The sequence below is a fragment of the Pezoporus occidentalis genome, unplaced genomic scaffold, assembly GCF_034315485.1.
Source record: "Pezoporus occidentalis ecotype Australia unplaced genomic scaffold, CSIRO_AGI_Poc_V1 ctg8, whole genome shotgun sequence".
In the NCBI taxonomy this organism is placed as follows: Eukaryota; Metazoa; Chordata; class Aves; order Psittaciformes; family Psittacidae; genus Pezoporus; species Pezoporus occidentalis.
In genome coordinates this window covers 5,552,070-5,808,628 of record NW_026916158.1, presented here as the reverse complement: position 1 = coordinate 5,808,628, position 256,559 = coordinate 5,552,070, and the positions used below count along the sequence as shown (strand labels likewise).

Genomic DNA, 256,559 nt, shown 5'->3' with positions numbered 1-256,559 from the left:
GATTTAAATGGAAATGTGAAAAATGTATCTTTAAGTGAGGTAAAAGTTGAGTGTTTAAAAGCCATAAATTAATTAGGAAAGCAATATACTGACAAAAAAAAAAAAGTTGTGTGTATTAGGTAGCATTTCTATCTTAAACTCTGCAAACATTGCATTTATCTCTCCTTGGGAAATGACATAAAAACACAGATTCCTTCACCACCCCTCATTCTAGACATGTAATGGGGGACTAACCTAAATAATCCATTAAGGTAAGCCATACCCTTCCCTGCATTGGAGCACACCCATTTTTACTTCCCAGTCTTCATGCATTGTCCCTCATCTGCTGGGTTATGGACAGAGGTTGTTTCGGTTCCCTGTGGACAGTTCTATATTTATGAAGTCTAGCAGCCACCATACACTTCTAAGAGAAGTTACTGGTGGTTGCTAGTGGTGACTGCAATGAAGAACAGTGGAAAGACTCTTTTAGAAACATCCTCTTGAATTTGTGGGAAAAAAAAAAACAATAATTTGAAATTGCTGCTTTAATCTTGCTTTACACCATGGTTTAACTGTGGTTTGCAACTATTCCAGGTAATGCAATTGGTTAAAGAAACATTCTTCATTTTTACCTCTAGCTTAATTTTTTTATGGTTTGCATATTTTTGATAGTTCAGAGGAAGAAGGAAAAATATTTTTTGTGTTTTGGTATTGAAGGCAGTAAGACTTTGAGGTCTTCATTTGTCTGTGGGATTTTATCCTTTGGAAAACTATGAAGTTTTGAATTACCTGACATGAAAACTTAATTTTGCAGTATATATATAACCATTTTCTACTTCAGGAAAGTAATTGTTCATCTCTAAAAGATTCTGCATGTAAGATAACTCTGGGTATATCCAATTTGTAGAAGAGGACAGAAGTTGTGTCATAGAAGCATCTTTGAGGTAGATGAGAGGTAACAGCAGTTAAGGGGTCTGGGAGTTAACGGGCTTTGATTGTAGCTTTGCTGTGGCCTTTCACTGCCTCACTTCTTCCATCTGCAGATGGGAGTAATGTATTTCGCAATGTTGCAAAGTTTGGTTTTGGATTCTATGAAGTTAATGCACATAATACAGTCAGACAGTGGAAAGGCTGACCAGTCATAACTCTAAAGGTTTTCAAACCCCAAACCAATAAACAATAAATGTCATGGTGCTTGATGAAGATTCCCAGTGGTGTTATTCCCTTATTGACAGGTGAAGTCATCCCGTAGTCATCCTGCACACCTGTGCAAGCTGGTAACAGGACCAAGCCATCTCTTCAGCTGAGCCCAGCACCTGTAAAGATACCATTTAGCTTTCAAAAAAAAATAACGGGGATTTTCATCATTTATAAAATAGAAGGCATCATTTTGGCAAGATGTTAATCTCAAGTTTTGCCAGAATGATGCCCTTCCTGCAGCTACAAGCTTTTGAGGCTTACAGGATTAATCAAGCAGCTTAACCATGACACAAGAAATTCACAGATATACCATTAAAGATTCTCCCAAATGAAAAGATTCTTCTGGGCTGTATCAAAAGCAGTATGACCAGCCAGTTGAGGGAGGTGATTCTTCCCCTCCACTCTCGTGAGACCTGCCCTGCAGCGCTGCGTCCAGCTGTGCGGCCCCCGACACAAGAAGGATGTGGCCTGCTGACGTGTGTCCAGAGGAGGCCACGAAGATGATTCAAGCGCTGGAGCACCTCTTCTATGGAGACAGGCTGAGAGAGCTGGGGTTATTCAGTCTGGACAAGAGAAGGCTCCAGGGACAATTTAAAGAAGCCTCCCAGTGCCCAAAAAGGCCGATAAGGAACCCGGAGAGGGACATTTTACATGGGCACATAGGGATAGGACAAGGGGGAGTGGCTTTAAACTGACAGAGGGGAGATTTACTTTAGACATCAGGAAGAAATTCTTTTCAGTGAGGATGATGAGGCAGTGGCACAGGTTGCCCAGAGAAGCTCTGGCTGCCCCATCCCTGGCAGTTTTCAAGGCCAGGTTGGACACAGCTTTGAGCAACCTGGTCCAGTGGAAGGTGTCATTGCCAGTGACAGGGGTGTTGGTGCTAGATGGTCTTTAAGGTCCCTTCCAAACCAAACCATTCTAGGATTCTGTGATAATCTATGCTATCCGCTGGGCTCAGCTGAAGAGGTATTGAAGAGCTAATGCCCATTTGCAAGGAGCTCATATCTGCTGCAGCCTTCCCACTTTAAACCTTAAATAAAATGTTGAGGTATGGAAAAATGAAAAGTACTTGGAAATGGGTGTAGTCTGCCTAGTGATGGATCCATGAAGAAAAACACTCATGCAGTGAGGACACTGCTTCTTAAAATAAACTAGGAGACTTCTTCTTTCTGAGCTTTGATTAAGTGATTGGAGCATGCAAGCCTCCGACATATAAACCATTGCAAATTGTTGCTCTTCCAGGAATTACGGTTTTTGAGGGTTGACACATCTGCAATGAATGGTCAGTGAAGAACTCCATTGTTCATCGTTTTTTTCCAAAGCTGTCATGAGTCATCCTACTTTCATTCCAGATGATAATCAGTGGTTTTCCATATAAATTAACCAATCTGCATATTCATTTCTATTCAAAATAGAACATATAAAATTCTGTGTAAGTGCAAAATAGATACATGTCATGATTTTACCCCATTTCAATTATTGGTTGATTTATATTGATGACTGTGGGGATTAGATCTGCCAACTGTGTTTTTATCTTGCATGTCCATGGAAGTAAGAATTTACAATAAAAAACCCAAGGCCAACTATTTCATAACCACAAGAGAGCATAAGTTCTATTTTACTTTGTGAATTAATATTGATATAATCAATTGAAAAGAAGATTATAGGGTTGATATATCTAGAAACAAAGGCAAGGTCAAAGATACTTTGAAAAGAGTTAACCATGGAAGGAAAACTGGAGAAAATAGGCACTGCAGGATGTTAAATCCTTGATGACTGTGGCCAAGTCCTGGCAAAGGCATGTGCATGTACTGCTCTTCATGGACTGTGTGTAATCCAGCTGGACTCACAGAGTCCTGTGCATAGGAGACTAAACCTTTCTCTCCTGGTATCCTCCTCTTTTTCCCCCAGGTTGGAAGCTTGTAGCATGCTGGATTTTGGCATTTCCTGTAAGGTACCAACCCTGCAGCTGACTGCATGTGGTTACAAAAGAGTCCACCAAGACCTGTGAGAACACCCACGGAACCAGGTTTCCACTAGTTTGCTTAAAAATGATTAAAATCACTGCAGAAGAAAATGCAAAATTCTGCTTGGTGAGCACAAAAGAGCCCAAGCAGGACTTAGCTGTTTGCCGCTGCTCTAAAAAGGGACAAATTTCATCTGCATTATAGCATGCTGTTCTAGGAAGCCAACTTGGCTTGATAAAGTTGTATTGTTTTCAGTTGCCTTATTCACTTCAGAACAGTCAAAGTAGTAAATAACCAATAATGGAAAAGCTAGAAGCTTTCTAAAACAAATGTCGTTCTTGATTATATCACCTAGAGGTAGAGGGACAATTGGGAAAAAGCAATTTATTGATTTTTACATTTCCGGATTGATATTAAACACAGAAATCTTGAGACTTCCATTTCTTTATTTTTGTGACATCAGGTATATCCCATGTCACATTAATTCAGCGGCTTCAATATCAGCCGTTTCATGACTGTAAATACAGTTGTTCTACTTGCTCATCTGAATATATATATGATTGGAATTGCAACGGCTATAACATTACTTGTGGTTTTATGCAATCAGTGGGATATGCAGATGACTCTGCACTGAGCCCTGTGTTAATATAAAGAGAGCGTGGCAATCATCTACCCAGGAGTTATCCTGAGTGTCTAGCTACTGTCTTCTCCTAGGACCAGCTCTTTGCCTTCCTCTAAAATCTGATGTACTAATGCATCCTCTGCACTGATATTTCACGCTGTATGGTATGGGGGAAAGTTGGGGAGAAGAAAAATTTTTACAAATTGGTTGTATGTAAAGATCTGTATTTCCAAAGTATATTTTATTCATGCAATTCAGTCAACATTTGCCCCATGCTATAAAATTCCGAATACTGAAATGCAAACTGATAGTTTTAATTCAAGTACCTTTGCCTGACTGTGAATGTTTCTACTGAGAACTGAGTGCTGCATATGAAAATGTGGTGGTCTGATATCTCCAGGGAAAGAGGGGGATATGTTCATTCTCTGCACAGAGCTAGGCAAGATGCCTGGAACAATTAGATTAAATGGATGAACAAAACATATAATGTTTTATTACTTCTCTGTCGTTTTTGAAGGGACTGCAAGAATTTTTTTCTTTACGTAAAGGAATAACTATGGTAGTTGGAATGCTGCCGTTCGGAAATAATCCAATCTCTATACTAAATAAGAATTCAGGTTTTCTTTGAGATTAAACCTTCAAATCAAACCTTGAGGTATGTCTTCAAAAAAGGGAAAAGGGGGCTCGTATGTACATCTCCATGTGCTGTGAAAGATCCTCAGTTCCACCCCAAGTGCTAACTCCAAGCTAGGAAAAAGGAAAGTTATTTTATGAGGTCTTTGAGCGCAAACCGGTTGCAGTCTCAAGGGGAGAGCTCAGGTGAAGCTCAGGGTAATTGTGCATGAAGCAATAATCAATGGATAACTAAGGACTAAGTTAGATACTCCCAGCTAATTCAACAGTGGTATTGGTAAGGATCAAGATGACTTCTGCCCTTTGTTGGTGTTTATTATTTGCCTTGCTAATGTAAAGTTTTCCAGTAAAAAGCACCCAGTACCTTGACAGGACTACTGTCTGCAGATAGACATGAGCACAGGCTATTCAAACCTCTCCATGGAATTGCTTCAGACTTGACCTTGAGTAATTTAATACAGGAGTGAGTCTTGCCCAGTCTTTGGTGTCCACTTGCTTGGACATGACCACAGGGACTGATGTGCCATGGGCCAAAGATGATAATGCTTTGATTTCTATTTAAGGCATTTTTCATTGACAGCTGGACTTCTTAGAAACTGTGTTAGCCATCCCCCAGTAAGGGCATAGCACCAAACTGGGCCATATTTTATGCACAATCTTTCCTTCTCAGAATGTTCTCCTAGACCCAAGTACTTTGGCATAGAAAAAGGAGGTTGAGGAAAAACTATTGATTTATCCAAAGTCATATTTCAGTCCTGAAAGTTGCTTTTTCTGCTGCATCTGCCCAAAGTATATTCTGGCAGTGAATGTCCCACAGAAAACACACACTTTTTCCAAGTTTTCCTTGTTCAGACTGCTTAAGAGTTGATCAGAAGTGAACCATGGAGAGATGAGTCTTCCTTGTCCTTATCATGTGTAAATGAACTTCTCCCTGGTCCCTCCACAGGCTCCTTGCTGGGGAAAAGAGGGAGGACAGCTCTGCCCAAGGAGGGCAAAATAGTAATAATGCAATATTAAAGTAGAACTATACAGCAGTGAGTCCTTCATTTCTATGTTGCTATTTAAGATACAGAATTACCCCATTATGTGGCATATTTCATTGAAGAACAGTCTTCCCATCAGATGCTGGTTTTTATAAAGGTCCTAATATTGGTTCCCTTGTTGCATGCAGCACTGCTCCCGTGTCAGCATAACCCAAGAAGCTTCAGATGGGAAAGTGTGTCAGGATTGGGTCTGGATTCTCTGAGTTACAACTGTCTCAGGCCCTCCTCGTCCTCTTCCTCCTCCTTTGGCTGCCTCTATTGCCTGCACTATATAAAAAAAGGGCTCATCTTCATTCCAGTAAGAGCAGGGTTGCCACTTCAACCAGATACAAAGATTTTATGCAGCATCTGGGAACATCTTTCTGTCTTAGCAATTTTGTCTGTGTTGTAGAAATGTTTAGAAGCCACACCAAGAAATATTTCAAAATTCAGATGCAAACATCAATAGCTACAGCCGTATCTGTATCTGACATATATACAAAGCCACAGTTCTGCAGAGTGACAAATGCATCTCTTGCACCTAAATCATAGAATCATAGAATCATAGAATAGTTAGGGTTGGAAAGAACCTTAAGAACATCTAGTTCCAACCCCCCTGCCATGGGCAGGGACACCTCACACTAAACCATGTCACCCAAGGCTTTGTCCAACCTGCTCCTGAACACTGCCAGGGATGGAGCATTCCCAGCTTCCCCTGGGCAACCCATTCCAGTGCCTCACCACCCTAACAGGAAAGAATTTCCTCCCCTGTTTTAAGTTTTAACCCTTACCCCCTTGTCCTATCCAGCCTTGCCTGTGAGGGGACCAGGGGTATCTCATGCTTGCTCTTGTTGGGAGCTCTTTAGCTGGGACCCACATAATAAGGCAGCTGTTTTTTGGAGTGGTTTCTTGGACAGTTTGGGGCAGGAGACTTGGCAGCAGTCAGCACTGAGGCCTGGTGTGGCATGTTCTGGGTTGGACCAGTCATTTCCCTTACAGCAGCAGTGATCCCAGGTCACCTCAGTGAAATAAAGAGCACAGCATCAGGAGGTGCTAATATTTTATTAGCAAGCTTTGGAGATTGCCCTCCTTCATTTACCTTGCTAACAAAAGCAAGACTACACACAACCACCACGTGATGCCAAAGGGGAAAGCCTGATCTTGCTTTTCCCCATGCTGGCACCTACCCCTCCACCCATGGGTGTGGGGATTGCCCTGTCAAGCCGGTATCATGCAGTTGTGTCCATGCAGACCCTGCTGCCCATGCATGGTCTCCTGCTGCTTCCACAGATGAGCAAACCCGTCATTCCCATCGCACACAAGCCCACACCACGTTCCTGGTGAGGAGAGCTGGACTGCTCAGCTCTTACTGAACTGCAACTGTTTCCATCGCCCCACAAAGAACATGCCATTGTACCAGAGGTGATGTCCTCGTACTGGAGGCAGTGTCCCCAAGTCAGCTTCCTCCTGGATGACTTAATGACTTATCCTCCTTTTTGACCAGAAGCAGCGATTTCCGGCCAGCATGCTGCCCAGCCTACACTCCCGGGCAGGTGAGCAGGAGTTGCTCCCAAGGCTGCAGTTCCCTCCAGGACTGCGGTGTGTCCCTCGGGGGAGCCCTGGGGTTTTGCAGGCTGCTCCACTGGCCACGCCAGTATCCGCTTCCCATATCCCTCCGTGGGCCTTGGCATCCTGCAGGCTTTCCCCTGGAGCCCCTGTATGTCCCTTCTGCAAAGCCTAGTGTCCAGCACGCCATCCTGCCGTGAACCCTACTGTGGTGGGCAACCTTCCAGAGATGTCGTCTCCCCGGGAGTCCACAGTGTCCCTCCGTGGAACGCCACTGCGTTCCTCCCGGAGACAGCCGTGTCTGGACCCACATCTCCCCTGGAAACCGACCGCTGACACTCCCCCAGCGATGCCAGCGTTCCGTCCCGCGGAGACCTGTGTGTCCCTCTGCTCAGCGTCCTGTCCGCGGGTCCGCAGCGGGCCGGGGGCTCAGCCGCAGCACCCCCCCACCCCCCCACCCCGACCCCATCCCCGGCCCCGAGGGGATAGCGGGGGCAGCGCTGCGCCTCCTCGTAGCTGGGCAGGTGCTTCACCTCCTCGTAGCGGGGCAGCGGCGGCAGCTCCAGCCCCGGCCCCGGCCCCGGCGGGGCGGCGGGAGGCCCCGCGTCCGGCAGCGCGTCTGGAGGGGCGACGGGGCAGGGCCCAGGGCCGAGCGGGGGGCGGCGGCGAGGGGCCCGGGGGCGGCGGCGGGGCGAGGGGCAGGCGCGGCGGCGGAGGACGCAACCGGCGGCCACTAGAGCCAGGAGGACGAGCAGTGCCGCCAGCCTCCGCGCCAGCCACCGCGCCTGCGGAAGCCATGCGTGCCCCGCAGCCAGCCCTGACCCGGCTCCGGCCCCGCCGCAGCCATCCCGCCCGCACGGCACCGGCCCCCTCCCGCCCGCCATCCTCCGTGCCCCGCGCAACCCGTGTCCGGTCGCGGCGCGCACCTCCCGCGGAGCCGGCGGCGCTCCCCGCGGGTGCGGGCTGACACCCCGCGTCCCGCCCGGAGGCAGCGCCGCGTTTTATCCGCGCACGTCAGGGTTTTAGCCCTGATGAAAAATTGATGGGGCCATTTGGCGGCGGTTCACCGGCTAATGCGGCGGCAGCGGTGCGGGAGGGGGCACGGGGCCAGGCTCTGTCCCTGCGCCGCGGAGGCTTGGGACCCGGCAGCCCCACACCCCCCAGAGGGGTCACCAACGGGGCGTCCCTGCCACCCGAGCCTCGAGGTAAATGTGCCCCAGAACTTACCACTGAGCCAAAACTTACCTACCCCGATTGGTGGCAGGATCCCTGGCTAGGGATCATCTGTGCCTGAGGACGTGAGGATGAGCAATACCAGAAGATGTGGGATAAACCCAAGAGTGCAGGGATGAGCAGTACTTGAGGACGCAGGGATGAGTGGTACCAAAGGACATGGGGGTGAATTACACCTGAGGATGCAGTGGTAAGTAGCATCCAGAGACATGAAGATAAGTGGTACCCGAGCCCTTAGTGACCCCGTGGGAGGGGGACCTGCAAGATGCATGCCACTTAAAATGGACAACTGCAGTGTTAGAGCAGGCAGCGACAGGCTGTCTCTCTGGTGCCTCTGCAAAGTAGGCACAGATGAGAGTGAGCTCCTCACTCTTCCTTTTTGTTGTTTTTTATTCCTACCGTTAAGCTTTCACAGCTGTTCACTTGTTGACAAGGCAAGGGGGTCCCCGTTTCACCCAGTGGTGACCATTGCCCACACTTCTGGGGACCCAAGCCATCATTTTGTTCAGCCCCCGTAACTGCAGCCCCTTGGGTGCATTGTTTGCTGATTACTTTCAGCTCAATTTCAAAACTCCTCAGGCAACCAGGAGAGAAGAGGGAGGTCTACTCTAGTCATGGAAAAACTTCCTAATATGAAACATGGCAAAAAGTGACCAGTACTTTTCTGCTTGGTTTCCTCTAAGGTGATCATGCCAAATCTGATACACATCAGCTAACCCACCTACACGACTGGCACATGTAATGCATTTGTTTCCTTTGTCCTGTTTACTTGAGCTGCGATGATTTTGTTGATGATATTTGTAAGCAATACTCCTACTGTTATCCCTACATTTGGTAATTCATGCCTATCATACCTATTATGGATTTTGTGATGCTCAGGACCAAAGATGGGAAGAAAACATTCTCGGAAGTGACACAGCATTGAGCAGAGTTTACATAAAAATAATCTGAAAGGAAGGAGGGGGTAATAGTGCTGGGCTTCTGGCAAACAATGAGAAACCACGGTTTCTCTCTCTGTCTTCAGGGGTTTATTCTGCGTATGCTTCCTTGCTTTATGGGCATTTGTCCCTGAACCTGGGAGCTGGGAACCATGGGAAAGGTGAGCTTTAGGCACAGTGCCAAGCCAAGAGGATGGTGGCAGAGGAGCACAGCTCCAGCCTCAAGTGCTTTAGGACCAACCTGCCTGGGCAGTGCCAGCTCTGCTGCCCCACATAAGGGGCTGCCTGTAGGGACCTTGGCCCTTTGCCTCTGGGATGCATCCTGGCCTGCAGCCAGGAGGATGGGAGATGCTGAGCAGCAGCTCCAGCAGCAGCTCCCTGCTGTGCCTGGGCCCACATTCACTCCAGGCTCTTGATAACAACTGATGAGATTTTTTTAGAGGCAAATAAGATAGTGAATAAATAGCAGAGCACCTAGCAAAGCCTACCTATCCATCAGGAAAGCATAGCGTTTAAACATTTCTGATAAGCTGTAACTCTGCAATTGGAGCACTATGAAATATTAAAGCCTGTTGATAGTTCATTAAAGTGAACGTTTTGGCTGGCACTCCAGCATGCGCTGGACTTTGTTGCTCAGTCTGCAGAGGTGGCTGAGGATCAGTTCTGTGCCCCGTCAGATGAGGAAAACTGGGGCCAGAGGGAAAAGGGTGCTGCAATAGGAAGAAGAAGGAATTGGGTTTGGGAGAATTGGGGTGGTGCATCAGTGGAGCTGTGTCAGCTGCTGGTTCGGCTTTTGGAAACATATGGACAGTGTCCTCTGCCCAGCTGTGTGAGGATAGTGGGCAGGCAGGGATAATTGGTTCCATCAAGAGTAACTGGTGTCAACTCCATGAGTAATGAAGCCATAGGCAGCTGCAGCTGCTAAGTGGAGATGAAGGAAAGGGGATTTTTGGAGGTGTGGCTGCTCTGCTGTGGGTCAGCATGGTGTGGGGGACTGCTTGTTAGCTCCCTGGGATGGTAAATGGTGAGAGAGAGTGGAGGGCTGCAGCCACTCTGGGATCCCCAGGAGCCCTGGCACCAGGCAGGGAGCTGAACCACTGAGCTGGCCTTGCTGGGGAAGCAGCAGCAGCACTGGGGCAGTGAACACTGGGATGCAGCAGCCCCCTTGCTCAGCACCTGTGGGGTGGCCTCGCCTCTGCTCCTCCACATGCAGGACTTCGACACAGGATAGTAAGCACTCACCTGCAGGTGATGGTCCAGCTGGGGAGTTTGAGGAGTTTACTGACTCACTTGAGACAAGGATGGAGGCAGCAGAGGCTCCTGTGAGATGTGCCGAGTGTGGGGCCAGATGTGATGCTTTGCCACATCTGGGGGAAGAGGCTGTGGGCTGGGCAGTGCTGGTGGTGTGGTGATGTGCCGGGGTCCCCCCGGTACAGTCTGTTGCAAAGGCAGCTCTCTGCCTGCTACACGGAGCAAGTGTTTCAGAGCTGATACTCAGGCTTGACACATCAAGGCAGCTGGGAGACTCTGGGGTTTAAATCTCATCATTCAACTTGTAATTGTCATAAGCAAGCATGCAACCAGTTAATTACATTTATATTTATAAATTGTATTTACATTAAAACTCCAACAGTTTGAACCTTCATACTGATCTGTACCTCTGAAAGCTTCTGGAAAACAATGCCATCAGCTACTGAAGTGTGGCAAGCGGCCCGTGTGCCGAAGGAGTCCCCATGTGCTCTAAGAAGTTTCTTCTGGTTAGATCCAAATGGAGTTGCCTTTATTCCAGGTGACTCTGAATGCCAGGCTGGTGTGTCATCCTGAAAGTGTTTTTGACAGGGAGTGCAATAGTAAAGCAAAGCATTGTTTCTATTAGCAGAAGCATCACTCGTAGGCAATTCAAGATGCTTTCCAAATCATCATGACCTTTCTCACTGGCAAAAAAGAAATGAAGTTACAGGTGAGATGGCCCAGATGTTTGTCAGAAGTCTTGAAAATTGTAAGGTTGCTATAACATACAATTTTTCTTTAATTGCACATCCACAGTGTGCTATTACCACTTACCTGTTTGCAACTGTGGCCCATTTAGGTATCAAAAACACCAAGTAAGACACTGGTTACTGTGCTTGGGAGTGAGACCTAAAAACCAGGCCCAGGCACTGTGGCACAGCACCTCTGTGCTCCCCTCCACCCCTCTCTGCATCATGGTTTTCCAACCCTCATCACATCCCTGGCCAAAGCCAGGTGCAGCCTCAAGCATTTGTCTGCAGCTGGAAGGGTGATGGTGGGGGGGTAAAACCCCGTGGGCAATGGGGAAAGCAGAGAAACAGTTTTCTGGGTAACTACCCAAAGTTGGAGAGCTGAAAAGCCAGGACACATTGTCACAGCTATTAGTTTCCCAGAAAGAAAGGTTGGCATAAGTTTGGTTGTGAGAACTGCATGGATTTCATTTTATTTTACATGTATGTTACATATATAAGTATAGCTACAAATATTTCATTTATTTATTTGTAAATGATAAAGCAGAATATGTGTAAAGGAGAAGCATTTCTCCCTGTGCAGCCAGCCCAAACACAGGTGAAGATGGGACAATCTTGCCCATCCAAAATGCTCTCCTATTTCATGCTTCCTCCTCCTCCTCTGGATACTGGTGTGGATCTTCGTGGCAGCCTGGTCTGGTTCTGGTCATTCCCAGGCCTGTGAAGAGCTTTATTCTGTCTCCCAAGAACAACAGAGCACCAGGACAGCACTGGGAGTCACTGACCATGAAAAAAATCATCCTTAACAGCTGCACCCATTGTGCCTGCCCCATCCCCAAAATCTGCTCTTTTTAATAAGATTATTAGTTTTAAGCTTGGTGGCTGCCTGGAGTCTTGGGTAAACTGTGGGGCCACTGGGTTGCTGTAGGAGTTGATTTTCTCCAGTTTTACAGGGGATGCACAATCATTGATCCTGCAGAAATACATTGATCTAACTGGGGCAGAAGATCATTAAATATTTGACTTCCAGGTCTTTCAAATGGTGCCAAGGAGCTGACCCGGCAAAAGAACTATTTTGTAGTGCCTGTGATTGTCCCTGTGACCATTAGCAGTAGCTCTGAACTTGCCTTCACAGGAGCCTGCACAGGAGCCTGCTACTTGAAATGCTTTTTATATAATGATGCTGCTCATATGCATTTCCTTTTCTCTTATACGGGAAAACTAAGTGGGAAAAACATAACAAAGTGAGGTTTGTCTTTCTGGGCAAGACTCTGAAAGCCTTACATGTGGTGAGCAGCATCTGGTAGCAGGAATAATCCCATGGATCCATGGCAGGAAGCATGGTTTTGGATGGCAATCTCGACTGTAGATAGAAACAAGCTCAGCCCCTGCAGCTTCAGTAACATTATAATATCTAGTAGACTCAAACCTTGCAATAGTTGAGTCTTTTATAGGAATTATGGAGCAAATTACTGCTGTGTTAGAGGATGTGCAAAGGCTTTATGTTGTGTTTTGGTCTCTGTTGCGGCCCTTCTGCAAGTATTCCTCTCCCTGGTCCCTAAATTGTGAGGGTGGTGTTTCAGGGTGCTGGGTAGTGATGCTGTAGGTGGGGCACCAGCAGCAGTCACACCATCCCTGTGGCTGTCTTCACAGCAGGCTGCTGAAATCAAGATCATGTACTTACCATTTCTGTAGCAACTGCTAAAGAAGCTCTTACAAAGGCCCATTGGCAGCAGTCTCAGAGCACTGCTCAGGGTAAGTTCTACATTGCTTGAGTTAAACACACACAATTGAGATCTGTGGCTTCACATTTTTCAAGCACATATGCAGCTGCAATAAGGCTTAAAAACCAAGAAGATGACTCTGCATGTCTCTGTGTGTGTGTGTGTGTGTGTAATATATATATACATATATAAAGGCATTACCTCACAGCTCAGAAATCTCTACTGCCAGCAAATATTTGCTGTTAGACTATTGAGAAACAGAGAAAGTGAGTGAGAAAGGCTGAAACACTCCTGCCTGACTCTGATGCCTTCCCAGGCTAGGTCAGTTCTTCTTTTAACACGTTTGGTTGCTCTTCCAAAATGAAATGTATTTTTCCAATTAAACAGAAGGTGGAAATATTGCAGGGCAATGATATTGGTATCAAGTGTGTTGTCAGGTTTCCCAGACTGTCACAGTTAACATATCCTATTTTATTCCTTCTACTAAAAATAAACATAAGAAAGACTGAATTGTACTACTTCTGCCCTTGCAATAATTCCTTCCAATTAGGACTTGAAGCCTTTGACTCTGTGGAAAGACTCCCATTCATGCAGTGAGTTTTGGCTGAGGCTTTTAGTGCTACAAATAATGAGCATCTCTTCCTATAATGCTCACATAATGAGGATGATTTGATCCAGTTTTCCTTCTGAATAGAATTATATTACTTTCTAAAAACTATTCCAGGATTTTAACCTTGATCCAGCATCATCCTTAAGCACATATTTAATTTCAAGCCCCCTGATGGCAGTAAGGCTCCTGGGAGGCCGGCCGGTGACTGCCAGAGTGCGGTGGCTGGATATATGAGCAGCTGAACACATAAATGCTGAAATGTATTAAAAAGCAGTAACAACCAAAAGGCAATAAAGGACAATTTGTCACAGCTGGAAGGATCACTGCAGTGGTCTGGAATAACCAGAAAACTATTTCTTAAATCTTTTTTTTTACAGGGGGCATCGTTTTTCCAAGCCGTGCTCCGCGTTAGTCATGCCATTCCTCAGGAGGCTGCCATGATCCAGTCATGAATTTCTGAGATGATTTCATCTCACTGATATTTACAACTTAGCCCAAAAGCTCAGCCTCTTCCTATTATTTGTGGTTAAATATAGCAACGGATTCTTTCCCATTCCTTTTTCTCTCAGAGCGGTTTTTCTGCCACCCACACAAATCGCATGAGTCAGGAGGCGCACGAAGGAGCGGGTCCCAGCTCGCCAGGCCCTTGCCGGCTTCCTTTGTGTATCCCAGGCTCACCCTGAGCATCAGGAGGTGAAATAATGTCTGTCTGCTTGCAACTGGGGTGCAGCCAGAGGCGCTCACCCCACACCCCAGGGATACACAGGGATCTTCCTCACCTCCATCAGCTCCCTCATCCTGAGCAGGGTCACCCTGGCTGCATCCTGGCTGCTTTTCTGTCATCCCACACTGGAATTTTAGGCAGCCCCAGTTTTTGTGTAACCCACTGCCATGGAGGATGTAGGGGTCACTAAGACTGAGGCAATGCCCCAGGGGGTGGGGAGGGAGCACTGACCTGCTGAAGACCCTCTACCCTTCCCTTCTGTCTTCCCCTCTGTCTGAAGATGCTGTGCTTCTACTAAATTAAAAACTTACCTCCCCAGTTTTGTCAGCAGTTGCCCAGACCCCTCAGAGGCCCTGTGCACAGGCGACATGTTGCATGCAGAGGGTTTTTGCTGGGGGTAAATCCAACAGCCACCCCAAATAAGGCCGGTCAGGGCATTGCCTGATCAGCAGATCAGTAGGTTGTTAAAAATTAAATAAAAAGAACAAAAGCTGATGGCTGTTTTGCCAGGGGTGGGTGTGCGATAGCAGTGGGGCAGATGAGGGGCTGTGTGCTCATCAGGGTAGCATCCTGCCAGTGCTGCCCACATGAAGCAACGCAGCCCTGTGAGCATCTCTTAGGAAAAGCATAAGAGGGGGAGGTATGAGGATGCTGAGGATGAGGGGGGCAGTGTGGGGGTAGCAGCCACAGGGGAAGGATGAAGAAACGGGGGAGGTTTGACCCTGCTATATTTAACTGCAGCATTTATGTGCTGTAAATAACCCTGCTGGCCTTGGAGGTGGCACAACAAACAGGAAAGTCTCCGGTAATCCTCCCTGCATTCACTTCTCAGGCCTGGGGCGTCCTGCTGGTCACCATGCAGCTGGGCTTCAGTGGGTCCCTTTTGGGCAACCCACATACTGGTGGGTCTGGATGCAAAAGAGCAAATATTCAGAGCTGGGAAATGTGGTGCGTGGGTCCTGTCAAGCCGAAATAGCACATTTGCTGTTTCCTCCCCAGCGCAGATCCAGCCCTGGCTCTCTGTACAGACTGGGTTTATTAGCCAGGTTGCATTTGGGTGAGCTGATGTTTAACTTCTGAAAGTCAGGATAAAAATGGGAAAAATGTATCATGGTTTCGCTGTTGAGAGAAGAAAACCCCTCCACGCTGCGTACTGAGGTTGCTACTGTGAAGCTCAGCCCTACCAAGGTTGAGGAGCACAGGAAGGGAACAACGTGTGGGATGCTGATCCCAGGCATGGATGAAGCAGGGGCTGTGGAGCAGGGCTGGGGGTGGGAGATGGCCTTGGGCCCTCCTGTTCCACAGAAATCAACCAAAACAAACAAACAAAAGAAGTAAAAACAACTGAAGTGACTCCTGGTGGAGCCCAGGGCTGTGGGTACTGGCGCCTCTGTGAAGAGACACCAGAGCTAGCTGATACCAAAGAGATTACATTGCTCAATAATTCTCTGAGGACTGGGTTAAATTTCTTTTTCTTCTTTCATTGCTTCCAGAATAATAAACCAGCAAAGTATATTACACTCAGAAGCAGTTGGGTTGCTATGGATAAAAGTCTGGGATGGTTTTTACCATCTGTAGTGTCAACCTATCCTCTACTGCCCAGAGCTGTGGGTCCAGGTGCACCTTGTCAGCCTCTATGTGATAGGATCTACTAGTCATACCCTCTGGTGTCAGTGGGGTCCTCCCATCTACCAGACAGGTCAGAAGGATGTCCCTGTGCATGAAGGACCTCCCAGGAGAGGGGATGTCCCATCCCTGCCATCATCAGCCTGGCACCACTGCTCTGGCTCTTGCTGCAACTTGTCCTCCACTGGAAGGCTGCATCACTACCTCTTCTGATCCCCCCATAGTGCCATGCAGAACAACTCTGTGAATTTACTATATATCCATCTGCTGGTAGTTAACCCCTGGTCCTGCTGAGCCAAATGTCTAAATCTGATGGCATAGGAAAAGGATTGTCATTGCCATAGGTGTCACAATGCCTTTTGCAAAGCCTGGCACTTACCACTAAAGCCAGTGTTTTAAATGGAAACACATATTTTAGTGTATTACAGGCATTGTCATCCCCCCATCTACTTGCTGTATAATTAATTCATTGCCTTTTTAGAGCCATTGTTTAATGTCTCTCCTGTTGATTTGCTATCTAACTGGTAATACTGCTAAATTCCTAACACCTTTCAGTGCTGTCTTACTTGGCAATGCTAATGGGTGCCTCACCAGTTTGGACGTGCTGAATGGCATTGGTAACCCCAGTTCCCATTTGTCAAAACGTCCCCATCCTTGGCAGTGTTCAATGCCAAGTTGGATGGGGCTTTGAGCAACGTGGTCTAGTGGAAGGTGTCCCTGCCCGTGGCTGGGGGGGGGGGGGGATGATGATGAACTGAATGAGCTTTAAGGTCTCTTCCAACCCAAACTGTTCTCTTATTATATGAGTATATGATTTCCAAGGCAGCTCAAACTATTGCTGTGCCCAGCAGCTGGCCAGCTGAGGCCCTGTTAGTGTGGGACCTGCTCAGGGAATTCCCAAGGGCTTCCTATTCTGTTTCTGTTTTGGGTTGTGGTTTAAGAAAATACACACAGGTAAATTATTTGTATCTCAGGTTTTCCTGCTAAGGGTTTGGAGTGGAAAACTGGCCCTGGGAACAGGCAGCGAGCGTGCTCCCACATCACCTCACCCTCAGACAGCACCACGCATCTACTTTTTCATAAATGGACACAAACTGATGTAAGAAACAAGATTTTCAGTGAGAAATAGAGATTAGCATAAAATGGGTTTGATGGCATCAGTACAGGCTGGAATAACTGTAATTATTTTGGCGTGGAGGAAGAGGTTTTTCTGGCCCTGCTTTGTAGGTCTGGTCCTCACTTAGCAAAGCCACTCATTTTGGATTCCTCTCGTGACAACAGTTTTGCATCACTGAGACCTGAATTGTCATCTGCTCAGGCGATGGCACATGGAAAGCCCTTAATTCTGACCACACTAGGCAACATTCTGAAACAGCAGCAATTCAAAGCATTTCTGACAATTAAATGGAAATTATATCATTTTAACAAAATAAGCTGCATGGTAATTTAGTGGTAGAGGAGAAGAGAGTACTCAGGAGCGCTGGAGTATCATTTGGGATATGGAGATTTTCATGCACCACCTCCAGATAGGTATTTTTCAATGGAGATGGAAAGCTCAAAGTGCACAGTTCATGTGCAGTGCCCGTCTATCAGTGTGGGGCTTTTTACAAGTTAAATACAATTAAAGAAGAGATTAAAAATGTGTGAGTCTGAGCCCAGAGCATCCTCATCCCTTCCTGTGCCATGCACGGCATCTCAGCAAGTGCTTCAGTGCAAATGAAGGCATGAGGCATCCTGCAGTTTTCGTCATCTCTTGGGGATCCAGGACGAGCACATGACGTGGAGCAGAATGGAGTAAATACAATGAATATCCAGTAAATACAGGTGGCATAATTATGAGACACAGGTGTTCACCAATTTCTGTGTAGTAGGAACTCCAGCAATATATTTATGGCTTTTTCAGCTACAAGAAGATGGCTGTTTGTAATTACTTCTCCAAGTGATGACACGGTGTCACAAATGGTTATATATGTGTGATGTTTTCATTTACAGCTTCCAGACAAAAGCCTGTCTGCAGAGAAGTTAGTGGAAATGAAAACCAGCCAATGCCTGTATATTATACAAAGGCCTGTATGCAATTATGAAATCAGAAATAAAGCAGGATGCAGATGGAGGCGTTGGGATCCGTCCCCTGCTGATGACGGTTGTATTTCTTTTAGCTAAAATCCAGGAATATTTGCTGTGGCTGTGATGTGTGACCTCTCCTGGGGGTCCCTGGATATCATTTCGAGGAGAAACACCGACTTTCTGGCCACCACCTTCTCAAATATTTTGATGCCTCTTTATACATATTTTACTGAACAGGCTGACACATGTCTGAGGCTAAAACTCCATTTCTCCCTCCTCTTTTCGTTTTCATTTCCCTCCTGTGCTCAGCTGACCTTCCTTTCAACCGTGCTTCCCGTCTCCCTAGAGCCTCAGCCAGAGGTTTTGTCTGTCCTTTCTGCTGCATCCAGCAAGTTCCTCCGGTTTCCTTCCTCTCCTTTCCTGGCTCGAAGTCCTCCTTTCTCCTTGCATGCTCTCACTGCAAAGAGCAGCCTTTTATTTCAGCAAAAATCAAATTCCAAATAACAAAAGTAGCAAAAAAAAGCCTCTTAAAGCAACTGGGTTTATTTCCAAGTGGGAAGTACCAGTCAGCATCTGCTTCACTGGGAGACGGAGTAGAGACCCAAGCCCACATCAGCAGTAATGCTGGAGTGACACAGCACCACAGCACTTTCAGAGTCATGTCACCGGGAATTGTGCTTTTTAACTTAAATATTTTTAATTAAAATATGAATAAAGCTTCCTGAAGCTTCAGCTGTCAAAAAAGCGAGTGTGAGATTGATTTGTCATATGCTAGGGTATACATGGGGCCGTGTCTGTACGTCTGATGCACAGAGTATGGGATGTGGCCAGAGAAGCTTCTGTAATAGAAAAATTAAGTGCTGGAAACTCAATAAAAACTGTATCTACAAATCTCACATATTTCTGCTTTACAAGATAACATGTTGGGAACTGAGCAATGAAGTAGGAGCTCAGGAGCTTTCCAGTGAGCCCTTTCCTACCATTAACTGAGTGCTGCCTCCTCCGTGACGCTCTCATCCCCGCAATGAAGCATTTATCTATCTATCTGTTTATTTATTTATTCAACGAAATGAGCCCTTTTCCTCCTCAGTGAGCTGCTGTTCTTGCTGCTGGGGCCGGGGAGCTGTTGCCATCTGCAGACGGTTGCGTGCTGGTGCTGGTAAGGCTCGGTTCAGCGGCAGCCAAAAACGATGCTGAGGCAGATTAAAGGGGTTTGGGGACCAGGGGCACACATCCTCAGTCTCAAATCTGCCAAGCAAAGCACCTCTGCTGATAAATCCTCTTATCTCAATGGCTTAACAAGGCTGGAGCTCCCTCTTCGTCCTCCCCTTCATCATCTCCCCCTTTCCCCGGTGCTGTTTTCCTCATCTCTGCAGAAATGAGATGGCTGGTCAGCCTCATCTGCAATGGAAAGGAGCTGGTGTAAGAGTCTGGGTATGATAGTATGGGGATCCTGAAGCACAATTCATGTTATTTACTCTCTCTCAGAGGGGTGCAGGCACAGGACTCTGTCTGGGGCATGGGCTCCAGCTGCACTGGGCCACCAGAGCTGCCATAGGGAACAGCAGCACCACAGCATTTTTTCAGTGGTGGGTGTGAGGCCTCCATCCCATTGCCTGGGACCACCAGCCGTGGTTCCAGTACTGGTGGGCTCCGTTTCCCTTCCTCACCCCTGACCACTTGCCAAACGCTGGAGCCGTACAACAACCCATGACCCTATCGCCTGCAGAAATGCAGCTGTAAGTGCCAGATAAGTAAATGTACCAGCAGAAAGCTATTGGAAAATATTTAGGGGATGGTTTCACCTTGAATCAAGATGTCTTGCTGTGATACATGACAGTACTGAGGAGGAAGATGTAGCTATTGGGAACTTACAGTATTAAAATTGATTCCTGCCTTTTTGGGGCAGGACATAATTCTTCTGCTATCAATAAGTAATGGTCCCACAGCTGCAGGAAGAGCATGTTTAACTTGAATATGGAGCAAGAGCTGGAGAGCAAAAATCTAATTTCGTAATAATGAATAATGACCTGGTCAGCGCTTAGGCAAAGCTGGCGATGGGGTTTCAAGGCAAGCAGTTTATTAGGGGCACAGGGGACATGTAGGAATGAGGAAAAGTTCCAGGCTTTGGAAGACTGACCAGATGCTGCCCCTCTAATTTGAACATGGCTAATTCCACACTTAAGCTAATTGCAAAGGAATTGCATGCGAAGTATGTGACTCCTTTGTCATTTGAATGAAAAGATCTCATTTCCTGACAAAGGGGATTTAACCATGGAGTATAATGTCTTGTCCTGAGCTAACAATCACAGCCCACATCTGAATTTTGGCACAGGGTACTCTCACAAATTAATGTATGAATATGTGAATAGCTGTTCTCTGAACATATTCAAACAAATTCTCTTGCTTTGCACACATTTTAATGATCCTATACATGGCTGGAACACATGTACTGTTGTACTGGGATGGTGCATGGTGAGCCAAAAAAAGCAAGATTGTTGATTAAGCTTTTCTTAAAAATTATGGGACCACTGAGGAGGTGAGAATCAACTCGAGCACTGAAAATCCTGCAGCCTTGTGACTCAGTGTGTCATGGCTGGCTTGGGCAGAAAAATACCTGGGACCATGAAGTAGATGACTCAGGAGCATTTACATCACTTTTCTTTATACCTCCTTCTTGTTTTCTGTAAGTACTCTGGTAAATACAGTAGTTGCTCAAGTAGTACCCAAAAAGTAAATGTGTAGAGTGTTCTAAATAATAACAACAAGAATATAATTTATAATGACCTTTAATAATAATTATTATAATAACAATAATTAAAAGTGTCATTCTCAACGTCAATGCTGAAAAACCCACTTCTGAAAACCCTGGTCAAATCTCACCCCTCAGACAAACTGCTACCTGCCATGTATTTGGCACATATTACTGTGTTTATGTGACTTGTCTCCATTTATAAAATCGGGTAGTCTCCAGTGGAAGTGGCATTGCTCACTCCCTGCTTGATGGCTGGGACAGAGACAGGGTTCGGGGGATATATCTGCAATCGAGGAGGGGTTGTAAGAGGGTCAGGATGCTCTGGTTAGCTCTGGGTGGCTGTGTTCGTGGTACTCGCCCGAACAGCTCAAACAGAGCCTGATTTTGAGGTGAAAAGCGTCTGACACCCTCAGAAAAATCTGACAGCATCTCAGAATCTGCAACCTGAACCCTCTGCGGAGTCTTGGAAAGGGTTCCCTCAGCAGACCTCAGCAATAGGGAAATCATGTGCTTCCTCTTGGAGAGGTGAGGCAGGAAAACCCCATGGTGCTGCCTGTGAGTACTTGTCTGAGTTGCAATAAAGAGATCAACTTTCTCCTTCTGTGGGAAGAACTAGATTATCAAATACCATTCATGCTACCCAGAAATCACTATCAGTGATCACTATCCCTGTCCTTGAAAGAAAAACAATTTATGCTTTGGGAAGTTGAATTCAAAACCTCTCTTCACCACCACCACTGCATGACTCCAGTTTGAACCGGTAAAGAGTTGGTGATGCAAAACTGGACTGGAATTTGCCAGTGGTAAATCAGGCCCCCATAGGAAAAGACTTAATTTGAGTGTTTTGGACCAGGCGATGCAGCTGCTGTGCGACTCTACAAACAATGCATGCTGGGCTGAGCCTGCCATGGGGTAATTTATGAATAATTTGTTGGCACAGTTATCAGGATGTTGATTACATGAATATATTTTTTTAAATTTAATTCTGAGAATGTCTGGAAAAAGTCAGGAAAATAATGGTTCAGGACAGGCACCCTTAGCAAGCACTGGGTGGATGGGGCCAGGACAGACAAAATCGCCAGCCCAAACCCTCTGCATTCCACAGCCATCTTCCATTTCTTGTTTCTCTTCCATCTTGCTTTTTTTGTTTTTCTTCTTATTTACTCTTCATTGTGTCCTACTGTGGGCACTTATTTTCACTTTCAAACTCCTGCCATTGTTTCACAAACTTTTTCCGCCTCCTTTAGTTTGTTCCAGGCTGGATTTGCCAGTGCCTGGCCCAGCAGTATGGTGTTGCTTGCAAGGGGATTTCCTTCAGTGACTTCTCTGTCCTGTGCACCTCTGCCCAAACCAACCTTTTATGTCGCTTTTCCAGTAACATTAAATGGTTTTGTTATTTGGTTGGGTCTCAATCACTGTTCTATGAGTGCCCTTTGCAGCCTGAGCATCATAGCTTGTTCCTGCACATTTTTTCTGAGGATATGGATGTTCCAGAATTGTTTGGCAGCATGGGACTGGCAGGATGCAGTGGCAGGCAAGGACTGTGGCTGGGTGCTTGGAGGAGAGGGGCAGTGCCACATCCAGCTCGTGTATACCCAGCACTGGAGGAGGTGGGAACTGCGCCCTTCAAAGGCATCTGGAACACCAACTGGAGACTGTTTACTTATGCACTTATGCTTGTTTATAGAGCTTATATTTTTTTTTTGGTGTGTGCCCTGGGCAGACACAAAAGGGGTGCACCGGTACCTCACCTGTGCCCAGGACCTGCTTTGGGTTTGGCACAAAGATGGTGCTGAGATACGGCTGGGGCTGGATGACCTTGTGGCTTGAAACAGTGCAGCACCTGAGATGCTCCAGGAGCATTCCACTACCAAAGTGCTTCTGGTGGAGAAGCTTATATTCCCTTTCTTGAAAGAAATACAAAATTACTTACATTCTGCTGGAGGTTTGGGTTGGGTTTTGTCTCTCTTTTGTTTTTGTTTCTCGTTTTTGTTTTTCTTTTGTTTTTGTTTTTCTTTTGTTTTTGTTTTTCACACGCAACTCTGCATCTCAGAGGCAGATCCTGACAAACCAACTAGCATTTTCTCGCCCTGAACGTCCCAGCAGCGTGTGGAGCTGGCGACGGTGTTTCCCCCCAGCAGAAGATGGCAGGTGCTGCCAAGGCCGCCCTGGGCACTGGCACTCCTCATGCCCGGCCTGCCCGCAGGGTTAGCATGGGGAAACGGGAGTGGCACAGCCGCCGTCAAAGGCAGCGCCTTCCTGCCCTGTGTTTGTTGCCTGGGTTCCCCAACAGCACCAGCCAGGGACCTGGTGTCTGTGCCAGCCTGTGTGCCCGAGCTGGGGCACGAACTGCTACCTCCCAGCAGCATGGACCGGCTCTGGTGCCTGGCGCAGCAGCCCGGTGTGAGGGCGGGGCCAAACACCCTGCGTGCGCTGTGGTGGGGTGTTTTACTGCGTATAATGTCATATACCTATAGCTGTTAAATAGGTAAGCCGTGCACACAATGCCTTCTATTTTATTCTCTATATAATAACTAATATGTTCTGTATATATATTTACGAAGGTATAGGTATACCATATATATCTGTATCTATACTGACAAGAAGGTGTGCATATAAGCGACACATATGCGTATGTGTGTATATATAGGTCCGTATAGCATATGCCTAGTACCTTAGTAGCGTACATAGTACACATATATAGTGTGTTTACAGACAACACCTATACAGCACATGCATAGCCAGCGTGCCTGTGCAGCACCTGGTGCACACGTGCGTGTACGCGCCAGATGTATAGGGGCATGGGTATGGCGCACGCACACGCGCACACACACACACGCGCGCGCGCGCACACAGACAGCAGCGCACCCGCGCCCTCACCTCCAAACCTCCGCGAGCGGGCCCCGTCCTTGCGGCACCACAAGCACGCGCGGGGCCGGACGCGCTCCCCGCGGCCGGGCTGGGGGAGAGGCAGACCTCTGCACGGGGGGCGGAGCCTGTGTGTCGCGTCAGGCGCGCTCCAAGCCCGCGCGGCTCGCGGTTCCCGCCTCCCGACGCAATGTCCCGCCGCGGGCAGGAGCCTGGCAGGTGAGCGGGGGTCCTGGCTGCCTCCCACCGCGGTTCTCCCCAGCATCCCCCCACCTGCACCCCCAGCCTCTCTCGAAGCCCCACCTGCACCCCCAGCCTCTCCCGGTGTCCCCCAGCATTCTCCCTGTATCCCCCCAGCATCCCTCCGGCACCGTCCCCATCCCCCCGCACCATCTGCATTCCTCAGCATCCTCCTGTGTTCTCCAAACCCCAGCCCCCCCTTCCACCTCCCCCAACATCCTCCTGTTTCCTGCAGCCCCAGGGCCCCCCTTTCACCTCCCCCAGCATCCTCCTGTTTCCTTCAGTCCCCAGCCTTCCCTTCCACCCCTTCCTTCGTCCCCCCAGCATCACACCCCCTCCCCATTGCTACCCGTCCCCCCATTTCCCCCACCTTGCCGTACCCCAGCGAAGGTTTTCTGCCCCACGCTGGCACAAAGCCAGAGGGTCCTTCCCCCACTCCACCCCCCAGAAAAACATCCTTAGCGGATTTGGGTCATCAGACCCACCCTTGCACCTGCAGCGGGGTTCCCCGAGCACCCCCGCTGCTAGGCCAGGTCCCGGTCCCGCTCGGCATCCTCTCTTCCAGCAAACAAAGGCGCTAGGCGAGTTAGCGCCGTTAGCGCTGCGCTGCGCTCCGCCCCGGCTGCCCTCCTCCCCGGCTCTGCTCCCTCGGCTGTGCTGCCCTTGTCTATTGCCGCAACAGGCGGCAGCTGGGGCCGTGGAGAAACGAACCTATTTATCTCTAGCCCCTTAAAGCTGTGCCCGCTGTTTTGCTTCAGTGGGGATGGGAAATAACACTGTGACCCTGCAGCTCTTGCAGAGCAGGGGTTGTGGGGGCAATGCCTTTCTTCCCTGTGGTAACTAATTGCGGGCAATTTCTTACACTGAATAGGGCTGTTTGATTTTTTTCTTCATGCTTTTCTCCTCTGGAGTGTGTTTTTTAGCTTAGGAGGAGGGAAATGCAGCTGTGAGGGGGTGTGAAGCCTGCTGCAGGCAAACGGTATTTAGTAAGCTAGCACCTGGTGGAAGGGTTGCGCAAACGGCAACTGCTAAGGTGCAGTTCTTGGGTATTTGCAGGATTTTTCCAGATCTTGTAGATACTATGTGATTATTTATTTATTTATATATATTTTTTAAGATACAATTTGGAAGCACAATCCCTGTTGTGTAATTTCCCATTTATGCCAGCGATGAAACCCTTACCCAGCTTTTCTTGCATATCTAACTGGCCACAGCGCCGCTTTCGCTGCCCTTGACCAACAAACTCCTACAGCTCTGAGCTGTGTGGGAGCATTCCCATGCAGCCACCTCTTTTGCTGTGCTTTGTCCAAGGACTTCCCTTGCTCGCATCGCTTTGCCTGGTGCCTCGACCATACATTACGGGGTTTATTGTCCTGCCTCTTCCATTTACCACTATTAATTTTTTATGTTTTAATTTTGTGGTTGAACTGTCCCAGTCCATTTGTCTCAGTCCAGTGCAGTGGACAAGGCTCTGACCCCTTCAGTGATGCCCACTCACCCCAGCGGCACCCGACTGCTGCTTTGCCATCATCAGTATCCCTCAGCATTTCCAGGGTAGCAGGGAAATCCCTCTCCTGCCTTCAGAAAGGCAGGGGAAAGGTACTCTGGCATACAGCTGCTGCCTCAGCTGCCCACTGGCAGGGCAGAGGGGCTGAGACGTTGCTTGTGCCACTGAAACAAAGGAGAGCTGGATGTCACCTGCTGGTTTATAGTAACTGTCTTCCTCAGCAGCAGCTTTTATGGTGGTTATTCAGTGGGGCTGCAGGAAGGACATTGTGGACCTTTGTGGAGCTCCATGGAAAGGTTTCCAGACCCGATCTTTGACCACAAATGATAAAACCGGCACACTTCCCCTTTCCAGGGGCGAATGGAGACTGAAGGTCAGTCTGAATTTACCATGGGCCACAAATGTTTGATGGGGTCTGTTCGAGTCATCTGTCACATCTGGGCCGCAGTGTTTAGCAGAGCTTTGTGCCTTGCTGAGGAAGATTGTTTGGATTGCTACCAAAACTGACCAAAGTCCAGGCACTTTGCAGAGGGGGCCAGGCCGGGCCAGGGGCAAGGGCTTGTGCCAGTGGGAAACCTGTGTAGCAGAGTCACTTGCCCCTTGTAGGGTCAGGGCAAGAGCCAGGGCCATGGGTAAAGAGCATGATAATAGAGAATTTTTAATCACCAACCCCTCACCTTAAGTTACCTTACAAGGTGACCTCCCCAGGTCAAAGCCAGGGAGCAATGCTGGCAGGTGAATGCCCACTTGTGTGGAAGTGCAGGACAGATCTGACAGATCTGCTCATGTGTTTCCCATTTTGTCTTTCAGCGGAGCCGAGTCTGTCTCTTCAGATGAAAAAGGTACAGTAACTTTGTGAAATACAGCACTTCGAAAGGGAATTGTTATGAGAAATGCCTGTCCTTTAGGATGGAAATGACAGTAACTGCTGGCTTTAAAAATTGCTTTAAAAAAACTTTAAAAACCACGGTGTAATGCCTTAAGTTAATGGGTGAGAGCTCTGATTTTTTTATACCAATTTTTAAAATTCACCATTCCTGCTATATATTCCCTTCCTCTGATCTGCATAATGCAAAAATGTCAAGAGGAGTTAAATCTTTTTCAAGCCTATAACTCCCAGTGACTTTTCTTTTGCAGAGATGGTGGCTGGTGGTGCAGAGGGAGAAAGCTCCACTGAGGAGCACCCAGCAGGTGAGCACACAAGTGGCTGAGGGCTTTCCCTGCATGTGGGGTGGTGTGGCCAGCCTTGCTCCACCATTTCCTTACAACATGATAAAAACACAGCATATGCATTGCTGCCGCTCCTCAAGCCACTTTCTTTGCAATACTGGTTTCTCTTCAACTTTGTAAGAATAATTATTAAAGCCACCTATGGTGCATCCACATGAGTCATGTCACTGATGGGACACACCAGCTCCCAGCAGTGCTTCTCCCTCTTCACATGCGTGCCACAGAAAACCATAATTTAACTGGGTGAACTGGGATGTGCCACAAGTGGAGGTCCAAAATAGACCCACATTGTATAAAACATTAACATTAAGCATCTTGAACATGACATGTACCCCTTAGAAGGGAGCGGGTGGCCCCTAAGTCCCCTCTCATGCTGGGGTTTGATGCTCTGATGCTCCTCCACATTATTTTTTCTATTCTGTTACATTATCTAACTTGCTGACCAGCCTGTTGTATTTAAACTTTTAGTTGTATCCTTTTAGTTACCTGTGGCATTGCTTTATTTCATTCTGCCTGTGACTAATGGGATGTAATTTTGTTAAGGAGAGGACAGTTCAGAACACAGCTCTAGCAGTACCTCAGAAGAAGAATCAGGTGAGCATTGCATTGTGACTTATGTATTATCTCTTTTGAAGATGTATGCTTGCTTTAAACCTGCTGTTTTTTATGAGAATAGCCTCAAGGTTACTGTATAACACTTAATTCAGTGATTGCATGCTGAAAAGCAGAATGATATTTTTGTGAGGAAGTGATTTTCTAACCATTCAGTTTTGAGCAAAGCAATAATAGAAGAGCAGCAGCTAATGTTGCTTTAGCCTCAGAGACACAATACACGCAGATGTTTTTACAACACAGTAGTTGTCCAAACACCAAGAGGCTATAAATCTGCTTAAAATTTGACAGTAAAAGTGGCAAAACAGGATGGACAGGAAAACAATTAAAGGAAGTGTTTGCTGTTGATGAAAAGCCTGCGGCTTTTTGCTTATATGGGTTACACCACTGGCAGTTTATTCTGGTTTCATACAAGATTGGTAGTCTTTAGTGAAATAATTACAAAGCTTTTTCTCATCAGATGCAGAGGAGTCAGACGGAAGAAAGTCAGGTGAGTGTGCTTTTATTCTGTTCCTTTTATCTGTCTTACAAGGCCAGCACAGATAAGTGATGCACGAGGGTAATGGTATGTGATGGCAGGAAAGTGACTTAGAGCTGGCCTGGCTGTCACCTCCATGTCTTTTGTTACAACAACTTGCTAGAGAGCATACCCGGGAAGGAGGGGCACAGGGTGCATGTGCGCTGCACACTTTCTGCCTCTGCAAATGGAGGGCTGTGGGTGCAGGGCAATGCTGGAAGGAGCTGAAGTGAGCTTCCACTCATCCCAAGTGGCCCCGCGTCACTGCAACCCCTCTGCAGCTCAGGGCCTGAAATAGCATGGCTGCAGGAAGGGAGCCAAAACACTGGGTGGTGTTTGCCTGATGTTTTCCAGGCTGTTCGCTGCAGCAATACATTTTCTGCCTCTCCCACATCTGCCTGCTTCGGGGGGTGTTGATGTCCCAGGATGACTTTGTGACAGCCTGCCTGGAGTCCTGGCTTTGCAGGGGAGTGTTAGTGGGACAGGGAGCAGAGGCAAGCAGCACACCAGCAGCCAGCCCTGCCTTACACCTTGTCACAGCAGCTCTGCCGGTCGGCTCCTGCAAAATCCACCCTTCAGGCTAAAAGCTTCCACTCGATGTGTCTGTGCTTGCTTTTGATTTTGTTGGGGGTTAGTAAAGAGAATTCAAGCACTTTGGAGACAAATACACTGTAAATAGTGTGATTACCTGCTCACTAGGAGTGCTGCTGCCAACTTCTGTGCCAGGTGGTTGAACTTTGCACTTGGCACAATGAGACTTATCCTGGGGGTGAATCTTTTTAACCCTTGTGAAAATTCTCAGTCATTTGGGCAAGTGATGAGCTTTTGACAGAAATTATATCCTGGTATTCATCTTCATCCCTGTGCCAAGCCTGCACTTGGAGGTGTGCAAGTGTGTGTTCAAGAACGTAGTCCTAGGAATATTCTCCTTAGGTTTTTATGAATGTAAGATAATAAAATTGGTGGGTTGTCCTTTCTGAACATGGGAGCAAAACCTGCTGGAGGCTGAGGTAATTGCTGCAAACTTCTTTTTTGTAGATGAAGAACAGGAGAGGGAATCACTGCCTTGCTGCAATGACTCAGGTAGCGATGGATCTCTTGAGGGCTGGCTTTTGTTTGTTTGTGTTTTTTTGTTCTCCCCCCCCCCCCGCCCCGAGTGTTTAATTACTTTGCTTTTAATGATCTTCCTCTTTTCTCACTAGAAGTGAACTGCCTGCCCCCCTGTGAGCACTGCAGAAATGAAAATGTACGTTTATAAAAACCCCCAGTGCGCACACTTTGCATGGGGTAATTTGCAAATTGTAATTCTGCTCTTCCATCACCTTTTTAGTTATATTTTTTTTTTCTTTTTTAATCTATTTATAGGGACAAAAGGAGCAAGTGACCCCTAGGAGACTTGCTGGAGGACAATATATGTATGGATTTCTTTAATATAATGGGTATACATGTACATATCAAGATACTTCTGTCTTTGCTTTAAGTGGGAAAACAGTTTATTTGCTGCACAAATGAAATTGCAGGTATGCTGGAAGATGCCCTCAAATTCTTAAAGAAAAACAATGTAGAGCAGCTGCCTGTGCTGCCTCCAAATCTTGGTCCAAGAAAGCTCCTGCCTTGTCTTGTGGCAGTAATTAAAATCAGGTGCATTTTTATGTGCTTGTTTTAGTCTGGATCGCATGAGGGGTCTTGCCCTGCTTCACAAGAATAGTTGTCTTCTCCCTTTGCACTGATCCTGCCTTTTGGATCCCAGCCTTTTTCTCCTCTCTGGCTTGGAAGTTGTCATCAGTGTGTGACCTTGATGTTGACATTGTGTGGCTGGTGTTGTCCATGTATGATGTAGATGTTGTCAGTGTATGATGTTGGCTCTGACATTGGTGGGAGCTGGGCTGAGCGTTTGTGTAGAAGCAGCTGCCTTATTTGCAGGAAATGCTATGCAGAATGTTCATTACAGCTATTTTGCATGCACTGGGTGCTCCTGGGTAGTTTTTAACAGTTCAGTGACAGTTTAAATGTGGAGACAAGAGGAAAAAAAGTAGTGGCCTCTGTGCTATTCAGATAAAGTTCTCTGTGCTTGTTGTGAAGGGAGTTTCTCGGTTATCCCTTGCAAACGTATTTCTGTGGTATTTACTAGGCAGTGGAAACCAAACTAACTGGGTTGCTCTTCCCCATGTCAGAATGCATCTGGACACAGAGGGGACTTACCAGTGCAGCCTCACAGGCTTGATTTTTGAGGTAACGAAAGCCGTCAAAATCACATACTCCCTCTTATCCTGGAGCAAATATGCCAACCTCGTGGAAAAGCCATGGATTGTGGGCGGCCCCCTCTTCGACGTGCGCTGTGACTTGGCCCCTGCTCTTACCTCCATCCAGTTTCCTCACTCCCTCTGCCTTGGTGGTGAGTACTGGCCACTGGCCCGGTGGGTGCGGAAGGCTGCCAGCCCTCCGGTGCAGGAGGTGCTTAGGAATCCATGTGTCCCTGCAGATCATGGCGCTGGCATGGCCTTCAAGGTCTTGCACATCAAAGGCAAGGGTGCAGCTATTGAGCCCTCAGCTGACTACTCAGCCTCGCACGTGAAGTGGTTGGTGAGCTCGCTCTCACCGGTGGGACCTCTCATTCAGAGCCAGGAGCCGGTGCAGTACCACGGCGCTGTCATCCTCTACAAAGTTGTTGACGAGCATCCCTCCTTATCCTTTCGTGTCTACGTGGCTACAAACAACGACTCCTTTATAAAGGTATACCTTGTGTAGCATGATGTGATACAGAAATGCTGTCAGGGCTGGTTATAGGGGTGCTACGTGGAGGATGGGGTATGGCGAAGAGATGTTCTTCTCCTTCCCCAGTGTTTGCATGCAAAGCTATATCTATCTCTATAATGAGATTTCCATACCAAAAAGGTCTGCCAAGTTAGGAAATGGTGTTTAAGTAATTATACTGGCCAACATGTTCATTCATGAGCTGCTATAAAAAGAAACCTGTTTGCCACCAGAATCCACAGAGCTCAGGATTTATACCTGAAAGAGCTTCTTGTCCTCCCATCCTTTCCCCCTTACAATAGATAGTCAACCGCTAGAAGAGGACAGCAACAAATAACCTTCCTTTTATTTGGATTGTGATCTCTTTTGTCTAATTTCACCTATAGAGCACAATAGCTGAAGAGGTTTATGTGATGTTTTGTAAGCATGGTGTTTAGTGCACAGTTTTCTGTAAAGTTTGCCCTGTGGAACAGGTCACAGCTGTTCTATAGAGCTGAGGCCACAGAAAAGCCCAAGGAACCACATTAACACAGGCCTTAAATGTTAATTCCTTTACTGAAGTAACCTTTAAATCATCTTTTTAAATTTTAGGATATCTCAAGAACTGTAAAACATTCAAATAAGAAATTCATTAAAATTGACAAGCCCCCTGTGTGCCAAAAATTACTACAGAAGGGAAAGAGGTATAGATTAGTTTGTGAGCCAGAAGCTGAAGTAACTCCAGAGGTAAGTCCTTTACACAGCCCTCATTTCATGCATTGCAGCTTCATTAGAAACATGGCACAAAATCATCTTTCTTGTATGTTCCTGCACTGGCACTAAGAGCATATTTCACATTCATTTGCTATCACTGTAGAAAGCATTTGCTCCTTAGAGCTGTAAAATTTTGGGAAGAAATCCTGATGCTAAGTTCAACAGCAAAAATCTGGGGAGACTGGAGTTGGGCTCAGACCTGTGACAACAGCCAAATATTTCCTCTTTATGTTTTGGTTAAATATTTATTTTTAACATATTTACATTGTATAGGAAATTGAATTTGTTGATGGATCTCTCTTGAAACTAAAAAGTTACATTGAAGTCTACTTGGAGAAACCTGATGACTTCACCTTGTCTTTGATTGAGCTGGAGTCTGATGCGACCGTATGGAAAGCAAAACTCAGAGAGAGTGAGTCTTTGGTCTTCCCATGACTACTTTTGTTCCTGCTGAAAAGATGCAGGAGTTGGGGTATAATTCAGCCTTTAGATATGTCTAAATTCCTGCTGTAAAAATCATGAGGTTTGGAGCTCAAAATAATAAAATACCGAAGTGCTATGGGAGGTTATGTAGGGGATGTTGCAGGAACCTGCAGAATCCCTCACGAGCAAGTGAAGGCTACAGGAGGTTCCTCTGCTTTGGTTTTACTTATGGAGAATAATGTACAATTAGATTGCAGTTTCTATTGCATATTATGGATGCCATCCTGCAGCATGTTGGATAAGAGGGAAAAAATCACCTCATTATACAAAATCTTAGCTCAACAGCCAGAATCCACCCAATAGCTTGGTTTTGTGCCTGAGAATTGTTTGATGTAGAGCATAGCAATGGGAATTCCTGCCTCACCTTTTGTTTCCTCTGAAAACTGTTTCCCAGGTGACTGGATACATTACGATCAGAACAAAAATGAGCAGAAAAGAAGTACAATCAGTAAGTTGATTTCAAGATCAGTTGGGGTTACCTACTCTTTGTGTACCTCGCTTGCCCAAGTGATGTGAAAGAAGTTACATCACTTCTTGCTTGCTTCTCAGGTGTCAAAAAACGGAAACCATCCCTCAGCATTTTGGATGACGATGCGCTATGTAGCAAAAAGCAGAGGACCAGCAATAAAGCAGGTGGAGTGTTTCTGTGTCATTTATAATAATGTTTTTGTTTGGTTCGTTGGTTAGTTGGTTGTTTTTTTTTGTATCCCTGGAATTGAGCCTGAGCTCACTTTTTAAAAGACTTCCACAAATCTGAGCATGAAATATAGGAGAGGAAAGTGCTCCTTTTATAGGTGCAGAATTCAGGCCTCATTTGTATGCTTTGCTACAATTGTCATTCACTCAGGAAGTAAATGGCAAGAAGCAGCTAGGAAGTTTCCTTTGTAAGGGTCAGCTGAAATGTAGTTGTCTTGTAAGACTGGGAAATAGTGCCTGTTTTTGAAAGGGGTTTCCACTACATGGCTCAGATTTTGCATTTGGAGTAACTCCTGAGCTGTAACAGGCTGAGTTTGTCTGAGAAAAAATCGGCTCCCGTTTACTGTTGGTTGATAGGTAATGTCCTGATGGTCAGAAGTGCTGGGTTTCTGGGAGCTCCCACTCAGAAGTTACTCATTTACTAGTAGTTACTTGAAAAAAATACAGAAGAAATCATGTTAGTTCAATAAGTAAATGAAAAAAATTATCAGAAGTAGCCAGGTACATGTTTGTTTATGGGTACGTGCTGCCAGCAGAGGGAGAGCTTCCATCCCTCAAACCTTCAGTTTTATGTGTAAGTGGTGACGCAGAGAAGGAAGGCGGCTCTGTCTGTGTAACAGCACGGGCTGAGGTTTCGGAGCCATTGAAATTAAAAACAAACATCCCCTTTCTGGGGCAGCTGTAGGGTTCAAGAGCAGCAGACATCTGAACTTGCCGTGAGACAGCAAGCGCTTAGCATAACCTTAATGTTATGTGTTTTAAAATCTCTGGGTGCTTGGTAACCTAATGTACCAAGGGAAGTTCATATGCTGGATGAATAGCTGCTTATAGATGGGGAAAAAAAAACCAACCCTTTACAGCAGCCAGCATGCAAGCAGATGCTGTCATCTTCATGAGCTAGGCTTCCCAGTCCTTCAGGCTCTTTTCTCCAGTGCTGGGGTCTGATGTTGCCAGCTGATCCAAATAATAAGATTACCTTCGTTGTATGTCCCCTGGCCATGCACGGAACTACAGTGTAATTTGTTCACAAGTTTAACAAGAAGCTAAATGTTAAATCTGATTTTTGTTCTATGTCTTTTCAGGTGGAATTGAAACAAGAACCTTAACTGACCAACAGCTGATGGTGATTGCAAAATTGTTTGGTAGGCAGTGGAGAGAAATTGCCATTGAGTGTCTTCAGATGGAAATGAAAGACATTGAGCAGATTCAGGCAACAGAGGATGAAGTTAATATGCAAAAATTTCTGCTGTTAAGTAAGTGGAGAGACAGAGAACAAGGCAATGGAACTGCTGAAGCTTTGTACAAAAGTCTCCATGAAAAAGCATCCTATGAGATACTGCAAGCACTACAAGGTATTGCCTTCCCATTACATTTATTTAATTACATGAGCTTGTTTCAGATGTATTTTTTGAATTCTCATCATAGAGTTTACCACATACCTTGTACACGTTTTACTATGTAGGTAAAAATTACCTCCCTTCTCATATTAGCAGTTACTTTGTTCCTTCTGACATTTTTATGCTTCCCTTCAGAAACTGGTATAAAGTAAATACTATTTTTGCACTGATTGAGTTGAGAGTACTCTCAGCATGACCTGGCTGTCGTGGTCAGTGTTATATACCTAGTCCAATTCTTGGTCTTCTCTGGAAGTCCTAAGAAGAGATGTTTGGGTCTTTACTTGTATATATTTTAGGAACAAAAATTAACACTTTCCCCCAAGGGATGACTTAGTGGTTTGGTCCTGCAGATCTGTGTGTGTGTATGTTTTTCCTCACTGTCCATGGGTGCTCCCACTCATTTCTGTGGGACTTCTTGCATTTGCTTCACCTTCTGCAAACCAAAGTTGTTCATTGAGCTGAGAACTCAGCCAGCCAAGGGGAACCTCACTTAAAATCTAAATATATTTTTATTTTCTGGAATAGACAAAACTCTGTTCTTAATTCTCCTTAAAAGCAGCCTGGCTGCAAAGGGTGGAGAGCTGCTTGTGCTCCCTCGCTCATCTTGCCTTCACAAACCTGTCTGTGCAATAGCCTTGTGCTGTCTCATAGGGTTTTAATGCATTTATTATTCAACCGAACATTGCAGTAACTTCAAGAGATCAGATAATCCATGTGTGTTTGTCCATTGCCTTTCTTCAGGTTTCTCGGCTCAGTGCTGAGCTGGTGAAGCTGCATCTAGGAGTAGAACGATGGGAGCTTCCCCAGCCGACCATTATACTTCTCTGGCCACTTCCCCTGCATCTTGCTTGGATTTGGGAAGGAAGATGCGAGGCATCACTACTGAGCGGAAAGTTTAGGTAGAATATTCGCAAGAAATGTGAATGAATTTTTGCATGGATGTAAGCACACTTAAGACTTGCATGAGCAATTACTCATGTAGTGAATCCCAGCATTGCAGCTGCCAGTGCCGGGCTTCACATACAGGGAAACCCAGCACTGCCACCCTGCTTTGTCTCATTTAAGCTAGTCCTAAAAGACATGAACACTGGAAGAAACCAGCTTACCTTGTTCAGGTATATGGTTATTATCTGGAAACATTTTTATTTAAATCAGGGAAGACAGGGAGAAAAGTTATACAGAAACTTTTGTCCCCTTAAAAAAATACTGAACTGCCAAAATCATGTGGTACATTGTACTTCTTACAGATACCCAAGATCAGGGAAGAATAATCCTAAACTTGCAGATAAATTCCTTTGCATAATCACTGTATATATACATAATTACTGTATATACTCGTGTACATTCACTCCTTGTTAAGCTGTGGTTCTGTTTTCTAAAAACCTGAAGTGTGGTTTCATGGGAGCACCACTATTAACTCTAGGCAGCTTTGAATTTTCTCTGGGAATTTCCTCTTCACTCTTTTCTGTATAGTCTGTCTCAATTTTTATGAGATAATTTTTTATGTTGTATAATTTTTTTAGTATTATAAACTTTTTATACTTTTTTTTTACTTGGTTAATTTTAACTTGAATAGAATTAGGTGCTTAAACTAAAATAGGAGAAGCTAAAATGTCTGTGAAGGCTGTTACTCTGTTGGCAATGCACGTACTGCAGAATTGGAAAATGTTTGGAATGAATCTTATTTGCAGAAGAGAGCAGCAACCTGATGCAGCGTATTGTCTTGTTTCTAAGACATGGATTCTTTTGATCATCTTCCTCTGCGTATGTTTATGAAAGAAGAGACATACTTTTACAAAGTAAGGATTAAAAAGGAGACATTTACACTATTTACATATGATTTTTTATTTATATATATATATATTTTAATTTTAGCTCTTGGATGGAATGTTGCAAGGCTGTTGTATGTTTCCAACATCTTTCCAACCCTTGAGGCTCCACTGGTGCATACATCCAACAGGGTGGCTGCAGGAAAGGGCTGTGTTGGTGCCCAGGACCTGGCAGGCTCTTCTACCAGTGGAGTATTTAGGAGGAAAAAAAAACCTTTGTGGGGCAGGGAGGTTGATGTGAGTCTCTTCATCCCTGGGTGGAGCTGCCTTTAGCTCTTCTCTCTGGGGCAAGTGGGTGGACATTGCCCCTGGGGACCTTTAAGATACCCACTAAAAAACAGAGCTCTAATAGGACTCTCTGGTCAAAAGCAAAAATCAGTAGATCTGAGCTGGAAATAAGACGGTTATTTGTAATAATGAGGGTAACTGGCTAGCATAGCAGCTGGTCAGAAGAGATGAGGTCTTCAACATTCAGGATCTTTAAATCAAAATCAAGAGGCTTTTTTTTTTAAAAAAAATAAGTATTTCTGTGGCCTTCAGTTTGGCTTTGTATGCTTCTTGCATGCAGAGGAATTGAAATACTGCAATTGCATCATAGCACCAAAGTGTGAGGTTGTTCTTACCTTACAACTTGATCTACACTGTGGGTGTTCCATGGGAGTAGGGACCACGGCCCTAGTTCAAGCAGTGGGAGTTTATAAGATCACATTTTAAGGGCTAGTGTGGTGTGCAGGTAACACCAACGCTTGGGGCAGAGGGGAGAGGATGAGGGTAGCAACTGTCACCTCAGCATTTGGAAGATCTGAGGATCCCATCAGCCCCTCAGCATCCAAAGGGGACTACTTAGGGGTTCCCAAAGAGCTGGGAGAGCAGAGCCTGGAAAAAGAGCTGAAGACCTAGGTGCCGGTGACGATGGGCAGTGAAGGCAGTATAGGAGTCGGCTGGGTTGTAGCCAAAGTCAGTGTGCAGCTGAGGACACACCCACCAAATAGGGGATAGATGCTGTTGTCCAGGCTAGTTTACATGCTGCAGGCAAGAATTGGGAAAATAATCATTCCAGCGTCCCTTCTGGCCTTCAAAGCTACGGATAAATCCTTGGCTCCCTGAAACAATTTCACTACTGATTTCAGTGGGGCTGGGATTTCACCCCAAAACCTATGAACTGCCTGGAAAATCACAGTAAATGAGGATTAAATCAAGTGGGTTGCTTTGAGTGCATAGTCTGAGAGGAAATCCACAAAACCCATGTCTGATGTAAGTAAGAAGGTAGAAACAGGATTTTAAAATACGGTATCAGTGCTGAAAGTTGCTATGGGGTATATTCAAAGTATTTTAAAAGTATTTGTGTTATATCTCAAGGAAAAAAAAACACTACAATTTTTATGCAAACTTTAATTTTATTAGGCAATAAATAAAGGATATAATAAATTGATTATTAGAAATATGTTTCAATTTCTGAAAATCGCAGCTGAATAAATAAGAGAAATTCTAGTTGAGTGTTTGGTGATTTGAGAACATTTTGGTACCACAATGTAGCTTATATTCTAGAAATCCAGAGGTTTAACATGATAGCTTAAAAGGCACTGACAACGCCTCATTAAAACATGATATTTATAAGAAACAGAAGAATTATGCGCTAGATTCCTTAAAAGTCCCCATCTGCCTCTCAGGGTATTGAGCCTACAATTTCTTCTCCAAAGCATCCTTAGGTCAAATTTCTACCCAGAGTGCTGGAGGGCTGGGCACTTAGAGCGCGCTCTCCAGAGAGGTCAGGTAGTTCATCATCCTGTCAATGGTGATCGTGCGGATTTGGAAGGCATGAAGGATGCTGCACAGCCTCATCCTCCCTTTGAAGGAAGTGAGCCCTGTGCCTGCTAATGGCTGCGGTGCACTCCCGCTACTGGTCTTCAGGGCCTGCAAAGAGGTCAGGGTGTTACAAGCTATGGCCAGAAAGTGGCTAAACCAAAAACCTCTTTAGTTTTTTTCACCCAAAGTGATAAATTACAGGATTTAGGAATAAGAATGTATTCTCCAAAATGAAAAATTTGAAATATTTAATGTAATTAATAGACCTTGGATAAGTTTTGAAATATTTAATGATATAATTAATAGGCCTAGGATAAAATTTGAAATATTTAATGATATAATTAATGGACTTAGGATGCACACTTGTACTTTCCTTGAGACAAAAATGTCCATTCGTGCACAACTGCTCTTTCAGTCCAGGAATAAAGATGCTTTTTAAATAATATGCCTATGGCTGGCGTTGTCTAGCGACCCTTTAGACTGGGTTCATCTGCCCATGACCAGAATCTCCAGGCTATTGGGAGATGCTGTGCCGATACAAACACAATTAACTTTTGTTTTAATTAGCTTTTGTGAAACAAACAAACTTTTAACTTTTATTCCCTCTAACCACTAATAATATTTGTCAAAGTTCAGTACATGCGATGTCGTATTTGGTATACCAGATGTATTATATTTCAGTATTTGGAAGAGAAACAGAGCTGTGTCCCTTTTACTCTATCTTTTACTCTATTTTTGAGTTCTCTGTGGAAGTGGCAGAAAGTCCTGTACTGTGTCTCACTGTGAGAGCAGAGCAGTGTAAACAAAGGAGCCATAGAGAGGACCATAGCAGCAAAGGAAAAACATGAATTGTGACACACAACTCATAAGAATTAAGTCCCTTCTAGGAAAAACAGCAACAGACATTTTTTTTTAATTACCAGATTAAAGAAAAGTCACTTTTTGACTGACTTCAGAATAGAGCAAACTGGATTAAAACCCCTGGTTTAAAACAGAAATAATAGAAAGGAAGAAGACAGAAAGACTTACTTTCATCATTTCATCAATAGTTGCCAGCACCTCCTGATCATTGAAGTTCTTCAGCTCTGCTCTGTAGGCATTCAGATCCTTATGGATGCCCTGCAGGCATTTACTCTGCAATAATCAGAATTATTAGGAAATGTGTGAATCCATTGTTAAATGCTTTAAACATACAACAAGTCAACAAAAGGGTTCTTTTGGGAAACTTGCGATTTACCGTATCAAAAGTAGATCTTTCCAGCACTGGACAGTTTCCAGTCTGCGAATTAAAGAAATGAGACATGGTGATTTTGTGGAAGTGTGAATTATATAGCTGTTCCATGAAAATATGATGCTGGAACTTGATACATTTTTTTACCTCTGGATCCTCAGATGTGCAGGCTGTTATTGTATTCATTTGATTCTTAGTGATATCCTCAAGATCAACTTCTTCAAGGGTACATTCAAATCCCAGGGTGCCGAGATCCTGTGTTAAAAAGGGGTCACTGATTCAGCTTCACCATCCTGTGTGTATGTATATACATATATATATACATATATATAAATACAATTTACATGATGCATCACAGCTGTCTTGCTGAATCCTAGGAATGAGACTGTGTAAGGACCGTGGTTAAATACAAAAGGCAGCAGAGAGACTAAGAGGCTGAAATGCATGTGACAGTACTTTCAATAACTCATCACCACTTCCCCTCACTGCCCATCCCTGCCTGCATACCGCTGCTGCTCCATCACACCCTGGCTTGGTACCCTCACCACCCTATCACCACCTGCCTCAACCCCACCACTGCCCCGTCACCGCCTTCCCGTCCTCTCGCCCGCCCGCCAGGCTCCTCGCAGACCTTCACGCGGTGGAGAGAGGCGTTGGCTGCCGCCAGCAGCTCCCGGGAGCGGACCAGCTCATCGGCGAGGCGGTGCCGGGGGGCCGGCGGCGTCGGCAGCGCCCAAGCGGGGTCTGGCAGGGCCAGCGCCAGGCAGACGGCGGGCAGCAGCGCCCAGAGCCCGGGCCGCTGCCTGCAGACCCGCACCGCGGCGCTACGCGGCGCTGCCTGCCCGCCGCTGCCCGCGCTGCGGCGCTGCTCCATCCTGATGCCGGAGGAGTGCTGCTGGGGCCGGCGCGACCGCGCCAGCTCTTATAGGGGTGACGAGCGCAGGAGTTCCCCATCTCATCCTTCCCTTCCCGTTGCAGTAGCGGGTCGCTAAGCGGGCTGGGGGCAGCCAGCACTCATCCCGAGAGCGGCGGGGCAGCCGTCCGCCGGGAATCCCGGCACCGCGGGGCGGGGGGATGTGCGCAGCGTCCCGGGGCGGGGGGACCAGGATGCTTGGTCCCGGGGTGGCTGCCAGCCCCTCAGCCTGGCCGAGAGGGTGGCACTTGTAGAGGCTGGAAGCACTTTCTTCAGGACTAGTCCCTTTGCACGCAGCCTGCAGCGAGCCTGCAAATAAGAATTAACTTAAACCACGTGTATGACACACACATAAGCTATTTCATTTGCATTCTTTACTCTTAAAGGCTATAACAATGAGATGTCAGTGATGAATATCAGTGAAAACCTGCATGGAAAATTGCTTTTTGATGATATACTTGGTATAATCACCAACTATGTCAGTATTACTTCACTTGCACGTGGCCATTCTTAGCCTGTGTGAAAGGCAGCATAAGACTTTACTATCTGTTGAGTCTGCTGCGAAGTAGATGGGAGTTTTACTATTGACTTGGAAAGGAGCAGGATGAATCAAGAGTTTTATATTGCATTTTCAGATTCCTTTCATTAACATTTTTTTTCCCCATAAGAAGGTTGTGGTGTGTCTAGAGGGTGACTTTGCTAGAATACCAGCACTGCATAATTTTCCAATTTCACTGTGTGTTTTCCACTTCTACACTAGTTATTGGGCTGTGGGCTGTGGTTTTAATCTGTGTAGGAGATTTATGTTTTTTTCTGACACAGAAGTGGAAGAGACCTTTGGGATATGCTTGTGTGAGTGTTCAGCTTTCCAGGTTTCTTTGCCCAATGCTCAGTCACTCAATGCTCACTGCCTCAACAGCAGGGCATGAGGTTTCTCTTCAGATGGGGTGCTGATGCACAATCTGAACAACAGCCTCTTGTTCATGGCATTCCTGTACTGCACTTAGGCATGTATTGGGGTATTAGTTAGAGTTCTTCATCAGAAAGGAGGAACATTTAGTCCCGATACCTTCAGAAGTCTCTGAATGCTGAAAGTTGGCTGGGATAGCAAGAGCATCTTCCCAGAGAACTTCATCTCCAGAGGCCCCCCAGCAGCCCCCAGCCACTGGGGACTGAAAAACACAGGCTACACAAGTAGAACAACCACGCAAGTAGGACACTACTGATTCCTTTTGATGCAAAACCTTGAGCTATATTTTGTTTTCTTCATGTAATAGCTATCTCTAATGATACATGGGATCACAGATAATTTGCAAGCCATGTTCTGTTGTTGCACAGGTGTTTCCAAAGCAGAAATGCTTTCTTGGCAAGTGCTCCCTCACAGTTAGAAAATGTATTACTGAAACATGGAGTGGGTTTAATTTACAAACAAAGTGCAATATATCCTAATACTTGTGAGTATTTCTGATTTTCCTGGTAGAAGAAAAAGTAATTGAACGTTGATACATTTGCTGGTTTACAAGTAGGAAGGTTTTTCTCGATTATCTATAAAGAACCATGCCCAAATGATATCACTGTCAGCAGTCATTTATTTTTCTGATAGCATCTGAAACTGAAGTTCTTGCCATGCCGGGCTGCTGAAGATCCTTGTACATGTATTGCAGGATCAGAGGCAATAAATCCAGAGATCTACTGAAGCCCCAGTGTCGTGGTTTAAACCCAGTCAGGTAATTCGTTCGCTCACTTCCCCCCCTTTTCTTGCCCTCCCCCTGCTCTCGGAGGGACAGAGAGGAGAATCGAAAAGAATTCAACTCCCATGGGTTGAGATAAGAACAGTTTAGTAACTAAGGTCTAACACACATCACTACTGCTACCACCAATAATAATAATGACAAAGGAAATAACAAGGGAAGAGAATACAACACCTCACCACCAGCCGACCGATAACTTGCCCCCCCTCAGCCCGACCAAGCTCCGACCCATACCTCCTCCAACCCCGCAGTCTCCCCGCCCTTCCGGCTAACTCCCAGTTACATCCTGGGCATGACGTGCTGTGGTATGGAATACCTCTTTGGTCAGTTTGGGTCAGGTGTCCTGTCTCTGCTTCCTCCTGGCCTCCCCTCCTCCCTGGCAGAGCATGAGGCTCACAAAGTCTTTGGCCAAACCAAAACATCGCTATCAGCTCTGTTCCCAGGCCGAAAGTCAAAACACTGCACTGCACCAGCTACCAAGAAGGGGAAAAATGGCTGCTACTGCTGAACCCAGGACACCCAGCATCACACACTGCAGGCCCAAATCTCCCCAGAACGGCAATCACACAGGTATTGTGGTGAGGGTCTCCAGGGCAGATGCTAAACATGATGTTAACGTAGCGGTTGTGCTAGTTTGGATGGGTGGTGAGTTGAGCTTGGCCAGTTTTTGCTTCTTTTGCCTGATTTGTACCATATCTGTATTCTATGCCTGTTTCAGCTATGGACTGAATGCAAGTGCACTCCTGTTTAAGGTGATTATTTTGTTGAGATTTGTCTCAAAGTAATGTCTAAGATATTAACTGCTGGATGCTACCAATAAGGTAATAGAGTCTTAATGCCTTTTTCTTTTTTTTTTTTGGGGGGGAAGATGTTATATCTGGTTTTCCTTCATAGTCTCATCTATGCATCTGCCTCCATCTCAGACTCCTATATTATGTATATAAAGGAACTTTTTACAAGCACACATAGTGACAGGATAAAGAGGGATGACTTTAAAGTAAAAGAGAGTAGATTTGGATTAGGTATTAGGAAGAAGTTCTTTGAGGGTGGTGAGGCCCTGGCACAGGCTGCCCAGAGAAGCTGTGGCTGCCCCATCCCTGGCAGTGTTCAAGGCCAGGCTGGATGGCGCTTGGAGCAACCTGGTCTAGTGGAAGGTGTCCCTGCCGATGGCAGGGGTTGGAGCCAGATGATCTTTAAGGTCCCTTCCAACCCAAACCATTCTGTGATTCTCTGGTTCTATCTCTGACCAGTCTTGAGTCTGAATGAAGCACCTCTATAATCACTGTGTGTGGTCTGCTCTTTGCCTGTCTGCTTGGCTTGGGGCAAGTGTGGTCTTGTGGCCCCATGCTGAGGAGGAAGCAATGCAGCTCTGTATCAGGGCTGGTCCAGTCCCAGGCACTAATGATCTTTCTGCCTCAGCTTCAAAATGGAAATTATTGTAGATCCATGCATGGGCTGGGCTTTGATGCTCCTTAGTTGTTATATATAGTCTGACATCTAATATTATTCTGGGGACTTAAACATAATAACATTTCCTATGTTGGCAGCATCCAAAAGTGGAAAGCAAGCTCTTTTGAAATTGAAAAAATCAGTGTCCTTTTTATGGCATATGGTGTCTTGAGCTCAGGTACCAATCTCAGCAGGCAAACAAAGGATTCTAAAGGTGGAGTGATGCATTTGTTATTAAAGCAACAGAAATAGGGATATATCATGTACACATTTAGAAGTACAGTGCAGTAATTGCATACCATGGTCTATTAAAACTGTTAGAAGATGTATGATTTTACATGAGAAAATGTAATTCCTCTGGCTTTATTTCAGCTATAAATTGCTCTTGCTGAAATTAACCTCCAGAGAAAAATAAGAACCATTCTGGATCTAGTTATAAAAATGTATTTCGAACATATTGTAGTCAAAACTAGGCAAAACTCTTTTCTTGGATATGCTGCACTCAACCAAAACAATACTTAAAAACCTTATTTGAAAAAGAAAGGAAAACCTATAATAATAAAGAAACCAATTAGAAAAACCCCAACCCCCAAACATCTCAGTTCAGTTTAGTTTTGAGGACTGTGTATGCGAGTGATGAGAAATAGGATATTCTGCAGCCACACTGTTCTAAAAAACTGGGAAGTTCCTGGAAATGTGTGCTGACATAAGGTACTGCAGTGCTAACATTTTGTTTCAGTCTTGGCTTGCCTTCTCTCCCCTCTTACAAATAGCAATCTAATTTTTGTCTTCATGGTTGCTCTCAGAGTCCAAGCCAAACGAAGACCATGTTGCTTTCAGGGTAAGCTGCCTGTGAAGACCCATGAACACCACACGCTGTCCTCTGCATTGTAAGCTGTGTGCTGTGGCAAAATGGCCATGAAGGATGTTTCCTAATGGGGTCTGTAGCTGTGTGGTGTTATTTCTCCTGTAACATGTAAAATTAAATATTATTTCTCCTGTAACATGTAAAATCACATGAATTTTCTTCACTAGAAGGTGATATGAAGGTCATGTAGCCCTTCATGAAGGTCATGTAGCAACTTGCAACTCTATCTTCAATGGGAAGAGATGGGTTATTTGTAGGAGAGTCCTATTTCCTGTAATTATAATTATATATAATTATGAAATAATTATATACATATAGAAATTAAAGCTTCAGAATTATTATATCACAGCTAGGCTGACAGTTAATTGTAGGTAGTTACTACATAAAAAGAACTGCAAAATGTTGTGTGGAATAAGATTTCTGGATGCATCAGTAAACAAAACTAGTTTTTCTACTATTTACCACTCTCAGAACATATGAAGGATTGATCTAGGATCATTGTTTTGCTCCTGGATAATTTTTTTTTTGAAGATCTGGGACCAGATATCTCACCAAAATAGCCTCATTGACAGAAGCATTGTTTCTGATTTATGTTGGGAACCGATGGCTCCATAAAATGGGAAAGTGAAGATTCAAAAGAAACTTTCCTAGTGTCTTTTGGCTGTTATTTATGGTGCTTATTTATTGAGGAATCCCCTGAAACACGTAACCTCAGGCATGTGTTCAGGCTGCTATTTCACTGATACATAATTAAATATGATATCTGAGTTGAAGTGGCTTTCCTGCACTGGCAGTTAGGGCACCAAACCTCATAAAATCTTATGTCAAGCACCTGTGTCTCTTGGCTTTTCTTTCTTCCAGCCATGGCTGGAGTTGGTGCTGTTTTCCCCATGACCCTGCCATGTTCTGCAGCATCACTGCTCTTCACTGAGGGTTTCTGGTGACTGCCTGGCAGCTTTGTTTCTTTAGGTGGATTGTCCCCAGCTGGACTGGGGACCCCCAAATTCAGCAGGTGTTATTTGCAGTCTTCATTACAAAGCTCGGATCCACATGCCAGGTTACAGCCATTTCTGTGAAAGGGATGGAGCTGGTGGTGACCGCTGAATAGGTGCTGTGGCTCCCTAAAAAGCACACAGGGATTTTGAATGGTTACATTTTGGGTAAGTAAGTTCTCACACTGAAACAGGAGGATTGCTTGAAGAGCATTCTAGAATTGGGGAAAGGAAGTATTCTTTTTCTGAATCAATTTTTGCCTGATGTAAGCCAGGAGTTATGATTTTTTTATACCCTAACTTTTACCAGCATCCTTTTTTAATTGGGTCTAGGAGCTGATTTTCTTTCCCCATAGTCAGCTGGCTGCATTTACAGCAAGGTAAAGGCAAAGCTCTCTATGAAAGTAACATTAACACCAATCTCGGCATTGTCACTCTAAGGGATCACCATACTTAGCTCATGATGCTTTACAGAAAATAAAAGATGTGGGCAAGCTCCAGGAACCATTACCCAACCCACAGAAACAGGGTTGGTGACGTGGGTGAAATCCTGCATCAGTCCTGTGGGTTTTGTTCTGAAGTTTTATGATGTAAATAGAAATAAAAAGCTCATGAGGCTGGATGATGCTGCAGCACAGAGGGGCAGGGAGGAGTGGGTGCTGTGGGTTGGGGCACTGCGTTTATCCCATGGCCCCTCCATCAGAGCATAGAGCAGTGGTGTCTCCCCTGCCCAACATTCTGGGACCTCAGGACCACATGAGATCCTCCTTTGTCTCGTTGTCTTCTCTGCCCCCAGCCTTGTCCCTGAAAACACCCGGGTGAGTAATGTCCTGGTGCCAGTGGTGCCCGTGGTTTCGTGTGGGACCCGTGGTTTCATGTGGTGCCCGTGGTTTCATGTGTGGGGAGGAAGCATTGGCCTCTGGTGAGCACAGCACTGTCAGCACTCTCAATAGTGCCTCTTTTCCTCTTAGTTTCTGTTTCCATTCTCTGCAGCATTTCTCTCATCTCTGGGTGCCTTTTTTCTGTTCTTTCATCTGCCCAATTTATCTCCTGCCGGCAAAAGCTCTCACAGGCTCAGATGCTGTTTGCTGACCTGATGGGCACCTGTGATGGAAGAAAGGGGTGACTAATTTTGTTCTCTTCTTTCTGGTTTAGTATTTGCTGTTTCAACTGGCAGTGGTCTTGCACCCAGGGAAGAAAAGGAGCATTGATTTTGGTTGACCAGAAGAGGCATCAGCTTTTTTTTTGCATTTCTTTCATGCAACATGACTGACTGCATCACATTAATGATGTATTCAAGCCTTCACCCCATCCTGAAGAAGCAGGATGGGAAAAGTGTTCATGCTTTTGGTGCTGAGCCAGTCGATGATACAACACCTGAGAATACTTACCGAGATGCACAGGTCAGAGTCTCAAGTGCCTGGGGTTACTCATATAGTTGACGGCATGGCTCAAGGTTACAGCATTGGTTAGAGCATTCCCTGGTGAGAGTGGGAACCGATCGCCCATCCAAGAACACACACATTTGGTAGGAGTTATTCCAGCACCCATTCCCCTGGGGAATGCTCTGCCCAGGATTTCACACCCAGGAGAAGCATGCTGTGATGGGTTGAGCACTCTCCTGGCAGATAGTTTCCGTACAGGGACACATTTAATATTTTTTTAAATACTTTTGGTGAGCATTAAAAATAAAAAATGCAGTCTCAGTGAACTGAAGCCCTGGCCAAAAGGAGGTTATAGTCCCTAGGGCTCTAGGAATGGTGGGAAAGTGGCCTTAAAGCCATTATTAGAAGAAAATACAGTCTTTCCATGGGCAAAACCCAGCACTTCTGGCATCACAGGTGGTGTTTTGTCTGACAGGCTCAGGCAATGTGCTGGGTGGATGGGCAGGGATGGCCTGGACCCTGCAAAGGTTACTAGGAGGGACTGGAGCAGCTGACATGCTTGCAGGAGTAAGGATTACATGTGTGAGCAAGTGCCATTCAACTTCCAATATTTAGTACAACAAATTAATAGAACATGTTTTAGCCTTATTAGGCTAAAGATTATTCGTATTTTAGCTGCTCCCATCAGGTCAGATAAGGGCAAGCACAGCTGGTAACAGGTACTGGAAAACAGAAGCTTTTTGTCCAATTGCTTGAGGAAGAGAGATCACCTAGCTCATGTGTGCTTCTCAGGGTAAATTATGTTCTCTGTGGGTTCTCAGGGTAAATGATGCTTTGTGTGAGCAGTAATTTGTAAAGAAACGTTATGGAAATACATGGACAAACTTGCTTGTTCTGTTTGCTGAATCCCTGGGGAAGGCATCCACCTCACAGGCAAAACAGCCTGTGACTCTTAAAATCCTGAATGAGAACATTGAAGATATTTGCAGCAGCTGCTCTGATTGCAGCTCTGACTTGCAGCTGCCTCATCCTCAGAAATGAAAAGGGGAAAGATAGCAGAGGTGCATGAATCAGGGATTCAAGGTCATTGGGTGGTAGTGGGGCTTTGCCATGCCCATATGGAAAGACTGGGAAGCGTTAAACAGGTTTGAATCCTAACAAATGTCATGTGAAAGCTTTTAATGTCTGTGCCAGTTATTTAATTTAAGGGATTTTTATTTTTCCCTTAGGTGTGTAATGATTCTTCCCTTGTGGGTGTCTTGTGGGTGTTTGGACCTCTGTTACCTCTCACCATAGCCTGTTGTGTGTGTGTCACCTCCTGTGCTGGTTAGACAAGATGAGCTATGAACCCCTAAGTGGCAGGGAGTAAAAGACTTTGCAGCTAACCCAAAGCAGCTGCTATTCACATACTTGTGGAGCCATAGGGAGCTCTAGGGCAATGCAGGGGTCAGTCACCCAGCCACAACCAATGATGTTTTTCCCTTGGTGAAGGCACCGGGAGCTTTGTTTTTGCTCGTGGCTACATCCAGCTGCTGGCCTGTGAGGGCTTTGCAGGAGAACCAAATCATTTCCAAGTGGTCTGTGCTAAGCTGCTGGTGTAATGTTGAATTCAAAGGCAGCCCAAATACGATGGCACAGCCTCTAGTCACATCTTGCAGCCCCAAACTTGTGCTGCAGGCTCTTGATCTGTGCACAGACATGAGGTCTGCTGTCCCTTCCCCTACCTCATGATCCAGCGCAGTGGGATGGTGCAGGATGAGTGGTCTGATACTGTGATGTGGGTCCTTCCCCCACTCCCAAAAATAGATCTCTGAATGGTTTTGGAGCTGCAGAGTTCTGCATAGCTCCTTGCCAGTTCTTACTGCTTTGAAGGGGTGTCAGTTCTCTGCGGCCAGGAGTGCTGGTTACTCCAGCAAAACTCCCTGAGTGTCCGATGGGAATTTTTCCAAGCTAGTGCCTGGCTGGGGGTGTCAAGTGCTACCTCCACGGTGGGCTGAGGCCAGCACCTGGGAAAATTCCTCTTCCCACAGCTCTGCTGGCAGTTTCCCTGACAGGCAGTGAAGGAATGCTGAGCTGGCTGCCTGGAAATGGCTGCTCCCCGCAGGCCGTCAGCTCAGGAGATGCGCCCGAAACTCTGCAATTCCCTTTTTTCATATGGCTGTAGCTATTTCACTTTTCATTTGAAGGCATGTTTCTTCCCCAGACATGCTGTCATTAGGGAGCTAAGGGGTAGGTGGCAATGACCAGCATGGTGCCTGGGCTCTGCTGCCAGTCATTCATGGCAATTGCTCCACAGGCAATAGAGCCAGCATCCCAGTTTTGGTGTCACAGATTAAAAGTCATGAGCTAAAATAGGCTGTACTGGGTCAGAGACTTGCATCACTGAGAAGTGGGACAATTTATTTTTCATCCATCCTTTTTTCCTCTCCAAAGCTGAGACTTTTAAAAATAGTATTTTACCACTAAGAAGGAGCTGATGGTTGATACAAGAGAAGAGGGAAGGTCTAACCCTATCAAATGACCAAGGAATGCTGCTTTAGCACAAGACTTGGTACTCACTGGCAATGCAACCAACAGCTTTGTTGCCAGTGGCCCTGCCCTGCATGCAGGATGTCACCAGTCACATCTGGGGCAGCTGGTAGAGAACAAAGGGTCCTGCACACATGGGTTTCACTTCACTTTACAATAAGAAGGAAGAGAAACTTCCCAGGAATTGGTGTAGGCTTCTGCAGGGAAGCGAGTGCCGACCGTAAGACCCCCCACAATGGCTTTTCCTGGGGGATGCCCTCTGCAAAGCTTTAAAGAGGTAAAAAGCAGCTCCTTCATGATAATTGCCTTCTCTAAAAAAAAAAAAAAAGGGAGATAGAAGGGGAACCCAAACCGCAAGGTTTGCTTGTGAGGAAATGTCTGGCTTATAAGGCACATCTCTGATCCCGAAGTCTGATTTAACATCAGCAGGACCTTATCTCAGACATCAGGATGGATTTTTTCGTTTTCAAATGCAGCATTTCATACTTTATCAAGCACAGGGGAGTTTAGGACCAAGAAGCAGACTTAAAAAATAAAGAAACATCATGTTTTGAGACCAGCTGGAGGCAGGCAAGCAAAAGCAAGCAGAATTTCCCTTGGATGGCCAAAACTGGCTGAGGGGAAGGGTGTTGGAGGGGAGCGTGATGGGGGCAGGACATGGCACGCTGAGGAGCAGGTCCTTTTCTGCACAGCTAGTCAGGCAGCATGCAAATAATTATTGCAACAGCTAAGAAACAAACTCCGAAATCGCTTCCAAGCTGCACAAAGCCCTGTGCCTGTCCCTTGCCCCAGTAGGGGACAGCAATGCCCAGGTCTCTGCTGGGCAACGACCTTTCATGCCTGATGCGGCTGGCAGCACCCTGTGGTTTCTGCATCCCTGCTCAGAGCCTGGTGCAGTGCCGTGCCCATGGCACAGGCTGGGTGTGATGGGGCCATGCAAGTCCCAGGGCCATGCCATGCCTGTCAGGGAGAAGGGGGTCATACAGATTTTATGCACATGTTGCCCTGTGTTCCCCTGCCCTCAGCTGGCCACACCAGACAGAGGAGATGGTGCATTTGCAGCCATATATTACAGCTCTGCAGCCTTCTTTTTTTTTCTCTCCCAGTGCTATGAATTATATATGTGTTTGCTGGGGAGTCCCTGATCTCTGGAGGCTGCATCACCTCCGGCAGCAGCTGACACTGGTGGACGTTTTCCTTCACTAGCATGTCCAACCTACCCCTGAGCTTTCCTTCAGCCTTTTAGTCATTTGAATGTTTTCTCCAAAGGAACACGTATTCATTCCTCCCCTTCCCCCCCCGCCATTATGTGCAAGGGGCATAGGGCAGGGGGGGCTGCTTCAGGCACTCTGTCATAACAGAAGCTGTGTATTACTGTTCCTGCTGAGCTCACCCCTTGAAAGCAACCTTCTGACTGAGAGCTCTCCGAGTCTCCTTTGGGGAATTCGGCTCCAGGGTTACTGCACTGATACTGGGAGTCCCAAGTGGAACTGTGTAAATGCCCCATTCATGGAAGAAAAGCATCAAAAAAGAAAGAAAAAAATCAAGGCAGAACAAGAACCCCAAGTTCTCCTCAAGGATGCAGCTCTCAAAAATCCCACTGTGAGGAGCTACTCCCTGTGAATATGCAGAATTAGCTACAGGCAAGTGCAGCTGGTGTATCAAGGGTAGCAGTCTGTGTGATAGGGAGCTTGTGGGACCCTAAACCCCATAGCCCCATCCATATGCAGAGTGGTAGGTGTTTTTGCTTACTGTATCAGCTATTTTTGGTGACTTCTAGTCTCAGGAGGTACTTTTCCTGTTGCACACAGTGCACGCAGCCTGCAGAAGGCAAACACTGCCAAGTTTGGCATCTCATTCAATATAATTTGTATTTGGTGCGGACAAGGGGAGAAAGAACCAAAAACCCACCCAGGAGGATACAGGAGATTCTGAAAATGGGACCGATACCCTGAAAGAAACAGGTGACAAAATACAGGCAGACCATGACAGGGCAGCAACTCAGAAACCACGCAACACCTTTCTGTTTTAAAAACGTCATTTAATCCATTAATTCCACAGCATTGCCATCATACACACCAGCATGACACCTCAGTACACGGGACACAGAGCCAAGGAGATGCAGTTACCCAGAAACACACTTTTTCTTAAAAAAAACACCCCAACCCCCAAAGGGCGTGAGGGGGAAAACCAGCAATAGGTGACTGGAATAACTAGTTCTCTTCAGCAAGTTAAAGGCACTTAGCAAGGGAATAAAACTCCAGCCTGATCAGGCTGCCTCACCCTGGTGCCCCACAACTGGGCCCTGGTGGGTGCGATGCCAGGGATGATGATGCTGAGGGCTGCGGGTGGTCCCCTGGGAGCACCTGGGGCTTTCCGGCTTTTTTTTCTTTTTGAAAGCTGAGAGCAACCTTTTTGTATTTGGGGATTTTGCTGTTCATGCTTTAAATCCAGTGGCACGCACCTCCTCACCAATACCTCAACAGCCGTTTCTGATGGAGGCACCAGCTCTGGGCTCCGCGGGGATGATTTTGGCCTCAGAGCATTGCAAACACAGCCTATTACAGAGCAGAAACATAAACCCCAGCAAGTCTCTCCACATGCAGGCAACAGCATCAAGCCAACCAAGAGCTACAGGGAAACTAACACCCCCAGTAGACATATTTCTGCATAGTTAAAAGAAAACAAGAAAAACCAAACCAAGGAGTTTACATCATCGCTGGTCTGCAGCTGAACCCATCCCAGCATCTTTCTGTTAAAGCCACCCCCCTGGGGCAAGCACAGCCCCCTGCTCAGGGGACACTGCCCAGCAGGCAACAGAACTTGGTCCCCCACAGGGGCTGCAGACAGGGGACAGTCCACTGGAATGCCCCCAGAGCAACTCCTGAGAAAGGAAAAACAGCCCTAAGTTAAACCAACCCTCTCCCTCACTGCCCCACTAAGGGCCGGCACTTCTATAACCTGCAAAAAGGGAGGGAAATCATCATTTTATAAAATACATTCTTGGCAGGGGATGAAATTTTAATGCAGCTCATGCTTTTCTGAAAACACCCTGAATAAGTCATTAGCCAGACCCTTTGCTAAGATGAATTTGCCCCCAAGATAAAAAGAATGAAAATGTGTGAGATGCATGTCTGCTGCTGGCTATGGCTGGGCAGCCTTAGGAAGGGGCTGGCCGAGCTATTGCATCATTAAATAAATGAGGGATGGAGACAGACCTATTAGTCTCCCTGTGTCCCTCTTCCTGTACGTGCAGGGTAGGACACATCCAGCACTCAGGTGATGAACACAGCTGCTAATGGAGAGCCCAACCCAAAGGCAGAGAGGTGAGCAATTACCATATATAATACATTTAATATGCTGCTTTGATTGTTAACATGGATTTTCTTTTTTATTTCTGACATTGGTGAGTCGTTTAAATATTTAGCCTAGACAATAAAATAGAAAAAGAAACCATCTACAGTATGTGCCTAATTATTCTAACAATAGTCACAACATTACGGCCCAGTGAATGTGATTATAGAAGAATCTCTTAAGTCCATGTCATACATACATTATGAACTTACAAATAAATAACTCTACAAAAATTCTGTCTTCTTTCCATGATTTCATGTGATTGACTAAAAAAAAAAATAATTTTTTTGTTTTTTTCTGGTGATGACAAATTAGGAATTGCATATTTGGTTCAAGGAATACATCACTGGTGCATCACTGAAGTCAACCACTAGGCAACAAAAAGACGTATCATATGAAACAATTTTTTAAACTTTTATTTTACATATTTATACATAAAACTTTCAAGGTAACTCTCTGAATCCAACCGAATGTTAATAGTACATCTAAAAATGCATGTCAGGTAGTCAACATTCACAAAATGTTGAAAACTGATTAAAATATACATATTACTGAAAGCTACAACTTCACTACGAGGCAGGCATGTATTTTTTGACTTGTATAGCACCGTCAAGTACAGTTTCTTTATTTTAAAACTACAGTGAAGAATAAAAAAGTAGTCAATGGTAAAATATCATTCAAATGAAAATCTCTAAACAAACAAAAATAAAGTTAAACTACCCTTTCTTCTCACCCATGATTTATAATGTTATAAGTACTGTACATTTTCTGTAATAATATTATTAAAATGCCTGATATTTAGTGGCACGAGTAAAAAAATTAAAATAAATTAAGAAGCAGAGGCCAATCACCGGACATAAAGCTTCAGACATGGTCAATGACTAACACTGGTTTTCCTGTGCGCCACTGTGGACATCAGAGCTTGGACACACAGAAGCAAAATGAAATATCGCTCGAGCTCTGCTCCCGGGACTCCGGGGTTCATTTTGCCGGCATCTTCTCTGCCATGTGCTTCTGCTGACTTTCGGCGTGTCTGTGGGGAGGAAAGAAGCTCTGTTTTTCAGCATGCTGAGGAGAGGTGGAAACACAAACCACAGGCTGGGCTGTGCTCCAAGCCAGCATCCCCACTGCCCTGGCAGCCAACCACAAAAAACGTTTTCCTGAGGAAAAAACAAGCACCGAGCATGGGATGTGTGGTTTCTGCCCAGGCTCCTTCCTGGCAGGAGGGGATCAGGAGATGGGTAAAAGGGAGAGGAAACCCTTCCCCAGAGTAGTTTTAGTCAGCTGGGATCATTTCCTCTCCTCCTGCAGGGATGGCCAGGGTGTTTGCCCCCAAACAATGCCAGAATGAGGGGAGCCGGTGCTTCCCACCATGCACCAAAGCCCCCACCATGCTGACCAGCTTCCAAATATCAATTGCTAAACTGTCATTAACTGCATTTAGGAAGCAAAGCATTTCCTGAAGTACAGAAGGAGAAACAGATGCAAGGTGGTGTTGGCGTTTGCCTGCTGACCCAGCTGCATCCTCCATCCCAAACCTCCCCTTTTCATCACTTGCTCTGTAAAGAAAGCAGTGACAGTGTGTCACAAGACTCAGAAATGACAACCTGCCTGCTTGTCCCAGGGAGCCACCAGCCCCCAGGCAGCATGAGAAATGCTCCCAAATCCCTCAGATGGCAGATACTTTACTCAGACTGAACACTGACAAATATCAAACAGCTGCTATGCAGCACCACAATGTTTTTAAATAGAAACAAATTTAGGCCACATTTTTTGCAATCTTAATGCTTCAGTTTTGAAACCATAGTCCTGGTGTGCTGACAATAGCCAGTGCACCTTATTTGTCACCTTCTTTTTCCCCTAAAGCTTTCAGTATTAAAGTTTCTGCAGCGCATCACTAATTATCTAAAAGAAAAATGTGTCTTAAGCCCTGACTGCCCAGGAGATGGAGTCCTTCAGGAAACCCCCCTATATTCTGCAAGGCTTTCTATTTTACCAGCTATAGAACATTAATATGAATGTGATTCAGAAATTCTCCCGTCAGTCAAGTCCTCCTGGCAGGAGAGGCAGAGCGGCTCTTGCTTACCCCAGCAAGAGGTATGGGTTGGCATGGGAGGCCACTTGGATTGGTTTTTTGGGGTGGGGAAAGGGGAGGTTGCAGCATCACTCCTTTCCAGGCTTCTGAAAAGGAAACACCAATACAAAAGCATGCACCAACACCTATGTTTGGGGAGCTCTTGAAAACTGCTGACAGCTTCCAGAACTCGAGTGCCCTGATTTCTTGCTTTAAGAATAGAGAGCAGTGTCTTTCTCAGCCCTTTGATAGCAAAAGCTTTAGTACTGAAATTCTGCTAGAAGAAAAACCCTACACACTGCCAATAGCAAGCTGGGACCCGAAAAGAAATACCCCGTGGAGCCTCCTTCACCTGGTCAGATCCTCAATGTCCACCAGCATGGCGTCCTGCTCTGTGTGCAACTCGTCCCGAATGAGAAGCAGCTGCACCAGCTCCTCGTTCAAGCCTGGGGATGGGGAGAAAGGGGATGAGTTTGTGATGTCCCAGGGAACGCTGGTTTGGGCCCCATACATCATCTTTCCCCACCACATTACGCAAGCTGGTACCGAGAACCAGGAGGGACCTCACTAAAGGATGCATGTTTTCTAGTGTAAGCCCCTTGACGCTGCATGCACTTCCTTGCTTGAAATAGCTTAATGCAGCAGGAAAAATAAAGAGGAATTTCTCAGTGCTTACAGTCTGCTGGTTCAGCTTTCTCTCACTTGTGGGCAATAACCCTGAGCAAGAAACAGGCTGCAGAAAGCGTGTGAGCTGCTCACCCAGGCAGCCTTGGGTTTAGCTTTTGAATTCCCTGCGGCAATGCAGAACATGCTGCCTACTTGTCCTGGTTTGGGGTTACTGTCCAAGCTGGTCCCTCTACTCAAGAGGAATGTTTGTGACATTGGATTCCTGCTTAGGGTTGTGTCAAACAGTGAGGAGGAAGAATACAAAAAGGACCATGTGAAAAATTAATCTGTGGGCATTGGCTCCCATGAAGGCTGTACCTGCCCAACACTTGCTGACAGAGCTGCGGTTTAGACTGTTTAAATACAGCTGTACTGGTTTAACACCTCTTCAGTCTGGGAAGCAGGCTCCCTGTTAATGACATTAACAGTTATGATCCCATACTCGGGTGCTTTGTAAAGTGAACCTAATTATTTTTTTGCCTTTGAGGCACAAAATAACAGATCACAACTCAATAGCACAGCTCTTCATCCTCAGTGGGCTGCTTCCAGAAGGGATGCCAATTAACTAACACGGGGAAGGAGCAGCACAGCAGCCCCCAACCAATGTGGATTTTTTTACCTACAGCCACCAGTCTGCCCAAAAATGGGGATCCCTTGGGGAAAGAAAACCCTAGATCCGCTCTTGGAAAACCCTGAAGCCAAGCAAGAGCTTTAAGAGAAACTGAAAACAGGAAAGAAAGCCAAAGCAGCCAAAACTGGAGAGAACTCCTTTGTGCACCTCTTCCATATACTCATGTTATTATTAAACATTTTACATTATACATTATACTTCTGTGTGTATCCTGGAGAATTGTTTTTAATTAAATGGAACATACTGAAGAATAATTAAACAAGTATCACTTACTTTCTATCTGTGAGTGGAGATCATTGACTATCACTTGTAGCTGCCCGATAGTCATGTCTCTTAGATCAGTGGGTTTTAAACTTCTCTTCATCAGGCATTCACTTATATGAGGCATATGTGGCAGCTGAAAAGACATTTTTAGCTTTTTACTGTTTTCTTCCAACTATTTGCATTTCTATGCAGCAGCAGTTTACATTGCCTGTATCCCACTCTCAAAGCATGCAATCGATGACTCCACCAGGACTACCACACCAAGCTGAAACATCTACACATTTGACCCAAGTCTTCAAATCTACCAGCATCAGCAATATACTGATGTAAAGTGAGGCACAGGCTATGGCCTGTCCAGGATAGGATGGGAGCAGACTATGACTTGGAGGGTAAGCAGCATCATGTGCTGGCCTCAAGGCATTAACAATCTTCATGCTTCATCATCTCATTCCCTGCACCCATCCTGCTCCTATAACACCCGATAAGACAACCCATGTCAACCCTTCAACTCCTGACAGCAGTCCCTATCTCCACTGCTCCTCTGCATGTCTACAAGCACTGTGAGCAAGCACCATGGTTGGTGTGCATGTCTCAACAAGCGAAAGCAAACAGCAAAAGGGCTGGCATTACCCCTACGCACCGTCCCATAGCCCCCACTTACAAGATCCGCTACCGGTGATTTCTTCCTGTTCTGTTTTTCCACCTCAACCTGCATTTTGGCCATGGGTTTTGCCATAGCCAAGGCCATTTTGGCTTCAGCTTGAAGTTTCTTTTGCCTGGTGAGGAAATCCATGTCATCAAGGGACTCTGACTCTTCTTCCGTCGTGTCTCTGTCAGAGTAGGACGAACTCTGCTTGCTCTGGGGAAGCAGACATGCAGCTGTTACAACCCCATTGCACCAGCAAAGTTTGCCATAGGCTTAACATATCTTTGTGCACTTAAAGTGGTATAATTTCTACAGAAACAGTGAAAAGCACAGATTATTTTTTTTTAAATTTTAATCCTTAAGATTATCTTTAGAAAACAGAGTAATTCCCAGATAGATCCCCCTGACTACTGATAGCAATTTGAGCACTTTAAATGGAAAGAGCCAACCAGATCAATACGTGTTGAAGGGACAGGCTGGTTAAGCTGGAATTAAAAATCTGGGGCCACAATGTCATATTTACAAAGGAAAAGTGAAGAGAGGAAAGCTGATGGGAGCTGATACCACTTCATATCCATTACTGCCCTGATAATTATCAGAGCCAAAAAGAAAGGGAGGAAGGAAGGAAGAAGGAACACCTTCACACGAAGGCATCTACTCCACAGCAGCTCTGTGCTAGCTATGGGCAGTTCACTATCTGCCCTCAGCACCTCACATTTCTTTAAGTGGTGGCTGAAGATGCTGCTCTGGAGTTTAACGTTGCTATTTTAATACGATCAGTTCTTTACCAGCTTCCATTTTGGATGCCCTATGGTTTCCATGCTCTGGAGCCTCTGCAGGAGGGGTTCCCAAACCTACCATGGGAGACAATGGCGTATCCAGGCTGGTTTCTGTCTTGCTGTCATCAGCGTCACTGTCCTTGTCACTGCCGCTGTCATTCACAAAGCAAATCTGCAAGTTCATCCCACTTTGTAATCTGTGGGGGAAATGAGAGAGGTAACACCACAGCCCGCCCATGCCAGTGCTGCCGCCGGCAAACTGCAGCTCTACCCACCACACTGATGGGTTACATGGACAAGATGCCGCAGCACCATCAGCAGCGGGCTGTTTGTGTTTTGAAAGGATGCTGTTGTCCTGATTTTGTATTGGCCTCAGGAAAATATTACCATTTTCCTGTTTTTAATTTTCAAGAAGATGGTCATTCCACTCCCAAAAGCAGCACTAGGACCACGATTCCATGGCAGCAGGGCACAGGCAAGTTCCTGCTGCTGCCCAGGGCTGCCATTTCTGAACAGCAGTTAACATGGGACTGGAAACTCAGTGGCATGGTAACAACAATGCTTCTACCACCATCTATTGATGAACTTCAGAATTACTAAGATACTGCAGAGCTATTGTCATCATGGGTGGCTATATTATTACATGAAGTAAAATATATATAAAGTTTATATAAAATGAATATATTAACAAAGAAATATATTTTAATAGAAATATAAAATATTATAATATTATATAAAATAATGTACTAGCAATTGAAAGTATTTATTCAGAAGGGTAATAAGCCTGTTTATGGCAAAGAAGCACTACTGTATCACAAGAGATTATGACTGTTTTCTGGACCTTCTGCTCCATCACCTGGTTTGGACAGGTTAAGACCACCCAAATTCACCTCTGTGGGAATTACTTTCTCAGGGTAAGGGATTCCCAGTTCATGCTGAGAGAAGGGAAAAGCACTTTTAAGGCTGAGAGCATTCTGGCTTTAGCTCACACAGTAGTTATCCCCCCCGAGCCACTGCAGAGCAGGTCATCAGCCATGTAACACACATTTTAGGGATGCTGAAGAGCTTGGCACACCAAACTGCAGACGGACCCCAGGGCTCCCTCTGCTCAGATCAGCCTCAGGAAGCAAACAAGGGAACAGATTTTTTGGACGAGAGGGTATCTGTGAAAGCCCACGATGATGCTCACATTGTGGAGCAGCTCTGCAGCCACAAGCCAAGCCCATGCACCACAGGCTCTCCACAACAATTCACCCATCTGACACCAGGGTCAGGCCCGTTTGCCTCCCTCCTACAAAATCTGCTGAGACTTTGCACATCTTCAAAATTCATTAAATATTAACCCCAGAACTAGAGATTTTGGGGTAAACCCTATCAGACTTCTTGGTGGATCATACTCTATCACTGCCTGCTGAAGATGGGGCAAACTCCCCACATGTTCTGTTACTCCTCGTTCCTGACAGAGGTGCTTATATTGGTACTTACAGGCAGCAAACTTTTATTTTCCACTGGTTTCAGTGGAATTTCTTAGTCACTGTTACCATAAAATAAATAGCATTAATAATTAAAATTGTTTACGAAACACTAGCACCCTGAAAGGTGGTAGATGCCCCACCACTGGAAACATTCAAGGCCAGGCTTGGATGGGGCTCTGAACAACCTGATCTAGTTGAAGACATCCCTGCTTATTGCATGGGGGTTGGATTACATAGATAGCCTTGAAAGGTCCCTTCTATCACAAACCACTGAATGATTCTATTGTATAATTCTGCACAAACTTTTAAGCCATGGTGCTCAAACACCGGCACCCAGGCTGGGGAGCAGGATACACCCTTGGCTTGGCTTCAAATTGCATTGCATGGAAAGGGCAGAGAAACTGTAAAATGGTCTGCGACTCATGTGCCTTTCAAGAGCATGACCCCCACACCCAGCAATTTAAGCAACTTAAGTTCTTTTATTTTGTACGCAAGCATGAGAGCAATGGTCCTACAAAGTCAGCATGCAATACTAATGCTTTGCCTGGACTATGAATATTAACAAAACACCAAAGTGTTCAGGTACAGCTGGCAATTTTGTGTGGCACAGCTGCCAAACCCTGCCACACAGTGTTAATTAGAGCCGTGCTATAATTACAAGATAGCAGCTCCTGGTTTAGCTGTAACTACACACAGCAAAACTGTTTTCCCTTTCAAATGACTTGCAGTTCAATTTAATTTCACAATTGTACCTCTCTGGTGTAATAACAGTATTCCTCTTGGCTTTATGCCTCTCTAAGACTTCTTCTCCCACACCATGGCAACAGGTAGATCTTCTCTCCCAGTGTGGGAGGTGTTTGATGCTTTCCCAGTGCCACGTGCTATTCCTCAGCAGCTGAATATAAACAAGCCTTTCTGGAGTGTATTTGATGTAGGAATTTTAAAAATTAGAATAAGTGAGGTACCCATGCTATGCAATGTGCCAGCCCCATGGATGGAGCAGTGTCCAGTGAGCAGAGCCTGCACAGGACATGAGGACATGGAGGGGAGGCAGGAAGCCCTGTCTAAACTCATTTTTTCCATTCTCTGATGCTTTCTGTGCATGAGATTACTTGCTGAACCCTGCTGAACCAGGGCTAGCTATCAGCATCAGATCTGTTTCCAATGGGCTGCCACCTCCTGAGCTACTGAAGGAAGGTGAGCTTTCATAAACTCATGGGTTTTCACCAAGCAACACCATGCTGCCTGATCCAGGACTGCTGGGATGACAGGACCATTCTCAAAACCTGCCCTGCTTTGGACATGCACATCTGGCATGAAACCAGGCATTCAGCCACTTCCACCACCATTCTTGGTCTTCCCACTCCCAAAGGCAACGCCCAGTTCAGGGCAGAGATTCTGAATGAAAACCTGAGGGAAACCTAACTCAGGAAACTTCAGCTCATTTGCTTTATTCCCTGAGCATCCAATTATCTCTTCTACACAGTTTTAAACTTATAAAACTAAACAATAAACTAATAGCACATTATTTACAATTATTTACATAATGTACAACTATTGAATTTGGAGCATAAGATGTTCTAAACCAAGGAAAATTCAAGAATATGGCTGCAAGCAAAACCTGAGGGATTCTCTGAAGGAGAGATTGCAGGATGTCCCACTGGAGGCATCTCTCAGTTTTTGGCCTCCAAAGAGGTTTTGGGCTGTGAGGCCACCTGGCTTACCGAGAGGAGAGGCTTGGCTTGCCGCTCTTACTGCAGCTGGTGTAAAGTCCCGGGCCATCATCAAAGAAACTGCCCAGAGCCAACTTCTGTCTGATTGACTCCCGCTCATTCTTCTGGGCCTGAAAGGGAAGTGCGACAGAAAGGATGAAGCTGTGGATCATGCCAGTGTGCACAAAGCAGAGCTGTCTCACCTGCCCCATTGCTACGCTCATGATGCCAAGAGTCCCCCACACTGTCTCCCATGCTTGGGTGGACCACGCAGCCCATCCCAACAGGGAAGCCCATCTGCATCTCTCCACATACTGACAGATCTATATCTATATATGCACACACATCTGCTATATACCTAATATATCACAGAATGGTTAGGGTTGGAAAGGACCTTAAGATAATATATACACTGATACCTGTACCCATAGACATATACAGCCACTGAGGCCACACTTAGAATCATAGAATAGTTAGGGTTGGAAAGGACCTTAAGATCATCAAGTTCCAACCCCCTTGCATGGGCAGGGACATCTCACACTAAACCGTATCATCCAAGGCCTCGAAACACTTGCACCATTAGCATCCTCCACCTCCCTGAGCAGCCTCCAAGACCACACAATCCTTCTGCCAAGCTGCTTAGAGATGCAGTTTTAATCATCATCAAATTATCCCGTTTTTTAAAATGTATTTTTATGCATATTTTTTATCTGAAATTAATCACCTATCAATGGTTACGGAGAGGACTCTGTAATCAATGTGCAATAAATGAAAATCACAGATCTAGATTCAAAATTAGTACCAGTACTATCCCAGTGTCTGTCACTAATGGATTATGTGCCAAAGCCGACAACAAATTCATACAAGGCAGCAAGTTATTGATAGAAGGAACATTCTGAAGCCCTCAAAAACATTTAATTTTAAAATAACACATAATATCCAGTCAAGGATACCCAACAAAAGAAAACATAGCAGGCAAGCATAAGCTTCTCCCACAGGGTTAACTAATATAACTGTGCTTCCCATATTTCACCTAAGTAAACGTAAAACACCTCTTTTTCACACAAGGAAGTGCGCTATAACAAAATGCAAATTATTAACTTAAAATAGCTAATGATTTCATTCCAGCTCCAGCGCTGACTACGTACGTTATCACACTGCACATTATTATTCTCAATCCCTTGCCGAAATACATGCTTCGTTTGCAACCTATCTCCTTTTATTTAAAATATTAAAAATAACCCACATGGCATCAAGTGATGTAATATTCCCAGGTTCAGCTCCCAGCTTCCAAAGTTCCACCCAGACTGCCCAGGTATCTTTTCCTAATTTTGTTTTTTTTTTCCCAGCTTCCATTAACTGAAGCCTCAGTCACATGGAGACAGTTAGATTTAGCGTTAAAAATAGCCATCCCTGCTGGTGAAGGTAGCACAGTGAAAAAAACCCAAACAAGTAAAAATGAGTGAGAAATATTTTTTTAATTGGCTGAAAGCAGAGACGGGCTTGCCTGTGATGATTCTTCATGCATCCCATCTCACATACAATGCATGTGGGCCTCTCTCCCATGAGTGCCAGCTGCACCCTCAGTGCATCAATATTTCATGAAGACACAGATACTCAGCTTCCCCTTTTTTCCAACTCAGATGAGCCTCTCCCACATCTTCCCAACTACATCTCATTTTCCTTGTATTCCAAAAGAAATCAGGAGCCCAATGCACATCTCCACCTCCTCCTACCCAGCTGGGACAGCACATCCCAGCCTCCACAGCCAGCTGGGACCACTCCCTCTCTCGGCAGTATACCCACCTACTCTGTGTGTGCTGAAAACCACTCTTCCTTGCATTATAATACACACAAATACAGGCACACTTTTACATATTTGCCCTTTCAGATGGGGCTGTCTCTTCAGATCTTTTTAATTTTGCTCCATTTCCCACCGAGATACAACTGCTCCCTGTATGACATCTGTACGTTTAATCAATGTGCAATTTGTTTTCTCCACCAGGTCATTACTGAGGATACTAAATAGCACTGCTCCCAGGACTGAATTCTGAATATCCCATTTTATAAACCAGACACAGGCGAATGACCATAAAGAAATCAAGAGTCTTATTTGTTATTATAGAATAGGGAACAGTTGTTAAGAAAGACAATATACCTAAGGGAACTAGATTTGAGGCTTTAGATAAATTTCCGAACAGCTGCAACATACATCCTGAGTTGGGTAGTGAAAACTATAAATTGAGAAGGAAAATTGCAACTGTTTTTTTGACTATCAAATATACTTACTTGGTATATAAAAAATAATGGATTAAATATGCAAAATGCAATGGTACTAGGAAGAAATATATAAACCCATGTTATTTATGTATTTTGACACTGAATCAAAAACTTACGCATTTCTGAAAAAGGCATCTGGTGTAGAGCTGACATTTGTTTCCGACAATTATTTTAAACAAAAGGCTGCTTTTTATTTTTGAGGCAAAACAGTTTTGAACGGATGTTTTCCCTCTTACTGTTAGCCTTCCAGTTCAGAAGGTCAGTAGCTACCTTTGTTTAAGTATATGAATAAAACACAATGTCAGATTATGGCCATGACTGCCTACATGTCAATGCTTTACACAACCATTCCAGTAAAGGCAAATTTCCAGGAGAGGTTCAGCCTTTCCCTATAGTAGACTCAGCACACTGTTTTCCAGGCTGTCACCTGCTGTAATTATTGCTGTTTATAAAACTATTGCAATCACCTCTTTGGCATTTGCAGATTATACAGAACCATTTGTGCTCTTTACCACCCACCTCCAACGCATGACGGTACCCAGCCCATCTCCAACGCTCTGCAGCACCTCAACACAAAAAAAACTCCAACATTTTTGGTGAAAAGCCTGAATTTATCCCATATATGCCTTCTTCCAGAACAATCCCATTCCTGGGGCACATGGTGATACAGTTGATGCTGGAGGCTGTCCCTGACCAGCCTTCATGCTGGATGGAGAGCACTGCCCACAGCGATGCGCACGAGGTTTCTGCAGTTTTCTGGGAAACTAAGCAAAGTCTGTGCTGTTCATGTCACTTAAGAAGTAGCAGCCAGACTGCTCCTTTCACCACATACCACTCCACGCTATTTAGCACGCAGGCACCTCTACTAGCAGCCTTTACACACTACAGACTTCACCCAAAACAGCACACAAAATTGCACATGGAAGATTTATTTGGTATCGAGGTGCAGCAGTGATTTGCCAGGCTCCTTGTCATGCTCCGTGACACCCCACTTTGGGTAGAGCAGCCAGCTCCTAATAACAGCTGGAGATGGCACTTCTGGAGTTGCACCAATCGGCACCAAACCTAGACCAAATACCAAGAGTGCTTTGCTAAGGTGCTACCTGTTGGAGAGGGAGAAGTCTAATTACACAGTGAATTACAGATTAAGGGGTGCCAGCAACACTTCAGCAGGGCCCTGTCCCATCCTGCCAGTGCCACTGTGATGCAAGAGTTAAAATGCAGCAAGGCCAGCAGAGGCTGGATGCACCAAACAGGGTGTACAGCCGGTGCCTGGCCCCAGCCACGACACAGCCAGGCCACCGAGGCTATTTTTGCCAAGGTCTGTCATTACCAGCCATGGACAATTACTATATTTAAAGTTCCAGAGGCTGCTCCACAGGCAGCACCTTATTTATGTCTGTAAAGTACAAGTGCTGTCACTGGATTTACAAACAAAAATTGTAACCACAGAATATTTGCTTTTATCTCCTTTTCTTCTAGGTGGATTTGCTGGTAAATGCAAAACCAAGTCAAACTTGCGTATCTCATGCCATGTGGCAAAGTGCCTTAAAACCCAGGGGTTTCGAGGTACGAGAACGCATTTGGAAACATGTCTTTTATCATAAAGTTATATATAAACACAGGCAGAAGGTTTGCTGCTGGTGGGTTAAACACCACCGAGCATTTCCCTGCTTCAGCACCTGAAACCCAGAGCCCTGGGAGGGTGCCGGGCACAGTTCTGGCGGGCCTCCTCTTGCCAAGGCGGCAGCTGTGGGCAGACAAAAGACTCCTTTTTGTCTCTTACCTTTTTATAACTCCCCTCCCCGGCCGGCACGGCTGCTTTCCTGATGACGTCACCCATGCCATCACCCTCCCGACTCATCTCCTTCGCTCCCTGGTCCTCACGTGGCCAGTGAAATGCTCCCGCCAGGGCATCTCAGTCCTTCCTCCGCTCCTCACTTAGCACCATGGGATCAAGTGCTCGCTCCCAGAGCCAAGACCTGCAGCAGCCCACCGTCCCCGGTCCGGGCTGCTTCCCCAGCTCCTCTCGCCTCCCAGCTGCTCCAGAGCACCTTGCTTTTCCCTAATAAAGTCAACAGCAGTGCTAGAGCCCCAGCCAGCTAATGAGAGGAAGGCGAGGGCTGTGCAGGCCAGGGAAGCCGTGTCCTTCTCCAGCCACTGCCAGCTTCAGATAAAAATAGCCCTCGGCAGCTACACATGGGCAGGAAAAATCCCGGTGTCTGATGTCAAAATCCAAGTCCGACAGCGCATTCATGGCCAGAAGGGTCAGGAGGAAGGGACTTTTTCCTGGGGCATTCACCATGAAAGTTATCCTAATGAATTCCCAGCGGCTGGAGGAAACTGCCTGCGGCTGGGGCTATAAATCCAGGCAGAGCCAGGGCAGTCCTCAGCCCTCGCATGGCTGCTCAAGGATAGGCAGTCACAGCAATGTCAAGCACAGGCTGAAATTTTCACTCTACATGAAACACACCAGAAAGGACCCCAGGGAACTATTTCTTGGCTAAACCATCTTTTTCAGGTGAAAAAAAAAGAAAAAAAAAAAAGAGTTTCTAGGAATTAACCAACAGAACTCACAAAGGCATCCAGCCTTAACCTGCCACTGGTCTTGTGGGCTCCCAGAGCCTGGGGACCCCTGCACTGTCTGGCCCGTGATCAGGGTGGCCGAGCACTCTAGCCCAGGCTCCTGGGAGCTCTGCAGGCTCAGCAGCCCCCAAAACTGCACCGCTTATAGCTCCAGCTTGTGCCCCCAGCAGTCCTGCCTGGAGACCTGGCCTTCACAACACAGCCCCAACCCTGAACAAATCCTGCCTGGTCCTTGCTGAGATCCCATCTGTGTTGCATCCATCACAGTGGGAAACGTTTGCTCTAGATAGGCAGTGAGAGGCAGAGATCACATGCTTGGTGCAGCTATTTCTATAGAGAATCATAAGAAAAATGGAATTTGTGCCACAATTCCTTAGTGATCCTCAAAATACAGCACAACAGCCACAAAATACTGATTTCTGGTGTGACACATCTATCCTGCATGCTAGATGAATTTTAAGAGTGATAAAGTTTACATGTTTTGATGATATATCCAAATCGTGCTGACATTGTTTCACCCCAAATGATTATTCTAGTTAGATTAACCAGCTCTACCAACATACAAATTATGCACCATGGCATTACTCTATTCTGAAGTTTCAGGAAAAATAACAAACAGGACTTTTTAAATTCCATTCTTGTCGCAGGACAAGTGCTTTGTAACTATAATTCCCAAATGAAACAAAGTTGTTCTCTGGATACTTCATTATTTTTAGTTCCCTTCCACCACTGACTCATTGTGTTCTTTCCTGCTGTTGCTAAATTAACTTCCTCTCCTGGCTGTGGGATTGGATCCTGACACAATAAATCTGGCAAAAAAAAACCCTCAACATAAAAAAACAAACCAAAACATCCCATAGCCCTAGAAGAAGGACGTTTTGGCCAGGAGCACTGGGCTAGGGGAAGAGCCTGAAACTTGCCATATGCTTACCCTGCAATTTGGGACAAGTCCCCGTATCAACCTGCCCTCATTCGTTGGACGGGAACATACCTGATGTCCTGTGTCTCCTCCCTGGCTGCTGAGGTGAGTCCCACACAGGTCCCACTGTGCCTGTGGTACCCAACACACAGTGGGGGATGCACACGTTATGTGTTAGGCCACCCTCTCTGAAAACTGATGTCAAACCCCCCCCCCCCCCCGCCAAGGAGAGGAAGCAATGCAGCCTATTGAAAATACATTTAACATTTCTCATTCACATTTTAAACAATGTTTTATCCCCCATCCCAGGTCAGACCAGTTTGCCTTTTCCCTGCCCTCTGAGCTGGGATGTTCCAGGACCAGCCTCGCAGAGGAGCCTCGCCCACCCCCTGTGCAGATCCCACACAGCCGGTCCGAGTCTCCAGTGAAAACCCAGCTTCCAGCAGCCACCTCATTCAAGGCAACAGCAGAAAAAGGAACCTGGTTAAGAAGCACGTCAGCGAGTCCCTGCATCCCTGTAACCATTGCTGGAGATATATTTGGCTGCCCTCCTTGGCAGCCAGGACCAGACCCAAAGCTGCACCTCCGCCTGAAAAGCACCCTACCCCCCCCCCCCCCCATCTATTTTATGTAGAAGGTTTAAATAACCAAAAAAAGCAATGATGAGGGCTAAAATGTCAGGTAGGTTTCATGTTGGTGTCACTAGCCAAGGACTCTTCGTATGCCAGCTTGCATCAGCAGGCAACTGGCCTCTATGGCCATAGCTGCAGAGACAGCCTCTTCAGCAGCCAATGGTGATGCTGGTGGAGGGAGAGAGAGGTTGTTTTTGTTTTCATAGCATGAAGGGAAAGCTCAGAAAGAGCATATCTGGAGCACGTCATCTGGGAGTGCACAGGCGCACATGGACCCAGAACTGCCGGGAACACACAGGCTAGGAAAGGCCACACTCAAGTCATCCTTAAGCAAGGCATGGAAATAGGACACATCAAGTTTTATGTGCTTTAAATGTGCACTGATTGTTTATGGACAAGAGGCAGCTAAATTTAACTCCACCATGCATTCGTAATGCTTGCTTGAGCCAATGAAAACACCCCTCAATGCTGTTGGGGCATACTCCACTGGGGAAGAAACCAGCTTCCCCGCCTTTCTGTTAGGGATTAACTCCCATATCACCAGTTACCAAGCTAATGGATAAAACCCCTCAATTCTCTGCGAAGTTCAGTGAAAGTGCTCCAAGCATCCTCCCTGCCAAACCAGTGCATAACCATGGGGCACCTGGGCTGAGGTATGGAGCTGGCTTCCAGATTCATAGAAATCTCAAGTCACCAGAACTATTTCACAAAACATTTTATTGTAAAGGTTGGAATAAATCTCTTCAGAGAGGTCCTTCACAGCACAGCATCATTCCAGAGCAGAACAGCCAACCCAAGGCACTTACAAGTCCCTGCAAATTTTGGGATGAAATGGATTTTACATTGACAGAGGGTAGATTTAGATTAAATATTAGAAAGAAATTCTTTACTGTGAGGGTGGCGAGGCACTGGAACAAGTTTCCCAGAGAAGCTGTGGCTGCCCCATCCCTTGAAGTGTGTAAGGCCAGGTTAGACAAGGCTTTGAGCAACCTGGTCTAGTAGAGGATGTCTCTGCCCATGGCAGAGGTGGTGGAATGAGACGATCTTCAAGGTCCCTTTGAACCCAAATCATTCTATGATTCTATGGCCATGCCCTCCCCCTGATGATGTTTCCCTGAGCTCTAGCACACCAAATGCCTTCCACCTACTTTGCAGAGGGTTCTTTTTTCCATCTGTCTAAACAAGGCGGCCTCCAGCCTCAGTTCTGTATAATGCAGGCTTTATTTTGTTTTATTGTAATTGGTTTGGAATGCAGGGTCAGTGCACTCAGCCACACAAACGGAGGTGCCTCTGCTGTACCACGACACAGCATCCCTCCAGCGTGGCAGTCACAAGTGAGAGGCCAGGCTAGCAGCTCTCCAAGTCTGCCAGCACTCCACAGTGGGTTTTGTGTCATTTGAGGCTTTCTCCAGTGCCCATCCTTGGGATTATATTCTGCCATGAGAATATGTATTCCCTTTGATGAAAAAGATGATAGTCTGGTATTTCTATACTGCCACGAAAAGCCTACAAAATCCTTAAGATATCAAACAAAAGAAACCTAATAAAATCTCAATTTTTATTATTTATTAATTTATTTTTAAATGAGCACTTTGCATTTTAACCTTGTGAATTTAATGGATTAATTCTATGGTTCAGTGCTTGCCGAGATCCTGGAGGGGCAGGTGCCAGTCATCCTTGCCTGGTCTATCCATGGGGCAGCCAGCCTGACCCACACTGACACCAGCACCTCCTAAACTCACAGCAACACCTGCACCTCCACACTACCGGAGTCTTTCTAACAGACTCTTCTTAAGAAACATGCACAAACTTAGCATCACCAGAGTCAAACCTGCCACAAGCACGCAGACCAGGTCGCAGAAGAACACCCAAGGCCAGGCAGGATGCACTGCACACTCCAACCCACCTAAGAAATCATTTCTAAGCAAATAAAATCTCATTTTTCCTATGGGAGTTTTTTTTCATTTTCTTTGCACGCATAAAGCCCAGTAACATCTCTAGACCCACTCTCCTGCCAGCAGATACCTCAGACCGTGACTGATGCCAGCGCATGGAGCCAAATCCGGTTCCCATGGGCAACTGCCTGTTTGGAGACTCCTGCCTTATGCAGGGACACTGGGTGCTGAAGGGAGGGGTTTCTCTGCTTTTAAAGGCATAATAGGAATCAACCCAAGAAGATGATGTAAATCTAGATATATCACCCATTTGTACAGCTGTGGCAAAGAAACACAGATGATGCCAGCAGCAGGCTGCCAAGTCCTGTTTTTGCTCCATGCAAAGGTGAACCTGTCGGACAATGCTGAAAATATGTATTTACAAAGGAAACTGAAACACTGGCTGAGGGTGCAGGCAATAAAGCACTGCTAGTACACGTCAGAATAAAACCTTTATTTCTGTATTAAGGCCTGGATTTGCATGCTGGCCTTTTACCCTGTGTGAGCTTGGGACCTTACTAAACATTAACCAACGCACATGAGCTGACATTTTTCTTGTCAAATGGCAGGAGTAATACGGAGCCCTAAACAAAATGTTTGGCATAGGAAAATAAACCAGGATAAAATAGGAAAAGAGAAATAACTAAGGAAAAAATATATGTCATGAAGAGCAGCAGCAATCTGCATGACTCCAGGATGAAGCCATAGGAAAGATGTCAGATGCTGGGACCCCCTGACTGTGGAGGACCTGGCCTAAATTCAAAGCCTGATTTAGCCACATCCAGAACTCCAGGAGGCCCTATGGCACCTGCACGTCAAGAAAGCAGCAGTGACAGCTCATTTACGGTGTGAAACAGGATTTTCAAGGCCAGCGACAGCATTCCACAGAAATACCTTCCTCTTCCTCAGCACCCACCATCGCTGCACCCCGTCCTCAGCACCCTGCCTGCTGTGGAGCTTAAGTCCTAGCCATGATGTGGTCATGTCAGAGCATTTCTGCTGAATTACTCCACAACAAACAGGTTTTCAAGTTTTTCCCTGACTTGCTGACTTGCTCCTCTATTTCATTTATTTTTATTTAGCAGCTTTGAAAAACGGGTGCAAGGAGGGAGGGAAGCAGTTTCATGCTGCCACCCTCCTCCCTGAGGGCACTCCAGGCAGCCACCAAAATCCTGTCATTGCTGGCTTCTAGCCTGATCCAAAACCTGGGACTGCCAGCCATGAAAGGATTAAAACTTGGCCTTAAGGTTAATGGGTTTGGGAGGGGGCTGGGGTTGCTCCTAATCTTTGCAGTATCACAGGAACATTTTGAAACAGGTATCATTTGAAAAAAATACAACCCAAAACAAACAAATGTTTCTCTGGACTTTTTTTTTCCTACGGTTTGCATGCTTTCCGTCTGCTTTCGCTCTAATATTTATCAGTTTGGAAGAGAGGAACCAAATCATAAACAAGCAAGTAGATTAAAGCAGATGAAAGGCAGCAGCGCTGCCATCACAGCAAGCCCAGGGCATTAACACGCAGGGATGCCGGCCAGGCCTGTGCCGCAGCCGCCGCAGCAGCTCGCCATCGCTCGCCCACCACCACGGACCAGCTTCCACCCGGGAAACAATGCGCAACCTTTAACCCTTGCGTTCCTACGAGTATGCTGGGAAAACACCCGCTGCACCAAAACAATGGCACCATTTATTAAGTGGAGAGCAACAGGCTCAGAGCTGCAGAAAAATCAGATCCCCTGAAATAGAGACTGAAAAATCCCTAGGGTTTTCTTTTCTTTTTTTTTTAAGGAGTTAAAAATGGAAACTCATTTCCAGAAGCATTTTATAGATTGAAAACATTTAGTGAAAAATCTCTTCAACTCTCCTTTCTCTTTACATATGTATGCTTTGGTATCTTAACCCTTCATGATATATTTTGCAATATGAGATATTTTGTCTTAAAACACAGATTGAAGTTTGAATTAAATATGGTGCTGGGGGAAAACAAGGAGGAGCTGCTGTTTCAGGCAAAGCCCCATCTCCTGAGGGTACAGCTCTGCAGCTGGGAATGCCTGTTGGGTATTTTGCAAAACACACTCCACTGCACATACGCAAACACATTTCTCAGCATCGCCATAGCGGATGGACAGGCGTTTGTGCATTTACTAACCTGCCTGTACCATCGAGCCCTAAACATGCCATTTCCCATGCAGGTGCACCCTATGGCACCGACCTTCTCTCCAGAGAGAAATGAAGCCACAGTAATAGCCACTCCAGGTCCTCACTTGCCCCACTAAAATAAGCCTGATGCTGCCCAGCAAACACGGCTGTCAGTGCTGCTGCCTGCAGCACTGCTGCCAGGCCCCAGGCCCCCCTGTAATGGGGGCAGCCCAGATGGATGCTTATCTCACCCCAAAACCATCACCAGTTCTCTCACTGATTATTTAGCACAGCAAGAACCATGACGAGGCTGTATTAGAAAACAATTTATCTTGTGGGTCAGCTCTTGAGCTTCAATTAAGCTGGAAAGCACAGAGCAACACTCAGTTTATTCCAATCTAAAATTTCCATCGCTCTTCTACAGCAATGCCAGAAGCACAAAAATCGCAGCTTGCTCACTCACACGGAGGAGTTTCATCCAGGCAGGCAGTAAGCGGGCTGCTGGGCGCGAGCAGCAGGGTGCGGGGCGCAGGCAGCAGGGTGTGGGCAGTGAGGAGGACGCAGGCAGCGGGGGGCAGGCAGCTCCTCCGGGCGAGTGCACCGTCGCAAAGCCCCGCAGGCGGAAGGTTCTCCGCAACACGGCTGCTTCGAGTCCCCTGCACTACGAACCCCGGGATGCCTCGGGAGCAGGAGCCCACCGTGCAAACCCGAGCCGGCGGACCCGCGCTCGGCTCCGGGAAGGGGGTCAGGCCGCTCTAGCTCCTTACCTGGTAGGAGCAGTTTTCCTGGTGGACCATCTCCGTGCATCATCCGCCGCGGCCGCCCAGCCGGCAGCTCCCGCAGCCGCCGCGCCGCCCCGCGGGGTCTCCGGCCCCGGCGGGAAGGAGAAGGATGAGGAGGATGGGAAGAGAGAGAAGAACGGACAGGAGGACGAGAACGTGAGCCCGGGCCAGCCGCCCGCCGGTAAGATGGATGCTGCCGCGCTGCTCCGCCTGCGCAGCGGCGGCCCCGGCGGAGCGCGGGGGGGTGTGTGTGTGGGCGCCGGTCCCGGTCCCGCCCCGCCCGCACTGCCGGCACAAAGAGCGGGGGCTCCGCGCAGGGCGGGTGTCAGCCGCACTCCTCCGGGGGAAGGGGAAAAACACCCCAAATGCCTCCTCCAGGCCTTGCACTGTGCCGGGGCAGCTTCTTCTGCCCCGGGGCGATGCTGCGGCGGCCGCAGTTCCAGTCCCCTCAGCTGCAGAACCGGCCCCTGCGGGACGCTAGTGAATCGCAGCCGCCTGCCTCGCCTCCCCGAAACGCGGCGAGACACCAGGCCACTAAATAAATAGCTATCAGATACCTTTATTCTACACTCTGCTACAGAAATATAGCGCAGCCTTTTCTGGAAAATGCTCTGCCCTGCATTTCCAGCATTTCCATACCTCCCCGGTGCAGTGAGGGTGAGCGTGGAGCTCCTCGCATGGCACCCGCTTGGGCTGGGCTCTCACCTCAGGTGCGACCCCATTTCAGACGCAGGGAGATGCAATCCTGGGGCTGGGCAGAGAAAACACCTATGCTCACCACAGTACCCTTCTCCCAACACCAACAGGCCCTTCTCTAAACAAATCTCCCCAAAGAAAATTGGGGAGAAACTGGAAAAAATCTGAAGACTGAGTAAATATCCTGGCTCTGCAGATGCTTTCTGCAGGATGATGGGTGGGCTGAACCAGTGCTTGCAGCCTGGGGACAACGAAGCCCCTCTGTAGCTTGTCCATCATTACATGCCTATATGCAGAATACTTCACTGCCATTCCAAAACAGCAGTGTAAGATTATCAAACTTTCTTCTCTGCTTGCAAGCTCAGGCTCGAGGCCTGGCATGCAGAGGGAACCAAATGCTAATTTTGCTTTCTATTGTAGAAGTCTTTAATAGGAGAGACTGGAATGAATGAATGGTGGGACAAGTGGATAGTTTGTAATTCTCTGCATTTGCAACCTCAATCTGCTGAGCACCGGTTTGTCAGGTAACTCAGGTTAGTTCAGTTCGACTCATTTTCCAGGGGGTAACACATACCCCAAGAGCCTCATCTGGCTTGGGACTAGGCTGGCTGTGGCCCCAGCTGGGGGTAAGGGGACAGCATAAGCCCTGATTTTGGCTGGACATGGCCTATTCGAGGTGCACCAAAATGCCCAGAAAGTGCTCGGCTTGCATCCTGCATTGAGCACTCTTACCCAGGCAGGCAATAGCACTTTGGCTTGCAACTAGAAGAAACTCTGTGCCTGACCTTTGTTAGGCAAATAGGGCTTTACTGTAAAGGTGGTGAGTTACAGGAACAGGTTGCCCAAAGAAGTGGTGAATGGTCCCTCCCTGGCAATGTTCAAGGCCAGGTTGGACAAAGCCTTGGGCAACATGGTCTAGTGTGAGGTGTCCCTGCTCATGGCAGGGGGGTTGGAACTTCATGATCTTAAGGTCCTTTCCAACCCTAACCATTCTATGACTCTCTGATTCTTTATTCTGCTTCTAGTCACAGCCAGCTGTGGCTGAGTTCAGAAATGCACATGACTGTGAAAGCCAGAAGCACTTCCTCACAACACATCTCGGATTTGAGTCCCTGTACCAGATGTGCCTCTGAAAGAAAGAAAAAAAAATAGAAGAAAAGCCTTTGTAGACTCATCACTGCCCCAGCTTTCCCAACTTCCCACCTCACAAACAAGCCAGAGGGAGCTGCTGCGGGTGGACGGAGAGTCCCTGGAGTCCCTGCACAGCTGGGCAGCACAGATAGAGAGAACCCCTCTCAGCTCCAACCTCCTCCCCAGTGCCCTCTCCCCTGCAGGAGCAGAGCTCTGGAAAAAATACAGCTTTCGTTTAAAAAGAAAAAAAAATCTGCATAAATTTTTAAGAGGGGATGAAGTCATGCCTGGTTTTTACTGGTTCTGCACAGAATCCCATTCAAGTAGGCAGCTCATTCCAGACATCAAAATAAAAAATCCTCACTTTTCAATACATTGCATAAATCTTGGGCTAGCTTAGGAAGAGTATCTGTGGCAAACTAAAAGCAGCTCCAGGTATTACATAATCCCTAATGCCATTTATTATGTGCATCACAAGAACTCCTGAAATTAGTCCCTGCTTCCCACGTGCAGGTCTATCTATAACGGCTGTGACTCAGAGCTGCTCTGCGTGCAGCAGATCCCCGGCAGGGACTGCACCAACCTCTCTGCACCCAGGTTTGGTGTGGCAAAGGGTGACATCCCCCCCCCCCCCCCAACCTATTTAATAGCTTATTGCTTTTTCAAAATCACCCAAGAAAGCACTATGTTTGGCTGCAGAAACACCACCCATTTGCAGCAAGGCTCTTCCCTCCAGGGCAGGGAGTCTCACCGAACATTGCAAATGCAGGTGGAAAAGGCCAGACATCATCCTCAACCTCTGGATTTGCTTCTCTGTTTTATACCCATTTGCAATTATCCATTCAGAAGTGATGTGGGCAGGTAGGTAATAATTAAAGCAATGAGTGATTAAATTGAGTGAAAAGCTTCTGGCAGTTGTCCAGGTGCGTCAATCGGAAATGATGCTCCTGGATAAAACCAGTGAACAAGCACTGCTACTTTCTGCAGAGCCCCAGGTAACCCCCAGGGACTCACAAAAGCCCCTCTCAGGTGTGAAGAGAAACCTGGGTGATACCTGCACTGCCTTCTTTTCCCTTTCTTATCAAGGCACCCTCTAACTTAGGGTGTCTGTACCACTTACAAGATGATCTAGACAAGTTTTCCTGAAGCTTTCGCTGAAACCATCTCTACTAGAAATGTGTGGTTCAGAAAGCCCCGGGCAAGCTGAAGACACTAGCATGAAACACTTCTCTTCAAAACCTCTCCTCCAAGGAGTCTGTCTGGAAAGACACTGCTCAGAGCAGAGTCAGTCTTGGCTGAGCAGCCCTCCAGCCTGTACCTGCGCTGCTGTTAATGTGGGCCACCAGGAAGGGTCCTGGCCTGACACGCTGGGTGCTTGCAGGGCTTTAGGGGTAAAGACAGAAGATACTCAATCCCATGATGCAGGGAGCAGCATCCCTCCACTCACTCCCTGCAGACACACCACCAGGGCAGTTGCCCACAGAGAATGAAGACGCAGCTTGCGCAGGCACATTCAAATTCATGTAGTGAAATAACAGGATTTCATTAATTACCCATCTACAGAAGGAAAAAACACCTGGCATCCCCTGTCCTAGGGGAAAACGCATAATTTCTGATTCTGTGCACATCTTTTCTGTGGCTTTTTTTTTTTTTTTTTTTAAACTTACAGAAAGTGCCCTGACTGGGTCCCACGGTACACCCCAACCCTGGCCCTCTCTAGCAGCTGTATTCGCAACACAAGGTGGTAAAGGCAGACAGAGCAGTTCCTCAAGGCAGGCTGGCCCCGCCTGCCCACATTGCAGCCTTACGTTTTTTTCCCTGGCTGCTGTGCCTCTGCCTCAGGACCAAGGAAATCATTAACAGGGGAGACGGGGTAATACATGGAGGCTATTGTCTCTCCCATCATCATTGCTACTTTGGGGAAAACATCCCTTAAAAAACAATAAACTAATAAAGCTGTGCAGTGGAGCCAAAACCTCCTGTTCACCCTGCCTGGGAGCAGGGGGCAGCCAAGCAGGGCATGTTCTCACCTCTGTCAAAGGGAAGGAGCCCGGATGCATTACTCACATGAAAGCCACAGACAGCCCTTTTTCCTATGTGTTTGTCATTTCTTGCTGTCCCACACATATATTTTTACACACACGTGTCCTGCGCTGTGTGTGCCTGAACCCTGCCAGATGCAAGGACTTGTGCAGCCCTTCAGCCCAAAAGCTTTGTAAGGGGAAAGAGTAGGAGCAATGTTTGTTTGACAAGGCAAACTAGTGATGTGCTTCCTCATCTATGATGAAAACACCAGAAACATTTTCCTGCCCCCAGTCATTCCTCAAGGAGCCTTATCAGGGTGACCACTGGGAAAGTTTATTTTCAGGTTTGTTGCCCAACCTATTTGGTTGACACAAAAAGCTAGTCTAAATTAACAAACTTTCTTCACATCTCAAAATAAGTATGTACCTAGATCATGCAACAGGTAAAAATGAGGGAGGAGTTGAACACTGCATCAATAGCAGAGGGAGAGGCAGAGAATCTGCCCTGAGTGAGCCCATCCCAGCCTCTCTGTGATGCTGCCACTGACCCAGAGCCCAAAGGCTTGCCCAAGCACAGCCAGCTTGCAGGGAACCAGGAATTATATGCGGCGTCATGGGATTTCAGCTTTATTTGCTGACAATTTACTGGGAGTGATGGATTTAGCTCTTCTTTAAGCCAAGCTAAAGCTTTTCCACAGTTTAAATCTAGCAAGAAAAAAAAAAAAAGATTATTTTTTAATCAGTTAATACTAGACATCTGCTTCAAAGGGGAGTATTTGTTTGGATTACACTCATATATACTTTTTTATTTAAGGAAGATGATGCTGAGCCATTTTTCATCATTTTGGCTGTGTTACTATTCTCTGTGTGGGGATAAACCTCTGATGGTTTATGAACCCAAACAGTGCTCTTCCCTCTTCCATGCCCCTTTTACTTCCATGGAGGTTTCTGGAATCCTTTACAAGCAGCAGCTTTACAAACCCTTCCTAATGCAACTGATCTTTCATTTACGATAGAAACTTGTGTGCTGACATGTTAGAATAAAACCCCTTGGTCCTCTGAGGACCAAATATGACATTATCAGAAACACATGGGGAAAACCTTATAGGGAGTTGATATTATTTTGGAATTCCTGTGTGACCAGGGAATTAAGGAGCACCAGGAAGGGTACCCATTGCGTTTTCATTTTGATGCAGAAGCGCACATCTTGCACTTTTAACAGCCTCATGCTCTATTTTTAGCGGTAAGAGATTCATCCCAAAATGTCAATTTTCTACACGTCCCACAGACGGCATCCTTGCCTTTACATAATCAAACCATGATTTTTCTCTTCCCTCAAAACAAGGAACATAAGGTTACAGTAATTTCGCATTCTGATACCTCTGATGCACAGGATGTCAAACGCTTCACAGAGAATTGGAGTGAATAATTTAAGTCACCCAAGTATTTATAACTTTCTGGTGATACAAAAATGACAAAATATATGGTAAACAACCAGACTTTTCCAAGAAACCCATCTAGAAAGACTTGATGATACCATTGCACAGGATTCATTTTCAATTATCCAATTCATAAGCTGGATCACAGATGCTTAATAGAGAATTTACAAGTGGTCTGATGATGAGCAGGTATGACAGCCCACCAAGAATCAACTGCTGATGAAAAGAGAACCATTTCACCTACCAGTTCCTAAGGATCGTGAGGGGATAGCAACACAAAAGCTACATCTTCCTCCCTGCAATTTTATTAATATTGTTAAAAATAAACTGTTGTTTTGGAAATGCAGTATTCACGGTATATAAATTGCTATGAAGAACATGAGCTTGGCAAGGTAAACCTCTAAGTTTTTGTATTAGCTACTCAATAAACTAAAATGTTACAATCCACCTCACTCTTCAGCACTATCTCTGTCCCATCTGGGGGAGGATCTGTAGCAAATCCCATCAGCTACAAACAGTTTTTATAGCACTTTTGGCCTGTACACACAGTGCCATGCAGGGGACCCGACACTCAGTGAAAGCAGAGGGTTTGGGTTATCTGGCATAAACCACACATCACTCAGCCACAGCCTATTATTTTTACATTGCCTCAACCGAACCAAAAGCAAATTTCACCACCAGCTCTCCCTGCAGCCGATGTCCAAACCAGCTCAGGCCAGCAGCATCCCCGGCTGGCTGATGGACCAGGATGTGCCCCTGCCCAGTGCTGCCTGGACCAGCTGTGCCCAAGCTCATCTTCCTGTCTTTGCCAGGAGCAGCCAGGCACTGTCAGCCAGGGCATCTGCACCTGGCATGACCACACTACTGGCTGTGACCTGCCAACAGCCCGAGCCCCCCAACTTAGGCTCAAAAGCCTATTTTCTGTTCTGAACCGTGCTGGGGTGAGGGGATGCTGGCACGAGAGGGAGGCACCCAGCAGCTCCTCAAAACACCTGCAATGTTACATAAAAAATAATCAGAGCTGCAGCTGTATAAATATTGATACAGAGTAACTGAAAATCATTAAACCATGAGCTCCAAGTAATGGCAGATCTCTTTGATAACAAATTTGGTAGAAGTTTTTAGCGGGGCTAATAACCCAGTTACATGTTGTCAAATTCCCTTTGCTGTGCACTGCGTTTGGGCTCACTGCATGCAGCTTGCAGGCAGGCTTTCCTACCCCATTGCCCCCACTTTATTTTTTTTTCATTTTCCAAATGTAATTTTTTTTCTATAAACCCAAACTGCATTGGGACCCACTACACACCCATGCATTTTAAAAGCAGGTAGCAAGAGGAATTAACGTATTTTCTGATGATGAAGAGAGAAGAGGGTTAAAAAATGACATGGGAAGAGGGAAAAAAATAAAGAGATTTTCCCTGAGAGGATGAAGGACAAGGTGGCCTTCAGCTTCCAGACTGGGCACAGCAGGAATTACATGGAAATGTTGATGAGTTGGAAGCACGTACAGAAATCCCACGTCTTACGCTCAACACTTAGCAACCATTAAGATACTGGTCTGGGGCCAAAAGCAAATTCTGGATCAAATATTAAGCCCTTTTAGTTGTGGCAAAGTCCCCGAAACTCCAGTCTGGCCATGCAGGCAGGCAGACCACAGTATAACCTGCACCTAAATACTGGCAATTAATTAATCTTCAGTGTGGCGTGTACCAACAGGCTGCACTTATGTTCATCCAACAACAAAAATTAGGTGCTGAGTTACCAATTATAAATTAAGCCTCTGACCCCATGGGAGTCAGAGGGGAACATCTCTGGACAGGGATGGGATTATCCTGCTACTAGTCACCTTGAGCTCATCTATTTGCTTCCATTCCCCTCATGCTTTCTGGGTCTTATTTATGGGCTGGTGGGGCTTATTTATGGGCTGGTTTTATTTTGAAACTCATTTTAATTGCAAACTGAATGGTAAAAGTACAGAACAGGGACCTGCAGGCTGAAGAAGTAAACAAACCATACTACTAGCTTAGTCTGAAATTAAAAGTTTCTTTTTCAAACAGCCAAATACCATAATATGAGTATACTAACAGAAACAGGTAGCAGTAGTGTCCGCTAAGTGCTTCCTCAATAAAAGTGTGAGCTTACAGAGACAAACCTCCCTCTGAGTCATGGCTGGGATAAAAATAGACGGAAGGGGATTTTTCACACATCTCTGAAGTGTGATGTCCATAACTCCAAGCTTAATGACACAGCCTGGCAGAAAGCCATTCTTTCACTCTTTTGGGGTGCATGTGTGTCTACTTACGCTATGCACACAACTCCCCCAAAATCAATAAGCCTTCAGAGAGGCCCAACCCCCTACACTGTTAAGATCACGGATTACTGGAAGGATGCGATTACTGTGTGGGAGCAAACCCAGGTCCACGCGAGTAAAGCCTGGCTCTCCCTTTAGGTTTCTTTTACTTTGTCAGCTTTTTAGAAAAGGGATGTAAAGATGATTTTCTGAGTTTGACTCCCAATCCCACTGTCACTTGAGAAAGAAAAAAAATAATCCTCTTGGGCAGCAGCAGCGTGTAGGTCAAGAAGCTGATTATACCTAATGGACACAGCACATTTTGCAATAGATATTGGTTACAAGGTCCAAGAACAATAGCATTAGCAATAAAAAACCCATCCCTGCCTGTTCCTGACACCACAGCCCTTCATAGGAGACTGTTAGGTTGCAAAACCAGTATTTGAAGTAAGAAGTGAAGTTATCCCCCTTGGTAGGGCAGGCACACTAAGCATGAGGCTGGAAAAAGTTAAAAATAACAGGATAAGCAAGGGTGGATCCCAGCTGAGCCTTATTAGTCATGGAGTGAGGGAGCCATGCGGGGCTGCTGCCTGGTGGCAGAGCAGCACCATATAAGAGCAAGAGAACCACTCTTGTCTCTGAAAGCAGATTTTTCCCCTCTCCTGTTCTGCCTCAGGCACTCTTTTCCTCCAAGCAGACTTGCTCTGTCAGCCTCCAGCTTCTACTAATAATACGGTGTATTGTTTTCTGTGACTCTTTAAAGGGAATAAAGAGATCATGGTTGATTCATTTTAGGATGTCTGCTGGAATTGGACCAGTATTGACAGACAAGCATGCGAGGGGTTTATTATAGTGGAGGTTTTTTAGTTGGATTTTTTTTTTTTTTTACTTACACCATCTTTGTGTCTAATTGAGCCTTTGAGTTGAATGATGTTTTGAGTTACTGATGGCAGCAGTGCCCAGCAAAGGCAGTGCTTGCTCCTGGAGATTAATCTGGATGAACAGAAAAGGTAACATGCAACTTGCAGTGTTTTACCTTGGGATGAAGCCACAAGATGGAGGGATCAATAATCAAACACAGCTTAGCCTCACTCCACAGGGAACTTCCTCCCAGGCTGCTCCAGTAGCACTTGGCCACACAAGCCCCATTCTCCCATCTTCTCCTTGGTGCTAATTGTAATTAGAGCATCACATCAGTTCTGCCATGCTCCACCCAGCCAGCACCAAAACAAGCAGGGCCATCACCTTGCCAAGGGAACACAAGCAACACGGTCCAGTCCCTCAGCCCAGCAGATGTGGAGCAGCCCTGTGCCCAGGATCTGCTTGGAAGCTGGCAGGTGCTGAAGGTATGCCTCAGGGCCACCCCACCCAAATTCATGCCTCTTCATGGTGTGACCACCTGGACACCCACCAAAGCAGCTCCCTGCAGCTTTCCAGCACCTCAGATATGAAAATCCCTGGGTGTGCTCAAAATACCTGTGAGCGTGAGTGGGGAGGAGGACGTCATCCCTGCACAGTGAGGCTGCATTTGCACACAGTGGCTCCTTGTTCCTGAGGCCAAAACACAGAGAATTACCATTTGTTCTCATGATAGGGGCTGTCTTCTGAGCTTCTCTAAGCATCACATTCATCCAAAACAGCATTCATCTCTCCAAGCCCCTTTTCCAGCTGAACTAATGCGCACACAATGCCTTTAGGCTTCACACACTTATAACTTTCAAGTTTAAACGGAATAACAATAAGCAGTTAAATAAGGCTTTGGTACTTCAACACTTGTAAAGACAAATGAAAAGTCAAATATAAAGAAGAGAGCAGTGCTGCAAATAAAACCACTGCCCTGGCCCAATTTCAGCCCTTGCAGCTGGCCAGGGTAATAGGAGTACTCACCCTGTCTCGTGCCCTACCACAGCCTCTGTGTTTAATGGTATACTGGATTTCTGCATTTAATGTCAGGGACATTAAGCCCACCATTACACCTTTGCATCACCAGGATAGGCTGAGGTTCTAGGTCTAAGCCCTACCTTCTGCAAACAAGCACAGTGATGTTTTTGCAAAGCTTTAGGAACTCCACAGCAATCGGGTATAGGGACAACCTCTTAATATGCCATTAAAGAGAAGCTGTTCCTGGGCCTCAGACTCCCTCTACAGAGAAACTGCAGTTTAGATTTTTGGAGTTTACCAGACTATCAGTGCAAAAGGAGTGGGGGAAAGCTGCTCACAGAAGCAAAATGCACAGAGAAGGTGTTTTATTTCTGCTGCACAGCTTATCTCTCCGTCACCTCCACTGGGAGCTGCAAGCCTGGAGCAGAAGGATAATAAATGACATTTTAACATGAAAGCAGAGCAACAGCCAGACAGAAGCCTGTGTTTTTAAACCAAGGAATCATAATCACCCTTTCACTGGCACCTTCACACTGAGCAGCATCTCTACAGAAGGCAGCTCACACACCTGCACAGCCTCTCTGTGCCCCTGCACCTTCCCCTGGTCTGGCTGTGGTTCTCTTCTCTATCAGTTCTCTACTAAGCACAGGTAAAATGTCTTTTGGCCCAAAGAGCTACTGCTGGAGATCAGAGAAAACTGTGTGATCTGTCCTTGCTCTTCATGGTGGTTGGCTGCTCCAGGGAAGGTGGCTTTGGCACCTGATGCTCAGGGCCATTGATGCACCAGCCCAGACAGAGCAAAGCAAAGCTCTTTATAGTAAATGCATTTATTTGGCATTTTGTTTGTCCTTGCTTGGGGCCACATTTCTGCGGGCTCTAAGAAGTCATCTGGTGTGCATGGGCTGTGCTGGAGCTTGCATCAACACATCTAGGGAGCAGAGCTTTGGTCTGACCTGAAGCCCCTGGCACAGCTTGATTTTCAGGGGACAGGAGAGAAAGTTATGGGGGATATCAAATACCTGAGTTATGGGAGGCAAAAGAGATGGAGATGAGAATGCTAGCTGCTACAGCAAAGTAATTACTGTCTAAGTTACAACATAAATTAGCTCGGCTGTTCAGGCGCTGGGTTGGGGAGCAGAGGAGTGCTTTGCTTTGCTGCAGTGGGCTTTACTCCAAGGAATACTCATCACCACACTGGAAACAGCAGCAGCATGTCAAAAGGCACGGAAATACTTCTGGTGGCCTTTACTGTGGAAAGTTTATTTTACCAGAAGATGTTAATTCTCCACCAGACATGTGCTATGTTACATGTTTACTAGTTTTCCTCCAAACACATTAACAAGCAAAAAACCTTTTCATAAAGCTACAGTTACTACGTCAAGTTAGCTGGCCCTTCATCTCTGGGATGAAATGCTGTCCCTTGGGGTCAAAGCAGAGACATCTGCAGGATTGCATCCAGACCACAAACTACTTCAGCCTTGACTCCAGTTTTGTTTGGTCCAGTGCAAAACATGAAAATAAGAGTAATTAACAGGCATGCATTAAGCAGTGTGTTATAGTCTACAGACAACAATGGCTGCAAGCTTTGTGGCTTCCTAAAAGGTTAGCTGCGCCTGGCTGCTGAAGCCCTCGGAAGAGATTTTGGACACTGCAGAAGCTCTCCAGCCTCTGTTATTAGTATCAGCAATTTCAATTATATTAACCTTTAGCTAATGCTATGTTCAAATAATTTCATGAGTACAAAAGGGTATAGATAACAAGGCAGGAGGGACTGCAAGCAAAGTGCCAGAGAGGATGGCAGTTCAGATGCATTCTGAAATGGCAGTGCATCTCCTTAAGGGTAACACAGCTTTCTCCTTCGCGTTGTACCAAGTTGTACAGAGGGCTGGGATGGGGAACGGCCCTAGACCAGCACCACAAAAACTCATCTCACATCTTTGCATCAAGCAAAATATATATGTTTATATGGAAGTATGGCCTATAGAGACAGACAGGAAAATGTGGGAAGCCCTCATCCATGTCTTATGGACAGCCTGGGCTAACAATTCTTGGGAAATTAGTATAGCATTCATCCAGCCTTTGTGCAGAGAGGAGGACTGGATAAACTCCTGAGCACCTTTTGGGTGCAATTTAAATATTATTAAGGTATAAAAATATCACCCATTTTGTTCATTTGAGGATGCATTTTAAAAGATTTCCATGAGAAAAGAGGGACAAGCTGTACAGAGGTCTGGTTTGCAGGTGCATGCCCTGATTTTCACCTGCTTTGCCCCTCCCAGAAGCAGATAACCAGAAAAGATTCCAGAGTTGTTTTTTCAAGGCTACAGGATGTTTCCTGCTGCTCAAAACAGCTCCCAGGTCAGCCTACAAAAGTAACAAGCTGGGAGTCTTCCTCCCAGGAAAAAGCCTCTTTCATCTTTGCAAGGCACAGCTAGAATCTGGCTTTACGATTTTCAACCTGAGAAATAATAGATGAGAAAGCAGAAGAAGAAACGACAGGCCAGCTGGATTGTGCCAGGGTATATGCTAAGCCACTTGATATTATGCATTAATGCAAATGCACAGCATAGAGAATTCAGTAAGGAAAAATGACTCACAGATTATTATTATTATTATTATTATTTTTAAACTACTACAAGTGGTTTATCATCAAACTCCTATCAGGCAAAGGAGAGACAGAAGAGGATGGCCACACCTGACTCAGGTACAGAATTCTGATATTTCCCCAAGTCCCTCTTTAATAAATTCAATATAGGATTACATTAAATAAAAAGTTTAGATTATATTTTTAATAACTCACTAAAAGCACTTCAATTCCCTTACAGGCCATACACACTTGCAGCTTTTGTATGCATAAAGAATTAAGCACTTTAATATAGTTCTCTTTTTTTAGCGTTGCTATCTACCAGCTGGGAGAGGATTAAATCTCAGCCCGGCACTTCCCTTTCCTCTGCAACCCCTCTGAATTGCAGCTATTTCCTCCAGCCCAGCCAAACACTCGGATTTCATTTTAACAAAGCACAGACGAGCTAAAATAAATGGCCTTAGTGCAATTTTCTTATTTAAAGGAGATCTATAGATCACTAAGCAGGAAACACAGATTGGTGATATAAATAAGATCTACCACTTCTGTGACGCAAATGACTCCATAGGCACGACAGGGAAAGACAAAGCACCCCAAAATGATAGAAGCACTTGAAAAAGCTGAAAACCCTTGAGGGGAAGAGTGATTATGTAGCACCCCATGTCTAAAGCAACAACTGCAGGTAACTGCAAGAAGGAAACTCATTTTCCAGAGAAGCCATCAGTGCTTTGCTTACAGAAGCAGGACTGATTTCAGATCTAGGTTAGCATGAAAGCTGGAAGAAATATTTTCAAATCATTTTAGTTATAGCTAAGGAAACTTCTCACACAAAAAAAAAGTGGAATTATCTGCAGATTTAACAGCCAAAACAGACCAAACCCTGTGGGAGAAGCTGCACCCATTCCTCAGCAGTGTCATTCTGCACTGCACCTGTGATGCTCGGCTAAGGATACCTTTCTGGGGGAGCAGCCCCAGCCACAGTAACTCACAGTCCACAGTGGCCAGCCTTGGAAAACACTAAACTGATCAGGTGACGTGATCATTTCAAACAGCTATTTGTTTTAGAAAATAAATACCTATCCTGAGACATTGGGAGGAACTGGGAAACCAGATTTCCTGCCAGTGGTGACTATGCCTAACTGTTTAACATGGGAATTTTTTATACCGTCACAATAGGCTTTTCCCTCAAAAAGCATCAAAAAGTCTATTTTTGCCACCAAAGATAAAATGGTGCTCCCTGTAAACCCCCTTTTGGCTGCACCACCACATCCTGGCCATCCATAAATACAGCAAATTGCACAGCTAAGTGTATAAGCTTATTTGTTAAGACAGTTACCAAACAGAAGTCTCCTGACACAAGAAAGGAAATGTTTTTATTTCAGTAGGGGAAGTCATAGGGTGTTCAAACACAAACTGGTTTGGAGTTCATAAAGCTTATTTTACCTAATCAAAGGCAACTTAGCCAAAATATTCCTAAATGGTCGATTTCACATGTAAGCATTTACAAACCAGATCACACAGTGCAGGGAGACTCACTTAGGCTTTCTGTTTATCCTCTTCTTTCTGAAGGCAAGAGAGGAAATCTCAAGTATCACAGAAACATAGAATGATTTGGGTTGGAAGGGACCTTAAAGACCATCTAGTTCCAAACCGCCTCCCATGGGCAAAGACATCTTCCACTAGCTCAGGTTCCTCAAAGCCTCATCCAACTGGCCTTGAACGCTTCCACTCGCTTTGGGTTCCACGTGTTTGTGTACATACAAATACTGAGCTGCCTGCCTGGGTGCCAGCAGAGTGAATGTGGTGTGAGAGCGTATCACAGTCCTGTGTTAACCATGCACCCTGCCCACACATGGGCAGTGCACACTTGCTCCAACTGCCTCCTGTACTACAGGCACCGAAAAGCTAGGTGCTCCTTTCCCCGGTAACAAAAGTGATACTGGAGGATGCATGTTTTCACTACAGCAGAAGATGCTGCTGTGTCAGAGGCACTCAAAGTGTAGGGAACTGGGCTCCAGTGCACGCAAGCTTTAGGCAGCATCTCTGCTCTGAAGCAACTCATTGTCGATGCTATGTGAGCACCCTGAGGAGTTATTTAAAGCACACCATGAAGCAGTACAGATTGGCTTTGCCTCAAAAATCTCTCTCTAGGTGCTGTCTACAATACCAGGTTATTGCAGGAGCATTGCTTGGCTAAGGTGCTCCAAGCCCATCTGCCTCTGCAAGAGACGGGGACCCAACTTTACTCCACTGACACTACTTTTACTGATTTTTTTTTTTGCTGTTAGGAGAAATGAAACACTGAATGCAGCATTTTTTTCCAGTTTCTACACAAACTTTAAAAAATAACCAAGTGTTGCACTTGATTTTCCTACCAGCAGCCAGTTAATGCAAAACCACCTCAGATCCAGGCAGAAAGAAATAAGGAAATAAATCACAACAATTCTTGCTGTCTGTATCACTGCTAAGCCAATTCTGCTGTTAATATAAACACACTTGGTAAGGTTTTTGGGAATTTGGAATATTATTTAGAATACTTAAATAAGGGGTTTCAGCAGGCATGCCTGAGGGGTCTGTGCAACAACTGTGACCATTAGTTCTGGCATTGAGGACGGTACTGTCCTGCAGATGCAGGACCATGAAAAAGGCAGACAGTCTCCACAACAGACCCAGAGCCACTTGTCTTCCTGCCTGCCTGCCTGCCTGCTCCATGCAGGAAGGGCTGCTCCATGTTTAGCAAATCACTGCTTGCCATTCCAGCTCCTCCAGCAATCTCCACCTGGTTAGACTTCAACCCTCTTGCTTTCTGCTTGCTACATTTATTTTATTACCTTTTCTAAGTGCCTGCAAGAGTTTGAGGGCATGGTGAGTTTAATACTTGTTCCTGAAAGGCTTTGTCAGCAGCAGCTGACAGTCACTAATGGGATGGAGCTATCCTGGCTTTCGAATGCTCCTTGGTAGATCTCTAATGTGGTCTGAGTTGCACTGAATAAACACTTTTCACGTGTTTTTTTAAATTCCCTCTGCCTATAATCTCTCTCTCCACTTAAAACATTATTTCCACAGCGCCAGGTGTTACAGACACCCCATCTGACTGCCAAGCAGCGTGCAACCACAGTCACTGCTGTCTGTAGCAAAAATAACAGGTTTTACACAGCACAGGTCAATTCTGAGAATTAAAACCCCTACTACCTTACGTTTATCACACCAATACCCAAGAAATGGAGGCATAAGTACATAATTATTATAAGTACATAATTATATATATATAAAAACATATATAAAAATAAGTGTTCTTGCTGCCTACTGAGATTTCAACTCACTTAGGTTTAAGTGGAATTTGAAAGTATTAGTGAAGGTGCAGCAGGGGAAGGGAACTGCAGCCTCCTGACTGCAGAATGCCTCAATTTCAAGATTACATCAACATAACGATGTTCTGAGACAACAAAAAATTTGAGTTGCCTACGACTCACTTCTCTCTTTTGAAATCCTTGGCATTTGCTGTTTATGATACCAAATAGGAAAAATATTATTTTAAAATATACTCACTGGCCTTATACAGCCAGCAACATAAAGAGCACTCTTCAGTATCACATACAAATACACGAAAGAGAGATTTACTGTTGCCCCCAATACAATTAGCATTATAACAGTCCAACTTTCTCAGCTTTTCTTAGTGATTTCTGTAGCCCATATGAAACATTCACTTACCAATCGACTGGGAAGCACTGCCATCTTGCTGGGGTCCATCACACAGGGGAACTCAGATAATAGTAATACTTGGATAAAGGAGAATCATTCATCAAAAAAGAATTGGTATGCTGTCACCCCATGTATTTAGCACTTTCTTTAATGAAAGGCTCTGCAGCAGGAATGGAGATAAAGTTTTTGCTCAAGATTATTAATCATGGGCATGTTGCCTGACCCAGTTTCAGAATTAGAAAACATACATCTTTCCAATCTATGTCATTACAAAAGCTCTTCAAGCAACAAGCACTTCACAGTACCTATAGATGTCTTCTTAGCGTAATGACATCACACACTTTGGCAGAATCATTAATATCTTGCCAACCTCATCTAACCTTTGAGCTGGGTGGAAAGTGGACAAAGTACAGTGCTGCTTTGATTCACCCTCAGTAAAACATGGCACCAATGCATCTTCCCCTGCAATACACCTCTGCAGGTCCCACAACATCCAGGGATGCTGTTACAAAGCAGAGCTCCCTGGTTTGACTGAAATAACAGTATTTTCCAAAGCTAAAAGGTTTGTTTTTCATGTCAGCTAAGCCTTAAAACAAATGAACTGCCCTGACGAACCTCTCATCACAACTTTGACTTTCTTCAGTGGCCTGATGAAGAGTTAAATGGCCAAATCGAATAGGTAAAACAGCCATCAGGTGGAAAGAGAAGATCTTGCCAGGCCTCTGTGGTGTAGCAATGACAGAAATGCAATTTCCTGCAAGTCAGAAGTCTGATTTTGAAAATCAGTGTCAGAAGTTAATGCACTGACAGTTCTTGTCTGGGGAAAATTGCTTCCAGGCATTAAACCCCTAGCTGTTACTCCCTGCTCTCAACTCTTGTGGACAATACGATACCGAACATCATCTAGCGATGAAGAACCTAACACTTAGAGCAAACTCAATCAAACAATTACTTACTTTAAGCAAGAACAAACTCACCTCCAATCTTTAAGCAAATATTTGCTTCCTAAATGCCAGGGACAATGCACTGACTGAGGCAGAACAAAGCTTTACAACACATGACATCAAGGGTCTGTGCTTGATCACAGCCTTAAGGTCTGGGCACCCCTGCTACACTGGTACTCCTGTAGGGCTTTAACAAGCGCCCACTGGGCGCAGAAACACCACTGCTCACTCCATTTCTCTATTCCCTCTTACCAACTTGGTCTACACATCTCTCCTTCCACAATGGGTGCTCCAACCCAGCTCTCTCTTCAGAGCTGACCTTCCACTCCATCAAAACTAGAACCTTGCCCATGGCCAATTAAGAAATTTTTGAAAGATTTCATCCTGTACTGTAATACATACTTCAGATTCATTTCAAATCTTCAGTGGCCATGAGAGGAGAAACCAATAAAGAGCCACAGGCAGACAAAACAGATATTTACATGGTCCATGATAACTCCCATCCTACTAGCTTTTGGCATCTACTGTGTTAGCCCTTAAAGGCTTTTGCAGAGGTTCCCAACTGTTTTCAAATGCAGACCTGGAGCTCTTCCAACATACACATAGTGAATTTAGGGCTGCCACCACTGTCTCTGGCTCTTCTTCACTGCCTTTTGGGGTCCCCCCGCAAAGCAGTCCACAGACTCAATGGGCAGTTGGACACTGACCAAACACAGCTCTTGGTAAAGCAGGAGCACTATGCCTGCCTCCACTAACTCAAGACAGTCTTGAAGACCAAATAAGCCAAAAGGAAACAATTTTAACTTCCTCACATGCTGTAAGTACATGAGCCCACAGGCCTGAGGCTAAGGTGTGTGTCTGGCCAGACAGTGAGGATGTTCGATCCGTTGTTTGCACTGCCAAAGGTATCAGATAATGGGCACCTATCCATCTTGACAATGCATATAGAAATATTTTAGTGATGAAAAGGAAAAATATAGACACCAGCACACACTTATTCATACAGCAGATTTCTGCAGAAGTCCTGGAGGCTGCAGAGATGAGCTTTTATTGCCATTGCCTGCAATAAGCCTGCTTTGTGGACAGCAAAATTCGTTCAGCAGTGTCATACATGTACAAACTGTCAGAAGCACCCAAGTCTCTTTGAGAGGGTAAGTTGGCTGGCTAGCTGAGCCATTTCCTCTCCTGCAAGTGTTTTTTTTTAATTGACTATGGAATTTGCAGATATTATTTTCAGAAAATACATCCTATTGATTGTAATTACCATCCTCGGAGATGCAATGGAAAGAATATTAAAACCACGAAAGTTGATTTGGATTTTATTAAAGCCATTAGTGAAACAGCAAGCAGAGCGCTGTTGTTTTCTGAGCACCTCAACAGCTCCTAAGCACCATAAATCATTTCATGGTGCATTTGTTACCGCTTTGGATAAAGCCAGGAGTTGAGCAAAGGGAAAATGGAGAGGCTGACTTCATGCAGCTGGGTGATGAGACTGGTCCAAGCATCTTCCTAATGAGCCTTCTAAGCACCGACTGTTTTCAGGAAAGATGTCATTTCTTTTCTTAGGTAGATGCCCAGCAGACTCAAGAGCCATCTAATGCAACCCATTGGGCTTGTGCGCGTCAGAGCAGACTTGCAGGGAGCTTGGTTGCCCAACTGCAGCTCCAGAAACAGTCATTTCACCCTCACATGGGGAGAAAGAAGGAGACATCCTCCATTTCCAGCCATCATCTTCCCAGGGGTACCTGGCTCACATGAACCTTCCCAGAGCCACCAGACTGATGTGGCATTAGGGTAGCATTTACAGCAAGCCCACATCTTGAGAACAACCTGCCCACAGACATGGCATAGCCAGGATGGACAGACCAGCAGCTCTGCACCATCCAGCTGGGTTGGTCCTGTGCTTCTCTCACCAGCATCATTTAATGGTGCTGCTAACACCAGGCAGAAGTTGCCATCCTCTTTCTGAATGCTTCTGGTCAGAGCTTCTTAGCCACCATTACCCTGTTTATAACCTGAGGAACCAACTTTGGTCCTCACATCTCATTTGTGTTCTGTAATTGCATCTGGAAGCTAAACAACAGTCACAATCATGTAATTAATATTCACTCTCTCCAACCTTCCCAGCAACTTGGGGCACATACAGATATGACTGAACGTCCCTCTTCAGCTTTAATGTTTTATTTATTTCACCTGCAGGCCTTCTGACCCCTCCTTGCAATTTTAGCTCAGATCTTCCTTGCCTAGAAAACTTCCTAAAACCCTGTTAGTGTTTTCCTAGAACTATGAATTTTCTTTTCCTGTGACTCCAGCCCTACCAACATTCCTCAGCAAGGACTTAGCGTAGGTCACTGCAGGCTTGTTGATCACCAGAAATTCCTGAAATCAGCTTTGGATGCTGCCAGCCAAGGACAGGAGGTAGGGACGGAGCGGGCAGGGTTCCTCTCCCAGCACCATATCTGACCCAATAGCAAGGAGTGCAGCACAAGCTGGGCAGCAAAGCTGAAGCCAGACCAAGCCATGGTGGGTCCACCCCTATCCCACTGAGGTGGCCTTCTGCCCTGCCTTCTCCTGAGGCACAATATAAAGCAATTAAATAAAGGTCCTAACAGCAGGCAGAACTCCTCTAATTTCATGTAAGATCTCAGGATTTTATTTTCCTTAACAGAACAGCTTCACTGGATTCCTGTTAACATAAACCAGCCCAAGAAACACTTCTATCCAAAGCAACAGCTGCTTTCTCATCACATCCCTCGTGACAAAATCATTTTAGACTACACCAGCCAAGGCCTGTAATACTGAAAATTCCCTTTTTCTAATATATTCTGCTAGCAGTTGGAGCAAGCTAGTCCATCTTCTCTGTAGCCGCTTCCTTGACGGTTTCACTTCATGATTTTCATGTTTACAAACACCTGGAATTCCAGCAGGGCAAGGCAAGGTTTTGTTATAAATAGCAAGATACTGAACTGCAGGAAAATGTCAAGGGCAGGAGAAAAAAAAAAAAATAGAGATTTTGTCTTCAATATGGTTTCAGTTAGCCTTGAAGGTACTGAGTTCCAGCAAATCATGGGGCATATGTCCGGCTGCTACAGACATAGCCCAGCCATGTGAGAGGAGACAGGAGGTACCATAAAGGCATCAAAAACCTCCTCTCTGGGCTGGCCAGGGGCAAAATGCTGTTTCCCAGCAGGGTCTGGGCTGCTGGCAACAGCCCTTTCCCTTTGCCCCAGGTGGCATGGAAAGAGCAGAGCTGGAGTATCTTCTCCTCTCTGTGAGCCAGGTGAAGGGGAATCCCAGCAATACAAGGCTGAGAAAGTAAACCAAAAGCTTTCTTGTTCAGATGCCTCCAGGACCACTGGTTGGATGGAGGGCTGAGGAATGTCTTTCCAGGGCCAACAGACACTGAAAAACTTGTCTGCAGAGTGGAAAACTCCAGCTGCTTGCGAGTGTCAGAGGACTGGCAGTACAGCTCAACCCATGGGAGATGCTTTCAAGGTGCTGGGCTCCTCAATGCCCAAACCCGGGTGCCCATCACAGTTCAGACCAGCTCTACATGTGGCTGAGCGCTTGGGCTGCAGGGCACAAGTTGTGAACCCTCACTCTCAGCAGGACAAGTCAGGGCAAGAGGCAGCCATGAATGCCTTCCAGTGCCTTTGTGCTTGCAGGAGGGAACGGAAGGATGGAGATGAACAGACAAAATTCCTTAGGTGACACCTCACTTGTCTGAGCACACACCCGGAGGCAAAGAGTTTCCAGCAGCTCAGGCAGCAGGAGTTTATCAGATAATGCTATAGAAATAACCTCCCAAACCACAAAAATGAAGTAGGTTGGTTCGGTTTTTTTTTTCTCCCCTGAAGCTGAATTTCTGCACAAATGACTATAATTAAGGATGTTACCTGTCAGTTACCCAGGGCACCGAGGCTACAATGTTCAGCCTTTGAAAAAGCATCCTACACAGCAGCTGTCCCACTCGTCTCTCATTTATCATATCCTTCACCCACCCAGATGTCTCATCAAAGAGTTGTAATTCAAGGATTTCGGGGGAAATCCCCACCTCCCTGAGCTGCATGACTTCACAGGAAGTAAGGGGATGGAATGCCTTTAAAAAAAAAAAAAAAGGCTCGCCAGCAGCGGGGTGCAGGGCACGGGTGTCGAGGCGCACATCTCCCATCAGCGTGTCACCACCGCCCAGGGCTCCCGCAGCGGTTTCAGGAGATTCTGTAAACTGCTTTTAATTCATACATTATGGAAGAGTCTCAGCCGGCGCGGTGTCACAGGCGCGTGTGCTCTGCTTGTTCATCTAAACACTGCTGCGGCTTGCATCTCAGAAGTTACATACAATTTTTTAAAACACTCTGTAAATAACGCGACCACTTAATTTACCGGGTTTTCGGTAAAAAACACGGTTGGAGGCGTCATTGCGGCTGACACCAGGTCCTCATCAACCTTTACAAAGGAGAACACACACCACCCGGCTGCCGCTCCCCAGGCCAGCAGAAAGGCTACTGCTCCCCATCCCCTTCAACGCAAAGCCACCTCTCAAGGCGGCTCGGGCGGTAGCGGAGGCGCCCCGCTTCTGCAGGCACCGGCTGCCCCATCCCCGCGGCCGCGGGGCAGCAGCGCCCCCGCCTTGGTCCGAGGATGCTCCAGGAAAGTTGCCTCCTCCGACCACCCGCCTCCCCAGGGGCACGACAGCACCGGGGTTGGGGGGCACGTACCCACCGAAGCGCGACCCCACGCCGCGCCGGCGCCACCGGCTGCCGGTCCCGGAGGAGGACAACCCCCAGCCCCGTGTGTCCTCTCCCCGTCCCGCTCCTTGCCAGGCCCGGCTTCCCCGGCGGAGACCCCACGGCCGCGGCAGAGCTGCGAGTCACCGCCCCGGGGCGCGCCCGCCCGCTCCTCCGCCTCCCGGCCCAACTCACCGAGGCGGGGTTGGCTCGGCGGCCGCGCTCCTGCTCCCTGCACTGCAGCCCCGCCAGGTGCCTCTCCAGGGCTGCCCAGTCCATGGCCGGCGGCTGCGGCTCCCGCGGGGGCTGCGCCCCACTGCCCCGCCGCCCGCCCGGCCCCACCGCCCCGCCGCGCCGCCGCTCCTGCGGGGGCAGCGGCGGGGGGCGCTGGTGCGGCCGCGGGCGGGCCGTGGCGGGGCGGCGGGGCGCGGAGGCGGCGGGCGAGCTGCTCCGGCGGGCGGGCGCGGCATGGCAGCGGGCATCGCCGGCGGGGCAGCGCGGCGGGTCCCGGCGCGTCGGCGGGGAGGGCAGGTAGCCCCCTTCCTCCTCCTCCTCCTCTTCCTCCTCCGAGTCCTCCAGAGCCGCCAGGTCCAGGCTGCTGGGGGATGGCGAGGACTTGCCCTCCGAGCACGGCGTGGCTTTGCTGGAGTTGGACTCCGAGCTGGAGCGGCTGCTGCCGGCGTCGCTCCCTAAATCCATCCCATCCTCCCGGGAGTCCTGCCGGAGAGAAGCGAAAGGCGCCGCGTCAGAGAAACCGGGACCGGCCCTGCCTGCCGGGCACGGGAACCGCCGGCCCGGGGCGGGCCGGCCGCCTTGCGGGGGCCGCCCCCGCGCACCGGAGCCTCCGCTGCCGCCGCGGGGCGGCCCCGGGCGGGCAGGCGGGAGCCGGTGGCGGCCCCGCGCTGGCAGCGCCCCCCGCGGGCGGGAGCGCAGGGGAGCGGGGCGGGGTGGCATGGGGCGGTGCTGCCCGCCGCCGCCGCGGGGGGAGCCGGGGCCGGGCTGGGGGAGCCGCCGCGGTGGCGCCCGGGCCCTCCGCCCCGCTGCCTGCAGGCAGGGCCGGCGGCGGGGCGGGCACTGCCGGCCCCCGGGCTGGGCAGAGCTGGGTCTCCGCCTCCTCCGGAGCGGTGGTGAAAGCCACTTGTCTACCCCACAAATCCCGCTCCCGGGGGCAAAAAGTAGTTTTGGAAAGAGGGTGGCATGTGGCACCTTTCGCCATCGCGTCAGGCTTGGGGTGCCCGGGTTTGTGGAAAGGCTTCGGTTGTTCATTACAATGAGAGTGGCATCCTCCAGCTCATACCCGAGGGATGTACCATGGCTCACGCTACAAATCACCGCTTCTCACACTCTCCATTTCTCCGATTTTTTTTGGTAGTAAAGTAACTAGTTAAGAGTAGCCTATAAATAACTGCTGAAAAACCTAATCTACTTTAAATATTCTGGGTCGCTGAAGCCAAGTTTAACATGCAAATGTTCGCATTCCCAAATTCATTTAAAGAAGACCTTTTAAGAATGCGTCGCCGAAATGGAGAGCGTTAATCACACAGAAGAGCACCTTTACCGTGGTATTTGGGAGATGCTGCAGCACTCACTTGCCCTCTGAGCTTTGGGTGGCAGGTACTTCCAGACTCAACCCAGCACATACAGTGAGGAGAATACAGGGGATGGTAAACTTCTTGCAGTCTGAAAGAGGGAGAGCTAGCAACTAGTCTTAATTATAATTAAATTCAAGCATTTAATTGGATCGAGAGGTTTGGGGGTTTTTTGTTTGTTTTGCTGTTTTGTGGTTTGTTTTTTTTTTTTTCTCAGAAATAGGGAAAACTATATAAGAAAAACATTGCATGGGGTTTAAAAATGTCCCATTGCATAGGATGGTGAGGGTGATGCCAAGCACCAATGCATGCCAGTGTACATTGTGTACACCCAGGGAGTGTGTGCAGGTCTGGTGTGGCAACGCTGGTGGGAATCTGTCCTCTGCAGTTCCCTGCCCCAGCAGTGCCACCACCCTGTGTGCACACAGGGGGTCCAGCCTGGGTATGTCAGTTCTTCCAAAGGGAAGACGGGGGAAGAAGGGAGGCATCTGCATCTGGTTAACTCCAACTCCTGGGAATTTGAACTTGTTGCTAAGTGTCTGTTTGTCCAGAGGAGAGGACAGACCTGCACTGGGCAGATGACATACCTACTCTGCTGACTCACAAGTCTTACTCAACATTAACCTCTTTGCCAGCAGTGACTGAGTACCATGAAAAGACAGGATTTCAGTTCCAGGAACTCATACAGAAAACCCAACACCATGAGGCAGAGAGAAGAGAGAGGTGTAACCTGCTTGAAGCTAGGGCAGAGACTTGGCCTGAAAAGTTTTAAGTGTCATGGAGACAGCCTGCTTTTTCCCCTATCTAAACATGCCCCCTGGGGCAGGAGACCCTGGCTCCAGCCACAGCTTGGGAAAGATAAAACAGGACTATGATGCACAGCAAAGAGTAACATGGTTTATTTCACCAAGGTAACATTAACCTCTCTGGTTAAGTGTCTTCTACCAGCTGCTCCTCCAGGTTACCTGCAGTTACTCCCTGCAGCTAACCCAAGTTACTCTCACGTTAACTGAGAGCAGCCACATTTAAGGCTGCATCCCTCCTCTCTGCTTGGTCCCTGCTTGCCTCCCAGCCTGCTGGCACTTGTGGTTGGGACTCATAGAATTAGTAACTGTGCAAATGCAGTTTTAAAAATAAATCCAGCAAATGGGAACAAGGGTTGAGCCGCAATCCTGGAAATTGATTATATTGGCAAGATTTTTACCAGTTGCACATCTGTAGGGTTAGGAGGGAGATTGCATTTGACATTGCAGGGCGTAATTCTGTATTTGAGTCTTATTTAATATCGCCACCACCCTAAGAAGTGAGTATCTGCTGAGCAAAGTGGAGGAGCTTCCTCACTGGTTCCAGTCTGGCAGTCACAGTCTGCGGATTTATTTATAGGATCTCGTGGTGTGCGTGATTGATTAGGAAGGTTTCTTGTCTTCAATGCAACGCTTGCATTGACAACATCTTGTGGAAGATGAATGAGCTTCTCTCCCTCCCGCGTGGCACATTGAATTCCCCACTGCAGCGGTGATGCTCAGAGGGGCGCGATGTAGGCGGCAGCCACCTCCCATTGCAAATTTGCATGTTCATGTAGAATGAGGTGGTTTCAGGCATTGTGACCATTGTTCAACCAGCACAGTTTACTCGGTTGGCTCCACAGCACTGCTTTTCCATACTGCCAGACCTTGCAAATGCCTGCCTGCTGCCCTGCCTTCAAACGATGGCGTTCTTTCATGAGCTTAACAAGAATGCACATGTCTGATGATTTTCTAAGTTTCTCTCTTTCTCTTTAATCTTGTAGTGAGCCTTCTACATTTCTAATTACATATGGAAAGTATATTTCCACTTGACCATTCACAAGAAGAAATCAGATATTGTTATTCAAAACACATACGTAATTTATCTCTTCTACAAGCCTACATCAAATAGGTCGCTTCTCCAATGCAATGAAAAACTTGAAATTCATGTGAATTTTAAAGGGTGAAGAGTGTGAACACAAGCCCTTGTAGATGAAAGAATATGCTTTACAGTTATTTTATTCAGTGCAAAGGAGGTTTTAATACAAACAAGACATGTTGAGTTTACTCTGAAACAGAAATATATCATAAAAATAAGGTACTTATGACTTTCACTGGATGAATGCAGGGCCATTTTACAACCCAGTTTCTTTATTATCATAAGCTATTAAATTTATTTCATTTTACCATTTTGGCACTACTCTAACCCCATTCTAAAATGCATTTTGTGTGCTGTCTCTCTCTCTCCCTCTGTTTCTCTCCTGCTAAATTGCAGAAAATTGTGCGTCGGGGAGGAGGAAAGCAGGGAAGTCATAACCACCCTTAAGCTGCTTCCTTCTCCTGGCCTTCACAGACATCATCTGAATTTGTAAGTATGAACACATCCCTTGCCAGCTGGGTCTTCATCTCACCTGCCATTCAGCACTCTCATCTCCACCTGGAGTTCCCAAACCTTCAGCAGCCCTACACAGGATGTGCTGTCCAGTGCAGATGTTGAGATAGACAATGTAGGACCATCTGCCTCACCAGAAAACCAGTGAATTCCTGGCATCAGTTAGTCCTTGGATAATGACTCAATGCAGCAGCTCATGATGGCTTTGAGCACAGTCAGTAGCGAATGCTGCCATTTGATCTGATATTTTTTTATCCAAATACTTTTCGATTGTGACTGTTTAATAAGTTTGATTGTTTCCCAGCTTTGAAAGTCTGTCTTTCCCACCTGGCTTGCTGATTTAGTCTCCGCTGTCCTAGAGGATCCCCAACCATAGGATCTCTAAGTGGGCTAATTCAGTTTGGGCTGCATCTTAAGGGAAGAGGGGTGAAACTGTCCTATGGGTACTTTCAGTTGAAACTGGATTGTGTTCCTCATAGTGAATGGACTTGCTCCTTGTACCTGTGCAGCCTATAGACAACTGAGAACCCCAGATTAGACCCATAATTGTTGCAAGGAAACTGTGTGCTTACTCTAAAAGTCTGGCTGGGGTTTTGGGGGCATTTCTCTTTAACTGACTTCCACACAGAGCTGACCACTCTTATCATGCAGGTGGGGACTTGCCAGGGAAATGATGCTGACCTGCCCCAAGATAGTACAGGAAAGCATAAGTTTCCTCTGAACACAAAGAATTTATGCTTCCCACCACTCCTAAAAAGGAAGAAGACTGCACTGAGCTCAATGCACATTTCCTTTTCCTGATACAACCTCTCTGTGTTTCCATGTTTTTTTCATCCCACAGGTGGCAGAAAGGTTGTCAGCCTTTGCCAGGAGTCTGTGTTGGATCCCAACACACACACCAGCATGGAAGTATTTCCGGAACTCTAAACTGGCCATTTTTGTTATGGATCTTTTTTCTTTTTCCCATTTCTCCTCTTCTATAAAAGTTTTTTGCTACACATTTTGTGGGTCCATCCTTGCTGAGCTCACTGTGGAGGTATTCTAATATTTTGTTACAAATAATGCATCTGTCAGCTTTTGTATAAAGTCTAAGCCAAGTGCAATAGCTGTGGTTTCTTCTTACTAAGCCTGCAGAAGCTGGAAGGGTCCCTGGCTTCACTCATGTCACCGCCTTAATTCTGAGGCATCTTTAAAATATCTGCCCTGGTAAATATTCCATGTTGAAGGAACCAAAGCTGTCCACAATGTGGCGTGCCCCATCTGGGGAGGAGAAGGAGGGAGGAGAGCCCACAAGCTGCCTCCATCCAGGGTGTCCCTCAGCAACACCATCCCATGCACACCCCCCAGCTTCTCCCCACAGCTCCGGAAAAGGAAATAAACCCCTTCTTTTTGGTTGGAGAGGAGCCTGTTTCTGTCCTGCTGCAGCATGCAGATACCATGGTGACAGACACCTTCCAAGATTACGAAAGCAAACAGGAACTCATGAATTTGTGTTTTAAGGCCAAATTATATATAGGAGCAACACACACTTGACATCTGTCGCTGTTTCCTATTAGTACTCTTTGCCTGATTAATCCCCTGCAGGCAGCCTAGCCCCCAGTTAGCTCACGCTTTCTAGGCTCTGTTGGAGAGATTTAACTCTTGTGCAAGTCAGCCCTGGTCTGCTGCCTGTCCAAGCTGTGCTGAACTGTGCTGAGCCATGCTGAGCAGTGCCAGCCTCCCACCCATGTCTTACAATGCATCGAAGGGAGCAGGACAAGCCTCTTCAAGATCCTGCCACCAGCTACCAGAAGGGTCAGGGATGACTGCGGGAGGATGGACCCACAATTTAAGGGCATTGGAGTATTCTTGTAGTGTTCAGCTGCAGTTGGTGTTATTTAGCTATTTTCCAAGGTGATGCTGAGAGTCCCAGATACTACTGAGCAGGCATATCAGTTCCTCTAAAATAATTTCCACAGACCTCAGAGTAGGAAGGGAATTAAAAAGTCACTTCATGCAGAAGTGATGACTACAATGCATTTATAAATACACCCATTTAAGAGGTGCTATTCCCTTCATCAGCGGTCCTTGGTGCTGCCTGCTGCAGACAGTACCCACACCTCTACCACCTCCTGCTCATATGTGCAGCCTGGGCACTGATGCTTTGGTTTATTTTTTACCTGCCCTATCTGTCATGATACTGACCACAAGGTCTTACCTATAAGATCTTCCCACCCATGGGATTTCTGCTGATTTGGGAAAAGGCATGCTCAAACCTAACTGGGGCTTCTTGCATTGTTCCAAGTGAAAGAGAAGAAGATGCAGCACTCTTCCCTGCCTGGGTGCTAGGATGGGAATTTGCTCACCACTTTGGTTACGGGTGGTGTTCCAGCCACTTTTAAGTACTGCATGACCCCTGGGGCCAGCAGCGTGCATCTCCACCCAGTAAATAAAACCAGAAAAGGAAGAAAATGAAGTTGCTTTGGCTTGAGAGTAGCAGGGGGAGAGCCTTGGGATAAAAATATTTGAAAACAGTCTACAGATCAGAGCAGAAATTCTGTGAACCCTTCAGAGAGATAAATGTTTTGGAAGAGCGGGTGCATGTCCAGACCACTTCTGCAGCTCTGGCTCCAGCCCTGTGAGTGTGGTCCCTCACAAACTTTTCAAAGCTCAAGCAACCAATTGCCCTTGTGTGCTACTGACTCGCTGCATTTGGTATAAATTTGCATTGCATCTGGTATTTCAAACATTTTTTTACTGATTTACTACTGCTTACTCATACATAAAAGGTTGTCTCCTGTCTGTAAATCACAATTAACATCCTGCAGTCCCTGCACACTCAGATTATCCCTATCATGGGCCACAACCCTGATGGTTTGGCATCAGAAGTTAGCAGCACAAGGATGCTGAACTGCTCCATGTTTCCCAGCCAGCCCTGTGCATCCCCACAACTGAGACTCCAGCAACAAACAACAAAAGCTGCCCCTGAAACACACAAAATAGCACCATTTCATTTAAAAACTGACAGCATGGGGCAGTCACCTGCAGCCTGGTGGAGCACAGACATGCAGTCTGCCTGTCTGCATCCCTCCCTAGGGAGCTGGAGGGACAGCACAGGGCAGCTCACATGGCTGTAAGCAAAACCTTTGCAGGAATTGGTTTTGTACCTTGCCATTTGGATTTGCAGGTTTAACTATTTAAATTTAGCAAATTAATCCTTTCCTTAGTTTAGAGGGGGGATAAGGAGGAGGGGAAGTCACATGAGGCAGCAAGAGTCTGAGTGATTACGCTCTCATTAAAGCTTTTCTGCTGGCAGGATAGGTAACAGAGGTGGAGGAGAGGGAAACGGCAGCATCTCAAAACTAATCCCCTCCTAGGTTTGGTTCATCTTTTTTTGGCTCTGACAGGATCCAGTTCCCCATACAGAGATTTGATTTTTACAGCAAGAAAAGCTGCTGGGATGGCTCATTCTCTCCCATTCTTTCCCAAACTCCCTCACTGAGGCTCAGAGGATATGAAAGCTATAAAAATGGCCATTAGTTGTGCCCTGATGCACCTGTGAAGACCACCTTGTCTCCTATCCTTTGTACAAATTGGAGAATAAAAGAGATGGTCCTGCCAAGACTGGTTTTCCTCTAAATAATTTGCTGTGGGATGGAGGATGAATAAACTAAGTGGACAAAAAGGGCAAGCTTTTTAAACAACCTCTTGTACTTGTTTTATTTAACCCATTTGACAGGCATCTCTGACCAAGCTCAATGACAAATTAACATTCTGACATCTGGGGAACACTTGGAAAGGTAATGGTGGGGAAGAAAGAAGAAAGAGCACACCTCTATTTTCAGAAGCACTCACCATACCTTTCTGCTTCTCAGTGTGTTATGAAGGAGAAAACAAGCAAGGGAAAAAAAATCACCTGAAAGTAAAATTATTTCTTGATGACTTTAATAAGGTAGAACAGAAAAGGGCTGAAATCTCTTGAGATCTGTCGTTCAGGAGACCAAAGCGGACAGCCAGTATAACTAATTTTATTCCCAAACACTGTGAAATGTGCTGAGACACCAGAGGGTTTATCAATGCTTCAGAGCAAGGCAAAAATTACCACCTGAATATATTTAAACCAAAATTATGCTGAAATCAGAAGGGAGTGAATACTGCTTCATTGCTTTAACAAAGGTGCATTAAAGGCAATTACCAAAAATACCCTTCAAGGATAAATGGGTTGCAATTAAGTTATTACCAGTCTGGTGCCAGCAATCCCCAAGGACTGCTCAGAGAGCAGTTATTTCCAGATGAAGATTTCTGCTTATCCCTTCTCCTTTGACCCCTCCTGGTGTGGATGTCCATACCCTCCAACACCCTGCACCTCCAGCACAACACCACCCCATGCACCCAACTGTCCCACTGATCTCTGGGAACACGTGTCATCTCAGGGACTGGGAAGCTCAGATGGGTTGATGCAGATGTGCTTGGTACCTTAGAAACCTGACCATCACTCCTTCTCCTCCTCTCAACCAAGCCAGAAATATGACTGCTATCCCATATTTTTCCAGCAATGACACATTGCTGGGGTTGGTTGACGCTTGGTGAAGTTGTGAATTCATTTTTTCTTCTGTTCTCCATCCTGCCGGGACTGCTTTCCCTGTGCCAGTTCCTATCTGACAGGTACAGGAAGGCCAGTAAAACAGTTAGGGTAAACAAAAGGCAAGGTCAGTAGGGATCCTCCTTATCTGTCAAAAGGCCTCTGGAATTTGGTGTAATCATCAAGTCTGTGGGGAAAAAAAATGCCCTTTTATAAACTGGTTTCACAGACACATGGGTAAGGAATGCAAATAAGGAAATAGCTGAAATACTTCAAATGCTTGAGTCTGTAACAGCACTGCTGCATCTTAATATTTATGTTGGTAAGTGCATTAACTCATGAATTTCAACATGTGTGGAGAGCGTTGTAGTGTTCTTGCAGAGAAACCCATCTTGCCCGTGATCCTTGGGGCATAAGGAAAAGCCAGGTAAAAGCAGATGTGTGGGGTGAGGGCTGTGGGTCCCAGTGTGGGATCAAGGGCTGCTGGAATGGGAAGAGAGAAAAATCAACACCTTAATTAAGTTTTAACCACAGAGCAATATCTGCCTCAGGGGTCTCCTGTCATAGCTCGCTTTTGAATGTAGCTATTAACAAAGCCAGGGAGGACAGCACTCAGCTCCATCAGTATTGCAGCAGATTTCATGCCAGCTAGCTGAGCTGATGCTGGTAACATTTAGAGCAAAAACCAACCTTCAGGAATTTCTTCCAACTTTTTGTTGCACCCCAGGCCATCCAGTGGGCCCTGATTTAGGGCTGAGACTTTTCTGTTGGGATCATAATTATCTGACAGTGAATAATTTCTTGCTCAAACCTCTTAAATGGGACTCACAGAAAATGGTTTGAAAAACAAAGTCAGAATAGTCCTTACAAAGTCATGTAATCTCTTCCCAAGCATCATTGTTACCAAGAAGTTTTACCATCCTTTCACCACTATTCAGCTTAGCTCAGGGTGGATTCAGTTAAACATAAATGGGTCCACTCTAAAGCATCCAGAGCCTGGGATGCAGATGAGACCTCTGCACCAGGAGAGGGGAAGGTGCAATTACTGCTGAAAGAGATATTGCTGCAGGTGCCCTTCAAAGGGTGGGATCAGGTTCCATCAATCTGCTCAATTACCATTTAATTTTGAGTCTACAACTATTGCTGATTCCTGGTTTCCAGTCAAGGGCAATTATCTTTTGTTATTTCTTTGTCTCTGCATCTTTATGAGCCCATATACATTTAGATGCAGTTCAGGTTTACAGGAGTACATGCTGCTTCTTTGCTTTTCTCTAATGATTTATGGTATCCTTAATACAGTCATTCACAGCAATGCAGTATTAACATAACAGCTCAATAAACAGACTAAGAACGAACTGTTCTTAGTTTGGGTTCTTTTTAATTACTTCTGGATTTCAGGGACGAGGCTGAAGTCACTGCACTGCCTTCTCCTCCACAGCTTTTCCTTTTATTTATTTCTTTGGGGGCAGCTTAGTACTGGGTGGCATATGCTGGTCTGCAGGATGCCTACAGTGCACACTGTGAAGGTGAGTTTCCTTGTCTCTTCTCCTTTGCTCTCCTTTTCTGCTTTGGCTGCTGAGACCTGTCTGTGCACAAGGTATGACCTGGACCACAAGCACATTTGTTGTGGTCTGGGGCAGAGCTAGCAGCCTCCCCAAGCATCTCCCTGCAGTTATCCCCAAAACCTACTGCACCTGTGGGGCAACCACATGGCAGCAGGAGCAGCACAGAAGCCCAAAGAAGCACCAAGGGGTGTTGGAATCTGCAGCTGCATGGCTGTAGATCCCTTTCAAGCACCAAATAGAACTGCTTTCCAAAATATATGTGTATGAATGACAGCCGCCTCTTAGAGGGCAAATTTTAGTTAAAAAGCCTTCCCTCCATCATCCCTTGTGTTGCATAAGACTAAACAGATTGCAAACACGTAAAGGCTAGGAAAGCCTTATCTGTTATCACACCTAAACAGCTCTGTGCTCATTCAAAGGCTGATTGCAGGCTTTTTATCCACTTGTTTTTGCAAACATACTGAAAAGCTGATGACCATCAATTTCTAATGTACCACATTAGGAATCTGGTCACCTGGCACTGGGAAGTATTTTGGTACTCATCTGTATTCAAAGCAAGATATGTAACTTCAACCCCCCCCCCCATGACACGCAAAACCAGGGAAAATAAAATACATAGCTACAGCAAATGTAGCTGTGAGGAAAAAAGCCCTCTTCCCTGATGGTGAATTATACTTTGCTTGCAACAGATGCAGCTCTTTATATTTGTTTTCTGCATAAATCTACATATTAGCCTGAAAGCAACTCTATGTGCTTTGTCTTGCCTTGGTTTCATCACTCACTGCTCTTTTCAGCTGATTGCCTTCAAGTGCAGGGCTGGGGCCTCCAAGTGCAGCTTCCCTCCAGCAAACATCCCCATTTTGTGGCTTTTCCAGTCCCAAAATCACAAGGAGGGAGTGGGTGGATATGGACCACATATGACTTTGCTGCATGCATGGTGGATGGAGCCTGTGATCTTTCTTCTTCTGTTGGCCATCATTCCCTGGCCAATGGGGATGTCTCCTCCCCAGCCCTGAATGATGGACAGAGCCCTGGTGCTTATAGAACCCAAGAAATGTGGAGGGACAAGCTGGGGTGGATGCTGTTCTTGGGCTTGTTCTACAGTTTGCTTTATATCATCTATGATTATTGCATGATGCCAACTGGATAGGCTTCCCTGGAGCTGGGCTGACCAGTGAGGATGGCTGTTGGTGTGCAGCATGGCTGCAGCAAAACCCCAGCATGGATGGGCAATGGCTTTGCCCCAGGAGCCTTGTTACCTAAGAAAAGGTAGAAGTGAGAGCATGCATGGGATGCAGGGGGTGGGAGGAATGTTTTGTAATCTCAGTCAGAAAAGGTGAAAAGGATAGGTACCGAATGCAATTATCTTATTAAATGCTGAGCCCATTTTTTTCCAGCTTTTCTTAATCTCATTTAAAGCTGTTGGTGTCAAGCTACATTATTTTTAATTGTTTTTACAAAATGTATCTGATGATTTTATGGTTTTCTCTATAGGGTCTCCTGGAACATAGTTCTCTGAGAGAATTTATTTTCCTCTCCTCTAAGGAATGTTATTTAATATCCATACGCTGGAAATTGAAGCGACAAAGCAAGTAAACAATTACTGCAGTGTATCATTAATGGGAACAGCCTTGTCCTACAGCCACAGTGAACATCCTTACCCTCATAGGCAAGAGCCTTACTTGTTTTGCTCCTTGCCAGGACCCTATCTGGACTTGCCAGTTTAAGCAGCTCCTGCTGTCCCCAGGAAGGCTCAGGGATAATCTCTTTTACTGGTGCTGGTGGAAGGGAAGGCAGCTCCAGCCAAGGGCTTGCTCGGTGGGTGCGCAAGTAAAAGCCAGGTGAAATGAGGGATGCCTTTGTGGCCAAGTTTAACAACTGAAACAAACCTCTGCTCCTTTTGCAGGGTGAAAGCATTGCCTGCAAGCAGCTACAGGGCATAGGAAGGCATGCAGGGAAGTCTCAGGCACCGGCAACAATAAGAGAGGGCATGGGTATCAGCATTACTCCCTCTCCCTGGTGCTGTAAAACCATTTTCCATTGCAGACGACAGATGCAGAAACTCTTGTCAAAGTGGGTTCAAATAAAGTTAAATAATGGTGAGCTCTCACAGGAGGAGCTGAAGGCTATGGGATTTAAAGGCCTCACTGTTTGCAGGAACAGACAAACATGCCTTTTTTTTTTTTCCCTATGAAAAATTGAAACCCAAAAAGCTCTGTTTCTGAAAGCTCTCACTTTGGAGCAGCAGGTCAGAGGGATGCTGCTGAACTTAGCACACAAATGCTGGGGTAGTACAGCCAGGATTGCCATGACCTATTACCCTAGAGAAGAGATCTATTTCTGATACATGCACTATTTAAACAGAGGTATTGCTAGCTAGTCTCAGGCTGTAACCCATTTAGGCAAATCTTCAGGCATAAAGCAATGTCATCTCCAGCTCCTGGCAGCTTATTCACCAGTGACACACCAGCACGACACAGCAGGGCAAAAGTAGACTTATCTACATTATCACAGAGGGAACAGCATGGTACATATTAAAAGGCTAGATTATTGGTGCACAGGGATAATTTCCAGGTCTTTAGGCTATGGTTCTGCTATGGGCAGTTGATGTGAGCTCAGAGCTCACCTCCACTGGGATGGGGAAAGAAATTCTCTCCTGTCTGTCCAGACAGAGGCTGCAAGAAGATGGGCAGGGAACACTGCCACAGCCAACACATGCTATATGCACTCAGCAGCATGCTGCCTTCTGCATAAGGTACAGTGACAGGCAATATAGTCCTTCAACTTCATCTGAGTCTCCAGGGCAAGAGGTCTCCTGCCCATGGCCATGAGAAGGATTATTACTGACATAAGCTCTCTATATTCCCCGGCCTGAGCCCTGTGATGCAGCAAAGATGACAAGCGCTCAGTGAGATGGAGAGAGATGTTATTGCTGAAAGCATCTCCTCCAGTCCTATTCTCAGTGAGGCTTTAAGGTATAGACTGAAAACTGAAATAAAGATGCTGGTATTTTGGCTCAGCATTAGGGTTACACTGTGTCTAATAGAAGAGGCTGGCTCCCAGGCAGATGGCACATTCGGTTTCCTACAGTCATTCCAGGATAATGTCTTGAACAAACCAACTGTATCTATTTAAATGCCTTAATAATCAACACACCGAGTGCAGGAGTTCAGAGGTGGTAGATTTAATCCAGTTTTTGAGAGCTTTATCTGTTTATTTTACAGACAGAAGCTCCATCTTCAGCTATTCCTAAACTGAAAAGTGGGTGGGCTGGGTATTTCTGACTGTGCTGCAAGAAAGCGTGGGACCAGCATTTGCATTCCTCTGCAAGAAAGCCAGGTAGCAGAGCTAAGGCACAGAAGTACCTTTCAGCAGTATAAAGCCTGAGTCTACATTACTTGGAACAAAAAAACCTGAGGTTAATTCTCAAGACTGACCCAGACTGTAAAAAGGGCAGGGCAGTGTGGCACATCACTGGCGCGTATCCCCATGGCCTGTACTGCAGCCTGGGCTTTGGCAATGGCCTTGTGCTGCCAGTTTTCCCACTGGAACTGGAAGTCAGTGAAACAGAAAGTGAATAATCCTCTTAGTGCGGCTGGAGCTGGCTGCCATTGCCTGTGCTGTGCTCCAATTAACACCAGTGGCTAAGCCTCACCAGGGGTTTTGTTATTAATTACGGGAGGGAGGAAGAATTGATCATGCTTAGCACACGACTGCTTGGGCTGGGAGAAATGCCCTAAAATTACTCACAGGGAAAAAAAACCCCAATGCCTTGAAAGCAGCACTGAATCATCACTGTCCCTGCGATGGAGGGCAGACCCATCCAGCCACTCCCCTGTAGTAAGGACTGGTTCCTATTCCTCGTGCCAGGGCTAACCAGACACCCCTGAAAACCAGGGCCAGGAGCACACTCCTGAAAGACCAGAGGTGCTTTCCCCTGGGACTGGTAGATCTGGAAATGGGCTTGAGGTGTTGCCTCTGCCTCAAGAGCCAGCAGTGTGACTGGAGCTTAGCTTTTGCTGCGCTTTGCCAACCAAATCCCTTTCGCATCCAGAGGGTCAAACTCTCCACAAAATCCAGCCCAAGTGTTACTTTTGTGTCAACAAGCTTTTTAAATTGGAAGCTCACCCTTATCATTTTTTTCCAATTTGACATTTGATCTACAGTTATTTTTTTTTCAAACACAGGGTTGCAGAGTACCCTGGTTTGTGTCAGTGTGATTTCTGGGGTGTCAAAATTACACTGCTCTCAAAGGAAAAATCTTGTTTCCCCATTCTAAACACAGAATTCAATAGTTTTCAATTATTTTCCTCCTGAGGAAAAAAACACAGGAAGGCCCTCCAAGCATGCACAGGACAAGATGGGACTGGAGCTGTAGCATCCTCTTCTCCCTCCCTCCAGCCCAGCCAGGGAGAAGGACCCATCACACCCAATCCCAGCTGCCAGCTGGTCTCACCTGGCCCTTGTCCTGGGCACTCTTGTCATCATGCTTCTTGAATAACTGATTTATAAGTTTTAGCATCCCTGATACCTTTCCCATTTAACAGTGAAAACCTGTAAGAAATGAGAGTGTACTTAAGATTAAAAGAAACAGGCTGCATTAAATGGGGAGCTGCTTCAGTAAGCACAAACCAGTGCATTCCACTGGACTGCTAGATAAAGTGGTGTACATCTCTGAAGGGATGCAGTGCTTAAAAATAGGCTGCTTTGTCCCAGATGCTTTTTGAGAGAGCTCAAGGTTGTTACACACCATAGGAGAAGATCTTTTCCTCTTCTGCTCTGGATATTTTGCAGCTCTTTGAGAAGAGGTAAATGGGAATACTGCTGGTAGCAAGAAAGTACAATACTGACAGCCCAGGGTTTGCCATGGTGAAGAGGATCACTCTAGGCTGCCCAGCTCTGATGACACAGATGCCTTATGAGAATGGCTGAAGAAAGCACTTCTTTCCAGGAGCTGCTTTTCCCGTATTTGCCATGCTTGGAGGCTTTGTGAGAAAAATTGGACCAACACAGGAGTGCTGCTGGTACACGTGCCCAGAGCAGGTCTGCCTGGAGGTCCTTGTGCAGGAGCTTCCTCCCCTTATCGAATTCATCAAAACAAAAAGCATGTAATTCTTACATGAAACACAATTGGAAAGAGATTAGCCTCAGAATGAGATTAGGGGAGCTATTCAGTGACTGGGAATTAATTAAATGTGCAGCTCCTGGATGCTGGGTGCTGGAGAAAATTAAAATAACTCTTGCTGGGTTGGGATGAAAAACCCTTTTAAGACTGGGGCAGGACAGACAGACAGCACACGACACTGGGCTCTTCCCATTTCAAGAGCATAAGCTTATTAGTACAGTTGTGTGCTCAGTGCTCCTTGGGATCCCATTTAAGGAGGTCAGAGGCAGAGGTGAACAGTGATAGCAGCCTACAGATCCAATTAGGAATGACTTTCACAACAGGCTCCTTTTCATTTCTGCCGTGGTTATTAATGCCTCCGGCTAGACTTGGTTTGCAGGGCTGAGATAGATGGGAGCATTGCCCACCTCCTGCGCTGGACATGGCTCTCTTGGGGCTGGGGCCACACTGAGCCAGAGGTAACTGCTCCCTTGGGGCCAGCTCTCGGCTTGGGCAGAGGGAGGAGCACAGTTTCTCCCTCTCCACCCTAGGCATGATATCCTTGGCAGTGGCATGGATGTTCTGCCCTGGAGGACCTCCAGCACACCAGAGGGATGCTAACCACAGCTGAGGAGCAACTACTGGCCCTTGCTGTAGCTATCCTGCTCTAGAAAACATTTCACAAACATTGGTTCCTCAGTGCCCTTATCTCTGGAAAAGGGGACAAAGCAGGAGCAGGGACAAGTTGTGCTGTCAGGAGCCAGAGAAATGCCATTTCCCCAGTGTATGCAGCAGCTATGCAGAGACTCAGGATGAGAGCTTATCTTTGCAGCCTCCACCCTTCAGGCTTTTGCCCAAACACAGCCCAGGAGTTCCCATGTGTGTGCAGCTTTCCAAGGATCACACACACATGCAGTCTGCTTCCTGAGGGTACACGTGATATTTCCAGGCAGTAGGTAAGTACAGTATCACTTTTCCTCCATGCACAGCTCCAGCACTCTTTCTCCTCAGTGCTCAGTCTTGGCAGGGCTCAGTCTTACAGGGATGTGTCCTCCTCTCCCCTCAAGAATTACTTTAATTTTCCCTGGTCATGGAGGGCTGCCCATGCTGGTGGCTCCCACGGGGTTTCCCAGGCTGGAGAAGCCAGTGGCTCATAGCACAGGCAGAATCATTTTTGCTGTGAGTGAGATTGGAGCCTGATTTCCAACCATGAATTTTGCTCAAAATGGTCCAGCTGTTACCAGGAACGTGGTTATGTGAATATGTCTTGTCTGAGTCATTAAAACAAATTAAATACTACTCCTATGGCTTCTGGCAGTGACCAGCAATACCCATACATTGGATTTCCCCGCAGAATTGCAGCCACTCTGAAGCTCTGGCCTCTGTGAGACACTAAACATCCACTTTTTACTTTTTGGAGCCCTGAGCGTTAATACCCTGCTGAGAGGAGCCGAATGTGCACCTTGTTAAAACCCGATCAAAACAGACCCAGAGGAGAGCCGGCAGGGGGCTGCCAGCCCCACAACCCCCAAGACTGAGGTAGACACTCCCTCTCCTGGGCAGGGCTCATTACCCATCCCCAGGTGATTTTTCTGATGCCATCCCGTTGTCATCCGTACAGCATGGTGGAAAGTATCTGAAAGATACAGCATGGTCACTGAACAGCTCCTTCCCTCCTGTGGTGGGGAAACGGGGTTTTCCCCTGGTGCAGAGCAGCATCTGAAGCCAGAGATCGATGCAAGAGACACAGAGGTGGGGCTGCACACTTTACCAGCCCCCAGAGAGCCCCATGGACCCTGACTGTGAGCTCCCACCTGCCTCTTGCTCCTCCCTGCACACCTTCCACTGGGGCAGCTGCTTGTTTCAAGATGCTGAGTCACAAAGGTAGCCAAACACCAAAACTAACTAATATCTGTAGCCCCTCACACTTAGAAACTGTAGGTAGAGTTTTGCCTGTCTGAGCAGAATGCATTGCAAGGAGCTACCCAGGTCCCCAAAGGCTCCTGCGAGGCAATGAGATGCTTGTAGGTTCTCACTTGCACCCACAGCTTAGAAATGGTGCTGGAATGATTTCCTTTAATATTTCCAGGCACACAAGCTAGCTTAAGGTCACACCAAGAAATCTGTCACGTGCCCTTGATACACTCTTTCAGAAACAAAATAGGATCAAGTGAAGGTTTAAAGTGTTGATTTAGGATTAATTAGGATCTCTCTCAAGGATCCAGGAGATTTGCTGTGTGTAGCTGTTGCTATTGCAGATTAATATAAGGGGCACCCACGAACACTTTGGGCTGCTGAATGGCAGACTGGCAGTTGCAATACATTTGATTACACAAATCACTAACTAATTTTACTGCACATCCCCTAATGTCTTTGCAAGGTGCTGAAAAGCAGCAAGAAATAGGCTCAGGCTGAGCTGAGGATCTGGAATCAGAAAGACTGAAGTTGTTTACTATCTTCCAGCTTTCTTCCCGGTTCCTATAGAAGTCCTGCTGTTCAGACAATGTAAGGACTATTTTTAATCATACCCACATGATACCAAAAGAGCTCAAGTCTGGACTTTCCCACTGTAATACAGTTTGCAACACTATCTGTAAGGTAGTGAGCCAGATGGGCAGTCGCACTCTCTGTCAGTCAGACTGGATGTTATTTAAGAGATCTGTCTCTCATACTGCATTTCTAGAGGTGGCTAAAGAAAAAAAGAGACTGGCCATCATGAAAGCAGAGTGCAGGCTAAAAGCATCTGATTTGCAGTGTACTCACATTCATCTTCTACTCCGGATTCCTCTTTCAAGCCATTTTGTGAGAGATCCCAGGCACTTGTCAGGCCAGGCAGAGCCCCGCGCCGGCTGCCTACGGCTCCGCTCCCTCCTTCCCCTGCCCGCTGGTAGCCATTCCTCCGGGACTTGCCAGCTGAGTTGAAAAATAGACTTTTAATTCATTTGGCATCAAAGATTCCAGCTTAACTCTTCCCAGCAGCTGTCATGTCCTGCCGAAGGAGCTGCAGTGCCAATTGCTTCCAATATAATCTCCTCTCTGAACGACTAGACGATGCTTGAACTCATCTTAACCCTCCAGATGGATGAAGAACTCTCTGCAATGCCGGGAGAATATGATGCTGCTCTTTCCAAAAGCCTTCCCTTTTACATGCCTCGACCTTGCAAGGGAAATCCTGTCTCATTTGAATTATTCATAATACTTTCTGTTCTGCCAGCTCCAGCATACATTTTCAATCATTAATATGTCATGACTTTTTATCCTTTTGGAATTCTATCTTTTCTCCTATGTGACACTTTCAAAATAACGTAATTGTAGCTATCTTAATTAGTATTCATCTGATTTACCAAATTAAAAAAAATGTCTCCATCCTAATGCATGCTCTTCCTGATGGGAAATACCACTGAACAGCTCCGGGAACTGGCTAAAGCAGTACAAACCATGTTTGGAGATCATGCTTTTGGCAGCATTTCCCAGCTTACAAGCCTGCCTTGTGATGGAAGACAGAGTAGGCTTCCAGCATCATAAGAAAAAAAACCATCCTGAGGAAGGTAACCATGCTGTGAACTCTAAGAAAGAGCTTGTTTTCATCGTTTTTAAGTAAAGCTGATTGTGGCATTCTTGATGGTGGCAAACTGTGGCATTCTTGATGGTGGTGGCCAGGCCAGGCTCTGCTCCCTGCAGCGCTGCCTGGTGGGTGCATCCCTCCACCTCACACCAGGATCTGTCCCTGAAGCTTTGCCCAGTGATACAGTTTGTGGCAACAAACCTGAAGTCTGGAAGTGAATTAAACTGCACAGAGGATCCTTACCCCATCCACATGGAGCCCAGTTAGGACGCTGGTGCCTGAAGGTTCACCTCAGCAGCCAAGCCTCCCTCTCCCCTCAGATCTGACCGGTGCGCTCTCTCCCACAAACAATACGTATTAATTGAAAGTGGGATGGAGCAATTAGCTCATCACCAGGAGGCTAATGCTTCTCTCAGCTCCCACTGCTCAACTGGGCTGGAAGAGCTGAAATTTCTGTCCTGTTATCTGAAGAGCGAAATGACATTTCAGCAGCAGGGAACTCCTGCCAATAAAATCGCAGCCTGAACTCATTGCTTCCATTATCCTTTAAATTATTTTCTGTACTTGAGGTGGATTTATTGCTAAGTCTGGGTTGTATATATGAAAGGAGGAGGGTGAAGGGCACCTGGCTGCTCCTCCAGCCCCCCCCCCCCCCCCAAGTGTGAGATGCAGGGCCTGCTGCAGCTATGATCTAGCTGAAATAGAAATAGATATAACCCACCAATTTCAACAAAATTCCCTTGTTTATGGATTTTACATAGGAACCAAAACAAGAAATGTAGCTGGAACCTGAACTATTCAACATCCAGGACAGATGGACAGTTGTACCCTTGCAGCATCCTGATCCACAGACAGGTTTGTGAAGCTTTTCTACACTCCCAAGTTATTGCAACCGTGTCTTATTTTCTAGCTAATAACCAGCCAACTAGCTGATTCTGTGCAGCCGGAGGCAGCAGTGTGGTGGAAGCCAGGTGGGTGGCTGGGTCCATCCAATCAACCATGGCAGCATGCCTGACCTCTATTCAGGATTGCTTTTCATCATGCCAGTGCTAGCATTTCACCTTTCACTTAAGCTATGCAGGCACTGGCTGCCTGATCCAGCCCATAATTACATGGCAAATCACTGCACATTTCCCAACAGGTAATTTTCCCCCTCGTTCCCTCAGAGAGGTGAGCATTGTAAATATTTACATTTACTTCTGCTATGGCTGAAAGTGTGAAGCCGCATTTTAGAACAGGCTGTCTTTGGCTTGAGCAGGAAGCACCTCTGGGATCCAAAACTCCTGGAAACTATTTGTAAAAGTTTAGTGGGATTTTTGAAACCACTGATTGTGAACCAAGAGGTCATTTCTAACCAGCATGGCTGAGAGCAGCATCCTAATTTTACTGAAAGTGATTAAAGGTGGGATGTGGGGAGGAAGACCCTGTTTTATGTTGGCTGCCTACGTGTGTTTATAAAAATCTTTCATTTGCTTCAGATCTTCCATCTCTTTTGACAGGACCAATTCAGTGCTGTGAGAGATAATTAATGAACTTCTCATAATGTGCCATAAGGTTTGAAACAAAAAAGACTATAAAATGCAAAGCATTTTGATGCATAAACTACTGTATTTGGGCTCAAGGTAGAAATGACATAGAGCTCCAACTGCTGGGCATATACAAATTGCAAAGCTCCCCTGCTAAAGGGTTTTAAACTTGAATCCTGCATCTAAATTTGAGTGGTGGTTGTGCTGGCTCGTTTCTCTCTGGCATCAGGTATCGCATATTTCAGTATTTTCTAGCATGCAGTTCAGTTTCACCAAATACTCTCAACATGTTGCAGTGACCTACAGACAGCATAGTAACAAAGTCCTTTCCTGTGCTGGCAGCTGCCATGGTGGTGGGGAGAGGGAGAACTGGGGTACAAACCAGAGGCACCATGCCCAAAGCTGAGGTGCAGAGCTGCTGGAGCTGCCTCGTCCCACACAGGGGCCTCAGCACCCATGGTCCTACATGGGCAGTGGGCACCACCACCCCAAACTGCAGTAATCCTTTGGGTCACTTAATCTCCCTTTCCAATATGGGATTAGGACTTTCTGTAATGGGTTTCTGCTAATTCCTTAAGTGAGTGAAGCACAAACAAATATATCTCCGCAGCTAAGAAGTTTTTCTTGGTGCTGCCATCCTCTTCCCATGCCCATCCTTTGAATACATCTCAGCAAGCACTCACATTCCCCAAAATAATTGCTCTGAAGTAGTTTACAAGCGCATTGCCTTCCCTGCTGCCTGCACAGACCACAAAACCTGTGCTACCTGTGAGCACATTGCAGCACCTAAAGCAAGAAGGGAGTGAGGGGCTGGGCATGGGTTGCTGACAGTAGGGCTGTGGCTGGAGGAAGAGGCTGTACAAAAGTCCATCTCAGCTCTAGTATGCTTCTTCCCATAGGGTTATGTGACTTCCATCAGGAAGGATGAACACCCAACATCCGTCCCAGCCTGATGCTGAGTGTGGCACTCCTTGTTAGGTGCAAAATACTGTATCCTCCTCCCTTGGATGCTGCGGGCCCCCAAGCTAATCTCATAGTGCAAATAACACACAACTGTCTTGTGGGAGACCACAAATTATTTTCATAGCCTGAGTCCTGAAGAAGCTACCACACATAGTCAGTTCCGTCCTGCAACCCTGTGGTTCTGTGGAGTGAAGCAGCCCAGGGTTAGCAGGATGTCCTGTGGACTGGGGGGTGAAGGGACACTCAAAGTAATGAATAATAATAATAAAAAATAATCAAGTACTAATGGCATGATAATGGCATGGATTCAGCAGCGTGAAGCCCCTTGGACCCCTTGTTGCCCCCCTTGGGTGCCATGGAAGCTCCTGTGTCTGCCAGGGTCCTCGTAGCAGGGCCTGCAGATGCGAACGCTGCTGTGCTTAGGAGCCCCTCAGCTATAAGCCTATTTTAGGCAATAACTTAAAAAACCCAAACCAAACTAAACAAAAACCCCAAACAGGTAAACATTTCTACTCTTGGTAAGCTTCCTAAGAAAGCAAGGAAACCTTCAGTGCATCTCTGAGATGCAGCTCTCCACGGAAAGACTTTCTGTGTCTTCCCTTCACAGCAGCTGCAGGGCTGTGCTTGTGTTTAGCGAGGCTGCTCCTGCTGTTACAGTCGGGACAAGGCACTTGAGGAAGGCACAGGAGCCTAGTTCCTTTGTGTACCGCAATTTCACCCTTGTGTAGTTGGATTTGCATTTGAAGCTGCTATTAACCACCAGGGAAACGAGGAGGCTGCAGAATTCGGAATGGCAAAAGAGGATGAAAGTAACCCAAAGAAAGGCTGTGAATGTGCTGATTACTCCTGGCTGGGAAGTGTTCGAAGCTGGTGCTGCTTCCCAGGAGCGAGGCAGTGCTGTACCAACACAATTTCCCATCAGCAAAATGTTCTGGCATGGAGATATTTTAGGGCTGGGAGAGCTGCAACTCTGGCAAGACGCAACAGGGAATAGCTAACAGCATCCTTTGCCTGAACACCAGCATGTGCCTGGGACTGGATAGGCACAAGGCCATGGGAAACAGGCCATGGGAGAGGTGGAAATCTCTTCAGAGAGCTAGAGGCCGCAATGAGGTGATGTTTGTTCGCTTCTGCAGTGCTAATGCAGTCTTTTCATCCCAAGGATCCTGTGTTAAAGCCGGCAGGGTGGGTTAGATGCTGGGATGCTGCACAGGGAAGTGCTGTTTCACCTCTCCATGGTTGCCTCTCCCTGCGGTGGTCCTTGCCATCTCAGGTGGGAAATACTCATGCTCAGGCCCCAGACTGCTGGATCTTCCTCTTTCTTTTCCTTCTTCGTGCCAATATAAACACAACCCAAACCTCCTGCATCTCCCCACACTCTGTGGCCCCAGGACCTCATGATATGGTCCTCACTCTCACCCATCACAAAGGCTTCAGAGGTAGGGACAGGGGGAAGGTCTGGCTGTCATATCTAGAAGGCACCTGGATAATACATTTTGCCTGGCCTGTGCAAGAAACTGCTTATCTCAGCAGCATGGCGTTTGGGTGCTTGCTGCTCTTCACCAAAGAGGAGATGGGTTTCCTGGGGTTAGATTAAAGGACATGGAGACACACAGACCACCCACTGCACAGAGCCTTGCTATCTCCCATACCATCCATCTCCCACCTTCCACATGCAGAAAAGGGAAAAAAGGATGGCAGGCAGCAGCAGAAAGGTGTGGGCTGCTGAGCCATTGTCAGGCACATACATGGTCCAGGACCATGTATGCCCACACCTACCAATACATGAGTGCAGGCACCTTTGACAACAGAAACCCAAACCTCACATTATTGTTCAAGGCATGATTGCCAAAGGAAACCTGTGTCATATTTCAATTTTATTTAGTCAAAGGTCTGGGCTAAGTTGACCTGGCATAAATTGGTAGCTTGGAGGACTTGCCCTGAAGTGATCTGCATACATATTTCACCGAGTCACCTTTAAAACTGCTGAGCTGGCAGTGCTGGCCTGACCGAGAGCTGGAAGGGGGCACCTGTGTTTCGGACTTCTTTGCCATGGGGGCCAGCACACATAGCATCCCCTGAGCCACAGGAGAAAGGCAGCATGGCCCAGGCTCATCGCAGGGGACATTCCTTGTGTGTCAAGGGGACGATAGCCATGAGGAAGTCCAGCTGCTGGTATTACATTTAACTCAGGGGCGTTTTATGGCATTATCCCAGAGCTACAGAAACCTTCTGTTAGAGAATTAAATTTTGGCCATATTTGTGATTTTAAGTCACCCAGACATAAGTAATGATTCTTGCTAAAAAACATTCAGATCACCATTGATCCCACCTGAATGACAGGACACTAGCTGTTTTCCCCTTCCCACAGCACAACCAAGTTAAAGGCGAAGTGGGCAAAGCCAAAGTATCTCCAGTAGCATCATCTGCTCCCGTCCTGCCACAAAGGACCTAGTATCAGCATGTCTGTGCAGCAGCTCCACAGCAGCTCCTCCAAACCAAGCCTCTCCAGGTGCTATGAGGCAGAGCACACCCTGCTGTTCTGCCCATTACGTGCCATATGAAATTGCTTCTCAGCCTTTGCTGCTTACATTTAAGGGAAGGGGAGATAGAAGACAGACAAACCCTAATCTTTTGTTATTGCTGCCTTTTCAGCCTCTCTGTCACACAGTTTTGGCAAGAGCAAGCAGCTACACGAAGTCCATGGGTTTCACACCATTCCTTCTGTTTTAATTAAATCCCACTGTCATTTTTATTTACTTAAAACTTTGCTTTCTCAGCCTGCTCGCTCAGCTCATGTTGTAACTATATAATTAGCACCAGTCATTATGCAACTCCCTAGAGTTTTCAAAATTGGCAGACATTTTTTATCCATTTTAGGCCTTTAGAATCTATCAATAATAATTTTGTGTAATTAAAAATACCCAATTTGCTAGAAAGTTTAGTTCAGCATGGCTGTTGAGCCATGGGCTCAATCCTGTTAAGCATTTTCCAGACCAGTGGTGGAATACATGTTCTTCTCACACCAATGGCAGACATTCAAGGGTTAACTGCTATATACTTTTATTAGCATGCTTTATTTCATTATTATGAGTGTATTGTGAAGTTTAATTGGCAGGTATATAGTACAGCAGATTAAAATGCATTAACATTTATTGCAAAGCTCTGGTTATATGCTTTCATTTATTACTGGTTGACTGTGGTTCACAGTAGCATGTTGCTTTTAGCACGGCAGCCGTTTACATATACCACTGTAACTGCTCTTTGTTTATTCCCTTGATGCATATTGGAAAAAGACTTACTTAACAAGGTCTGATTTAAAATAGAACCTGCTGAATTCAGAGATGTGAGTAGCTTTATGTACAGGTTTGCAGTTTTAAGGTGAGGTTATGCAAACATGTATCAGACATAGCTGCAAGGCACTTGAGACTGTCCACATCTATCCCATTCCTGTAACACTGGGATGTGTTAATGCTCCCATTCCTGAGAAATTCAGCAGCAACACAGACTGTGGCAAACTGAAGCATTCACAGAAAAGCCCATCTATCATGCTCTGCAACCTGCAGGTAGGAACCAGCAGAAGGAACAAGAAGGGAGAGGAGCAGCATGTTTCTAATCAAAAATCTGCTGGAAGGGCTGGCCAGGAAGGAACTACCATCCCAGCTCCTGCCCTTCGAGACATACTCTCAGGATCTGATGTCCACACAGAACAGAAACCAGCAATGCACCAGGGATATCATACAATATGCAGTCTGCTATTCCCCTGCACATCTGTGTTTATGCAAAGGCAAAACTGCACAAACAGGACACAGGTCCCAGTAGTAAAAAAGGTGTAAGCACTACTACAGTGCTAGGCAGTGCCTCCATCCACATCTGCCCTCTGTCCAAGGCTATGCTGCTGCAGGGCGCCCATCACTAGCTCACACCCAGGGTACCCATCACTCACACCCTTCCTCTGCCTCATTTCTTCCACTATTGTAAGATGGTTTTCCTGTGGCGATGGACCCTGTTTGAGGTTTCTAGCTTCAGTTTAACACTACATCCCAGGATGCCTGGAGAAAAGCTCCTCAAAAGACAGATCAATTATATCCTCACATTATTAGCTGGCAATAATGGCTTGTTATGAAAACTAATATTGAGGCACTTTTAAAAAATGCTTTGACCTGATAAAGTAATGTCTCCTTTATAAATCCTTTCTGTGGTTCATTAACCTGATAGATAGTGCCAGTTGCTATGCATGCAAAATTGTACGCTGTTTGAAGTGGCCTGCTCAGCCTACAGAGTCTCTCATACTGCCTCTTCCTCCCCCTCTGCCAGGGCTACCTTTGCTGGCCAGTACTGGGCACGACCCCTGGTACCTTTCAGCGCTTTTCGCATTCACTGGCCCCAAGTCAATGAAGCAGCAGAGACCAGGATAAAGCTCTTCCAAAATTGTTGAGCAACAGCATGACTTTTCAGGCAATAACAACTCAATCATTCATTTTAATTAAACTCTAAGAGGTTGATAGACAGCAGTCACCTCCAGAAGATGGTTATCACTTCAGAACTCTGCTTTAAAATTGCCTTCTCTGAGGCTACACTCAAAAATATCAGTCTAATTCCTCAAGCATAAAATATTTCAGTAATTATTCAAACCTTGACATGCCAGGCTGTGATTAATCAGAAATTTAATTCTAAACGTCTTCTCAGAGAGATGTACAATTGTATGAAACAGCATTTCCTCTTCTAAGAAAGTGAAAAGCCAAAGTGATAATGTGGCAGACCCCAGACCAGAGCTGCAGGCTGGAGGAGCCCCAAGCCCACCCTGGGCTGGAGCAAGAGGACAGCATCTAGGCTGGAGCACCAAAACCTCAGTATTTTAATCAGTCTATGCAGGAGGCAGCAGAGTTTTTGTTTGTCTTGACCATGCCATAACAATGAATGACAGAGAAGACAGAGTAGCTCCTGGTAAAATACCAGCCCTAAAGGGACTTTGGGTGGAAAGTGAAGCTGGAGTAAATGAAATCCATGAACACCTCTACTTGGTGTTGATGAATTAGCTACTCTTGAATCAGCTTAATTGCTAGCTTTAAAATTTGTGCCACAGTTTAGTACTGCTCATCAGTAAAGCCAAGAAGTGAAGGTATATGTGCAAATATACACATGCAAACATGTTTCATAGGGTGTAATCTATAGCAAGGATACGCCTCCTCACCCTGCCTGGCCATCTGGAGCAAATGGGGAGTCTCTGAAAGCCTTGCTGGACAATAATAAATATTTTAGGTCAGAATCTCTGTGCTTCAGGGTTGCTCACTGCCATGCTGCTGCCTGCCTGTAACATACTGCCCTGGGATCAGCAGTAGCAGTCATTTTTCTCCTTCTTGGTAGCTGGTGCAGTGCTGTGTTTTGACTTTCAGCCTGGGAACAGAGCTGATAACAATGATGTTTTGGTTTGGCCAAGGACTTTGTGAGCCTCATGCTCTACCAGGGAGGAGGGGAAGCTGGGAGGAAGCAGAGACAGGACACCTGACCCAAACTGACCAAAGAGGTATTCCATACCACAGCACATCATGCCCAGGATGTAACTGGGAGTTAGCCGGAAGGACAGGTAGACTGCGTGGTTGGAGGAGGTATGGGTCGGAGCTTGGTCGGGCTGGCGGGGCGAGTTATCAGTGGGCTGGTAGTGAGATGTCGTATTCTCTTCCCTTGTTATTTCCTTTATCATTATTATCATTGGTGGTAGCAGTAGTGATTTGTGTTATACCTTAGTTACTAAACTGTTCTTATCTCAACCCGTGGGAGTTGCATTCTTTTTGATTCTCCTCTCCGTCCCTCCAGGAGTAGGGGGGAGGGAAAGAAGGGGGGGAGTGAGTGAATGAGTTGCCTGACTGGGTTTAAACCACAACGCATACCTTCAGAGCAGGGGTGGCACGGACTGCAGCAAGCATCAGAAGATGACAGGCTATGTTAGCAGGAGGAGCAGAAAACACAGGTCAAAGAGTGGTGCTGCTGCTATGGCAGGAAACCCTGACTTATACTCATCCTATTTACTTTTATATTATTTTCATTTCAACCTCTGACAGTGAGTAGAAGACTATGACACAGTAAATATGCCTGATGCATAGGGCAGCAGCATTGCCTCCTGAGAGAGAACTTCTGCAGTCAGAGGGACATTGAGACTAAATCACTACTTCTGTTTACTTATAAAGGTGAAGTTCAGCTTTCTGCTAAAAAAATAATGAAGAACAATCTCAAACCAATGTAATTCTCTACTAACAAAAACCCACCTGCCTATCTGATGGCAAGTGAAGTGCCAAAAGCATCTAGGGATGCTGAACACAAATGGACTGGGGTGAAGCATTTCCAGCCCTTAGGAGATTTAATGTATAAAGCTGTGTTTTATTTCTCATAGCTATTCTCAAGCTGGTTTCAAAATGAATGCATCACTTCATTTTCACATCTTTGTATTGCTTTGGGCTTCAAAATATCTCCTTTGCTGGCTAAAGCTGAGCTTACAGTAAGCCATCAATATCAGTCATTCAGAATTAATGCCAAGAACTCCCAGCTAGTATTTTCTTTGTCAGAAGAGGTCATTGGAGAAAGATACTAATAATTCTTTGTCCTTTGTAACAGTATTAGGATGTAAAAGTATTAAGCAGCTATTACATGTTATCTGGTATGTAAATGGCTATAATCTGAATTTATGAATGAAGTATATGGCTGAAGTGCACAGCCCACTCAATTGTGCAGGTATTACAGAACACTGGGGCTCATGTAGGATTTATCAGTCAGTTTAAATGTTTGCATTACAACAGGGACTGCCTTCATGAGTTACGTTTTGCAGAAGCCTGGAGGGCTCCCAGGGTATGGATGAGGCTGATGCTCCCCTGAGATATGCCCTGGCAGCGTTGTACTATAAAAAACAAATGGGAAAACTGGCTTCCAAAGGCAACAAAAAAAAATAAATAAAAAAAAAAAATCAACCTTTTAATATATTGCAGTCAAAATTTCTAAGGAGCTTTCTAGCACCAGAGCTTTCAGTTTCTACAGCCTGTATGGGGTTTGAATGATTTGTGTTCACATCTTGTTGACACCAAGATACTTCTCTGTTATGCTACAATTTGGCCAAGTGAAAAAAGAAAACCCAAACCAAACAAACCCAACAAATCCCTCAAACCCATGTAGTTCACTGGTGGCCAGCAACACCACAGCCCTTCTCTAACCCCTTCCCACACAGCCCAGACGCAGCCAGATGGCATCCTCACACCCATGGCACTGGTCATCCTCTGGACTGCAATGCCTCTGGCATGATAAGCCATCCAAGAAAAAAGTAGTGAAATGTTTGTAGCAAGGGCAAGTTGCAGAAAATTCAGAAATGGGAATTAATTTAAAAGCACCTGTACTGGGCAGAGTTTGTACATAAATCTCTCCCCTTATCTCTATAGGCTCTGTAGACTGCAGATGTGAGGGGCAGAAAAGGGACTCCCTTTTTCCAAGCCAACCCACTACCAAAGCATTCATGGACTAATTTGCTTCCAACCCCTAACACTGTGTTGCCTGCTGTCTTTTTACATTCCTAGTTATCATGATCCACTTCTTCCTTAATGAAGCTTGGAAAGCTTACCCCCATCATGGGGAAATATTGTCTCAGATAATGGTAAGGCCTATTTTGAATGCTAAAAATTCTCTTTCTTAATGCACTAAAAGGAAGCTGTTCAATTTCAACTACAGATGATGGCATCCTCTGCTTCCTTACAGGAAATTCAGGCTGACACTTGGAGAGAGGATTCCAGGAGGGGTATCCTTGGTGCCCTCCTTCAAGTCTTTCTTGTAAGTATATGTAAAATACAGTGTTAGATGAGCATATGAGAACTGTGTACAAGCCACTACCTGCAAGCCTCCTTTAGGAAAAGGAAATGTATTTACAGATATTTGCTCTGCATTATCTTTTGCCATTGCAGTTGCTGAGGGATGTACTAAAGCCTCAGGGGATTCCCTCTGGGAAAAGATATGGGGCAAGAAATTCCTTACAGATTTTAAGAAAAGGGGAATATCATTCAAGAGTAAAATTTTCATTTTCAATGATCAGATTACACCCTGATCAAACACAAATAAGCTACACTGAAGAAAACAAATCTGAGAATTTGGCATTCTAGGTCCATCTGCTGTTGAAAATATGGAAATATCACAAAAACATACTGGCTTCAAAGTATGTACAGCACAGCCAGCTAATGGGAAACACCACTGAGCAAAACAAGAATAAAAACCATACTGATAGAGTCAACAGTAAAAAATGGGTAAAAGAACCTTAAAGACATAAAAAACTCAAAAACCCCACAAAACCAACCAGGAAAAATCAGTGTGTGTGCGTGGTGGCAGCACAGAAAAAGAATATGAGAGAGAAGCCACCCAGAATAAAAGAAGATAAAAATAAAAGGAAGAAATTGGACTGACAGAAAAAAGGACTGGGAAAGCACCATGCTGTAGCAGAGTGACCAGAAAAAAAACCCACATACCAACAGGGGGAAGAAGGGGTGGGAGGGTGAAGAACCAGAGGTGGGATCAGACCAAGAGCTATGGGATGCTGTGCTACCATCTCACCTACTCTGCCCGTCTCCGAGGCCTATCTCTAGGCCCTGCAGCACTGTTTGGAAAAAGATATTAAAGAGAATGTTAACCATTAATTATTAAATAGTAGGGAGAATTAAAAATTGAAAGAAATGTTAGATAATTTAAAAAATAAAATAGAGCTGTGCTGCAAAGGGGGACGCTGCATTCTGAAAAAGCAGGAAGAGATACTTCAGATTAGTAAATAATTAATATTGCATTTAATTTATTCATATATCTTTACTTTACTAATGTTCCAGAGAGAAAAGAAGGGCTTAAAGTATGGGACTGTGTAACTGTAGTTGCAAGGAGAGGGGAGGAAATGCAGGGAACCCAGGAGAACCCAGCAAACCTCTGACCACCAGCAACACAGCTGCTTTTTCTCTCCTGCACTTCCAGCATTACAACATATTTCACGACAGTTTTTACATTAAAGCTGTACTTTGATCTCCATTTATATCAAAGAGGTATCTAAAATTCAGCCCCGTTAAAAGCCATCATTAATTAAGCTATTCCTTTTTCAAAAGCAGACAGATGTGTCCTTCCCCATGTCTCCAGCATGAAGAAGTATTACCACAGCCCTGCATTGGGCTCTCCAGTCTATAGCATCATAGAGAGAAGTATTACGAAGAGTTCCAGGCTCTTGCTGTTTCAGAGGGGATATGGAAGCGCAGCAGGATATAAGCAGGTGCCCAGACTGGGGATTAGGCATCCACAGTGCTGCTGCTGCTGGTGGGTACTGTTATACCAAGGACACTGGCCAGGCACTTCTCCTTACTTTAGTAATGAGCAGGGTGTCAATTAGCCTCGGGTATTATTTGCCCATTATTTGAGCATCTCTCATGCCCCACAGCCTCCACACGTGGTCTCTGCAAGCGTTTGTCAGGCAGGGCATCAAAACCCCTGCAATGAGGGACAAAAAGCCAGGGGTGGCACATGGTCCTGACCTCCTGCTCCCACACCCAAGGGGATATGCTGGCAGCTACTTTTCACCTCCCAGGATTTATCTTCAGACAAAACAAAGGAAAAAGCTGACAACCACCATTAATTTCTGACTTTCTCCCTGAACTTTGTCCAACTGTCTAAACTGAGTTTGGGGAGTAAAGTATTTTCCTCAAGCACACATAATCGGCATAATCAGCAAAGCCCTATCTTTTGGCCCCCTAATATGCAATGTGATATGATGGCACTTTTTGGCAATAGTTAAAGTGATCTATAGTCATGAGAATATAGTCCCTGGGTAGAGGGGAGATTTATGGCTGTGGCTATAACAGATATTTTACTCCTCAGCAGCAATAAAGGCATGAATGAAAGCTCTACAAAATCAAAATAAATGCAGAGAATGAGGAAGCTTGTCAGGTAATAAAGGAAGTTCTTTAAATCAATGGGGAATTTAAGGGAAAGGTGACTGGAGTTTTGCAGGAATTGTTGCACAAGCCCAGTAATGCTGTGTAATTACTTCCAGCAATACCAATTTTTACCTTGTCTGTGATTAATGCTCTATTTTAAAAGATGTTTAAGCTTAATTAAAATGTTTTTTGTAGATTACATTACAGTTTTGCAGATCTTTTCTTTGCTTTATGATAAACAAATACCAACTACTAAATTACAGATGTTGGGTGATCACAAGTATCAAGAGTTTCTGGAGCAAAGGCTGCTTCTGTAAAACATCCCATGATTGGTTTATAACAGAACAAGGTAGAGAATCACTAATGCAAAAGCCTAAGCTGATGCCTTCAGAATGATGTTTCCTATGCTGGCAGTCCACCCACGGAGTCTCTCTGAGCCAATACACCAAGGGCTGGGAGCTCCTCATGGCCAATGGGCACATCAGGGAAAACAGCCGGTTTACTGGCTCAGGGTCAAACCAGCCATTTCCCATCCATTAGAGGAAAAGGTCCAGAGCAGTCTTCTGAGGTGGATTTCACAGCAAAGTTCCTAACTTCACATGATAACCTTGAATTGCAGAACAATACATGTGTTAATATATCAGAAAGTTATGAACCTTGAACTATGCCTATTATAATTTGTCCCCGAGTATAAATTTAAACCCTTTGCTCATTTGTTGAGCCTAATCACAGACAAAACGTAACATTTTACACTGCCCTCAGTGATTTGTTAGTGTCTGCCCCAATAAAAAGCAGGTGCTGGTGTATGGGAAACCATTATTGTATATTAGAGTAAATACGTTATGTTCTTGTGATTTGGGCAAGTGAAATTGGCTGTCATCCATGAAGTACCAAGTCATCGACACCAAAATACAGAAAAGACTGCTTGAACCTCTTATAATAATGATGTCTTGCACTCACAGTATGCAAGAAAACCGTGTAAACATGTCAGAGCTGGTTTCACGAAGTTTCTGGGTTTACAGCAGCCCACAGTGCTGCTGGCAGGGGCGGAGCTTGGCACCTGCCATCACCCTGGGGATACATCAGCAAGCTAAGCAGTGCAAAAGTTGCAACCAAAAATTAGGGTGCATGACTCGTAGAAGCTTAGGCAGCTCATGATACTCTTGTCAGTGATACACAAGACAATCCCTTAAGGGCCCATGACACCAAGGTAATTTTTCCTACCTGTTAATTTAGCATCGTCTGGTTGCTTGATGCCATTTTAAATGAATGGGTTTGAGCATCTGTCAGCAGAGACTGGCATCAAACAAAGCTAAGGCTCCCTAACGTACCCTCCAGCAAAACCTTCTATGTGAGCTTCTTGCAAGAGTTCAAGCCCATCTTAGCTCTTAAACCGTAATGGACAGCTTATGTGGAAGAGGCAGAGGTTCAGCATCTGGTGTAAGGAAGCCCCAGGAGGAGCAGGGATCCCTTCAGTGCCCCAGCCAGCCTCTGGCACAGGGCTGCCACCCAGGGGGGAGCTCAAGGGCTTGGGCTGCGCCTTCCTGGTGCATTCTCCAGCAGCAGATAGTCCTTCACCTAGTGGTCACCTTGGGGTGGGCAGCCAGTCTTCCCCCCAGTCCACAGGTGGGTACAGGTGGTGTGCCAGGGCACAGCCTTCCTTGTCTGGGCTTTGAGAGCACCCTGGGAAGACAGATTTCCACTCCTGCACCTGTGGACTTCTTTCCAGTATTGGTATGCGCAAAGTGTCAAACAGATGTTCAATAAAATGATGGTTTTGTGCTCTTCAACAAGTGCAAAGGTATACCATTAAAATAGGCAAATTTTCTTTTCAGCATAAAAAAAGAAAACAAACCTAGGCAGGAATGAACTTTCATGTGCCACCAGAGCCTAGAGCCACAAAGCAGACGTTTTACAGAAATGGTCCTGAGGCCACCTCTGAGATCTGGGCCATGACTGAGGTCCAACTAACTGCAGTCAAGACCTGGGTTCCCACCCAAGGCAATGCTGGAACACACAGGGTGCTGCATCTTTTCCCTCCAGCTGCCCCACAGCCTCTCCCATCTCCTGGATGGTATCCCATGTGAGCTCTCCACCACCTAGCACAGGTTTGAAAAACATTTTTTTTTTTGCAGAAAGCATTCACAATAACTTAAAGTATTTGTTTAGAAGCTGGAATTTGTAAGACATCTATAAACTTATCACCAGAAATAACATCAACAATTAGATCCCTGGAATTAACCTTCATTTATAAATTGCTGCATGTCTCTTTCAGGACTGAGCATTCCTCTGTTGCTCTGCACTCTCCCCACACTCAGCTAAGGAGTTCCCAGGCAGTATTTTATCAAGGAAACATGTCAGGGCCTTTCTGTTATTGCTTCTTATTTTGCAGCATTAGCGTTAGTTACTAAAGCAAAGCATGTATTTTATTTTTCCCCTTGACAGGAGCCACTGAGGGCTGTTGGTAATTGGAACTGGGGTAGGAACAGCTGGTGCACGTTTAATGTGCGTTGTTGAGTTGTTAACACAAAGCTGTTACATGCCTTGATAAACACATAACGGGCCTCATGAAATTAAAAGAAAATTAAAATGCAAATGTTTATACAAGATATATTCACCTCCCCTCTACTCCCCTCTTTTAAAAAACACTCACACCTGCAATGCAGGTGAATAAGACAGCTGCTCCTATGATAAACTACAGCTTAGAGCATCATGGTCATGCCACCAGCTGATGGTTGGGCACAGTGGATGGAAGATAAAGGGACAGCTGTATGGCTCTACTGGACCATTGCTCTGTTTGCAATTAACTGCCCAGCTGTAACGAGGTAGTACTCTTTATGGCAAGGGTGTTGCTTGTCCCAGCACTGTTATGGCAGGAGCTAATGGCTCAGTGCTTCAGCACAGCAGAGAGGGCTGAAATGGGTTGCCTCCAATTAACAAGCAAAACAAGAGGTGAAATACATAATAGATTCATTCAATTAAAAGAAATTATGCTCCAGTCATCTTGGTGCAGATAGCTCCTTCATTAAATCTACACCAATCACATCAGCTTGAGCCTGCTTGATACGCAGGTGAGTCAGGAATAAATCTTGGGAAAAGCCCATCCCAGACAGGGAAATCTAAGGGTCTCTGGAAAAACCGGAGGTAAAATTTGGGCCTAGGGGCACCCAGCCACAGATGTCTTCAGTCCTATAGCACATGATTTGTAGGGACCACTTAACCTTGCAGAATTATTTGAAGAATAAAGTAGCATTCAGTCCATGTTAAATAAGGGACAGGAATCTGGTTCCTGGAGATCTGCTCTGTTACTGCAATTATCATCACTGCCTCTGGGAATATTAACCCAAATGGAAAGAGAGGAGGTGTTTTTTTTAAGGAGCTGTTTCCACAATCTGATGGACACTCTCCAAACCACCAGGTCCCAGGGAATCATGAGAAATTTTCCATGAGCATTTGTTCGAATGCATAAGCTTCAACTAAGGATTTGCTTCTGTTTGTGCTTGCATTTGCTTGCCAATGTTAAGTTTTTTATTTTTGTTTTGCTAGCACAGCTATAAAACAGGGCAAAGAGGCTCATCTGGGCATGCAAGCATGTCCCAGGGCAGAGACTGTTTGGACCCATCTCACTTTTAGTAAAAAGAAAGCATCTGAAATGGATAATGCAAACACCTTAATTCTCTAATTGAGATAAAATCTGATATTTTAAACTAATACTGGCAGACCAATTTGTCTAGACCAGAACTATACCACTACCCATGAACAGAGGTTGCTCCACTGATATGTTCATACAAGACCCCAACAGTATATACAGGAAAGTGGCAGCACAGTGCCATACTCTATGTTCCCACAGTAATTCCTGATATTATCAAGTGTGGAGTTGTTAAAGTTGTGGCTTCCACAGATGAAACAGCATTGGCTTGTGTTACAGTAACTCAGGTACAGCTTCCAAACAGGCCCATTTTCTACACTACCGAGTGAGAGCTGATAAAAGGAGTCCCTTAATGGAAGGTAGAATAAACCAAGAGCTGTGAAAAGCTGTGGTCAACACATACCCATGCACAGCAGCACCAGGTGAGCCATCAGCAGCTCTGCCTGTACAGGGCTGTGGTCACACATGTCAGTGATTACACAGATGAAAAAATACTGAAATTTCACTGCCAGCAAAACTGGGGCCTGGCCTGAATTTGTCTTGGTAAATCAGTTGCTCTGATACAACAGATTTTTCCATTTTTTAGAATTGAAGAGAGCTTTTAATATTAATATTCCTGATTATATACAAGTTATGTGTTATGCTTTCATACGTTTTATTCTGAAGAGGAATCCCTAATTTGTATGCACAGCAACATGGATAATCTCCCTTGATCCACAGCAGCATGTGAGTAGGTCACTAAAATGATAACATTTAATAATTTGTCTCAAGAGGTAAATTATTTGGTTTTTTTCCTACTCTGCATCATTTGAATGCAGCATGAATTGCTGTAGTACGCGGTTCCTGCTACTAAGCTTTGATATTTAGAGCTGATAGTTGCTAATTCTGTCTAAATCTTCTCTGAATTCACCCTCTGGTAAGGAGAATCTTCTTTCTGGGTGAACCTCACTGTCCACTGCGGATGGCTTCTGCCAGGTCCTCTTCCCAAATTTTTGGAATGTGCATGAGGCTCTGCAGCAGGAGGATTGTCAGCTGCCTCCTGTCCCCATTCCATTTCACAGCCACTTCACGTCCAGCATCCCACAGCACCGGTGTGTGCTGCTTGCTTTTGCTCAAAAGCTCAGATTACCTGAGAACTATTCATTTACCAATGTACCCTGTTGCAGCCCTGTACTAACCTGCATCACTTCCATAAAGCATCTACTCTAGCCACAGCATCAAACATCCTCTTCGTGATGGTGTTTACTACTTCTGAGTTTCCCACCCACAGAGACTGGAGCAGGACAGGCAAAGAGCCTGCCTGCAAGGGCAGCATTACCTGGGATTCCATGCAGGGGATGCCCAGTCCAAGCACTAAAACACTGCCTCTACTGCAAGGGTGACTGCAAGATGGATATGGATAGAGAAAACCACCAGCTGGATTTTTAATGAGCACAATTCACTTTCTATTCACAAACACAAGTCAAAGTCTTTCTAAACTTCTTTCCTGGTGGTCAAACTAAAATGCATTCAGAGCAAGTAGACATAGATTTCTATTGCTGAACACACACAGGTGAAAAAAGAAACATATATGAAAGTCCTTAGAAGATTCATATTTCACATTTGAAACACGGACATGAGCAAGCACATTTTTTTCTCCTCCACTCAGTAACAGGTGAGGCAAATTACCAGGCATTTTTCTTCAGAGATGCCTGGGATTGCCCAGCAGCCTGCTGTGGTGCTCCCCAGTCAATGTGTCTTATAAAACGCTTATTCCCATGCACTACAGCTTTACTTTTTCAAGACAGAGTTTGCAGACAATATCTTCTGAGGTCTTTGCAGTCCTTGGGAAGCTGCAAACCCCATTTAAACTCAAGATTGTCACAGCAGTACTTGACAGAGAACATTGCACAGTCTTTATCACCAGTTCTAATAGGGTGCCAGAGAGGAATGTGGCAGTAAGGGGTGTGACAGTAATCATCAGATCTCTTAAAACCCACCCAAACCAAAGCCCGTGTCTTTCTCCTCTCTCTCCCTACTAACACCAAGGTGGAAGTCTCGTTGCTTGCCTTGTGTTTGTACAGAAGCTGTTTCCATCACACACAGCTTGCTCATGCTTTCTCCATTTCAGCTTTTATCTTTATGAACCAAGATATCCCTTCAAATGACAATTCCCATCCGACTTTCTAGTTTGGTCAGCAGAGAATCAAGACTGACCTCAACCACTTAGGTTTTGGTGTAGCTCTCTTACCATATTTCCAGGGAGGTCAAGAGGGAAACAGCAGTGTGTTGGCCATTGGGTGTATAACTCTGCTTTGTTGTCTGAAAATCACTAAGAATATGAAATAAAATTTGAAAGACTGACATTTCAGTTCAGTATTTAGAAGCTCATTTAAATGTAACTGGTCGTTTAAACTACATTTTCCTTTCCTTAATACATGAGTCAATACAGATGTGAGGAGATAACAGGGTGCCCTCCTGTCAAACTTTCTTGGAACCTATGATTTTTTCCTATATATGATTTTTTAATGTGCATTATAGGAAGCTGCCTCAGTTCTAGAAAGCAGTACAGGTCATTTTTCATCTTATAAAGCCGTATGCCTGCTGCCTCTGGGCAAGATCCTATTGCAATGTGCAGGTATCTCCATACGCTAAATCCTTTCCTTCCTCATGGCTTTCACACTACTCCTTCAACAGACAATTAAGCCCAGTGTATCTCCTTTGCAGTTTGCCTATGTTTCTTTAAAAATGTACATTACTAAGCATGCATAGAGCTTGCAATGTAATTGAAGAAAGAAAAGCAGACAACAAAAAAAAAAAACCCACACCTCAGTTTTCCTTAAGAAGTTGTAAAATATAAGAGAAAGCCTCTTACATATAAAACAAAATTTTTGCACATAGATCACTATAAAGTTTTCCATTAATCCCCTCATATGAGATGTATATTCTATTGACTAGGACCAGCAGAATGTTTAATTAAAACTGCAACTTCAGTGACTAAGAAACTTTTTCTCATAAGATAATTAACACATATTAAAGTTGTAGGGTAGGGAAAGAATCTATTTTAAGCTATGCCTATGAGGAAGACAGTCTGAATTCACCTTCTTTATGACATTTATTCTTACTGCTGCTACAAAGTAGGTCAATGTAATTAGATCTGTTTGCAAGAAATTACTGGACTAATCTGTATTTGCTGAAGTTTTGAGAACAGCCAACAACTCCAGTGGCATGGCTGTTAAGGAGACATCTCAAGTAGTTCTGCTAAGACCACAGTTCATTTTCTCAATTGCTTCTTCCATGGTGTCATTTTGCCCTTTCCTCAGCTTGATGTACCTAAAAATTAATGGGTTTGTGGGTCTGAACATGTAGGGCATTGCCTTTATTTTCTCCTCCCTTATTTGCAGCACCCATAGGATGAAGAAAGGAAAGAGCTTGATTGCATTAGGATTTCTGAAACTCTTATCCCTGTTAGCAAAACTCATGGCAAGATGATGTTATAAGGACATGATTTTACATTGCAAGTAGCTAATTCAAGTCCTCAGGACCAGCTTTTCAGAGGCACCAGTGACCTGATTTGCACATTGTTTTTTTTTTTATAGCTTTGGGAGCTCAAGGCTTGCAGGTTCAGACTATCCCCTAGTACTCAGCAGTCCCAGGTGCTACATGGGAATGTGTGTGGAGCACAAAGCACCTGGGCAAGAGTATAGCACAAGGCAAGGAGCAAGGAATAAAAGAAAAATGTGTTATGCCTTCAGAGTAACGGGTATAGATGAACACTTTTTACTGGTCTCCCCAGCCAGTCAAGAAGATTTGGGTCCAGTGCGCCATAAACTACTGCAGCCAGCCTCAGAAAGGCCAAAGCTTCATGTGGAGCTCTTTGGCTGGTCCTCTTGCTTTATGACTTTCCCTTAACCTGCCTAGTTGCCTGCTTAGGAAACAGGTAAAAAAATCCAACCAACCAACCAAAACTAAACCACAGAGCTAACTGTCATTGCCTTTCTAAAAGGGCTGCCCTGAAGAACTCTTGGAAGGGAAGAAAGTTACAAAATACATCTGCCCAGTCCTGCAAAATTCTACACCATGCCTCCCTTGTGCTGCTTGTCAGCAACACCTCCAGTCTTGAGGAATTCACAGGTCCCAGGCAGCAGCAACCCATGGCCAGTCCCAGGACAGTGGTGGCCAGCAGAGACCAAGACAGATCGTAGAATAATTAGGGTTGGAAAGGACCTCAAGATCATCTAGTTCCAACCCCCCTGCCATGGGCAGGGACACCTCACACCAAACCATGCCACCCAAGGCTCCGTCCAACCTGGCCTTAAACACCACCAGGGATGGAGCATTCACAACTTCTTTGGGAAACCCATTCCAGTGCCTCACCACCCCCACAGGAAAGAATTTCCTCCTTATATCCGATTTAAACTTCCCCCCATTTAAGTTTTAACCCGTTACCCCTTGTCCTATCACTACAGTCCTTAATGAAGAGTCCCTCTCCAGCATCCCTATAGCCCCCATTCAGATACTGGAAGGCTGCTATGAGGTCTCCATGCAGCTTTCTCTTCTCCAGGCTGAACAGCCCCAACTTTCTCAGCCTACAGGAGGTGCTCCAGTCCCCTGATCATCCTCATGGCCCTCCTCTGGACTTGTTCCAACAGTTCCATGTCCTTTTTATGTTGAGGACACCAGAACTGCACACAATACTCCAGGTGAGGTCTCATGTGAGCAGAGTAGAGGGGCAGGATCACCTCCTTCGACCTGCTGGTCACACTCCTTTTGATGCAGCCCAGGATAAGATTGGCTTTCTGGGCTGCGAGCACACACTGAAGCCGGCTCATGCTCATTTTCTCATCAACCAGCACTCCCAAGTCCTTCTCCACAGGGCTGCTCTGAATCTCTTCTCTGCCCAACCTGTAGCTGTGCCTGGGATTGCTCCAACCCAGGTGTAGGAGCTTACACTTGTCATGGTTAAACTTCATGAGGTTGGCATCAGCCCACCTCACAAGCGTGTCAAGGTCCCTCTGGATGGCATTCCTTCCCTCCAGGGTATCAACTGAACCACACAGCTTTGACCTGTCTGCCTGAGAAATGCACACAACTGACTTCACAAGGAAAAATAATGTGGGTGTAAGACTGTCTTAGTTATACATTAATGGGATGCAGAAGGTGCCTTTACTGTACCACAGTTCTCACTTTCTTGCTGAAGGGAGGCAGTCAATATCTGCTGTGGGAGACATCACCACTGCTGCCTTCCACCCACATCCAATCTCCTGGGCAAGCTCTGGGCAGTGCCTGAAGAACAGCACACTGGCAAAGCAAGAGCCTCCGAGACTTGTATTATTTCTAGCTTGCAGCTAATGGGTACATGAAAAACCATTCAAGTCATGAAAAGGCCATTTATGCTGGTAATAACCTATATCCCTGTTGAGCAGGACCTGGCTACAGATGCTCAGGCAAGATCTATGTGGCAAAGGAAAATTATTTGTGGAGTTTCTAGGTTATTAACACCTCAAACCCCCTAAATTATCTAAGCAGCATATATCTATGCAATTTTTCTGCTACTGATGTAGGTTTTTCTCATTAATCCTCTCACATAATTTTAAAACCACAGCTCTCTTCCTTTTCCCTTAGTGACAAAAACAGAGCCATTTTTAAAAAACCTGCTTCACAATAATCAGTTAACAACAAAAGTATGTTGAACTGCAGAGTGACTTCATATAGGCGTAGACTTTGTATAGAGAAAATATGTTCAGCTTGAGCCCAGAGGAGTACTGAATATTTAAAAGCAATAAATATCCGATCTTAAAACTAATTTATTCTACAACCTATCAGAAAGATACAACTGCTTTTAGATGATGCAAGTCTAATCAAGGAGGTTATTATCTAGTACAATAAAATTATCACATTGTAAGAGACAAAAGAAATACCTACTATAAATGTGTATTCCCTCCATCCTAATGTTACAGCAATCTATTCTTAGGTTTAGTCAAATAAGTTTAATTTGCTAGCAAACAGCTAATCAGCGAGCTCAATTCAACTATAAAATGCAGAGTCAGCAGATACATTAATTTGCATTTTTAAGGTAACATCACTCAGCAGCACTGACAGAACAAACCTATGGTTTATTAATAAAACTTGGATAACTATTAATTGCAAGCTGTAGTACTGTGCTTGGGTATGGAGGGTGCTGTCTGTATTGACTGGAGTGCATTCTTGTGTAACTGCTGTGATGCACAGGAGCAGGATGGGAATGATGGTGGGTACAGCTGAAACACCCTGGGGCAAATGGGAAGCTTCGAGTCTGCCCCAGCTGGAATTTCTCGTAATGGTAGAAAGCAGAATCAACTGCAAGGTGTTGTGCAGGAAGGTAGCTGTGTACCACAGCTGCCATTGAGCTGATTTCAAAGGCAAAAATCTGTTGTGCAAAACAAACACATCCCAAGTTAATTGCCCTGACCTCATGGTGCACATGAGGATCTGCCCTCTGCCATGCCACTGCTGGCTCTGCAGGGGAGGTGAGGGCAGAAGTGTGCCCTGTCATTTACCTGAGGAACAGGAGGATCCCGGTGAGGCACCCTGCTGCACCCCCAGTCACAAAGGGGACAGTGCACCATGACACCCACCATGGTGGGGAGAGGCTGTTAACCAGGGAACACACTTGGGAGAAAATAATTCTTTTCAGTGGAGATCCCAATAAAACTCATGGTGGAACTGCAAATGGACTGCATCAATAAATAAAACCAGACAGATTTTGTTGAATATTACTGGCAAAGCCAGGGGAAATGTGACTCTACAAATTACTGTAGCAGTGTTATGCAGGCAGCCTGGTTTTGTGTGTGTTTTGTTTTTAGGAGTAATACTAAACAGTCCATCAAGATTTCAGTCCTTTCAGCCCACATAATCCACTTCTGATATAACCCTTTGAGATAACCCTCTGCTTTTGATATAGCCCATTGAACTGGCCATTTATCTCAGTTTCCTGTTCCCAGTCCTATGACAGCATTTTGTCCTCTCCATGTGCTATCCCCCACAATATAACAGAGAGCAAAGTAATTGCCTCAGTTTGCTTTCCTTCTTATTTTGGAATAATTATCTGAACAAAATTTTAAGAAGCAAGTGAGAAAATGCCAGCATCAGAGAAGCTGCTGGCAAAGCTAATTGCCTGATCTGCTTATGTAGATGCGATTTAAAACAGGAGTTGAACTTCTGGAACCCTGCTTATTTCCTCAGAGGCATATCCATCAGTGTGATGAGTGATTTCAAAGTGTAGAGACATTTTTACCCATCTCCGTAGGCATAATTCTGTTAACGTGGGTAGTAAGCGGGTACCTCTGGGCATGCCAGAGAGACTGCACTCAAATGGTAAGTAAACTTAGAGTATGCCTTTCCCCACTGCAAAAATGCTTTGTTGAGATTTTATTTTTCAGAGATATTAAAAGCCTGATTGAAACTGTTGTGTGACACCACAGGGCCCCCAGAGCTGGGAGCGATTGCTCTATCACCTTGCTGCTCCCCATAGCAGAGCATCAGGTACCACAACCATAGCTAAGTTTTAAAAGAAAGAGGAAAATAGCGCTTTTCAAGTAGGTTTGTTGGAGTGGGTTCTGCAAAACTAATGCGCAGACACCCAGTTCCTCAGCCTGGGGTTTCTCACCCAAGGGAGCTATGCCTGCTCCCAACCAAGAGACCAGATCCTCAAATGTTTGAATTAAAAACTGGCACCATCCAGGAGGGAGATGCAGGGAGCTAGCTACATCCCATGGTACACACCTGGCCTCAATGCACAGTTCCCATGGTATGAATTGTAGCATATATTTTTCAGTGGACAATCAATAATGATGATCTTACTACACCTCTGATTTTTAGCTATGTTTTTACACGTGTCCCCTCCCTGCCCCTTTTAAACCACCTGAATCACAAATATGAAGCCTTAAAAGCCATTCTCACATTGGGGTTTTACTGAAATCCTACTGCAAAGTCCATGTGAATCTATGCAAATATATGTGCAACATGATTAAAATAGAAATGCTGCATTTTCACAGTTTAATCAAACTGTAAAATTAATCAGTAGCATGGTTTATTTTACACTACTTCTTACAGAGAACTGAATATAACCAGAACATTCCCCAAATTCATAATTGTTGAGCTAATGTAGTAAGTGTGTATGGAAAGGGACCCTCAAGACATGCAGTTGAGCCCCAAATTGCTTTTTTATTCGTGATGAGGCCTAGCATCATGGGAACACCAAGAACAGCAGCAGAGCTATCACAGGCGGCTAATTACTTTAGCAAGACCTGCTCTGCTTAGAAATAAATTAAAAAAAAAAACAAAACAAAAAAAAACAATCCTACAAAAAGCAGGTTCTACACCCAGACCTTGTGGCAACATTTGTCCTTTGCTTGGCAATCCCCAACAAGAGCTTTGAGGACTGCCTATGTTACACAGCCCCATGAAAGGTGTGGGACCAGGCTTTGCCGTAACAAAAGCCCACTGCAACTGAGGTATATAAAAATAAACAAAAAAATGCTGCAATCATTACTCCTAATACCTTCAGAGCAAAAATAAAGAGAAAAAAAAAAACAATTGAAGTATGCCATTAATAGTTTTGGACACCTGTAAAGGGATTTTAGCACTGGCTTGAGTTACCAGTTCTGGCCAGCATGGGAACTTGCTGGCAATCAGTGAAACCATTTCTCATGCATGCTTCTCCTGAACACCAAAGGCTTTGAAGAATGACAGCACACAAGCTAAAATCCCTGGGAGGTACCAAATGTTCCCCTATTCCTGGGGTTAAAAAAAGGCTAGGTGACCTAATACCGAGTACAGGCAGAGTCAAAATGTGGACTTCTACAGACATCAAAAGAGAAAACATATGGTATCTAGGCTCAATACACATGTACAAATTATGGATAAGACTTTCCAAAGAATCCAGGAAAAGCCCCAAACCGAAACTGCTTTGTAGAAAAAGCAGTTGCATCTCAGTGTGACTATGACCTCTTCTTTCTCATCCCTGCCGAATTTCTGCCTTTTGACATCTATTTATTGCAGGGGAATATAATACCAGGATCATACATTTTTCTGTAAATATACCCCAAAATAAGAGCACAGAGCAGGAAAGCCCCATTTTTCCAGTACCTTCTGCCAAGTGTATTTTGGCTCCACTCTGCCCATTCCTGGTCATGCCAGCCCAGCTCAAATTGCTAATTTTGATGCCAGCAGTTCACCACCACTCTCTGGCACATACAGACACAGACCTGGCAGTAAAGCATTTTATGAAGTTTATAGTTCACATGTTCCCTGCTGCCCACATTACGTGGGACAGTTCTTTGTTAAAACTACCCAGTAAGTGTTTTTTCAATGACTTGTCGTCGTGGTTTAAACCCAGTCAGGTAACTTGTTCACTCACTCCCAGTGAGTGGTACCGAGCTGACAACAATTGAGGTCCGTGTCCCCCCCCCCCGGGGTTCTCCCCCACTCCCGGAGGAACGGGGAGGAGGATCGAAAAAAAAGTGCGACTCCCACGGGTTGAGACAAGAACAGTCCAGCAACCAATGTACAACACGAATCACCACCGCTACTATCAGCTAAAACAATGATAAGGGAAAATAACAAGGGAAGAGAATACCCACCCGGAAGCCCGTGTCCTTCCGGGTAACCCCCAGTCACCCCCCACCCCGGGCATGACGTGCTGTGGTATGGAATACCTCCCTGGCTAGCCCGGGTCAGGCGCCCCATCTCTGCTTCCTCACAGCCTCCCCTCCTCCCTGGCAGAGCATGAGCCTCACAAAGTCTTTGGTCAGGGTAAACATCACTTAGCAACAACTGATAATATCGACTTCACCAACACTGTTCTCAGACTGGAAGTCAAAACACAGCACTGCACCAGCTACCACAAAGGAAAAAACATGACTGCTACTGCTGAACCCAGGACACTTGTCCAAGGGTCTTTTTCCAGCTTCTGCCCCCACCTTTCCATTCCCAGTAGAATACTGGGGCATGATGCACTAGGACATCTTCTTCCAGGTTCAAAGGGTGACACCAAATGAGCCCCAGGTTCAGCATAAACAGGGCTGTCCCTACCAAGGGCCACCCCAGAACAGGCCAGACTGTACTGCCAGCTGCTTTTCAAACCATTCAAACTTACTTGCCAGGGTCTGGCATTTGCTGAAAGCCACTTCATCCTGACCCCAAGATGAAGGGCAGAAGCAACATGACATCTGCCCAGTAGGATCCCATGGGACCACCTCACTCTGCAGAGGTGGGCAGAACTTACTTATGAAAAAAATTTGATGGAGAATTTTTCCTGTCTGTCCTCCACTTGCTTGAGGACAATTTACATGGTATGTTATCTGCATGTATGGCCACTAACTCCTAGCATCAGGAAAGTCAGTTTGGGGAGGGAGAGCTTGCCCAGCGCTGCACAGAGGCTCTAGTCCCCATCAGTGGTTTGAATCTAGATTAATTTAGACCTTGGAAATCCAGGTTGGTGCCCCTGAAAGTCAAATGAAATTCAGTATTTGGAGGAAAAAAACAATGTGGTGCATTTAAAAGGATAAAGAACCCATACTGCTACAAACCCATTCAGCTTCCCCAGACAGCCTAACACAATCTGGTTCCCTTTAAGGTCCCTAACCAAATCAACTGAGTATTAGCAACAGACTTTAGCGGAACAGATACTGCAAATAAATACTGAGCAGTTGGAAAACATCAGGAGGTCACAACTAGTTCTAGTGTTTTGATCTCTGTGTAGCAGTGGCTGGGGCTGGAGGCCACCAAGCTCTCTCTCTGCCTTCAGGAGGACCTGTCTTCATGGTGTGCCATTTCCTGCCTTGCAGGGATGCCAGAGGCTTTCACAGAATCTGAGTATTACGACCAGAGATATGTACCGTTTGCTTTTCAATGATAGGAAACCTAGACAAAAAAGCCACATTTGCAAAATAAATTAGGGGGTGTGGAGGGTTGGGAGTTTGTGTGAAGCTGAACCAGATAATCAGGACAATACCACCTGATGGGAGAGGAGGTTGGTCTTGGTTTTACACATAGCCAAAATGCAAGTAGTCAGACAGACAAACCACAGGACCAGCTGGAGGTTTCCCACCTGCCCAGGCCATGATTCCAAACTCCAGATTCAGCATCATTCCTGCTCCCCTCTAAAGTAGCTTTCAAACTAGATGGAGAGCAACTGTTTGCACACCAGGGAGTTCCTAGTGCTATCATCCCCCCAGAAAAGATCCAAAGTCTTGTGCTGGAGCAGCTGTCTTACATTTCCTGAAGGACATGACAGCAGCACACAAAAACTCACTTTGCTCTATGACAAAGGACTAGTTCTGATCTCAAAGTGCTTCTGCCTAAGGACAGATGCAATCCTGCTGGGAGAAAGCAAACCACACCAAAAAAATCAAACCCCCACAAAAACAGTAAAAAAAAGAAACAATCCCAAAACAAAAAAAACTAACAACTCAATCCTCTATTGGGTTTTATTTTCCATCACATACAATTGCTAATACCTAGTGACAATAACAAGCCTATACCACAGACACCTCAAACACTCACTAGTCCATACCTGGGCACAGCATAAACAGATGGGCTTGGATAAATGAAAATCAATGAGCTAGCAAAGGCATCTCTCATTCAATTGATTCAGGCCCCTGGGAAGCAGACACAGCAGCATGCAAAATGGCGTTAACATAGCACAAGTATAAATTTCACTCACAGGAAATACAGCAACAAAAACTAATAGCAACACAAATGCAGTCCAGAATAGCATTGATCCCAAAACTATTAGGTGACAGCATCAGATAACTTAATGAACAGTAAAGATATTTTAAGAGCAACAGCAGCCTGTTTAGCATTGCTTATTTTATCTCTGTACCATTCAAAACTGCACAATGCTGTACAGCTTGTTCAGCATGTACATAACAACCATGGTTTAAACACTGGTCTACAAACTGCATTTAGGCTTATGCATTCTTATAGTAGTTTACTAATAAAGTTTTTACATAATTTCCCCCACTAGATGTATTGCTAGGACTTTTTACCACACAGCAAACACAATACTGCACAGTCACTTCCACATATGTTGTCATTGAAAAGTCCCTTAAACAACGCCTGTTGTGGTCTAAAACTGATGATCCATAGGTAAGAATACATACTCTATCTCCAGTTTTAGAAGCCTGGGGCACTTGGGAAGTTGGTTCTCTGAAGTGGGGGCCAAAAAGGAATACAAGAAGTAGCTTGCATAGCATGTGTGAGTTCTTCAGGTTAGGACATCATTGATGAATTTGTGCCGAGTTAACCTCCACATAATTGCCCACAGTTGCCACATATGGGTAAATAACTATTCAAGGTTTCTTTCATAAACATAAAATATTAGATATCTACTGTAAAACAGAAAAAAGGATATTTCCGCCAAAAATGTGTGTGTGTTTGTGTGTATCTATCTGTATTTTAAATAGGGACTGTACCTTTCTGCCACTGAAACCAGTGGTTCATTTTTCATTGATTTCAGTAAGAGCAACACCCATGCCATCACATAGCGATGAATCAAAGATACCAGCTTTCAAAATAACATTGATCTGCTCCAGAGATTTACAATGGTTGTTAAAATACATCTTCAAGGTATACACAGTAAAAGCACTAAAAACTTAATGTGTTAGAAAATTTACAGCAGCACATCACAGCCAATGACAAGGCTTTCAAAAGTTAGCTGAAGTTTTCATTTGCATCCTGGAAGAAATAATTGCTACAGAGGAACATAAGCTCGAAGCCCTGATAAACTCAGACAAAAAAAAGCATTACAGGTTGATTCCTTGCAGTTCTACTTGGAGGCAAATGTTGACAAAAGGTTAAAGAAAACTTCCTGCAGTCATGTTTTCCAGCTATCTGTTAATAGTTGCAGAGGAACCTGCTCAAGTGCTGGGTGCAGACTGACCCCTTTGCCTCAAGTGCTTAGTCACCATGGCCCAGAGTCCCATAGACCTCAAGGGAAGGCACAGGGACAGTATATAGACTGGTGGGACACAGTGCTAGGTCAAATTAGAAGGCCTGGCTACAGATTTCCATCTTTAGCCCTGCCAAAGCCCCACATAAGCCATTTTATGCCCCACCTTTCCCCACAGTATTTGCCCGCCTTAAATCCCCAGCACTTGGTCACACCAGTTTGGAGCATAACCTGCTGTTTTACAAAGGAGAGCCAATTTGCCAGTGAAAAATTGCAGTTGTCTATGGCAGTGAATATACAAACACCCTTTTCTCTGCAACTGAGCTTTCGAGAATGAACAGTTAATGTTCTCATCTCCATGTCAGGCCCAGACGTGTGTGGGGCCTTGTCTCACTTCCAAAATATAGTGATTTCTATTGCAAAATATTGCTGACTTGCATCCTTCTCTTCCTAAAAAATGCCTTCTTAAGGGTCTGAGAGGTTGTACAGATTTGATTCCCTAGCTCCTGTGCCTCTTAAAACAGCAATGATTATTTGTAGGAAAAGTCTTTTTCCAAAATAATGTGGAAAGAGCGAAGAGATACACATTATACTGTTCCCACACAATAAGGAGCCAAAAATGGTAAAAAGGACAAAACTGAACATGCATTTCATTATCATTTTTTTGATTAGCAGTTCCTGAGCCATAACCTCTAATGGCAGTAATTAACTCACTGAGTTCTAATACAGACATCATAAAGTCCCTGATGCACACTGGAGACTCAACATGCAGGGCAGCCACATTGCTATGCAGCTGCAAGTTTCAAGATGTTGTAAAGGATGTCAAGGAACAATAAACATGATTGAAGAGCTTGTTTGAAGGAACTGCTCAAATGCTCTTGCCATACTGTGAGCAACAACAAAAAAGGAGAAAACAGGCTTAATTGTCTTCATTATGCCTATCAGAAAGACAAGCTATTTGGGAAAGCAGCATGCAGGCTCACATCACCCAAGACCTCACTGAAATGCTGAAACTTGTCCTGCTTTGGTTTCTAGTTGTCACGGTGAGAAAAGGCATTTTCAGAGTATAGACAAAGAGGGAACTGGGTATAAAAGTTATTTTGTGCCTCTGGCAAATATAATCTGTATTATCAATTCCAATTGCCCCAGTAAAACCTCTTCCCAAAGAAGACCATCTTTCATGTTAAAATCAGGTTAGGTACTCATCACTACTTCTTTCATCTCCAAACTATGTGAAATCAGGACCTATACTAGAAGTTTTAAAGTCTTTCAGAAAGGTACTCTAAAAAAGAGCAATAAAGACATGCTCTGCTGCACCAGACGGTACTTTAGGGGTTCCTCAGAAAGCACCTAAATTGCTCCTAGGAAAGTATTCATTTAACATCAGTGCTGTACACACAAAACAAACAAACAAAAAAAATCATTCAAGTTAGCACTTCTGCATGTACCCCCAGCACATCAGATCCCCAAAGAGCATGTGTGTGCTCATGCTGGAGACCAATTGTACAGTTCAGCCCCATTGTATTTGGGTTACACATGCAGATTTCAAAAGCACTTTCATCACATTTAATCTCCCACAAGATGTGTAGCCTGCAAAGTTGCAGGCTGCTTCAGTGGAGTGCTTTAGAGAAGGCTGGACAGGCAGGATCCTGCCTACATGCCCACACACTCCAGAGCTGCGACCCCAAGCAGGGTGGCCCTGCAGATGCCCTACCTGAGTGTCACACATCATCCCTTTTGCCAGGAGCCCAAAGGGAAAGTGAGTTGAACAACCATTGTCACAGACCAGTTGGGTCTTTACTGCAGGGGAAAGGCACACACAAGGTGGCATTCCTTTCCAAAGGTTTTTCTGGAACTTTTTCACAAGGAAAGCTCTGCAGGGGTTACAGATACCCCCTCTCCCCCTCACTCCTTTCCCAGCATCTCATCTCCAGCCATAGGCAAGGTTTGGCAAGGGCAGCACACAAACTGGTGCATCCCCTGCTACCAGCACCATCCAGATCATTCAGCATTTATTTTCCCAAGTTAGGTCCCTTTCTTAGAGGCTGGGGAATTTCCTCAGCTGCTGCATTACCAGCAGCTCCCACCCTTTGCTACAGAAGCAGAGACCTTCCTCCATTTGCTTCCAGGCACAGAAAACACAGCCCTTAACAGGAAGATTAATTTATAGACAAACATAAAGCCATACCTGGGATCTCCAGAGACATGCTCTTATTCCACAAGGTGAAGCCTGCAAGCTCCCCCAGCCATACCAGCAGTTGGAGATAGCCTCTCCACTACAAGCTGGAACATCACAGCTCCTCACAAGAGGGGCTTTCATTGAGCCCATGAGCTCCTACTGCTGCACTTTTAGCATCACAGCCCCAATCAGCACTTCTATCACCAACACCACTAACCAGGTGGAGATGTTTCTGCTCCAGCTGAGAAGCAGCTCATTAAACCCTCATCACTACCCCACCAGAAAACAATTGCCTTTAAATACCTTATAAAATCCAACCGGCTTCCCTATTAAAGCTTCCCCACTAAATCATTTCACCACTTAATAGCTCAAGGTTCAATCTGCACTTGACTTCTCTATTTACTATTTTCATACTCTCTATTACTGAAGGTAGTGGTCTTAATTAGGTGCAATTACACATCTTCTGATTAAAAGCTACATGTATCGCATAAAAGACCAGCACTTGAGCAGCAAAACCAGCCCTGCAGGGGGATTGCTGCTAGGGGATAGTATTTCCTCTCCCTCTATGCCCTGCTCTGCCCTTACTGTAGCTAGGACATGTGCATCTGGTGAACAGTCTTTCTTCAACATTTCAGAAAAATCTAATATTTGCTCTTTGGAACAGAGCTTCTCCACCAACCATGTTTCCCAAGAATCCAGCCAGCACCCTCATCCACTGCCTTTATCCTCCACTTCTGTGAGGGTAATTCTTCATCCAAGAAGATGAAAGTGAAATACTGCAAACCTTGAATGCACTAGTCTCTTCCCGGGGGGGGGGGGGGGGGGGGAAGTCTGTTAAATATGTACCCAAAAGGAAGATTTCTGAAGGCATTACCACCAGTACAGTAAAAATCCTGGCAAAACTCAGCTGTCAGCTCCCAGGCAGGGTCTCGGTCCTGCAGCATTGTGATGAGGCAGCCTGAGAACTCAGCAGCTGCTTCATTTAATTTGAAACGGGAGAGTTTTGAGGAGTAAGGAAAGGAGCAGTTTTGAATTGGCTGTGTGTTGTTTTGACATGCAGCCCTTCCCCAGGGAAGGCTGGTAGGGACACATGTGTTGCCTCTCTGAAGCTGCTAAAATGCTTAACAGGAAAGTAGCAGCTCTAAGAAAAAGTGGCATTTCTAGTCATGAAGGGACTCTGAGGGGAAAGGAAACCTCTGAGAAATGCCACTGAAAAGCTAAACCTACCAGCCATTGCACTGAAATAAAATACGGTATTGATTTACTTTTTAAGTGATTAATACCATAGGAATGGAGCAGTCAAATTTTAGTTAATGTAAATTACAGTAAAGCAGTCTATAACTTTTTAATTGACCTGCCGGCTCTGTCGAACATAAAATGGCAGAATAAATACTGACAGACTGACATGTGGTTGTCTGTATGTGGCAGAGAGGACTAGCAGTGCAGGGTGAACACATCAGCCCACCATTACCTCCTCCTTCCCCCTCTTCCTCCCAGCTCAAGAGATGCTCATGAGAAGGCCCTACCTACCACTGGCTCCACACTCCCTCCCCACCTGTGAGCACCTGGAAGCTCAATATAATAAATATTTTATATTGATCAGGAGCCTTTTCTATTCCAGGCATGGCACGTGGCTGGTGTGCATATGTGCAGAGTGTGTTAATTTATAGCGTATTCCCTTAAGGATAGTTAATATTGAACTTGAAATGTCTCTAGCTCTTGTTTAGATTGGGGAGAAGATCTCAGGAGAATGGTATTGCTAGACCTGATCATCAGTATGAGCTGTTTGCATGAGGAATTCCCTGGAAAAATTCTTCACTGCCATTGTTACGGCCAGCTGTTTAAAGTGTTGACTGAAAACACTGTTGTGGGCCATGGCAATTTTATAATATGCAGTAAGCATAAAAGTTGAAAATAATATTAAATTTTCATTCTTTTAAAATTAAGCTCTCTTCTTAAGAGCTTAAGTAGAAGTATTAGAAATAAATGAGTAATTCTTTGCTGAAACTACAGAACACTTGTTCACAGATTTTGAGCTACTTCACAAGTATTTAACTGATACTTCTTGGGCTTTGGAGATGTTTGATAATATGTCAAATTCCCACATCCTGTCTTCAGAAACTCCACCTAGCACTGTCCCTCTGCAGGGTCCAAGATGAAGTTAAATTTCAGTCACTTTTGTGCTTTATCTATCAAAATAGAGATAGTTTTGGAAATCTGATGGTACTGTTGCCTTCTGCTGTTGCAACAGCTACTGCAAATTTTCTTATAGTAAGGATAAGGAAGATTCACTGTCTTCTCAATTTGTGATGCTTATGCTTTTGTGCTCTACCCGAAGCATGTCTTACTGCACTTGATCAACTAAAAATAAGTAATATGAATATAGCCCAATGCCTTTTAAAGTTTCCCAGGAAGGCTATACCCCATCATGATCTTCTCTGAGTACCATTTTCCACACATCTAGTTATTTTTCTTAGTGAAGAGATGCAGCCATAGCCTTTGCCCACGTGTTCTAGTGCAGCTGCCTATGGGCAGCTGTCCTGGGTTTAGCAGGGTTTAAACCACGACAGCAGCACATCTGTGCTAATAAATATGCCTTTAACAGATTGTAAATTTATTTGCATGGAAGAAAAAATAAAGTAAAAAAAGAAAAAAAAGATATTTACTGATCCCATGTAAAACTGAATTACATGAACCCTCCAGAATCCCTAGCTGTGTGGGACCATGTTTCCAGAACAGGTCTGTGCTTAACAATTGGTGACTTCGCTTCCTGTAACTCATGCTTACAGCTTACCTATGTTCCTTGCACTAAGGCATCTAAAATGATGTCCAAGATCACTGCTAGATCACATTGTAGATATCAGAAACACCACGTAATATCTCCAAAATAATTATGGACCTGACCAACAACTTCTCATCTTTTTCACACCCACAGAATTATTTTTCTTCCTTTCTTTTCTTTTTGTTTTTCCTAATGCTAACAAAACCCAGCCTCAGTTGCCTTACTGAAAATAACTGTCCTCCTCAGGGAAGCTCCTAGTACACCATCAGACTTTACTATCAATCAGAATTCAAGCAATTCACTGGGCCAAATGCAAAATGTAAGGGGATCTGGCCAAACAACACATAAGATCTATTTTTTCCTCCTGTTAGGTTAGAGCCCACCATCTCTGGCGAGCAGCATCCTCCCAGCTGCCCACTGCATGCAGGACCGGCACACAAACTGGCAATTTAATAGTGATTTTATAGCAGAACTTTTCTGAATGCAGAACTTTTCTGAATGCAGAACCCTGTCATTAAAATCAGAAGTCAGCTGGGCAAGTGTGATGCTCCAGTGTCACCTTATTATTTGAGCTTTCAGTAGGGGAAACCAGTTTCAGGTTTGTGCTGAACAGCTTCAGTAAAATGATTGCTATTGTTTAAATGACAAAAAAAAAACCCCAACAGATAGCAGTGTATCTGAGGACATCCCTGAGTGCCACAGTCTTACCTGGGAAACTTATGGGAAAAGAGACTTAACAAACAATACCGTATCTGTTCAGAAAGATAAGCAAACTTCATGGTATAATGAATCACTTTTTTATCAAGGGGGGGATTTGGGTGGGAGGTTGAGGAGGGAGTGGGAAGAACAATTTACTTTGGTGGTTTCCATTTCTTCCTTTATGGTCAGACAATCTAGCAGGCGGACATATGGACATATAGCCTTTTCAAATGAGAGCTGGCAGATTCATGGGAAAATGCTTTAAATATATTTGAGTCCAACACTCTTTATATTATTCATGGGGAGCATGATTTGCAGCTCTCACAGTGTCAATTTTTTCTATTAATTGTTAATGAAACAGACAGATCTCCTGGGGGCAGAGGGAGGCGTTGTTTTCTAATTTTTCAAATCAAGAATATTGTAATAATCCCTCATTAGTTCAATCATTTTTCTGTCAGACAACTGCTGTGTAATTTAAGGGGTAAGGTTTTAAATAAAGATCCTGGCAAAACCATCAGGTTGATTTAATACATACCCTCCATCTAAGTGAATTTCATAACCCTTGGAAACAAAATAGTCTGAAAATTAAAGGTAGATGGCAATGGAAATATCATAACTCCTCATATATGTCTTATTTTCTCTCTCCCCACCCTTTTTCTTTTCCTATCAATCTCTCTTTTTGTTTTTTTTGTTTTTTTTTTTTTTTTTACCATTTAGAAAGAAACACTAATCATGCATGCTCCATGTCTGTACAGTGCCTTAGGCTCCCTGGAAGATGCCTTTTCCATTTTTGACTAATTTTCAAGAAGAAACAGTAGAACTTGTCTGGTCAGCCCTTGCTGCTCCCCAGCACTCATTTCTGCTTGAGAAGCAGGCTGGCAGAGGCAGTGCCAAATTCTGCTCCATCCTTGGCAAAATACTGTACAAACAGTATTGACGAAATGCTTGTCTCCTGTTTACTGCCTCTGTGCAGAATTATTTGCTGAATTGTGCAAGAGTTCATTGGTCCAAATGCTGAAACAATTGGATAGCACTGAAATGCAGTAAATGCCCAGATCTGTTGTTTTTTTGGGGGACATATTCTAAGCCATGTCAGTACTTAATGCAATGTTAATATTGGATAACCCCTCTAAAAACATTACCCAGTTTCCTTAACTGGTTGTGATGCTGGGTTCCCTCGTTTTCCTGGCTGTCACTTGGGGAACTCACTTAGGCACCACTATCATGCAAACAGGAGTCATCTGCTTTACCTCAGCTTCACCTGGCTGGCTGGACATGTACTGCCAAAGCTAAAAAGTGAGAGGGTGCTATCAAATAGGTTTTGTTAAGAGGAGATATCATTGAACCAAGGTGAGCAAGGAAATTTTCACTCTCTTTTTAAACATTGCTACATTGAACCAAAGAGTTCCTCTATAAACTGTTACTGAGGAAGTTTCTCAAGGCCAAGAGGAAATCTCTGGTCAAAACACAGCACAGCAAATACTGCAATGATGTCTTTGCATTGTGCACCCTGTGCACATGTCCCAAGCCTCAGGCTGCTCTGGCTTTCTGATGGATCTCAATCTCCTGTCCTCTTCCCACACATAGAAGGTTTTGAATGGTCCGATTTCCATGCTGGCAGAGACAGACAGCAGACAGATTTTGGTGATAAAATTTTGTTTTCAAATACTCCTATATTATTGCCACATGATCAAATTTGCAGCTTCTTATCTGTATAATTGCTTACAAAAAGTCCACATCTTGTTTTCCAGCTTACTCAACCAAAGAGCTGTCCTGGTCCTGTGTTAATCCTTCTTATTCAAAGGTCAGCACATCTCCCTGCACCACATCTCTTGCACTCCTTTCAAATAAATAAATAAATAAATATAAAAAAAAAAAAGGATGGTCGGGGAGATAAATAAATAAACAAAAATAATTCAATCCTTTGGGCTGATGCTGGACAAAATTATATTATGGGGAAAGTGTCCATAGTGAAATTTGCCCTGTTTGCTGTGAAGATCTTTACTGGGAGACCATAGAGGATGTTACTACATCTTACAGTGATGGAAATAATCACTTAATGCAATTCTACACTTTCTTTTCCTGAAATTGCTGCAGGTGGTGAGACAGAGCTCTTGGCTGTTTGAACCTTGCCAGTCACTCACCAGGATGATAATTCTAACTTGCCCCATCCAATCATTATTTTAATTAGAACTACAAGTCAAGAGATACAGATACTTAACAATAAATGTATTTTCCAAAGAGCTTCTTAGGTAAAAAGAGAAAATTACAGAGTAGTAATGCTCGCAAGCTGCAGAGAGGAATACAGGAAAGATGAAAGTTATGTTTAATACAGATGAAGACAAACAGAAGAGAGCAGAACATCTTTGCTGGGGCAGCCTTTTACCTAATGCCAGTCACAACAAACCAGCCATAGTCAGAAGAGAAAGAGAGCAATATTTGACTTGCTGATCAAAATACTCTAAATGAGTTCAGCTAGGTGAGCAGCAGTGGAGGCCAGAGGGGCCAGCCCTCTCCTCCAGCTCCTGATGGAAGACATCATTTTATGCCCTCCACCTTACCTGGCAAGTGCTGCTTTGCTTCAACTTCTACAGCAGTCCATTAAATTGGAGCAAACCTCATGGGAAGTGCTGTAAACCAGCAGCACGCAGGTTCACCTTCACTTGCCTTTTAAGACAAGCTGTCTCAAGCATGAAGTGCAGTGAGCTTAACAAAATACCATCTGAAAGCTAACGCTACCAGGCATGGAGGGAAAATGAGCTTTGAAATGGGACTTACAATTAGATAATTTCCTAAGGATGCACAATAATTAGCATTCCCTGAGTTGCTAGAGCCCCAAAGACTAATGAATTGGATACTGTTTCCCTTGGCTCCTCAGAAACATGCATCATCAGGGCACAGATACCCTCAGACACCTATTTTTTTAAACACTTGGTGGCTTGGTGCACAAGCTACTTCATGTGCATTGACAGCTTTAAAGGACTTCAGAATTTATCTGAAAACTGACTGATATAAGAAATCATTTGGGAGATTGCAGGGAAGGAGAGTGTTAGTGTGCATACATGTCCGGCGCACACAGGTGCATGTGTCCTGAAACTGCCACAATGTTATATATGAGAGTGGGTTGAACAAGTGAGGTCCTAACCACCCAGCGCCTTCTGAGCTAAATTCCAAGGAAAGAACACGATCAACAATATGTATTTGCCTTTATTTTACTTTAATCTCCTCTTTGATTTATAAGTCCTTCTATGGAGTTTTACATTAGCAATTTTAAGATCTCACCAGAGCTTGTACATCACTTTCACACTAATTGTTGTGAGCAATGCAAAGGCATTAGGATCATCAAAGTCTGAGAAGGGCTCCTGGATTCTAGGCTGTTGTATACAATTTGTCCAACTGACTTGAACTGCTCTGAGAGTCTCTTGCCATCATTGAGCAAATGCTATTTATGTGGGTCTGATTTTTTTTTAAATACTGGATTCAGCCAGCAACTGTTTCAATTGGTTTTCATATCTTAATAAGTGGAAATTGGCAACATCAACTGCTTTTCTTTCCTGTTCTCTTTTATCAAAATAAGTGTTGCAATGCTGAGTTCAGAGAGACTCCATAGCTATTTCCCAGCTGCCATTTAATAAGCAATCTGGAAGATTTTTAGCTCCTCTGGAGAACAGGATGAATATGGGCAGTCTCTGGCATCAATTGTGCTTCAGAGTCCCACAAGTATTATCTCTCATAATGAGTCTTGTTTTACACTTTAGAGATATTTTTTAGGTATTAATATTTTTTTAAGATCATATAACTTATTGTAAGGGATTCTTAACATTTCACCCTTTATTTAAACCCTTTACAAGTGGAGGGAGGACTGAATACTACAGGAATTAAATGTTCTACCTTTTCCTATTTCAGCTGTTATTATCATATATGGACAAAACACACTGCAGGAAAATGTTGTGTGCCCCACCTCTATTCTTCAATGCTCACAATAGTTACTTGGCATCCCTGTGACTGCTGCTGGCTGGTAGAGTGCAATGAAAGGCAGATAATCAAGAAGTCTGGATCCATACAGTGTGTTGAGGACCTGGTCTGGTTGCTGCTAGCTCATTTATACTGTAAATGTGTAATAATAGATAATGTCACATGGCAATTGCCAAAAATAAATATATGGTCCAAAAGGTTAAACTGAAGGTTGCTTAATCTGTATAAAATCATTGTTTTCATAAAATGAGTAGCTGATTAAACTTTGAAATAGCAAAAAAAATTCCTTGAAGAGCCTCCATTGCTCTCTTAAGACTGATCTTTATTGGCAGAGGGGAGAATATGTCCACTCTAATGGATCAATTTAAATGCATAACGGTTAAAATAAACTCCTTAAAGTGTGTCTCCACATTCCTTATGTTGACTAGTGAGACATTGCTTTTTCCCAAAATACTGTATAACTGAGAGACATTTAAAGCAGAAAAAAAATAAATTATGCTGTCTATCTCAAGCTGGTCTATAGCATTTTCTACACTTAAAGCTATGATTGATTGTGTGAAAGGTAAAACTAAAATGTGTTTCACATAGCTTTGCAGACTTAAGCCTCCTTTGTGGTTTTTCTTATGTGCATGTAGCATTCCCTAGAAATAAACTGCGGGGAAGAATAAAGCAGCAGGGAGCATAACAGAAAGCAAAATAAGAAATGAAAAACCTAATCACCAAAAAACCCCACCAAGGCAAACCAAACCTCAGTATTGTACATGTCCCCCATAAAAGACCCCTTTCTTGGCCAGCCCAGGCTGGTGGAAGGAGGGACTGGATGGTAAATGTAACTCTGACAACACAACTTGATGAGACTTTGGGGACTGCAAGGTTGATCCTGTAGCATGGCAGATGTGTTGGTGTCACTGTTGCCACAACGCAATGTCCCCTTGGGGGGAGCAGAGCTTGGTGACTTGAACTTTTCCACCTTAGGGTCATCAGCAAGCTCAGAGTCAATGATTTATAGCAGAATTAATCAATTCTGTGTACTTTTCATTGGATTTCACTTTAAGAAGCTTAAATAAATACACCTATATTTAAGCAAATTTATTATCTGGCTTATGCATTACAATTTTACTTGGATGGAAAACTAGAGTGATCAAATCAAAGTCACAGGTAGGCTGGAAACAAATAAATGGATAAGAATGATCAGATCTTCAACAGCCATATAACAAACCCAAGAATGAGAAAATTACTTTCTGCTAGGAGAACTGATGCAGACATCACCTTTCTTCCAACAGAAGGCCCTGATTTAAACTGGGAAGTTGTCAGTTTGAAAACGTCTCAAAATTTTATTTCAAATACAATTACTTCAACTACAAGGCAAGCAGACTTCCTAGAGAAGATTTGAAATGGAAGGATTTGTCCAGTGGAGAAAAAGAAGAATGAGGTCCTTGACCATCCTTGCAGGTGGGAAAGCTGGGACCTGCCTGTGTGGAAGGGGACCAGCTTGCTGCCATCTCTTCCACGAAGGAAGGGAGAAGATCTTTCTCTTGTGCTATGTCTTTGGTGCAGTAAGGATGCTGATGTCCCAGTCACTGTGCACAGACACAGAAAAGCTGACAACAACAGGGGGTTTATTTGCACTTGTGACTTTTCTCTAAAATGCCAACAACCAGATCTTGGAAGTGGAAAACATACACAGAAGCAAGCTTGCTTGGTAGAAAACCTATTTTTTATTAAAAATCCATTCCTCCACCCCATTTGCAGGGACAGCTAGTAAATTCTGAGCACTCAGCTTCAGATCTCGTGTGCAGTGAGATGCAACCGCTCCTCCCCAAGGCACTTCTCTGAATGTGAGTAATGCCCAAAGTGCTGCCATCTCCATCTCCCTTTGCATTTTACAATGCAGGTTCTCTATTCCATTCACCAACATTATAAATAACTATCAATTGCCATGTCACTGGGTGACCCAAACTCTGCTTCTCCCACACTCTGTGCCCTGGCACCCTGCTGCAGTCCTGCTCTCCCACCTCTTCTGCAGCAGCATGAGCATCCTTGCACCTTTGCAGGCTCTTTCTGGCTGCTTCTTCTAGCTGCATGGGCTCAGTGCTGCAGTCAAGATCTCACTGCTGTGAGAAGTGTTTCCTCCTCACTCACTCTCACACATTCACTGGGATCTTGCCTGGGTTAGTGCTGTACTGAGCAGTGGTCTCACATCTCACACTGGGATTGCAGATAAAGCTTTAAATCTCAGTCAGAACAATTAAGTTTAGTTATTTCCAGTAATTACAAGTGGTATCAGTCAATTTTATGCATGGGTGATTAAGATACCAAAGGCTATAAAATCATATGATAATGAGAAGAACAATCCTAACAGACTTCATTTATTGCCTTTTCTATTGCTGGAGACCACAGCCACTGCTGTAAATGTGTAAACTATACCAGTGAAGGCTTTAATGCATTTTGTCACTGATTTCCAGTGTCTGGAGGCCAATGAGACCAGGCTTTGTGTTCCATGTATTGTGTAAATAAGATTATTTGAATGAAAAATTTGCTTTATTTAAAAGCAAAGGTAGGGTAGTTGTCCACCAATTTGTATAGGATATAGGAAGGATCCAGTACAAAAATACACAACATGGCGGGGGGTAAGACATGGGGGTAGGTATTAGACACCTGATCACACCTATTAGATACTTAATTGGAACAGGAATACATAGGCAAAAAGCCCACCTGAGGCTGCTGCTCATGCCTGTAGTCAGAGCAAATCCCCCTAAAAATCAACAAAAATAGCTGGTTTTGGGATGGGTAGGTGGGAAATGCTTGTAGACCATGTGGCACAAGTGGGGTCAACCTTCTCCTCTTTTTCCTCCAGCATACAACAAAATACATGGCAAAGCACACCTGGATGGTGCCCCATTCCCTTGGGCTATCTTGGGCAGTGTTTGGGGGACCCTGGGAACTGGGTTTGGTTGTTGGGGTTGTCTTTTTTAGGTATTCTGCTGAGATTAGTTAAGCTACAACAAGCTTTCTTTCTAAAAAGTTACCCAAAGAAAAAAACATTTCACACATTTTCTAAACAGTCAGATGCCTTCAGGCTAAACATTCTTGAATAAATTCTGCTACATCTTTCCCAGCTGAACTGTAATTACTGCAACAGTAGGGATGAGTCATCACTAGCTGTAGTTTATCTTCTGGAAAATAGCATGTACTGTACCTAATACTGTGTGAGCTGGAACTAAATCTGCTACTTGCTCCAGTATCTTTATTATTAAAACAAGCCAAAGACAAGCTCTGTCATTCACATGCAATACATAGCACAAGCCCTTAATTTGCATTTTTCCTACAAAAATCATAATAAGAGATCTGAACTTGTGTTTAACTATCTCTGTATGCCATGTGTACAAATAAAGACTAACAGTCTCAGGACGAGAAACTGATGCTGGGGAGTAAAAGGTGGAAATAAAGGAAGAAATCCAACTCTGGGAATTTACCCTTTTCCTTTGGGTGCCCCCCATGCGTACAAAGAGGCTCTGGCAGTTGTGCCCCTTGGGGTGACCATCCCTGTGTTGTTCTGGAGAAAAACCCTGGGAACTGAGGGTTTGTGAGAAAGCACGACCTTGGTGATGTTATTGGTTTTTTGTACAGTCTCAAGAGTTCACATTTCCTCATTTCATATCTGGTTGAAACACCTTAATTTAAGCTTCTTCCATTTTGTTAAATTGGCATCCACATCCTAATTAACAGCTTCTGCTCCTGTTACAAGAGTAATAACTCTTTCCTGTTCTAGGTTCCCATCTAATTTGTTGTCTGCCAAAGACTTTAGAAATAGCAGCTTTTAATTAAAAAAAAAAGTAAGTCATCAATTTGTCTGTACCACCCCTATTAAAGATTTCCTTCACAAAAGTTATCGTTGTGGCTTCTTGCAGTGAAGTATTCAAAGATCTGCGGCTGCTCTTAATGGGATAGCCAAAGTGCCATGTTTACTTGTAGCTTGAGTTTTCTCACTAAAACTGAATTTGATCAAAAATTTATCTTTCCTTCAAGAGCACAACTGCTAAAAAGCCCCTGTTGCAAATGAACACATCACTCCCAGAGAAAATCAAGAATATTTTTGTAACCACATCAGTTTCCACCCCCAAATAAGGTGTTGCCTTTCAAACACCACGATGATGGGTAAATATGCAAAGCTTGAGATAACACCTGTGTCAGTTTAACATTAGGAAAAGGCAGAGATTTCCTATTTTTTGGAGACAAATCCTTGAGAACAGCCCAGATTTGTCTGACAGGCTGAAGGACACCAAAAGCACGAACAGCATGGGTGCCCAGGCTCTCCTGAATGCCAGCAGCAGCTCCAGGGGTTGATTCATCAGGTTATAAATAAGGTGAAGTTTGGCCACTTTCTGCAGAACTTGTGCTGCTGGGAAGATGCTGCAAGGTTTATTGGTGTGCTACAGAACTCTCTTATTAGTGTAGACTTCTGGGTGTTTGGTTTCTCTCCTGCGTGGTCTTGGTGTTCTGTATTTTGTAGGAGCGGTTTTTCCTTCTCAGTTCATTGAAAAAAATAATAACAAAATTTACCTGAGTGGTGTAATTATCAAGTTACATCTGTCAGTGGTTTCAGCTTTTCATGCTTGTAGTCCACAGGACAGTTTTTATTTTTTCCCACTGTCTGTGTTCAGGTGACACTTTAGGTATAATAGCACCTTCCAGTATTCGTCCCCTCACAGTCAGATTTACCTTTCCATGCTCAGATTTCACTACTGTTCTATTTACAACCGCAGGCAGTTAGAAAACCAGTTTTCTCTTCTAAAATTAAAAACTAGGCTCTGGCTTTCATCAGCAGCATGACTTGAGGTAAATTAACTTTCACTTTGGCTTTTGATGGATGTATAATGAACTCTGCATTGTTCAGCTGGAAATCTTAGAGCTATTTTTCATTCCAAATGTCTTCTGAGCAGCACATTTGACAGGTTATTAAGATTTTAGTACCACTGTGGAAACATTTTTCTAGGCTTCTTGGCTAGGATCAGGAGAGGTTTACTGCACTTTCTCCATCTTCACACCAGTCTGCTGATCTCCTAAACTAGCTGGTCTCCAAAATGCAGATTTTTTAGATTTATGCATCTAAGGAATATTTAATAATGATTTTCAATGCTGGTTTCTTGGTCCTAACCACCAAGCTGCACTGCACAAGGCTTTCACATCATTTATTTTAGCTACTGAAGTGTAGGAAGTTTAGCTATTAGTCACTGGGAAAGATCAGGTGTCTCTGAAGGATCTCCAGATTACAGAGCCAGGTAGATGCTCCTGGAGAGCACTTCCAGGAACTCATTTAGAGACCTGGACCTCAGAGCATCCCTCTGCTAGGAGAGAGGGCAGCAGACAAGTGCTGATGCTCCTGACTACAGCTCCCTGGCCTATAATGAGAGAGTTTTATTGTCTGAATTACTCAAACCTCCTCTGCTTGTGTGCTATTTCCCTTAATCTCACTTTTATAAAGGTTTTCATGATTTGCAATTTTCGAAGCAATTTACAGAACACATTTCAGCTTTTTACTGAAAGGACATCACAGCCATACATTTTGCTTTTTTCATCTACTATGACTTTATGAATTTATGCTTATGTACCAAAGACAACGCAAAACCTTTCAATTTTGAAATGATCAATTACAATTAAAAGAATTAAAAATTTTGTGTATAAAAGCCAAGGAAAAGGTTAAAACCTTCATAATAATGAGCGTATTTGAGGAGATTAGAATCTCAACCTCCCTGAAGTCCATGCGTTCATTAATTTCTGCTTCTCTTACATACTTTAATTTTGGTTACTAAACTGACTCTCTAGCAACTGAGAGTAGGTGAGGGAAGACATACCTATGGAAAGGTATAGGATAAGATGAGCCCTAAGGGAGGCAGGGAAGAGAGAGGCAGGTTTTGGATGAGAAATTGTCTCCAAAGGCAGTTTCCAAGTTTCCAAAGCTGGCACCTGGCAAACGAATTTCAAGGTTCTTCAGAAAGTGCAATCTGATAACACATAATATCACTTTCTTGAGTAAAAAATGACAGGACAAATGCTTTTTGCTCACTCTGTTTTAACTATTTCCTGCTGTCTGAGTCATCTCATCAGCCTCCTCAGCTACAGAGATGTTACTGGTGTGTAATACCACTGACTGATGCCCTGTATTTCAGGATTTTATGGGAGAAAGGAGTGGTCCAACAGTTTTATGAAAAAACAACATTTGGCCATATTAAAAATTATCAATTGGCATCAGCCACAAAGCTACCATGCAATCAGTGCTGTTCACAGGGCTTTCATAGTGTCTAAGCTCCAGCTTAGACCAGCCTTATGTCAGTATTGGTCACAGCTATAATTTTTTGAAGTTAGCAGCTGGGATTAAACTGGTATAGCTGGGTATACTTCTAAACCGCAGACAGGGACAACTGAAGAGAGCTATAACTGTTCCAGGATACAATTAATTTTTTTATTTTTTTTTTAATTAACACCGATAAAATGCCTTCAAACCAGAAGTTATGAAGTTGAATTTCTCGTTAAGTGTTTGAAGGTCCAAAGTTATTAAATAGAAAGTATTTTCAAACAGAGAATATTTCTAGAATTATTGCTCCTCAGTTTTTTTATTAACCTTTCCCTCCTGAAATAGGAACAATAAATACTATTTGTACAAGAAGAAGAACAGGGAAAGTGTCTGAGACTTGAGAGTCATTTGAATACCTATAACCCCACATTCAAACCTTGCCATCTATGGTGATGAACATTAAACTATAACAGCTTTGCTTTTAACAACCTTAATTCCTCTCTCCCTCACCAGGAGACCTGTTGTTTGCACTAGGATACTTCATGGATGAGTTGGATTTTCATATTTTCGGATATTTTTTTCCCCCAAAAGCTATAAATCAGCATTTTATGAATGAATAAATCCCAACTGCCAGCTGTTAAAAATCTGCTTCAAGGCTATGATATCTAGGTCATTTTATTTCATTACTCTGGTGCCACCACCAATAAATAAACTTGTTACTTCACAACTGAGGATATTAAAATTTTCTCGAAGGGAACTGTTAAACTAAGCTGTAAACTTGCCTTAAAAACGTATATTGTTCTGACAGCAAGTGGGCAGTCTCCCTATTCCATTGGCCTCGGCCTGGCTTTGGGCTGTATATCATTAATTAATACTGCGATGACCATAACCCAGCAAACCTGGGAAATGAGCAACTGCCCAGCTGAGGTAAAGATGAACAATGGCATGTTTGAAAGTACTTGTACTGCTTTGGTCTGGCTCAGAGAATGATATTACATGAGCCTTGGTATGTCCTAGACCCTCTAAGAGTGTCAGTCACAAAACATATGCACATTAAAATATGGATGAGTCTTTTATAGCTTGTTGAAGAATAATTTGTACGTAAGTGAGAGGGTATATTTCTACTGTATATAAAAACAGATGCACACACTTCAGTGCTTCCCCTGCAACTGATGGGAAGCATCCTGTGCCAGCCTGAGCTGGGCAGTTTGTTGCAAAGCGTCAGACCTAAGAGAATAAATTTTCTGAAAATTGTGCACTTCAGAACACACATTTATCTCTGCCTACTTTACACGTACAGTTATTATTTGTGTGGGCAGCAGCCACTCTGCATGTGGATGATTAATGAAATATGTAAAAAAAAACCTTTTTTTTTGCTACAAATATTGCACAATGTTTATGATCTTTTGTATAATTTGTGTCCAAAGCACATTTTTTGCCCCCATTCAGCTACACCCTTTGAAAGCTGGTTTGAGTAACTGGGAATCTGCCCCCATCACTTTTAGCCTCACACAATCTTGAGGTCAATATGGAGAACGTTAAAGTAGAATTTCTTATTAATAATATCCCTAATGTTCTGCCTAGTTTGGGTAAATGGTCACTGATTATATTACGTATTATGCTAATGAAGTGTAAGATGCTATCTCCATGCTTGTCCTAAGCTGACACAATATTACCCCAGTGAAAAGGCAGAGATCCTTTTCTGGTGCCTATGTCCCCCCAAAACTGGAAATTGTTGTCACCAAAATAATTGATGCACAATACTTCTTGACATGTTAGGTTTTAATTAAACTGTATTTCAATTTAAAAGGGAGAACAATTTTAAGGGAATCTTTCTGCCAGATGGTGATTCTTAATTTACCTCAAATATGTTGGATGAAGCATGAGTTGTCCCTGATTAGCTGAGGTTGATCAGATGTGTAAAATAACGGTTTTGCTATGAAAAATGAGTTGAAATGACCTCATGAAATGACAAATGAGTGTTTTCCTTCATTTAGATTTGAGCTACTTAAAAAATATGACTATGTGGTAAGACCGAGTGTGGAAAATAACTACTACTGATTCAGCAACTAGGGATGCTGTGAGTATTCCACGAGTTCTGTGTCTGCAGGTAGCTGTTGAGTCTTTAAACCAGCTTCCTTTCCACTCACTCCTCCCCCCTCCAGATTGGCAAAAATATGCTAGTTATGTTCCACAAAAAAAATTATTTTCAATGAGCCAACTGAAATGTGACTTCAGCTTTTTCCACTCTTAAGACTCCTAAGAAAAAAACAAACACAGAACATATATTTTCATATATCATGTTTCTATGTCTAAGCAATTTGTACCAATTCTGTGTCTGGCCCATGAAGATCACAACTTTAGCTCTAGCAAAACAATTTTCAAGACCTAATTGGGAAGTCTCTGCTGTAATAAGAGTGGATATTAAATGGCTCCTTTCACTTTTATATACTTTCATTTCTGTCAGCTCTTAATTTGGCATGCTTATTGGTGGTGAATTAATTGACTGCATCATACTGAACCGCAAATCATGCACACACCAGTGAAACACATGTTTTGTAAATTAAACTAAGAACGCAACCCATGATTTTTCCCTATATTAACAGATTATGAATTGCAATTTATTGCAGTGGCTGAATGCGAGTCCAAAACAACCAAGTCTTGGATAACCTTTAGCACCCATCAGACTTCCACCCTGCTCTGCTGGGTGCTATGTGTAGACTTCCACTTTTTCGATTTAATAATTTTATTTTTTTTTAAACACTGGGGATTTAAGCTTATTCTAGTGCCAGAAATGATGGTGGTAGTGCTACAGCAGGGGGTCAGGATACCATGACTGCTGGAGAGGCTACAAATCCCTTAGCTGCTCTGGTAACCCTGGACCTGAGAACTGTGCAAGATTAAGGACCATGAGGTTATGTGGGAACCATCTGCAGTCACTGCAGAAACTCCCAAGAAGTTTTTATGTAGGCTGTAAATAATCCTAAACCAGATCTGAACACGTTAGTATTTTACAAGTGGTGAAGGAGAATGAAAATATGCAGGAATGGGAGTGAGCTCTGATTGGGTAAAGTGGTGCTGCCTTTTAGCTTTCCTGCAGTTGTTTTTTCTTTCTGTGACTATCAATAAAACTTTACCCTAGCAGTAACTCATGAGAGATGTAAGTAAGAGGAAATTAGATTCTCTGATATCTTGATATTTGCCAATGCAATATTATACGAAAGTTTAGTTGGTATCTGAGATCCCAATCCTATCTGCTGGGTTGCTTCAAGTAGACCCATGGAGGTAGTTTATCAGGTCATTCCTAACTGCCCAGGACATTAATTCCATGGTTTATACAATGACCCTTGAAGCCTTAATAATTCACCCACTCCATTGGAAACAAATTACTTTTTTTCAAGTAATTCGATTCAATGGCACTTGCCTGACAAATCAGGAAGTCCCAACAGGAGAGGCAGCATTTTAAGATTCTCAGCCCCCATTTCATAGTGTAAAGGTCATCCTCTTACAAACCAGCCATGGCAATACTTGGGAGCTAACATAGCTAAATACCTCTTTGCATGCTACTGTATTTCTTAGAGAGCAAGGTTTTCAGTTTCAAATCCTTTTTTAATTTGCATTTCAAAGTAGCTGTAAAATACGAATTCCAGTGCAAAGCATTAGCATAAAGCCATTCAGTATTATATATTCTGTCAAAAGTGCCAGAAAAAATTCCACAACCATTGCATTTCCATCTGGCAACATCTTCCTACCCTGAATATTTGCATAAAATATTTCTGCAATAAAGAAAAATTATGAACATAAACACTTTACATTATTTCCAAATAGATAACTTCTTCACAATTGTATAAACCAAGGAACCCTGCTATTGCAAACAAATTCCCTCTTTTGCAGCTATTTCAGAATAGTTTCAGAAAAACACTCCCTACTCTGTCTTTCACAGAAATGACTAGGTAGATTTTTAAATTTATAAGATTCTTTGGTTTAAAACCAGTAAGAAATCATTGAACAGAGCTTCAACAAGGTGCTCCTCTTCACTGTAGGTTGTGTGCTCAGTTCTACCTCCATTTGCAGCTTTAGGATCACCAAATAATTGGAGTAAATTGGAGCACAGCATCATTTTTCCTGCTGGTACTCGATCTATGGAATTAGCCCTAATTTTTCCTAGCTACATCTTTGCAAGTTAACATTTAACCTGGCATTACCTGTTCTCAAAGAATTAGACTTTAAACACTGTATTTCCAGCATTCTTCCTGATCTTGGGCCACAGAGAAGAAAGTTATCATGCAGTTACAAGAAAACAGAGTAAAACTGAGAAAGAAAATAAATGGGACTAAGGATAAGATCTTTAATCAAGCTGAGAATTAAAGTTGAATACTGAGCTAAATTGTGCATCTGGACTATGATAGGCTAACAGGGAGATGGCTACCTGAGTCAGTGGGCGAGGAGAGCAGTATGCATTAGATGCCCATTTGTCACCATAGCTTTCACACAGATTTAAATACATCTGTGAAATCCTCCTCCACACGTGATAAATCAGTTTATAAAGAGGTATCACTGAAAGGAGAGGGTGCTCCAGGCATTTAAGTAGTCAAAGTCTTGACCCAACACTTCATATGGAGAAGACTGCATAGCTCTGTTTGCACCATAGTCTATTCAAATAATTTGTGAAAGATACTACCATATTATACTCTGTAATAACTCTTTAACCCAATAGTGATATGGGTATGATGTTTGAAACAATGGAGATGAAACCTACATTAAACCAAGGTAAATAACTTAGGCATGTTATTTTTCCTTTTCAGTTCACCATCTGGGAATGTTATTCACACCAGTTCTGTTTAGAGCTTATTTCAGCAAAAAGGTCGTGTGTTTCAGTTGCAGAAATGAGGAATTTTAATGCAAAGCATATATTCTTTTTATTTAAACATGCACATTTCTGTAATCCTTTCCATGATCAGGTGTCAACTTTTGAGGAAAAGGAAGAAGGAAATGCAAAAAAAAAAAAAATAAAATTGTGCTTTACATGCCTGTGCAGGTTATATGGAATAGGCAAACATTTTGTTCATGCAAACTTTGCACTTTTCATGTTTTAAATGAACTTCAACAGAAATTAAACTTACCTGAGGCACAAGCTGTTATTTAACCAAGTAAATAAAAAACACCCTGTGACACCCTCCCCAGCTCCCTGATGGGTGCCCTGATTCACACCAAGTGACTGAACTCAGAATTGCATGGCTGTCTGGGACACCTGGGGACAGCATATGTTCAAAACATACAGGAGGAGCAAAAAAGCCAACATGGTAAGGGGTCACTTTTAGACAATTATCAATCCAGAAAACCCAATCAACAGCACTGCAGCAAAACCACTGCGGGAATTAGAAATATCAATTTTGCTGCTCAGTGGCTAGGGGACACACTGAAGTACACCTTCCAAAGGGTGAAACACCATCTATATCATCAAATTTATATGCAAGTTCCTTTATAGTCCTAAGGAAAAAAAGAACATCATTAGGTTATGATAAACATTACTTGTAACTCAACCATATACAAAGTTTAGACTTGCACAAAATAATTATTAAAAAAAAACAAACCTCTTTGAAGAGCTACAGTTTGAGAATAAACTAAGACACACAGGCTGAAATAAACCTGTCCAGATGTCATTCATTGTGGCATGTTTTAAGCGAGTGCTTTCTACAACGCTACCTCTCCATTAATACTGCTTTATATTCACACTGATCCAATAAGGCATTATTTAGACTGCGTCCAGAAAGAGATTCCACAAATTCTCAGGGCCTTTTACATTGTTGACATCAACCATTCAAGCACACAAGAGTTACGCTGTATGGCAACGGCCTCAGACAAATGACAGTGGTGCTGTAGAAGACCCAAATAATGCCCTTCAGTGATGCTGGAAAATATATTCATCGAGAGCCAGAGGCACTGCCATTCTTTTAGTAAGAGGGATTCAGTAACAGCCTCGTAATTTCTTTGACATGATTATACAGAGTCTTATGCAATGCATGCCCTCTAATGCTTAAAATAATGCCTTTCTGTTTGGGAGAGTCAGGCCTAAAAAAGGGGCATGGCAGAAATATACAGCCAAAGACAAGCCAGTTGAAAGGACATCTATACCACATGCAGTGTTTGGGAGCAAAAGTCTACGCTTATGCTTGGAGGGAAACTAAGTAAGAACACTTAAAACTAAAATATCTCTTCATTGAAAAAATGTGAATATTCTTAATTTTCTGGATAACTAAACTTCCTCCTGAAAACTGAGTTAGCAAACTTTGGGCTATTTTTACAGCATCAAGTTGGGTTTGGGGATGTATAGTGTGATAATTCAGGCTCATATTTGCAGATCAGTGCCCTTATAAAGCCTTCTCCAGGAGGGAGAAAGAGTCTCTTCTGAAAGGTAACAATTCATGGATGAAGTACCAGTTGTCCAGTTCCCTCTCATTTCGGTTAAGGATCAGCAAAGGATCTGCTTCATTAGTAGAGAATAAAGGAGTTCCTGCAGATTCACTTAACAACTAAGTATATCAGGATTAAACCTACTGGATGCAAACACAGAAATGGAAATCACAAACTGGGATTTGTACTTGCAAAAATCTAAGCTCTTCTGAGCCTCATTGATTCTTACCAGGCTTAGAGAAGATTTAAATCTCAATCAAGAGATTCAGAAAGCTCAGAAATGGGAAAGGGCAGATAGATGTCCAGAGCTGCCCAACAACAACTCCACCCCATGATGTTGATTTCAAAAGTATTTCCGAAGAAAATCTAGAAAATATCTTACCATGAGGAAGAGAAACATCAAAATGGACAACAGATGGGCAAGAAGCCACACCAGGATTTCCAGTATTGCTATCTACAGCATTTTGAAAGTCTTTGGTAGAGAAGCCATGGTCATAATTTTAACTGTTTTGCATGACAATGCGTACAACTCTGGATTAGAACCACTGAGTTCTCCATAGCACTTCCACAGTGCATTTCAATTTCCTTCGAGGCAGGAAGTCTGTTTCTGAAATAGGCTTCAAGATTTAATCTTGGGATTTTCATTCCAGGTTTGTAAAATTAAACACAAGAGGCATAATAAATGTCTCACAAGAGAATAGTTCGCAAGCATCTTGGGCTGCTCAGGAATATGTGCAGAAGGTTTTTACAGGTTGGGGTAAACAGCACTGTGGTGTTCATAAGTACCATGAATTTAGCAGGTAAAATATTATGACATGCTGATATATTTATATTTCATCATTGCACTTAGTCTGCATAAAAATAAAGTTATCAGGAAGGATTTTGTTCCTGCACAACATTCTCTTCCTTTCCATCCCTGAACTGTTCTTCAGAACAAGAAGTTCTTTTTGTTCCTTACTAAACTGGTAGTATTTTATCCAATAGACAGTACAACATCTAAGAATTCTCAACACTATCACAATCAAATATAATAATAATATAACACTCTTCTTAGCTTCTCAGGGTACCAAAGTAATTTTATTATTTTGAAAGTATCTTAACTACACCTTTATTGAACCAACATAAATATCTTTAAAGCAATCTTGGTGTAAAATACTCCTGAAATTCCTTGTTATACTTTGTACCTGAAAATCTATTTGAAACATATTCTACTGTATTGAATTTCTGTCTGAAACAGCTGATTTAGGCAGCTGATGGAGTATGGCAGGTGCCCCATTCATTGCGTTATCATTTTATACAGTCTGTCCATAAAACCCCCAAGAGAAGGATGTGCTGTCTGTCCATGAAAAATAATCCACTGTCTGTGGCTTATGGGAGCAGCAATAGAATTTTAAATACCTTGGAAAGACCAAAACTTGGCCATTTACATTATTCTAGCAGCATTTCTCCAGCTGAATGGCCATATTCAATCTCACAATGAGACGAGTAATGCAATTAAACCAGCACCATAATGAGGAACTGGAAACATGAGTTTTAGTTTGAAAAACAAAAGCTTCTAAATTTCAAAATAATGAAGCAACATGACTGTTGCACATGAGTGAAGAAGCCATTATTAGACACAGCAGTAAAATGTCAAATGGAATATACTACATCAATATTCTTCTGTTCACCTATGGCTCTTTTGATACCCTCTATGTATTTCCTGATGTTAACTGCTCAGACCCTCTTTGTTTTTGCTCCACCCAAAAATTTCCCTGTCCAATGGGAGGAAAAATGTTTAATTAAATGTCCCCAAAGAAGGGACAATGAGGAAAAGCCAGGCATGCCCTGACTAAGGCTGTCTCACAAGCAGGTGGGCTGTGAGCTGCACAGCTGGCTCAGCAAGCAGGAGAGCTCTCTGCAAATGGGATAGGAAACAAGCAACAGAGTAAGACTTTAAACAGGATAGAACCATCCTGAATGGGCAAAATAAACTCCAAAATTTCAGAAACCGCAGCTGAAGAAAAGTTCAAGCCACAGTCAGGGGGGATAAAAACGCAACTGGTACGCTGGCAAAGCTCTGGGCACAGCTCAGCTCCTCAGGGACGAAACAACTGGAGTTTGTGCCATCGGTCTAAGTGTGATTTTAGGTAGCCTGGCAGTACTAAACAAAATATTTCTGTGTAAAAGAGCATAAGATGAGAACAAAGAAATGAGATACCCCTTCAACATTTACTGTTACATGGGTAGGACAGTGGAAGTTTCAGGACATCAAGTGGAAGAGACTTATAATGGCTGATACTTTGGAGGCAAGGGAGAAGGAGTCACAGAAGTGGAAAAGAAGGGATTTTTTTTTTTAAATTTTTGATCTCTCTAGTATAATCTGCTCTCACTCCTCGCTCAGTAAACATCTGTTTGAGGCCTCACAATAGAAAAAACATAAAAGGAAAACAGTGAAAAGCAATTGGTGGTAGCAGAAAAAAAACAACAAGGACATACAAAGTTGTGAAAGAAGTGTGGTTACCCCTGCAAAGTGAAAAAAGAAAAGAAGAACCCAACTGGAACCTGTTCCTACTGCAGTCATGGTTTACACAAAAATGAATATAATATATAATGCAATATGTAAAATGTAATATATACATATACGTGCACACAACTATAAGAAATTATGTTCTTTGGCAGGCTCAAACCCCCTCTAGATATGAAAATATTTTCAGATAATAAGTCATTCAATCAAAGAAAAAATAGATGTAATTCATAATAAAGAATAAACCCTGAAGTTTATAGAATCATGGAATAGTTAGGGTTGGAAATGACCTTAAGATCATCTAGTTCCAACCCCCCTGCCATGGGCAGGGACACCTCACACTAAACCATGCCACCCAAGGCTCTGTCCAACCTGGCCTTAAACACCACCAGGGATGAAGCATTCACAACTTCTTTGGGAAACCCATTCCAGTGCCTCACCACCCCCACAGGAAAGAACTTCCTCCTTATATCCGATTTAAACTTCCCCCCGTTTAAGTTTTAACCTGTTACCGCTTGTCCTATCACTACAGTCCTTAATGAAGAGTCCCTCCCCAACATCCTTATAGGTCCACTGTTATATTTAGATCTCTTGAAGGCCTTTGATAAAGCAGAATGGCCTTGCTAAAAAAAACAACTTATATCAGAGAAGAGGTTTCAAGAAAATATGAAGACCTAAATAAATACAACATATGAATCTCCATCCATTAGGATAAAAGTTATTAAGACATGCTCCAAAAGATTTCAAATACAAGAAAAGGTTATTTTCTATGTCCTGTGTTGTTCTTTTTATTGAAGTCCTGGAAGAGTCACACCAATGCAACAAATCAAAAAAATGTCCCAAAAGCTTACTAAAACAGTAATGAATTCCATTAATAAATTTTAAAAGTGCTGTCTCTGGATAGTGCGATGTTGCTGGCTGCCACCTCACCCATACTTTTAAAGAAATCCCATGAACTCCAGGCTGTAACATTAATTAAGTTAAACCCACCCAAGAATCCATGACTAGAAAGACACATGAGTTTACATGGTCCAAACAAATGAGATCATTGGGAACATTACTTCTTCAGTTACACAGAGTTAATTTCTTTCCATTATTTCAAGACAGAGAATTCCCCCATCTGCTTTCCCCTCCACATGGCCAATTCCCAAAGGACTACCCCATCCCTTAGGAACCACCCCTGTTTCCACATTGGGAAGCTGCATCATATGCATAGTACAGAGGTGAAAGAATGACAAATGTTACCCAATGTGGGAAATGAAGTGATAATAACATCTCCAATATCCACAATATCACTTCTCAAACAAAACAATGACTAAATACATTAGAAAATTGTGTCTTAATCTATTTAGGTAAAAAAGATAATACCTCTGGTAATGATCCTCTCACAAAACTATTACTATTAGCACCCAGCTGTTGAAGAACTCATTTTGTAAATGATACTCTCCTGCACATTAGTGGCACAGACAAATAATATATGATCATTTTTAACAGAAAAACTGACAGACAGTTTGGATCAAACCGACTTTATAAACTAATTTGTTCTTGGAATTTGACCAAAGTTAAAATGAACAGATAAGATTTAGAGGTCAATCAACCAAAAGGTAATTTAAACTTAACAAATTCAAGTTGTGACTAAGACTTGATATTTCCTGTATGGAAAGTTAATGTATCAACTTGATGTTAAAATTAAGACCTCTTCAAAAGGTTGGGCTTTAAGACCTCTCCAAAGGTTGTTGGGCAACAGCAGAGCTGCCAAACCTTCCTTTCCAAAAGCAATGCCTGTGCAGTCTGGGCTCACCTCTGTGATGCGCAGAGCGGGTGGGAAATGAATCAATAACAATGAGGTATTTCTCTGCTGCTCCACTTTGGGCTTTTTTCTAAAATTATAATGCCTTTGGTTCTGCTGGTTTTGTGGTTTTTTTTTTCCCTCAACGTGAGATAATTCACTACTTTGAGAGAAATTGCCTAAGAAAACAGGGGGTTTTACCTTAAATGTGTTCCTTTGGAAGAACAGCGCATTCTCCCTCCTCTCCTTGAATGTCATATACATCTTTATAATGAACTTTAGCTGACCCTAAGAAGTCATTTCATATGCAGAAGCTCAAAAAGATGTAGTTACTGAAATAATAGATTTAGAATGTCATGAAGACCAAGACAATGTTTGCTATTTGGTTGCTTAAATTCATAGCAGTAAGGGAAATAGCTAAAATAGAATTTATTCAGGTAAAAATAGACTTTGCCAGTATATTTAATCTGAAAAAAAAATTTTATGAGCAGAAATAAATACTTTCTACTTTGGGAGGATATAAACTGGATATACTTGGAAAGATACACTGTTCTGTAATAGACACCATTAAAGCGATGCTGCCACATTTCAGTGTCAATATAACCACTAATATAATTTAATCGATCTGGCTCTGGCTGTTTCCATAGGGTTTTCCCTACATACTAATGAGTTTCTATTGCATGGATTTTATATGTTAAATTCCTTCTGGTCCTACTAATCATGAGTGTATTGTCTGTTACTTCAACTTCTTACATTTTTTCCTCTATTTTATTAACATCAGAATATAATTAATTCTGGTGAGTGAAGTTAATTGCGTCAAGGAAAACCTGTGGCTGGAAATCTCCCTGTCTCAAATATTCTAGTGTTGGAGACATACCTCCATGTATCTTTCCCACAAAACTGACAGATGGAAAAATCAAATGGCAACAGCAGTTGCTGGGAGGAAAAAGAATTCTGCAATCTTATCTTCTCTGTAGTAATTTGTATTTAGCACTGCAGGAATACTGTTACAGATTCTGTCTTGGAGCTGTGCATTAGATGAGTAAAGCAGTTGTGGCCAAGCGGGTGGTAGGGATAGATAGATATGTTACCTGCAAGATGCTGCCAGGTCAGAGCAAAACACAACCTCTGCTCACTTTTGGTTTTTCCTCTCTTGCCTATTCAAAAGTCATTCGCATTTTCCACACTGCTCAAATATTTGTCTCTGTATATTTGCCTCTCTGACCTCTGCCTTCTGCTGCACCGTCCCCACGCGTGGGGAGAGATGATGCTGACAGTTCTCTATATTTTGAATTTGTCAATGCCTGTTCTTCCCCAACACATCCTAGGAACCAGGATTAGTGTGTGCTCTGCTGTATTCCCTCTTCATCCATGCCCAACTCTCAAGCTGTCACTGACACACACTATTCTAAAACAAATGTACTGGTTTTCAGACTGTCATCAGTACCAAACAGGGTAATCCTATTATGAGTCATAACACCAAAGTTAGCCCCCATTCCAGAAGTACAACCAAACCATTTTGAATTGTCTCAAACAGCATCTCCCCGCCAAATATTCCTGCAGAAGCACAGTTCAGAAACATTCCATTAGACATTTTGCTTTCAACTGGATAATTTTGCTGTTAATAAACTGTAATGTGTCAATTTGACTAATCACATCGATAGTCAGCTTTCAACATACACAACTCAAAGAAAAAGAAATTTCTTGGCATTCTTCTATCACCAGAAGAAATAAATTGAGATTGCCCTTTTGTATCCCAGCATTAAATAGCCCCATGGGAAACTAGTTTCAAGAGAGTTAAATATGCATAGTCATTCCGGATTATTATGTGTATGTACAGACATATACACAAATTTACCACAAAATACACAAATTCACCGCAAGAACTATTTCTACATAAAATCTCCATTCAGAAGATGAATGTCATATTAAGCCAGAAGCATTGTGTATTCTCTGATTACATTTCGAGCTGAAATTATCTGAAGAAAATTAAAGGGACTGAAAGTAACATTTGTTTCCATGTTTACTTAATTTCAAATATTATCTTATAGCCCACACCAGTGTTAACACACCACGTTTCTCTCAAAATCATGAAATATTTGACTTCTAATTAAACCCTTTTAATCTCAATGCTGGATTTTTCTCTCTCAACTTTAACAATGCTTCCATCTATGTTATTCAAGAGCAAGTGGAGATTTTCATTTTTACATTATATAGAAATCATATTATAAATATTTATCAAATGGCTCCCTTTCTCCTTTGCTGTTCACAGATCCATAAAGCCAGCCTTATAGAAAAGATATAGCATTCCCCAACACTCTGCTTCCTTTTAGGTGTAGCTTTTAAATACAAGATGTGGCAGTGTGCTCTCCCCCCACCAATCTGACCTTTATTTCCCATAACTCTGCACAAGTGATCTCACTCCATAACTAGTGGACAGCCCAGGGCCTGTGGAGCTTTCTTGCATGGCAGTGGCCTGCATGCCAAGATCTCCCTTAGACAGAAACGTCTCAAAGTTACTCCTTAAGGTTGAGAGGCTCCTTGCTGCAACAGATTCTTAGTGATTGATAGCATGTTTAACTTTGAAATCTTAGCTAAGCAGTACAAAGAATTGATTGTACATGTACAATCCTTTAGACATGAACTGTTGAACAAGTTTGGGACTAAGCCTGAATCCAGCTGCACCTAAACTTCTCTCTGAGAAAGAGTTTAGAATATAAGGGGGCCTTTCTGAACCTCATGACTCAACAAGAGGGTCTCCCTGAGAATTCTGTCTGACCATGCCTTTTATTTAGTAAATACTCAAGGAAAGTCACTGACATCAGCAAAAGCACAGATACCAAAGGCAGGTGTGAGGCCCTACAAACATGCAAAAGCTGCAGATAGATTTTGTTCTATTTCTAGAACCAAATCTTAATGCATCACTAAACAAAATGAATGCATCTTTGAAGGTATCACATGAGGAAGGAAGGACAGGTAAGGACACTGAGCTTTTGGTAGCAGAGGTGGTTCAACACTTTGTCTTTTCCCAACTGGATATTTCCTTCCCATTGTCCTACCTTTGTATTATTAAAAATATACTGTTATTTCAGAAAACTCTGAGTTTTACATTAATTTTGCTATGAAACACTACTAATCTATTCCAGGCAATCAGACATAATAGTAACAATTCTTCATTTGACCTTCCAGAACAAAATAATGAGATTTTCTGGTACAGACATCAGTATTTTGCTCAAGGGAGATTTGGTTTGCAAATATATTACATGTTATTATCATCAAAAGCATTAATATATTTATCACAATGAATCTCTCTGAGATTCTTTGTAATATTGAGTCACAGATCCATAAGCAATGAATCAAGGCACATTTTCTGTTTGGCATGAGGTCTCATTCTTCCAATAATCACAAATTACATTAGCTGGTGGAAGTCCCACCTAAACAAGCTGCCACCCTCCTACCAATGATGCCTGGTTACAGAGGTAAAAAACTATTTTACAGTCCCAACTTGTACCCTGTACTACCTTAATACATGTCTTCTTGGAGCAACACAGGATTACTGGTGCATGTTTGACCAATTCCTGCTAATAATTTAATATTTGTTCTTGTTAAAAAGCCAGCCCTAGAGAAAACCAAGGGAAGTAATATTTAGCTTGAGCACGGACAAAGCTACAGGTCTTAGTACTACTAACCAGCACAAAATCATGCTTATACTTTCTATTCTGCTTCTCAGAAGAATACTATTTGTTTTTCAAACATGTCCCCTCTTTATACCAGTGTTTTAGTGTTTTCAAATCCTTTGAAACAAGATATAGCAAGACCATAAAATTCTAATGGCTAGAACACACAATTTTTTTTTTGCCTCCAAAATGAGTCAAATGAACACTTACACAATTTACTACAAGTGGGGACAATCCGCCTACAAAACAGAGAGTCCACACCCCATTAGAACATTTAGGATGGAGATATCACTAATGCAAGTCATTTCTTTCAAATCTTGAAGGCAGTATTTTGATTGAAATCATGTTTCTTTTGGAAATATTACTGAAAATTATGTTAGGCAGGAATACATATGGCTTTTCATCAGCGTGAGAAAAAAAGGATGCATTAATGGATGGAAAGAATCTCTTCAATCTTGTATGTTAAATTTAACCTTTTTTTTTTTTTTTAATTTTATAAAACTTTGATGATAATGCAAAAAATCCCAATGCCTATTTTCAGATACAGGCCCTGGAGGGCTGGGCTTTACGTTAAGTCAAGAAAACTTTTAAACCTGACATAATGAAGCCTAGGTTTTACCCTAGACCTTTTTCTTGCTTCTAAATAACACTGCATTGCAGTATACAAAGCCAAGATTGCTTTAGCTAAAGGTGACAAGATTTATAAATAGGCGATATTAGGAAGCTTTTAGACGTTTTTTCCCTAAGCCATAAGGGTGATAACTTCTGGTAGAGAAAATTAAATATGAAACCACATAAAATCATAGAATCATCTAGATTGGAAAAGACCTTTAAGAGCATCAAGTATAAGCCTTAACCCAGCGCTGCCAAGTCCACCACTAAACCATGCTATTAAGCCACATCTATACATGTTTTAAATACATACAGCGGTAGTATAAAATAACAGGGCGGGGGGAGGTGGGGGTGGTGGTGGTGGTGGTAATACATCCCCTGGGCAGCCTGTTCCAATATTTGACAACCTTTTCAGGAAAGAAATTTTTCCTAATATCTAATATAAACCTCCCTGGTGCAACTTGAGGCTGCTTCATCTTGTCCTCTTATTAGCTGGGAGAAGATACCAACCTCCACCTTGCTACAACCTCCTTTATGGTAGCTGTAGGGAGCAAGAAGGTCCTGCTGGTCATCCTTTCCTCTGGGCTAAACAACCCCAGTTCCCTCAGCTGTTACTCATAAGACTTGTGTTCCAGAGTCTTCATAAGATTTGTTGCCCTCCTTTAGACACGCTACAGCACCTCAATGTCTTTCTTGGAGTGAGGGACCCAAAACTAAACACAGTATTTGAGGTGTGGCCTCACCAGTGCAGAGAGAAAATAGCTTCCCTAGTCATGCTGGCCAAACTAGTTTGGTACAAGCCAGGATGCTATTGGCTTTACTAAAGTCAAAATAAACAACAGCTACCACCTTTCCCTCACCCATTAAGCAGGTCACCTTATCACAGAAAGGTATCAGGTTAGTCAAGCAGGACCTTGCTTTCATAAGCCCATGCTGACTGGGCCTGATCACCTGGTTGTCTACTACATGCCACATGACAGCACTCAAGGCAAACTGCTCCATAACCTTCCCTGACACGTGACATAGTCCAGGACTCTTTGAAAAATCCACGTTTCTGAACTCTCAGGCCACACTGCAGCCCCAGATCACAAGAGGCAACCAGTGCTAAACAAATGAAATATATTTAATCCAAACAAGGCAGAGTTTTAAAGTAAAATTTGTTAAAGGTTGGTAACAGCTAAAAAGGAAACTAATGGTTATCAAAGAGTTAAATAAGTTTTAGTGAGCAACATGTGGTAACAACACGGCTATTTTTTTTATTTGTTCCAGCTACAGAAGTTCACAAGTTATGAAGAAAATGTTCTGAACTGCTGAGTTTCTGAAGAGGTACCCACCCACATATTCTGAATACTTGCACATTGTAAATTTTATGATTTAATGAAAAATAGTAACTTAAATTCTGCCCACAGTAAGTAGGTATGGATTTTAGTAGTAAATCTGCATTAAAAGATTCCTATTTTGTATTTGTAGTAGAGAAAAATTATATGCACACATGATAAGTGGTGGAAGGTAGAAAGTCTGTATGTGCACCACTATTGAAGTATTAGAAAAGCTTTCATAAAGAAATCAAACACTTTGCATTCTTTTATTCTACTACTTTACAAAAACCCTCTCCCTCACCAGTAGCATACTTAGTAAATAATGTGTTCATCCATACTAAGATTTTTTTATTTTTTTTTATTCTAGCCCCAAGATACAAGACAAGAAATCCAGCAGATAAAAGGCTTAATATGAACAGAATGAGCTGCAAATGTTCAGAGAATACCAGCTTGGAAGAGACCTCAAGGTTCATTCGGTCCAACTTTTCTAGGTTTCTTTGCAGTTGTCTATTATCTTTGAAGCAGTGTTATGCTTTCATGTCCAACTATTTCATTCCAATTCTTACTTTTTACTTTACAGGATCATAGAATGTTTGAGGCTGGCAGACACCTATAGAGGTCACCTAGCCCAACCCCTCTGATCAAGCAAGGCCACCTGGAGCAGTTTGCCGAGGGCCATGTTCAGATAGCTTTTGAGTATGTCCAAAGATGGAGACTCTACAGTCTCCCTTGGCAACCTGGGCCAGTACTGAGTCATCATCACAGAGAAAAAGGTATTTCTTAATGTTCAGACATAACCTCCTGTTTTTCAGTTTGTGCTCATTGCTCTCGTCCTGAACAAGAGAATGAATATCACTTACTTGACACTGTAATTAACTTGAAGTAGCATTTCTTTCATTGTCAATAGTATTCTTGTGAGACAAAGTAGGAATTTAATTTTTAATGTGGATTTGGTTAATGTTGCATCTGCAGCCAATTTAACATGGGAAGAGGTGGAAGACCTTGGAAATTACTTACTGTGATATCAACAAGTGAGGAAAGGGTGATAACTATATGGTCACATTTGGAAAAGTAAGTTTCATGTGTTTATAGCTGTAACAAGAGTGTTTCTTAGTAGAAAGTAGCCTAATCAAGCACTCCACTCAAGTAAAATAAATTATTGTGCTACAGGATCAGTTATTACCATCCCCCTGAACATCTGAATGAATATCACTAGCAGAAAAACCACATGCTTTGTCAGTGTGCCTGGGCAGGATGGAAGCTATTAGAGAGAGAACCGCATTAAAAGACGGAGAGCACCGAGCCCCGGCTGCGGGAGCACGCGGGACGCCACTGTCCGCGGTGCTGAACGTCACAGTCTCGGTCAGCGGTGCTCTAGGGTCGCCGGAGAGGTCCTGTGGAGCGAGCGCTGCCCCCGCCACCCCTGGCAGAGAGCAAACCCAGGGGGTCTGCGGAGGGCTTCGGCTTCTCTCCTCGGAAGTTATAGCAATGTGGGAGCTGGCTGACAGGGGAAATACGCCCTGCTTAAAATAACATTTCATGCACAGCAAAAGTCAGTTCTGCCCAGAGCGGAACAACTTAATTTTGTTTACCTGACAGTGTTTCAGATTAAAGAAAAAAGGAAATAAAAAATCAACATCCCACTTCAGTTCTATAAGAACTGTGTATGGAGGTAGTTTTGCACCAGCTTTTGCTTGTCTGTTGAGGATTATCAGGTTTTATGCAGCTTTCACTGATTATGTTTTTGTGACTGAACCATTTAAAGAGTCATGAAAACAGGTCATAATCACAAACACATGCTAGTGGGACATAACTGACATCATCATCTTTTTTTTGTATTTTTTTTTTTTTTTTTAATCAGTAGATACAGATACAATTGTTCTTCCCCAGGGAAAAAGCAGAAGCTCGGCCACATATCACATTGAAAGGCACATTTTGGCACCTTTCTACACAATAACAAGAAATAAAGTACTTATAAGGAAAAACATTATTTTCAAGTCTATTATGTGTCTTGCTCCTAATTTTTTGATTAAAAATAAACATGCAAGAGGGAAAAAAAAGCAACTAAAGGTGGCACACATTCTGTTTATGTCTTCCTAATACAATAATCTGCAAATTGACAACAGATCTTTTCTGACAGTTCGGAAACTGCCTGTACTACACACATGCTGTTAGCAAATCCTTTCTATGTTAACTTACAAAACAGTAGCTGAACAAGAAAAGTCTGTTTCCCATCTCATCACTCAAGCTGTTTCCTTTCTTTGTCATTCTGCCCATTATATCAGTTTACTACTGGGAGGCAGGCCCAAGGAAACATTGCATACTGTAGCACAAACACTTGGAGGTAGTCTCATCGCTTTTTTCCAACAATGTTGAGAATGATTTATCTGTTTGTAAGCAGAAAGCATGACTCATGACCTGATAATTTGATCTACCTGAAAGGTTCTTGGATTAAGGGGTAATAAGCACTCTGGCAGTGGCCTGGGGAACTAACACTGCCTTCACTGAGCACACATACATGTCTTAAGACGTGGGTAGTGGCAGCCTTTTTGAAAGTCCTTCTAGGACTGGCCAGGGTAAAACAAAGAAAAAAGCCAAACGAAAGGAAAGGGGATCCATTCTTGTTTCAGGTGGGACATTACTAATATGTATCTGGAAAAACCATGGGTGAGATCAGCAGACTCAACCACATAAGAGCAGTGCAGCAGACTAGACAGTTTGGCCTGACACTTTAAATGAAAATCAATTTATTTAAAGCATGAGATGATATCTCATTGCTAATATTCACAGCTTGTTATCCTCTTAAGTTTACCTTCAAAATACTAAAAAGTGGAATTCTAGACTTCATCAGCTCTACAATGTATATAGTATTTCGGGGTTAGTATCATTTTTTTCAGGTTGTGAATTTCAAATTGCTTAGTACACTGCTTTATTCCTTCCTTATACATAGCTGATAGGGGATTTTATTTCTTTTCATTGTTTCTTATTTTATTTTGTGGTTTGTGTTATGTCTCAATGCCATGGCTGTTTTAACACAAATACATGCTGATTGGATGTGAACCTCAAAGAAGGATATTTTTAGTGACAAATATTCAGATCAAATTGTGTGTACTTTATTAAGCATAAAAATATGCCTAAAATGGAGAAAACTTTTCCAAGAGATGCATATGTTACTTCCCAAATAATTTTCCAGAACAGTAATCATTCCTCTTGCTATTTCAGCCACTGCACACCAGAAAAGGCTTACTAATAGTTCTGATTTTCCTTAAACTATATTATCTGCAAATATGTTTTAGAAGTTTAATAACAGAGCAACTGATTTCCAGCTACCTAGAACCATTCAAGTTACTTCTGATCAATCATTGTAAGTTTGAAATAAATTAGCCATTTTCCTCAGTTGGATTCTTACCAATCCTTAAGCCAGAGAGAGGAAAATAGAGGTGGTGCCAGTCAAAAATAAAACAAACAAACAAATCAGTTGTGGCCTTGTTTACTACCTGGCATCTTTGAGCCAGCTAACAAAAGGACATGCATAACTGTAACAAAATGCTATTGAGGAATATAAAGAAAGCCTGAAGAGTTTTTTTCCTTTCAGTACCCACAAGCATTCAGGGTCTCACATTCCAAATGACACTGTTCCTCTGCCATAAAATTGAGACAAAATACACAGGAGAATTTCTGGAAATTATCGAGACCTGGAGGTAACAGCAAAAATAAGGAATTGCTTCAACTGTGTTTTTTTTTACCTTGTTAGTCTAGTAGTTCCTTTTCTGTTTGACAAGTTTCTCACCAGCATTTAATTTTGAGGGCAACAGTTTTCTGCAGTTATGAAGGTAGCTAGCTGATTTAAAACAAGTTCAAACTTGATTCAAAGGTATAATAATTAATGATTTATCAAACTTCTGAGTTTTAGACTCAGACAATTAGGTTGTCTCTCTGAATCGAAATATGATATCCACAGCCAGCAGGGCTAAGCTACCACTTTTTGAAACCAAATACATAAAAGGCATACATGAAAGCTTCCATCACCCTCTATCAACAGTGATGAAATGATTGATGACATGGCCGGTGTATCACACTGGCCAGAGGCAAAGCTCATTTGCGTAGCTATACCCATCTCATGGGAACCAAATGGCTTTTGAAAAATCATACAAAAGCTGCTAACCATGACAATTATAGTACTGCTGATCAGAAAACATCCCCTTTACCGGTGAGCTGAATAAGAACTGTTCCTTGTACCTCCCCTCCAGCTCACTTCTTTAAAGGTACTCTAAAACTGTTGCTTTGTGTTACAGTTATTTTCTTGGCTAGGACAACAAGAAAATGTCGTATTTGATGAATTCACAAAGTTTTTGTGATTACAAATGAATAAGTGTCTGATTATTGGGAGTGCACAGCTCCCCTGCACTACGTCTAGCAGGGCTCAGGCCATCACTGTTAACTCCTCCCAAGGTTAGGGCTTATGCTGGTGTCCTGCCTTCCCAGCCCACACACAAGCTGTGCAAGAGCTGACAAAAGGCCTCACCTTTAATTCTGGGGGTTTTTCTTGGTTGGTTGGTTAGCTTTTTTACTTTGAGTGTACAGGATTTTCTCTGGATTTCAGTTTCCTATTACTTTTTCTACTTCCTGTTTTCACTTTTTTACTTTTTTTTTTTTTTTTTTAGGAATAGAAAGATTTCAAAGGAGAGAGAGGAAAAATGCTTCTGAAACTCAGGCATCTCTCAGTCCTAATAATTCCCCATCTTGCCTTACAAGTCCCTCAGCTTTGTAGTAATTGTGTAAATGAGCTCAAAGATCTCCTCTTTCAGCTACAAATGACCAAATGCCGTTCTTCACTCTCCAGCTACAGATCTGCAGATACTGACACTCTCTGCTGTCCTTCAACAGTCTGCATAAACCTTGGGTTTAGGTATTATTCATCCAAGTCATCATTTCAAAATTCTACCTCACCACAACTGCTGGTCCAATGTACTGGTATAAATAGATACGTGGTGCACATGGTTTCAATACCTATCTTGCCACAGTGACATTTGTTAGCCCACAGGTTCTTACTCATTTTTGGGTCATGAGGTGCTTTCTGGTTTTCATTATTTAATTAACCAACTACTTTTTTTGCCTCCTGGAACATTTAAGATACAGATGAGGATCTAGCAAACCCAAACACTGAGAGGCTTGTGATGAGAAAGGAAATTGAAAACCAGGATTAGATTCCAGTTGAATTAAGTAGCTGTGTTGTGACAGTGGTTTCTCAAAATTCTTCATAAATTTTTCTCTTCCTTCTGCATCAATGTTTATTGCTAACGTGTTTTGATATGTGTCCTGGGTTCACTACTACTACTAATGATAAGGGAAAAAACAAGGGGAGAGAATATAAAAAAAGGGAAAGGGAAAAAAAACAATAAACCCAAATGATGCACAATACAACTGCTCACCACCTGCTGACCGATACCCATCCCGACCTGAGCAGCAATCTGCTCTTCCAGGTAACTCCCCCCAGTTTATATACTGGGCATGATGTGCTGTGGTATGGAATACCTCTTTGGCTAGTTTGGGTCAGGTGCCCTGTCTCTGCTCCCTCCCTGCTTCTTGTGCCCCTCCTCACTGGCAGAGAAGGAGAGACTGAGCAGTCCTTGGTTGGGGTAAACATTACTTAGCAACGACTAGAACACTGGTGTGTTATCAGCATTGTTCTCAGACTAAAGCCAAAACACAATGCTTCACCAGCTACTGAGAAGGAGAAAAATGACTGTTACAGCTGAACCCAGGACAACATGCTAGTTGTTTTCAACCTCTCTGAAAAAGAAATGGGAAAACTTCCAAAGAGTCCAGGTTTCAGTCTTCCTCTCTCCTCCCAACTTTTCAGAGAAAGACTGCCAGACAGCAAAAGAAATCTAGGAGACCCCATGTTGCTCAGCACAACATACATTTGTGCAGAGACTAGCAATAGGTATATTAGGGCACCAGGAGCACTACTAATGCAAAAAAAAAAATATAATAACAACTAATTTGCCCATTTTAAAAAGTTTTAGTTCTGGAATTCTGGCCAAATTGAGGACTTGGGAGATGGATGTGTCTGACTGCTTGGTTATTCCCCAGTTCACCCTTTCACCCTCCCCACCCCCCCCCCCCCCCCCCCCCCCCCCCCCCAGTTTCCATCTGGGGTCTTGTAAGCACAGAACTTCAAGAGAGTGTATCATTACAGATGAGTCTAGAAGTGGTTTCTCTGCTTAGATTTTTCTTTTCTTCTTCCTTAAGTTTACCTCATACCTGAGCAAAAATGCTGCTTAATCTCATTGGAGCATTTAATTTTGCCGAAGTCTTTATTTCGTTACAACAATCAATTACTCTGCAGGTCATATGTCAACAATTCAAGATTAATTGCCCCTGTTTTGCTCTGTCCTTATCCCTGCCCTGCTCTGAATATGACAGTACCAATTCCAAACTAAAAATATGTGACCTTTGCCATCAGGAAGGCATATACATATTATACAGGAACATACTCACTACTGCATACAATCAGTCTGTCCTTAGTGTATGTGTCCAAGGGCTACCAAGGATGACCCAGCCCAGCTGCAAGAGGAAATGCACTGATAGCATTTCTGTGCACACAACGGAGTGCTCAGCCATGCACCCTAAAAGCCAAGACCATGATTCACACAGGGCCACCACTATTTTACTTCATCAGGAGCAATCAGGAGACAAACTATACCGAACAGTGTTGCTGCCTTTTTGCTTTGTATCAGTAGCTGTTCCCAGACCTTACCCACAGAGTGCCTCCCCACCAGATCTCACACCTTCAACCATCTCCCTCTTAGGGCACCTGCTGAGCCCCCACACTGAAGGCTTCTCCTCACTTCTGTCATCTGCTCCCTACTTTCGTGGTGCCCTGCAGACCTCTCTAATGCAGACAGAAAAACATCTTGATTCAGTAGGTCTCATTTTTAGAAGTTTGTGATGTCTTTGAAACATCATTTGCCTGGAGTTACAATGCCTCATCCCAGAACTGAGGACCATCCTGCACATCAAAGTATGGGTCCCTCACAGCCTTGGTTATCACAGTAATCAAAGACACATTAAATAGACTGGGGTTCCTTTGCCTTCAGAGCAAACTGCAGGGTTTTTCAAAGGTTATTGACAGTCTTGGCACTAGAAAAGTGAAAGAAAATACTCCCATATTTGCATTAAACAAGTAGGAAGAAAAATTTCATTAATACAAATTAAGTAGCAATTCTAGTATCCAAGCTTATTTTTCTCACAAACAAATAATTCTGAGGCTTACTCATTTTACCTTGAAGATACTGAAAATGCATCCTTTCCCAAACCAGGTTACTGCTGGAGAACCTCTGAGAGAATCCGGGAGACACTCTGCGCAGCGTACGAGGGACCTCTTGTGGTGGCCAAGCTGCTGGCCTAGCTCTCCCGTATGGCAAATGCCAGTAGCAGATAAAAATTTATATCCAAATTTATACCGCTCATTAGAGGAACCTCATTCTTTTAATACATCAGACCATGAGTGTATAACCCAATATCACAACCCAGTCTATCATTCTGGTCTCCAGCTCTGAACACAAGGAAGGCATCTAAAAATAACACAGTGCAGTCTCAGTAATATTTTATTAAATGCTGTCCAATCTAATGCAGCCTGCCTAACCACAGTGACACAAAAATAACAGCTGCTGGAAAGAGCTCATCTAGCTTCAATTGAATGTGGTTGAATGGAGGAAAGAGTCAAAATGTCTCCGTAAGTCCAAGACCAGGGTTCTTTGAACAAAAAAGTTCTGTTTGATCTGTGAGCCTGTGTTGTGCTTCACATTCAGTGGCATTGCTCCAATGCTGCAACTGAAGGCACTTAAACTAGCAAACATCTCTTCCTTGCATAGCAGCTCCACCTACTTGAAGAAACCCACTATCAATGATTTCTAGATACTTGTGGTGACTTCAGAAACCACCAAATAGCTGTCCTATGGCTGGCAACAGAACTTCCTATAGCTGAACAATACACCCTCCTAGCAGGGATCCAAATAACGTGTTATCTCTCCCTGTGCATCTTGGTCCTGCTTCTATTTAACTATGACAATTTCCATCTCATGTACTTTCTTTAAAATATTGAACTATTTCATGTACTCTAGTCTACAGTTCCCTCAAATCTGATATATTCTGTCACAAAGCTGAAAGCAATATTTATAGACTCTATGTCTGCTGATTTGTTGACCTAAAAGATCCCACTCCAGAGACAGTCACAGAACCACTTGTTTTCAAAAAACAGGCTGTGTACTTGGGTTTCTAGTTTCGAGTCGCATTAAAAGAAGTTCAGCCTCCAGCCACTTCACTGGTCACCCAGTCTGCAAGGTGGAACGAATATTTATTTCAAACCCAATTTTAATTTTTAATCTCTAGATAACTTCTTTAAGTCTCTTTTAGGGGAAAAAACCCAACCAACCAACCACAAAATACCAAAAACCCCAACCAAAACCAAACAAAAAACAACACAAACAAACAACATTTGTTTGTAGGAAAATCACCACAATTTAGGTTTTTGGAGAACACGAAGTGCTAAACACATGTGAAGATCCCTGCTTTCTGCAGAAGAACACACCACCATTTGGAAACACCTATTTCCCATCAAAAACATTGCTAATATCTGCTGAGATCCAGGTGTAACATGCACAGTCACACATTCAACTGTACTTACAAGAGGCACATCTACTTGCACATTTTTTTGAGCCACTACTACTCCTGTGAAAGTCTCTCTTTCATGATTAGCCCATAATTTCACCTTCATTTGTTCAAAGTCCTAGAAAGAAGCCCAATGAAAAGCAACAAATAGGAAAAATGGGCCCAATCGCTGTACTCACCGGTGTGCTGCTGTCGGAAAAGGTGTTCATGCTGATGGACCTGCTCATCTTGTCAGAGGAGAGGGAAGGTGGGGAGGGACTGCGCTTGTCCAACTGCTCGTGGTGTGGCAGGTCCTGGCGCTGCAGGTACTCACGCCATGCTCGCTGGATGCTGAGGCAGACACCGAGGCAGAGGGGTGCAGCCACAAAAAGGATGTAAAATAAATATTCTTGACTGAAGAGGTGGGCTTGGGTGGTTTTCTCTCTTTGTTTTTTTTCTGCACTTTGGTTTTTAATTTGTGTAATGATCACATATATCTACCCTCCATAGGTCTTATATTAGTCACTACTAGTATAACTTGAGGTAGTAGAAGCAATTCCTTATTTCAGATCCCTAAACCTACAGAAGTGATTTAAATTTGAAACTGCACATAACTCAGCAAATCTCTTACATCTTGCAAACGCGATTTTGCATTTATCTGTTTTAAAGAATTAACAGCCTTCGACATACCAGCTTTCAGTTTATAAATGCAGGTATGGTTGGAAATTCAGAACCAGACCAATATCCTTTAAAATCTCCTCCAAAGAAACATTTGGGAATTGTGATAGGATCTCTGCTTCTGAACTCGAAACTTTGACCAGATTTCTAAAATCTGATGTGAAGTTCCGTAAACAAATTCTGTTTTCTGTGCCAGCCAACGTCTGGTGATTTAGAGGAAACCGGGGTGGCTCTCACCAGGTGGCAGTGCTGGACCACCCGTGCCTTTCTGGAGGTGCCAGGGAAACCAGTGAGAGATGCTGGGAACTAAAACTGCGTTTACAATAGTAATGGCATTGACACAAAGATGTGGGTGTTCTGTGAATTCTGCAGAAAAGCTGTGCTAAAGTCTGACCTGAGGCTCAGCAGCAGCGCAGTGCAATGAGCTAGAAAGGATGTTTGAGTAATTGAGAGTTTATTCAGGGTGATATCAAGTCAGTAAAGCTTTCAGTATGTCTGTTAATCAGGTACAGTACCCTGGCCTTCACTTAAGCTGTTCTCAGACTAGCAGGGGGTGCAAAGCTCTTGTCTGGGCAGCTCTGCAGGGAGCAGGTGGGAGCCAGTGTTCTTCCATCCTGCCTGCTCCCAAAGGGCTTGGCACTCATTCTTACTGCTGCGATGTTCCCCGGTAGGGGTTCCATGCCCAAAACCAGCCTGTCCCTGCTACCACCCACAGTTCTTGCACCCAGAACAGTGCTCACTCCTGAAGGAAACTTACCATGTATGGTATGGTTCAAATCAAAGGGTCCAAAGCCTTTAGCACAGATTTACTTTGCCTTAAGAAGAGTTTTTTTCCCTTTCCATTGCCTTTTTAACAACTGTCATTTCTGCTTCCATCTCCATAAACCAGAAAAACGTTTAGCATCCAGACACTGCTGAAAAGGCTTTTGACACTGGCATGTCCAACTTCTTGGTTTTGCAGGAGGAGGAGGAGGCTCAGCACCAGCACACCTACAACTTCTCATTGACTGCAGCGCTGGGAACTCCAGAGAGTGGGAAGTGCCCCTTGGCATGTAATTTTTACTGGTCAGAGAACAATGCTCACAATGTACATGGTATTTTGAACATCCCAAGGTTAAGGAAGTCACATATATGTATTTTGTTATTTTTTTAGGACAATGGCATATTCTAAACAAAACTATGTTGTTAAAACCTCACCAGGATGGTTGCACTTCAGAGCCAATCAGGTAGGTTAAGGCCTGTGTTGTTTTCATACAACAGCCCCAAAAAGGACAGAAATATCTACCAGAGCTCCCAAGTGTGAGTGCCAATGGAGAAGCTTTCAGTAAATTAACTTTGCTTAATAAACCCCCCATCTTCACAGCTCAAGTATTTACACTTTGCATTGTTTCTGTTTCAAGGTTTACTGCATAATACGGACAAGTAGTATTTACACATTTATATTTACATCTACTTCCTATTTTAAAGCTTGGGATCATACTGAGGTTAAGTCATAACTACCCTTCTAGAAAGCTCCCTGAAAATTTGTTCTTTTGTCTGGCTGCATGACTGAAAGACGCTGGCTGGATTTTAATTTGAAGCTTCATGTCTTTTTAATATTTTAATATAGCATTAATATTTTAATGTCCTGTAGTAGTGAGTTAGCTGTAGCTTTTCAAATGAAAGTGAAATTCAGTGTGTAATGTAGCAACGCATACAACTCTGTGTAAAGCTGTGCCTGATGTCGCAAAACTTTGCCATTTTAGCTCCCAAGTACCTGGGGGCTTCAGCATAAAGATGTTCATATTTTTTTATGCAAGTGGAGCCATTTTAAGCTTTCTCTGCCTGCTGGGAAGTCCATAGGAAACATATTGTTGCAGAGTTAGTGCTTACTGAATGGAGCTAGCACCTGCACCAGGGCTGGAGGAGCAACACTGAAAGAGGTACAAAGAGGAGTCCTCTGCTCTGATAGACATGGGTAAGTTTTAAGTTACATCCCCAGTATTACTACCTGTTCTGTTACAGCACAATCAAGCCTTTTAGAATAATTGACCCCATGGTAAACTATACAACATGTGGGAAATGTATTACAAAGACTAAAATTATTGCATTTGGAAGTTGTGGAGTTCATTATCAGAACCATTACCTTATCTCTTCCTTTCAGGTGATGCAGCTAGGCGTCATGCATATGCCTTGGCTGAGGGCTACCAAATGCCTCACTTTCCAGCAAAAACATCCAGATTTCTTACTGACATAGTTATGAGGCACCCCCCAGCTCGGAACCCTGGGTCCCTCAGACTTACACCTCCATCCCCACGCAAACCAAAAACTGCTGCTTGCAGAGGAGTCCCATGAGCTGCCTGGGGAACTTTAACCAAGCTTCATGTTAGATGTGAATACTACCACTGAAAAGACTCCTATTTACTTCTGCTATAGTTCTCCCCCTTCGGATGTTTTCTGTATATATGAAAAATCTAGCAGATTCTCAAATATTCTTTAGTTTCACAGAGGAAATCACAAAATTAGTGCAACTCTGAAGTTTAACATTTGAAACTCAGTTCAAAGAGAATATTCACTTACTTAAAGGTAGACAAGAGCTTAGTTAAATTGCTAAATTGAGGCTTTTTTAAACTTAAAGTTATGAAGAAATCCACAATGGGTACAGTCTTGATTCTGCAGTTCAAGAATCAGACAAACTCTGCTGTATTCAAAGGCAGAAATGATATTCTTCGTTACTTACATTTTCACTTTTGATTCCAAGGGCTGTAAGTTGATATGATATTTTTCAATATTATTTTCTTCATCCATGGCAAGGTGATGGCTATGAAAAAGAAAAGGAGTTTGAATTGTCTCAGCATGACATTTTTGTAATCACTATGAATTAATTCTGAAATTTTGACAAGAGCATATAAGAGCTGCTTATTATAAAGCGTCTTCAGAGGAAGGCATTTGGGTTCCTGTGTCCAGCCCCATTTTACTGTTAACACAAAGTATGAATTTGGATCCATTTTCCAGATCAGAGTCTTCCCAAGTCCTTGCACTAAACCTGGATGCCATAGCTCCAGAGACAGACACACCCAGCAAAGAAACTGCTGCAAATAAAAAAACGACCAGCAAATATAATAGATATTCGTGCTAAATTAACTTTCGTCCCTGGGGCTACATTTGAAAAGCTGGAGAGTCAAATGGAAAGTAACAATGGTAATGCTGGTAGCAAATGAATTACATCAGCAAAAGCCATACAGGAATATGAAGAAAAGATTCTTTGTAATAAATCATGATTGAGGAATTGGTGCTGCAAACCAATTGCTTTGAGAAAGCAATTTCAAAATGCTAGAAGATCAAAATCAAACATCTTGGGACACTGCTTTGGATGGGACTAGCAACATGAATTAAAGGTCTTCACATGAATATTTGTAAGATTAGACCCCAACCTGTGGAGTTTTTGAGACTTTACTGGGCACTTAATTACATCATTCAATCAGCAGCAGTTTTCAGAAATTATCCTCCTGTAACTAAAAATAAGAATTATTTATGGGGAGAGATGCAAAATCTTGAATATTTAGTGTATTACTAAGTGAAAAAACATTTTCTGCGACAAAGAGACTGTCCCTCATAAAGGGCTTATTGCCTTAGAAAAGCCATTTCACTTTATCATGTGTGATATAGTGCAGAAATCACACATTTACCTTTGAAGCAAGTCTTTGCCATCATTGACCTGTCCCAAGCTGTGCTGGAGCCTTTTGAGCTCTTCCTACAAGGAGAGAAAAAACATTTCAATGTGCTTATGGGAAGTCCTTGGTTGACATTGTAGATTCCCTCTCAACCTCAAAACATTGTGAATCAACCACTAAATAAAACAGTTCATGTCTATGGTATTGCTTTCAAATGTAGATATCCAAAATAATTACAAAGAAACCAATATATTTATCAATATGTCCTGCACAAATCTGAAAAAAATATAAGACCTAAAAAAAAAAAACAATAGGCAGAGCAAAACAGGAAAGCATTCTTTCATGTCTTAAGTATGTGTCTGCTTTGATTTGATAGAAGGTCTTGGTAAGAGGCAAGAGAGCATCAGCTCATACTTTCAGTCACTTGTCTTTGTTCTGCAATCAAACAACATTCAGTCTCATAATTAAGAGAGTCACTGGCTGAGATTTACAGCCTGTTGCCTTTACCAGGATATTTGCATCAGATCCTGTTTCAATAGCAGAGATGTCACAAATTTAACTGCAGATGCATAGCTGGGGTTCCCATGCTAATGTTCTGAGAAAAATCAGCACAGAGATTTGGCTTTAAGAAATAAATTGTATCTGACTGGCAAAGTTTTACTATTCAGAAGGGGTGGGAGCTGATGTGTGAATGAGAACCTGGTGCAATGAAGTGCATGATCCAGGAGATGCAATTCCTGGGCTGAGCTTCCTGTTCCCTTGCAGTGCACAGTCCCACAGAGTGCCCTGGAATGCATGGGACATGCATGTGCAGAGCACACATGCCCGGTCTCCCTAAAGCTGGGCTGACAAGCAAACACTGAATCCTCCAGAGTGCATCCCTATGATGCAATACAAAGAGCATTACCACCTCGAGATGCGGGGATGTGCCTTCAGGTTTGTGTTTATGCATCAACTGTTTGATAATTAAGCAACATTGAAAGATGAGAAGCCTATGCAAAACACAAAGATGTTAACTCACTTCTTACAGCTCATTAAGTTAGGAATCAAATGTAAAAGCAAAAGCTACTGAGAGTAAGGAAGGAGGGTAGTTTACTTAATACCTACCTTGTGTACAGGTACAGGATTTCCAGAAAAGCTAACATTAGAAAGGCAAAACAAGGATATTCTCCTCTTCTATATCTTATCTGACCTGGGGATAAATCAAAGATTTTTGTTTCCAATAAAACTGCTGCTGCCTCCAGGAGCACAGCAGATCTCCCTTCTGCTAGCTCTCCTTTCTGCTTTCCCAATTAAAGGCAATTTTGTGAAACAGAGAAATTTTATGTGGCGCTTTTTAATCCTGTACAGGATTCAGCCCTATTTGACATGAAACAAGATCACAGTTGGTAGCTGATTTATTCCTAATACAGCTTTCATTTCCTCCCAGCCTTGGAAAGACTATTACTGCAAAATATATTTTATGTATAAACTAGATTTGTCAAGATGACAAGTTAGAGTTTTCCCCAGTCTTTGCCTCTCTCGGTCTCCATCGCAGCACCATTTTGTGGACACACTGCAGCTGATAAAGCACTGCAGATGATTTGGGAGGCCTGGCTGCTGCCTACTGCTCATCAGCCATTGGAAATGATCCACTCCTGAAACTCCTCTTTATTTTTGCTTTCCTTTTTATATTACCTACTCTGGGGAACATTCTCCTCCTGCATATTAAAACCAAGCAACTTCCAAAATTGTTTTCTTTGAAGCACAGTTTCTTTTAGAAAATAACTTTTTCTTCTCTCATTATTTGGCTGGTCATTTTTTCAGCACACTCCAGAGCTGTGTACAGTAATTTAGAATGTGAAAACAATTTGCAATTGACTTTATATATAACTCAGGGTGACAAAACCTGCATGACTTATATAAATCATTTCTTGTGTTTGACATCATTTTCTATTAACCTCAGGGTGAAGACTGAACAACAACAAAAAGTAAACACACTAAAATTGGTTGTGACATTTTTGACTATTCAGTCTTTCAATTAAACATCACTGGACAGTTTTATAAAAGCCCTAATATAAGGCAACTGCAGAAGGGGCATAGCAATGTTTGCATAACTGAGGAGAGAAGGAGACATAAAATCTATACTAATTTCAGTTTTGCGTCATTAACCATGAAGTATTGATTATTGCTCCTTGAAACAAAATTTATGAAGCTAGCTATGCTGCTGCACCCACAGAAAGTGATTCAAATGCTCAGCCCTCAGCCCCCAGCGCAGTAACTGATGGGTGGCAGTGACAGCCGCGATGCTGCTCTTCCAACCCACAGCCTTAGGAGATGCATCTCCCAGACTACACCAGGAGTGACCCAGCTGCAAACTCCAACTTCAGAAAATTAAATTGGAAGGGATCCATACTTCTGTTGGAACACATGATGAATTACAATGCCTCTACAAACCCAGTTATAATGTAAACATATTGTAAAATTTACTGCAGTTTTTGTTTTCCTACTTCGTATACTTCAAATACAGACATTAATAGCAATCAGGTAGCTACAGACACATATAGATACCTAAGGAAAAAAAACCAAACAATGAGAGCTTGAAGTGCAAGAACAGTGTTAAAAGCAAATGTCCTTTTCTACTCTTTAAAAGCTGCATTCTACTTATGCATTATTTTTCAGCCTGTATATCTGTACTTTCAGGAAACTATTGTAATGACCTTACTATTGTCAGGAAACCCTGTAACCTTGTGGGACAGAAGAGGCCAAAGGGCTCAAATCTGTAGGGTCTTGACAGGGAGAAGCCTGCTTAAAAGATCTGTCTTGAGCTGCTCTGAGCTGGCTGTCAGCGCAGTCCACACATTATAAAAGCCTGCTTGGCTTTGCTGTCAGTGTTTAGAGAAAAAAGATTTTGGGTCCCTCTGCCTTTTTCCTCTGCAAATCAGCTGTTTGGCTCCATGCAGCCCAAGTATAGGTTCTATGTGTGCATGGCTGGTGCATACACACAGAGCATAGATTTAGCAATCTCACCCAGCTGTCTTCAGCAATTTTCAGGGTCTTTTTTTTTAATTGAGGGACCCAGAGATCTCTGTAGACTTTGCTTGGTCCATGTCTGGGCTTGCAATGAAATGTCACCTCTCGTTTGATCAGCCACAGAGATGATGCCAGCAGATACAGGGTCATCAAGGCAGGCAGAGGAGCAGAAATCTAAGACAAACCGGATGCACTAGTCTCTAAATTTCATTTGAAGAAGTCTGTCTTAAAAACCAGTTATTAACACAAATTCTAAGGAAAGAAATCTGTAGACATTAAACCACACCTAGATAAATATTTACCTCCAGTACCAGGCAATGATTCTTTTTTTATTGCTATACCCAAAAATCCATTCGGGTCTGTGGAGCTATTTAAACACGTCGGCTTAGACTAGCACAGAGAAATCAGGGCAGTGGCCACATATTAAAAATTAATTTTCAAAATCCTTTTTGGACATGCGTGCTATTGTTTGAGTATCTCTGCCTAAGAAGTCTGTCTCTTGCTGCTGAATATACAATAGTGCTTCCCAAGAGGTCAGAGAATGGAAACGAGAAGAGAAAGCTCTGATTTCAGTAGAACCACAGCCCAAAGATTGTAGTAAAAAAGGTTCCCCCCAGCTGTTTTGGGTAGTTCTCTCTTTCATTGGTGCTCTTCCAAATTTCAATTGAAATTTTCTTGAATGATGGTTTTCTCTTATGCAGAAAAACTTCCAACCATGTGCATTTTTTCCTCTCCTTACTTCCAGGCCACTTGATGAAACACCATGATGCCAATTTGAGATATTCCTGACACAGAAAGGCCACAGTGACCAGAGAAACCCTACACTAGAGTGGCATGGCTGCTTTTGCACCATCAGAACAGGATGCACCCTTCATTTTTGGCTGCAAGGTGCTAGTGAGCACAGGGAGGATACTGGAAAAGGGCTGGAGCATGAGCACTGCCTGACAGCACCTGGGTAAGATGCAGGAAGGAAGAGCACAGCCCAACTGCTGCCTTGAAGAAGAACTATGTCTCATCAGTCTGCCAGTGCTGTGCAGGGAGGGAGCTAGAGCCAAAAGTTTTAATATGAGAATATCAATATGGATCACTGGAGCTTTCGCAGCTGCTCCTGCCAGTGAACACGTTAGTCCATCATATCGTTCCAGAGCCACTGCATTTAAAGACAAATGTACAAGTTCTTCTCTGTTGCACTGACACAAGCATGTGCAAACCCGATCATTCCTTTCCCAGCACCACTCCTGAAGTGATGTCATGGCTAGGACAAGCACAGCTGAAGGCAGTCTGAAGCCAGAAACACTGCAGTACCTTCTGCCATGAAGGCCAGAAGCTGTGCAGGATTCATCCTCTGATCAAAGCCACCTGATGCCTCTTTCTGTCACCTATTAGGAAGCCAATTTATAGACTTTAACTCTCTCACCTCCTGCCATTTTCCAGTCCTGTGGTGATCAGAGATAATGAAGCTCTCCCTGCTGCTGCTCACCTCACCCAGTCTACCATGCCCATCTGGGGACAGCGCGTGCAGTGCTTAATCACCTTTAGGACCAGCTCTGATCCATGTGTTGTTCATATTCCAGCAGAGAAGCAGCAGCCTCAGCTGCTTTCCAAACATCCCAACTGCTTGTGTTTACTGAAAACAGTCCATTGCAAATGCTATTCTGAGCTGCTTCTGCCCTTGTCTGCTGTTACCCATATATTTAAGACTTTGTTTCCCATTTAACAAATAATTCCCTCACACACTCTTTGTGTAGCCAGGAAACATCTTGGGATTTATTAATTTTATATTCTTTCATATTCATTTTATTAATGTTCATTTATGTTTTGCCCAGTTCTCCCTGGGAAGACCATGGCCCCTGTATTAAATGAGGTAGAGTCTGCATTTCAGTACGACAAGACCTGTCAAGCAGTGTGTTAATTAAGCCTTTTAACAAGATACAATGTGTCTAAAGAGAATAGAAAGATCAGGATCCTTTACAGTGAAGGCTTTTACTCACTACTACTATGAGCACCCATCATACTGGCATGAAGATGCTGCTCCAGTGGGAAGCATACTGGATTATTCAAGCAGCCCTCTAAAGCTCCCATTCTCTCTCAGTAGTCAACAGTGGGGGCTGTCCCCAAAGGAACATCTCCAGTGACATCCGTGTGCCTGACATGGTGGTACATCAAAGGTACAAGGAGCCCAGTTTTGGGCAGACATGAGACCATCTGCATTAATTCCCATTGCAGGGATGTGTAGAACATTCAGCATCTCATTTCAGGGCCTGGAACTTAAAAGCTAATGCTGTGCCTCAAATACACTGGGCATTCCATAAAGTTGGTAACTAAATCTCTGATGGTAACAACTGCTTCATATTTTGGAACAGAAAGACACATTGGTTGATAGTGGATTTTTTATACTGAGAGGGGAAAGGTCCTATTTTATTTGCTCTGGCAACCCAAAAGGGACCTTCAACACTTCAACTATGAATGTTCAAGAAAAGTACATTAACTGCAGAAGATTAACATAGCTACAGGGGTTTCGCAATCCACAGCTGTCAGAGCAATTTGCCAGATCACTTTACAAAAATTATGCCATCCATAGAGTTACCTAAACCTACTTAAACAAGTTTCACATTCAGATTTAGAAACAAAATACAAATCAGAAACAAAATATGAATTAGTCTCATTAAACCAGGGAGACACAACATGGACATTCAGGTTGGAACCTGTATTCTAGCCTGCCACTGACCTCTGATGGCACCATAGGTCTTTCCACCTCCTTTCTTGTTTGCATGTAGTCCATTTGAGTCACAATATCTTCAAGGAAGGGAACAGCTCTTATTTTTTGCTTCTGCAGTAGGGCTCTGATCTTGATTAAGTAAAATAATAAAATGTGGTTATAAACTACAAATTAATAGCAAACAGCTACAGGCTTTTCCATTGCTCTTCCATCAAATACTCTCTATTTCCCTTCCATGGTTCACCTTCACTGTAGGGGGACCACAGACCCTCTGATTACAAACTTTTCTCCTAGTGAGCACAGGGTGTGTGCAGGCTTTGTCCATGCACTTCTCTTTCCAAACATGCCAAAGGAGGTGTCAACCAAAACCCGAGGACTGCTCAAGGAAAGAGTGTGTCACACTGAACAGAAAATTAGGCCAAGAGGCAGAAACAAAGGGCAAGCATCTCTAAAACATTTCAGAGTGGAAAAAGGCTACCACTAATTAGAGTGCCACTGGGGTGAGCATTAAACATCATGGCTGTTCAGCACAAACAAGCATGCTCTGATGCTGCAGCAAGGTTTCAGAGGATCTAGCTGATAAATGGAGCAAATAGCCATTAGGCAATTAACTCCCACAATTTACTGGTCATGTTTCCATTATTCTGGATACCTAAGAGATACTTCATTTAATACACATTTTCTTAGTTTATTGAAAATCAAAGTTATACTTGTAGAGCCCAATTGCTACAATTTAGGTTGTTCTCCAAGAAGGACTACATTACTTTCCACTGTTCTCCAGCACAGTCCATGCCTCATGGATTTTTTTTTTCAAAAACAAGTTTCTTTTAAGTTTACTAGCTAATATCTCACATATTCACAGAATATGCTCTAATTTTCCAGAAGTCCCCTAAGGTGCTTCTTACAGTGCAACTCCGTTAACAATTATTTTGCTGGTTCTTTCTTGCTCAGTTTGGAGTGTTTAGAAATCTGTTGTACCATTTTATACTATTTTACAGTTGTACCATTTTTTTAATCCCCATCCTTCACATGCAGTGAATATCTATATGCATACATCTGCTGTAGGTCCACACACACCCGGCAATGCAGCATCATCTAAAACACTAGCACTCAGAAGTCCCTTCAGGCTAAGCAACTTCTTAACAAGGTATTCTGCGCTGCTTTGCACTGTTTTCAGATTAACTCCTAAGGTTTCCATGGGAGTTCAAGATGGAGCTAGGTGTGCACTCTTGGGATCATTTGAATCGGTTCCTGCAACACTGCCACAGAATCAAAGAACAGCTTGTGTTGGAAGTTACAAGCTTCCTGCCACAGGCAGGGACACCTTCCACTACAACAGGTTGCTCAAAGCCCCATCCAAACTGTATGACAGAGGGCAGAAAAAAAAAAAAGGGGAGGTGGGGAAGCACGAATTTCCCAGCACTTCTGATAGTTTCTGGATTGCTGCCTGCCTCTTGCACCCTGTGCCATTCAGCACATGATGTGCCCCACACAACTGTTAGCTGAGTCACCCACACCAGTCCTGCCTGCAAATCCAGCAGCAGCACAGCCCCACCTCCCACTTGAGGCTGGCTTGGGTTTCAGAAGCTGGAACCCATTGCTGGGTTGTAGGTATATCCCTTTGCTCTTTCACTGAAAAGCTAACAAGGCAGAGAAAGAAAAGCTTTATTAAAGCAGCGGGTTTACTGTTCTACCAAAGGTAAATTCCTCACTGCATCATTTCTCAGAATTTTACACATTACTGTTTGAAATTCCCATGGGATGCATATGCCTCTTATTTCACAGGACACTTTCATCACTAAATAGATGAATTAGAAATATTTTTATTTTCTTCATGTAAAGCCCTTCCTCCCTTTTTTATACCCTACGGACATAATATCTAATTGTTTCTCTTCCCAATCTTGTAAATCATGACATTGCTGTCTTCTCACTCATCATTTTATCAAGATAGGACTCACCGCAAAATTTCATTGACTAAGTGTAAGCCCAGCATGAGGAACAAAACCAGAAAGTCTTGGCCTTCATACGTTTGAACTGAACTTGTGCGTAATCCCTTTGCTATGGTTTTGGCTACATAAGGATGCCCAGGACAGCTGATATATTAATTTCTCCATAAGTGGGTGTAAATGGCCAGAAGGGAAATGCATATCAATGGTGATATCTCCCAGGGGACGGGAGCACTTACAGGATGACCTGTTGAGATCTTTCCCACTTTCTGTGACATCAATAAATTGTTTTCTTTTCCTTCCTTCAACACTGCCCTCAGGAAGAGTAATCTATTGCACTATGGCTACAGAGCATTATTTCATAGTTATAGCAGCTCTGGAAACCTTGCACAAGGATGAATACCATTTAAAAAACAGTTGGATTACTTTTAAAAAGCCTCTTCTTTCTGATGCTGTCACTGTGGTCAGGGCTTTCAGCAGTACCACTTCTGCCTCAAAATACACAAGCTTTTAACTTTTGCCAAGGAAACCAGCTAGAGAGAATGAAGCCTATTGACATCTTGGCATCTCTGCTGCTGCCGCCGAAGTGCTTCTGAAAATACAGCCAGTCTGAACCCTGCAGGAGAGGTCTGGAACACAAGTGCTATAGGAGACTTATCAAAGAGGCGTTTCATAGATTATAGTCCAAGGGACACCCTTCCTCTTCCCCCCTCCCCCTAACCCAGAAGAATTCAAGTCTGTGGCAAGAAAGCCAATTTCTTACTGAAACACAGAAAATTCTGAAGTCAGGTATGACAGCTACCCTGTAAGTGGCAGCAGGCACTAAATAGGTCATGGTGTCAGGAGATGCTATAACTGTATGTAGGATTTTAATACCATTTGTATGGGACCTGATGTAACAGTGCAAAACCTGGTGTAAGTCATCACAGCTTGAGCAAAGCAGAGAATGTGTTCCATGTTGTCCATTACACGCTACAGCGACAGCCTACTAGAGAGCTAGAGCTGGTGAAGACAGCAAGAAGCATGCTGTAGAAAATACTGATTTCTTTTTCTTTCAAAAGCAAGTTTCCATTTGGAATGAAATGCAACAATTTCGACATGCCAAATACCACCACACACACTGTGAGAGCAACTGGCCTTTTCTGAAATCTGTGGATAGCAAAGGTAGCCACAATGGGGCATGTTCAATGCTGGAAGAGCCATTGAGGCTTTAGGGCCAAAGCGTACCAGGGCTTACCACCCATGAGCACTGCACTGCCAAGAGGGCAGCAAAGCCTAACAACAGTATGTTTCAGAAGAAATGAAGCTTTCCAACTCAGTACTGAGTTATGTGAAATGGTATTTTAATCTTCAAAAAAATGAAAGGAAAAGGCAACCCTACTGTAGTATTTTACTTTATGGCACAAAAGCTGCATTTCAGAGAGAACAGCATTGGTCAGATTTCATGGGGAATGGTAGGAGAATGTTTTTATGAAGAAGACACCAGTCCATCCTTCAGTGTTACCAACAGTCCAAGTTTCTTCATCTTTACTGTTTCTTTACCCTTCCTCTGAAGGGCTGCAGAATTATGTCTGCTAAAAGACACCACTGTTTTGGTCTAACAGTTACTTTCACAAGAGCACAAATCTGCACCCAGCCAACTCTGATGGAAGAAACCCACATCTTCCATCTCCCTCTAAGGTTTTCATTGCAAATTACAGTTGAATCCAGCTTAATTTTGAGAAAAATATGATGAGATTGCAACCAAGCCAGTGTGAATTTCAACATGCCAGGAAGGGGCAGACAGGGTGAAAATCTGACATGACAGATCCATCTTCTGAACTCCCAGTGGAGATTTTTCACCCCCAGAAAAAAAGTAGGCAGCTCTTTTTATAGCTCATGAGCCTATTACTTCTAATGACAACAACAGAGGACTCTTTTAAAACTGAAAAGAAATATATTAATCTAATGTTCAGCTTTTCAGCATGAGGTATTGTCTACTAATTTTTACAAAAGAAGACTGATGAGCTATTTTAAGAATCAGAAATTTACCGTAAAAAAAAAATAAAAATAACCACACCTCTATTACAGAAATGTTTTTCTACACTTCTTGAATTTCTGAAAGGCCCATTTAGGCCAGCAGTATGTATCTGGTCTCAAACCAAAGGAGCTGCTTTTTGGAAAGCATGAAAAATTACCTATTATATTGCACTGCAGCAGTACTTATAAAATGGTTCCCAAGCCATTAACTTCACAGGGACTGCCTTTGCTTGGACAATGCACCTACAGGGTTTAATGCCAGTGCTGGACTCCAACAGTACACACATGAGAATACCCATCCCTGGGCAGGTACCAGGGGGCTGAGAACAGAGGTTGAGGCAGAAACAGTAAGCAGCTACAAGCCACGATAAAGTGCAGATGGGACTGCATGGAGGAGGCTTCCAAGGAAAGTAGACCTAGCATGGCCTGGTTTATTAAGCCTTTCAATGCCATGTAGCTGAATTTTATACAGCAGCTTTGTCCTTGGCCACAGCATCAAGGAACAGAGCTGGCTCTCAAAATGTTCTCAGTCAGCCTGAATGCACAGGCCACCATGCTTTGCTCCCGTTCTCAGTGGTTTGAGATACTATCACCAACATGGTCACATCTCTTGCAAGGCATACAAGTGAGAGGTGCCAGCACAGCTGGGAGCCACAGGAAATCTCTGGTTGAGGACCCTAGAGAAGTCCTACCACATCTACTGATTTTAGGTTCATGGAAGAATAGGTGCATTCACAGAAACTGTTTTCTCTGTTATGATGAACTACATACCAAGCAGTTTGATTGGGGTGTTAATCTTTACGTATATTGTAATTTCCACCAAATGTTATTGCGTTTGTCTTCAACATGACAAATAGCTTTTCTATGCTGATGATAATGAATCTACTCACTCATTCTCATGCTTATAAGTAGGCAAGCACACCAAGAAACCAGCAACCTGCTTATTAATGCGCCAGCTGAGCTCTGCTTGCTAGAGACGTTAAACACAAATTATGCCAGCCTCCATTCCTGCACTACCTTTCTTTCCATCCCCACCATCTCTTGATCATACAATGCCGTATTTTCTAATTCAAGTGGAAAATATTTCATATTTAGCATCCAGCAGCTACTCATCCATGAAGATCATTACAGCTGAAGAAATGGAGAAATAGTCCTCCAAAGGCAAAGCCGTCCAGCAGGAGTGCACTCTGCATCCAGCCTAGCCAACGTCCCTCGTCATCCATCCCAGACATGATATCCCAGAAGTTAGGCAGTTACAAAAGTTTTGCATTTTTCTGTGTAGACCTAACTTCTGTAAAGCTTTCTGAGCACTCCCAAGAAGTAAATCTGCATCATATCTGTTTTAAGTATGGGCATAATTACATTAAGACACACTCACGGTCCAATAAAATCAGTAGGGATATTAGCACAAGAGCTTCCTAGGGTAAAGCTAACACCATGGTCCTCACTTGGATTCCAACACCAAAAACATTTTAGGGTTGAGATAGGAGCACCTTTAAAGTCCATGTTTCATCATCACCTTGCAGAGCTGAGCTGTAAGCCAGGGAGCCAACATGCGCTTCCCATCAGCTACTGTTCTTCCATGAGCCAGCAGCTCCAACTAGCAACCTTTCACAAAACTCACCTGTTCAACTTTCCAGAAACTTTTTTTTTTCTCTTTTTAATTGTCTTCAGTATCCATCTGGCTGCATGCAAACTGAATAGCAGATATATCAAGGCAGGGACCCCATGCTGGCAGAACAGTCACCATTTGTATGAGGCTTCATATACACAGAGCACCTTGACTTGAGATTTTTTTAAACTCCTTCAAAAAGAGGTTGTTTATACCCCAGCATTTCAGCCCAACACAGTTGGAAACTGCCACAGTATCACTTAAGAGGGGGATCACAGCAGAAATTCCTCTAACTTTTGTAGCACTGCTGGGGACCACTGTAAAATGGTACCAAGCTAATTAGACAAGTCATAAAGATGTTCCCCTGGCAATCTCACAGGTGAAACAATCTAATCTTCTATACCCTGCCTTCCTATTTAATCTCTTGATAAAAGCCACTAACACAATTGTTCAGTCTACTGTAGTCACTTTGTAAAGTGCATATCATTTACAATCCCATTAAAAAGATGGCCACAGATTAATCTCGAATTAGAAAACTCTTCAGTTGTGGTTTTAGCACATTAGCTGTAGCTATATGAATCCTGAAGGAAAAAAATAATCACAGAACATTGCAGATTTCAGAGCAAGCATACCCATCAAACCCCACCTATCTAATTTTCTGCATAAAAATTAAATATAATTGCAAATTGTGGGATATACTGTGCAGCAGCTGAGCAACCATGCAGACCTTTTTCTTTTGTGAATAGCAAGGAAAAAAGAATTAATACAAGAGCACAAAAGGTATACAAGTATCTTTCAATTAAAAAGCTAGGATTTATTTACTTCACAGTTTATGCTAAATTTCTGCTGCTATTCAGTATTCAAGTTATTTCTGTTATGTAATCTGAGTTGCTGGAGAATGCCAAGCATTAGGAGTTCCAACAGAGCGGAAAGAGTGAAGGCACTCAACCTTGTGAACATATAATGAAACAGATGTTTGCTGCTTTTCTGTATTTATGCTTCTTAGTATTGACTTCTAAAATCCAGCATATGGAAGCTCCCAATGCTATCTACTTCTTCCAATACTTCCAAGCTTCCAAACTCACCTTCAAGAAGCTCCCTTTCATCCAGGGAAGTCATCAGGAGATTGTTTCAAAACAGCAGTAGAATACTCTGGTTTTGTCTGGGCTTCTCCAAAAACTACAGAGGTCCTAAACAAAACATTTGAGATAGATTCCAAAGGCACATATACTGTAAAACATCTACATCAGAGCCATGGCCCTGCCTGGAAATAGCTCAGGTATGATTTTTCACAGGATACAAGAAAAAGCACTCAGATCCTATTAGTTTTCAGCAAAAGTATTTGAGCACCTTGGAGATCAGAAAATAGGATTTTCAGGGTTTAACATTACTGAACTTTCCAACTTAAAAGGCTTCTCATTCTTGTGTTTCTAGTCCCTTCTCAACCTTCAGCAGCACTTTACCTTCCTAAGTGCTCTCCATTTGTTTGTTTGCACTGGGTTTTTTTATTTTCATAAGCAATAAATCAGCAGAGGCATTTAGGAAATTACAAAATTGGGTCGCACGTATTTCTATTTTGTAAAAGAAACCCCTTCATATTTCTACACCAGCTGTAGGGAGACTTAAAAAAAAAGCACGCTAAAAGTTATAGCGCTTCCTAATAAACATCTTCCTGTTGCTTTTTGAAGGAAACTTGAGGAGTCTGTGGCATGTAGGAAGCAAAGGCTGTGTTTTCAATCTTTTATGTGAAGGTGTGCATCACATAGTCAGAGCATGACAATCTTCTGTCCATGCTGGAGTCCTTTGGAGTAGAAAGAAGGGACAAGCTATGACCATCACAGACCAGGGAAGATGTTGCAGAGGCAGGCAGTGGCGATGGACAGAGGTGGCAAAATCCTTTCAAAATCTAGACTTAATTCAATTTTGGAAGTTCATCGATTCATGAGAACTATAAATAAGGACTCTTCCAGCACTTAGATCTGAAATCTGTTTGGAGGATAAGATTGAGTCTTTTGCATTTCTATGCTTCCCAGGCCAGAAGTCAAAAAATCCTGAGGTCAGAGGTTTGTTCAAGACTCTCTTCCACCTCAGAGTTGTCTGATGTTAACAAGATGCCTGCAACTGAAAACATTTAATGACAAGCATGTGCAGGAGTCACAGCACTATCTTGGAGAGAAATAAAATGGCATTCTCAAGCTTTATATTATAGGTGAAGTGACAGCAACCACTGATGTAAAGGAGGAGAGATCTCTGGTGCTATCTGCTAGGTTCAGAGGTTGCTCTTGTTTGAGCTCCTGAGGAGTTAAACCTAATTTCTCATACACTGCAGATATCTAAGATGTTTTAATTGAAGGCAGTTGCTTAGCAACTACCTCCCATGTGCCACAGCAATGCTTTTCACCTGGAACAGATAAACATCAGGATGGTACTTTACAAATCTGATTAGCAGCAGTGAAATAGCTGGCTACAACAAGCTGCAAGTGCTTTTCCAGAAGTTATGCTTCTAACCTGATACCCATCAGCAAGGAAAACCCAGTGAAACTCATTTGCAGGTTAGAAGAGTCTCTTCTCTTGCCCAGCAAACATTTCATTCTGATTCTCACAACCAGAGCTTATCAGGAGGGAGATAGCATTGAAAGGATTTTTCTTATTCAAAAGATTTCACTGCAGTTGAACACATAATGATAAAATACTAAAGCACTTGCAGCCATGCAGAGATGTTTTTCTGAACAGGCCTACGATTCTTTGAAAACCATCAGAAAAAGCACATTACCAGACCATAGAGAAAAAAGATTTATTCATACCCTCTGTAAACTGGGCATTGCTGCTTAAAGACTGCTACAATACTAGCCTTTACAAGCTGTTTAAGAGCTTGTTATTGGTGTATTTCTAACAAGGAATATTAAGTGCTTGAATAGGTCACTTTCAACATCTTTGAATTATAAGGTTAATATAAACATGAACATTTATACCTTACTTATGTCATGGCAATGATCTGCTATGTGGGGGTCTGATACAAGGTGACCAATTAAACATTTATGATTTAGAAAAGATTTTATGCATTTTTCCATTCATTGCAAGTAAGCTACATGTCCCTGCATGATCAGATTGGGATCTGCCAAGGAAATAAAGGCAAGAAGAATAGCCTTATGTTCCAAAAATCCCTAATACCAAATGCAGAATAACAGGCTACAAGTACCCAGAGAACTGAGTGTTCAAGTGCTCAGACACATGAGCATGAGACTCACTTCTCAGTGCTTCAGATGCCTCCAAGGAATTGTTCACCAGCAGCATTCCAGTTTACAGGGTGGGGAGCAGCCGGGCTTAGGACCATGGGGCCAAGAGGTGGCAAAAGGGGCTGGAGGGAGTGCAAGCTTGCTGGATTGAGGATGAGGAGACATTCTGAATTAGCCTTAACATGTCAAATACAAAACCAAAGGGTTCCCAGGAAAGTACATAGTTTCTGGAAAGATACAGAGCTATGCCCTGGGCAAGCACCAGAAGAGGATGTGCTGGGAGGGTTTTCAAGGCAAGTTTAACTTAACCAGCTGGGTTTTGAGCACCTAACAACCACAGAGGTGCCAGTTCAAAAAAATCCCTTCCACTCTAGTTGGCACTTGGGCATCTGCTTAGATTTTTCATCTTAAATAGGACTTGGGAAAATGTATTAATTTGCTGTACAGGACTAAAATGAACTTCAGCCCTAGAAATCTTTGTCAGGATTACATGCACCAAGCTTCAGCCTTCACCATAAGAAGTATCCTTTGACATAGCATCTCCATGTCACAGTACAACTATAAGCATATACAGCAGGAGTCCGTCATGTCTTCTATTATCACACTGAAGTACTGAGCCAAGAACATCCTTATCGGAGCTTGGCTACAGTTACTGAGCTATTTGCTGAAGTCCATATTCTGGAGGGCTGTTACTGTAATATAGACAAAGTAGTAATTAGCCTGGACCATAGAGAATTTGTCCCATATGTATTCTTTATCCGTGGGATGATTCATGTTGAATCGTTGGCTGTAAACCACACAAATCAATTAAGCTATAGGCAAGAATTTTGTTTTGTTTTGTTTTCCATTTAATCTTCTGTAATCTCTCAGGTAACTCTCCATTCTTTGTTATTATTTCTTGATTTAAATCTTCATTCTAATCTCAGCAAATGGCAGAACTACTGAGAAAGAGGTCATGACACCAGGCAAGTGTAACACAGAGGAGTAGCTTAAGCTTGTTCCCAGTTTTGAATGCTGCTCAGGTCATGACAATAAGGTTGTAATGCTTCATATAAGAATGTTGCTATTTGGGGTTTTAAAAAAAAAGTTAAATTAATATTTGTAAGCTCTTTTCTTGAGCTACTCAGGAAAAAATAAAAAGAAAGAAAATTCTTTCCCTCCTCAAAAATAAGATACTATGGATCCGATTTGTTGGGGGTTTTGGGGGTTGTTTTTTTTTTCTTTTTTGACCAGAATATTGCTATCAACATATTCAGACACTGACATTTTGAGTTCTATTTAGAAAAACTAGAAGGAAGTCATCCAACTAAGATGCGGCCCAGAAGCAAAACTTACAAGTCCTGTGTAGTCATTCATCTCAGACAGGTACACTCTAAGTATGTCCTTCTAATTATTAAGAGAGCAATCAAGACCTGTGTTGCAGCATCCAAGGAGCTCCAAAAGGGCCAGAAAGACATTCCTTTCCTTCTTTGCCATCTTCAGACTGGATTAGCTGGGGGCAGGGATAGGAAAGTTAAACCACAGTATGGTCCTGTAGCATCCCAGGTTTCCTGTGGGGAGGTTGAAGGGGTGGTGGATGCCCTGGTTGGACCCATGGCAATGTCTGGGGCACTGGGATGCAGAAGATTCTTAAAAATCAACACGGTTATTTGGAGCTAAAGTAATAAATACTTTTACCTTGGAGGTAGCACTCCAAAGTCAAAGCAGAACCACAGCATTATTTCCAAGGTTTCTTAGCTCTTCAGTTATTACATTCCCTTGTTTCCTTAGCTCACCCTCCTACTAGCTGCCTTATTTGCTGTGTGAAACCCTCAGTATTAACCACAACAAAGGTTCTTAATGTTTAATGTGTGGTTGATAGAATACTGCAGCATCCAGCAGAGCCTTTGAATAAAGGGCACCCTGTAAAAAAACTTAAATGCAAACAAAAAGGGAGCATGTGAAACCATAAGATAGAAGCTGGTCACATTCAATCTCTGAAAGCAAAGAGCTACAGTTTATATGAATAATTCAAAAACAGCCTCAGACAAATGATCCCAGGTCTATAAGGAAATAGTAAAGCCTCTGGAGTCTGCAGCTCTTTTTATTACAGCCTGCTTCATGCTGAATGCTGTTTTCTCTGGGGTTATTTTTTACTCTTTATATATATATAAAAATATATATATGTAAATGAACAGTCAGATAGGTGGCTCAGATAACATGTACAGTTAAAATAACATGTACAGCAGACCCCAGAGAAATATTTGAATTTTATATTCATTTCTGACTTGTAAATTATTCATTGACATGGATCCTGCAATCGGGTAAAAATTAAAAATTGGCAAATTAGTTTTCATTTGTTTATGTTAATTATTTAGTGTTCTTCCTTTTTATTAGAAAAAAACACGGAGGGAGATTAGTCTTGTTCTGACGATCTGCGTTTGCTCCCTAGACAACACACAAATTAGCACTGCTATGGCTACTTTTATGCAAGGTCTATAGAAATATGACTCCACTGCCCAGATCTGTTGCCGAGACGTTGTGGCATATGCTGGATTTCTAAATTGCAAATCTGCCTTTGGATGTTTTTCAACATCAGTTTGAAAAATAGGCTTTTGGGTCTTTATTTACAGATGAAGTCAACAATTGTTTCCATGACCCTCCACGAATTCAGCTGGGCTCTCCAGTCCTTGCCAGCACTGGTAATCTCCTCCACTGCCCCCGGGAAACTCCAGGCAGTGGGAGTTTTACCTCCAATTTAAGACACAGTCAATTCGACTTTGATACAAGGTTTCAAAGATAGGGGGTCATCTCCAGGTTAATGTCTGTTGATGGATTTAACTACATAAAGAAAAATCCAAGCCAAGGGCCACCACAGCACACATAGTGGGAACCTGCTGGGTAAACTACTCTGTGTTTCCTGGGCAGTGCACATCAACAGCATCTGTGTATTCAGAAACACCCACCCATTATGGGTTTTTAAATGTTTGAATGGTTTTGTTTTGTTTTCTTTAAGATCTCTCTTGTTAGAAGGCAAGGACTGTGTGTAATCTCTACTCAAGAGCAGTAGGGCAGATGTTTTGCAGCTAGCTGTGGGTCTGGCCCTGCTCAGGTTCAGGCATGATTGTGACAAGGGGCTTAGTTAGGTTGCTCACCCTCTTCCACTCATTCCTATTCCACAGTCACTTGGCTTACAAACCAGGTTTATTCAGCCCATTGAGCTGTGTTTGCCATCAACCCCAGATCCCAAGAGGAGAGCTAAATGCACACTCCGCAAGAATTTTTTCCATGATATGTTATATACTCAGAGTGTATTCATCCTGCCCAGGTTATTTGCCTAGACATCAACTAGAGGTCAGGTTAGACAGGGCTTTGAGTGACCTGGATGGTGGAAGGTGCTCTGCATCAAAAGGAGCATGACCAGCAGGTCGAAGGAGGTGATCCTGCCCCTCTACTCTGCTCCTGTGAGACCTCACCTGGAGTATTGTGTGCAGTTCTGGTGTCCTCAACATAAAAAGGACATGGAACTGCTGGAAAAAGTCCAGAGGAGGGCCATGAGGATGATCGGGGACTGGAGCACCTCCCGTATGAAGATAGGCTGAGAAAGTTGGGGCTGTTCAGCCTGGAGAAGAGAAGGCTGCATGGAGACCTCATAGCAGCCTTCCAGTATCTGAAGGGGGGCTATAGGGATGCTGGGGAGGGACACTTCATTAGGAACTGTAGTGACAGGGCAAGGGGTAATGGGTTAAAACTTAAACAGGGGAAGTTTAGATTGGATATAAGGAGGAAACTCTTTCCTGTTAGGGTGGTGAGGCACTGGAATAGGTTGCCCAGGGAGGTTATGAATGCTCCATCCCTGGTGGTGTTCAAGACCAGGTTGGATGAGGCCTTGGGTGAGATGGTTTAGTGTGAGGTGTCCCTGCCTATGGCAGGGGGGTTGGAACTAGATGATCTTAAGGTCCTTTCCAACCCTAACTGTTCTATGATTCTATGGCAGTGGTCTTGGAACTGCATGGTCCTTAAGGCCCCTTACAACCCAAAGCATTCTATGATTTCATGATAAAGACAGCCCATTTTGTGTGTGCTGAGGTTCATCATGTTCATTCACCATCTCCTTTGTTGCTCAGACACTTCCTACCCAACTCACAGAGCTTTCTTCCATTGAAACCACTGGCAGTTGGCAACACAACTTTTCCGTTCAGTAGAGAAGAAGCATGAAGCACATTGTGTCTTCCTGCTCCCAGACACTTTTGGATACTAAGGAGCACATTCTTCATGGTCAGTCTTCAGCTTTGCTACTTGCTACATAGTGAGTTTTTAACATAATGTCAAGCACAGAAAATGCTCACACATATGGTCTGACAAGGAAAGTGAATAACCATGAACATGGTGCAATTCTGGTAGCTGAAAGGTCACCTTACATTACAGAAGAAATCCAAAACATTCACAAGCACATTCCTAATTACTTTGGATGTAAGAAATCAGTGCTGTAGGCTCTTTAACTGCTACAGAGGGCTACAGATCAATTAATGGTATCAGCAAATTAAAAAGAAAAAAATACAAAATGAAAACCCTAATGCATATATAACGTTAGTCTTTCTCTACCCAAAACCTCATAGCTTTTGCAAGATAGCTTCTTCTAAGGAATTAGGATGAGAACAAAGTAAGAAGAGAAAATGCCAAAGCCCAAACCACAACAGTGAAATGTATGTCAGAAGCATTTCTAGCATTTCATTAGAATGTGACATATAACAATATTGATTAAAAACATTTTCCTGAGCCTTTAATTCCATTATTTCTAGGAATTGAACCTGATGTCTGTACAAGATCCATCTTAATCCAATTACTGTGGGTGGATCCTCAAGGTAAACAATATTGCTGCTGCTTTTCAAAAGAAGAAATACAGCATGTTCCTTCCTCTGGCTGCATTTGCTAGGCCAGATTTAGAGGAATTAAGAGCAGTGAAGATTATCTAAGGTGCTTCAATAGCCTCTGCTGCCTGAAGGCACAGTTACCTGGGAGGAGATGGCTCTCTGCATCTTTGGAGCTTCATTGGAGCCAAGATTCACTCCCTCCTCCAAGGTGAAAGCATGGTCCCTCACATTAAGGCTATTTATGAGAAAATTTTGTCCGAGTTAGTTTTGCCAGATAGCAAGTATAAATATAAAGAGTGCAAAGCACATCGCAACTCTTAAAATTTTCATGGTGAAAAGCAGAAAGCCATTTTTATGAAGTGAATCATTAAAAAACAAGTTTCTTCCTTTGACCTACATCTTGCAAAAATACAGCAGATTTAAATTATCATCAGAAACAACACCCAAGAGTGATTTTAAACCTATGATTTATGCTTCACTTTACATAGAGAGTCACAGTGTTTAAGTTATGTCTGTCCATGGGACTCCAGAGCCTTCCTTGTTGGGTTAAAAACTGGGGTTGCTCATGCATGCTCTCCCCAAAGTCTGGGAGGGCTCTGCCCAGAAGTAAATCCTGAATTTCACATAGAGCATTTTAGGACAAAATGCAAATTCTCCTCTGAATCCTAAATAAACTGAAAAGAGAGAGGAATTAAAAAATATATCCACTTTTTTTTCAAGCCTAATTGTGTAGCTAGTGTGTATATATGTAGAAATGCCAAGCATTTGAAGTAATGTATGAAAAACAACTGCTGAACAATCACTCATTTAGGTGAAACACTAGTACTGCTTCCAGGTCCTTAATCCTGGTGGGATGAGAAAAGAAGTTGTTGTGGAGTAACTGGGATTTACATCAACCACACAGTAATGGGGTCCTTCTCTGCAGCACTGTGCTGTCCTCCTGGAGCAATGAACTGTGCAGATGCTGCCAAATACCACAAACCTCCACCCCTCTCCCACTGTGGGTATACACCAGGACTTCCACACGAGTGCTTTTGTGCACAGGTTTGAGGTTTTCAAACTTGTCACAGGTCTGGTGCCAGGATAATTGACATACAAGTTCTTGGAGGAAGGAAGTAATTTTCATGATATAAGTGATATTCCCTACAAAAATATCCCATTGGGAATTTTTGTGCACCTACACATAGCCACCGCACAGCCCCACAGCTCCTGAGCCACTTGGCCAAACACTGACAGGCTTGTATATCCAGGAAAGTCAGGGCAATTTGGCCGTGGGCCAGAAAGTCCAGAAACATCTTTGCAGCTGGAAACCAGCAGCACTTTGCAGCATAGCCCATCTTTGAAACTAATCAAGCTCCAAAACACTTTTAATGGAAATAAAAAAGATTTCTCATAAAAAAAACAATCCAAAGAGCATTTAAGGCTGCAAAGGTTTTCAGAGCAGACCTGAAAACAGTTTTTCCTCCACTTCTATTTTTTTCCACGATAATGAGGAAGGTGAATTTCCATCTAACTCGAAATATCTTTATACAAATTAAGTTTTGTGTTAATTTAGATTTCTTCACCAGGAAGCAGATGCATTCAGAAGACAGATGTAATTTATAAAATCTGGCAGCCATCATTACAAAGTGGGAAAAAAAATGTATTTAAATAGTTTCAAGCATAATTTTGGCTGCACAAGGCTAGCTTTCATTATGGACCTGTGTGAATACAATATCTTAATGAAAATGAATGGGGAAAGACTGTTTCATGGACTAGAGTCCCAAACGCAAGTAACTTTTTAATAGAACTTCACCTTTAGAGAAATTAGTTATCAAGCTTTGTTCTCTTTAATGCTACAGAAAAAGGAAGAGTCACCAAATTAATTGCTTTGTGGTTGTTGGATCAGACCTTTGCAAGCAAAATTTCTATTAATTGCAATAGCAATTTACCCTGCTAGAGATGACACTTGGGCAATGCTTCATTTCTGTTAGGTGGCATAATTGGTACTTTGTAAGAACAAGAAAAAAATAGCTCTAGTTATCATAATTCTGTAGAAATTATTTACATATTTGGGTCCCATACTCAAATTATTATAATCAACACTGATTCCCAAAATGAATTCACAGTTTCTTGTAACTCTAGAAACTGGGTTGTCATGGTGAATATTTATGAGGCTGACAAAACAATCTTATGGATACTGTTCTCGTTCAGACACATACACGATGCATAATAGGAATTTCTGCGTTTTTATACAAATTGGTCTGTTAAAAACAAAACAAACAAAAAAAAAAACAACAAAACCCACAACAATAAACAAAGTTTCTATAGGAGCAGCAGTTCCTGCACAGCTGCACACCCTCTACATGTCCACTCCATAGTTTCAGCTCTTCAAAGCATTGCTGTCCTTTCCAGAATTCAGCCCAGCTACTCACCCAACTTCTTCCTTTCAGCTTTTGTTGGAGGCATGTCTGCACTACAAGGAGAATTAAATAAAAATATTCACAAGTAGCTGCATACCTCCCAGCAGTTAAATTCACTAACTGGGGTAAGCACCTTCAGAGATGACAGTTGCTTGTACCATGGCTTGTGAACTTGCAGAACCTCGGTTTCTAGAGCTTGGTTGACTTCACTTAACATATGCCTTAGACAGCATCACTGCAATGAAAGAGATTTTACTAATGGGGTTTTCCCAGCATGCTCAAGTATAACTCCAAATATTAACTCTATGTATTTAACAGAAATTTTAATAATTAATAATTTGGATTACCAGAACTGCCTTATCGCTTTCCCTGTTAAGTCTTAATGCTGAGCAAATTGACACTGAACAACTCATCTAAACAATTTCATTCTTTATATTTACAGTTATAATTGCCAATAGGAAAAGCTCATTTTTGTTCTTAGAATGCTCTGTTGAGTGATTTCACTTGCTTAAATTAACACTTTCACACAGACCCAAAGTGTCTTGCCTTTAAAAATCTGAACCTGACTCCACACCTAGAGAGGGTCATGCCCTGGTTATGGAACTGACTGTCTCAACTTCCTAATTTCTTTGAAATTTCTGTCCTTTTAAAAGAAGTGATTGGCATGCATGCAATACCTTTGGTCTAAAAATGTTGTTTTTTTTTTTTAATTTGGAAGGTTAACATACTTGCTTTCATAATTTAAACATAATTCTAGCTGCATATGTTGTGTCTTGTATTTACTTTGACTCTGTATTTACTTTGACTGTTTTCTTTCCCCTGAATGAGATGGTTGAGTAACAAACAGATTTCAGAACAGAAAATACACAGTTAAAAAAACTGTCCCAGTTAAGGGGCTGTGAGGCTGGCCTGATCAAATGGTTGTGAAACACTGCCAGAAGCTGCTCAAGCCCAGTTATAACAGAGTAGGAGACAGTCAGTTAGCCCATGCAGTCAAGGAAGAACTATCACTCAGTACTCATTCTCAACTTAGTACCTGCCAGCTCCACTGGGTGTGCCTTGGGTTTGTTAGTGGAAAAGGCTTGATCCTGCTCATGCTTTTCACTGCAATCACGGTTAGAAACCATCTACAATGTTCAGGCTCAGTTCTTTCTTTTGCAGACTGAAGAGCCCTTGCTCTACAACTGACTTTGCTGCTTTCCTTTAAAGTGCTTCCAGCTCTGCTTTCCTGTGTCTTGTTGAGATGCAGGGTCACCACTGCAATCAGTAACATCAGGATAACATAGAATCATAGAATAGTTAGGGTTGGAAAGGACCTTAAGATCATCCAGTTCCAGCCCCCTTGCCTAGGGCAAGGACACCTCACACTAAACCATCTCACCCAAGGCTTCGTCCAACCTGGCCTTGAGCACTGCCAGGGATGGAGCATTCACAACCTCCCTGGGCAACCCATTCCACTGCCTCACCACCCTTACAGTAAAGAATTTCTTCCTTATATCCAATCTAAACTTCCCCTGTTTAAGTTTGAACCCATTACCCCTTGTCCTGTCAATACAGTCATCTTCTCTGTTATTTTCCTAATAATGACTAGGATTGTTATTTCCTTTCTTTACTTCTCCCAAGCATAGGGTTGACATTTTCATCAAAATACCTATTACAGTGCTAATGTCTCATTCCCCTGTGGTAATGATCAGCTCAGAGCTCATCATTTTATATGTGAAGTAGAGATTTTCCCACACATACACAGCAATTTACATTCTCCATAGTGAACTACTTCTGCAAATGTAATGCCTGGTCACACGCTCATTTAGCCACTCTTTAAAACCAACCTACCCTCACTAACCTGAATAATGCAGCACCCTCAGGAAATGTTTTCACTGCCCTAGCCACCCCTTTTTTCAGAAAGACATGGAGGGACAAAAATTTCAGACAAAATAGGTAGCACATTGACCAGTGATTTGCCAGTAAATAAGTATTCACACAGCAACTTAGTTTTCAAAGCTTACTGCTGCCATGAAATTTCACCTTTGGATGATACAGTGGTAATTAACTGTATTTATTGAACTGATCTGGAGATAAAAGTCCATTTTTCAGGACAGGATTGCAGAGAAATTACATTCTAGTAAGATATCTATATTTTTATGATTGTGGAGAGCAGATTATCTAGTTTGTCATCTACTGCCGTTTCATACATTGATATTTTCTAATGGAAAGTTTACAACTAGATAGTGATAGTCATATTTGTTCTAATTCAGAACTCTAAAGGGATCTTGCTTCATTATTCATCGACCTGAGCAGAGTTATCTGTTCCATTCAGCATTTAAGATAAAGGTTTTAATATTTACAGAAATATAGTCTTCAAAAACCTGGCAAAAAGAATTTCTTAATCATCAAGACCTCAAATCATAAACATATTCCAATTTTCTCTATTCCACTTCAAGTCTGGTATAAAAAGAACAAAATAAAAAACCAAACAAACACACAAACAAAAAGAACAATTCCAACCTTCACAGTTTAAAAGTGAAGTGAATTTGATTTTGCTTATGAAAATGGAAATTCTGTACAGTCAGAACAAGAGAGCTTAGATCCCAGAGTCATAAGTCAAGATTCAAGATCAGATTAAGCATGATGGGAAAACGCAGTCTTTTATTTAGCACTAAATCTGTATCTCTCTGGTTGATCTACTGTCACAACAAAACTACTGATATTATCATATAGTAGTGTGAGGCTGTTTTTCTCCCCTTGGAGTTTTAAGTTCAAGCACAACACATACTTATATTTAGAATCATAAAATGGTTAGGGTTGGAAAGTACCTTAAGGTCACTTAGTTCCACCCCTGCCATGGGCAGGGACACGTCACACTAGACCGGGTTGCCCAAGGCTCTGTCCAACCTGGCCTGGAAACTTCCATGGATTAAGCATTCACAACTTCCTTGGGCAGCCTGCTTCAGTGCCTTGCCACTCTCACAGTAAAGAACTTCTTCCTTATATATAACCTTAATCTGCCCTGTTTAAATTTAAACCCACCACCCCTTGTCCTATCACTACAGTCCCTGACAAAGAGTCCCTCTCCAGCACCTTCATAGGCACGCTTTGGATACTGGAAGACTGCTATGATGTCTCCACGCAGCCTTCTCTTCTCCAGGCTGAACAGGTCCAGCTTTCTTTGTCTTCATACAGGAGGTGCTCCAGTCCCCTGATCATCCTTGTGGCCCTTCTCTGGACTTGTTCCAACAGTTCCATGTCCTTTTTATGTTGAGGACACCAGAACAGTAAAGAATTTCTTCCTTATATCTAACGTAAATCTGCCCTGTTTAAATTTAAACACATTGCCCCTTGTCTTATTGCTACAGTCCCTGATGAAGAGTCCCTCTCCAGCACCTTCATAGGCCCCCTTCAGGTACTGGAAGGCTCCTATGAGGTCTCCACGCAACCTTCTCTAGACTGAATAGCTCCAGCTTTCTCTGCTCAGCTTCAAGGAGGCTTGTGTATCTTCCATATACCTTCCTCCTGGCCCTACTCTGGACTTGCTCCAATAGCTCCATGCCCTTCTTATACTGAGGACACCAGAACTGTACACATTGCTCCAAGTGGGGTCTTGCAAGACCAGAGCAGAGGGGCAGGATCACCTCCTTCGACCTGCTGGTTACACTTCTTTTGATGCAGCCCAGGATACGGTTGGTTTCTGGGCTGCAAACACACACTGCCATCTCTTGTTCATATCTACTTTATCTGTGCATGTTTACGTACTATGGATATATCCATCCACACACCTATACATACAAGCCAAAAAACTCACAAAAATATTTCTTCAGGTCTGAACCTTTTTTCTTTCCCCCCCCCACCTCACCACCTATAAGTAAAGTATTCTTTCTCATGTTGCAATAAACTGTTCCAGAAACTTAAAAGGCTGTCTGAGGTTTTGCATTCTTCCTATAGTTTTACCATCAGGAAACAGATTTGCACCAACAGATTAGCCTTCAAAGAAAGAAAATAAAAACAAATATTTGAAAACAAATGCAGAGCTCAATCTTGCAGCTTGCTTGAGGCAGCAGCTGAAGCGTCCTCAGGAATTTTTTGTATCTTGCAGTGTGAATCTTCATTTTGGTTTTGATCTTTTATCCTGGTTTATTGGATCAACAATGATTTTTTTTTTGTTTCACAATCTAATACCCTGGTTTACTACAGTGCTTGCTTACTGAGAAAAGTGTAGTAATAATATTGTAATATTCTGAATATCCCCCAGAGAAACTGAGGCAAACTTTCTTGTGACCACATGACTGTGGAGGTCTCGTCACGTCTCAGCTGGAGAGGGACTGGCAAGAGGCACCGTGGCTCTGTGGGAGGCTTGGGGCAGAGGAAAGTACAGACAGACAGACCTTGGACATGGAGGGAACAGGCCGAGGTTAGGCATGAGCTCAAGGCTTAATTTCATGATCATGTTGGAAGATAAATCATGAGCAAAAGGGACTACAGATGTAGTCATCCTCTGGGCTCAGAGGAACAAGTTCACAGGCCACATAGAAATACTCAGACATGGTTTTTCCTGTTCCTATAGATACCTTTTGTGCATTCCTACATGTCACCATGGACGAGGATATCAAGGTTTAAATAATCTAAGGTCCTGCACTGCTAAGTCATGGTATGCTACTTATGCTTATGCATGTGTTTATGCCATATCAAATTGTGAAATGCTGTAATACAGTAGTATCAGAAAAAAAAGAAAAAAAATTTTTTTTTTTTGTGATCTTACAGTAAATCTACCCATGAAGACCTCATTCAAGGTGAGAGCAATGGGAGAGAGGGAGAGAGGGAGGGAGGGAGAGAAAAAAACCCTTGAGGACAAAGTAAATCCATAAGCTCCCATTTGGCTTATTCCTTAGGACTTCAGCAGTGCTGAAATGCAGCTAGGGGCCTGAAAAGCACCTAACAAAAAGCTGCAGGTTGTGGACCTGTAGATATTTGTGATTGACATTTAAATAATGTCAATCAGATAGATCCACAGAGGGGTTATGTGGGGGAGAGGGGAAAAACAAAAGAAAGAAAAAAATCACTTTGCTTTCACACATTGCACTCAGACTGTTTTGCATTTCCCTTCAGAGCAAGTCTAAACAAAGAGAAAAGAAGGGAGACTTACTAGAGCTGTTAAGACGCTGAATCCTTTCTTGGAAACCCTGACCCAGCATGGGACTCCAGCAGCTTCAGCCACTCACAGCCCTCCCATTAACCATGTACCCCAGTCTGCTGCAGGGCTTTCTCCCTCCACCTCCCTTCTTGCAGACTTTCCCATTGATGCATTTGTTTGTTTGGGCAGGATTTACAGAAAGTTTGAAGTGATGGGACTAGATGTAGTGTGGATCAACAGGGTTCAAAGAAGCCCCAAGTCATGGCATTAGTGCAAAACAGATTCCTCTCAGTGTGCAGATCCCTAAGCCTTAGCCATATGCAATTCAGTGTTAGCATCAACCTGTAATTGTTAACATGCTTTCAAGTAATAAGAAAATATACATGTACTGATGTTTAATGGACAGTAGAAATAGGATCCTCTCCAGAGCAATTTTGTTTTGATTTTATAGACTTACTGCTCTGTAGAGCCAAAGTCAGGATAAGTTAATCACAAACACTGAAGGCAGACTAGAATTGATCTTTTCTTCAGAAGTGTCTAGGTCTCCCTAGCCCTGCTCCTCACTTAGAACAGTTTTATGTAACTTCACTGAGCTGACCCAGAGTTGACAGGGGTGTTTGTTTGACATCTCATAAAATTGTTGTTGCTTGTAATGTCTGTGGCTGCTCTATCCTTGGAGCTTGAAAAGCTCTTCCTCCTCAAAGCTTTTCTACCTAAGCAGACACACAGCTCCCAACCTCAATACTTCTACAGCACTGCATAAGCAAAGCCTGCTATGGGGCCACTCGTATACATATATATATGTATACATACTCATATACGTATGTATACGAGATGCCAGTATAAAGTAATTAAAAAAAAAAGACACCAAAAAAATCCAAACCCTGACTTTATGGGAGTCCCCAGTCTGACAAGACTGTAACTATTTGAAGTTTTTTAACTGGTTACAGATTGCCCTAAGAGACAAAACTGCACTTGCTGACACTCAGCCAAGAACCAAGAACAAATAATCCCAGCTGAGAAATAACCGGGGAAGTTTAACTCTGCAATCACAGAGCAAAACATCTCTCCTTCGGACTTGCTGCATTTGCGCAGCCTTTGTGTAGCATCCTTGGTCCACTGAATTTTCTTGCTGCAAAATCTGAAGGCAGCTTCATGAACTGCAGTATCTTCAGCTAATTCAGTCAGATGCAGTCAGTCTATAACGACCACATTATACAATATTGGCTTGATTTGGTTTGTTAATTCTGCCCTCCTCATTTTAAATGTGCAACTGTATTGTTGCAGATTAAATGTGCAGAAGGAGCCTTTTCATACTCCCAGTTTCCTGAAAACACACATTGTTAGGAACCTTTCAAAGAGAGATCCAATAGGACAGGAAATTAAGGCCCCATCTCCCAAACATCATAAGATCAGATAAAGAAAGAAAAAAAAAAAGAATCAAATCACAGTGCTCCCAAACAAAAGAACTGCACATATTATGCAGCGAAAGATTGTGTCAGTTGGGAAAGGTAAAACCAGCCCATTTATTTTAACATTTATGTTTGTCAGTGTTTCAAGGATGGGGTTTGGACCTAACCCATAGGTCCCATTAAGATCCTAAGCCATAGCATGGGAGCCATTATGCTAATAAAACTGGCCTTGATGCACTTGCTGGAGCTGCTGGTGGACATCAAGGCTTTCCTCCTCCTTTCCCAAGCTACACCTTCACTATGAGCAATGTTTTCCCTTACGGCAAGCAGAGGACCATGGTGGATGTACTTTCTGAGCAGCGCCCAGGGCAAAGACAAAAAGCATGCCCCCAGTTCAATATATTCTTGTAAATACTTTCCATCTCTTTCACTGCATAATAGGGATCAGCAGAATGACATCTGAGGATCATTAGTAAATCAGGCAGGCAGAACACGTAGTCCTCGTTTCCACTAATGAGCCTATTAATTTGTGCTCTAAGAGAAGCCTGGCTGGTCAACGAGCAGAAAGACTGAAGTCTTTGATATAGTGTGCAAATCCAGATAGTCTGGGGGACATTTATGTGGGCTTGCTTTGAGGTAGCCTACGCAGCTGGAGCCATCATTTCATTCACTCTGCAAGATGCAATGTGGCTGTGGCTTGCACACTGTGATAATGGTAATTAAGGTTTTGGATGGCTTCAGGGGAAAAAAAAAAAACACAACAAAAAAACAATAAAAACCCAACAAAAAACAGAAACAAAATCACAAACAAACAAAACCACAAACAAACAAAAACAACCCAACAGCAACCAACAACAAAGCAACAACAAAATAAAAGCAAACCCACAGCACTCTTCACTCCCTGAAAACTCCCACTGGCAGTATCGTTAGTGCTGGTTCTTATTTAGCTATATTAGAAAACACTGACATAATCTGGAGCTCCATATCCACCTTTTCTCCAAAGTAAACAAAAATGCTGAATAATTGCTCCTAGTAAAGGAAAAAAACAAATACTTAGTGACATGCAAACCCCTATCCTCACTGTCCAGTGTCACCACACAGATCTCTGCCAAGAAGGCAGGTGCATTAGCCTCTGCATTGGGCTCCCAAGTGCAAAACCAAATATGACTGAAATGACAAGCATGAAATGACAGAAACAGCACAGCAAGAAGCCTTCCTTTTAAATGCCTGCATCTTTCCTCCATCTAAGTGGCAGGAAGGACAAAACCTCAATTCATGAGAAGTTTTAAATGTTCTGTCATCAAAAAGCAAGATAGAGCCTTTAGTTTTGTGCATGAAAGGATGTGCCTGATTATCTCTCTTCTTTGCAAGGTGCTTTTATAGTGCCTTCAATATTTAAAGTTAGCCCATTACACCAAAAATCTTCCACAGCTGAGCCTACAAGTGAAACATCCCATTTCTGCTAAGTTTAATAGTACAAGAATGTAAGAAATACCACTATCATAACACAGAACTACTGCCAAGCTACAATAAGGTCACAGGAGTGAGCTTTATTGACTGAAAAGCTGAAGAAAAGGTCGAACGGTCACAAAGAGTCATATCCCCACGGATTCAGTTTGTGTGTGTGCGCATGGTGGGGTGAGGGTGGAAGCTGTAGTGAAATGTTATATAAATGTTAAGTTGAAGATGCTGCCTTAATGCTATCGTTATATCTCTGGAAACTGCAGTATTAACAGGATATACCTGTCAAAATTTAGAGATTCAGGTTTAAAAAAAGCAAATGTTGGCACTGGGTGTTCACTTGCTCCATTTATCATGGTTTGCTGTAAAGGTCAAATCACTGTTTCTACAGAAAACTCTTTACAAGTGGATAAAGTTTGGCCATGGGAAAGAAAGGTCAGATCAATAATGCTATGTAATCTCTCAGAGCCAGCAAACGCTTATCATTTGAAAGATTGTAAAGATTCTTTCATTTCTGGGGCGGTTCTGGATGTATCAGCAGGTACCAGCCATGCAAAGGAAAACAATCTCTTCCCACCTCCCATGCTGAGCTCTCCAGTGTGAAAGGGAAGCATTGACTGGATTAATTTTAAGCACATAGTATTCCATCAGACTCTTTTGTAAAGCAATACAAATTGCCACAAAACATAAAACCTAAGCTTAAACCTGGAAGTATCAAGTGGTTATGCAAGAGTTTGCTCTGGCTCATTGAGCACTCCCTTGCTGAGCAGTCCATTTTCATAGGCAGAGGAAGCCAACACAAAATGCAAAAGCATTATGACCCCAAAGCACTGCCATCACAACCCAAGGAACTTCTGGTGAGGCCCCAGCCTCACTGACACCTTTTCCTGCTGAAAAAGGGATTGGCATATGTGCCTGCAGCCCAGCAGCATCTCCTGAGAAGTCAGGAATAGCTGCAAGGCCAAAGTGATCTTACGCTGTACCCTTACAAGGGGACTTACAGTTTCAGAGGTGAGTAGAAATTGCTGTGCTCCTCTAAGAGCACAGCCAAGCTCATCACTATACAAAAGAAAGCCAACCACAACTGCGATGAACTTTGTTGAACAGCTGGGTCTGAGCAATCCCAGGTACAGCTACAGGCTGGGCAAAGAAGAGATTCAGAGCAGCCCTGCAGAGAAGGACTTGGGGGTGCTGGTTGATGAGAAAATGAACATGAGCCAGCTTCAGTGTGTGCTTGCAGCCCAGAAAGCCAACCGTATCCTGGGCTGCATCAAAAGGAGCGTGACCAGCAGGTCGAAGGAGGTGATCCTGCCCCTCTACTCTGCTCTCGTGAGACCTCACCTGGAGTATTGTGTGCAGTTCTGGTGTCCTCAACATAAAAAGGACATGGAACTGTTGGAACAAGTCCAGAGAAGGGCCACGAGGATGATCAGGGGACTGGAGCACCTCCCGTGTGAAGACAGGCTGAGGAAGTTGGGGCTGTTCAGCCTGGAGAAGAGAAGGCTGCGTGGAGACCTCATAGCAGCCTTCCAGTATCTGAAGGGGGGCTATGAAGGTGCTGGAGAGGGACTCTTTGTCAGGGACTGTAGTGATAGGACAAGGGGTGGTGGGTTTAAACTTAAACAGGGCAGATTAAGGTTATATATTAGGAAGAAGTTCTTTACTGTGAGAGTGGCAAGGCACTGAAGCAGGCTGCCCAAAGAAGCTGTGAATGCTTAACCCCTGAAAGTTTCCAGGCCAGGTTGGACAGAGCCTTGGGTGACATGGTCTAGTGTGACGTGTCCCTGCCCATGGCAGGGGGTTTGGATCTTAATGTCCTTTCTAACCCTAACCATTTTATGATTCTATAAAGTATTTTTCTGAAATTTGCTTAGTGTTGAAATACCATTTTAAGAGCAAAATACCAAAAAGAAGCCTGGCTCTCATCAGTCAGGAATCCTGTCCAGGTTGGTGTGGATTCTTCAAAATTGCTTTCTTAACAGACTAGAAGGAGCTACACAAACATTTAAATATCTATTGCAAACAATATGCCCAGCTGTTTTTCCTGTTGTGTGCAGAAGAAAATATTTTTCAAGGAGGCTTTCTTGTCTACTCAAGAAACCCAAACCCTCTAATAAACAGGTTTTACTCAGATAACTTGTTTCAGACTTGTCACCACACTGTGGGGGTAATACGAGCTATTGTGTGTTTCGATGCTACTTGATACCAGGAAATACTTGTGCTTCTGCAGAAGGACTGACCACTGGGGATAGAGGTACTAGAAGGAAGCACATTCTTGCAGCACAGAGAACTTTATCACTAAATTTAGTACAGAGGCAGTAAAAGCTATTGAGAAAGAAAATGGTTTTCTATTTAAATCTTATGTTTCCTCTTTCTAATTTCACCAGACAAAGCAGCAGCACAATACATTTAATCAATACTTTTCGTATCTACAGTACAGTAATTATTCGCCTTGCCATTGCACATTAGGTTGTTGCCCATTTTCAAAACCTGAATATAGGTAGCGTGGGCTTTACGAAACACCCTGGAGTGATGGCCTCATCTACAGTGCAGACGGAGGATGAATTCTGGGCCTAATTCTTCTCACAGGTAGATCAAGCTTTTCTACTCTTATAAAATCAGATCCTTCTAATTAAATATTATAAGGTTTTAAAAATATATTTAAAGCATATTTAAGACCATCACCTGGCTAAAACCTGGACACAGACCCAGACAGAAGAACAGGCTGGTCTTTCCTACACCAAAGCACCAAGTTGTTCATGCATAGCAGTTCCATATAATGAATATCTAAGGACAAAGGAGTTTTAATTGGTCAGTCTCATTTGCTATTTGACACAACACATAACTTCCCCTATCCATTCCAGCACTGAAGACCATAACCCCTGGCTGACCAAAGATACCTCTGATAGAAACTAGATGCCTGAACCTTAATGGAGGGTCTTCAAGAAAGAGAGGACTCCCCACACCCACAGGTAGCTCTGGTTACTTATAGCTGTCATTATTTTGACCTCATTTTCTACCTGCATCATCCTTTCTGGCAGCTGAGATATAAGGGCTTTCAAGGTGAGCCTGACCTAGTGGTCAGCTAGGCTCATGCACCCTGGAAAGGGGATGTTCTGCAGCAATTCCCCCCAGCTGAAGCTACCTAAAGGAGCCTAATGGCATCAAGTACAGGCACAGTCGTCCTTCTTCTAGGACTGTCCAGAAGGACTACAGATTTTGTTTTGCTTTGGTTGTTGGGGTTTTGTGGGTTTGGGGTGGTTTTGGTTGTTTGTTTTTTTTTGTTGTGTTTTTGTTTTGTTTTTGTGTGTGTGTGTTGTTTTTTTCTTTGGGTTCTGTGTTTGGTTTTGGGGTGGTTTTTTTTTTGTTTTTGGGTGTTTTGTTTGTTTTTTTTTTTTTTTGTGGTGGTGGCGGCATTTTGTTTTTTTTGTAAAGCCCAGTAATGCCAAAGTGCCAGGAAGCGGCAAACAGAACGCATGCCTTTGTGCTGCACGCAACAGCCCTGGTTCAGAAGAGCAGCCCAAAGACATGATCCAGTAGAAAGCGCTACTCTGTAAGAACATGACCTACAGTGGCAACTAATTACTAGTGGTGCGGACTGCTGCTGGTCTCTTTAAAGGATCAAAAGATGAACCAGGGAATCTAAACATGAATTTCTGCACAGACTTTGGACTCCACTGCAAGCACTGATTTATCCCTTTGGTCCTTTCATGCGCAACTCCCACTGACCAGCTATGCTTTGCCCTGGCTCTTTGAGGAGGTGGGAGTGACTCGCAGCATGCAGTATGGGGCTGATGTGTTTCTTCACTCATTATCCCTGCCACAACAGGCTTTACTGATAATCTCTTCAAAGCTTGGCATACTTAGCTTGTCTCAAAAGAAAGACCAACTTTGCCAGTCCATTAGCTCAGTAGTGCATAACTGAATCCTCAAAGAGGTGAGAGTATACGGTGAAACACAAACCTACAAAAACACCAAGCTGCAGAGTCTCTCCTCTTCAGAGCTCTGTAATCTTCAATTTAACCAGCATTGTCTCTGAAAATGTTGCTGCTCCTCCTCTGTCCAGCAACCCACTCTATAAAGCTATTAACACAGACTTTTCAGTCTAAGGTAAAAGCTGTGTCTTACAATATTGTTGACCCATTTCATTAAAGAGCAGTTTAATAAATAGCAGTAGAAACAGGCAAGGCACTCTGTTGCTTTGCAAGTTAGGAGAATAGAGAACAACAACAAAAAAAAGGCACTGTGAAGTGTTTACCTGCTCATCTCACAAATAATTATAAATACATGAGATTGTGCTACGCTTTTTAAATAGGCTATAGTAATGGCTTGTGGGAATACAATCCAGTGACAGTAGTTTATCATGGTAAGCCAGCTCTGTAGGGTTACAGTATGGCAAGTCTAAATGGGAACCATTTGTTTCCCTTCTACATTGCAGCAGAAGCTTGTGTACTTTTTATGGGAGCACCATTGACAATCTCCAACTGTTTGGTTTTTTTTTTAAATTAAATACTGTGCCTTCTGAGTTAATAGGCATGAAGTCAGTAAGGTTTCTCTATAAGATCCTGTAATAGGGCACACAATACTTCGTAGTAACAGATAATAAAATTTGACAAAGCATTCTGTAATTACTGCTCTGCTTTACAGAATATTACTAATATGCATACTGTGCTGCTCCTGTAATGAATGACACATCACTGAGAGCCTGCTGCTTCCTTAAACTGGAGGCACACAAAAGTAGCTGAGTTGAAACATGCAAGTGTGTTTGTAAGCCAAGAGGCTTTACTATTTGTGAGCATGTGAAGAACAAAACTCTGCCTTTCTCGGTAGTCTTACGAGTCCTTATCCCCTGTCAGCATCAATTTCTGTAACATGCTCTGCAGAGGTCTTGCCTTGGGACCTCTTGGGAGCAAAAGGCAAGACAATACCTGCTCATAACGGGACATATTGCCCAGAAAACACTCACCATTGGGTGATACAACTCCGAGATATATGTTCCTCCAGCTTATGGGAGCTCTTCCTTTGGGAAGAAGAAACCAGACAAGTCTGCTCTGACAAAAGAGATATGGGGACAGCTAACATGCTAGGGAGGCATTAATTGCTGTAACCTTTTACATTCACTGCAAGAAATGTTACATACAGGAAGTTCACATTTACTGCAAGAAATGTTACATACAGGATGGCTGCAGAACCTATCCTCTGCCCAACAATTTTCCAGCTAGATCTCATCACTTCTGCTCCTATCATCACACTGCTGACTGGCCCCTGCACTCCTGCAGCTCTAGATATACCAGCTTTCCTTCCTGCTCCTTCTTTGCATCCTAACCCACATTTTATTTGGTCCAGATAACAAGGAAGCCTTCAAACTCCCAAGTAGCTTTAAACAATTGTTTCAGTCCTACTAAATTAAACTGGGTATTACAGAAGAATAGCTTTACCACTGGACTGTAGCAGGTGAATAAATTTTCCTAGAGCAGGTTGGTTTTATTCTATCAACTCCCCTCCCTTTTCAATGATACTCTGTCCCTCACATTGCCCGAACAGATTTTTGTATGCATAACTTTTTTCCAGATGGCAGATTCAGTGCAGACAGTAATTTACATAATTTAAATCTGCTTACTAGCATAAATTATATCACAACACACTGTGGGTTTTTCTTACAGCTCCCTGTGATGCTCGCACTGAGGTCTCAGTAGGGCCTGTGCATGGTGATGGATTGCAGGTGGCCCTGGAGGGCCATGCTGGGCTGCGAGCTCAGCGATTGCACAGGGCAGCTCTGCAGGTGGAAAAGCTGAGTCAGAAAAAGATTTCTTCATGGCTATAATTCATATCTGAGTGAGCTCCAAACAGCAACATCACTGTATTAAAGTGAACTCCATTAGTATACTTAGCCGGACGGCTACTCTGGAGCGAGAAGGTCAAGGTGAGCTTCTGGTTACATGTTTGGATTTTCTCACAAAGAAAAACACAAAGGAGGTTGTGTTCCAAATAGGCTGAAATCAATACACTGTCAGAGAATATCTTTTTCCTTACCATTCCTACACAAAGTATGTGTTCAATTCTTTAATAAAAAGAGTTTTAATCTTTTGAGTTTTAACATTTACTTAATATTAACTTCTGAGAAAATGTAGCATACTTCCCTGCAAATATTTTATCATTTAAGCCTATTTATATCAAGTTTTGATTAGTCCATTGGTCTTTATTTGGCAAACCATATCATTACAGCTCAAAATAAACACTAAGGAAAATCTCAGAGAGACACTAGGATCTTCAGGTTATCATCACATTTACACTCCAAATGGGGTTGGAAGGGGAATTTATACCAAGACCAATATATTTATTCAGGCTTGCACAATGTACCTGTACCTACACATATGGTCACAGATATGAAAATGTCCATATGATCAGCAGGTCAATACAAGAAGATCCTGGAGTCTTTCCATCTCTCCCCATGCTTCCCTGTGACACAATGCTTACAGCAATACAGAATGGCTTAAAAGCAGAATAAAAACAGAGCTATGCTTTGTTGAACAATAAAGACAACTGGCTCCAAGAAAACCCAGTTGCTGACTCTCCAAGAAATTGCAGACAAAGGCAAGCCAATTATTCCCACTGAGCCTAAAATGAGAAGAAAGGAAGCACTAAACACATGATTTAAGACTTTCAGTAAGAGCAACTTAAGCCTCACCAAAGTGATATTAAACCAGTGCAGAGCAAAGTGGCTCTGCTTTCACATCAGTCTGCTTTCACATCAGTCTGCTTTCATTAAACCATGGGTAGGTAAGAGTAGGAAACATTTTAAAATAGCAGAGACAGGTCTATTCATATGAAAATGTGAATATCCATTTTTCTACTGTTTTAGCAAGGGAAGACTTCCAAGTCATACAGTGGTCCCTACAAACATTTATTCTGTATATGGATGTATAATAATTTCTCAACTTCTTTGCAAATTGATGGAGATACTACTAAGAGCAAAAATTGAAAGTTATGCTAACCACAAAAATCTGTCAGATCAATGCTTTCTTGACCTTGTCAATAAAGTAGATTAGGACTTTGAAAGTAGAGTAGATTAGGACTTTGAAAGATACCACTGTCATGCCTGCCTGGAAAGCTGGGATGAGCAGAAAAGTCTTGTATTTTACATGTACAGCAAAAAAAATTGATGTCATACTAAATGTCAGCATTTGGGTTGCCAGAATTAAGTGCCAAATTAAATGCCAGAATTAAAGTAGACTAACCCAAACACTCAGCCCCCTCATGCATTCCTGATACTTTTTCTAACTACACAACAGAACTATTCCATAGGATGGGTCCATCAAAGTTAAAATTATCCCACAAAAAGCTGTTTTATTCTATAAATAGTATTCTATTCTATACAGCTTGCTTTCTCCTCTGTTTGGTAAGGTAACCAACATCTTTGCACATACATTTTAAACCATGGCCTACATTGCTATTTTTCTTTCTGGCCTGTCTTATATGTGTACTCAACACAGTTTCAGCAGGGTATTTTGTTATCCAGTCTGGGAAAGAAATGGAAGCAATTTTCATTTTGTAGAGTGAATCAGAGCACAGAGAGACCAAGAGCAAAGCTTTTCGTTCATTTTGTGTACGCAGTCTGGAGTGGGGAGCAGGAAGGGAGAACTGGCAAATATTTGGATGTGCTTCTAGATTTTAGCTGCACCTGTGACTTCTCAGGCCCTAAGGTCACCAGCTGAGCATACAGAAGAGCAAAGATCACAGCAGGATCTCCAAAACATGACCTGAATGCCCCCCAAATGCTGTCATTGAGAAAAGCTCAGAGGACAAGATTCCACTCCCCTTTCCCTCCTCCTCCTTCCCCCTCTCTCCCCCTCCCCAACATTCAAATCCATTAGCTAGGATAACGCTCTTCATCTGTCTGCAGTCCCTTCTCTCACCTACACACTTTCCAAACTATTCAACAAGTGACATAGGGCTTGGGCAGCTATAACCTCTTGCATGCTATAGACTTACTTTATCTTCAGAACTTGTTCATAGTCTGCCTTTTAGTGACCAGAAACCAGGCTGAGTTCAGAGCAATTGCCTCTTTGTAATTCAAAGTAACACATTGATCAGAAATGCGCATCTGCATGGCCAGTTGGGATACAATCACTCAAAATAGAAACCTACTGCCAAATATGAAATTACTTACCTTCTAGAGAGCTCCAGTTTATACTGAACATTTCTGTCCTGAAATACACCCAGTAGCAACCGAAACATGAAAGCACTCAAAACAAACATGAAATGCAAATTTCATCTTCCAGAGAGCCCCACTATGTGCAGAACATAAGTCTGAATCCCAAAATAATACCCAGTACCAACTATAACACACACATTTCCCCACATCTTGTCTTGCTTCCATCAATTTAGCAGCACAATGAAGCAATTTCTATCGTTAACATATGCACCGTATTAAGGCTAGCCAAGATTTAACATTCTTTTGTTAATTTGGCAGAGGGGAAAGACACAATAGAAGAGAGCCCTACAATTTACAACCATCTGTGATACTGAAAACAGTAATAAACTTGAAAAGTGCTGTTATTATATATTATCACTTGTAGCAAGCCAATGTCTTCAAATATTTATGCCTTTTATGTCTAAATTAATGCCTCAATTTCTGTATGAAGAAAACGTTTTCAAGCTTCTCATTATATGATCATTAATCTTGCCCACTGGTTTGAGCTCCCCTAGTGCAATACAATTTACACCGTCAGAGATCACTGGATAAGTCATACTCGATTATAAATGTAAGATGCTAGATTACTTAATCCTCTTATTTTTAGGGTTGTGACAGGCACCACTAGTACTCAGTGTCTTAGGCCACTTCATCTTCACACTGAGAAGAACTCCTCCCAGTCTGATGGGGCACATCCATCACCAAAATCATTGCTTTGCTTATAAAGTGAACATGAAGTTCCCCAACAGACAATTAAACCAATATTTTAAATTGAAATTTGCGTAAGAATATTCACAGGCTTCTCATAGTGACAGGTCTCTATGTAATTGCTTCTCCCACCCCTGCTTGAATATGTTTGCTGTCCTGATATGAATCTCCCATCTACATTCTGCTGGGGAAAAACGACAGAGACTTCCCAGCATGCAAGCCCCACAAGTCACATCTATCATCCCCAGGCCTCAGTTTTACTTTTAATTACAACACTTCACTCAGGAATGTTACTTCAAATCATAAAACTAAAGAGAAAGTAGCTTTTAATTTGCAGAACAGACATTAAATTCTTTGCTTCAGTGACATTCATTTGCTGGTGGTTTTTGTACTAAGGAAGAGATGATGTTACCTTGCTTTCAGACTGCATAAAAAGACAAGTTTGTCCGAAGTCATGATCACTCTAAAATTAATTACATTTTAAGTCCACATGCTTCCTGTGATACTGCACTTAACTAAGACCTCCACTGAGAATCTTTTTCAATTAGCAGCAATGTTTTAAAATAATATAAGATTTATCATTTTGCTCAAGACACATTTCAGTTTCAACGTTGCTGATTAATTTTACCCAGTTCAGGTCTTTATATATAAGTAGATCTCATTTCTGTGAGACCATTGTGATGAGGAGATCGATACAGGTTTAGTATGTTGCTGAAAAGCTTCCCAAACAATTGACCTGAAAGTGGCTTGCAGACACATGTACACCCCTTGGCTCTCTGCTGAGCCTAAACTCACCAGCATCTCCAACCAGCTTTTGCATCTCTTCCTTTGTGAGGGGACTTTTTCCATCACAATTCCAAAGCAATCATGCAGCTGCCCAGATTTCAGATCAATAACCACTACAACAGCTGTGGTGATTATTGCTGTTCGATGGAAAATGCCCCATCAGTCACTGCTGGATTCGTTGGGTTGTGTCCTGCATTCCCCGTAGAAAGAAGGAAAGAGGGGCTAGAGCTCAGGCTGCTTTGGGGAGAGGAAAAATGAGAAGGTAGACTAAATATTACCATAAAATTTAGACACCTAGCTAAGGACTAACTTGGAAAAACTGAATGCTGCATTTTCTAGGTTCCTATAGAGTAGGAAGTTACAGTCTCAAGGATCTTTTGTTGTGGATTTAAAATAGAACATTAAAAAAAGGCAAAAGATAACAAAAAAGTAGTTGTTTCAGTAGTGGCCAAAGCACATCCACCCTCACTGTGCAGTTGAAACAGAGTCTTGAAGATGGCATTTGCTCTCACCAGCAATTTTCATCCAAGGCAAGAGAACAAAAATAAACTGACAAAATGACTAGAATCATACTGCTCTCTCCCAGGCAAAACTGGTGAACAAGGTGGGGAGACCACAGAAAATACAGATGCACAAATGGGCTGTCTGAAAGCCTTTCCCAGTTCAAGGGCTCCAAAAGGTGCCCACTAACTCCAGACATAAGCGCAAGAAAGGTCCATTCCTCACCCAGCCAGGCTTTCTTGTCCATCACACAAAGCGAAGCTGCAAAACCACACCCAAAAGGGTAAAACAGAAGAGGAATATTTTTAACTATGTATTTAGATTACATTTCAAAAATCAGTTGCAGAAGTTAGAGGGCAAAATCCCACTCAATCTACAAAACCAGGAAGGTTTCATATTTGAGAGATAAGCCCAGATTCACAAAGCACCTTCTACCTCTTCTTAGAATCATAGAATCATTAGGGTTGGAAAGGACCTTAAGATCATCAAGTTCCAACCCCCCTGCTGTGGGCAGGGACACCTTACGCTAAATCATATCACCCAAGGCCTCATCCAGCCTGGTCTTTAACACTGCCAGGGATGGAGCATTCACAACCTCCCTGGGCAACCTATTCCAGTGCCTCACCACCCTAACAGGAAAGAATTTCCTTCTTATATCCAACCTAAACTTCCCCTGTTTAAGTTTTAACCCATTACCCCTTGTCCTATCACTACAGTCTCTAATGAAGAGTCCCTCTCCAGCATCCCTATAGGCCCCCTTCAGATACTGGAAGGCTGCTATGAGGTCTCCACACAGCCTTCTCTTCTCCAGGCTGAACAGCCTCAACCTTCTCAGCCTATCTTCATACAAGAGGTGCTCCAGTCCCCTGATCATCCTCATGGCCCTTCTCTGGACTTGTTCCAACAGTTCCGTGTCCTTTTTATGTTGAGGTCACCAGAACTGCACACAGTACTCCAGGTGAGGTCTCACAAGAGCAGAGGGGCAGGATCACCTCCTTCGACCTGCTGGTCACGCTCCTTTTCACAGTATCACAGTATCACAGTATGTTAGAGATTGGAAGGGACCTCGAAAGGTCATCTAGTCCAACCCCCCTGCTGGAGGAGGAACACCTAGATAATGTTACACAGGAATGTGTCCAGGCGGGTTTTGAATGTCTCCAGGGAAGGAGACTCCACAACCTCCCTGGGCAGCCTGTTCCAGTGTTCCGTCACCCTCACTGAGAAGAAGTTTCTTCTCAAGTTTAAGTGGAACCTCTTGTGTTCCAGTTTGTACCCATTACCCCTTGTCCTATCTTTGTTTGCCACTGAGTAGAGCCTGGCTCCATCCTCGTGACACTCCCCCTTTATATATTTATGGACACTTATAAGGTCACCCCTCAGTCTCCTCTTCTCCAAACTATAGAGACCCAGCTCCCTCAGTCTTTCCTCATAAGGGAGATGCTCCACTCCCTTAATCATCTTCGTTGCCCTGAGCTGGACTCTCTCCAGCAGCTCCCTGTCCTTCTTGAACTGAGGGGCCCAGAACTGGACACAGTATTCCAGATGGGGTCTCACCAGGGCAGAGTAGAGGGGAAGGAGGACCTCTCTTGACCTACTAACCGCTCCCCTTCTAATACACCCCAGGATGCTATTGGCCTTCTTGGCCACAAGGGCACAGTGTTGGCTCATGGTCATCCTGTCGTCCACTAGGACCCCCAGGTCCCTCTCCCCTACACTGCTCTCTAACAGGTTGTTTCCCAACCTATACTGGAACCTGGGGTTGTTCCTGCCCAGATGCAGGACTCTACACTTTCCCTCGTTATATTTCATCAAGACGAAATATATGAAATTTGATGCAGCCCGGGATACGGTTGGCTTTCTGGGCTGCAAGCACACACTGAAGCCGGCTCATGTTCATTTTCTCATCAACCAACACCCCGAAGTCCTTCTCTGCAGGGCTGCTCTGAATCTCTTCTTTGCCCAACCTGTAGCTGTGCCTGGGATTGCTTCGACCCAGGTGTAGGACCTTGCACTTGGCATGGTTAAACTTCATAAGGTTGGCATCAGCCCACCTCACAAGGGTGTCACGGTCCCTCTGGATGGCATTCCTTCCCTCCAGCTTATCAACCGAACCACACAGCTTGGTGTCATCGGCAAACTTGCTGAGGGCGCACTCAATCCCAATGTCCATGTCAGCGACAAAGATGTTAAACAAGACCGGTCCCAACACCGATCCCTGAGGGACACCACTCGTTACTGGTCTCCAGCTGGACATTGAGCCATTGACCACAACTCTTTGTGTGCAGCCATCCAGCCAGTTCTTTATCCACCGAGTGGTCCATCCATCAAATTGATGCCTCTCCAATTTAGAGACAAGGATGTCATGTGGGACAGTGTTGAATGCTTTGCACATGTCCAGGTAGATGACATCAACTGCCTTACCCCTGTCCATCAGTTCTGTAGCCCCATCATAGAAGGCCACCAAATTGGTCAGGCAGGATTTCCCTTTAGTGAAGCCATGCTGGCTGTCACCAAGCACCTTGTTGTTTTTCATGTGCCTTAGCATGCCATCCAGGAGAATCTGCTCCAAGATTTTGCCAGGCACAGAGGTGAGACTGACTGGTCTGTAATTCCCCGGGTCATCCATTTTCCCCTTCTTGAAAATGGGGGTTATATTTGCCTTTTTCCAGTCATCGGGAACTTCACCTGACTGCCATGATCTCTCAAATATGATGGCCAGCGGCTTTGCAACTTCATTCGCCAGCTCCTTCAGGACCCGTGGATGGATCTCATCAGGACCCATGGACTTGTGCACGTTCAGATTTTTAAGATGGTCTCGAACCATTTCCTCTCCTACAGTGGGCTCAAGGTCTTCATTCTCACAGTCCCTGCATCTGCCTTCCAAGACTTGGGTGGTTTGGTCAGAGCCTTTGCCAGTGAAGACCAAGGCAAAGAAGTCATTCAGAACCTCAGCCTTCTCCAAATCCTGTGTAGCCAGTTCTCCTGAGAGCTTCCTGAGGGGGCCTACATTCTCCCTAGTCTGTTTTTTATTTGCTATGTACCTGTAGAATCCCTTCCTGTTATCTTTAATACCTCTAGCTAAGTTTAATTCTAATTCTTGGTGGTATGAAAACAGTTAGGACATGCCAGACTGGTCCTATGTTGGTATATGTGTCTCAGAATGTAAAAAGGTAACTTAGTGGTTTGATTTATAATAATTTTCATAGTAAAACTGAAATCCTAAGACCAAAAAGCATACACTTCCTTTGTGATGTCAAGATTTTTCTTAGTTTTGTTTTTTGTTGTTTGGTTTTTTTTTTTTAACTATACAGAAGGGAATTTTAAATGCTCTCAGTATTTGTCTCAGCCTATTCCTGGTAAGGTCAACAGGAAAAATCAGCATTACTGGTAATGAGAATATTACTTTCAGTGAGAACAGAGAGAACAAACTTTTGGGTTTCTGTTGCTCAACTGAGTATTGAGGATTTTTTTTCATGCTCCCTCTTGCATGGTGAAGAGATGGTGAGTTCACCATCTTATGTATCACATGCACATACATGAAATTCAGATGAGCAATGTATGGACTAGACAGCAAGAACACATATTTCCCATGTGAAGCAAAGCCCTGCATCAACTCTAGCAAGTAAGGTATTTAAACTCTAGCAAGTAAAGCAGTTAAGCTCAGTACAGATGCAGACACCATAAGGTCAACAATATTAAGGGTTTTGAGCATTTCGGTTTATGCAGCAAGAACCAGCAAGAGCAGCCTCATTCAGACTGACAAGAGAACAGCAGGGGGAATGCTTCCTAAGATAGAAAATAGTATTGCTTTGCCACTTCCATATAAATCAGAAGTTGTCCACCTAGGAGCACTGCTGGTACCGAATTACCTTTTTACAATGAGCCTTTGCTCAAGGAAAATAAATTCTTTCAGATATGCCTAAAATCCAGTAACCTTTTACCAGAATTAAGACTATTTGCCACAAAGCACAAATGCAGAATCACCTAAAATGACTCTCAGACCTCAACCATGTGTTTCTATGGGAGATGCACAAGGCTGTCTTAAACAAAATCTTTCTTAAGGAACTGCTTATTTATTCAGTTATGAGCATGTAAAACATTTTCAATACTTTAAAAAGGTTAATTAAAGCTGCTTAAAGCATTGATAGGAAACTCATCTGAAGTGTCTGTGTATTTCTGAAAGCAGCTGGTTTACACTGGGTTTTCTAAACAAACTTTGACAAATATTATTTAACTGTTTTTTAATTAATGTACGTAATATTCTGAAACAGGGACAAAATGGCAGTAGTTGAGGGATAGCCAAGATATACATAGCATGTAAATGAATTCCTTGATTGAGTATCAAGATTTATATGTGCAGAATTCAGGAATAAGCAAGCAAAACTTTCACAGCTTGAAAAGAGCTTAACAGAGCTTCATAGAATTACTTTTATTATTGATATAGAAAACCAGATGAGCAGCAAGGGTGAAAGATTTGCAGGATTGACTGAGTAGCATTCGGTCAAACCTAACAAAGACCATAAATAATGCTGAAGTTTGGTAAAATTGACGGTAGATTAAACTTACTATTAATGAGTGAAATGCAACAGACACTGGAGTCTATAACTAGATTGACGTGCAAACCTAAAGGCACTAGGGTATTAGACCTATGTTCCTTCACTGAGAAACAAGAGCCTGTAGACAAGTTACCAGACTGGCCAGGCTATGAAGAAAGTTCATCCCCAGAGAACATGTTGGAGCTTCTCCCATCAGAAAAAGGGTGGACAGAAACAGTCACACATAAACCCTCCAGCTCATTGCTGGGAATTTAGCTCAGCAGTTTTCAGTACTGGGTATTAACATTCCTTTGAAAATAAGCAGCAAATAAAAAATGAGAAGAAATGTTCTCACACAACAGGCTCTGAGTTTAGAAGCTCCTTGTCAGGAGAAGATAGAGCTCAGCAGTATGCTAAGGGCAAGACAGGTCTAGATGTATAGGGAGAAAGGATAACACAACGTATAGGTTACCACAGAAGGATGTATGCCCATCTAAACTTCTGAACTATGAGCTGGATTATTACACCAAAGAGGATGTCAACTGCCCCAGTCACCACTGCTTGGGATCCAGGCTACTGCTGCAGTTGGAGCACTTCTGCGTGATGGCCAGAGCAGGGCCCTGAGCCCATAACCTCAATAAAAGATGGCTCTTTTTAAAAATAATGAAAGGAAAATAAGAACAGAGCAGATTCCCCCTCCCCCTCAAGGCTGCACATTGCCAGTACAACACACATAATGGCTGGTAGGTCTAGATGGTCAGACAATATAGTCTGACCATTTGACCAGTATTGACTATAACAATATAGTTAAAAATAAGCCTACCATCTATTACATTTTATAAAAAAGGACAATGCTATACTCAGTCACTATATGAAGGACTTGGAATGGGAAGGAGATAAAAAGGAAGGAGAAAGATAAAACAGTAAAGATTTCAATTTTACTTTATTTCTTCTTTACTTAAATAATTTCCAACTAATTTATGAGATGTGAGGAAATCTCTCAAAACAGGATTCATAAAACAGTTCTATTTCTTTTTTAAATAATGTTTTTCACATGGCAATTTATAACGTTTATGATTAACTTACAGAATCTGATAGTGTTAGCAATTTGCAAGATACTTCAAAACCACTATTTTATCATTCAAAATCCATAAACCAAAGCACCAAATGTCATGAAACTCAATTAAAAAAGAGTTACTCTAAAAAACTGTAAATACTGGTGTTTTATTTGCCTCTGGCTTGTTGAGCCTTTGGGCTTCACATTTGTAAACTATCCTCTGCAAACACAGACAACCAGAAATACATTTTTTTTCATTAAAAGCGAAGTGAGAATATTTCTGTGAAACATGGAGCTGGAAAACAAACAGCAAGCTCTTCTTAACACTGATGCACCAATATCTTATCCAAACCTGCCAGCAGATCTGATGCAAAAAGCTCCTCAAACCTGCAAAGTGTGATTTTAGCCAGTCTTGCCTCTTTAGGTTTTACTCATTCAGTACCTTTTTGGTGGCATAATGCTACACTAAAGCCTGCCTTTGGGATTCACACTACAGACTCAGAGACATCTACTGGCTTGAGAAATAAGAGCTGAGGTCACATTTTTGACTACAGCATTTCCAAACCTGTTCATTTCTACTGATGAATTTTATTACTAAAGGATGTCCTAACAGGCAGGATCATAGGAAAGAAAATTTGCATCTGGCTTTAAAATACCTTGAAAGTACTCAGGAACAAGACAAAACCTTTGCTGGGTTGTATCACTGCTGTTAACATCCAGGCTTATGCAAGAATTTATCCAGAGCAAGATATGAACTGCTGGGAACATACAAAGGGGGAGCAATACAGCTCTTATGGGAAGGAGGAAAAAAGCAACAAAAAAACCACAACCCACAAAACCTAAAGCTGCTCTGCTTGTCACCACTTCCAACAGCGTAGCTACAGACCAGGCAACACCCCCAAGCACCTCTGCTTCCCCACACCTTCAAACTCTGTCCCAAAGGTTTTAATTCCATTGCTTTCCATGAAGCTGATAAATTAGAGGGAGGATGCTTTGGCAAGCAGCTCACACCTGCTAACTCTTCTGGAGACAAGATGAAGTCAAGAGCAGAGACAAGCACACCCTCCCAGGGAAGGACTGGTAACTCTTCAAGCACTAACTGGATGCTAGCTGCTCTGCAAACCTTCTTAGTGAAATACCATTTGCACAAGCACTAGAGTTTTTTTGAGGAAAGGTCATTCCTGTATAGCCATTATTTAGCTACGCTTAATTGTGCTTTAGGAAGTAGGTTAACTAAATTGCATCACTCAAAAAGACTTAGGAACGACTTTGCTTTCAAAGCTGTGCACTCTGTGTTCCTAGAGAGCACAGGTATGTAATTTTTCAGAAGAAAAATGCCATTTGGTAATTAGCTTAAGTGATGCAATTTTCTTCCAAGGATAACAACAGTGACTTGAAGCATTTGATGTCTGGCGACCTTTGCAGCTGCAGCTTCATTCCGGAGAAGGATATGAAAACAAAAAGAAGAGGAATTCTACAGCTGGTGACAAAGGCACATCCACCATGACTCACTCCTGTCAGCAGTGGGTACCGATAGGTCAGCGATGGGAATAGCACACCAAGAACATCACTGGTTGTCCTCCACTGTTTTACAGGCTGTAATACCCTGTTAACCTCCATATTCCTTGAGCTTGCATTCAAGGTATTTTTTTTCTATGTGCTTTCCTGAATTAAGTATGAAAGCCTGCAATATCTTACATTTCACAAGATGGGCTGTTGGCCACATCACATCATACCAGCAGAGATGGGGAACTAGCAAATGCCATCCACCACCAGCCCTTGAGCTCCTCCTGCAACACCAGTGTCTGACTGATACCCACGTATCAATACGGAAGTAGCTGCTTATTCAAAACTAGTCTACTAAAAGCAAGAAAACAGAATATTAAGAAGGGTCCAAAAGGAAATAAGAGCTGATGGTTTTGCTTTGCGCTCATGTATAACCTGCTTCCAAATGGATGTGAATTCAGCTTGTTAGGCCATTTGTCGAGGTGTGGCCATTATTCCTACCGCTTCCTGGCAAGGGACATGTTGGCAGGCAGCAAGCATAATCACCAGCCATTTTTGCTGAAAGATTTCCAAACCTAATGTTTCTGGGATTATGCCCAGGATGGCAAAAGAAAGATCAAGCTCAGCTACCTACGGCACTGCAGAAATTGATGAGAGGATATCTGCCAAGAGGCAATCTGAGGTAGGACTGCAGAAGATGTTAACATGCCCTAATTTGTTTCATGCTTATCACAAATAAACAAGATGCACTACATTAACACACCAGAGTTAGAACTCGCTAACAGGAATGAATGTATGATACGAATTGTGCAAGGAGGCGGAGGAGGGGAAGAAGGGAAAGTCACTCCAAAAGGTTTTTCCTCATTTCCGATCATTCTCAGAGTGAGCAGAGTTGTAAAGGGTAGGGAACAGCATTTTTTTTATGTTTTCTAACATTGTATTAAGATATTTCTGCTCCTTAAACAAAGCTAGTACAGAAAAGCCTACAGAAAAGCAGTCTGTTAGGTCTGCAAAAAAAAAAAAAAAAAAAAAGAAAGGATTAAAGAAAGGGTATCTTTTAGTTTCTAGCAAATTGATTTACCTTTTCCCTAGCAGGTTCTCAAAACACTCCTATCAGTCAAGGAGCAGCTTATATTTTCTATAAACAAAAGCTTCCGTTATCCTGAGCAGTTGCAACCAGACATGCCTTTGCAAAGGAGATACATGGCCACTTACTTTCAAACAAGTAGAAGTTGATTACAAGCCCTTGGAAATAAATATTTGCTACTGTACAATTTATCCACCAGGAAAGCTGGAGCTTTGAAGGTCGGGGACTAATATTCTATGGAGGGCATCCTTCCAAAGGGTATCCAAAGACTATTAAAAATTAATATCAAGCTTTACAATGCTATACCATATCACATCTCACTCAAATGCTACTGTGGGGCAGCTTGCAAACCATATTAGTTTATCTGCAATTAAACTGGCTGCAGGTAACCACCCCAACTCTCCCACAAGGCATTGTATTGCCCAACCAGTCCTGAGTACAGCACATTAAAAATATTGTGCCCTGAAACTGCAGATGGAACAAAATCACCTGTTCCAACTTCCAAACGTTGTTTTCTCTCCTGTGGAAGAGAGCAGGTTTGTGGGCAGATCTAATCTTTCACTAACACCAGCTGATGCTGCTGGAAACACTAGCCAAGCTCCCAGACTCAGGAGCCATCTTCAGTGCCAAGAGAGCAAACACCAGACAACAATGAAAGACACAAGATGAGAGATAAAGTTCATGCTGTAGATACACAAAGCAAGATGACCACAGTTTAGAGCATGACACTGCTAGATGGTATAACAAGGACATGCAGAACACCATAATACTGGCACCACCCAATTCCCTTCCCTCCAATTGGAGGGTCTGGCATGGCCAACAGCAACCCATGCATGTGTAAAGCCACATTTAACTACCATGAGCTTTCTATCCAGAGCCCATCCCGCATTAAAGATTTGTCAGGATTATGGATTATAGGTGATGGTTCATATCTGCAAGCTATCTCACCCATCTGTAACACTGCATTCTGTCAAAATATCAGAACATTTCTAACTTCATCCATGGTTTGGAAACAGTAGTACCACAGATGTTCCACTATAACAGTACCAAAGAGTTATTGCGATCTCTCAGGTATCAAAATGCTGCATAGCTTCCAGACAAAGAGACAGAAGTTTTTTGCCACTTCCTTCACTAAACCACTGGTCTCTTCCAGATCTGGTCACAGCCCATTCCTTGCAGGTCTTGCTCCACAGGGAGGGACTGGAAGAGTGGTCTTCCTTGATCCCATCTATGCCCAGAATCCCTGCCTGCACCCCTTTGTGAGAACACAGCAGATAGAGAGCATGGACCAGAGCTTCATTTCCAACATCAGCACACATCAACAGAATAACTTCCTTGCATTTGGTACCATTGATAGCAAAGGGCATTTTATAATCAGCATACACACGCCCCACCTCTCATTCTGTTTGTGATCAGGGAAACTGCTTCCTCTCAAATTTGGATCTTACCAAATATTTACCTCCAAAGAAACTATTACATTGTGTTCTTCATGGAGACAAAGATACCATGTGAACATCACAAAGTACTGTCCACTCCCTTGTGTAAAAATTTGATCAACCACAAACCATTACATTTGGAAGCAGTAACACAGCTGAGACTAGGTCAGGAACATCCTACTGACATCTAATAAAAAAAGGCACTTTGTAAGCTACTTGCTCAGAAAAGCAGCCTCTGCCCAAGAGTATCTCAACAGATTTTCCCATTCCCACCTCACCACCACCTAGGGAGAAAGGCCGCTTTCCAGAGGGACATAGGGTAAATGCAGCAGCACACCAGACCCAGCTGGGACCTGCACAAATACTGTAGAAAAAAGCAGCTATCTCTCTCCAGAGTCTACAGGTGTCGTGGTTTAACCCATGGCAACAGGTTATTGCTATATAGCAAGTTACACATTTTCCCTCCTGTGACATGCTTTAATGTTCTGTTTTTAGGGTGCAAATGTGAAAGAAAGATAAATAACCACAGGAGAACTCTCTCCTGCAAGCAGGCATAGCACTCAGATTCCAGCCTTACCAAGAAGAGGAATAACTCTCTCTTACCTGTTACTCCCTACCACTACACAAGTACAACAGTAAAACAGAAGGTAGATGACAGCTCTAACATCTGACAATGGAAAGGCAAACCTGTCCACTCCCAGTTCCAGAAGATACTGGCTCTTACCTAAGGAGCCAAGCAGGAAAAGGAATAGCACTGACTCCCACCCCACTAATGTGGAGATGCTGGCACCTGGGTAATTGGCTTCCTGCACTCTCAGGTATTTCAGGTGCAGCAATAAGAGTAATTACAACCAAAACACTGTAGCAGAAGCCTCTCTTGGTTTCAGCTTGATGCACTAAGATAGTACTCAATGCATTAAGATGAGAGCATTTCATAAAACCTCAGAATCACTGCACAGACTAAACCTCCCAGGACGGGAGTGTGCTCAGAGACCACTGACACATTTAATTTCTTCCTGTTCCTGTGCTCTTTGCCCAGGAAGGGGAGCTTTGGGCACAGAAAGTTCAGCAAAATCTCCTGGTGGTGGGAGCAGTGGATTCATGCTGCCATGAATATTGCAAAGTGGTTTTACAAGTACTTTTGGGTAATTCTATAAAGTGACTGGCAACTGTGCTGCCACCCCTCAGAGAGGCAAAAGGCTTGGGAGCACTTTCCTGCAAATGCCTTTGCATTTAAGTAGCTTAGCTGTTTTCAGATATGTCAGTTAAAATTGGGCATGGTGGGTTGATTACACCAATCTCCACATCCAGCTGGCTAGCACAGAGCATCAGATACAATATGCTCAGTCCTGTGCAAGAATTATTGGAAAAGTTCTTCTAGTTTTATTGTTCTAATTTCTTGCCAGAAAAGTTGAACAGTGCTGCTGATGTGGAAATGCACCTCAGCTACACTTTGCATTTAATAGTCCTGTTGAACACCTATATTTTATAGGTGTTTTAAACACTTACAATTTAATAGTCCCATTTAAACACCTCATTGAATTCTGAAAATAACTTCAAGTTTTACTACAAATTTCTTTTGCCACAAAATTGTAATAGAGATTTTTTTTAAAAATGAATCCAGTTGCCTGATCCAGTATGTGCCCTATTCATTTGGGCACAGAGCTTGTCACAGCTCTTTTTCAGTGCTTAAGTAGTAAAATTTCATTTGGCTCCCTGCGGAGGTTATTTTGCATACTATAAAAAAAGACCATACAACAGGAAAATTTTCCTATATTCAGCATAACTATGCCTTCATCATCTTATTCATGACGTCTCTTCCTACCACAATAAATCATTCCTTTCAATCCTCTTCCTTGAAAACTACAAAGTTTCAGACTGATGAGTGGTTTATGTTCCAAATCCTTTCCTGTTTAGCCAAATGACACGTACTTCATTTTTAGCATCTTCCCAGGAAACAGCTCCTCTGAGATGTCATGGCCAGCAGGAGGGCCGACCACAACTGAGGTGCATTGTTACAGTCAATGCTAGGGGTCAAACGTCATCTCCAAAAGTGGCTGCCTCCACTTTGAAGACTCTTGCTTCAAGGTATTTTTTCATCCATCATGCAAACTGCATGGGGAATGCACCCAGTCTTATCGGCTGGGAGTTTCTCTCCACTTGCCTCCCAAGAGCTCAGTCTGGATTGCCTAGTTCATTTTAATGGCCAATTTCAGTGTCTACAAACCATGTTAGCCTGGTTCTACCAACACCCACCATCACAGTTTTCCTAGGGACAATTTTAGTCCACGTTTATCTTCACTTCTTTGACATACCTTTAAATGAAGTATTGTCTAAGTTCAATTGACTCTCCTGTTCCTATAGAGATACTGGAGACTTGATTATTACTCTTACCTCGTAGATATTTTCCCAGCATTGTTTTTCCTCAAAAACCACATTATATACTATTGGATGGATATGACCTTGCTAAATGAAAATGTTTCCACATCTAGCTTCTGTCAAATCCAGGGAGAGCAGAGCTGTGACTTCATCTATCTTGTGATCAAACTCCATCATCATTGTTTCATTAGAAATTTTTATGTTATCTCTGGTGTTGCTGCAGGTGATTTTGCACATTGTATTTACTCATCCAACCTGTTGTAGAGGAGTGTATCTTAACTCAGTTGCCCCTGTTGCTCAGTGGACAGCATAGTGACGTGGGACAAAATCTGGAGTCTACACTTCAATCCACCTGAATTACTGCCTTTCTAATGCTCTGAGATGTGACAATGCAAGCTTTTCAGATATAAAAATAGTTAAATATTGGTTTTACTGTAAAGCTTACATACAGCTACAAGGCTGTATAATAGTTACAGGCATTCTGAAATAATAAGATTTCACCTTCACAAAGCATACTAACAAACTGTCTTTTATTACTGTACTTTCTTTAGGAAAATCCAGGGAAATTACTGTAAATGCAAACATTTTCCTTGCATTTGATCTAATTTTCCTATTTCAAGCTTTTAAACAAAACAGATGATCTAGCCCTTAGGCACATAAATAGCCTTCTTGGTTTTATTGAGATTACACAAGTCCACAAACTGCAAAAGTAAGAACCTGCAAAAGTAAGGACCCTCAAGTAAACTAAAATCAGAGTTTTAAGAGGCCAGAGATTTAAAGGTCTCATACAGTATCTGTACTTTGAATGCATAGTGCAAGCAGGTGAGAAAATAATTTGCCATAAGGCACAAGGCTTTATAGTGCTACACTGTGAACATTTAGTGAATCCTAGCATCCTACTACTAAAGTAAATCCTTTATGTATTTCTTTTGTTTGTAAGACTACCTATACAGTTTCTCTAGCCTATTGGAAAGCTGAAAAAACTTGAAAAAGGCAATAAAGAGATTAAAATACATCCAGCTCTAGGTAAATTAGATATTTCAAATGCATTCTTTTTTTCCTGTGCAATTTAGCAGATTAGTTTACATTGTCTGACAAGTTGTCCTGGAAAACAGAGAAGCTCAGATTAATTTTAGCTTTGTAGAAATGATAATTCAATATTTGCTTATTTACATCCACCCACACTAGAACTAAGAGCCATATCTTCTATGTCATGTCAGATATATCGATATCAACATGTTAAACCTCCTCCTCCTTTCCCACTGAATTAAGAAAAACAGCGGATGCTACGTGGTGAAGAATTGCCTGTGCAGGATGTATCCTCACCTGCTGCATCAGAACCCTCACCATGAGATGCATGAGCTACCACTCACAGTTAGCTTTACCTTCAAATGTTGTCTCAGAAGCAGGTTAGTCTGTTCTATCTCTTCAGAGTTAATAGCACCTAGTTTTATTTTTTACCCTGTGGTGTTTACATATAGTCATTTCAATACATTGCCTTCTGATGGATAACTCTGTAATGAGGCATAAAACATTTAAGCTGTCTGTTTGTAAGCAGAAGGAAATGAAAAAGCCTCATGGGCTATTTCAGCACTGTACTGAGATTATGTACAGTTTATCATCAGGTGTAAAGATAACACACTGTGTAAGCCAGTCTTGAGGGAAGTCTTGCTGAAGGAAACCAGGCAGAATTTGTTCTTAAAAGAGCTCTGATGCTAAATACAGACAAATAGCCCCTCCAAACTAAATCTCTGCTTATTAAAATTACTGTTCTCAGAATGGAAAAAAAAAAAAATTAAAAAATAAATCTGAGATTAATTACTTCAGTCCTTTGACCACTGTCAGAGCCAGGATTGGTCCCCACAGCATTTCCTGGATGACTTCATAAGAATCTAGGAAGCTGCCTGTACTGCACCCGATGAGAGCTGTGAAATTTTACATGTTGACAAACAGCTGAACTCCTGGCTACAGGAGCCCTACATTGATCTGCTTACTATTCAGAGGCTTCTATTTAGAGGAGCTGAAATGCCTGCTGAATACCGAAGCTGAAAAGCCCTGTAGGGTCACCCCATGAACCCATAGCCATGTTATTTTCTAATAATTGCAGAGCAAAAGAAAAGGGCAGTTAAACCTAGGGAAATTCTGCCACAGCAGCATGACCACTGCTCAGCAGAGCCTTCTGAATCCTCAGGCATCTTTTTCAAACACTGTTTTAAATTGTTAGCACATGAAGACGATTCTTTCCTTTCTGAGCCTACAGCATAACACATCCTTAAATTTCAGTTTCACTAATAAACTTACTGCAGCTCTGTGCACATTAGAAATTTCATCTGCTAATCTGTATTTGTTCAAGCTTCTTTATCTAAAGGAAAAAGTGCTGCTTGATCTAAGATTCCTTGAGGAAATCTGCCTCTACATCTCTGGCTGGAGAGTAAAACAAACAGCATCCATGTCCCAGTAGGCATCCGCCACCTCCTGACATCTCTTCATTTAATTAGTTGTAGAAATGCCGGTCTATCCAAAAGCTGACAAAGCTGCACGAGAGGAATGCTTAAGTATTTATTTAGAAAATTAAATACATTACCAGCCGCATTGTGAAGTTTCTGAGTCACCTGCAGGGAAACAAGGCAGAAATCCGATGTTCACACACTACTCCTGACTGTACCGGCGCCCAGGCTGGCTCTTACAGAATAGCAGACGAGAGCAAAGCTGCAAACCTTTGAGTTGAGCTCACTCTATAGGCATCAGAAAAACCTCAAAGAAAAAAAAAAAAGAAAGAGCCAGAGCGGGAGTGAGCAGCCCACAGACAGCGAGATGAGAAACTTCTGGCAAGTCTCCAGCGCAGGAATGAATTTGCTGTCATTCAGAGACGTATAGCGATGGAAATGAAGGGAAACTTGAATTTACAGGCGGATTCGGATCCTGCTCTAATCGTTTTGCAAAGATGTGCAGGTTGCAGCTCAGCTCATTTCACAAGGCTCATCTAGGAACAATGCTGGATCAGGAATTAAATAGCATGGTAGGTATGTATACACACACACATATAAGCCAAAGTGCCAGCACAAACTTCAAATGGCTCATACCATCAGCTATTTGATGTGAATTTTATTAAACCCAGCACAGAGGTACTCAAATTCCTGTTATGTATCAAGGTGGATTCACAGGATTTTAGAATGCTCTTTAGTCACATGAACAAATTTGTTTAGTTTTTTTTTACTATTGCCAGGAAGCTAAAATACATTTTACAGAGATAATTCAGATGTTCTCTAGCATGTGGCAAAAGTGTCAGCACACTGAGACTAAACTTGTCCAAACATTTATGTATATTTTCAGCCAACAGAAGGAAAATGAACAACTCACAGCTGAAATAATAAACAAAAAATATTGCTAGTTGCAAACTTTTTATTGGTTAAAAGACTCCATCAGGTATAAGCAACCATGATCAATAAGAAAGTGTTTAAATCTGAATTTGTAGAAAACACAAAAATTGGTGGTAATAAATACAGCTAATTTTGGTGTTGTGCACTGAACCCCAGCTCCAGCACATCTCAGGGATGTGCTATCTGCTGTGTTTAGATATTTTGTAGTAGTGTACTCAAAGTGAATGTCGACTCATGAAAAAATTGTAAATAAACGCTTTCTTGGCATGAAAAGGGAAAACAGGCTCCATACAGTGTGGTTTAAACTGTGCAACTGAATTAATCTTCTTTTATTCCCTACCTTAATAATGCACTCATTTAAAATCTGGTTACAAGTTCAGACAGTGTCTTGATAAATATAGCTCCTAATAATTACAGCTCTCCAAATTAGAAGTAAGGTTCCTGTAGATTAGATTGTTTCTAATTTAGCTAACAAAGAAGAGTAAGAAGTCAAGCTAAGCTAAATAACTGGAGGGATTCTTTATTGCTTGTTTTCTTCCTATTAATAAATCAGTCCTCTGTGGGAAGAAAATCAAACAGTAACAAACAAACAAGAATTCATTAGTGACACAGAAGGCGATGCCATGGAAGGCAGCAGAGCTCCATGACAAAGAGCAAAATATTTGCCGCCCATTTTTGTATATATAGAAGCAGAAGCATCCTTAATGTCAGAGACGCTACGACATTTGGTTCATCTCCAGTGTTCAGTTCCAGCCCTGCAGATGGAGCGGCTAAGAGGTGCCAGCTGTGCCCAGCTGTGTGGTTGTCAAGTTCAGCAAGGCACCGTATGGCTGTTGGAGCCCAGGCTGTCCCCACTGACCCAGTGCTGGGAACATGGCTGCGTCTGGTAATCACCAGCCAAGTCCATCTGCCATCTGAATAAGCACAAAGGCATTTTTCAAATAATCCCATTTCTCCTCTCCTCTACATATCTCCCTTCACATCAAAAGGCGGTGGCACGCTGCAGCTGGATGGGAGCATTGGTGAGGTCTAGGCTGCAGGATGCAGATCCTGAGGCTGGCTGGGTGTCCTGCTCAGGATCTCAGATTATATTTTCACCACAGACACACACATTGAAGCCAAGCTGATGCCATGGGTGGGCTGAGACAAGGAGGTTTCCTGATGGTGGCTGAGCAATCAACCCACTGCAGAACATCTCCTAAAATGTAAGATAAAAATGCTCTCCGAAACTTCATCTCTGGTTTGCATTGCGAATCTGCATTTCTTAACAGGGAAGATGGGCATTTATACTGGTAGATAACATGTTTTTTAATAGCATCATTAGTACAAGCTAAAGGGGGTGTCTCTAACAAAGTAGGGAAGATCAGGCATTTCAGGACATGAAGAAATTGACCCAAGCCAATTACTGTTGAAGGCAAAGGTGATGATTTGAACACTGCCTGTACCGTCACACTCGGGCTGGTACTGGACACTTTGTCTAAGCCTGTCAGCAAACTCTACTTTGATTATAGGGCTGATGCCATTTTCTGCCTCCAAGCTGGACTGAAATTACTGAGCAAACCATAGGCTAGCAACACAAATGTAGGAAACTGACGATTGGTGCAGAGGCAGACAGAGCATCAGTGGGATGGCTGAAACCTGGAAATCTGGTTAAAAACTGTGCTTCGTTTCCTGGCAGAATCCCAGGTTGGGTGCATTGGGGTCAGAGCCCAGGGTGCTGCAGCAGAGCTAGCTGTCTCTTCACCTGCCTTGCCTACAGTACAGTCACCCACTGGCTTCTCAGTGGGTATGTTATTGCTGGCAGCAAGTTGGAAGCAGAACCAAGTTTGAGTTCCCAAGGCCAGACTGAGCTTGCGGTGCTTGAATTTAGAGCAAGCCTGCTCTGACTGGCACACAAAGCAGTAGCAAAACCGCACTCCCTTATTTATTAGTAAATCAATAAAGAAGGTAAAGGAACTGGCAGGAGCTGCCCCAGGAGAGCACACCTGAATCAGGGACAGCAGAGGGAGGCCAGGCAGGTGGGGGACAGCATGTGGCTTCTCACACCCACTTGATTTTGTGGTTTTAATGTGAATCCATGCTGACTTTCAAACAATTCCTCATGCTGTCATTTACACCCACTTCTTTCTCCACATTTCCATGAATTTCTCCCAAAATATTTTATTTTTTTTTTTTTTTTAGAATTCCCTGAATTTAACCTTTCACGGGAATACTTTTTGTCTCAAGTTTGCTTTTCCACACATCTTCATTCACCTTCACCAACCACCTGAGAAATGTTTTCATTGGCAGTCTTTATTTGCATCACACTTCCAGCCACCCTATTTAATTTTCCCACCCTAACCTTATACGATAGCTGCACTCTCCCGATTTTCCTCGCATAGCACTGTCAGCTCCCCCCAGCCCTTCTTGTTGCCATGGTAGGAAAGGACCTAAGGACAGAAGTAGCCAGTTTCACCATCTAGCAAGCAACTCTGCCAAAAATTAAGAAAACATGTCGGGGCTATAAAAATGGAGAGAATCTCTGATTGCTTGGAGGAAGTGAAATCTGGGAGACCCAGGAAAGGTAGGAGCATAAATCTTTATTTCAGCAGCTGCCTGACTGTACAGATGCCTCACACTCCTGTGACACAGTTAGTTTTTCAAGGACTGTAACACTGTAACTAATATCTGTGCGCTTAATACAGAGGCACTGGGGTGAGGCTTAATGGCCTGTGATGAAGAAAAGGTCAGGCCAGGTGATCAATGTTCGTTTCTAAGGACTGAGACTGAAAAGGATATCCTAACACTTGCAGGATTTAACCTGAGGAGTAATTGTGTGGCAGTAATTCCTGGGCCTTGTGTAAGAGTCCATCAAGTTTAAAGCATCCCTCAAAAATGACAGCTCCACACCCAGGGGAGAGCCAGGAACAAAATGTGTCCCAGGAAAACCACTCTGGATTTTGCAAAACTGAATCACAGATTTACTTCTTTGCACCACAAGACTTTTCCATGCAGAGCCCCTGACATCTGAGATCCAGCCATGCAGACCCAACATGGCCTCACGAGGAGCATGAATAAATACTAGAAAGTATCTTGCCCTCAGCTGCATTCCTTGTTGCTACATTTGCACATTTAGAATACCCATTTCTGTCAAATATCTTGGCATGTGGAAAGAAAGGCACTTTTTTGACCGGGAATATGCTGAAGCTGTCTTAACGTGTTAGAGTTACAGGGTCCAAAGGGCTGGGCAGAGAAAGGAGCAGTAGCAGAGAGCCAGTGTGTGAATATTAGCTAGACAAGGGATTTTCCTAAGCTGGATTCTGTCTAAATTATTGCTCTGAAAGTCTGAAACATGTAACATGCTCAGTAGATTATTTAATTTGTCCTCTGTCTCCCTGTGACTGAAGAGAGATCACCCCAACAGGTAATGAAAGTTGCCAAGTTGATGAAGCATATTTTGCTCGGAGCTAATGTCATTTGAGGTTGGGGGTTTTTTGTTGATTTTCTATCTGCTGTCTGACAGCCCACTGCACATCACTTCTCTCAGTGTGTCCCAACAACCATGCCTGCACAGCCATAACTCCCAGCTCCAGCACCTCCTCATTTATCCATGCTATTGTTTTACTCACAGCAAGGCAGAACTCAAAACACCCTGTCCTGGTACAGCTTTAAGGTCTCTGTTACACGTGCTTTCTGTGCACCCAAGTTTGTGTTTTTCTCGGAGCATTGGATTTCTGCCTTTAGACACTTCACAAAGTTCCCTTCAATTTATAACAGCAGATGATAGACTGGAAAATCTCCCTTCTTTGAGCAGCTTTGCAGAGAGCGATACAACTGATACAGGTACATATAACATAACAGCAAATGAAAATGAGTTGTTTGCACTCTTCGCATGATGCCAAAACCCAGTTCCAGTGCCAAAAAGTTACAGTGCCAGGGGCTTGGACAGCCATGAGGGAGCACCAGACCCTTTCTCTGGGAAGCCTGGGGACACTGCCCACTCCCTCTCCCCACCCATCACAGCTTCCTTAGCACCAGCGACAGCATTTCCAAATTCAAACTTTGGTTTACACTCTGATTTCCAGGCTCACTCCTTTTTTATAAGAACACAAACGTTCTGTCCACAAAAAAAAATGTGTGTCTAATCTGGATAATACTGGTTAGAGAAAAATTCAATTCTATCCCTCAAATAACAAGATAGCTAGAAAGCTGCTCTTTGAGCCAAGTGCTTTATTAAGATCCCAAATCTCATTTCTGTCATTTGCTTATGCAAAAAAGGGAGGAAACAAGATCTTTGGCAGAGCTGCAGCTGCCCTGACCCACGTATGCTTACCCCCCACGCCTGCCGCACTACAGTCGGCTGAGTTTCAAACACTCTGTTAGAAGGATTTGGGTTTAACTAGGTTTTGTTCGTAATTACTTTTTCACATGCTAAAATAAAAACAATTTAGAAGAAGAAATAGCAAAGTAAACAGCAATCTTGCAACCATCTGCCCTCCACGGATGAGCCATCTTGTGCACAAATCCATGTGCAGAGAAGGAAAAAGACTTTCCTCTGGCCTTGCTGTGATAAAACTAGGTGCCTCCTCATCGAAGCGAGTTTTTGCTTGGACATCAGCCCTAAATTTTTTTATGCAACTGATGATGCTTGTTGCTTCTTCCTCCAGACATAGGACCTGAACTGCGCGCATTGCCACCTGCCTAAGGCTGGAACCAGTGGAGCTGCTGGGTTCTCCCTGTCCCCACAATGGGCTGTCTGTGGGGAGCCAATTGCAGCATCCATACCCTCCTGGCAGACCTTGCACACCCCATGGCCACAGGCTGCAGCCCCCTTCAAGAGAAGGATCAGCGAAATTATAGTTACACAAGACCTATGGTGGTAAAATGTACCAATCTGTCCTAGACAAGTCTATCGAAGAAAAAAAACGTGGATTTTCCTCTTAAAGAAAGGAAGACCTGGGTATCTTGGAATAATTAATAAGCGAATTACTCTATCTGTAAGATAATAATGCGCTATTAGAAAAAGATCCAATTTTTATTATCCAATTTTTATCAGAAATTAAAATTGACTGTGGTTTAGTATAATTCAAAGTCAGCTAATTATAGCTCAGGCAAGGAGGAACTATTTTCTGTGAATATACTAGCTCCATCAGACACAGAATGAACTGCTTCCCCTTGCCATGCCCTCCCTCCAGCCCTGCCTGGAGACTTCCATACACTAAGCCCCTTGCATGTAAAGGTGACCACTGTCCGTGCAGTGCAATTAAGTTCTCCTTTCTATCTACAGCAAACCTAGTTTTTAAGAGTCTTTTTGATTTCATAATAAACTGTGTGAATTAGGAAATAAATATCTACCTATTCCTGCAAATGAAGCCTGAGCACTGCTGTTTGACAGCCGCTGCAAAGGTGCAAATTTTTTTTAATATCCAGTTTGTTTAAAGGAGGAATGAACAGAATTACTGAGCAATTTGGATTTTCCTATGGCTGCATGCTGCCTTTCTCTACCTTGCAGTCGCCACACGAGTTAGACATTGTACAGATGCCACAGATAATGCCCTGCAAGAGTTAAGTTTGCCACATTATAACCTGATTTAAAAAAAAGAGAGAGAGAGAGTGAAAATCCATCTCAATATTACATCTTTAAGCCTTTCTCAAGAAAGTTTGCAAGCCACACCATGAAATACTCCCCAGCAGGCTGCGCAGTCGCCTCCCACTATGCCACACAAAAGGTACATGTGCATCTGTTCTCAGCCACAAACCCTGATTTTTGAGCACAAAATAAAGCTGGAAAGATTGACAGTTCCCACATTGGGCAGTACATTCCTTAGTTCATTCTCAAGTCGGATGCCAAGAGGAGAAAACCAACCATCAGTGCTTCTTCACGCCTCAAAAAATCCAGTTTTCCTGAAGTTTGGTCTCCTGTGCTTCAGTCTCTCTTCCTCACCTCTCCATGCAGGAAAACACTCACTAGTCTCCCCAGGAACCATGGTTGCCCTTCCCCACGTTCCCAAGACCTGGTGGGTCAGCAGCATGACCACGGTGAGAGAGCTTGATGGATGGACTTGGGAGAGCAGATGGAAATGAAGAAGAGCTGTTTCCTGCTTGGTGCCTGGTAGAGCAGGAAGGATGCAAACAACTATAGCTGTGAAAACAAGGGTCTGTGCAAGTTGCTTGTATACAATCTGCTTAATTCCTGTTTGCTTCTTTAAATAACGAGGGATTTCTGCCCAACAAGCAGATTTTAAGACAGCCAGTCAGCCAAAATCCAGGAGCTCCTGCATTCTTGTGCTTGTAAACCCTCTTGTAAATAGCCTTTAAACCAGGAGTTGAATTAACAAAGCTAAAGGCATATTTTCCTCACCCAACTAATTAGTCAGCTGAGAGATATGCAATGTGGTCTACAGAGCTACTACTAAATATATATCTATCCGTACATGTATATACATATAATTTAACTAGGGACAGTATGGTTTAACCAGCTTTTTATGAAGAAGCAGTTCCCATCTGCTGAAGTTAACTATATCTCTGCTACGTTTTACAAGCCATGGTGCTTTGGCCCTCACTGCCCAGGCAGAGCTGGAGCAGGGTGATCCTGCTAAAGCAGGATTAGCTCCTTGGCATTCCCAGGCACATCTCACACCTCTTCATCAGGGCATATCTGTGGTGCAGGCAACTCCTCCTGAGCCATAGCCAGGGCAATCTGGCACCTACCACAGAAAAGAGGTTTTTAAGGTCTGTCCTTGACATCATCAGGCAGGATGTGTGTCATACATGCTGTGGCAATACATCTTCACAAGACTGTAAGGCTACGTGATAAATTGTTTTAGGCTTTTGACCAGTGCCAGATTTAACAAGCAGTGTTTCACTGTAATCTGGTTTTAAGAGCCTTGAAAAGCTGACTAAAATGCACCTATTGCATACTGAAGACATTGTATCCTATAAATAGCATATTAATCATTTATGGCAATCAGCTATGGCTGGAGATTTTAAGCTGTACACTCCTTGAATGCCAATGGAAAAGAAGAGCAAAGCTAGCTCCCTCTGCTCAGATCTCATCCCTCTTGGGAGCTAATTAGTGTGGAAACACTTGCTGGAAATTTTCAGCAATCTCTTCGCAATGTATTTGTTTGGAATTTTAGCTCTTAGATACTACAGGCAAACAAAAGCTACTGGACAGCTCTAACAGCCTTCACCAAATTTCAACAATCAGACTTTAACATATATAAGAATGCAATTATTAAACTAATTCAAATATTGTATTAAGAAAAAGTTGCCTAATCCCACCTGCACTTAGTCACTTCCAAATACATCTATCCAACAGAAAATGAATCCTGGATGAGGCTCGCTGATGTGTTATCACACAGTGGTATCTGTATGATACTCTCCTTTCAAAACATCTGTTTTCATTTTAAGCCTGAAAAATGCAGTTTCCTAGCATCTCTGAAGACGCTGGTATCTTCTTCCGTTTTGCAGAGAAAGGGATTTGAGGGGGCCAAGCACTACATACAAAAAGACAGCTTTTCTAATCGAATGCAATATTCCTATGCTGCAGAGCCCCAGTCCCAGCTCCCCCAGAATTTACCAGTTTTAGACCTCAGATTTTGCTTCAGATTTCTTTGTCTGGATGAAAACATTCACCTATTTTGTGCATGAGATAGAAGCAACTGCGTATTTGAATAAGATTTTATAATTCAACAATTATCTTAAAATAAAATAATTCCACATAGAAACATCTGGCAAATACTGGATTTAGACATGAAAGCAACTGGAGATGACTTTGGATGCTCCCATCTACATCAGCACTTAGTGCCTGCATTTTGGTGGTGTGAAATTCCCCTCTTGAGAGAGAGAAAGATTACTAAAACCCAATGTTAAAAAATGTGTAATGGCTTAAGTGGAAACTGGTTTTATTTTCTCCACAGACAAAGAGGTAGGATTTAGTATATAAAAGCAGAGGCAAGTGGCTTTGGCCATGATTTGCAGCTCCCTGCTGGCTGTTTGGGAGCTCTGATTGATTGATGTGCATGTAAAGAATTACAATGCAAAGTAAAGAATAACTGATTAATCCACAGCATTTCAGGACCTTAATGAGTTGTTGGAGGAAATCAATTTCCATGTTTAATATATGCGGAGACTATGAGGAAATTTTAGAATTTAATTAATCACGGCATAAAAAAGTTATTGGATATAATTGTAAGTAAATACTGCTTAATTATTATTCTAATACCATGGCTAATTTAGAAGTAATTTCCCCTGATACTGTTCCTGGTTCAGTCTGCTATATATTTATTGGTTCAACGATAGTCTCCACTTTTTTTTTAACATAATGATATATTTTTGACATCTCCTCTCTAAAATCAGTGGATTCGTAGCACAAAAACCCTTTTAAGCCACAGAGCAGATCTGTATGGTGCAAAGCCCACCCTGCCCAAAAAAAAAGTGGCAGAAATAATGCAGATTCAAATTAATTTCTCTTTAATTTTGGTGCTGTCATTCCTACACCTTTTACTTGTTGTCATTTGTAATTAACTAGCCTGCCCAAGACCTATTCCAGCTATACTTCCGCTTTCTGATTTTTATTGTGAATACTGTTCTATTTAAAGCTTTACAGTGCTTATTTTCTTCATTCAAGAAGCTTCCCAGAGCAATGATCAACTGTACTTGGAGTGATATATTTTAGAAACTCGTTTATCTCAAAAATGTTTCTTTTGAATGTCCTTGCACTATGCAAGACAAGTGGAAGCCCTTGAAAAGTATGATGTTCATCTTCCCATAGGCTACTCAGCAAGATGCCCTTGCTTGTTGAAAGCACAATCCCAACTGGATCCCATAGAGCTCAGATCAAATTCAGACATCTCATCTGTCAGTCTGAAGTAGGAATGAATGGAAAAACCTCAAAAATACATCCTGTTCCATACTGACTCAAGTTCTTTATAATGCCCTTTCCAGCCTGTACTTTCAGGAATATGGGAATTACAGCCAGCTGAAACACCAAAGCTTTGCAAGGGAACATGAAGTCTTATGTGTGGATAAATGCTGGTGTCGCATTAATAAAATGGTTTGGAGGTTTGGCTGCTGTTGAGCGACAAAACCCTTAAATAACTGAGTGTATACATCATTGTATACATGTGCAGGTATCCATTGTTTTTTAAGGTAGGTCTGTCATTACTTCTCCTGCCTTAGTAATACCAACTGAAGTCCACCATCCTTTCTGATTTTTTTAGCCAAAATTAATCTAGAAAAAATTAATCATCTTATTTATAAACTAAACCTTAATGTTGGCGATCAGACTACAAGAAAAGTCATTACCTTGCCTATGTCAGCTCCCTTCTCAGGCCAGCCCTCAGGGTGCAAGTGTATGGGGAGATGCAATTCCAGGTGGTGGGGAGTTGCATTTCTGCTGCCTTGCAATTTCTCCTGGTTTTGCTCCAGTTAATTATGGTTTTTAATTAGTCATTAGTGGTGCCTGGGGAATAAGATAAATGGTCTCTTCTGACTTATAAAATTTAAAAGATTGCATCAGTCTAAACAAAGTAAAACCTTGGATTATCACTAATTGCACCTGGACCTGGCTAATGCACTGCTGCTGCAGCCTGGATGGCATCAATGGGGGCCTCCTTCAAAAGGCACGGAAGGAATCACTACAAGGAACTCCACTGCCAGCATGGTATTCAAGACATATGGGAAAACTCCAAAATAAGGAGCAGGGGAGATTTATCTGCATTCCCTGGAGCACATGCCAAGTGGCAGAGCTTGTACCCTGCAAACGAGACAGGGTGCACTTCAGGAATCACTGTTTTGCAGTGCTGCAAAGAGCTCAAAATCAGCACAGCAGCAGGCACCAGATTTGTAAATAGATTTTCCTGGTGGTAATGTGTAACTGAACCATAAAGGGCCACCAGAGGCTGTCACGGAAATCCACTAGACAGGAAAGACAATGCCAGCAGTACCAGTCCCCTTTGCAGCAGGATGTTGCCGGTTTTTCTTTTTTTTTATATAGACATTAGCATCTGCCAAATCTAATTTAACATGGTTCACAAGAACTGTGATCAATACCCACACTTAATATATAGGATGGCTACACTAAAAATAAAACTATTTGGAATAGGAAAAATAAAATAAATCAATGTTTTCCTTTGAAATGTCAAAATGAAACTTTTAATGGAGAATTTTTCCTAAACAGAAGCATTTAACCAAAATTCACAGGAATTCATAAAACCTTTCCCTTGATCCACACCTACCTTTTCTCTTGGCAAGGAATCATAGCAAAATGTTTGTTTTTTGACGTTACAGGGACAATTTAAGCATTTTCTCCTCAGGAGACTGCTAGGTGACACTGAGGTACAGGGGGGCCAGAAAATGCTGACCTCTATGAAATACAGCATTCATGTTGTGAATAAAATTAATTTCAACAGAAATGTACCATTCATACCCACGCTTTGCCTTCACGTGCATTTTTCAAGTAAGGAAGGAGTTGGGCACCACTTCCCACAACTGATACACTGACATGAGAAGCCCATTTCAAGGCCTGGATTTTGAGGGAAGCATGTCCATGCTGTGAGGAAAGGATGCAGGCTTGCTTCCTGCCCAGCCCCAAGCATCACTGTTACTTATCAGCATCTCTTGGCCATCCTCCCCGCCAACCCTTCTCATGTGAAAGATAAACACAGCTTCTAGGGAAAACAAAGAACAAACAAACAACTAAAGTTGCATTACAAATTAGAGAGGGTCTTGCATTAAACGAGAACTTTGCAAACAGGTTTGCAAACTCAATAGCACAGATGTAGTCACAGGTAAGAAAATGACATTTCATTAACATGATTTTTGTTTTCTTTGTAACTGAATTCAATGCAAGCTACTTCAGACAGAAAACTAAAAAAAAAAAAAAGTGCCACTTTCAGATCATTTTGTGTCTGCCAAGGACCATCTGAAAAAAGTAAGTCCTGTGAGGATGCAAAGCCCTGCTTCTCTTGCAAAGAGTGGCAACTGCCATGCTGATTTTTTTCTTCGTATGTAAAAGATGAATTCCTCAGCACATTTCTACACACAGGTGCAAGCAACAGAGCCTGCACCTGAGTAGTTAATACCAAAACATGTTCTTCTTGTTCATACAAAGAACAGAGAATTAAGAATATTTCAGTAAAGGCTGGTTCTTGCAGCACACGTAGGTCTGATTTCTGGACTGACTTTGGGTTCATACTGTGATCAGTCCACGAAAACTCACAGAAAGTACTGCACCATGCAAAGCACAGAATTAAACTGTCATAGGAAGAAACCTACTAGAGAACAGCAAGGCTTTTTCTTCCCAGCACCAAAGAGCAGCTGCAGAGTTCCACGGCCAGGAAGGACTAAGAGGAATATTTTAATTGGACTTACAGCTTTTCCTACTCAAACAGAACTAGAGCTGCCATGGGCCAATGTGCCTGCAGAGCAGATACTTCTCTTACACATGAAATCATGCAAAACACTACAGAGGACTTTGTGGCTTTATTCCTTTTATTCTAACTGGCTTTTCTACCCACAGCTACCTTGCCTAAAGAGAAAGGACACATTTACCCACTATGCTCACTTGTTCTCTCCATCCCTACACAGAGAGGCACTTTCGCAGAAGTCAAACTGAGGTTGAGGAGGAGAGAATCCCTACATCATCCCAACATTTTCACCAGCTAAAGTATTTCACACATCAACTGTGGGATTTCACAGGACTATGTACTAAGCTGCCAACAGCTAGTTCAAAATTAAAACAATTTAACTTTCAAAGGCTTCACCCTGAAGAAAAAACATAATCTTATTTGTATTGAATTAATTTATTTTTTGAAGTTAACTTTGTTGAAAGAAGCTTTTTTACAAGGCTTCTCTGATAAAAGACACCAACCACTATATAAATATAAATTATCCAATTTAAAAGCCTGTCTCTCAGCTCAAAGAAGCACCATGACTACTTGGTAATTCCCCAAGGTGAGGCTGGGAATATAATGCACTGGTTGATATATAATAACTGCCTTGCATGTGAAGAGTAAAGAGCCATTTATGGGATTTTATCATGCAGGAAGACTAACATGTCTATTAAAAGAAAAATGTGAACTCTGGGTCTCTCATGAGGGACTCATCTAAATGCAATTTTGTAAATTAGCTGCACTAAGGAGCCAATGGAGGAAGGCCAAGTGTAAACCCAGATGAAATAGTACTTCTTAATGGTAATAGCAATTCATATTAAAGGACTCCAGTGGATAAGCCATCATTAATAGGTAAACATAGTTTTAATACAATATATCCTGAAACAAGCCCCAAACTCAACACCTCATTCTGTTACCAGGTAAGCAGAGGTTTTACATATTTCATTGAAGAATTCCAAATGCATTATTTATATCTAAGCCATGAAGGGAAAGAGACTGGGACCTGATTTATCTGACCTCAAACATATGTGATACTTCAAAAGAGATTTAAAAGGCAAGAATGCCTGGAAAAATGGGATAAAATGCAACGTGTGTTTACCAAATGATATTAGATTAGCACAGTACTTACCTTTGATAAATTACTGCTTACATACAGAAGAAGCATCTGTATTGGTAAAGGCAAGTGGAATGGAAAGCTTTTTTTCCTTACAATATTTGATAATTTGCCACAACCCACCTGTTTGTGGAGGACCCAACATAAAAGCCTCCTCTACTGTCCCACTGGTTCCAGGGTCTGCAGCAATGGTTATCACCTGCCTCATATCGATATGCCTCCAAAATGGTGGCAGCAGTGAGAACGCATATGCTAAGAAATAACTATAATGTAAATATCCCATTTAAAGTGATGCCATGGAAAGTTTTCTGTGCAAGACTGGCAGAAAAAATCCCTTGGAAGGAAGGGGAGCTGTTGCCTGTTGGCAAGTGCTGTGAGATGCTGCAGGGAAAAAAAAGTGATATGCCCGAATGCCCACTGAATGTAATTTATTTTAATTGGTTCAAGTACAAGAACATTGGCAAACTATTCATAATTAATAGCAAGATGATGGAGGAACTCTTCACGGGATCCGAGAGCAGGCTGGAAAATCATCAGAGCCAAAGGAGCAAAAGGGGGGATGAAGCTTTCCAGAGGGTGTTCCAGCAAGGAAATTTCCCCATGACTGATGGGGACATGTTAGACTCGGCTAGCCTGAAGATATAATCCTCTGTACTGACTCAGCAACACTGTCTAGATGATATGGGTGAGATGGGTGCAAAAATTCATGCCAGGCTTTCCAGCTGTAGCACAGGAGTGGGGTTTCACCCTGCCTTGGGCAGGATTTGATAGGCATGCTTAGGCTACAACTCCAAGGGGTGTTTGAAGCTCACAAGGACATAATGCAGACCAGGTAGCAGGAAAAGGGTGGTGGTACATGCCTCCAGGATCCCTGGCTGCTACTCCAGCAGACCAGGCAGACTGGGCATCTCCCAGGCATCACCTAAAATTCAGAATACGGTGAATTTCCATTCATACTTCACATGTATTTTCATTATTCCTAAGCAAGGCTTCTTCAAGCTGATCTGATCTCACATACAGAGAGCTGCTCAGTGGGCCAGGGGCTTGGCAGCCATGGGGAAAAACTGACTGCATACAGATGCAAAACAAAACCAAGATGACAACCACAGTCTAACAGTATTCTTCCCCAAAACACTGGTCTGCAGATTTGGCTTTATTTCTAGCCTGCAGACACCTGCATGACCTTGGATACCCTCTGTGTGAAGAAGGGACACCAAGAGGCGAAGCACATAGAAGGATACAGGATTTCCCCATCTGTCCAAGCATAGAAAGTACCCACACTGAATCCAGCAGTCTCAGGATATTTTTATGGGGAAAGATATGCATATTCAAGGCTTTTCATATGTTTTCTGAATTAGGGCTCTAAAAACAAGCTTTCACGTTTCCTGTCTGCTTTGCATTTCAATTATAAATCTAATATATTGGATTTCACTCTTAAGAGAACATTTCCTCTAATGCTATAAAAATATGCCCCTCATTACCTTCTGAAATTTAAAGATGGCAACACTTGGAGACAAAAAGGTTTATTCAAAGCACTGGGCAGTTACTAATGATAATCATAAAAGATTAAATTTTCAACATAATTAGCCAGTGACAGGTCAATAAAATCCCTGGGCCAGATGGCTTCTTAATTGAGTTTTCAAAGAAATTCGGTAATTATAGGAACCACCCTTAGATATACTCAACTTTTCTTTTTAATGAAATTGCATAATACCAGATTATGCAAGAAAGACCATAATGAGTTTTAGCAAACTGAACAAAGACCTTTGCATCACCAGCTTCTGTATGCCTCTTTATACCCATCACCCCTGCAAGAAACTCTCCTGTTATCTAAGGCTGAAATCAATACATCAATCCATATAGATCAGTCTGGATTAACATGAGAGACCGCTTTCACATCACAACACTGAGTTTTTCCTAGAGGCAATCTGTTACTACATACTATGTGATGGGCTAAAAAAGAAAAAAAAAACATCATTTCAGCTGGGGGAAACTAGGATATTTTGATTTGCATATAAACCTATACAAAACATGGCACCTCTATATAGGGATTCAGCCTTTTAGCCACAAACATTCCAAGCAAAGTCTCCTGCCCAGAGCTGCAGCTCCACATGGGGCAGAAAGATTTCTGACTACTCATGAATGAATTTACATTACACTGGCAACAAGTGGGTTGATACAATCAGAGCAAAAAAAACAAGCAACACATCAGCAATGCATTGCACCTTTTTTATGGAATAGATGAGTAAACTTTGAATTTCTTATTTTTTATGTAAATTAAATGTCACCTGGGAAAAATTTGCAATTTCTGCTCTGACTTAGAAAAATACTGATGAGCTGGTTTTTGAGCTGTGGTAACATTTTTTGTAATTCAAGTCTTGCTCGATGTTCAACAACATGTAATAATCTCACATTAGAACATCCCCCCTGAGCCTCTTTTGATTTCTTGAAGTAAAATTCAGATCCCAAGTTATAACCTGCTGCTAAGCAGATCCCACCAAGCAGAGCAGCAAGCTGCAAAATGCATGTGCTCCCAGATGGTCTAATGCTGTGTTGCTGAAACCCACCGTGTTTTATGAAGACATATCACCTCCATAGACATCAGCCAGGAACAAGCCCTGAACACAGCATGACCAGTGACCATGACAAGGATCTCTCAGCAGGCAAATCCCCAGACAAGGCTCACTGCTGCCCTTGCACCCGCCTGGACTGAGACATGGAGCATTTGCCTCCCACATCGCTGCCCAGCATCTGGCAGGCAGAGAATCACACTCAACACTTGCTCCTTGATGTAACGGGGGAAATGAAGTAAGATAAGCTGCAGCACGAACTGTAGAAATTAATACACACCCACAAACTAACGTCAGTTCAGATGCAGTCGAATTGTCTTTCCTGTCCACCCTGACTGAAACCACTCCTTTTCTCCCTTTGTCAAAAGAATAAGGCACACACCTAA

The 256,559-nt window shown here is 43.4% G+C and overlaps 3 protein-coding genes and 1 long non-coding RNA gene across 7 annotated transcripts; 1 reads left to right on the top strand and 3 right to left on the bottom strand.

Moving 5' to 3' along the window:
• Positions 1 to 28,373: 28,373 nt before the first annotated feature.
• Positions 28,374 to 35,534, top strand: LOC134155746 (NACHT, LRR and PYD domains-containing protein 1a-like). The gene is made up of 11 exons (XM_062603220.1): positions 28,374 to 28,410; positions 28,726 to 28,868; positions 28,988 to 29,037; positions 29,797 to 30,017; positions 30,105 to 30,355; positions 30,968 to 31,102; positions 31,403 to 31,541; positions 32,007 to 32,060; positions 32,162 to 32,245; positions 33,391 to 33,660; positions 34,447 to 35,534. The coding sequence occupies exons 1-11, from the start codon at positions 28,374 to 28,376 to the stop codon at positions 34,464 to 34,466; spliced, it is 1,404 nt and encodes a 467-aa protein (XP_062459204.1). The 3' UTR covers positions 34,467 to 35,534.
• Positions 35,535 to 36,911: 1,377 nt separating this feature from the next.
• On the bottom strand, positions 36,912 to 39,469 carry IL12A (interleukin 12A). Its single transcript, XM_062603511.1, has 5 exons — positions 39,203 to 39,469; positions 38,719 to 38,826; positions 38,578 to 38,619; positions 38,370 to 38,474; positions 36,912 to 37,448 (listed from the first exon to the last, which is right to left on the bottom strand). The coding sequence occupies exons 1-5, from the start codon at positions 39,443 to 39,445 to the stop codon at positions 37,281 to 37,283; spliced, it is 666 nt and encodes a 221-aa protein (XP_062459495.1). The 5' UTR covers positions 39,446 to 39,469; the 3' UTR covers positions 36,912 to 37,280.
• A 12,743-nt stretch (positions 39,470 to 52,212) lies between these two features.
• On the bottom strand, positions 52,213 to 240,418 carry SCHIP1 (schwannomin interacting protein 1). 4 transcript variants are annotated; one of them, XM_062603206.1, is made up of 11 exons: positions 240,319 to 240,418; positions 185,764 to 185,828; positions 184,815 to 184,895; positions 181,618 to 181,768; positions 92,944 to 93,465; positions 60,072 to 60,190; positions 56,952 to 57,069; positions 56,109 to 56,306; positions 55,457 to 55,580; positions 54,239 to 54,332; positions 52,213 to 52,845 (listed from the first exon to the last, which is right to left on the bottom strand). In XM_062603206.1, the coding sequence occupies exons 1-11, from the start codon at positions 240,325 to 240,327 to the stop codon at positions 52,794 to 52,796; spliced, it is 1,533 nt and encodes a 510-aa protein (XP_062459190.1). In that variant the 5' UTR covers positions 240,328 to 240,418; the 3' UTR covers positions 52,213 to 52,793. The 4 variants fall into 4 exon arrangements, with proteins under 4 accessions (XP_062459190.1, XP_062459192.1, XP_062459191.1 ...); XM_062603208.1 differs by lacking the exons at positions 92,944 to 93,465; positions 181,618 to 181,768; positions 184,815 to 184,895; positions 185,764 to 185,828; positions 240,319 to 240,418 and adding an exon at positions 71,316 to 71,732; XM_062603207.1 differs by lacking the exons at positions 92,944 to 93,465; positions 181,618 to 181,768; positions 184,815 to 184,895; positions 185,764 to 185,828; positions 240,319 to 240,418 and adding an exon at positions 64,126 to 64,490.
• On the bottom strand, positions 100,451 to 103,016 carry LOC134155744 (uncharacterized). Its single transcript, XR_009961705.1, has 3 exons — positions 102,213 to 103,016; positions 101,986 to 102,106; positions 100,451 to 101,482 (listed from the first exon to the last, which is right to left on the bottom strand). It is a non-coding gene; the product is annotated as an uncharacterized LOC134155744 (long non-coding RNA).
• Positions 240,419 to 256,559: the final 16,141 nt, after the last annotated feature.

Excerpts from the sequence above, each read along its gene's own strand:
- LOC134155746 (XM_062603220.1), top strand. The coding sequence starts at position 28,374 with ATGAGACTTATCCTGGGGGTGAATCTTTTTAACCCTT. Across the intron at positions 31,103-31,402 it reads AAGCTGAAGTAACTCCAGAG|GAAATTGAATTTGTTGATGG; the intron begins GTAAGTCCTTTA and ends TACATTGTATAG. Across the intron at positions 32,061-32,161 it reads GCAGAAAAGAAGTACAATCA|GTGTCAAAAAACGGAAACCA; the intron begins GTAAGTTGATTT and ends CTTGCTTCTCAG.
- IL12A (XM_062603511.1), bottom strand. The coding sequence starts at position 39,445 with ATGGAGCAGCGCCGCAGCGCGGGCAGCGGCGGGCAGGCAGCGCCGCGT. Across the intron at positions 38,620-38,718 it reads GCACATCTGAGGATCCAGAG|ACTGGAAACTGTCCAGTGCT; the intron begins GTAAAAAAATGT and ends TTTAATTCGCAG. Across the intron at positions 38,475-38,577 it reads AAAGATCTACTTTTGATACG|AGTAAATGCCTGCAGGGCAT; the intron begins GTAAATCGCAAG and ends TGATTATTGCAG.
- SCHIP1 (XM_062603206.1), bottom strand. Across the intron at positions 57,070-60,071 it reads AAGCCAAGCCTCTCCTCTCG|ATTACAAAGTGGGATGAACT; the intron begins GTAAGCCAGGTG and ends TTTCCCCCACAG. Across the intron at positions 56,307-56,951 it reads ATACGCCATTGTCTCCCATG|AGCAAGCAGAGTTCGTCCTA; the intron begins GTAGGTTTGGGA and ends CTGCTTCCCCAG.